General features: G+C 32.6%; 8 protein-coding genes across 10 annotated transcripts in view; 4 read left to right on the top strand and 4 right to left on the bottom strand.

Annotated features, from left to right (window-relative positions):
- Nucleotides 1-24,815: 24,815 nt before the first annotated feature.
- LOC106710152 lies at nucleotides 24,816-150,179 on the bottom strand. Of its 3 annotated transcripts, XM_014502141.2 has the most exons (17): nucleotides 149,846-150,179; nucleotides 122,541-122,555; nucleotides 90,142-90,201; nucleotides 56,854-57,088; nucleotides 33,907-33,982; nucleotides 32,465-32,557; nucleotides 31,042-31,103; nucleotides 30,888-30,959; nucleotides 30,400-30,537; nucleotides 29,875-29,940; nucleotides 29,220-29,411; nucleotides 28,190-28,406; nucleotides 27,805-28,060; nucleotides 27,480-27,639; nucleotides 27,053-27,271; nucleotides 26,739-26,908; nucleotides 24,816-26,628 (listed from the first exon to the last, which is right to left on the bottom strand). In XM_014502141.2, the coding sequence occupies exons 4-17, from the start codon at nucleotides 56,896-56,898 to the stop codon at nucleotides 24,840-24,842; spliced, it is 3,555 nt and encodes a 1,184-aa protein (XP_014357627.2). In that variant the 5' UTR covers nucleotides 56,899-57,088; nucleotides 90,142-90,201; nucleotides 122,541-122,555; nucleotides 149,846-150,179; the 3' UTR covers nucleotides 24,816-24,839. The 3 variants fall into 3 exon arrangements, with proteins under 3 accessions (XP_014357627.2, XP_014357629.2, XP_014357628.2); XM_014502143.2 differs by lacking the exon at nucleotides 27,053-27,271; XM_014502142.2 differs by lacking the exons at nucleotides 90,142-90,201; nucleotides 122,541-122,555; nucleotides 149,846-150,179 and adding an exon at nucleotides 57,165-57,255.
- Nucleotides 150,180-168,429: 18,250 nt separating this feature from the next.
- On the top strand, nucleotides 168,430-169,635 carry LOC106710142 (cathepsin B). The gene has a single exon (XM_014502132.2). It carries the CDS (start codon nucleotides 168,459-168,461, stop codon nucleotides 169,569-169,571), a length of 1,113 nt encoding a protein of 370 aa, XP_014357618.2. The 5' UTR covers nucleotides 168,430-168,458; the 3' UTR covers nucleotides 169,572-169,635.
- Nucleotides 169,636-175,280: 5,645 nt separating this feature from the next.
- On the bottom strand, nucleotides 175,281-179,052 carry LOC106710146. Its single transcript, XM_045679632.1, has 7 exons — nucleotides 178,856-179,052; nucleotides 178,623-178,771; nucleotides 178,136-178,289; nucleotides 177,427-178,035; nucleotides 176,960-177,250; nucleotides 176,462-176,567; nucleotides 175,281-175,477 (listed from the first exon to the last, which is right to left on the bottom strand). Exons 1-7 carry the CDS (start codon nucleotides 178,902-178,904, stop codon nucleotides 175,315-175,317), a joined length of 1,521 nt encoding a protein of 506 aa, XP_045535588.1. The 5' UTR covers nucleotides 178,905-179,052; the 3' UTR covers nucleotides 175,281-175,314.
- A 2,259-nt stretch (nucleotides 179,053-181,311) lies between these two features.
- LOC106710148 lies at nucleotides 181,312-184,074 on the top strand. The gene is made up of 2 exons (XM_014502137.2): nucleotides 181,312-181,848; nucleotides 183,320-184,074. Exons 1-2 carry the CDS (start codon nucleotides 181,513-181,515, stop codon nucleotides 183,599-183,601), a joined length of 618 nt encoding a protein of 205 aa, XP_014357623.2. The 5' UTR covers nucleotides 181,312-181,512; the 3' UTR covers nucleotides 183,602-184,074.
- A 2,074-nt stretch (nucleotides 184,075-186,148) lies between these two features.
- LOC106710147 (UDP-N-acetylglucosamine transferase subunit ALG14 homolog) lies at nucleotides 186,149-186,940 on the bottom strand. The gene has a single exon (XM_014502136.2). The coding sequence runs from the start codon at nucleotides 186,852-186,854 to the stop codon at nucleotides 186,219-186,221; it is 636 nt and encodes a 211-aa protein (XP_014357622.2). The 5' UTR covers nucleotides 186,855-186,940; the 3' UTR covers nucleotides 186,149-186,218.
- Nucleotides 186,941-186,982: 42 nt separating this feature from the next.
- LOC106710139 (serine/threonine-protein kinase ATR-like) lies at nucleotides 186,983-204,569 on the top strand. Its single transcript, XM_045679645.1, has 29 exons — nucleotides 186,983-187,287; nucleotides 187,467-187,592; nucleotides 187,696-189,145; nucleotides 189,253-189,813; nucleotides 189,917-191,381; nucleotides 191,579-191,781; nucleotides 191,994-192,130; nucleotides 192,203-192,292; nucleotides 192,827-193,011; nucleotides 193,323-193,438; nucleotides 193,518-193,621; nucleotides 193,897-194,084; nucleotides 194,599-194,738; nucleotides 195,620-195,775; nucleotides 196,034-196,260; nucleotides 196,375-196,528; nucleotides 196,952-197,062; nucleotides 197,387-197,553; nucleotides 198,263-198,392; nucleotides 199,010-199,170; nucleotides 199,668-199,824; nucleotides 200,203-200,442; nucleotides 201,004-201,241; nucleotides 201,445-201,690; nucleotides 202,110-202,266; nucleotides 202,697-202,761; nucleotides 203,124-203,307; nucleotides 203,853-204,036; nucleotides 204,441-204,569. Exons 1-29 carry the CDS (start codon nucleotides 187,151-187,153, stop codon nucleotides 204,567-204,569), a joined length of 7,608 nt encoding a protein of 2,535 aa, XP_045535601.1. The 5' UTR covers nucleotides 186,983-187,150.
- A 7,985-nt stretch (nucleotides 204,570-212,554) lies between these two features.
- LOC106710140 (sodium-independent sulfate anion transporter) lies at nucleotides 212,555-225,074 on the bottom strand. The gene is made up of 12 exons (XM_045679614.1): nucleotides 224,868-225,074; nucleotides 221,863-222,047; nucleotides 221,209-221,404; nucleotides 219,377-219,597; nucleotides 217,548-217,725; nucleotides 217,140-217,304; nucleotides 215,878-216,039; nucleotides 215,393-215,533; nucleotides 214,037-214,182; nucleotides 213,635-213,901; nucleotides 213,267-213,411; nucleotides 212,555-212,975 (listed from the first exon to the last, which is right to left on the bottom strand). Exons 2-12 carry the CDS (start codon nucleotides 222,037-222,039, stop codon nucleotides 212,920-212,922), a joined length of 1,854 nt encoding a protein of 617 aa, XP_045535570.1. The 5' UTR covers nucleotides 222,040-222,047; nucleotides 224,868-225,074; the 3' UTR covers nucleotides 212,555-212,919.
- A 21,186-nt stretch (nucleotides 225,075-246,260) lies between these two features.
- The window catches only part of LOC106719018, a 9,451-nt gene continuing 6,628 nt past the window's right edge, over nucleotides 246,261-249,083 (top strand). The window contains exons 1-2 of the mRNA XM_045679787.1: nucleotides 246,261-248,327; nucleotides 248,386-249,083. The exon at nucleotides 248,386-249,083 is cut by the window's right edge and continues 2,360 nt beyond it. Of these exons, the coding sequence (XP_045535743.1) occupies nucleotides 246,261-248,327; nucleotides 248,386-249,083 (2,765 nt within the window). The remainder of the gene's footprint in view (nucleotides 248,328-248,385) is intronic.

Here is a 249,083-nt window from a genome sequence, read left to right as displayed (position 1 = left end):
AATATGTTTAAAACACGTGTCACGGTCAGCGTTAATACAATAGCAATACTGCAATGTCCTACTGCTCTGCCTCACAGTTCTACCTTCGTGTAATACTTAGCTTTACGGAGCTACGTTCGTAAGTCGACACCGGGACTGAATGAGGGGAACATAGTTAGCAGATTGACTCACGACTTCCGCCTCTTTAATCCTCTGGGAAAATACTCGACTGTACAAATGCTCTCCAACGGAACGCGACGTCTCGAATTATTATACCATAAATTTCAATTATTGAATATTTAGTGGTATTCATTCAACCATTGAGTTTTCATGATTTATTGGTATTGTTCGAGTATTTTTCGATATGAATGGTTCAAGTGGCTTGCTGTTTGGTCGTTGCATTACATTTTCTATACAAAAAACGTTTGTTGAAATGTAATATACTATTAAGATCTAGTCCTTATATTTTTCATTTAGCTTCGGTACAATTTAGCAAATCTGTTTTCATGTTCCATTTAGTCAGCCAAATTAAGTAGAGATATTTTTTACAATCATAGATAAAACAATGTTATTAGTTGTTAAAAAATATAAGTATGTTTATTTATAAAATCCTAAAGAGTAAGTGTTGCACTACTTAGTTGAGGTAAAGAAAAAAATTGGCTAGATTTATTTACAGCGGTGTGTACGTGGCCTTTTAAATTTACGTACTTAATGCAGCGACGCGACGCATGCGAGCGCTTTACGCTGCCTTGTAATTTCCCAAGCGATTCGGACATCGTTAACATGTATTCATGTAAAACGGGTGGGACGTTTCAAACGACTCTTTTAAGTCGTTTTAAGTTGTTTAATTCTGACTGTGATTTAGTGAGCAACTCTTGTCTTGAGTACTTGTCATTTGAACTGAACGTATTTTTTGTTTAGAAATTACATTTTAAAACTGATATAAATGTATAGTGTTTCACTTATGCAGTTGAATCTGGATAAGCGACAAACCTCTAGAAGCGAGAGCGATAATTCGGTCCCTTGACGGTACAAAAAGGCTTCGTCGAGTATCGATTAAAAACTATTAAAAAAAACTTGAGAGGTGTCAAGGCACACGGACGGAACGAAGTTCCTTTCGATTAATTAGTGAAGGAACCAATGTTTATTCTATGAATAAAAAACTTAAGTCTTCACAAGAAGTACATTTTATTTCTATGAATTTTCGTTATATATTGTCACGTCGTTGCCATGGTGAAGTAGCTTCGTTAACATACTTACTATAGCAAAAAGTGTCGTGACAACTTTTCGTAAGAATTTTTTCCGTCTAGCCCCCTTTCACAACGCGCGATAAGGATCTTTGTTCCAAAACTTTAGTTGTTAACTTTAATGTTCTTATTATCAAGACTATAGGTGGCATAGGGAAATATTCTAAATTCGGGAAATAGCACTCGCAGTATGTCTTAATAAAATATAGGTACGTTCTTTCTAATAGAATATCGAAGATGAAGAAAGTGTATAGCAATGTCAGAGATGTCAGAGGCCCTGCGTACACAAGGCAATGTAAATCTTCGAGACCTGGCGATTTTAGTCGCTAAGCATACATACATACCCAATACGATGTTATGGAGATTCAAACACAGCGCGCATTGCCGACATCTCTATATGTCATCGCTAAAGATAGTTGCTTGCAACCTGTTTGTCGAGATTGTCGTGAGAAAAGTTGCTGCATTTTCAAGATAGCGAAGCAAACCTATACAGTTGAACTGCCTGTACTGACGGAATAGACAAATCGCGTCGACGATTAAAGGTTGTTTGTACGGGGCGCGCGCAAAGCGATTTTAGCAACGCAACCATACAATATTATTTTCGACGATTAACGTTGCCTTATGTACGAAGGGCCTAAAGTAATTAGATAAAGGAAAGTCGCCGTAGTAAATTATCACTTTCGCTTTAAGCGTAGATTTTAAATTTCCACAACTTATTTGCTGGCACGCGAGAGGAAATCGCATTTAGAGCTACGCGAAACATGAGGTACAAGAGGAAATGATATTCTGAACAGATTAGAAAGCTAATATCCCGACAACAAGAGGTTGTCATTTCCGTTTAAAACGCGACTAAATTTCAAAAACCACAGTCTGTTTGCAAGTTATAAAATATTTTATTATATGAAATAAATAAGGCAATGAGTAGCTTATTCAAAGATCATATGAATATGGTTCTATAAAAATTTATAATCCTTATTCATTTGTTACTATCATCCTTTTCAAACGGTCATGAATTCTTTCCTTTCATATATGTTAATAATTAGTCGTAAACATACTTCGACAATCTTGACGTTTGCGATAAGAAAATAGAAATAAAACTTATTTTATATGTGCTTCAACTTTGATCATAGCACACCAATTTATAGACTTAATAAGGTGGTTAATAATCGGGTAGTGTTTGCTAGCTTTGTCTACGGTAAAATTAATAGAATTTCGGTTTGCAAATTATATTTGAACATTTGAAAGTCGATCACAACCGTAGTGACGTTCGATAATCGAATGATATTAATAGAACGTGATATATTTCTGAATCGTAAATATTCGTTCAAAGTCTCGGCTTTGAACGAGTATTCACTCTTCGTCGCGCGCCTTAATCCGATGTTCGTTCTGCGAATTGGATAGAGGGAAGAAAAATTCTATAATACAGACGTATAACCAAAAAATAAATATTGACAACATCTTATGTTATTCTAATATATAAACAAATAAATTTATATTTCGTCTCCTATAGCTTTTGATTTCTTTACCTTTTTCTTCTTTAATTTAACCTCTTAACATTATAAAAGGTTATTAGTGGAGCTTAGGTTTTTATTGCCTTTTATTTTCAAAATGTTTGAAGAAATTTTCTTTAAACTGATATTTAAAAATTTACCGTAAGTTGACAAAAATCTTAACTTAGATAAATGGACACGTTAATATCAAGTTAAGATAAATATAGCTAACTAGTGTGTCAACAGAGAACCGAGGCCTGTCTCGGGCCCGGCTCACAAATTAACTAATTATCTCTTTGCCTGTTAAAGCGATATTTACTTGCCTCATCAGTACATCCTTTGCAGCACGGAACGCTTTAGCAATTTGATTTGATGCTTTCAACATCTTCGTGTATTACAGCCTAATTAGTTTGAGCCATATAATTAGATGCTTGAAAATTTTATAACTTTATATAAAAATTATTGTTTATTATGCTATTACTTTCTGAAAATGTTCTCTGATGCCGTTGCTACGAAATAACATTTTTTTAGAAAGACTTTACCAACTTTGGAGACTCTTTCCCGATAGGAATATAGTTGCAACTCTTGCTTTTGTTAATGTAATATTAGTTGTAGATAAAGTATTGCTGCCCGTTTACAATTTTACAAGTAGGTGTAAATTTTTCTTATTAAGTTTACACTAATAAAGTTCCTCTTAACGACTTTGAGTGCGGCCGTATGAGTCCTTTTTTAAATGTATAATGGCGCTTTTCCTACATTACGTGTGGTACATAAAATATTGCAAACAATGTCTACGTTAAGAAAACAGTTTGCGTACTATGCTCTGCGGCTGCGTCGCTGCGTCTAGACGCTGTCGTTAGAAGCTTACGCTTAGCCCCCATAGATTTCCGTTCCTCACTACACCCCGACATATATTATACATATATATACTAGTTTGTGAGTGAAAATTTAATGATTAAAATTCAACCAATAACATTGTCATCAAACAATTTATTCTTTTTCTCTATCAGTAAGTCATGCAATCTCTTTACTTTACAATTTTAAGTAAATTTTTTGGCTGATTGCATTTTTAGCATCATACAAGGTAACCTTGTTCAAGGCGTTTTGCCAGTCCTTATATACCTGTGCCCTATGGGTTGGATATACGCGGCGGGCATACAATACTCTCCGAGTGCAATATAATAATGCTTTCAGGATGTTGTTGGGGCTCCCGCGGTACTGTAGCGCATCAGGTATGTTTGCGGATGCACACGTGGATGACTTGTCATCAGTCAGGCAAACGGACAGCCTCACTGATGCGTAGGGTTCGTGCGAGTACTAACAATATCCTGATGGTTATAGGTAATAAGCCCGAATGTGTTGTTTTGAGACACTGGGTACATATACAAATATACATACCCATGTATGTACCTGGTGCCTCGAAACGACGCAGATTTATGAATTAGATGTTTTATGAAGTTTGTTAATTTTAATTTTCACTTTTAATTTAATTTAATTTGTAATCTTAACTTTACTAACATAGTTATAAGTATTATTTTACTAACAATGTATGGACTTATAATGGTCTGAATTAAATGATTTTTATTTTTTATTTTTATAAAAATATTTTATTTAGTTTATACTATTTTGATTCGGTTAAGACAAGGATAATTACAATTGTAATCATTCTATAATCATATGTTATACTCTATGTGTCTCTATTCTTATACTTACTTTTTAATAACATTGTTTTTCTGTGTAAAAAAGTAACGTCCATAATCTTTACAATCTTATGTTCATAATTTTAAGAAGATATATGATTTTTCCTAAGAATAAATTCAACATTATATACGTTGTTGTAAGACGACAAACACTATCCGTGTACCCTAACGATATCAGGAGGTGTTTACGTTAACAAGGTGTACCGGGGTACTTTCACCCCGGCGGGCAATTTCCGGGCGCCTCTATACTCTACACTTAATTAAGTCGCCTCTACAAGCGATATAATGCCGTGGATCAAGTTTAAATTCTTAGGTGTACAAGAAAAACTATTTTATTTTTCTTCAACGCTATCTTATCAAATTGTTCTCATGTTGAAGAATCGTATCTACGTTAATTATTTTAACACATTAGCGATTCGGGTTTAGGTATCGTTAATCAATAAATATGCTCCATTGATGAAACTTTACGCTTTGGGAAATAACATAAATTCAATGACATAGTTAAAACAAAAATCATAACCCTCCAAATCAGCGATACAATATAATTTTCTTTAATTACAAGTCACTATGTCATTTTATATCGTTACAATTTAAAATCAATATTAAAAGGAAGGTCGTATAAATAAAAAGAATGCTTGTTCTTTTATCTCTAAAACACTACAGTATGTAATTTGAAATATCTTAAGTATTCCGACAACAACGTGTACTATCTTTCCTCGCATATTCGTTAGCATCTTGTGTAACCTCAGCATTATTAAGCGAAGTGCACACAGGGCCTCCCCAGCGCTAGATCACATTGTAAGATTGTTAGCGAGGCGCGGAAGTGTTTATAAGGGAAATAAATGTCTTACCAACTTGAGTGTTGTATAGTTTTTAGAAATGCAATAGTTTCCTCATTAATAAACACAGCGTGTTTTTATGTCAATTTGTAATCTGTAATGGAATTTGAGATAAGAAAAAGACGGATATAAGTAATTGCATTGCAAAGAATGTTCGATAATTTTTGTAAAAAATAAATATTGTTGAGTGTTTTACAATTATAGTGACTTTTTCATTCATAAACAACAGAAGTCAAATATTCAAAATTAATTTACCAAAACTAAGGGAACTCCAGGGGCTGTGCCACTGTTGTAGTAGTTGAATATTCAACGATTTGCGCAGGAAACGGAATGCAAGTTAAAAATTAAAGTTAAGCTCATTATCGTACTAAAATTCAATTAAGATTTTAATGGGATAACCTATGTATGTTTTTAATTTGTAATAAAGTAATCACAATAAAATTACCAGTTCGTTTTGTAGTCTTACTAATAGTATTCAATAGATAAGATCACTGTTACTTTCAATCATATTACTCCAATTAACATATAGAAAAAGAGTTTGTTATGAATTTATATCCATTTAAACACCTAACCTTTTTTGTTGTTAATTTATTTATATACTAGCTGTCGCCCGCACCTCCCTCCTCGCGGAACTTAAAAAAAACTTTAGTAACTATTATGTTCTTTCATACTATATTCTACATCTGTGCAAAATGTCACCATCTGTTGAGCCATTCCGGAGATATCTTCAAACAAAAAACAAAACAGAGAACAACACAGAACGGAGAACAGAACAAAGAACAGAACAGAACAGAGAAAAGAATAAAGAACAGAACAGAACAGAGAAAAGAATAAAGAACAGAACAGAGAAAAGAATAAAGAACAGAACAAAGAACAGAACAAAGAACAGAACAGAGAACAGAAGAGAAGAGAACAGAGAACAAAACAGAGATTAGAACAAAGAATAGAACAGAACAGAACAGGACAGAAGAGAAGAGAAGACAGAAGGTATAGATTTAATTCCAAAACTGTCGGAAGACAAATTAACACTATTATGTAGCTAATCCAAGCTTCAACGAGTAGATATATTTTTAATTGTAGATGACAGTAATTATTATGTAAGACACTAATTCACCAATAGTCTGTGACATAAATAGAAATATGTCATCATCATCTCCCGGGCCTTTTCCCACTCATATGGGGTCGGCACACAAGGTTTTATAAACCTTAACATTAAAGGTTTAAATATTAAGGGTATTCCATAAAAAGAACTCCTAAGTCGTTCATATTCATATTTAAACTTATTAAAATATCAAAAAGACATTTTAATTGGATTATTTCAGTGGGAGCGCGTTCGATGATGTGAGAAATAATTCAAAAGTTCAATTAACGTGGATGAATGACATGCATCAGGAGATTTCAACAACTCGTGTCGCATGTATGGAAAATATAAGTTGAGCTTAAATTTTATTGAAGGTAATAAGATTTTTACAACTCTATCATATTTAACAATTTTTCAAAGTTATATGGAAAATTACGAGAGGATTCTTAAAGAAATAATTTTCAATAAATGTAAAAAAAGTTACCTAACAATTACTAATACTGGTTCATATTTCCTTTTTATTTCTCAATAATAATTTATATAAATTTTAACGTTACTGCAGTTATTTAAAATTGACAATCTTAAATTGCGCAGCTTTTACCAACATACCTTAAAAAAATATTAATTACGAAAATCTTTTCAACCAAGTCTAAATTCTTTTAAAATATAAAATTCCGAGATTATTTTTTAAATTTTAATAGTTGGTTCCAGTTGAGAACTGAAAATATTAACTCACATTCTAATTAAATATTATTTAATTACCGAGGAAAGAAGTTTAAATCTCAATTAGTCCTACTTCCGTGAGTTTATTAACGGCATTCACACCGCAGGAAGGCGAAGATTTTCATTTATATTTCTTTTAATGAAAATAAGTTTTTTATTTATTACTTCAACTATTACGTGCTTGAGTGGAGAAAAATAAAAAAAGGATGCAGAAATCTATATTTGAAAAAAATACAAAGGTCTGATATTTTTGTAATATTCTGATTACGTTTTCAAAGACCGAAAAACTTTTTTGTTTTATTATTATTAGGTCCTTACATATGAAATTGGCGTTTTGTATGGGAGGAACAAAAAGTCGAATATTTTTTAATATAATATATTTAATTAATCAAAGTATGAACCATTATTTTCTATGCACTTTTGCCATCTCATAGGTAGTTCATTGATCCCTTTACTAAAAAAACCAGTCGGACGGGAATCAATAAAATCTTTGAAGGCGATTTGGACTGCCCCATCGGAGTTGAATTTTTTCCCTTGCAAGAAGTTATCCAAATTTCGAAAGAAATGGTAATCTGTTGGAGCAAGGTCCGGGGAGTACGGAGGATGTCTTAGACTTTCCAATTGAAGCTCTTCTAATTTAGTAGCCGTGGCGTGGAGCGATTGACCAGCCTAGGTTGTTTAGCCGCTAGCTTTTCCATCATGGTTTGCAATTGCTGACAATAGACATCAGCCGTAATAGTCTGGCCAGATTTGAGAAAACTGTAATGAACAATACCGGCACTAGTCCACCAAACGCTTACAAGTAACTTTTTTGGGGTTAATTTTCGCTTGGGGCAGGATTTGGCTGGCTGGCCAGGATCCAACCATTGCGCTGAGCGCTTCCGATTATCGTAAAGAACCCATTTTTCATCACAGGTAATGATTCGGTTTAAAATACCTTCATTATTGTGCCGGTTTAGTAATGTAACGCAACAGTCGACGCGCGTTTGCCGGTTTGCTTCAGTCAATTCGTGAGGTACCCACCTTTCAAGCTTTTTAATCTTCCCAATTTGCTTCAAGTGAATTAAAACAGTTTTATCACTAACATCGCAGCCTGCAGCTAACTCGGACGTGGTTTGTGATGGATCCGCTTCCACAATAGCCTTCAACTCTTCATTATCAACTTGAGTCTCAGGCCGTCCACGGGGCTTGTTCTGCAGATCGAAATTTCCAGAACGAAAACGTTGGAACCAAAAACGAACTGTGTTTTCTTTTGCAACACGACCGCCATACACATCATTCACCCTTCGAGTCGTTTCCGCAGCACTAGTGCCACGTAAATAATGCGATATTTTAAGTTTTCCATTTTGTAAAATGAGTGACGCAAACAGAAAAAAACAGAAGAAAAAAAAACAAATGAATGACGGTCATCGAACCACAAATACATGAGTCTATTGCTGTACAAATTTGAATTTGGAATTCCTTACCAAAGAGGAGAAATTCGTGATTAAAGTGGCCAGTACGAAAAACGCCAATTTCATATGTAAGGACCTATATATTAAACCTGTCTCTTACCGCGGTGAATCAAATCTTACTTATATTGTTAATGTGAATATTTAGATGGATAAATGGGTGGATGTTTGTTTGAAGGTATTTCCGGAACTGCTGAACGGATCCTGATGAAATTTGGCACAGATGTAGAACATAGTCTGGAAGAACATATAGGCTACTTATTTAGCTTTTTTTTAATTCTGCGCGGACGGAGTCGCGAGCGACAGCTAGTTATTCTATAAATTAAACTAAATATTACAAAAATTCATAGTCTATGTTCTAGAGCGGTTTGTGACATTTTCATCATCAAAGTGCTGTCAAATAAACTCAATACGAAAAAAGTAAAAACAAAATGGTTTTCCTTTCAACTTTTTCACCCTTTGACGTTTACCAAAGCTGCTATTTGCCTCCCCTGACATGCGTCGCTCAATTTTGTTGATTGATTTTTTTAATTACTTCAGTTTACTAAAAATTCAATATCTGATTGTGTATTTCATAATTGATTATATTTAAACAAAGTATTTCACGTTACGTTATCTGTCAAGACTGTTGCCTGATGTTTTTAGTAAAATTGGTCACATGTTTTGGAGAGCATTAGAGCCTTTGTTTTGTAAAAACATACCTTAGTTAAAATCTAATGTGCTCAATATATGTCATATTTTGTCATAACTTTACTTATGCTAAATTCTTTGCCACGTTTAAAAAATTGAAAACAAACGGTGTGACATTTTATGTAGCGATAAAAACACATCGTTACGCTAACAGCTTCCGAATTGAAATGAAAAATACGTGATGTTCTCGAAGTCTAACAGAATGGATTTTGATTTGTATTTGAGCCTTTGAACTTTTTCATCAGTCGTAGTTTTATTTACATAGAGTTTTTGTTTGTTGTGTGCCAATAGTGTTTCTGTTTATTTAAACTTATAACATGTTGTTAGCCACTTTATACAACGAACAACTCAATGTTTTTTGGCTCATCTCTAGTATCTGTCATACTCCTTTCGGCTTTACTTAAAATTATATATTATTTTGCTGAATGGCTTTTTTTAAAGACAGCGAAAGTATTTTTAGTATTTTCTATTAATTCAACCATTTACGGAGTTAAAATGCTGAAATAATATTGTCCACGAATAATAATAATAATTTTGTTTGAAATAATAATGTCTAAGTCGTCACTAAATTATAAAGAGTTGGCGACAAAGTAGTAGGTAACAGCTAGTTATCTATATATATAAAAGAAAGTCGTGTTAGTTACACTATTTATAACTCAAGATCGGTTGAACTGATTTAGCTGAAAATTGATGGGGAGGTAGCTTAGAACTAGGAGACGGACATAGGAACTTTTTTTATTCCGCGCGGACGAAGTCGCGGGTAAAAGCTAGTTTATAATAATATATGCGGCTAAGTTTAAATTATTTTCAAAAGAAAATTAAAAATGTTGCGCTTAAAGCCCGTTAGCGAGATAGCGGTGCGTTCCAACTAAGTAAGATTTAGCACTCCTTGCTTAGTAATTAATTTATACTTCATAGCTCAATAAGTTGTTCAAACTTGTAAAAGGAAATTTAGCTGTATTATGATGTTAAATTTCTTACTGTTACTTGTTGTACAACTACAAAATTATATGCCGATATACAACTGTACCTCATGAAATATCGGTATTTTTTTAACTTACTTAATTTTTTAACGAGACGAAGCGAATGATTGTTATATAACTGTAATTTTATAACTCAGAGTTCGAGGTCTCGTTATTTTATCGATTTAAATATACTTTCATATTGAGACAGCATCGTATTTTAATTAAGATTTAACTGGAACATCTTGGCTTACAATTAATTAGAATTTTATTATGAAATAAATTGTAAACTCAATGACCAGTTTGCTAATTTAGTTGGATTAAATTTTACGAAGTCAGTATTTAATCTAAGGTAATGACACGAATAAGCTCGAATAGTTAAGTTTTCTTGACGTTCTTATCCACATTAAATTGACAAGATAGCGATTTCTTCATTTTAGGTTTTGACTAGTAATGAAATAAAGCAAAGTTAACTATCGTTGACAAATTTATTTTCAATGCTTAGATATTTATGAAAAGATCCGAAAAAAAAATATTTCTCTCTATAACTTGTGAATAGACTTCCATCTTCTACAAACAAACGTGTCTAATCAATTATGAATAAAACACATGATTTCTACTTTGGCAAACTATAAATTACAGTATGTAAGCTCAGAATAAATGGAAGCGATGCATTAGACGTTCCGACACTGCACCGGCTTAATGTCTGTTCACATCGACCTTTATTAGTTTGATGTTTTAAAAGAGAACTTCACTGTAATTTCCGTTCAAAAACATTACAAAAGGATGATGTGTAAAGAAGGAAATTGGTTGTCCAATCTACCCAATAAGGTGTCACCAGGAGGGGTAAAGAATTCTAAAAAAACCGAAAATAATATTACCAAAGTTACCAGAAAGACAAGCCCCATAAGAAGAATCACAGTGTTGCATAGTACAGTGACTGTTAAAGCTAATCAATAGATGGAGTTAATAGTCTTTTAAATCACCGATACAGTCCCGCTCTCCGAAATAAACAGTGACATAGAATTATTCTTCGACCTGGTTCAATCGGGCAACAAATTTTGTTTCTGTTCCTACAACTCCTTTTACCTATTCCGTTGTAAAATATTAAATTCTCTCTCGTAGCTTATTTTTTTTTGTATCCATTTACTTATCATATTTTTACTTGAATATTAAAACTTTCCATTCAATAAAATAAAGTGTTAACACGTCGAAAGAAAAATCGAGTTGAATGTTTACAGGAACAAACATCAAATAAGGTAACATTATTTATTTATGAACTCATGGGATAGTTTACGATGCGGTTTTATGTGTGGCGTTTATTTCCTAACCCGGGTTCCATCAATGATCCAATTGTTTATACAAACTGTACCTGCATAAAATCCTTTGGAAAGGTATATTCACAAATTATGTACATACACACAAATTATTCAGATACGTATTTATATACAAACTTATTTGAATATCCCTTCTTACGCATATCCTCTATATTATGTCTAAATGATCGTCAGATTCAATGAATTATTGGTTAAATTTTCAAAACTCGATATTAAAACTGACCTTAACTAATACTAATAATGTTTTTGTAAACAAATTTAATTTCCCCAACCATAGAATAACTTGCTTATCTATACTGGGTAAGGGCACTCCATTTTCGATTTAATTTATTTCCAGTAATAAAGTGAGTTTGCGGAAATTATGAAAAGGTTATTACAAGCGTAGATTAAATTTAAAGAGAGATTATAAATGAATTTTATCTACAAATTATTTGAATCTGTTAACGAAAGTTTAATTATAAAGTTTTTTCTGCATAAAATTACTAATAAAAAAATCTTTTATTTTTTTTTATGAAAAACCTCTTCTACGGTTTTTATCTCATTTCGTTTTTTATTTTATTTATTTATTTAAGCAGTACATCAAATTTGATTACAGTACAATAATTTCGCCAAACTGCATGAGCAGTTTATTGGCGAAAAACTGCACCCAAACTCCTTACAATACACTAATACTTATTACTACTAATAGTTTTGCGCACATGGTTCATCAAACACATTACGAGCTGACTTTCTTAGACTACCATACACATGCTTTTTAACGAGAAAGTAATTTTTACTACACCACTCATTTGCCAACAAATATTAGATTTTTTCTATAACTGGTAGAATACCATTGAGCTTAAACAATACCTTGTAATCACCTCTCTGTTTACATTTCTTTTCACTTTCTTTATCACCTAATAGTTTATTAAATCTTAGTTGTAGATGTTCTATTCTATCTATGTAGGTTCGGAATGTGCGTCCATAAGCAGATAGACCGTAGCTAATTACTGAGTCGGCAAGAGCATGTTACAGCATACGTAAATTTATGTCCTTAGTCCATTTAAATTGATGTCCTTAGGTTGAGAATTATTTTGTTTGCAAAATAACATTAAAATGTCATGTAGGTAGGTTATTTTGTCTACATTTCGTTAAAAAGTCGAATCACTGTCTATGGTACATTTTTTGTGTGGACAATGCTGCCGGCAGCTTGAAACTGTCAATGCATGTCTATACTTAATCTATGAAAGCTAAAGGTCGGCATAAGACGCATTATATGAGATAATTGTGATGCAAACGCAAATGGATGTCAGACGAGCATGCAGCGTACGGGGCTTAGCAAACACAGGCATTTCGTCAAAGCTTAATAACGGGGCTTTGAGCACAGCAACGCTCCTCTTTAGTGCAACGACTTGCTTGAAATAGCAGCTTACATGTTAATCAAATTAACATTTTTATTTTTTACTTTAATGACAAGTTGTTAATATTATTTGTTATATGTCACTTACATTTAGGCCTTTTGTAGCTTAAAAAGTCAGGTGTCTTTAGGATTATTTTTAGTTTAACCAATAGTAATTACTACCTGATGAATAGTAGTAACTAATACTTGTCAGCAGTAGTAGGGCTCATGTTTTTAAATCATCATCATCATCAGCTTACTATACGTCCCCACCGAGGGGCTCGGAACCTACCCCAAGTCTTGAAATTATTTTATCTAATATCAGCTAAGGAACCTAGGCTTTGATATTGGGTTACAAGTCTATGGTATCATACGTTATAATCGATGAAATGTTTAATTTTTCCAAAGTCACCATTTTAATATATTGATATTAATTTGTAACGACTGTGTATTTTTCACTCTGACCACGTGTTCAGGTGAGTCTGACAATGATTTAAACGTTTTCTAAAATTGAATTTTCTGACAAAGGTTTTTCTGGTAATATTTATCATTCAATGTCAATTTTTAATAACTAATGTGATAGTTTTTATCGTTTTTTCATTAAATCTTAATAATAGTAAGTTTATGAAGTCTATGAGCAAAGATAAATTATGTTGTTCACTACAAGTACATTATTATTAAGAAAGTAGACCCACTAATAAATAATTTATTGTGATTACCGATATATACTGTCTAAAAACTTTACACAAAAATATTAATCCATGCTTTTAACTCGATGAATTCAGTGATCTTTTGAATATTATTTGTTGGGTTGGATAATCCAATGATTGGAAAATAAAAAATTCAATTTGCAATTTCAGTTCAATAGACAGTTTTAACTTTGCGAATCACTTTTTATATGAAATATCAGCGACACAGTTCAACGGTTTTGATCTGATTTATATTGCTCACTGATATCAAGATAATTATTTGTAAATCAAGCAGTGTGTCAAAAAAAATATTACAAATTTTGATTTACTCATATTTATCATCATCATCATCAGTTTTTTTCTGCCCACTGCAGGGTATAGGCCTTACTCATAAACTTAATAATAACTTGTAAATAGTATTTGAAATTCTCTTTAGTTATTTTTTAAATATTTTAAAAGTACTGGCTAAATATTTGTTAAGGAATGAAGAGTTTAGACATCATTAGTAAAGACAACGAGTTCTCGTTACGCCGGTCTGTCGAGTACTAAGCTCTTTATTGCGTCTACTACATCCTAATGGACTTGTGCTGCAATTTAATGATATGATACTGCCATACTCAGAGACTCTTAAAAGTAGCCTATCCTGTCCCTTAGTGCGGCCATTATACACTAAGTCTACATTACAACAGATATATTAAATGGAAATTAAGCGCGACCATTACTTATTGTGTTGAAACAAACGAGATTTCAGCCGCGCAAAATGTTGTAATAAATTTTATTTTAATACCCGTTTAAAAAGATGTTTGGTATCGACAGATACTCTGTTTTCAATTCACCAAATAAAACAAGTAGATAATGATAAACGAATTAGGTATTTGCATACACCAAGGTTTTTTTTAAATAAACGAAGAATAATTGCGAATTTTATTTATATGCAAAAATGTTTATTAATACTGCTAGCATGGAGCAGTTAGAAATAAATTAACTTTTATCAATTTCTTTATCCTATAAATATCACCACGATAACCTTCTTAATTTTTTTTTCTGATTAGATTGCAATATAAGAAGTGTTTTTTCGTCAGCTTATGTCAACAAAAAATAAATTAAAAAAAAGTTAAGCCGACGACGCTTAACTCCGCTGTGCGGAAGCAGTTTTCGCATAAATCATCGTCAAGCACACCTGACGTCGTGGACGGGATGAGAAATACTTGGACTTTGCGAGTCCGTAGCCCTCTACGAGCCTCTACGAGCTACGAGCTCATGAATCTACGACTCGACGCGAATGTTAAACTAATGTGTGAGGTAGTTGGAATACAAGTGATGTTCATTGTATTCCGCTTGTTAAAACAACACTTTATAAATGTGTAAATAGTTGGAAACATCATTAAAAATAAAAAATAATGAGTTTTTGGTAGAACAAAACATATTGATGACACAAGTTTATCACAACCACTACACAATAAGAATGAAAGCCCGATTCTTACACTGGAAAAAAGTAACCCTAGACATCGGTTACTCTAAATCCAGCCGTGTATATGTTTTTAATTTACTGCACTTCACATTCCTCCTTCAATGTAGTTAGATATTTTTTAGTTCTTACGCAATAAAATATCAACTATCAATAGAGTATGATTCCGGAGTTAATACTTAATTAATTCAATATCCTTTTATACAATAAATCTATGAGGGAAAAACACTATTCATACGTTCAATTTGTAAAGAAAAATCTTGAGTTTAATTATAAATACATTCGTTCTAATGGGCAATAGATAGCAGGCTTCATTCCACCCTTAAACAAGTGTGCAGCCTATGTTATAATGTTGGAAATTATATGCTGCGAACGATTAAGTTTATAGTGTCAATGAACTTTTCTACATCTTTTTATATCACAAACAAATATTATATATTTTTAGTAACAGTATTTATAAAAGTAATTCAGTTTAAAAAGTATTACTGAAATGACCTAATCTTATTTAAATAAGCTCTGTCGCGACGTAATAATAATTATCATGAGTACTAATTTTTACAGGCATAATTTAAATAATGCTGATACTAAGGGTTTTACGAGTTTATAAATTAGTAAGCTTATTATTATTATTATAAACGCAAATGTTTGAATATTGAAATTTGGCATTGATGATAGCATAGTCTGGAAGAACATGTAGGCTACCAATTAAGTTTTTTTTATATTCCGCGTGGACGGCATCGAGGGCGATAGCTTGTTAAATATAATGTGAAGGGTTTCGCTCGGCTAGCCCTTCAGTTAGTTTTTCTGTTTAGTTACATAAGTGTCGTAGTTTTGAGTTTTACATTGATAAAATTGATTTTGAATTGCCTAATCGAATCGGTAGTAATCTGTGTCACTCTTTTATCAAATTTTTTATTTCAAAATATATTCATACACATAAATTGACGTTGTCTGAACTTAAACGTCAATAAACGTCACGTAAATTGTCAACATGTCAGTAAGTTTTGAGAAGTCGCTGAAGGCTTTTAAGGAAAGGGGATTACGATGAGTGACGTTGCTATGACAACCGACTATGCTGGCGCCACGGGTGCACTATCTCTGCGTTCGTATATATTTAGTGTCAATAAAAGATAAGTCGTAGAAATTTCATAGAGTAAGACAAAACTTGTGTAAAGTATTTGTTTTCTACTCGAAAAATCGACTTTACATTATTATTATTATTGTAAGAGTGATCTATATGATAATGCGTGCACTTTTCCTTATATCAGATTTCAGTTTAGAAATAGACAGTTGTAATTGTTTGTAGTGAAAATACTTTATACCAAAAATAAAACGTTTGAATGCTTTTCTATTATTTATTTATTTTATTTATTAACTCGTGTTGCTATTATAAATTATATGTCATCTTATTATATTAATTATGCTAGTATCATTTCATCTTATGTTCAAATCGAAATATAATATTAGTCTGTCTAGATTTGTTCATTTTAAAGTAAATAAATATGAAGCAAGCAAATAATATCGTATAATTTTGAGGCACAGCCGCTAGAATTAATTTAAAGGCTAAATTTTAAACGCGAGTTAAATGCTTTTGCGGGAAACGTGCCGATGTAAAATTTAATTATTGGCTGCTTACTTCTATAAAGTTTCAGGTTTATTTATACGGTACATGAAGTTTAATTAAAATCAGAATATTTAAACTAAACTAAGAAAATACACGGTTATTTTAAATTACAACAAAAATCTACTAATGCAGAATACATGTAAGATCTTAAATATGTAGTTATTATTATTTTTTAATCAACAATGATACTTACTTCTACTTTAATTTAAATTAAAAAATATTTTTTGATCCTGCAGTCAAATTATTTTAAATAGTTTTGTGGGACTTAGTTCTAATTCCAAGGTGAACAGCGTATTATAAATAACATAAAATAATAATAAATAATAACAAAGTTAAAATCATAGATGCAAAACTTTTTATAAACAATATACGAGTATAATATATAGACCAACAAGGAATGAAGTGAGTAGGTTTTTTTTCTAGTAATTGAAAAATAACCGTGTCTATTCAAATTACATAACTCTTAGAAACGTATCCAAGGGAAATTATTAAATCTTTACGTGCTATTGTCGACTATATATGTGCGACTCACACTGCAAGGAATACTCGTAGAAAATAACAGTATTCATTTATTTGCTGTGTTGTGTAAAAAGCAAACAAAACACTGTTCCAGACCATTATTCATCTTTTTTTGCAGTTACCTAGCAACAAACATCCATCCAACCAAATATTCCCGTACTAATAATATACTATTATGATAACTTTGCATGAACGTAAAGTAAATGACACGTACGTTTAAGCACTAATTTGCTAATCGTCTTTAGATAGCTTTGTATGTTGTTAATTAATAGGGTTGTTCTAATAACGCATTATAATTAACGATTTAGAGACAGTTTGGCGTTTATTAGTTACAGTAAACTAATATTATAATTGATTTAACAACATAATGCCGTAAATTGTTACGATTCTCTTCATCATCGTAGTTTTCTATTTGCCACTATTACTATAACAAATGTATCAAAGTAATAAAAAACATAATGGCCCGTAGACAAGCGAGAACTAAATAGAAGAAGGCAAGAGCAAGAGACCTCTATAAGCGAGAGTCATAGTCCGGTCCTGATGGACGACCTACATGACTAAGAAACTCGGGTAAGTGAGAAACCTTTACAAGCGAGAAATATATGGCGATCCCTGATCTCTCGCTTATCCAGGTTTGACTGTATATTCTCAACCCAGTTATAATACTTAAATTGATTAAACTTTCGTGAGACAGTTTAATAAATTAATTAAGAACGACTTTACTCACGTATGATCGTCCGGTGATGGCACCGTCTAGTTTCGGACCCGACCGATCGCGACCGCGAAGATCTCAAGATAAACACTCGCCCTGCAGATGGACCTACGACAGGTCCAAAACTAGTCGGTGCCGTCACCGGACGATCATACGTGAGTTAACCCGTTCTTAATTAATTTATCTGTTATAATATTTGATATCTGATATTTGAATTCGAATACGGTGAAACTCGATGTTTATCTATTACTAGCTTTTACCCGCGACTCCGTCCGCGCGGAGTAAAATATAAAAACGGGGTAAAAATTATCCTATGTCCGTTTCCTGGTTCTAAGCTATCTGCCCACCAATTTTCAGTTAAATCGATTAAGCCGTTCATGAGTTATAAATAGTGTAAGTAACACGACTTTCTTTTATATATATAGATTAATATATTTTCCCAGTTCTACTGAATGTGCATATAAAATTTTATATAAATCGGTCAAGTTGTTTCGGAGGCATATGGTAACTAAAATTATGACAAGAGAATTTTATATGTAAGATAATACAACACCAACAACCAAACAACTTTTGTTATATAAGAATTAAGTGGATATTTTGTTAGAACTTACATCTACTAACTCGGTAAGAATTTGTAAGAACTTTAGCCACTTAAAAAGAAATCTCTCGTACACAAATCCATGCAACTGAAAGCTACTGGAATATGTATGTTTGAGCTTTGAACAAAATTCGAAACAATAAGTGCTTCGGTTTAGCGATGAATTCGACAAGATCACTACAAGCTGCTCACGACTTAGAAACACTTTCAACTTTACGGCGAGAATACGAACTCTAAACTAACTTTTAAAGCTTCTTTAAAGCTGTATAAATAGAATACATTTGTTTAAAAAGTTACGTCACTACTAGAAATAACTTAGATCTAATTATTTTGTCTTAAAAGAAGCAATAGCCGAATAACCCGTTTATTAAATATTTTTAACATCCTATAATCCTTTCGATTTTATTGTGCTTGTAGCTAATTAACCTTTAAGTCAAGATAAATAATATTTGTAGCCCACATAATTTGCTATAAAATATTAAATTTCATACATACATAGGTTTAAATAAGTTTTATTTTTAAGTAGATAGAAAAGGCTTTGCATACACAAAGTGACCGTAAAAATCCAGAAGCGTTCCAACTTAACATGTATTTTACATTAGTCCCATTTCCACAGAAACAACAAAGTACACGCGTGGACACTTTCCCTTGGAGGGCGCACTTCAAGTTTATTGACATTTACTTTCCGGGACAAAACAAAGTGACAGGGTCTGTCTGTCTTGTCTTTACGGTCCGTAAAACTGTGACATAACACGAGAAATACAATAATTTGTCGGAACTATTTTTACTCCATTTAACTTTTGTTGTAAATTTGTTATGATGTTTTAACGATTTCATAAAAAGAATTATTTTTGAAGCGCCAATAGCGTCATGGTTAAGGGTATGGCCAGCGAAACATTGGCCTGTGGATTCGAATCGACCACTAATTATTATTAAATCCATTTCATACATGCTTATTTAAAATTGAAGTTATATTCGAAATATGAATTTAAAAACAGATGTTTGTTAAGAATAATTAAATTAAATTGAATTAATTTCAATTTATTAAATCCTTAAAATTTACTAATTCGAATTATCGCAATGAAAACACAAATTACATATACAATCAAAATGTAAACAAATTCATTATTTATAACATAGTTTAGCATAAGCAAAAGCAAATAAAGAATACTTTCAGTTTGTAAAGTTTAGTTTTGTAGAAACTATCCCGTTCTCAAAGTTTTAGTCCCGAAGGAGCGGGATCTTCCACAAAGTCGAGCTAAAAACAATATCGTCTCAGGGATTACATTCGCGCCAAGTCGCCGAGTAGCCGCTAATGCAATATGTATTAGATTTCAAACGAGAACCCGTCCTGAAAATGTACTAGAATTTATTCTAACCCCGTCAAAGTAATACATTATTTGTTAGTTTTTACACGCTATGTTTAAAGAGCTCTTGTCTAAACGGCTGACATGATTTAAGCGAGTGAGGTTTTTTTTTTTACTGACTATCACTGTCTGACTATCACAGTGTTAATGATATGATATGAGAATGCGTCAAATTGGCAGTATAACGAGAAACAAAAAACAAATAAAAATATTTAATGTATAACTTATACCGATCTCTACGGATATAGGTTACTAGCTGTCGCCCACGACTCCGTACGCGCAGAATAAAAAAACGTAATAAGTAGCCTATGTGTTCTTCCAGATTATGTTCTATATCTGTGCCAAATTTCATTAAGATTCGTTCGGCTGTTTCGAAGATACCTTCAAACAAACATCCATCCATTGCTTCCATTGCTTTTGTTTTTCTCCGACATTAATGTTCCTTTTGCTAATCCTGACAGTTAATTCTATCTCTATTCGTAGAATCCTCACCACCGCTTCCAAACGCAACACAATACTACCGCTTACAGCCTGTCCATTTCATAGAGGTAAGAGTAACCAATCAAATAGTTTTGTTGTACTGTAAGAGTGCTGATCGGGTTTATTTCGATGTTTCTTTTGTATCCGGGCCAAAAGACGTGGACCGAACACCAACAATTTTGATCATAAATTTTAACAAGATGATTATAAGCCGTCTTGTCTATTCATCTATTGATTAAAATGTGTTTTTTTTAAGTATATTCATTAACTAAAGTTAAGTGAAAATGTTTTCCAAAACATGTTTTGTGTCGACTACGAATGTGTCAATGTCTTATTTATGGACATTGATAAATTGGAAACCACGAAAGTTTATTTCACTTTTACCTTTGCCTTAAATCTCATATATTTCATGTCTCTAGTGAATTTCGACGCGAAACAGAGCGAAAAACTTGGTGTCGACTGTAAAAGTTACTTAAATAATACAGATGGTAAAAAATGTTACTACATTTTTATTACTTTGTGGTAAATTCGAGCGAAGTGTTAATTTTGTTTTAAGTACATTAACCTACATAAATCCAGTAACAAATTTATTTACATAATTTAAATATATTACGTATGAGTGAATTATTTAATTTCATCAGTGATAGCAAAAGTTCACAAATTAAATATAATCACATTTGGATCAAAATTGTAAGCAACCATGTAGCGGTTCTGTAAAAGATACCTGATCTATCTTACTTCTTATTAATATTATAAGTGCGAATAAGGTCGATGAATGTTTGTTTAAAGGTATCTCCGGAATGGCACAACGGATCTTGATGAAATTTGGCACAGATGTAGAACATTGTCTGGAAGTACACAGAGGGTACTAAGTTTTTTTTTTAATTCCGCCCGTACGGAGTCAAGGGTATATATAAGGTATATTATATATTAGAGTTTTCCCCTAAGCGACTGGCTGCTTGCAGCTTTTATATGACAATCGCAGCCGTTCCTCTGGAAACAGCATCTTCTCTCGCCAGTGTCGCGCTAGTGTAAAGGGCTCTTTCTGCTTCACTCAGAGTTCCAAAATTGTTCATTAAGGTTATTGTAGATATGGCGTAAAAATTTACAAGCTTCATCTACACATTTAGAGACTATTTATGTAACCATTAAATGTGTGTGTCAGTCTATTGTTAATCTAATCGGATTTATAACAATCGGACTTATGATCTAATTGAATAAAATTTATACATTTTATAAATTTATTTTAATGTTAATCGTGTACATAACATTTTATGTCATATTTATATAATTCCTAACAAAGTAAAATTGGCTTGGATAAAGTTGTGTGATGTGCGCGGGGTGTTTGGGCTTGTGGGTAGGGGGCGCGGGTTGGCATTTGCTCCGATAGAGACCGCCGGCGGTGCCAAATTGCCCAGTTCGCTTATCATTCGGATTACGTCTAGCGCGGCAAACAATATGCCATGTCACGCGACTATCCCACATTTTAAATTATGTGTGGTACGAGTGTACTGTGAATAGCCGGCGGTGAACGTAGCGTTAATGAACACGTATTTCGTAAAATCGAATTACCACGCGGCACGTATTGATTAATATTTTGTATATAAGTTTAACTATACCAGTAAATTTTTGCAAATGAAAATAGTCGAGTTTGATGCTGATTAAGCAGCGTTGGTCTTTTAATTTCAATTTGAACATCTCATGACTTTAATTTCATACAAGGTGTAATAGCATATACGTTAAACAATAAATATTTATTTTTTTGTAGCATTCATTTAATCCCACTACAATTCGAATTGCAAAGTTCAACTGAATTTTCAGATAGGATAACAGTTTTTATTTACTTAAAAAATAGGCGTCTATTTTATTCTTATTAGATTACTGCGTGATTGCAGTGATTTTAACTATTTATTAATTCGCATGTGAACTTTGAATAAAAAAAAACATTTTTAATATTGGCAGTAAAGCGCGAGCAAAATGGAATTCCCATTTCACGCGATGCGGCCGTGATGTGTGCAACCGCTGCATTTAAAAAAAGTTTCCACATATTTTTTACAAAATTGTAGATTTTTCCGGGCCAAGGCGCTTAAAGGGAACCGATGACTTGGAAAGCATTGGTCTCCTCGCTCGATTTGCACTGCAAATTGATTTTTTTGTCGAAGCCGTTCTCCCTATTTCCTAAGCGTTTTGTTTGTCATCCGCTGATAAATTTGTTTTTGTCGCTTTTTGTTACACTTACCAAATGTTGTAAGAAAAAAATGTGTATTTTGATTTATAATTGAAGAGATTTGAAAGTGTTTAGAAAAGACACAATAACAAAGAGCTTGAATTGTGTAACACACAACATTTTCATAAACTATAACATAATTTAGGTAAGTATACATAGTTAGAAATCGTAGTAGACTAAATACGTCCAATTACTTCGCGGCACAGGAATAAAGCTTTGCTACGTTTCGTATGATCGTACTATCTCAGTTCTTTTTCCTTTGCTACCGATTCGCTTTAGAAATATCTAAGAGCACTGCGAATGAGTGCCAGTCGTTTGTGACAGGCTTCTTTGTAATGCCTTATGAAAAATGTAAATTGGTCCCCTTAGAGATGACTATTACTTCTTATCTACTTTGCGTTTCAGATTTTAAAATTAAATTTATCTAATACTATTATGGTTACTAGTTTACTTGTTTAGAGTGCGATAGATCTTTGCCTGTCATTTGTAATTACTACTTTTGAGTCGTGTTCTTACGTCTATATAAATAAAAGAAAGTCGTGTTAGTTACACTATTTATAACTCAAGATCGGTCGAACTGATATAGCTGAAAATTGATGGGAAGATAGCTTAGAACTAGGTGACGGACATAGGTAATTTTTAATCTTGTGTGCATTTTTTTATTCCGCGAGGACGGAGTCGCGGGTAAAAGCTAGTTTCCAAATTTTATTAAAAGTTTTCCTTTGTTTAAATTCGCTGTTCGCTACTCATATAATAATATGTCGTTAATAGTGAAGACATCAGCTCACCAGTAGTTATTGCTTGAATCGCCGGCACCTCTGCAGAAGTCTATCGGTGTGCAGTGGCGTATGTCATTACGTGAATTATCTATAGCAAATTGATGGCATCAAAGTATTTCAGTTTCTTTGTGGTAGGCAAAACTGTCACTTAACACCGTATAACTAGGAGAACTTCGCTAGTTAAAGTTTTAATTCCCTTTTAAAGTGTACATTGTTACTTACGTGGCCTGCGCTCCAAAAACTCACGGGTAAACTTCCATAATAAACTTGACGCGACTTAATAACGGCAGTAACTTTTCAGCTTTGCTTCGCGGCATATCATCCCTCTCTGTTTCGGAAACTCTATTCTCCTTTCGAAACTTACCTTTGCATTTTAACTTCTGTTACATGTGTAAATTTAGGTTTTCGTTGAATATTGTTAACGTGAAATGGTTAAAAAATTTGCATTCTTATGAAGATGGATTAAGTTTATATCCTTTGTCTAGTTTTATATAAACTTTCAGTTACATGAACTTTAGCATAGGTGAATACGGATTTGACAGTTAATTTTGTAATAAAATTAAAGTTTAGAGTATTTATGTATAACAGATATCGAAGAGTGAGAGCTGAGATTCGTATTCTTCCTGGAATGTATTAGTTACCTGTTTTTTTTTTAATTAATTACTAGTCAACAGCAAGGTTTTGGGGTAGAAGTAAAACAAATATTAATGTAAAAAATTGTGATATATTCTTTCTTAAACTATGAATAACTGTACAAAATACATGGTGTTTCTAATTTACATTTTAGTACATACATATTATAACAAAATACGTATAATATTAATCAATGGCAGGCGACGACCGGTCATTTGTTAATGCCTTTCTTAGTTTCACTGTTGCGAACTGTTGAGGCCTGTGTAGAAAACGGATACAAACTTTTTTTAAGTAATTCTTTAAAAGAATCTGTCAACATTTTAACCTTAGTGAATTAAAATAAAATCGATTATTTTTGGTTATCTGGTATGTATGTAATGACTAATATTTCGTTAATTTCTTTCTAAATATTGTTTTTTAATAAATAAAGTATTTCGTTCCAATTACAGGTACCTAATGCAACAACTAAATAATAAATTTTACGGTAAAATGTAACAAAACCTATAGTAAAAGAAATAAATGACTATAAGATTTATGGTATTGAAATATATTAGTGCCAAAAGGCGGGGTTCACAACCCTACAAGTAATTAAAAAAAAAATGATTATTACCGCAACCCATAATTTGATATTAATAAGTATGCAAATAATAAACTTCCTTAGTTCTAGTTTTCTGAACAAACTGTTAATTCTATAGAAAAAAAAAACATGTTACATTTATAAAAACGATCTAAATGTTGATACTAAATAAATTAAAGTAAATATTGATTAACAACAAGAAAACAAATAAAAATATTCAAAATAAATGAAAAAACTATACATACACCAAAAAATGCAACTAAATCTAAAATACAAAAAACTTCTAACACTACTTATACATGGCTGATTCTCGACCCCATAAGTCGTACCATGGCCCGAATGTGTGACCTTCCTCCGGTAATTCACTGCCATCTACACTTCTTTTGAGCAGTTTTGTACGTGGAAGCAATTGAGGTCGCTGTTGTTTTAAGGCTTCATTGAACTTTTGGTCATCGGACTCACTATAAGGGCCTTCGCTTCGTCGATCCATAAAACGCCTCGCCTCAAGCCTTGCTTCTTCCTGTCTTATTTTCGATTTTTCTGCTTTCTTGGAATCAGTTTCGTAATCGTATCGTGATGCACGTCGTTCTTGGTCGCTAAAGTACGAAATATTTGCGTCATAGTACCTTTCCTCCTTTCGTCCATTATATGGTAAAGTACTGTCATCGTAACTTCTATTAGACCTGTTTCTTAATCTTGGGTCTCTATTTTTTGTGTCAGTGAAATCTTTTCTAATTTGACGTCTGTCCAAAGAGTAATCAATTCTTGGTTCTCGATTTTCAGTTGGTCGCTGCTCTTTCTTTTGTTGACGACCTTCATTTTGTGGATATTCTTTAAGCTTCTTTCCATTTTCAAAGCTGTTTGATTGACGATTCTTTTCGTCTTTGCTTTCTCTACCTTTTTTATATTTTAAAGTTCCATCATCGTAACCATTATAAGATTCATTATTGTTACGTTCTATTGGCATACCATATCTGTCAGCGAGCGGATCATTATCTTTGTATTTCAATGTCTCAGATGAGGCAGAGAATGTTTTTATTTCTTTTGAATTATCTTTGAATGTTTTGAATTCCATAACTTGCGGAGAACGTTCAATGGATGATTTTTTGGTTTTTTCATTAGTCGGTGTCCCACGAACATGTTGCTTAATGTGATTTATTTCTATTTCTTCAAACTCTGGCATGTAAGTATTCTCTTTGTTCTTTTTAATTTCATCGTCTAGCGAACGACCTTGTCTGCGTCTATCAAGTTCTTGTTGCTTCGTTGATGTCATATGGTCGTCGACAATAATACAATCATATGGATCAGTGCTTGAAGCAACAGAATTAACATCAGAACTGCTGTCATTGTCGTATCTTTGAAGAATTTCTCTTCGCTTAACAGTTTTCATTACAAAACCATCACCATTTTCATCGTTATAAAAACTGTTTTCAAAGTTTGTTTTAATGGTGCTTGTATTCGTTAAGTCTGAATGTCGAGATTCATTTCGTAGGGTAAAGTCTTCTTGTTTTTCTTCGATTATTGATTTCTCAGACATGCTCTTTTTATTCATTGCTTGGTTTTGATGATAATTTTCGTTTTCTTTCTTAATTGTTTCTGTACGCTCTTCATTCTGTATAGATCCAAGACTTTTAGCTTGACGTAATCCGCCAGTTACTTTTACATCTTTTCTATCAATCGTAGTTCTATCTTGTGGTCGAGATTGTACATTTTCGGGTGCAGTTTTGTTTTCGTTTTTCATAGGTTTTCTGGGTTCAGGTATGTCCGGGGCAGGGCGTAATTCCTTCTTCAGTTTTGTAAATAATTTTTTCTTATATTCCGGTACAGTATCTACTATATCTCGATGTTGCCAAAGAGACATGCCCTCCATTATTTCCTCGGAAGTAGTGCGACCAAATTTCCAGAAAGATTTGGTTCTTTTTACTTTTTGAGAATCTTTGTCCATGTCGAGCATGTTGCGCAGTAACAATTGTTGATCATCAGTTAAGTATCCGTTTGCATTGGCGGGTTTTGGGCCACGTCTAAGACTTTGAGTTTTTAACAGATATGCTTTGTTGTCGTTGGTTAGATGGTTTTTACTACAAACAAAAATTTAGCAATAAGTCTAGCAAATCTACAAAAAGCATAAATAATAAAAAAAGAAAAAATAAAAAACTACACACACAAAAACAACAAATATGACAAATACCTGATTGGTACGCGAAGTCGCTGTGCCTCTTCGTCGCTATAGTCAACATCGGGTTGAGGCGGAGGCTCATTTGAAAATCCTGAGTCATTGGAGCTATGAAGCGATACGTTACCCACGGCACCGACTGTTGCTACTGCACTCTTAGTGGGGACAGCTTTATTCTGCGCCACCTAAACATAACATTACATTCAGAATGTTTAACTGAAACAATTGTTAAAAATGTAATCTGAGTTAAGATTAAATCGTACATATATTAGGAAAAATTATTTTAGGAATTTTTCCAAAATTTATTTTATTTTAATTTGCGATCGCACCTGTGAACGCATTGGGAGAGTTTGCGGTCCAAAGCTTCTTGTTTCAATAACAGCATGAGTAGTAAAGCTGGCGGCAGACGTGGAACTCTTAATAGCATTAGTAGTGGAGGTGGTTCCACTAGAAGCATGGAATGTCGCACTAGCTGATGAGCTAAGAGCGCCCGGCGACGGCGCCGGTAGCGTCGGTGGTAGACCTGGAGAATTACTTCCCAAGCGGCCCTAAAGCAAGACAATTTAAAATGTTAGTAATTAATTCATAGCTAAAATTACCGAGTCAAATTTGATTCATGCTAATAGAAGTCATAGTTATAGAATAGCATACTTAGCTAAATGTTTGTTTGGTAAAGTTATTTAAGTTAGTATAATTATTTAAGTTATATTGTTATTCAAGAATATTTCTGTAATACTGTAATATTTCTATAATAACCTTATTGACATGATGAGCAGTAACGGTGTCGCCAAACATGCGTGTCGGAGGATGTGAGTGGGAGTGCGGCGTAGTGGAAACTTGGGCGTGGGCCACAGGCGCTGGCGGTGGCGTTTCGCTTGGCGTCTGCACGGTGCTCCAACGTGCCGGGGAACTCACACTTGATAACAAACAAATTGGACACGTAAATCAAACCAGCAAACATTATTAAGAACTAGAACAACATTGGACAATTTAGGTTTAGTTTTAGTTTTTCTAGAGGAAAGGATAATGCAAATATAGTTAGTTTATTTATCTAAATTAATGACCGAAACGTTATTCTTACGGTTCTTCAGTAGGTATCGGTTCAGTGTATGCAAGAGGGAACCATCCCGCGCCGTGGGTGCGCAAGTTTTCACCATACTGCCAGCCCTTGGTTCGGTCCCCGAGTAGTGCCAGAATATCTCCTTGTTGAAAGCTCAGCTGGTTGTCACCCGCAGCAGCGTAAGCGTATAGAGCGCGAGCTAAAGGCGGGTCCCGACTGGTGGCGGTCGGCGGGGCCAGTGATGACGGTCGTGCGTTGCTAATACGAGTTTCATTTTCTGCAAATGTTATTTAATTGTGTTAATAAGATCTACGGCGTTTTAATTTTGGAAATCGATTGCGAAAATTTAATTTACTGCGATCTAAATTTTGTCTTATTCAAAAAAAAAAAACAAACAGCAACTTACCCGGTTCACCATGAGAACTAGCTTGCAGGTTGAAGTCTGATTTAGCTCGTGACAGTCCCTGTGCGGGTGAGCCGAGCTCGGCTATAGAGCGTACATCGAGGCAAGACGCGTCTACTGAGCGCGTCTTCCTCAGTGCAGAACCCACTGACGCTCGGTCATCGTCGTCACCGTTACGTGGACTTGCGTACACGTCTTCATCGGCCCAAAATGAAACTTGCTGTGGAAACAAATATATTATGATACTTTACTTTGTGCTTTGGCAAGACTATATATAATCCTTGTTCTTCTTAAAATCATCACCAAAACAATCGTATAACCAGTAGGAGAAGAACTGGCTGCACAACCATTTTAACAATATTTGCCATAACCTCTCAAAATATTTGGCTATTTACTTGGCTATTTTACGTGAATTTTTATTTAGATCGATTGACGCGATGTTTTATGATCGCATTTTAATTTTAATATGCCTATAACCATATTCATGTAAAAGTAATGTCAGTGGCAGAAGACGCAATTTCATTCGGTATTGTATTCTGTAGCGTATTTTTCCGTGCGTCAGGAGTTTCATACGGCACGCGCAGTTTAAATAGCCATATAAAATATGAGGGACCATAAAATGATTTTACGTTAGTGGCGACAGATTTTTACGACACATTACGTAGCCCGAGAGTTAAAGATTTCAGTAATACTATTTCCCATTCATATCCTTATTATCTGTTTTGTGTAATGAACCGAATTAATTAAAAAAACCTTGTTAGTTTTATATTAATGTTGAAGTTAAAGTTTTTATAATTTTGATTCAATTCAAGGTATTTTCTACTTGAACATAACTAAAATTTATATGTCTTTGTCTAAAGTATTTACTACAAAATAGAAAATCATTCATTGAGCTAGCACTGGAGTACGGTTCCGAAAAATATTTTGTTGAAACCCATAAGTTTTATGGTAAAATTAATAAAACTCATCTCAACTCATTTTAAAAGATAGATTAAAAGCACAGCCATCTTAAAAAAAGAAAACTTTTTCCTACCCTCATCTTGCTAACGAACATAGCCTCAACATTGGGAGGCAGGAACTCCCTGGTGCGGGAGACTTCCAGCCACTCCTCCAGGCCGGTGCTGTACGAGGCGGCGCCCGCACTGTGGTACGCCAGCCAGTGCTTCGCCAGCGAGCACTGACGTTCCAACACAAAGCCGTAGCGTCGACGCTCTTGTGTCATTGCCTAGGGAATTAAATACCTTACATTATACTTATTTCTTGGTAAAAATCCTAACAAGTAGAAAATATTTTCAAAACATAAAAACAATAAACTTCATGACCGCAACGAATAGGGGCAGGCAGACACCATGGACTTTAATTCGGCACGGTCCTGGCATAACTTTCTCGCGTCTTCCGCGTTCATACTACGCATACATGCACGTCGGTTTCGGGTGCTCTTTATACCATCATTCTTTAGTTTTTCACCAACTTGAATGGTATACTCGTAAGTTCGTTTGGGACGACCTCGACCAACATTACCACTTATTTTCGCATCATAAAATTCCAATAAAAAAAGAGAAACTACAAGCAAAATGTAAACATGTTCTTTATCCTTTACATATCTTTTAAATGTTACGCAATCCTCTTCTTATTACTTCGTTGTTAAAAGCCTTATCTAAAGCGATCCCCTTTGAAGTAATACTTACATTTTTCAAGCTTTGTTCGCAAAATGCATCCAACTTTGTTTTCTCCTCTTCGAGTATTTGCATGCTCTGAAAAAACAGTAATTCTTTAAGATTTTAACGGACTAAAGAAAACATTAAAATGTAGTTTTATTTGTGTTTTGCCATATTTCAATTTATATTGAGTGTTTGTATAAATTTAAGGAAATGAAAAATTTTCTTATTTCATCAATTTCATGTGAAAAGCTTTTTGTATTTCATAAAAAATTAAGAGCTTGAAAATGAGACAAAAATCTACTTATTTGTTGAGCCGTAAACATGATTAAATAATTTAAATCATTAATTTCTAAGAGTAAAATTGGAAATACTTCCAAAATAAAAACTGTCTGTTAGAGTTTGTGACAAATTTATTCTCTAGCAAGTTGTTGCTAAATTATATTTGAATGGTAATTCGAGTACAATATGGTTATTTATTTATAAATAATACCGCTGGTATTCTCTTAAAGGTATTCTGTATTTAATTAAATAATATTAATTAACATTGCTCACCTTCATCTCTTTGTCCATGGCCGATCCAACTTTTGTAACGTTCGTTTTCTTTTTTCTCTGCTTTTTAATCGTAGCAGCGGCCTTGCTGTAGCTCTCCGAGCGCAATTTGTGTTGTTGAAGGAATCTTTTTTGTTCAGACTAAAACAAAACACAACAGGCTACAGAGTAAAGTTGTACAAGGAAACTTTAACAACTTGTATATTTGCTTTAATATTACCGGCTTACGTTCAAAATGAACATTTCCATTTAACTCGCTTCAAATGCAGTACTTTTACAACATAGATATACACAACTCGTGCGTTCACAAGATACCGCACCATTTCGTGGAAACTTTTTTAATAGAAAATCTTATCTTTCAGATAAAGGAGACGCTTACGTTTGTTCGAACTCCAAAGCTACTTTTTTCGGTAAACAACATTGAAACTGAGATTCTATTCGTATATATGCTAGAAAAAAAGAATATGAAAGGAAAATTATTTTTGACCAACCTGTACTACTTTTGTATCTTTCTCCAGATTAGTTTCCAAGGGGACCAACAAATCTACGTAAAATGCTTTGAGCTGAAATAAATAAAAAAAGGTTAGTTTACTTCGAATTGAAATGAAACATTAGTTTATATTTTTTCTCGGAATAAAAGCTTACAATATTCATTTGTTGATCTTGTATCTCTCGGTAAACTTCGACGACTTTCATAAGAGCTGTTCCTGAAATAAAATACGGTTTTATGAAATCACTTTACATGTATAATTTACGTATTTTAGTGTTTTTATTTATGTATGTTTGAGATTGACAACGTAAATATATAGAAATTCAAATAAATTCTCGAAAGTTCTGTGACTTGATCACAAAATGTTAATATTTTAAACTGGCCACCTTTTAGTTAAAATTGAGAAAAACGTGTAAAATAGCAATACTTATTCGGTTTATTCTCAACGTGTAGTAAACATGTTTAATAACAATGTCAATTGGATTACACGAGTTAGAATCACAGCAACTTAAGGCTCTAGTCTTACGATATCATTAATAGTCTGAGATTAAGGCTGGCAACACGCAGGCCTAGACTCGTTTGCCCTTGTTACATTTACCATCCATACTAACATATATACTAAGGGTATCCTAATCTGTAGCTTAATTGGTTACAATTTTTAACTATCATAGATATGGGTACATTAAGTCCCTTCATCTAATATGTTGTGTAGGTTACACCGAAAAGTGTGTGATAGGATTTTATATTATGTAATCAAAATGTAAATTAACAATAAACGAAATACATAAAAGTTTATACTCTCATACGAATATCAAATTAAATTAAATTGTCAAAACATTTCAAAAATGTAGCCAACAACCCGCCATCTCAAGTAATCAAACGAGTCGCATATTTAAAGGTCGATTTTATTATTCTTCGACATTTATATCAGATTCCATTAACTTTAATAATTTATGCTGCTGCTGAGATCTTGTCTAAGATCAAGGTAAACAAGTTTAAGTTATGTAAACTCGGCTAAAGTAATAACCCGCACATCGCTTTGTACGTGACTGCAGGGTAAACAAAATAGTTAAAAGTTATATCTCGTGTTCTTACCATCAAGTCAACAGAGCTACTATATAACATCAACTTGTCAGTAGACTGCTAACAGAAATAAACAAGGCTTCATAAGATACTAGGTTACAATATAAAGTGTAGTTGTTTTTGTTTTATTTTACCCTAGAATTCTACTGCCATTATACCCACTTGTGTTAATACATATTGTAATCTGTTTTTTCAAAGATTAGGAAAGGGTAACAATAAAATTAATACAAGAGTTACGGCAATGGAATATTACGATTAAGTGGGTTTAATTAGCTATGAAAGTAGCTCAGTATATCAACGTGGTGGTATGAGACGATAATGACAAGAAACAAAAGACAAATGAAGTGATTCAAATCCAGTTTTCATCAATGCCGGGTGGCAAAGGGTCATATTTTTTTACATACTATGTGATAAAAACATTAAAACCATAAGGTAAGATGCGTGATATGTTAAGGGTTTTCGTGAATTCTCAGTTTTTCTTTTATTAATACATACCAATATCAGCACATCCGCCCCATGTGCCTTGCTGCGCTTGCCGGCCTAGTTTGCCGACTGCATCAACGTAGAGACGAGAGGCCGCGGCGGCGCCTGCTCACAATAAAGAGTTATTTTGTTTCTATTCCATTTAACATCCTTAAAATGTGATATTTATGTAATTAGTCTTATAATTTTCATGAAGAAACACGTAGATCTTTAAGAAAAAATTTAACGTCACTAGCAAATGTGAAAATGTGTTTTGAGATCGAAAAGGAGGCTTTCTGACAAGCAATTCATAAATTGATATTTCTTACGTCCCGTATAATTTAGTACATTTGCGTTTATATGAAAATACACATATTATGTAATATTTTCTGTACCCGTTTTTTACAAACACAATATTACTTTTTGCCTTGTTTGTTCATTCAAAACAAGGACTTGTTTACAGAACAATTCTTATTTTTTCAATCTTCACAGATCTTTATAAATTTGATAATGAATTTGTTCAATCAAATTACTTTATTTGTTGTTCTACGCAAAACAATTATTATGAGCACGTACAAACTATTAAAAAAACATCCTTTTATATGAAGATAATTTTTAAAGGAGAAATAAAAATACAGTTCTCATGTTTGAAGATGTACATTTTAAATGGTCATCTAAAGAGATACGGATTTATCGCCCGTGTGGGATTTGTATATAATTACCGTTGTACATTATATAAAAAGTGAACTATAAAATTGATTGATTCAAGTATTTTTAAAAACGAAAATTAATATTCAGAACAACAATAAAATATTGCATGACAACGTCATGAAAAGTTTTGGAATTCTACATTACAATGTCAGTACAATTAAACTGAGAGAAGCTTGAGAACTCGCTTAATTCAAGCTAATGCTGGATCCATTTCATGTAGCAAAACAATTTAACTGACCGTACGAGGCATCGAATTTAAGTTGAAACAAGCTACAAGAGCTATGCATCCCTACACAATGACCAAGTTTATTGCTGGTAGAACGTCGCCCATAATACTCCAGATAAGCCAACACAGACAATTTGGCACAAACTGTGCCCCAGTTCCGTAGCCAAACAAGCGCACAATACTGAGGTTTTGCATATAGATGCACCCATTTGGCTAACACTATATAAATTAATTGTTCGCGTTTCACTCAATAGTGAACATTCTGGATTTCTTTACTGGTTCACTCTGGTGACATCTAGGTTAACTTGCTTTCAAGTGGTTTGAAATAGACTTGGCAATTTTATTACATTAAGAAATATGTATGCTCAGTAGCCAGTTTATTAGCTAGATTTCTCTGTTGCAATTTCCTACATTCAAAGTTATTAATTTTTATTCCTTGCAGCTCCTACGAGAACAAGCTGTTATTACCAATTTATTTACGATCAAAAAGTAAAGTAAAACTTTAATTAAAGTTAAATAAAAAAAAATGTTTACTAACCATGTAAAGCTTTGAGATAAGCTTTTCCAGCTGTTATCATCTGCCGGGCGCCTGGATTGAATTTATCCAGAATGTTCTGAAATAAATGAAATTAATTAACTACAATCTCATTTTGCAAAACTGAAGTTATGTCCTATTTCTTCGTGTGATACGTCGATATAAAATTACTCATACGTAAAAATAAATCGGTCTTTTGAGATACTAAGAAAAATTATAAGTAATTTTGCTGATTGTATTTACTATTTTTATAGTATTTGAGGATACAATACAAGGAAGAAAATAGAGACGAATATGTTATTGTTATTGATGTCGATATATTTCAGAAAGAAAAACAAACCTGTGTTTTTGTTATGAGACAGAAAGTCAGAGATAATATCAGTATCATATTATAAAAATGTTTTGTCGGAGTAATAGAGACATAATTAGTAAATTAAGTACACGTTGACAGTTAATATTTGCAAAAGAAAATGAGGACTTGGACGTAAATAGAGGTAGGTTTAGGAATGCGGCCCCTCAAGGATGCTGCTAGCAGCTAAGGCCTCGTTTGTAAGGTGCGGCCTAGCTGCGCAACGCGACATTCCATTGTATATGTACTTCTAGAGTTTTTCGGTACTCGTATACCACCGTAATATACTGAACTATTTAAAATTTTAAATTGAGTCATTTAATTATCTTATAATGTCAAGTTGATTATTACAACTTATTTTGACTTTCTTTATGATAAATTGCAAATAGACATCAATTTAATTAGTTCTTTAAACTTTCGTGAGATAATAATAATAATTATTTAAGAACGGCTTAACTCACGTGTGATCGTTCAGACCCGTCGGGGGTCCGAAACTAGTTGGTGCCGTCACCGGACGATCACACGTGAGTTAAGCCGTTCTTAAATAATTTATAATCAATTTAATTAAGTTAAGTTATGCCTTGTAGCTACTTAGTGGATATTATATCTTTTAATATATTTATCAACAGATTTGATTAATTTTAATGACTTCAATTTTTTAGTCAGATTATAAACTAACCTGTTGATTGTTTTATGGTGACATGTGTTTTATTTATTAAGTTTTTCGTTACGTACCTACGTTACGTTACGTACCTAATATAATTGTCCACGCATTCGTTTACCTAATACGACAACCTTTTTAGTATTCAAATAGCGACCGCATATTTTTAAACTTTATCTAAATTGCAAATTAGTCCTGTGTACTCTAAGACAACGTCTTTGACATTAATTACATTAGAACATCGTGTCAACTGAAATAATTATGGAGTAAACAGTTTTGTAAAGGAATATCATTAAGTCACTGTTTGTTTAACATAATATTTTTAAGTAATTTTTCTTTTCATAATGTTCTAGGCGAACGTGTGTGCATGTGAACATAACCGTGGGTTCTTACTGCCTAAATTTATTCATCTAAAAAAAAAGAAAGTCATATTTGTATGAGTGATTCTGCAGTTCGACAAACATCACAATATTATAAACGATATATAGAGAATAATTGACGCAAACATACGAAGGGTAAATGCAGGTAAAGATGCAATATCATGCAATAATATATTACCTCAAACTGTACCCCGCTGGGTTTATATTCCAAAAGAGTATAACAATGTCAAGGAAACGACGGCTGTGATTTATCACTCGGCCATTATTTAGGCAGAATTGTCGCGATATTTGATATTTACAGTGGTGAAACATATGTACAAAACCATATCTAGTCATCCCTCTCATTTTTTTACGAAGAAAAATGAGATAACAAATATTTTTTATGGTTAAGTCTCTTAAATACACAAAGACAATCATAAATACTTAAATAATATTCACCATTTATTTATTTTGAACTAGCAAAGCAATACTTTCCAGATTAGTTTGGGTAGATGGCGTTGATTTGTATGTACTGGCGATTGTAGTTTTAAAAACGATTCAGTAGTTATTTTAGTAAAACAGTTTCTATCATTTGTTTTACTACTTATTAGCAAAGATAAGGTGCAAAATTTAAAATTGCGATTGTGATTTGGATTTTAAAAGGAGATATTAAGGTGTATAATTATTGCTTTGAAAAAATATAATTTGTACTTCATTCAAAAAAATGTTTTGTTTTTTAAAACGTTCAAGACATTTCGTACAATTAATAAGAATATGCTAATGAATAAAATTGTATCCGCATTGTTTCTTTATCTATTTGTCTTAAGATAGACGTTGAAGGACAAATTAAGTAGGCACTTAATAATTTTATTAGGTTTAGATTGTTAATGAATGTAAATCCACCATATATTATCGCTCTAAAATTGAGTTGTTTATTAACTTAAGTTATATCTGCTTGGAAGTAATTGGGAAAGGCCTATGCCCAGCAGTGGGCAGATAAAGAATGATGATGTCTGCAAGAAAGGTGCCGATAACCTTACTTCTCATCATCCTATACCTTTAAATCCACTCATCCGTTTCATATATAAAGGTCGATCGTTAACATAACACAACTCTTATGGTTAATTTGGTTGTTTACACACAACTTTGGTTAGTTAATAGTTATTAGTTTAATTTATTATAGTAAATTAACTTGCTATCCCTGACTACCTTTTTTATTAATCCGGTAGAGTTTTAAGACATTAATTCACTCACGTGATGTACATCTATGTTAACACAGCAATGAAAATAATGACGTTTACAACTCTAGAACAAAATTGTCGACATAACACAGTCTGTATTATCTATCACATTCGTGAACCTAACGCCTCCCTTGTGAGCGTATTAGAGCACGTAAATGCCGCGCGCAAAATGGAAGTTCGCGTCAGATTCCATCGTCCTAATCCCCAGGTTATTGGCACATTACAAAAAGCCAATGCATTTTCCCTTTTACCCCAATATAGTTGGCTGGGCACGCGTGGGCCTCAACTACGTGCTAATGTGTTTTACGATCTGGCGAACTTAAATTTTGCTCCCGTATTTGTATTAGCGGCCATTGATATTTAGTTTATAGACGTTAACTTTTGAAAGGGACTTTTAGATTATTAAGTGATAATAATGAATTAAATTATTAAATATACAAATTAAAGTAGAAAAAAATAAAATTGACAATCTATATTATCATATTGTTTGGTGTTAGGACTGTTGAGGGTAGTCTCACAAATGTTAGGTGTTAGGACTGTTGGGGGTAGTCTCACAAATGTTAGGTGTTAGGACTGTCGAGGGTAGTCTCACAAAAGGGTTTATAAGGAAGCATGTGCTGCTGCTCGTGGCAGTCTCTTTCCATCCGTCATTGCGGAACGTCTGACATTTTTGTTTGTTTACGTTCGGTTTGAGTTTATCCTATTGCGAGGATTATTTAGAAGTAGAGTTAAATTCACTATTTCGCTGTTAATTTATTTCTTTTAAAATACTTTTGCATCGAATATCTAACAATATCATATTAAGAAATTAAAGTGAAAATTTAAAATATTGAAAGATATACTTGTAGTTTATTAATTTGGTGTCATAGCAAGAGATATTTAATTTCTAATTGATATTTTATGTTTGTTAAAAAAAGATTTTAAATCGACCAATAAAAATAACTGAGTCGTAGTGACTCATGAAAGTCAACGTTTAAAATGTGATAGAACACTTTTTATTACTTAATAGTTCATGTTCCAAACATTCATTTCATTTTCTCCGTATGATATCCACACTCGTTTCCCCAGGAGGATTGTCAAGATCAAAAAAGTTTACTTCTCGCAGCCCCCGGCTCTGTTTTATGGCACAATAACAGTGAGCCCGCAAATCAAATCACGTTCCTCGACAAATTTAGACGTTTGATACGGACTACATTCGTGACGTTAGAGTTTCGTAACACCCTATACATACGAATTCTACGTAACTTACATGTTAAACAATAAATTTTACTTATTTTAAAAATAGAATACCTATTTGAAGACTTCTTGTTGCAAGGATGTGATAAAATTACACTTTGATGTACATATTTATCATTGTTATGGCGTATACGACAAAATCAATAAAGTCTATGTAAATTTCTTGATTCTTGTTGACATTGTACACCGCTCAAAAGGGGTGGAAGTATAATTCTATTATTAACCGTCTAAAGTAAATTAAGTATGTCATCACTTAAAGATGTAAGGGCCATCGGCGTAACAACGTTTTAAATAAGTTACCCAGCCCCATCTTCGTCCGATCAATTCTCGACGATGACTAAAATATATGGAGCATCGTTGGTGTCAGGCTGGAAGCAATATTTCACCGGTTTCGAGCTCACATTTTAAAATAGGGAACACTCTGTGTCGTTGGTAGGCCGGTCGGTTATTGCTCGCGTCAGCCGCGTAAATCTTCAAGGGGTGTTTCGTACATAGAATACGGAAACTGAGGGTAAAAAGAAAAATAGATGCGCACTTATAAAAATTAAGTACGGAACGGAAGCTGGGGAATATGCTTGTAGAATTGAAAAAAGAAATTACTCGTTATAGTACTGATATTGCAGAGTACGTTAACAATCAGTTGTAAACCAATAAAGCCATTAAGTAATAATTTTTTTTAAGAATCTAATAATTTTATCGTGAATAATGTTTGCATCACTTACATTTTAGAAATAATAATTTATTAAGGCCTTTTGTTATTCTTATTTCGTAAACAAAATATTTTAAATACTTTAGAAATAAAGTTGACGAAATCAGTTTTAATATTCCTTACTTACTCAATAATAACAAAATAAGAAGTGACATGTCATATTCTAAAGTAACCGCTTCTAAAGTAATACAGGGGTTATCCTTTCCTCTTTATGTGTGGAGCACGTAGCGAACGACATTTGGTAGCAAATTGCCTCAGGCGGGCTTCATGACATTCCCTGCCTTTCCCTTTCTAACTCCACTCTTCCTAATGTTTTACGTACACGTACGACTCGTTTTTATCAACAAGTTATTATAATACTGTTGTTTAACACTTGTACCTAATACTAGCTACATAGATATATGTATATATATGTAATACTTTTTCTTTTGCTAAAAAAATCGAGATAAATGTTTACAAGAGCTGCATTGGAGAGACGAGATGTTTGCTAGGAACACTTGTTGCGACTTGCTGCAACAACTCTCCGGTGTTTACTCTGCAACTGCAAACTCTGTGGGGAATAAAACTACAACATACAGTTTTCTTTTTCTACAACATAAAGTATGCAATATTTATACTTGCTCTTAATCTATAAAACTTTTGTGCAAGTAACTGAAGTTGAAAGAATGAAATTATTAATCTCTTAGTGTGCGAATAGTAAATAATATGTAGCTTATTTTTAACTATTAAGGATAGCACAGCCAATATTGCAATCCTGTATTGATGGCCTAACAGAGTAAAAACTATAAAAGGCTTAAAATGTATTTTAATATCAAAAGAATAAAATAATACTAAGTTAAAGCAAACACTATTTTGTGTAATTGCATTGTATTAACTAAAAAAGTGCCCGAAATTTATTTTATAAAATCCATTTTATCATTTTTAATTAACCAACGTTCGAAAAGCGTCTCTTAAATCCCGATGAGCTCCAACTTTAGCAGACCGATAAAGTTCTTAAAGCAATCATGCCTTCCAATTTGTTACCGATTCAACAATGCATCTCTTAAATTGTTCGCCGGTACCAAAATAAAAAGAGTCACTTTAAGTTCGCTAAATGAAGTTGACTACAAAAGGCGGAGCGAGTCGGGATTCAAATGAGCGGGCGTCGCCGGCTCGACTTCGATCTGCACTTTCGAAAGTTTAATTTTTTACAAAAGTTCCCATCGGCGGGACTCTACAAATATGTAAAAGAGGAAGATTAAAATTCCTTGTTTGAATGTATAAGAAATTTCATTTTTCATCTTTATCTAAGGGACGGGTAGACAGGGTAAACATTAGCTCGAGTTTTTCTTTGAAAGGATTTTTATTTTGTATATTGTGTGCGTTTTTGTATACAGATATTTATTAGATGGGAGTTATCCATAGGCCAGACATGTTGTTATATAAATCTTCTTGCAATCAAATTGTCAAAGATCTGTTCGGCAGTTTGTAACAATTTAGTTTTTTGTGATGCATGTCAACAACGTTTCTGATATGATTAGCTAGTGAAGAAAAGTACAGTGGCGATTAGCATTTTACTAAAAATATGTGCTAAATTAATAGAACATTACTTTTGACTATTGATGTTGGATATTTAATTACAAGTATGATCCACAGTTTTCTGGTCATTGAATTGTGCTACGAAGTTAATAAAACAAAACCATACGTATATCGTTTATTACAATAATTTCTAGTATCGTATTCATGTGAGGCGCGTTTTAAAGATTAAATGTATTGTGTAGAATTAGTAATAGATGATTAACGCCGTTTAAAAATGATTCAAGCATATTTTAATAATCTGTTGCATTTAGCATCAAAACAAGGTCATGTCTATGAATAGAGTTAACATATGGTAGAGTATAGAGAACACGTATTGACGACTGGATGTATTGTTCGGCATTGTAACCTAAGCCATTCACTCTCGCCTATGACCACAATTAGAGCTCCTTCAAGGTTGGAATTCTTGTCTAAGCTTCATAACCAGTGATGTTTCCTATTGAACAGGTTTAATTATGTGTTCAAAGTCAACAACATTTTTATTTCTTTTTACACAATTTTTTTATTACTTCTTATGGTATTACAAATTCCTGATGTTACTGATTGATATGGTAAAGGAATGTTTATAAATTTTCCATTCCTAGTAAAGATAACAATCCTTCAATAATGGTTTAAAATGTTGAAACCGTTTAATACGACATCGGTTTAAACGACTTATTATTATGGCGACCAAACCCATTGATTTCGATTGAACACCATACTATATTTTGTTACGGCTGAGTATTGCCGGTCAGTTAAATGTCCTTATAAACAGTTTTGATTGAGCTATATAGTTCGGTTCACACCATCTGACCATATAAAAATAACAGGGTATTTGTTTTAAGATTTATTTACCCTAAAAAACATTATACAATAGCTTTAAACCAGGCATTCGCAACAATAATGGTACCACTAGCAAAAACTTATCTCAGATTAACTCTCGGTCATTACTCGTAACATTTCGTTGTGGTCCTAGTTAGCTAGCCATACTTTATGCGTCACACGCAGAAACTTAATTTTTATATTCATTTGGATGTCAAGAATCAGCTTTAACACTACTAAATCATATTTAACAAAGGTTGGTATAAAATTATTCTATTAAACTTAGAAAATATAGCTACTTATTTAACTATAATTTTATTCTCTATAGCGTCAGAAATTAAGCTAATAATAGTAACAACAAAGTGCTACAGTATAGATAAAAACAAAAGTGAAATTCACATAGAAAAAACTGGTTTTAAAATAAAAACATCTGACTGGTGTTATTTAATCACTTTCACTTTAGATAAGTAATCGAATACGGCAGCTGATGGCAAATTAGACCGGATTTTAAATATGTAATTAGTTGTAATATAGACAATTGTAATTATTTATCGCATGAATAGTATTCAGTTTTATTTGGTTGATAATTACTTATGGTGTATCTATCATTGAGTATCGTTTTATAAACTGGTATAAATAAGAATACATGTGATATTAAACTTTAAACTATAAATGCCTCTTCAGGGCAAACAGTGACTGCTCAGTCAAAAAAAATAGACTTTTCAGACGTATGAAATTAAAAGTACTAAATTATTATGAGGCTAATCGAACTGGGCAAGAAAATGGATTAATTTGTTGATTTGATCTATAAATTTACCTAAGAGTAATTTGGTAAAAAGTAGAAGATATAAATTTGTCTAATAATGATTATAATACTCTACTTATAATGTATATATTTGACTGTTAGGTATATAAAATGAGTATTAATTAATTCGTTTATTTTCCTAGAAGAAATCAGATTCGACCCATGGCCTCTACATTTAATGCACACTCTACTTTAGTTACCCAAGTCCAAATTGGTTCCATTTTAAATTGGTATGAATCACTTTTTATTCATGTTTTTTTGTACTTTAAATTATGCAGGATTCGATATAGGTTACGCACGAATGACTTACCGAGAACTAGCTGTTTAAAAAAAACTTAATAAGTAGCCTATGTGTTTTTTCAGATTATGCTCTACATCGGTGCCAAGTTTCATCAACATCCGTTGAGCCGAGCCGTTCCATACATACATCCATCCATCTAAACATTCGCATTTATAATATTAGTATATTCCGGGATAATTATCTATGAATCATATATCTAATTCTTTATACATTGAAAGATAGAGTGTTTTTATGTTTATAAAAGCAATCTGTTACGACTGCCGCATTCTGAGAACCAGGAATTGTGGCTTCATATCTTTGCATATTTTTTTATCCTATGCGCTAACATAATTATCGTATTAATGTTATTCGTTTGTTCAATTTTAATATTGGAATTTTTATAAAATTTAAAACTATTTCAAATTTGCCAAAAAAGTTAGGGTAAAAAAATTAATTTTTAGAGATAACAAACAAATAATTATTAAATTATATTTTATCAATTTTTTTAAAGATATCAACAATCATTTCATGAGAAATTTCTTACAATTAAAAAGTATTAAAGTGTGAAATAATCATCAAATTGAAATATTTTTACATTATATTTTATTATTTTTTTCCCTAAAAACAAATTTGAAGATTAGCATTCTTTGTTAAGAGTGATTTTGAGTACATTACAACGTACAAAGACTTTTTGTTCGAAAAAAAAATGACAAAGGGCAAACGGTGACTTTTACTTTGAAGAAAATTCTGTTTTGACATGAAACAAAACTAGAAATGTTGCATACTGATAATTTCATTAATTTTTCATGATAGTACTGAGGAATAATATCCGGAAAATTGCCGTATTCGTACGCTTCTTATCTACAAAAATATTCCTTAGTTTTTTACTTGGGATCATATGAGTTTCAATAATTAAACTATGGAATGACTTAAACGACCGATTTATTTCGAATGTAACATTATTTTTAAAATTACAATCAATGACACTTCACTTAACTACTTAAATAGTTAAGTTGCAATAATATTGCAAATCTATAAATAAAAGAATTAGTTAACAATAAATAAATTGTATGAGTGAGTATTGTTATCGTTTCTTAGAGCTTGTTTACCAACAAGTTACAAAATGTTAAAGATAGCTTCCATTAAAAAAAAAAACAGAATGTGCAGTTTAATAGTTATTAAGCAAATAGCGACAATATTTGCCCATTATTTAATATACATTCTGTTAAATTGGTAAAATTCGATTGTGCCTTATAAAAATATAATAAGTTAAAACAGTGAATACGCTGATCAAATGCGGTTTGTAATGAAACAGACAAAACGAGTTTCCCCGCGGCCGCTATAATTTGCGGCTTCATCGTGTATTCGGATTTTGTAAAGCTTTATCACATTCACCAATGTGTTTAAATAAAATTTGAACATTTCGATATCGTTTTGTTTATTTTAACTATCAAATAAACCATTGTTTTTAAATATTATAGAATTGTACTGTATGAAATTCACAATCTGTCGAAGGGGTCATTGTGATTCTATAAATCACACGCCACACCTTAAATTCCTAACAACTTTTACTGCATGATTTTTAAATGGTACTTAAATACAGTAGTAGGGTTAACTCTACAGTAATGGGCAAACTGTTTTTATAGCAAAGGTTTCTTTTTCACCATTGTATAGAATTTAAAAATATTATCATTCTTCAAAAAATATCTAGGTTTCTGAAGGAAAAAACATTGGCCTAGTTTTGCCAATTGAAAAAAAAAAAAACTATAGTAGAAATAACAGTTTTTCATATTTTTTATGTTGTTACAATGAACATAGTTTAAAATTAAAGGAACTTTAGAAACACTATACAAATGTAATAAATTTCCTGTAGTGTGAATCAGCTATACAACTCAATGCACGATTTAAGCTAAAGGTTTCGTGAACGTAACTTAACGTGACTAACTTAACCTTTTACTGCTTCAACTTGGTTCAGGTTTCGATTCTTAACCAGCTCATACAAATAACATTTGGATTATCGAATTTGTACAAAGATAAATTTAAGGTCTGTAATTTTTTATCTTTTAGTCATATGTGTATGTGTATATTTATCCCGATTTCTGTAGAAAATAAGATATTATAATAACATTTTAATTATATTTTGACTATTACTATGTTATATTTACATTTTTACGTGAATGTAAGAAATTAAAAAATAGACGACACTGTTCTTTTATCGGCAGAGAAGCCAACTAAGAGAATCTTTACAACCATGTCATGTCTTGAGTGGCTTTAGATCTTGATCGTGCGATTATATCAGTTTCAAGGAGCTTTGAGTAAATCACAGGCTTCACAGTAAAACATGTAAATGTAGGTAAACTGCACTTGCATCGTGAAATACACAATACACGGCTGTATGGAAACACTGCAGTCATGATTATAGCAACCTCATTCTTGTCATAGCTTACTAACCGTCGGTTGCTGAGACAAAAATCTCTGTATGAAACATATCGTCATTATTTTTGACAAAACAGATACAACAAAATATTTTAAACGGAGATTTTGGTTTCAAAAACCCACGGTATAGGATTCAATGCCCTTTTTTTTAATTAGGCTAGAATCAGGATAATTACCTCAGTTAAAGAAAACCTCTAAAATATGAATTTACCAAAAACAATTTTGATATTTAATCTTTCATTTTAGTCTATTTTTGCTTACGTAATTAAATACTGTTTCTAATTAAATTAAGTACTTAAAAATTGGGATAGTAGCGTGGAAGATAGTGTATGATTGTGTGAAGGCCTCAAGAAAGAAACCCTATCGATTTAAACTATCCCACAAATTAAATTAGTCGTTATTTAGCAACTAGTTCTTCTTTACAAACAGAGTATTGTTATTTCTTTATTTATTTAATGGATATCGTCTATAATACCTGTCTATAATATTTTACGTGACTCGAAAGAATCGACTTGGTTATATAATACTCAACGATGGAAAGTTTTATAGTAATTTAAGCCTTCACAACATAGACACAAGATATTAATTTGAATAATTTTGTAATTTATTTTTTATCATTGCTATAGATTTAATTAAAATGTTGATGTAAGCTTTCTTTTCCAACAAGTTTAATATAATTCGAAGTCAGTTTAAGAGGTGCGTTTCAAGAACAAAATGAATTCCGAGCCATGTCTAGGATTCTTACCATAATGAAATTCTTTAAATAACCCCTACCTTCCACTGAGAGGATTAAAATTCATGTAATTGCGCGTGCGATTTGTATTCAAGTCTTTTACCTTTACGGAGAATTTCGAGAACACGTTGAAATGAATAGACAAGCCTAATCTATTTTAGTATTAAGCTATTTAAAACTCCCTCTGGTTATAAACAATGATAATGAAGTGAAATAAATAAAGCTAATGAAAATAAAAATTACTAAATAATAGAATATGGTTTTTAATATAATTACTGTATTTGGAAAAGCATCCTGATTGTTGACTGATATTTAAACAAAAGCAAATGCGTGTTTTGGATTTTTAACAACGCCATCTATCGCGGATAATATTCGCTTGTCAAATTAGAAACCGTGTGTCCTGTAGATCGGTAGTTTATTTAAATTTGATGTTTACGGTGGGCCTTCGGTCGAGTAACTGTATCCCGGCTGTTAATCCGCCGGGGCACGTACGCTTTACAACCTGTCGTGCAAATATTTATCCACATCGGATTTACGTGTTAACCGCCCGGAATTGTAATCAGCTTTGATTGGGAACGCACCGATGCCATAGCGAGACTAATGACTGTATAGCTACATGTACTATGATTCTGTTTACGGTATTGGTCATAGACTGTATAATTTAGATGAAGCTTTGACCTAAACCAAACGATTTATGTTCATGACAGATAATTACGATCCGTGAGCATACATCTTCATGCATGCAGACAAAGATAAAGGAAATAAAGAGGAAAATTGAATAAGGTGCATGGCGGAATGAAGAGGTAGAGTATTGGTTTAAATAAAAACGAATAGAAGAAGATAACAAGTGGTCCACGAGCACTCATAACGCTCTCGGTTAACGTTCAGTTTTTGAAAAATAACAACAAACATAGAGAATGGCAGCGTGATAGAATGAACACAAAAAGTAAGCATAAATATGAATACTACAGGGTAGTGCAGAAAAAAGTTTTTTAACAATCTCTGACCTATAAAGATACTAATAAATTCTACGATAATTTAAAGAGAATTCTCATCGCTTTAGTAAATAACTAGCCAATGATTTGATTAGAAAGCGATCCGGGGCCGATCGTCGTGGGGACCATTAGCGATTCCCCATCGTAGATCGCAAACTTGTTCGTTTTTGTTTTAGTTAGGAATTCGTTGCGCGCTAACTTTTTCTCGGAGTTTGTCGTCGAGTCGACTACTACAGAACGCACCGCTATTCACATATTGGCTTCGGTCAGTAGGTATACAAAAGAGGCCTTTTTGAATGGACTATTCGTGTTACCTTCGACGAGAGAATAAGTAACATCGAGTTGTTTTGTGTAATTTAGATTTCGCGGCCAGTCTGCTTAGTTGGTTGTTACAATTAGAAAGTACAAAGAAGTTTTGTAAGAAGCCATTTCTGGCAACAAGTCATCGTGTCCAAAAAGAATTTTTCTTAGTTATTGTTTTATATTACGAATATTTATTAATTTATAACAGCATTAGATTTCGACCGAGACTTGAAATAAAAAAAACTTAATAGGTTGCCTATATGTTCTTCCAGACTATGTTTATCCGTTCTGGAGATACCTTCTAATAAAATCCATTCGTCCATTTAAACATTCGCATTTATAAATTAGTAAGATTTAGTTATTTATGTATTAATAAGTTTATTGCTCTTAACGTTGATTGTATCCAAAATAGAACACTAACCTTTTGCACTGACACATTCTTTGAATAGATGATCTTTAAGGTTGTTGCTTTTGCTTACCACTAACTTATTACAAGGCCTCATTTTACTGGTTAACAAACTAGTGTATGTTATTTATACGGTAGTCGAAGTAAAATGTAGATAAAAAATTAGGTGAATGTGCATTAAACGTCATGAGGAAACTGAAGCTATAATGCATGATGACGTAACTCTGACGTAACGTGTGCTCGAGTGATCTAGTATGTCTTATTTCTTCATACATACCTTCACAAGACTGCATACATTATGCTTCTAATGATACTAAAATAATGTAAGGTTGAAAAGTGATCTACAACATAAATCTAATATTTAAATGTACTGCATTTTTATATAAATTACACGAAAGAAAATTTTAGTCGTGGTCTTATTATTTAACATCAAAAGTATTTATGTATTATCCAATCGTTACTCAATTATTTGAAACCTGAAAAAAGGGTGAAAATTAGCCAGCATACAAATAAATTAATATACTCTTTTAATTAATTAACTTAATAAAGGCCTAAAAGTAAAGAAAGCATTTGAACTTTAAATCAACTTTAGTTCAACGAGACCTTTTATAATAATATCAATATTGTTACTGCATCAATTCGTTTAGTTTGCAAAGAGGACGGCAATGATCCGGACATAATGAGAAATACGTCGCCCCTTGTGTCCCGTCGAGTGTAATTAAGAAAATATTTCGTGTTGAGGAACTAATTTCCTTTCGTTGATGGCGAGGCGAGACGGTGCCGTGCTGCTTCAGAATGTAGCCAATTATGTAAGCGACAATCAAAGAAGATGTCAGAAAGGGAAAGATGTCTAACGTCATTATAAAGACATGCCGAGTAAGCGCCGTGTAATACCACGTTAACCTAGATATGATGCGTGTACTAGAAATTAGATACAAATTACAATAGTAAAGACAGAAGGTGGACAGCAGGAACCATCAAAAGGAAAGGTCCATCAGATGCAAAAAAGTCACTGACCAAAACAGCTTTGGAAAGACCATATAGTACGAGAGGTGGGAAGAGATTGGAACAAACAGGAAAAAGATAGGAACAGGTGGACAAGGTTGAAGGAGGCCTATATGCAGGAAGGGGTCCAAATTTTGATATAAAGGATAAATAAACAAACAAAAAAAAGTAAATGGCGAGTAAGAGTTGTTAAAGGTTGTACGAAGGATTTTACATTATAGATATTATTGAAATAAGTGAAATATTAAACTTATTAAAGATTAAGGATTCAACGTAGTTTCAATTGGTTCCGTGGAATTTTGAAAATGAATTTCTTTAATATTTTTTTTTAGAAAATATGATCCAAAGACGCGAATCAATATGAAATGAGATGAATGAAATTTTTATACCGTAACTTGAAAACTCTGACGCAAATTGTAAAAGAAGTGTTGAGTAATGTTGCATAACACTGTTCAGATACTCGTACATTAATTTAAACGAATGATGTGTAAAGAAAATATTTTTTTAATTGATCAAATCGTTAACATTAATTGCCAATGAAAACAACGCATATGTATTTAAATATACATTTAATACTGGCTATTATCGTACAATTATTTTTCGTATTAGACTCGTACATTTGTTACGCTTATCTGTGACAACCTTAACATCGCCCCCAGTCGCGGGGAAATAAGCATTAATGTAATTTGGGCAAATATGAAAACGGCTGCGTTTGCTCTTATTACTTCGGCGTCTCGTTGCCACGGACTGTGTCATCTTTGAGCGTGTTTGTATCATCTAATTTTTTTCTTATTTCTTATGTTTTCCTGATACGAGATCAAAGAATATGGTTTTTATTTTGTTTTTGTTACGATATTTTGATGGAATGTTTTAATTGAGATAATATTTTTTTTAATATCAGTTAGTGGAGGGAGTTAAATGCATATTTTAAAATAATTTAATAATATTTTTCCTCATATCAGAGGAAGTTTGAAAGTAGCGCCAGTTATCGAGAAATTGAGGAGCAGAAGGTTAGCGTGGTTTGGACATGTTATGCGGAGGGATGATAATCATATAAACAAAAAAGTAATGAGATTGAATGTGGATGGCTATAAAGGTAGAGGAAGACCAAAGAAAGTATGGATGGATTGTGTGAAAGAGGATATGCGTAAGAAGGGGGTAAATTTAGATATGACGGCTGATAGAGATGTATGGAGGAGTAGTGCATACTGTGCCGACCCTCCATAGGGATAAGGGCAGCTAGATGATGATATTTTTCCTCAATCAAATAAAGAGTCGGAAGGCTGACAAAATGTTTTGTTAACTGTAATAACTGAAATTATATATCAATGTTTTCTTGTCTATAACTCTAATAGAATAACAGGTATATAAGTGATATGTCCTCAATTGGCCAAAAAGAATTAAGCTAGCTAAGAAGCATGCGATTCAGTAATTCGTTCAATTATTCAAATGAATGTTAAAATCACAACGAAATTTAAATTTTAAAGCTTTAATTTGCAAAGTGAAAAAATAATTCTTATCTTAATATTTTCGAGATCTTTAAGTGTGAGGAACGGCCACATATTAACATAAGAATTTTTATTAACAGTAAATTCGCAATAGATTATTTTGATATATGATTATTGTATGGATTTTACAATAAAAGGTTGTCCAGCGACTATTAGCGACTTTAAAAAAATAACAAAAACCAAACGTGAAAACTCGAAAAAATATCCAATTTTGCCAACTAGAAACAAATTTACTACAGTTTGATAATTTTATTATTTTACCAAGTATTTTCACTATCTCCGGAATGACTTAACGGATCTTGATGAAATTTGGCACAGATATAGAACATAGTCTGGAAGAGCACATAGGACTACTTACTACTTTTTTTAACTCCGCGCGGATGGAGTCGCGGGCGAAAGCTAGTAACAAAATAATATTAGATCTATTAGTGGTCATTTTCATGATTGACTGAGTTGAAGTGATACATGTTTGAAAAGATCAAGTGAGCTGTAGGTTTAGTTAGTGGAGTGCCAATCACGTTCGGTAGTCACTTATAATTTTCTCAATGCCATAGTCTCAATAAACTGGCGTACATTCAGTATTACTAATGGTCGGTAACGCCTTCAGCGATTGCTAAACTAGTAAATATACACAATAGTTGTCTTTCTACTTTGTATTATTACTTTGTTAGTTGTAATATTTACGTCTTTGTTATTCTTGAAAATAATTAATGAGGTCATCTCTGTCAATACAGTCTTGAGAGGTCTTGATCATCATGTATTGGTGACCCGCTTCACAAGCTAACGGTTTCTACGACTTCCGAAATTAGCTGTTTGATATATTTGTATTTTAGTGCAAAATAGCTGTAGAGTTTGTTTGTACGCGCTAATATCTGGAAATACCATTTAGATTTGAACAAATAGAACTGTATCCCGTAACCATATTGTTAACATTATGCCAAAGGCTAATTAAAATTGCGTTACGATCAAAAGGAAGTTTTTTTTAATAGTGGTAGACGCCAGCATCAAGATCTGCTTCACAAACGGGTCGGCGCGCCCGGTGCATTACAAACACACAGAAGACAGGCGTCAAGTAGAAGTAATTCCGCGTTTCTTTTGACAAGTGGAATTTTCGGAGGCCTAATTTCTAAGGGAAGCACTCTTCCCATCCTTCCCGGGAAAGGGGATTTGGTGGAGGAGGGGACGCATAGGAAGGGGAAATATTATCTTTCTGTGCGTTTCTTCCTTATTGAAGGTAGGTAAGGCATCTGCAATTGCGGATAACTATATGCAGCGGTCGCTTTGCCATTTCAGCGAATTTAGGTGGCCGCCTGCTCATTTGCCACCTTACAATATGAAAAGGCAAGGAAGACAAACAGCAGAACAGCTTTGATAGTAATAAGAGGCGATAAAATTTAAGTCGTTTAAGTTTTTATACAATAAAGAATTAATAAACATAAATCAGTAGAATCTCCAGCTAATAAACCCATAAAAATGTGTTAACCCGGTTAAGAAGATAGTAAATTGTTAGTAATTGGCTTCATCAAACGCATAATCTCTGTGTGAGGCCTAAACATCAGGATTTTATGTTGATATGTTAATAACACAGAAACCACTTTTTTATCCCCCTCATTCGTAATTTTCCCATTATGCTATTATGAATTTGTATCCACAATAACTGATGTCCGCAACTTCTTCCGCGTGTAATTGAGTGTTTATTTTTTATAGAGTTATTAAGTTAAAAGCAAAAACAAATCTATCCCGCGGGAGCTGTGCCTTTTTCATGGATAAAGAAAAGCTTTCTTACTATTAATGTATTTTTGTGTCAAATGTTACACAAATCCTTTAAACTGTTCCGTAGTCACCTCGTAACAAACATCCAATAATTAATTTGGATGCTGAACATGCGAAGGTTTGGACCTTCGCATGTTCAGAACAGTAAGAAGTAAAATTGTTCGTGTCCTTTCATCAGACGAGTATTTATCTAGCGATGTAATAAAGCTTGGAAAATGTTTACGTTTAAATGCAAATCTCGTTTTAGTCTCGGTTAAAATTTTGTCGTCAACAAAATATCATCTCATTGCGTCGTGAGCTCTTTTTGTAGATTCAGCGGCGGCACTCGGCAGTGGCCTAATAACTGTCATCCAGATTTAATATCACATCTTCCATTTTGTACGGGTTCTAACCAAGAGGCAATTTCCTTTCTTAAATTGTATTTGGGAGAATACTCGCAAACTAAATACATATGGAACCTTTACCACAATTTTTATATAGCTTTTTTTGTCAATATTAGCTATGAATTAAGCAGCCTTATGTTAAAAAGATTTTTTATTTTTGAAAAAAAAATCATTTTGAAGTTAAAAAGTCATTATAATCTAAGCCAAATGCCAAATGTGTCGTAAAATATTTTTTTAAGTCTTTTATCAAAAATATGAATAATAGTTAAATCAGCGCCAGGCTTTTACTTTCTCGTTAATAAAGACAACCTGTTATTTTTTGTAATTAGGGTAAAAGGCTTTTAAAAAGGGACATTTTTATAACTCCTTTTTCTTTTTCCAAAAAGTCAGATTGCGATAGCTACTGTTTTATGTCGTCCCGCGACTGAAAATGGCGTTTATAATTTTCAATGAAAAGAGGATTTGGAATTTAAAAAATCGAAATAGATAAAAAATACTTTTTCGCTTCGAGAAAACTTTAATACTAGCGCTGTTATCGAACGACTGAGTCGCTTCATATGCCAAGTGTGTTCGAAATAGCTTCCGTAATGCTCAGTTTTGGAGATCGCATCAAATCTAGTTCCAGCTTAAGTAAGGAAATTCAATTGAAACTATTACTATTAGATCATATTTAGTCTAATTCTAGATTCTAATAACACGATAAGAGATTTCTAAAAAACCCTTTGACAGAAACTTAATTGCAATAAACGTTTAAAAGATCATCACGTTCAAATTTTATTTTTAAATAAAAACTACATTTAAATCCATTATTATTTTTAACACTGTAAAATCGAACAAGTATTTTTTTTGTTAAATCAATCAAAAATACAGTATAATATTATATCGAATACTTCATTTGATCAATATTCTTTCACAAAAGCGAGAAACAAAAGCTAGTCACAAAAAAAACGACCTGATGTCCTTTAAATAAGTTCCCATCAGTTACGCCGGCTGCGACCGTTTGGGCCAACAAATCGGTCGCGTTATGAAAGCTGTCAGTCGTTACCGGACCTTGTTTCCTGAACTCAAGTTTTAAGTGAGAATATATGTTGACATAGTTTTTGTTCTATACAGAAATAACAGTAAAATAAGATTTTAATAATTACTAAAAAAAACTGACGAATTATCCACTAATTCTACTCATACTAAATCGCATAAAGAACGTTTTAGGTATTAATAAATAATCTAGTAATAATAGTTGGAATATTAGGAATATCTAGTTAAAAACTTTTATGCATTATATGTTTTATTTTGAATCCATTTTTTAATAGACAGCTATAACGCTTTCTGTTTCGCAATTTTTTTTATATTTAGAATTGTATATGATTTCGAAACACTGATTAATATACAAATACGACATCCGGGAAGATAACTTTCTCGTTTAATTTAACACTATGTTATCTAACACCTTTGACGGCATATAAATAATGTGAAATATTCAATGATTTTATCGACTTTCACATCAAAATGTGCTTAATACGTTTTTATATTCGATATACTTGTGCCTGTATTGATCACTCCAACTGATAGATAATACCAATTAAAAGTTTTCGACACCTAATAGACTATTTGTACAATTCCGAGTACATTCATAAATAGTTTTAAATAATAAATAGTATTGACGTGTGATAACAACAGAATAGGATACTCGTTTAGCCAATGGATGATGATAAAATTGTGCAATAACATACATACGTATTGTATTCACTTTCACCCTCTTTAAGAAAACAATAGATGCTTAAGCACGTTTATAACAATTTAAAGCAAGATTTAAATATATCATATGTGTACACCAAGTATATTACAAAGGTACGTTAGCTTGACGTAGAATATAGTAAATATTCAACTAAATTGCGCATTGAACATGTTAGGTGAATAAAGGTAAGCTCGGGTGCCCCTTATATGGTCCCTATAGGTCCAGAACTTGGCCATTCTTATTCAAATGAGTGCGGACAGAGTCCCTTGAGGACCGTACTGCACTGAGATTCAGTAAGCTTCCACTATCTGCTGCAGTTGCTATAATTTTATGAAGCTACGAGTACATTTTATCGATGCCATTTTTATCGATCTCTGCTTGAAAAGATTTCAAAAATAAGTTATATAATATAACTTATGATAACAAAAAATTTAGTCTAAATATGTTTACATTATAACGAATTAGTGGAATGTTTCGCAAGATAGCATATTTACTTTTTAAACTTTGTATTACAATAGTAATCAATATATTATTTCGGTATTATGTTGCGTACTAATGGAGAAATATTTTTTTAAACCAATCTAAGAATTTTTAAGTTAAATTGTAATACCAAAATACGAGTCAAGACGATTCAAGCTTACGAGGGTCAACTCATAACTCACTTATAAATGCAATCTATACTTCTGGCACAGTTTTTTTTAGATGGTTTTTTGTTTTGTGCCACTAATTTTGTATCATTGTCCGTACTAGACACGTCGGCACCTTATTCACGCACGAAGTATAATTCACTCAACGTTCGTGATACATTCTAACTGACAATACATGCAAAACATCCGGGTATTGGTTACTTAGCTCCATATAGTGTAGGATATAAACGAGGAGATAACCAAAAGAATGTATAACCAGTCCTGCTCCAAAATAAAAATTATTACACATATTTATTATTAATTGCTTCGAAGCTAAAATAGTAAAAGAAGCATCCAATGAACACATTTAATATCTTTACTTCTAAGTCACTTTTATGTTTGTATTTTAGGAAGAAGTTCGTCTGTTTGTCTTTCTTTCTTTTTATCATTTAATATTCGTCTGTTCTGCCTGTTTTTTCATTACTTTAAAAAAATGCATCTAAAACTCTACAATCCAGCAAAGGAAATCACGCAATACTCCACACGAGCGTCTAGGAACAAACAAACGCGATTTTACGACGAAAATTTACATTAGGCTGGTTTAATGTCGCGGAGCAATCTCATTCTGGAGAGAAAACTGGGTAACGTGCAGCCAGTGAACTTTGACCTATCAAACAAGGGGTAGCTCTTAATTTATCCGAAGTGCGACAGGTCGGTGGATGATGGTTTCATTGCGTCAGTTACGATGCGTCGGCCGATATCGTAAGGGAGACAAATGCGCCGCATATCTCTAAGCTGTGTTACGTATTCAGCCTTGGCATTCTTATTTTCGTAATAATTTGTGAATGGGTGTGAGATAATTATACAAGGCGTTTAAAATTCAGTTTCGGTACGCTTATTACGACAGGCACGATTGTTGCTTTACCTGTATGTAGAAAAATTTTTAGGTATGAAGTTTTTGCACGTTTGTCTAGTTTTTGCAATTGTTTTTTTTCGTAACTTAATTAATAGTCTTAAAATAAAACGTTAGTAGCGTGGCATCCGTCTTACGATTAACAGTTTTTTTTTATTCTAAGAAAATTTTGTGGCATAATCTATGCGTGTTTTGATGGCTTTTTGTAGTCGTATTTAAATGCCTATTAGTGGAAAAAAATTCAAATATTTGAGAGCGATTCTTGAAAAAAATATCTCTTGCTAAATTAAAAAAATGGTCGACATCTTAAATAGACTTGAAGATAAAGTAGGCAGTTAATTACTCTTGTCAGCAAAAAACATTTTAATAGCTCAAAGGTTTATGAACAAGGTAAACATACCTCTTTGATGAAAGTTTTCTTCTTTATTACCTGTGGCAGCTATTAAACTAGTAATCAAATTGGAAGGTTTTATTGTTCAGTGGGTTCTAATAAAGCTACGGTGTCTAGAGTAATAAACATTACAAAACAACAAGCCTTAAGTCTATAAAATTGAAATGACTCAGGGGAGTAAATTTGACGAATAAGTTACAATATTTCGACGGATATTAAAATAAAACTGTGATGTATAATTTCCACACTCATTATCATTCGTAATTGTTCTATTTTATCCCTAATGGTACAAATATCCTTGAATATACAATGTTTATCGTTGAAATTGTTCATGTGACTTAAAATATCTCTATAATCTTTATAATCTTGATATCTAGTAAAGTCTCTAGACATTTTTAAAATATAATAAGCAATAGAAAGAGCAGGTAACAATTATATAACGCAAAACGTAGTAGAGTCGGAGACTTTAATTTCCTACCCATTACGCTAAAATGGCATTTTACGTTCACAATGAATTAGATCAAAATCTTATTACAACAACATATCACACGCGCTAAATTATTACTCTTTTCGTGACAGATTTTTGTACGGTATTACATTCTAAATGGGTAACGAATTTAATTCTTTGCCGTATATTGTTTATACTCATATCTATTTCATTACATCGGTCTCCAAGCTGAACTAATTCCAGTTTATCTCGTAATTCAGCGGCGACGTAATTGCGCTCCGTAGGCGAAATCTCCTAATTTTCTACATGGGTTTCTTATTCTCTTAATTGAATACAAAATGTTGATAATTTACTACCATCAAGTTAATAAAACTGTTAAGGTATTATCAGCTTTTAAGTGAAAATATTGTGAATTAAGAAAGAACAAATTTTGACTTAGAAATTTTATTATCATGACCTTAATTGATTTAATACGTTCTTCATAATAACAAAGATCTATGTTGATTTTAAAATATAAATAAATATAATAGTATGGATTACGAGTATAATATGTAATTCATATGTTTACTAATACCGCGTAAAAGGTTACTATAATAATTTAATTTTTAATTGATGGCAGAAAAAGGTTCAAATTCCAATCCATGAGTTCCTTTTTAATGAATTTAATATAACAAACAAGCTATTTAGTCTAAAACATTTAATTTTGCTAAATTTTTGATCAATAAATAATTTCTTATTATTAAAATAAGCTACAAATACAAATTCAAGTTATTCAAATTCCTTTAATATAAACGATAAATTATAGTCTATACAAACGTAAGTATATTCAACAAGTTAGAGAAATCGTACGAAACATATTCTCAAGTAAATATTTCGAAGCTGTCGGTTGACTTTTGACCTTGACATTTAAAAGGCAGGTGCACAAAGATCCGTCTACGTGTGAATTACCTGTGTTATTTTCACTTTCCTATACAACCTTTAATATTTATAAATTAATTGATTTTAATTTAATTGTGCGCGAGAAATTTAATTTTTTTTTATTTAAAATAACCGAAGAAAGTATAATAATTAAGGATAAACTTTTTAAGAGAACCTACAAAATTAAAAGGCATTAAACTCGAACTTTTTTTACGATACACAAAAACAAATCTCATCATTAACTTATTTGAGTATATTGTAATAAATTGTACCATATTCACCATACACATTTCAAATTAAAATATTAAATTTTAAAAAGTTTTCAGTTTATGAAATTACGTAAAATATAAATATAGCCTACCTTATAAATCCCGTCCACAAGTTTCGTGAGTTCTTCAGTCTCCATCGCGTTGGATTATCAGCGAACCAAGCGTCAACAAGTTACACGTGAAACTTCATCGGGAAACAAATAAAAGAAACTAAAGCGCAACTAGATTTTAACACTGTCAACACTAAATTCACATTTCATTACACCTTTGCACAATATTTTCTTCTCGATGGTACACAGATTATGTACGTAAATCCTTCAAGGACATCTGAAACAAAAGGAAAAATATTATAAATCGTTCGATTTTTTTTTAATTAATTTAATAAGTGACTTAGGGTTGTCACCTGTTCGATATTTGAATTGTAGAGGCGTGCGCTCTGAGCGGAGTGAACGTGTGGAATCACCTATCACTCGAGCGATACTCGAGTATCAGCCGTGTCGATGTTTGAAAATACAGTGTAAACGAGACCTGACTTTGAGACGTTGATGTCTAAACCACATCGTGTTTACTGTTAGACACTTAATTGTTTAGATAGGCAGGAATTTGGCTGGTATGTTTTGCAACATAAATGACCTACATGTAAAATATTTAATATGTTGTCATCTAAATTAATTTTAATAGCAGCCAACTTTCACCTCATCTTTCGATTATTGATGTTCCTCATCTCTATTCATGATACAAATGTGATTAATGTGTTATCACGAAAACTTTTAAATCATGTATCTCCCAAGTTCCCATACCTATCATCAAAGTCGGTTTTCTTTTAATTAAGCTAACGAACCTATTTACATTTAGAAAATACAGCTCGATTTCTTTGAATGATTGAATGAACCTATTTATTATATTATTTCATTTTTATAATTAAACAAAAAAAGGTAAACTTTCCAAATACCATATATTTTATTCATACATATAAAATTACATTCCAAAACGTTATACTGTCCACAGACTTACCAACAGTGGACTTAAATAACATTTTAAAGAATAAATGTAATATTTTTGTTATCTTTTTGGTCATAAAATATTTATTCATCGAATTATAATTACTATATTGTTAGGACTGTTGAGGGTAGCCACACAAAAAAAAGTTTTATAAGGAAGTATGCGCTGCTGCTCGAGGCAGTCTCTTTCCATTCGTCATTGCGGAACGTCTGACATTTTTGTTTATTTACGTTCGGTTTGAGTTTATACTACAGCGAGGATTATTATGAAGTAGAGTTAAATTCATTATTTCGCTGTTAGTTTAATTCTTTTAAAATACTTTTGCATCAAATATCTTACATCAGAAGTGGGATAGGATCCGCGTGATTCTATCCACTTTGCTCACTCTGTGTTTGTGTTTGCATTTTAGTGAAAATAAATGCAAAGAGAAAAATGTCAGATCGTTACCGTGATAATCGTTGTAGTCGCAGTAAGTTGAGTCGAAATCAAAGTCGTACCAGTGTTCGCGAAACATGGGTAGCGTGGACCAAGCCGTTTATTCTGCATGGGAATATGTGGGCAGTGAGGCTCACGCGCTGTCTGTGTATTTCACAGCAGACAGGATTGTGGACACGATCTATTCAATTTGTACTGCGGTAAGATCGAACCAATATTTTTATATTTCAAATTTTGATGCCAAATAAGACAACATCAGACTTTTTTATTAATGTAAAAATGTGTTCTTTACTAAAGACTGAAATTGAATACCTCGATCAGTTCATTAGTGAGGGTCAGGTAAGGCCGAGTCGTGATAAGATTAAAAGTCTTTGCTTGAGTCAGATGGATGTCATTATGTCGTAATAGTCATTGATGCCCTTTATGAGTTCAGTTTGCTTTGTCCATGTATTGTCGGGATGGTCTGCGTTGCGTAGCCTGCGGGATACCCAACTGCAGAAGTGAGATAGTGAACGAACTGTGAGACGTTTTGTAGCAGGAGATGATGCTTCTAGGGTATTTTCAGGACTGACAAACTGCGGGTTGCCATTAATATCATGTAGAGGACGGACTGCGGGACGCTTGCCCTACATGGTGCCACGGTGAGGGGAGTGGACTCCCGAGACATGCTACGCTTTTTTTTTAACGGTGAGACATCTTATGTTCGTATGACACGCAAACGTCGTGCCTATGTTATACGAACGATTGTGTGATACTACTTGCGTATAATAAGCGAACGTCGTGCCTATGTTATACGAGTAGTTATGTATCTGACATGTGTGTAATAAGCGAACGTCGTGCCTATGTTATGCACATGTAGATGACACATGATATGCGAACGTCGTGCCTATGTCATGTGCTGAAGTCATTTGTGTAGATGAACTATGCAAACGTCGTGCCTATGGTTCACTATGTTGTTGTAAATGAACTATGCAAACGTCGTGCCTATGGTTCATTGTGTTGTTGTAAACGAACTATGCAAACGTCGTGCCTATGGTTCACTGTGTTGTTGTAAACGAACTATGCAAACGTCGTGCCTATGGTTCGCAAAGTTGCAAAGAAGCACAGGAGGACGAGGACGTCCTCCAGTCAGGAGAGGCCGTGTTAGGACTGTTGAGGGTAGCCACACAAAAAAAAGTTTTATAAGGAAGTATGCGCTGCTGCTCGAGGCAGTCTCTTTCCATTCGTCATTGCGGAACGTCTGACATTTTTGTTTATTTACGTTCGGTTTGAGTTTATACTACAGCGAGGATTATTATGAAGTAGAGTTAAATTCATTATTTCGCTGTTAGTTTAATTCTTTTAAAATACTTTTGCATCAAATATCTTACAATATATATTCACGTACAAAGATTCGTGTTATAAATATACTCGAAACATGATATTTGTAGTTAAGTTCGTGACACAAAACATTATAGTGCCGCTTACGAAATATCTTCAATGTCACAAGCTCAATCAGTAATAAGCACTCGATTTGTGTGGCAAGATAACTACGCCTTAATGGCTCATACACAAAATAACAGTTCGTATTGCCTTATTTCATACTGCGATATAAATAGTGTTGCCTAGACCACATAGTTTTTAAGAAGAATTTGCAGAATTACGGTAGGAAACCGATTTTAGGACCGTATGCCACAAAGGTATTGATTGGAGTTATGGATAGAGTACTTAACAAGATATTGTAGGCATAGATCCGCTGAGTATATTATTACCATTCAACTTATCTTTTTTTTAAAGTCAACTTGACTTTTTTTTTAGGTTATTTGGTTATTAAAAGATTAATTACAATACTTTACATTAGTTTTACACATTGCGGTCAAACTTTTTTTTAAACATCTTAGTTACGTGGCTTATATTGTAATGAGGTATAGCAGTCGACGTCGGAACGAGAGTGAGCGATGTTGTATAATTTACATACTTACACAAGCGATGCACTCAGTTCAATTTAATCGTATGCATAACCCGCCCACACTTGCTAGTTGCCTTAATAGATGCTAATGCTAGTTTCACACATTGACAGAACACAGAACAGAGCAGTAAGTCTACCATATTTGTAAAAATCACCATGGTATCGTCATTGAAAAAAATGTATTAGAATTAGTGCAGCGTATCGGGCGTAAAGTATACCAAAATGCTCATACCAATTTTGACATAATTGAGGATGAAGATACAAGGGCGGTTGTCACAAATATTCGAGCTAGGCAAACAGAAGACAGTGCACTGCTATTTTTTTAAACGCACGCTTACTGTCAGAACAGTATTTGTTTTTCTATCTCTATTTTCTGCATTTAAACGATAGTAGTACCGCGATATCTACTACTCTGTGTCACTGTTCTGATTTAGTGTAAAAATAGCAACAAGAGAATGTGTTATGCCGTTCTGATAGGTTTAACTACTTTAATTATGTTATGATTGTTTGTTTATATAAAATTTAAATACAGTTTTATAGATAGAAAATTCGTTTGACAGGATCTTAAAAATTTTATGTCATTGTATTCAAAAAGAAAGAATTTTTATTTCATAGCGAACGGATGGAAATTTGCTGTGATAAAAAAAAAAAACTGCTTACTGGCAAGTTTGAAAGTTTTGCTCGCGTCACATGGTATAAGATATAAAACAAAATTCCAGAACGGATCCGTAACTTCATTTTGAACAAGAGAGATTTGCTTCGTCCCCTTGCATATATACAGCCGCACGGTGCATACGAACAGCTTCCTACTTTCTTTTCTTTCCCTCCAAGCGTAAGGAAACAAGCGACGGTTGCTTATTTCAGTCGGAACTTGTTTATTCCGGATTGAACTAGTAAGATTTTCATTTGGAATATTTAATTCATATCCGAAAGCATGAAAAGAAAGAACAATGAAATTTGCCCTTAATTTAAAGAATTTAGTCGTAGAAATTTCAAGAATTATGAAAGAAAAATCTTGTATGTATTAGTAATCACATAAGCAATTAATAATTAATTAGTTAGTTTAATTGGTTATTCAGGATTTATGTACATGTCCATGTTCCATGTATAAATCCTTATTCCTTCTGAAATACCCTCATTTTGTTTAACTTAACAAACTTGGCCGTTCCTTCGACGTTCGTATCGAGTGTACTGTCTTATTTTAAGATATTACAGTATTATAAAGTTGGTCTCGTGTGCCAAGAATCAGAGGAGCGTAAAATCACTGTGAACCGTACGTGTTAGCACAAAACGCGTGCAGTCTAGTCGGCAGCGAGCAACGAGCAACGAACGCTGTTCTGCTGACGAACCTTGTTATCGTGAATATAACGTATTACATGTCTGGAAAACTGCGTCTGAATATTCATATATCTGTTCTTCACTTCCACTGATAAATGTGACATGTATCGATGTCTTTTCATCTTCAATATCATTTGATTGCGGTGTCCATTAAAGATGTTTTGTGAAAGCTTGTTTAATAATATTTATTAATATTCAAAGTTGAGAATTAAGAATACATAATAATTTTAATTCTTATTGCAAAGAACTAGACCAATTGATGCTTCATTAAATAATAAAGTACTCTAAGAGATATCTCCAGTAGCTTTCATTTGTCCATAATTGGAAATATTTATTAAATTTTAAGCATAGATTATGATGATGAGATCGGCTTGGTTGATGGAATATTCAAAATCACTGTTTCCTAGTAATAATATGAAGCTTTCGATGTTTTGACAGTTTTGAATCTATAAGATGTCTGGCGTATATGTGTGAACTTGATATAAATGAGATTCAGCAGAGCTCTTGGGAAATTTTACATAAAATGTTCCTGAATAATGCGTCAACAGACAACAACAATATTAATTCAATTATTCACTAATTTCAATCTTACAAATATTATAAATGCGTATGTTAGGATGGATGGATACATGGATGGGTAGATGGCAAAGATGTAGAACACAGTCTGGAAGAATACTTAGGCTACTAATTGATTTATTTTTATTAAATTCGCGTGGACCATCGGGGGCGACAGCTAGTATTTTTGCAAAACAGTGAACGGTAGTTTAAATAAATATCACTTTAATAAATTAAAATTTTCTGGCTTAATAATGACATAAATGGTCATTTAGTTTTGCATACATTTCATTACCACAAAAAAGCCACGTAGCAAGCTTTAATGCATTTTATTTTGCAGTCATATTTTATGGTGAAAATAAAATGTGAGGTTTTTTAAAAATTACTGTGTTAATCTTTTCAATATTTCAAAATAAAAACAAGCAATTGAAAACATGCCAAAAATAACACAGAATATATGTAATAAAATAAATTTTAAAAATATTCGTTGCATAAATTTCGTTGATTAAAGAACGGTTATGTATAATGGAAACAGATGAAAAGTGTTCAACGATAAACTGTTAATTTCAATACATATTTTATATTCATGGCGGCGGTAACTTTAGTCGTCATAATCCCTTTACCGACGACGGGCCATTACCTGTCACTGATTGCTGCAGTTTGGCTGAATAAAACCACCTGTACACTTGCGTTTTTTGCCCCGCTACAAATGAACACATGTGAGCGGACAAAGGCTAGCGATTAATGCTGGCAATACTTACAAACTTGCTAGTAAGCATTTTGTTACCATGGCTAATTCACAACATCCTTTCGGTATAAAAACAAAAAGCTTTTGCATATATAGGTGACCTATTAGACACTATGTTATGAGTACCTTATAAATCAATGTAACATCAAATCGTCGGGGGATAAGACAGGTTGTTTGAGTTGTTTCACTTAATTATCTTATTAATGAACAGCATAGAATTTTGTATTGTTGCAGAACTGTATTTTTTGTCGTACGGTTAAAACGCAAGTATGCGACTGGCCTTACAACCCATCCGTTCGCAAGGCATACGTGCGTGTGCTTGACACCCAACAAAATTGGATACGTACCCCTCCCACGGTAGCTTCTGCAGTATTCACTTATATGTTATGAAAGCAAAATGGATTGATGGTAAATTTTGCTGAATTTTCAAACGATTTATTCAATTTTAAAAAATCTCTATCTCGTCTGCACTTTCAACTTAAATCGAAATCATGTCTCATGTAAAAGTTCTTTTCAAAATGAATGATTTTTTGATATTACGAAAAAAATAAATGAATAAATATTGTGTTCTCTTACCGCGTCAAAGAAAAATACAAGTAGGTACAAATTTGTTTTGTGGAGATTAAAGTAGTTCGTATTCTTCGTTCCCCTAAAAGTAAACATTGGGAGGAGGACCTGCCCGAATAATGTTTTGGTTTGTACACACAGAGTGGAAGGGTCCCATTGTACCATCGGCTACTGTGACGGTAATCTACGCAATTCTTTCGAAGCTATTATTGTGTTGGTAACAAAGCAGAACATTGTCCGTGACCCTCGCTAAGACTTGCTTCTTTACTGAACTGCTATTGGTATACGCGAGGGCGACAAAGTATCAACAAAGTTATATCAGCTTATTACATTTATTATTTTATCCATTTTTCTTTTAGAAATTGGTGCTTTACGATAAACATGGATTTGTATTCCAATCGGCTGAAGAAAGCTTTTTAATTTTAAGAATTTAGGTTAGAACACTTTTTATTAGATGTCTTTTTCTAGAAAAGCACCTTTATAAAACCCACGCGTTCCAACGATCTCGTAATCTCGAACAATATCTTTATAAATAAATGCAATTTTGAATAAACTAAACAATCGTAAAAGTTGTTATTTATTTTTATTACGTATACCGACAAGTAATTAAACAAATCTTTTACATTTTTAAGATTTTTTTTACAATTTTACTATTAATACTTCTCTTTGCTATCTATCTATCTTACTATCGTTAATGTAATCCAGCTACAAGTTTATGTGAATAACTCATGTTACTATTACTTAAGAACAAACGTACATATTAGATATGAATGAAATGAATGTATGTGTAATGTAATGAAATGTATGTGTTTCGCCATCGCATTGCTTGCAATCGTTTTTGTTATCTAATCCTTATGTTTTCCACCTATCTATAAACTTGTGCTCAAAGCAAATAAATTCCTTTCGAACATACATTGGTGACGTGCGTTTCTAATGTTTTTTGTAGCACCGCGCGATGTAACCACACGCTCCCGTGATGTGATACGATTGCTCAATTGCCGAGAAATTGCGACGCGGTTAAGCTTGCGGAAAATTGGCGATATCGTTAATATTCACCCGAAACTGGAGTTTCACGTGGCGACTACAAACGAGCAGTTCTATTAGATTTATGTCTCAGTCCTTTAAATGATATATAACCAACGACTAGCCGGCGAGACATCCGATACCTTAACGTATACATGTAACTCTATAATATCGTGTCTCTAGAATCAATCCGTAAAACATGATTGAAATCTACTAAAAATAAAATGAAATACACCGTTAAGGCAAATTTCTGGAGATTTGTAACGTATATGTTTATGTTTTCGATAATATATTTTAATGGTAACATTTTGTCCCGTCTTTCATTCTGTGAAGTTTGTACTCTTTATACCTTTTTTTTCCTTAGTAGTGATGTAAAATAGTGATGATGGAAAATACAAACTATTCTACATGTTTAGTTCACTCTTATTAAACTTAAACCATCGTGGTGTTATGTAATTATAAACATAGACTCACTTAAACAATACAAGCAGAGTTCAGGTAAGTTGAAGTAACTTTTTCCGGCGCGTTTAACCGAAATTGTTGACAAAAATATTCCGATCATGTCGGCGTCCCTTGTTAGCGCTTACGAAAAATACAAGGAAATTTCCCCTTGACATCGCTTGTTTCATAAGATTCCCAGTTGTTTGGTATTGAGTTTTAGAACTAAGGAGTTTTGTTATTTTTTACTTATACATTTGCAATTTGCAACATTGTTCACGTTTTATCTATAAGAAGGGTTTTACAGCTTAATTGTGAAGGAGACGTTATTAACATTTTTAATATCTAAACTACAATTTTATTTACTTTTAACATTAGCTTAGAAAAAAATGGATTGAGTAACAAATAAAATAATATTTTGTGTATACTTCAAAAGCGTAAAATAAAATCAACCCTTTACATTCAAAAACAATTTATCGAGTATGGTAAATATTAAAAATCATTGCTCGAACATTCGTTTTTTTATTAGAATGCTGTAAAAATTGTTTATAGCTGACATGGTTTACGTGTCAGATAGTTTTATGAATAAAAAAAACAGATTGTATTTGTAGCACTTCGAATGAATGAACGTTTGACGTGTGATATGAAAACGCAACTGTTATTTTTATTCACGTTCGTTTCCGTAAAATAACACTCGACATTTGAGTCATTGGTCAACTCCCACTTTATTGAAATAATTTTTATTACAAATACAATTTTGTAATAATAAAAGGTACTAAATAAAACGAATAACTTCGGAATAACTTCATAATAGTGATATGTTCATAAAAATAACTTCTACAATTGCAAACAAATTAATTTCCATTCAAAAATTTTTTTTGTTTTAAACCATAAAGTTGGTAATAGTTGACACAGTTAAATTTTGAACTTTTAGAAAATATGTTTCTGGAAAAAATGGAAACTTTAATTTACAGTTTATAAACATTGAAAAAACCTACTCTGAAAATGCTCATACACAACTGTAACTCATTCTGTGTGAATTAAAGAGTATCGATTGATGTTAATATTTATTCCGACAATGTGCGTCTGGAATGAAGAACCGAGTCAGTTAATTGCCCGCTAAACTTACTGTTACACAAACTTCGTGCTCCCCAACCGTAACAACGTGCGTCGTTTTTCCTCATTACAGCCTCTTCCGAACCATAATAACGAACACTCACGCAAAGGGAATCGACGTAGACACGCCTTAATAAAACTTTGCATAGCAACTACCTTTCATTTTTAAACTTCCCAAGCGATAGCGAAAGTTTACGAAATCTTAGCGTCCCTCCCTTAATAAATTATTTCCATTTCGACGAATCCTTTTAAAGTTCTCTTTCAAAATATTTTTATACCTCTTTTTTGCTGCTCATTTCTTATTATATTTTACTTAGCACCAACTTAAGGGCAATATTTTGAATAAAATATATGGTAACTTCTTACTACAAATGTATGTTAGGAGCGTGACAATCTCATCTTTCTTAATCTTTCTCATCTTTTTTATGTTTATTCATAATATAGTATGTTGTTCATAAAACAAGATAAAAGTAGTTTACTGTGAAAGAGCTACAAAAAACAAGGATCATTTACCGTCAAGTTAAATACAACGTTTATATCAATTAAGGGCACTTCCGAAGCCCAACATGTAATCATATTCGGGGCAGGCGCGGCGTAAATCATGAGAGGATAACCGGGGGCAAAAAACAACGTGTCTGGTCAACCCTACGTCGGCTGTTTATTGCTAATTTTATATTCGCTTCACCGCCGACCCGTCGTTTACAACACTTTTTGACTCCTTTATTAGGCAATTATTAACCGCCAATCAAAAATGCAATTCGACGCACAATTATACGCAAATTGCATTTTGATCAGTTCAACTAACAATAGGTTCAAAAACAAGTTAATTTCCATAACAACTTAATATAGACATGTTTACATACGGCCTTGTAACAAATAGTGCAGCCACCTACAGGAGTCTACGTAAGGTCGCTGGTTTTAAGTTTCCTCTCTGAAGACAATGTGACTCAGGGTCCCACTATATATCGCCAAATCCATACATAATCTATCAATTTGCTTCAAGTATAATAGCCTTACGCGTCCAAGAAACGTGAAAGGAGTACTAAGACCTTCTAATTGTAGGAACCGTTGAATCACGGAAATCCGTAAACAAGCCTATCACAATTGACTGTAAACTTAAATGCTTTACACTTTATTCTTTGTCTTATTAATACATTAATATTAATTATATCAAAAAGTACAGTACAGTGCCAATTCACTAATCTGTTTATTTCAATTATTTTAAACTGGGTCCTATCTGATTTCTCGCGTAATATTGACACTGAGAATTATTCTTTTATGATGGGAGGTTCAGCGGGTCGCTAAATGATTATATTTTTAAATAATTAGAGTATAATTATATCAAATGTATAACTCAAAGAGAACATTATTGGTCGCTTAGTAACTTTATTAGCGTAAGAGCAAACTCCAAATCCGGCTTAAACAGTACTGTTCCAAGCCCTATAGGTGCGCAAACTTTCGACTTTCTAAACGCATCGACCTGCCTCGACTATAAATGCAAATTAATAGTTACCATTTTGATTACATTAAACTTGTAATAAATTAGAAATTTTGAATATTAATATATTTCGTTATTCAATATTTTAAAGTTAATATATTTTATATTAATAACTTCCTGCATAAACCAGTAAAAAATAAAATTAGAATTTGATTATGTTAGACTTATGTTACATACTAGCAGTTGCCCGCGAATTCGTCCGAGCGAAATAGAGAAATTAGAATATGTTAGGAAGAAGAAATCGGTTCACTGATTTCGGAGAATATTCAATGCACTCAAATATCTTTATAATATTAATATAAACTAGCTATTTCCCACAACTTTCTCCGCGTGAAGTATTAAATTTGGATTTTTTTTATCTATGTTCAACATTTTAAGTCTCTAGGGTTTGTAATTTCGGCTGTGCGTTGATATATCAGTTGATCAATCAATTATCAATAGAATGTAAATAGATTTTTATGTATTTTTCTTCACATAACATCTAGTCCGCTTCTTAATTGTGTTAATGTGCAATTTTATAGAAATAAATAACTATAAATATAAATTACTTTGGTTTTTTAATAAAAAAGAAAATCATTCAAAAAATGTCACTATCAGAAATATGCCACAGATACAATGCCAAGCTTTTACTTATTTTAAACAATTGGGTATTTGTTTTATAACACTTATACTAACTTTACGAAAAATGTACGTAGAGATTTAAATTGCCCTGAATGCTAACGCTAATATAAAACTAAAAGGTAAATGTGATTCGCTTGTTTTGCTTTCAATGGAATTCCTTTACGTTAGCGTTAACGCAACTCAACTAGACGTTTTACATTTCAAATACTTAACGTTTCGTCATATTACATTACTACATTACTCTGCGCAACTCGGACAGAATGTATCAACTTAACAAATATTACTGTTTGTTTTTATATAGATGTTTTATGAAAATTTGATTATGCTTTAATTTCATTTTAAAATGTAAAATCTTTCATTTACAGTACTTGTTTGAAATGAGATGATAAATCTAACAAGGAGAAATATGAACTATTTGTAAAACTATGTGATGTGAGGTGTTAATGTACAATTATATATGTACTTGTATAAATATACTTCGAAGACTAAGTTATATTATATATAATATTTTACACATTAAGTAATTGAAAGCTTTATAGTGTCGTAAGTCAAAAGTGCTCGGCTAAGTATCAATTTTCGAGAAAAGTTTCCCTACGAACAACGGTAAAAGCATTGTTTTACGACGTTACAAACTAAAAGCTAAGACTTTGAGTACATCTCACGCTGAAGCGCGATATTGCATACTTAAATAGGACGTAAAACCGCTACATGCTTATTTATTTTCTTATTTTAATATATTTTTTGCTTTTAACTACACGTTAAATAGACTTAAAATGAGTGCAAAAAATTATTTATCCTCTTTTTCTGTTAAGTTCTTTATGAATCGAATATATTACATATTAGCGGTCGCCCGCGACTTATACAGTACATAAACTAAAAGTAGCCTATAATACGAATATGCACACATGCATCAGCTACCTTCCTGGCAAATATCACATCAAAATCGGTCCAGCCGGTCCTGACACGGAACAACCGCGGCCTTGAGGACAGACTTGCAGAGAGGCAGCCCAAAATTAAAAAAAAAATGGTTTTTCATTATCATCAAATACCTCATGTGTATAAAATATACTAACATTTGTAGATTATTAATCGTTACACCACAGAGCATATCAGACACGTCTGTATATTTTGATGTTGCTGTTGTAATTATAAAAAAATATTCATAAATTAAATTATGGTTCATATAGTCCTATGTTTGTATACTCTGTTAGAAACCTTGCTTATGTTACCTTGTAACTGCACGCCTTGGCCTATGACATTTTGGTAATTGTAAGTTACGATGTTACGTGAGACGTTTAGGATGATATTATTATACGAAAGCGTTTCGAAAACTTGTCTGTTGATAATGTTTACACGTCATTAGCTAGGACCGGTGTTCAGGTCACCTAATAGCTTAAGAATGGGGTTTCGACCACCATGAAAGTTATTTAAAAGTATTTTTCGATAATTTATATATATATATATATATACAGTCAAAATCTGTTATAACGACATCGAAGGGACTACTCATATTGAGTCGTAAAAACCGATAGTTGTAACAACCGGTGACAGGTATTAATAGGAAAGATATGTATATAACATTCAGCCAGGACCTTTGATTTTGGTCATTTTAACCGGTATGTTGTTCTAAACGATGTCGCCATAAACGGTTTTGACTGTATATATATATATATATATATTATAAGCTTTTTTAATTGTAAAACAATTTTAACCCGCTTAGTTGTAAAATATTTTGTCCTTGAAATAATTTTTTCATACCTTCTCTTAACATTTGTTTATTTTTTTGTAAATCATCTAAACGCTATCCGATAATATAGTATACATTATCTATCATATAAATCTCGCTTAAAATATCGAAAGTAAAAAATATATCAATATGAAAGTTATCATTAATATTATTAACACATCAAAATTATAATTTCAAATTAGTAGTAGTAGGATTATAACTAATAGTAGTAGTAAATAGTAGGGTAATTAAATAAAAATAATTTCAAATATCACTTTTCATTTTCATTTTAGTCTGTGGTGTCTGGCGTTGTATGTGTTTGTATCATTTAAAAATATCTTAAAATTACGCATTACATGAAAAAAAAATCATTTTTAGTTCCATTTTTCATTGTTCTGATCGTGAGCAAAGTCTGTTAATGTTTCTGAATAAAATGTTTCTCTATTTTTATTCAAACACCGGGATTGTTTCGTTTAGTTCCATACTCTGTCTCATTGAATCTTTTACGTATTTTGTTTTGATGGAGATACAATTTCTCGGTAGTACTTGGCGAGGTCGACCATTCATCCAGTCTACTTCACCACCTGCCGATTTAAATATATAAATGTTTACTTTTCAAAATTTAATATTTACAAATAGCGATTTAAGACTCAAAGCTACATAATGCTTTATTTTATTGCTGTTTGTGAGATTAGGACTCATTTTGTTTTACTGCACAGGTTAAGAATGAGTAAATTGTTTTTTTAAACATTGTTAAAGACGTATGATTTCATAGATATTTTTAAAACTCATACTAACAAGTAAGTATTGTTATATGTACTGTTTGATGTATTTTTAGCTAATCAAGTTACATTGCGTCAAAAAATTATTTTAAAGCAACGTATTATCTCAATCTTCTATTTTTTGTATTCTTTGTAGTAAAATTATTCTCGTATTCTTTTTTAAAGTAAGTAATAAACAGAAAAGAATTTAATTTAGTTTATATGAACGGCTACAATAAGACATAAATAAAATAACATGAGTCAACCTTATTTGCAATTTAGACCAAACTTTCTAGCTATTTCTTAATCTCCAAATATGGTATCATCTTTTATATCACATTTCACTTCCAGACTATAAATATCTACTTAATTTTTGTTAAGATTTAAGTTTAATGAATAAGGAATCAGCAATTTAAAAATTTTTGATTGCTTTTAAATAATCGTATACTCAGTGCAGTTTCCTTGTAGGTTCAAATGTATATATATACTTCAACAGTATATTTATTCAACGTAGTAAAATTAACGAATACCTTATAATGCTTTTAACGATTCAATCTATACAGCAGTTGTGGCTTTCACCTGTGTTTGTTGACATTTACTATTGAATTCAACTGCTAAATATCGCGTATACTTAGCATTTTATCCATTGATTGTTAAACAAGATATGTAGTTTCACAGCCTTTTTTTTTTTTAATAATAAACTGTATATTGACAAATGGTGAGCGATACAACTTTGTTAATTTTTTTTTATTAACCTAATACCTACTTGGTTTATTATACAAAGATCAATCAGCGTATAATCTAGGTTTTAACCTATTCTTTTGAACTCTATTCTTCTATTTGTCTATGAATACAAGACGCAAAATAGGGCGATGGGACGGCTACTGGCAACCATAGTTTTAACAATAATGTATTAAAAATGAAACCATGTCCTAATCTACATTAAGTAGGTTTACTCTGGTAGTATTAAGTCCATGTGAGAATTGCAATAAAGGTGTCACACGTGCAAAAGATTAGTGCGTTTTCGTCACTATTCTAATACTATTGTTGATTTGGAGCAGTAATCGGATCCGAGGGCGTAGGGTCGCGGCAATCCTGCACAGTTAATGGAATTAAACACAATGCAATTACAGACAATACGACGAACGTCAGCTCTGTTATAGCATAGTGCACCTTGATTGTGTAATGCGCTTAGTTTTGCTGATAGAAGGCGAATTACTGGTAAACACTACAATCCGCTTACGTTATCACTTTAAGGACAATTTACCATTAAGTACTGGAAGTAAACATCTCTATAAATAGCTACACTATGCACGCTATATAATGGAACTCTCATTCTAAATACATTATCTCAATAGTCTATGTCCCTAAAAAGATAATAGACTGTGATGAAGATAATAAATTAACAAATTAGAGAGATTTAAACGCGAATCCGGACAGCTAATTTATAGCTATCATTTTTTTAATGGCCCATTCATAAACCAATGGCCATTTCACGTCGACGATTAGACCAATGTACTCTGATTGGTATAATATTAAAACGATGTAACGAGCCTTGTTAAAAAATTAAGACATTTTTTACATGTGCTTCTAACTTAAAGAGTCTTTATTTGTATTTCTATTTTAGATATTGTATTTTATCATTTTTAAATGTGTTTTAAAGAAATATTATTATGTAACTTTTCAAAAGATAACTCTGATAAAGTACAAATTGGACCACTGTACCACTGTAGACGATAGTGAACATTAGAATTCTTGACAATTTAGCAATGCGCAAGCTTGAAATATTTGAAGTGAATCCAGAGACGTAACCAACGCTACCTCATCCGCCGCTAACGGAGCAATGTAGTAAAGGATAATTCCATTCCAACGCTCGCATTCAAATAAAATTGCAACAATGCTTACAAGCTTTGAAAGTTTACTTTTCGAAACAAGCTTAAAGCTTTTATTGCGTCTACGAAATTGGTTGAAGCTTTTAATTCTGTAGTTTAGATTTTTCGGCGAATGTTTATTGTATTTGGAAGTTATTTAATAGAAATACGGTCTTCCAAATAATTTTCACGACTGGCAGGAGGGTATTTTTTAAACTATAATACTAGTGAACTATTGTAGTATGGAAAACTATTATACCTACAGACTGTGCGGCTATCTAAAGGGAAACTACGATTTAATGTTACGAAGTAAATATCACGGTTACATCAGTTTAGGTAAACATATTATCTTAATTTAAATGTAAAAGTTTGTAATATTGGAAACACAGATATGGAAATTTCCCCACAATCTGTGGCAGTAGTTGGTGTTTGAAACAGTATTCTGTGCGAGGGCGCGGGCTATAATCGGTTTAGGCGACCGTCGCCGACGTGCCGAGCCTACCAGCTAACGCCTCTACGTGTTTTATACCATGTGTCGGCCATATTATATTTCAAACTTTTACTAAGTTTTCTGGGCTAAAATAATAAAATTTATAAAATGCTTGCTATATAATTACAATATTCTATCGACATATTCTTTTACAGTAAAAATCAATGTGTGTTAGTTTGTTACCAGTGCGTTCCTAAACCACTAAACAATTTTTTTATGAAATTTTGGTAAAATTTTAAAATACAAATTATAATAAAATGTAATGCTAGTAACACATATAAGGGTTATATTGGTGTTAGCGGCACTCAAGCCGCATCTCAAATTCCGAGCGTCGAGTCTGTTCACACGCGCTGCATCGCAATAATGCTGACCCGTCTGTCTTATACGCAAAGGAATTCGTATCTACAGCGTACAACCGGCTACACTGAACACGCTTACATATTAAAACGTTAACTATTCAAGATAATACTGACAAGGGACTACAAACAGATACCAAATTACTACAGTTTAGTATTAAGAAACTTTTATATTTTCTTTTAACCCAAACACAAATTCATTAATTGATATTTTAACATTTTAAAGCCCCATAAATGGTTTTTTAAATGCAGCGATTGTCAACGAATTCAAAAACAGTTAAATTAAATTCTTCTTTTTTGTTTTTTTTTTTTTCTTCAATTCTACTATCTATTGCATTTAGTAGTAAATACTCAATCATTCAATATTCCGTGATACTTTTAGTAAAAACTAGCGATCGCCCGCGACTTCGTCAGCGTAGAAAATTAAGTCCCTAAATGATATGACAGCATGTATCAGCGGCGTTCGCTAAAAAGTCGTCATCAAAATCGGCAAAGCCGTTTCGGAGATAACCTGCAATAAAGGCGGCTTTGCGGACAAACAGACAGACAGAAACTTAAAAAAAAAGGATTTTCGTTACAATGCACTCAATACATGTTCATGAAATATAATTTTTTTCGGTGTTATATATACAGATAGATAGACTTATAGCATAGTTTTCTTAAAATATTTAGTAAGAATGTTTTTTCCTCAGATCTTACCCGAATGCGATACAAGAGAATAAATAGCAATGAATACTACAATAAAAACACTTGACGCCGTCTTGGGTAAGGAATAAAATACAATTGAAGATTCCCTGAATTTCAACAAAAGCATTGACAACGAGACAAATATTCAGCACAAATACATTTGTCCTCGAAAGGAATGCTGACGCCGCAATACTGGTACGGGTAAAAGCCTTTTATAAATGGGTCAATAGCTCTGTAAACTTCGACTCTTCATAAGAAAATATCTGTGAAAAGGCGCCAATCTAATACGTTGGTATGCTAGTTTCACACGAATGTTAAACAGTAGAAGGATACAGTACTAATATTATTCAAAAGCACACAAGGTAGAAGCAGCGCGGTTCAACTGTTTTGCTTTACTGTGATACCCTCGTGTGAAACTACCATGTCCGGTTATAAAATAGTGTCGGAATATAAAAAGGGTCCGGAGTATATGCGGTTATCACTCACCTTTATAGGCACTAATGTTGAATTACGGTCGTATTTCCCTTCCCCATGCCAGATTCTAATGATAATTGACGACTGCGTAGTTAAAAAGATGGGTTGCCAAAGTTAGATCTTATCGAAAGAAAGCTGCCTCTCCCTACGAAAGCCAACGTCTGCGATATTTCAATTCCATTCTTGAATAGGAAATTTTTCACTTGCCCCAAATAATTTTGATTGCTTTCAGAAACTTCTATGTAAGAAAAATCAGATATCGAATTTCAAGCAATTTTTATACCAATTTCGAAATCAATTCAAAGAAATTTTCATTTTTAAAACATGCGATATTGAGCGCCGTGTTATACAATTAGATATTTTTCCGTAAACATTTGCAAACATTTTTTATTCATCAAATTCTTAAAAAGAAATCAAAGGGCGCACTTTCCCGAGATGAGATCGTAAAATATTAGAAATGAAAGTTAATAAGTACTTTTTGAATTATGCAAATGGAAACGGCAACGTTTTAAAAACGCGAGTCTCGAGAACAAACCGACACAGCAGGTGGAGACTAAAGTAAACAGAAAATTGCTAATTCGTTCGCCGTTTGACTTGAATATTTGCTCCACGACCGCCAAAGCGAAACTGAACCACATCACTTAGGAATACAAGTTTTCTGAATGTTTATTTGTCCGTTTCCCTCGGAGTGAAATATTACTTTTTCTCCTCTCTTTCAAAGTACTGCGACTGTTTGACTACGATATTTTAAGACTTCTGAAAGAGGTTTTTATAATTAATACTATTTTAATTACGTAGACTTCAATGGCATTTATTATTTTTTCATTTTAAAGTTATTTGGATCACATTAATAGTGCCGATAAATAAATATCAAGTCCCTAAAAAACCTCGATTTTTCTAAGATGAATTCATGGGCTTTTTATTTAACATAATTGTATTACTTTTACACATTTTTAATTAGAAACAAAATATACATAATTACATTATTATAGGGAATAATATATTTTCATAAATAAAGTTATTGAGTCATACATTTTGTCCAAAGAAAACAACCGGAAGCTAAACATAATGAAAATCGTTTACCTTATTTTTGTAATGATATATTTCTCGTTGCCAATTTTGCGAAAAGAAAAAAAAAACAATTTTGACAAGCGACGTACTGGTAAGCTGACAAGTCATATTGATTAATCCGATGTTAGATTTATGACAAAAATAAATCAATATTGGCAAAACAAACAGGACAAGGCGGCACTCATAACGGATACAATGCTTTCTGTCTACCCTATTGAATTTATGACATAAAATATTAACCTTAGAACTTTTAAAAGGCCTACTGGTATTGTGTATTAGACCTATACTCGTATATGTACACTTTATAAACTTTTAAAAAATCTAAGAAAACAATATGTTTTTCTACAGATGTTTCGGTAGTGGAAATTCATCGGCAAACTCTTACAATTAAAGGAAACGATGTAATTGTTACTTTAATGGCAACTTAAACTTGCTGCGGTTAAAACTTCTCGATATAGAGTACATAATGGATTCTATTCGCCGTAATTTAGTTGCATAATATGTCGGTGACTAACCGCAGTGCAAATTCTTATTCTAAAATACTAGCTTTTAATAGACGTCTCCTAACAATTATCGTTAAAGTAAACGTTTATTTGGTGCAACCAGACCAAAATGTATTTGAAGCATAATATTTTATAACGTGATATAATAAAGGAAAATTTTGTCTCGGACCCGTTGAACGACCCATTGACTTGTATCGCAAACTTTCGGTTAACCAAATCTCGTTCAGTAATTTTAATATAATATCTACATTTCAAATTTTGGATGAATTAATTTTTCGTTTACTTCGAAGCGATAAGTTCAATGACGTGGATAATTCATGCAAATGTATTTTTGGTTTCCAATAATGTTGCTGAATTTCTCTGCTTACTTTGAATTTCAATGTTGACCGAAATCAAGAGAGCATTGATGTATTTTGTTAGTAGCGGTTGAAGTTTTAATAAAACGATAGCCCATTAAAGTACAAAAAATATTAAATGAATTTCTAGCCTATGAAAAAGACAAGATGAAAATTATATGGAATAGTTTCTAAATAGGGAAGATGAATAAAAATACATTTCGAAAGAAGCTGATTCAAAGTTTCCCTAACGAACATAAAATCATTAAAACAGAAATGATAAATAAACAAGACTAGTCTGATGAAATACTCGTATATCGGTAGATGAGAACGAACACTTAAGTAAGGAAGATATCCTTTATGAAGCATTTGTATCGACAGGGTTAGTGAAAGATAATGAAGTGTGGGTGCTCGTAGCGACATGACATATAGCAACAGATACACAGCTGTTGTAACTTTATGAAGCGTAAAACTTTAGTACAGCGCACGGGTAATGGTAACGTCGAATATAAAAATCGATTTTCAATGTGTAAATAGTGTTAACTTTGACACGGACCTTGTTATAACAGTACATTACGATTTTAGGATACTCTGGATTTTAGTATTATGTTTGTGTTAAATTTAACGGTAAGCCAAACTGTTATTATGTGTTATCTATAAGACTCCACGATATAAAAATAAACTTTCAATGTTTAAAAGTTCTTTATTTTAATTAAACTTTTTGTTTATTTATTTATTAGGGTCTTCTAATTAACTGCTTATACTATTAGGGCAGTCTACTCTTAAAAGTGTTCTTCAAGATAAAATAGAAATCTACTTTAATTATACTAGCTGCAGGGGATTAAATAATTTAACGAAAGATAAATTTGAACTTCACCACTGAGCCTAAATGTATTTTAAATTTTAAGCTATTTAATTTAGAGACGAACACTAAATTACGAATCCGGAATGGCGAAGCATTTGTGACCAAATATATTAAGCCTTTAAATTGCGATGGCTTTAATTTGTCAATGAGATTTGCTTGTTGACGAACATCGTATCAAATTAATCTTACAAATATTATAAATGCGAATGTTTGAATGGATGGATGGACAGATGTTTGTGTGAAGGTATCTCCAGAAAGGCTCAACGGATCTCGATGTAATCTGCCATAGATGTAGTTCATAGTCTGAAAGAACAAATAGGATTTTTTTGATTCCGCGCGGACGGATTCGCGGGCGACAACTAGTTTGAGTATAAAAATCGTTTATACATTATCGCACATACATGTGATGTTTTTGAAAAGCTGAGTCTTAAAATACATACATATTTTTGTTACTTTTTTCTTGTGTATAAATATTAACGTTATGCTAGTTTTACACTAGAGGAAAACAGTTAAAACTATAGCAGTACTGTTCTTCCATTGTGTAAACTAAGCGTTATGTTTGTGTATTACGTGACCGTGTAATGTTTCGCCTTGTTAGTGAATTCTCCCAAACCAATCCAATAAAATATTGTTAGTATTGGGGTCCGCGAAATCTATAAAATAAAACAAGCGAATGACGCGTCAGTTGTAGAGAGGGTCGATGTTATGCGGCACTGAGACGCCTAAGGGTCATTGTCAGGGATTATATAAAGCCGAAATTGCAACGAAAACCTCCACCAACTAATCAGTTGACGGAAACGATCTCCAGAGTAGAGTTAAACGACGGACATCGTTCCCAGTTAGGGACGAATCTTTCCTTATTAATCCTTGAAGTCGTCTTCTTTGATCAAGATTCTTTAATGATTTATTTTCAATATAAACAACTTTACGGCAGTGATAGCTTAATAGTTAATTGGGTTTTCAAGGTCTAGGACTCAGTTCTAAGACGGGCTATGGCAGTATACTTTGGAACACACTAATAAAAATATTACTTTCTATATTATGATCGTAATCAAAAGCGTGGATTTAATGAAAATCTACGTTGTTTGTTTTGTTTAACTTAAATGTAAAGAATCGTAGTAGGATATAAAATGAAATATTGACACGTAGAAAATAAACTTCCTTCCTGTATCGATTTATGCTACAACTTTATTTATGACAACAACTTTTATAATAAGTAATGCAAGTACCATTGTTGTTCCCATACTCTAGTTTTAAGAAACTTCTCTATGACACACTTTCTAAAGTCATTATTCTTTGATGCAGCATTCGATTTATCACAAACGGCTATGGTAGAATTTGTTACTACAGTTTATAGTTTGATTTACTTTTAATTCAAATAATTAAAATTATAATTTTATAAGTACAATAAAAAAATAACTTAACGCTTTGAAGTTATTAAGAGATTTAAAGGATATTACTTTAGCTTTGCTTCTTTTTTTTAATTTTTCGTGATATGTGGACAAAAATTTGTCTTATTAAAATAACGTTAAAAATATGTAATAAAAATAGTTTTGTAATAAAATGTTTTTACAGCGCAGCGCTCAAGATAATGTTATGATAATGTTATTATGTTATATAACGTTTACTGAACAAATACTTTAACCAAAGGTATTCTACGTTCACGTCGAAATAACTCTCGAATAGTTAATACGTCGTTTTATTTGTAGTTTAATGCGTCAAAGGATTGAAATTCTAATCATAATTAATTTGTAAACGTTTTGAATTACAAGTCGTATGCTATGACAGGTTGGTACAAAAACTTTGACTTTTAAGTGAAAGGACTTGTCAAGTAAAATCTCACAATAAGTTTTAAATTTGCTTGCTCGAGTAGTCCTTATTTTGTGTAAAGGTGTAAATGTGTTCTAAATGGTGTTTGTGATCGCATGATATGCATATGTGTCACCTTTACGTCAACCTTCGCAAAAAATGGCAGTATTTATTACAACGGTGGCTCCTTGCCTAGTCTGTGTCTCTATAGTCAAAGCCACGTTAACGAGTGAATTCGAGTCATGCGAGGGGTGGAAATATCTGAAAGCTCACGATATTTCGAGGTAAACTTAAACCCACTATTTTGTTATGATCATAAGAGCCACTTAACAAATTACCTGAGCTTGAGTGAACGTTTCGAAAGTTTGCTAGTTACTAAAATATATATTTAGTGTACTTAGTGTTGGGTTGTTACCTTTAGTAATTTTGGGCTTTAGCAAATTTAATTATTCTAGTGGAGAAGATTTGAATCTTGATATGTACGTCACATATCGAAAGTTACTAAGTCACTTCCATACATTTATGACTTTTCGATTAGCGATTTCGCTTATCAAATGTTACTTTGATCACAGCTATAATGCCTGTTAATATTATTACTGCTAAACTAAACATGAAGCCGATACAGTCTCCTTGTAATCAAGGTGACGGATATTAACATCCGGAGTCTTTGTGTTAAATGTCCAAGACAAGCATCGTGAGTGCGGACGCACCAAACAAAAGCACGCTAATGAGCAAATCGTGTACCGAGAGAGACGCTTCGATCAGGAACTCGACACTGATTGGGTGAAAGTCATTCAGTCTCCAACTCATTAAATAACCAAAGTGCAGTATCAGTCTTAGTAAAGTCGGACAAATGAGTAGAGTCACTAGTCTTTTATTATTAAAAAACATAGTGATGATTATCGCACTAAAGATGGTAATTAAATGTTACGAATATATCCAGGTGACATTTTTTTTTATAAACTTATAAAGAATACGCATATTTTAAAAATTCTATTTACACTTAAAAACGAAAACATTAATTCTAGAGAACGACTCGGATCCATTCTTTCAAAATGTCATCACAATTCTGGTAATAATTTAAAAATGCCAAAATAAAAACATTGACTTATTTCAATAAAAAAAAAAAAAAAAACAAAAAAAAGGTTTGTTATTAATTCTTACATTGTAATCCAAGGCAAATGGGAAAAATTTAATAATGATCATGTTCACACCATTAACTCTTTACTGGCGGGTTGGTTTTCTAATTCAATAATAGCATTGTATTACTGGTTTCATCTTATGGAAAAGTTGGTCTATGACGTTTCACTTTGCAATCGGAAGAAAGTTGAATTGTATCGAAATCAGCTTTCCCGGAATTGGCGAAAGTTTACGATTGATGAAGAACATAATCGACTGATTTAAATCTGAAACTGTTCAACCCTTGTTTTATAAGAATAAACTAGTATTATGAAGAGTAAATATAATTTATGTATTTCAATACTCTTGTCATTACAAATAATATTTAGAGCTTTATCTTTAGTAATTCTAACAAAAGAAATTATCTAAAATTACACATCTTAACATATATATTTCGTAGAAAGCAAAGTAGGACAAAGAACGTGAATTAAATAGAAGTAATTCAAAGTGTGGCACGTGTTACATCAGAGTCTTGTTATGTACCGCATGGGAATAATTTTAATTGTTTTAAGTCGTGACACGCGAGCGCTTCCCACGACTTTGGTATTACTTTGGTGTTGCGCTTACATAACGAATTGCTTCATTACCGCCCATTGCTTACTCGCCATCTGTTTTTGTTCTTATTTAAACAGATATTTCGCAGGAAAAAAATTCGGGCACAAAGGAGCGGTTTTTATCGAATGATAAAATTCTAACCAACGCCATCGTTTCCGATGATAAGTTATTTGACACGCCCAACGGGGGCGAATTTATTGGCGATTTAACTCGTTTACACCAAAAGAAGTTACCCGCTGCTTGAGAAGTTTCGATTTACAAATTAACAAGTTTCTTTATCTTTTTATCATCGTAATATCTTTAATATTTTTCTTCTGACATCGATTAAATTTTGTTTCTTGTTTTTATAAATATAAATTACAATAAAAAAAACAGTTGAACATTTCTTGTTTGTACATTTAGATATTCTTACAAAAGTTATTCCAAAACTTAGAACCATTCATCATTAGTTCGTGTAACGAAACTTTCGTATCCTTTCGAAGGGGTAAAAAAACGTCACGTACCGACGCCGAAATTAGAAACTAACTTGGAGTTATAAACAAACATGTGCAGATAATTGATTCCGTAGCCGTGATAAAGGTAATGCGTAGTATCTGTGATCGGTCGGTGGCAAGCCTACCCCCTGACTCCCCCCATCCCGGACAACTTGCGTACGTGATCCGAATGTTACCAGCACGATTCGTTTCAATTACCAACACGATCAATAGCCAAATTCGGTAATGTCTCAGGGTATTTTTTATGCGGTGTCAAACAGAATATGTCCTCGGAATGTGTAATAGATGAGTCGTTTATTTTGACATGTTAACGACTCGTTCAATAACAAAGAAGACGATACGTATTCTGGATGCATTATTATATTTTTAGAGCACGAGCCACATTTGATTACGAATATGATCAACGAATAGTCAATTATAAATAGACTGGTTACCTCTAACGATAGTCAATCACTCTAAAATGAGTTATTTACAAGAAAACTCATATAATGTTGGACGGAAGTAGACTAAGAGAGGTGAGTTAGAAAACGGAGATAGAAGAAACTGTACTACATAAATCAATGTGCAAATCAATCTATGTTCTTAAAAAATTAAAAACAAACTTGTACACATTAAAAGAGAATATGGCAAAGCAAACAATGAATGCCTGATTAATTAACCTAAACCGACGATAGAATACATTAAATTTTGTTCATCGGCGCGGCTGCAAGCGCCGGCGTAATTGCAAAGAGCCGACTCAGCTAAGATTTACCAATTAAGGGAATCGGAAGCGGAACCACTCGCCTACTCAGCGGGCGCGAGCGCGCTAGCAGGAGCAGAGAAACGGCAACCTGAACACTTCATACATGCTATTATTTGAAACGCTTTGCTAAAGTTTAAAAACTGCATTTTGTAAACTACGCGATACCCAACGTGAGCTTGGTTCTTTAATTTTGGAATGAAATCAGACATTCTATGCAGAACTGAATTTTAAAATTCACAACTACAAATACGCATAGCACAGGAGACAGAGCTCTATTAAATTTGTAAAAATATTTTTAGTTCAATAAGGGATTTTATATGATGAAAATTAAAAATATTATTCGTTTAACTTTATTTTAAAATTGTCACGATTTAATATTTTGAAAATATGAATACTAAATTATCGCGATCATGTGAAATTCATATTTCATGATAGCTCTTGCAATTGCTGCTAAATTATACTTCTCGCAGATTCATATAAAAAGTGAAAAAGCGTTGCATGGGCTAAGTGCATTCCATTTATCGTTTAAAATTAAAAAATAAATATTTTAAATAAACACTTTATTAAACCTAAATTAAGTTGTTCCTCGTTTATAAATTTTAATTTAAAATGAACGCATCAAATGTCAATTCAATTTAATTACATGATTATTTATATAATACTAGCTGTCACCCGTGACGCCGTCCGTGCGGAATTAAAAAATAAATTTGTAGCCTATGTATTCTTCCAGACTTATGTTCTACATCTATAAAAAAATTCAGCGAGATACATGCAGCCGTTCTGTAGATACCTTGTAACAAACATCCATCTAAACATTCACATTTATAACATTAAGTAAGATTGAATTTTTTTAAGTAGTAATTCTACAAAAAGGCATTATCGTCGACTTTAATGCATACATACTTAATATTTATAATATAAATTAAAAAAAAACAATAAAACCATACCATAAAATTATATTTATAATATGACAAAAAAAATTCTGACGAAAGTGGAACCATTTTTTGCAAAATATATACTGTGCGTGACCAATAGATGTACAATATCAGTTTAATAAATATAACAATGAGATTAAAGAAAGAAAAGTTTTTCATTAAAAAAAAAACTTATCTCTATTACTCACAAATGAACTGCCGACCGGGATTGCAATAAAAAAACAAAAAGGGAAGAGGACAAAGCAAAGGTAAATTAAACAACAAAAATAAATAGGCAACACGTTTGAAGGTAATTTCTTGTCTCAAAAAATTTACTCTTCCTTAAGAACTTTCATTTCCTTTTAAACTTTGTACAAAATCTAATTTATATTTATTTATAACACTCGATCTTGTGATGACTGTGAAAGAGTGGAAAAATAAATTGTTTTACTTAATAATAGAAATGATTACACGATACAAGATATCAGTAAAACAGATTCTTTTAAGATCATGAGCATAAGCTTTTTTTTTAAAAAAATAGAACCCTTTTCCACAAAACACTAATTAAAATTTATAACAAAATTGTAAGTATGATAAAAATAATTGTGTAATAATATTATCCTATAATTTACAAAAATATTTTTGTATCAAACTCTTAGCATAATAAGTTTGATGAAATAAGTTTAAATTTTTTTTGCAAAAGGAACGGATTCATGCCCGAGAAATTTATATTAAAAGGGAACGTATTCACATTTATTACTAACGGAAATTTTATTCCAAGGACACATAATACCGTCTTGTGAAATATCAGAGACGGTGTGTCGGCTCTCTTAGCAGATTAAATTTGAAAATTTTCCTGTACAGATCAAAGAAATCTAATTTAATTTACCTCCGAGGTAACTGAGCCAAGGTTATCTTATATCATCATCATCTACTGATATCAAAAGTTAATTATGAATTTGAGACGACTCCCAAAATTTTAGGTGAAATGTTTTTGGTATCTTACAAGGGTATAGGAATATAATATTTCTACAATACAATATAGTGGATCTAAAATAGGTTCAAATTAAATTATTTGTTTTTCGAAGCATTGGTTTTGATTTAGGGACTACTAATTAAATAAATTTTCTAGACACTTCTGTTTTCTTGATGTAACTAGTATCAGCTATAAATATACTTAATATAGACCTGTATTTGTCTGTAATTAGGCAATTAGATCAAAACACGTACTGCATATTTAGGATTCAGTTTGCGATGCGATAAAGTGGCCGGACTTAATAACTGGAAATAACCAGGCAGCGTATCTGATATTGCGAGACCTGCTTGTTTTGCATTTTACTCTGTTTTCGCTTCAATTTAACGAATTTTTCCTCTAAATTCACTGTGTCTATTTCGTTTAGGTGCGTTTTGTTTTAACTACTTAGTACACACTAAATTATATCAAGATTAGATCGTGTTACTTGCGGCGAAGCACTTCTATGAAATAACTTTGCTATCCCTCTGTTTCTTTTTCTTTTTTAAACTATAGAAAAATGTGCATCTAAAATCATTTGCAGGAAAATCTATTTACACGCTACACCATTTGTATCTGGTTAGAATAAGCAGTATACATAAAATTGTTTACAGTTAAACTGCTAACAGACGTATCACCGATCGATTCGTTCAAAAACCAATCAACATTGTGTCGAAAACAATTGAAAGTGTTGAACATATATTTAGTATGTTGAACGTTCAATTCCTCGAAATAGTTGATTCCCGTTCCCACAACACAGAGGCGGCGGAGTTTCACATTACTCGTAAATATCAAACATGTTCGCATTACAACGATCTGTAGCCTACGTCCACACTAGGGAATGATTAATTTCCGCACCCGTATTGGTGTACGTATCGTAAGCTGTCAACACACTACAGTGAAGTCAAATTAATTGATACGAACTAAGCAACAGTCGTAGCCAGTATCAAATTTTAGAGGTTTTTGGATATAATAAATATGAACCAAATGCAATAATAATGAAAATTATCACTAATATAGCAGAATTACCTTCATTTTGTTCGTAACGTACAGGTGATTATTTATCACTAATAAATAAATAAATCGCTGGTCTTGTGGTGCATTTTATATATTTTAGAACCTCAAAGCTATCAGTCAATATGGCAATCCATATTAAAACTTAAAGCTAAACACTTTAGAAATTCATGCTTGGAATAAACTTTCACGAACGACATGGTTTGGATTCCACGTCTCTTTAATGTCTATTTTTGTTCATTTCGAACAATTTTTGTACCATGGTGTGTTAACAACCTAAGGTTTAAAGGGTTTAAATGTCAATAGAGCGTGCATATTTACTACGAGAGTAATTTTGTATCGTCAGGCGTTGTGACGGTCACAACTGTCGTAACAGGTCGCCGTATCTTCTTTTAAGACAGATAGTGTGCAAAATGTAACGCAGGTTCACATGCTGGCTTCAACCATAAAGTATTTTATATTACTTTAAAGCAAATAATATTATAAATAAATCAAAGGGGAAATATTAAAAGAGGCGGGGGTAACAGACTATTGTTTGAAAAATAAAAATCTAACGTATGAACGTTTCGTTGAAAATGTAGTTCCTCCCGACCCTTTTGTAGTTACCGCATGCGAGTAAATTTACAAGCCTGCGATAAGTCGAGTTTATTTCACAGCAACCCAAGTGGAAAATTAATGGCACTATTTTAACTAGGCATTTACTATAACGTCGAGGGATATGTTGCGAGTCTACTCTTAAATGGAGTCATAATTGTTTTATGTTATTTTTACTTTTTGTTTCTTGTCTAATATTTAATAAATAACACGAATACCTTACGAATAGTTACAATTCAATAATAATTTAGAGCATAAATAATTATGGTTGTAATTTAAGATGAAAATAATCGAAAATCGAAAAACAATTATGTGAGGCTGATTTTTATTAATTTAAAATAATAAAGTTAATGATAAATTGTGCTGGTGTTAATCAAATTTGTAAAAGTATTCATCAAAGAAAGTATGGATGGATTGTGTGAAAGAAGATATGCGTAAGAAGGGGGTGAATTCAGATATGACGGCTGATAGAGATGTATGGAGGAATAGTACATAATGTGCCGACCCTCCATAGGGATAAGGACAGGTTGATGATGATGAGATGTAAATAAAATTAAAATATATACAATTACTTGTCTGAAAATAAATTTAACACACAATATTTCTAATGGCGCTTCCGAACATTAAACGCGAATTTAAATAAAAATGTTCAATTATATGTTAAAATCGTAATAGTTTAGACGAACACACAGGCTACTTATTTTTTTAATTCCGCGCAGACGGAGATGCTAGCGCCTGTTAGTACAGTACACATGTCAAACGTCAAAAGGGACTCTTTAGAATTAAAATTATAAATTAATTGATCCTTATTATTCTTTAACATAACACAACGGTATTTGATTAAATCATAAATAAAGTGCGTCATTAACGAGTTTATTTAATTCTAAACTAGCATAAAACTTGCAAATGATACGTAAAATTCACTATCATAGATATATTTGTTAGATATGCTTAATCTATTGCCAAAAACGCTAATATTATTGTAATATTGGATGGCATATGTTTAATATTAAAACCATTACCATTACTGTCTCTATATTAATGCAAGGTAAAATGGGAATACTATTTTAGCGAAGTTAATTATATAACGGCGCTTCGCAATATCGCATTAAAGCCACCGGAGCGCAAACGGCCGCTAGCGATGTCCGCCCAAAAAGCGTTATACAATCAATACTACCGCTGCTTTGCTGTTCCGCTCCAAACGTCGCAACATATACATCTAAGGCCCCTTTTCCACTATTACCACAAGCCATAACTAATATTTCAATAGAAATAGATGGACACTCCAGTCAATAAACCGACCGTTGTAGAAACAGTAATCGCGCGCGAATATAATCGCTCTATTGAAAATCTGATCCTGACCGATTTGTATTTTATGCACAGTATATTTGGAAATTGCGGCTTTAAAGTCATTAATTATTGAAATATACAAATAAGTATATAGTCTATTGTTTCTTTACTTGTCTTGCCATGGGTTTCTGAGTCCACAATCTCCTTTTCCAGGGACGACGATATGTTTTATACAGTAATTTTGGTCTTAGAAACCTACGGTTACAGATGATATTGTTGTATTAAACAACTTTGTTCATTGTTCTGTTTATTTCATCTTTAGATTAATCAAGTTTCATTATAGGATTCTGTCTTTAATTAATTTTAAAACGAATAAATATATGTACATACAGATACACGCAACTACAAGTGAAAAACATTTTTTATAGCCAAACCTTTCACACAAAACGTATTCACTTGGTTATTGAACGAGTCACAATGACGATCATCCGGGCTGCAGGTTTTATTAGAGTACGAAATTCAGTTTTTAATAAACTGCTCACAGTTAGGTAGCCGAGCTGTGTAGAGCGAAGAGTTATATCGGTACATTTTCAACGGCGTTGCTTTAAAAGTAGGCGTAGTATTCCGGTGGACTGCATTCACCCTATACATGGTAGTTTGATTTGTTTTATTCGTTGCCGGCTATTTTCCGTTCCCCATTCACATGAATCAAACTGAACGGACTCATTTATTTGATACTGACTGGCAAGATATACCTCATATGTATTTGTTACCCACAAATGTATGGACGACTGTGATAAAACGCATTGTGAGGAAATTCCCGAGTATTGAGTGGTAATAATATTAATGGTGTTGGTATTGACGTGCAATTTATCTTTTGTCTTTCAATCTTTCGCGAGAATTGTTATTATTTAGTGAGATGTGTACAACGTCTTTTTGTGAATTTCAAGCTGTAATATATTTATTACATGTTATGTTATTGTTTCTATTCAAAATTATTATTTAAAAACAAATAGTATAGAGTGACAACAAAATTACAACTCAATAGGGACTGGTAAGAAGATACATGATACGAAATGTACCGGTAATCAACAGGTAATCAATTGAAAGAGAGTATTAAGTTAGGGTTTTATTACATCAGTCTAAACTACACAAATAACATTGTCTTCATTTCGGTAAATTTTAAAATTATTATGGATAATAATAATAACAAGCAAAAAAATCATCCTATTGAATTTTAGGTTTAATGTTGATTAAAATGGAGGACGGACTTCAACGAAGTAAGTGTAATTAAGGAAAAGGGATCCAAATTAAAGTAATTTGATAGCAAATTATTGTATAATTTGATTAGACGGTAGGCAGATTTTCCTTGAGGTCCAAAACTATGGAGAAATTAGGTTAAAATTGTTGTCATCTCCCACAGGGTTGTACCCGGGGGACAGGATTCATTTCACTAAACAACATTTGGCTTATGTCTTAATCAATTAAGTTAATGAGCCGTTTTCGAATGTAATCTTATCTCTTATTTTAATTAAAATCCAAAGTAAATTCATCTTGTAATTGATTACCCTTTCCTCAGTATTTCCATTAGGGAATCATTTGAAAAGAAATTGTATTATTTTTTTAATATCATATGAAAAAAATGTATCTTAAAATCGTTGAAGAAAGTAGGTTTTTGTTATCACTACATATTGCTTCAATATCATTATTGGATTAGTTATTAGTGTATTATCATATTTTTAATTTTAAAAAAAGTCTTTGAAGTTTGAAGCATTAAGCAAGATTATAATAATTTCTTTAAAAGCAAATGAATTATAAATCATTCGTTCTGAATCCATTACAACTTCGATTTTTAAGATCTAACAACTTTTGGTGTTTTTCGCATTCGCCTTATTATAAAGTCTAACGCCAACGCCGCTGCTGTCCGCATTATGTCACGTGGAAATAATCTACATTAAAATCTTGTAAATATTGACATATTGTTAAACGAATACAATATCTGTTCTTATCCATTCCTACCTTAAATGAAGATCCAGGACATGTGTTCGTATATTTTTACAAATATACAATTTTCATATCTTAATTAAAAATATGAATATTTCATAAGGTTTATATCTTTTATTTATAAAAATTTTCGTAGCTAAATCAGAGACAAATGAAATCTAAACTTTTTTTTCTAAGTGCTTCAAAAGTTTGCAAACAGCCAGCGACAATGAACGTGGTTAAAATGTTTCGTAACTTGCGCTTTGTATTATTTTTTATTCTAACTTTTACAATTCCACCAAAGGGAACTAAAAGTTAGCAAGCAATTAAATTTTTAACTGGCAAAGATGTCATATTCTTCTCGGTATTAGTACAAGAAATTATGACTGCAATTGTTATTAAGTAAAATATGTTCAATGTATTTTTTATACTACAGCCTTTTATGCCTTATATTTTACAGGCCTATATTTAGAATGACATTAGTAAAAAATCATACAGTTTTTAACAAAAGTCTTGTTGTAATTTTACCTTTTAAAAAATACTCAAGCAAATATATTAGCATATTTATTCGTTTCGTCTTTCATCCCATTTCTAATCACCATAATAAGGGGTAAAGACTTCATAACATTTGATAAAAATCTTACGCTAATCTTAAGACATGTTCGTCGACCTAATTCCTCTGTAATACAAAGTTGTTAAGCCGCTATAGCAATCAAGTATCAACTCCGTCCAGTGAAGGAGCCAATTATGACGTTATCTTATAAAAGTAAATCTGTTTGTGGAGCATGACGCTCAACGGTCTGTTGAGCTCAAGCGGAATGCTCAACAATAAACGGGAGAACGCAATCACTAAACTTTTTTTTTATTTATTCAGCAAATGGCGTTTATAATCATAACATAAACTATAAAGCTGGCAAACCACAAGAGTCGAATAAATACAAAGAACATCGGATAAATGTACATATGTAAATAGAAAATCGAAAAACACTAAGTGCTTAACACCTGATCCACCGACGCTCATGAAATTGTTGTGATTTTATTTTGGCACATAAATTAGTGTTAAAATATATGTGTACATTCTTAGCATGCTGCAATATTAATCAGTGATACATTAAAATCGTTTAAATTGCTTGAATTTATTGTGCTTAAATATTAATAAAGCACGTACAATCACTTAACAAAATTAAGTGTGGGTAGTAAATCCGGAAATCAATCTCATTAAACGCAAGTTAATCACGTCCCTGCACATACTGCTTTAACTCAGCTCATTAATATTATAAGCAGTTTATTTCATTATTTTTTTAATTTGAAAATTAAAATAATTTTTCAGGACAATTTAAATAAATTAATTATAAAGTATACTTACATTTACGTTGATACTTTCTTAGCAAATCACTTCTTGTGAATTTTCAAGATTGTGAATTACCTGCGGAAATAAAAATACAGTTTTAGTGACATAATTCAATAAAAGTATTCTGGTTTTAAGATCTACGTATCATTACACTATATCATTGTAGTAATACGCGAAGCGAAAGCTTTGTATCTCTTCTTAAAGAAATTGCACGAACGTGAAGAAGTACTATAAAGCTACTTTTAATTAAAAAAAAATGATTATGAATTAAGGTCTTATTTTGAATTATGGGCAACACTTAGTATTAATAAATGATCAAGCAGGCAAACCGTCGTATTTATAAGTAAAAAAAAGTGGAGATACAATCGAATTCCTTCAATATTATTCAAGTGTAGGAAAACAAAACACATGCGAAAGTGCCCCGCGGCAACGGAGAAACTGAATAAGCTATTGTTGTACGGCAAATGTGTACCACAAATATAGAACAAATGTTTATTTTCTTTATCAAATTTCGGTGAAATAGTTTCCCGAGGAAACGGTGAGATTATTACTATCTTATTGCTCATAAATCCTTCGGCCCAATTCAAGTTGCCGGTACAAGTCTACGATAGTTATTTTACGGCTGCTTGAGTGGCGTTAAATGTGTTTAGTGAACTATTCATTGTATTTCAATATTTAGTAAACAACTTTCTTAATTGTGTATCTTTTTTTGTAACACCTAAAAACCACCATATTCAAAAATTATACCTATTTATATGTAAAATGTCTTCCGTCTATCAAAACTTTATAAAACACAAAAAAGGCCGAATTTAACAAATTTTTTTTTAGCGCTGTGCTTACTTTTTTATATTTTTCTCTTCATAGAGAACATAACATCTGGCGGATCAGAATTTAGATTTCCCATTGAGCCTTAATGTTATGTTATAAATTGTGAAACTGTTTACTTAAATCCTACTTAATCCTATAGAATATTTTATTTTATACTCTGAAGGCTAGCGGAAAAATAAAGTATATTATCAATAAAACATGTGGCGTTGTCGTCGCAGCTCAACGTTTTAATTTGGCTAAAAGCGTCCATCTCATTGTGGTCGGACACATGATTCGGGATTTTACAGTATTCCCACAGCGACCTGAGTAACTGCCGGGACACATTAAGTGCACGGACCTTAATACATGTCTAAACGCCTTTCACTTTTTATTTGTATATATGTTTGCTCAAGTATAGAAAAATAGTTAGGAATTCGAAAGCTTTCTATTTCATAATATTTTTTTAATAAGATCAGTAGTTTTAAGGTAATCCGGTACGAGCAACAAATAGTATTTTTAATTATAAGCATAAAAAAAACTAATTTTTTTTTAATGCAAGAGATAAAAAATTAATATTTAACTAAATATTCTACACTCGAATTAGGTAAACTTTCGTAAAGAATAAAAAAACATTTTTTTTTGAAGAAACATTTTTAAAAAGAAAACATGTTTCTCTATTGTAGATAGTAGAAATTTTTTCTTTATCAATTTAGGTTAATTTGTTTTCCGAGAAATGGTGAGATTGGCAATCTTTTATCTTTCTCTCTATAAATCTTCCACCCTAGCGCATGTTTCCGGTATGAGTTCTTAATAGTTATTTTGCGGTCCCTATTGTAGTTACAACTAATTTATCTATTATAAGTTTTAGATCTAGATCAGATGGAATAAGAGAGTAAATTAAATTGATCAAATAAATACTAGCTTAATTTTTGTAATAAGACATACCTATTTTTTCTCTCAATCTATACCCATTAATATAATTTAGGTCACTGTATGTAATATCAAAAAAAAAAAAATCATATTTCGTACATACAATGTTTTGAGTAGCTGATAACTGAAAACCAAGTTTTAAAATTTTGGTCTGTCTGTGTGATTGTCCGCAAGGCACCGTTTCCGGGTAATACTCGGAACAGCTGGGCTGATTTTGACGGGACAAAAATGTACTGAAGATGAAAAAATATATATATTTGAAACTTCTTAAAAAATTATGAAACAAATTCTTGAATATCCGAGAACTAGTAATATAGTAGTAATTAAAATTATAAAAACATTTGTCATTAATATACCCACAGATTTATCAAGACAAACAATTTTCATATCAATTCTATATATCGTACAATCAAACATGATATTGCATATCATGTTTAAGACAAGACCAAAACTATGACAAAAGTTTTAATATAAAAACTACTAGAGAATACGAGTTAAACATGGATATATGAGGGCTATGAACCATGCTCCCACGTGGTTAGTAACGAGCGTGCAGAACACTAGTCATTTCGCTGATCTCTGCAGTCTTATATTACATGCCGCTTACACTGCACTTGAACAAAATCAGTATTTAACACAACGCAATTTACTTAGTATATACATTTCGCGCACTAGATTATAAATGATCGGAATTTGAAAGAAACTGGAGCTGTTATCTTTGTTTTCAAAAAAATATTATTTAAACTCAGTAAAAACCTAACTACTTACATCATAAAACTTGTCTTGAGCTATTTTAATCTGATAACATGTACAGAATGATTTTTTCCATACGTTAGAATCCCTTAAACGCTTAATTAAACAAACAAAATATAACTCAGATACAATTCGAGGAAAGGTAGTAGACGAGGGGAAATTAAAAATTTGAACGCGCCCGTTACGTGTTTGAATTTTAAAACAATAATTAAGAACAAATAACGTGTTCCGAATGCCAAATCTAATTAGGAAGAGATAATCGACTACATTTTTACTGTACAGGTCTTAATACAATTAAATTTACGTTCATTTACGTTCAATTACACACATTTAGTTTGTTGAATTAGCGAAAATCTAGATAGTAATTGCTTAGCAGCAACTCGGTATCAAGACGTGTTTAGAATAATTAGTTTGGCCGCAGCGAGACTTATCGCCTCTGATTAACAGCTCCTAATGATTTGGGAATCTCGGCAAATGTATTTATTTGATTGGAGGCCTCGTTAGCTTTGATACGTTCATCGTCAGCTTCGACAGTGGTACAAGCGCTTAAGAAACTTTTGTAGATGCTCTAATTAGAATGAGGTAAAGTGTATTTTGACAAAATTTTTAGTTCATAATAAAACTTTCGGTTCTGAAAATAAAATATTTTAACTTTAACTCACAATTACCCTTTTATAGTTTAACGTACGAAACACACAAATCTTCAGTGACTTGCTTCTGTAACACGTGTTAAGTTTTCATAACGACAAAAAGTGCTAGAATGTTCTAGGCTTCTAATAAAAGTATTAGGTAAGGATAACGTGTAATGATGTAGGTAGGTAATGGTGTTGGTATTTCTTAACTTGACCACACATGTGTTAATTTCGTACTTTAGTCAAAAATTCTATTAAATACATATCGTAGAATAAATTTTACTACATAATTTACATCTCGCAGCGACAGTACACGACGTAAAGAATCCAATAAGGAAGGTTTAATTTAATTATGCTCGTAATAGGAGAACGTCCGTGGGGGCGTCGCGTGCGGGGATGCTGAATGGGAAAACAATTAAACGAGACGAAACTTCGCCGAAACTAACACACTGCCTGCGACGCGCCGCAACCGATAGACTTTAGTCACTGTTTGTATGCCGTTTGCATATCAAATATATAATTTCATTCAACAATCACTTTATATTAAAGCAATAAATAGTTCGAATTAACTCAGTAATTTTCTGTTAAAAAAATATGCGAATGGAATTAGCGAATCAGATTAATAAAAATAATAAAGAATATATAACTTTTTATGAGAGTATTTAACTTCAAATGTGTACATGCATGTTTTATTTTAACTATCCCTGATTTAAAAGGTTTCCAGTTTCTGTAGATATGCAAACGTAGCAATCACACCAACCATCCCCCAATATTGCGTTAGGTCAGACAAATTGGGATCAGCCAGCGTATATATTACGGTCCCCGCACCAGCCATCGGTTTGTTAATCGCTACCAGTTATTTATGACCATTTCAACTGTTTATCTTTGGGGTATATACGTTATAGTTCATGCATGAAGTCACAGAATGGTACTTTGATCTCTTAAGGCGACTAGTTTTGGTACTATATGTAATGACAGAGCAAATGGTTTCATCAAAATTCAATTAGTCTAACCTAGACTCATATGAAACGTTTAACCTTCATTAGCCAGTGGCAGAAATATCCAACATATGAAGCAATAGTTAACCCCATTCTCGTATTTATTTGTAAACTAGCTTTTACCCGCGACTCCGTCCGCGCGGAATAAAAAAATAGAAAACGGGGTAAAAATTATCCTATGTCCTTTTCCTGGTTCTAAGCTACCTGCCCACCAATTTTCAGTCAAATCGATTCAGCCGTTCTTGAGTTATAAATAGTGTAACTAACACGACTTTCTTTTATATATATAGATGATGTCAAAAAGTTATATTAAACTTACTTGTTACTTGTAATAAGTGGAGAATATCGGTCAGGAAATTGATTGTCTGAAGCTTTATAGATTTTATTGAAAATTTCCGCTTAATTTAAATTCACAAGAAAGGTTTGAAAAAAATTTTTTTAAGATGAAACTCCCAAGCTCATTATGCGATATCTGAACAATGTTTAATGTCTTTCATAACAAATCAGTTGTTCATGAATATTCATTAAGTGACACGAAAAACTTTTTGTTCCTTTTTCCGTCACTTCCTTTGCATAAAGTGGGTAGTAGACATAAATTGTAGGGTCGGGACAAATTGCGTTCCCCTAGTAATGTATTCGGTATTGCTCGCCGCAAATTCGTGTGTGTCAGCCGAATTGTGCTAAATGAAACTTCCCAAAGAGATTCACATCGATTTTGTTTATTTTTGTATTATAAATTAAACTTTTGCTCACATCCTAATCTAAATGCTTTTTGTTAAGAGATACAATAATACTTTAACTAGATTAAATGTGTGTTTAGCAAAAAAACAATAAAATCAACAATCTATACATATTAATAAAATCTGAGTGTCTATATGTAATATCGACAAAATATTCATATTTCGTGAATATAATGTATACCATTTATGTTGCTGATAACGCGAAAAAACAATTTTTACGTTTTTTCTGTCTGTCTACCCACAATGCCTCGTTTGATTCACGTTTTTATCAACTCACTGACGAAGTCGCGGGCGACCGCTAGTTTGTAATACATTTACTCACTGAAACTTTGTCTTGATAGTTCTAATTTTAATGTAATTTTTGTAAATCTAATTAAATAATTAACAAAATTTTTTTTTTACTTAAGTAATACATATTTTCATATATAAATCATTTTCCGTATCTATCTTCAGTTAACCCGAACAAGAACATTGCGGTTGCCCTCAAATGGGATATTGACTTTCTTTCGCTATAGTAGTTTTAAAGGGTACTTAAACAGTCCATAAATCAAAGCGATATGTCGGGGAAATGCCCTGTTTCATCGGGGGGGCTTTAGTCTCAGTGAAATATGACCAGATTATTTGTAAGTGAGAAAATTTGGCGCCGAAAACAATTGCAAATGCGGAGCTCCATGTTGCGTACACTTTAATTTTTCATCAACAAAGAATTTTTATACGAAAACTTAATTTTTTTGATAAAATTCTATAATCTTAAAATATAGTTAAGATTATAAAATATGCTTATTGTCTTACTAACTCGGTAAATTTGGTAAGTATACCAAACTTCGTTTTTTTTAGCCAAAATAACGATGTTACTGCTGGCCATAGAAATACATAAGGACAGATGCATTGCCTACTGTAAATCAGTAGAAGATGGAACGTACAGGAAGGGGATATCTCCCCTACCTACGCCAAATTCACTTCCTCTTCCCATCCATTCCTTGTATGAAAAGGTTGAACAGGAGAAGAGGCCTAAAATTAAGTCTCCATTACGCAAACAAAACACTCATCAGACGACACGCGGAATTTCTTTCCACGTCACGCTTGTCTACAGTGTATTCGTGTTATTGCACTAGGCGAGCCGGCCGATATGCATAAGATTATATGAATTTTCATAGAATTCTTTCAAGCAATCCAATCCTTGCTTTTATTTTTCCGTAATTCTTAATGCAAGCTCTACTACTGCTAAAATCATGTTTGGTTAAAAATACAAATGCATTTAATACTTCAAAGTATTTCATAATTTTATTTTAATGACATATTCTTGATTTAAAAATTCAGTAGGGTCTTAATTCCTTAGCTAATTCAGAAGAAAGTGTAAACACGAAGGAATATTAAGAGAATACGTACAACTAGTATTCAGAGGGACCTTTTATTGTACTGCACAAGGGCCATCGCGTTGACTTTTAATTAAAGCCCCTTCGGATTCTCCATTATACAGGACAGTTTTAACAACCCCATGTTTCAATATATACATATTGAATGAGTCTGGCCCGAGCTGAATCGAATTGCTTTATGAGGATTGCCTAACTGAACGTACCCTTCCGATACCTACTTTAAATGTTCTTTTCATTTGCATTCTACTCGATTGCTCTTTGATTTTTAAATGTTACTTGATTAAACCGCGATCGAGTTTTGTATCGGGTTAATGTATTCCAAAAGTTGTCACAGTTTTGCTAATCGTGAAATTATTACACATGTTGAGAATTACGAATTCAAGTGGCCACTTGCTCGTTTGCCAACTTATTACATAACAAAAGTAACAAGTTTATTTAACCACTTACTATTTAGCTGTAGTAGTGATCGATGATGAATGATCAGAAATCATCGAAATATCTTTGATTGAAAATAAGTTTTAAGAAAGAATTTCATAGGATTCTTTCAAGCAATTCAATCCGTGCTTTTAATATTCCATATTTTTTTATTATTTTTTAGATGATTTTCTTTCTTCGCTATAATCTGATTTACTTAACAAGATACAAAGTATAATTCATAAAACAGCAGCGTTGTTAGGACGGCAATTCCCACGTAAACGAATCAAAATATCTGAATGAATTTTGATTAAAGAAGCTTCCGTCAATCGAGCTCTAATGAACTTTTGTTTTACATCAAAGAACCCTTTTATTTGTGTTCAATCTTGGTTGCCTTTTAATTTTTTGTTTTTATGATCGCGCGGAATAAGAAAAACTAATAACAAATAAGTACATTTGTGTTCTTCCACGCTATAATATGTTCTATTATATGTTCTACGTCTGTGCCAAATTTCATCAAGGTCCGTTGAGCTGTTCCGGAAAAACCATCTAACAACCGTCCACCCATCTAAGCTTTCACATTTATATTATTAGTTAGATTATTTTCATTTCAAGTATAGATAAGTATTCTATTTATGCACAATTTCAAAATTGTAATTAATTGTAATTTTAATTATGTAATCGTTGTCCTGAAAAATTAAAATGGACAAGACAATATAAAACATTTAAGGTATAATGTTAAAAATATATATCTAAATACCTTTACAAATAAGTGTAATATGTCTAAATATTATACAAATAAAAAATATTGCCATGTGTACTCATAGAATTAATCCCACAAATCTTGTTAGCCTTAACTGAAATAAAAATAAATTATATTGCACGAAAGTCAAGACAAAAGGAAAGCCTGAAATGTAATAAATTTTACCTAAGCGCCCAAATAGAAATAAGTCTATTTCACGCAAGAACAAATCTGACGGCTATTGCGATAATAAAGATTTGATTAACAGAATGAAACTCACTTCACCACTTAGATGTTTCAAATCCTTAGAGAATAGTCAGTTTACTTTTACATTTTGTCAGAACAAACGTATCTAGACGGAATGTTTCATTGAAAAAGAAGTGTGTTTCTAAATATAAGCCATGATGCCAAAGAAAATATGTTTCGTGATAACTGTCGAACACATATTTTTTGATAAAAAAATTCATTGTTCTGTAAATCTTCCTGATTCTGGTCTTGTTTTCATATTTCAAGACTCTCTCTCCCATTTCATAAATAAATAAAAAAAACCCGTCCAAATCCATTTTTTCATTTCTAGAGATTTCTATTCATTTTTCTGTATCTCCCTTATAAAAATTCGTTGAAAATGTAAATATCGTGCATCGCTTGGCACGAAATACCAATTACGCAGACTATAAACTACCACTTGACTATTTTATTTAGGTTACGTTCCGTTCATTCTCGATAAATTTAAGGATAAATTTGAATACTGATTTATCAGCTCATTCGTTTAACTAAGAACATACTGATGTAGATATCTAAAATAAAAATTGCAAATAAAAGAAGGTAGTAAAAGTTATATAGGTTTTAAATCAAGTGGTGAAAAAAAAACATTTAGATCTTTATAGACAACATTTTTAATATTGTTATCGTTCCGTAAATCCAGTGTGGAACTCATCTGACGCTCCAAGTAAATTGAGCATTCCGGCAAATGCCTCTGTAATTTTAGCTTTACTCTAAATTTAGTACGTAAGCCGCCAAGAAATTTAATCTCGAAATAATTTTTCCTTCTCTCGCGGCCGCACTAAGGCCTCCTCAATTATAAATCAGTCGCAAAGTTAGCCCTGATTTATTTGACTCATTTAAGAGCAACAAGAGACCGTAAACGCTATTACGGCGCGACAATGACTTTGTAATAAATTTATAAATGTGGCCAATTCCAATGTCGTCTTTATCGAAGGATTTTACTTTATCTTCATTATTGAATCGAATGCAATTTAACTATTTTATATATTTAGTTATATTGTTTAAACTTTCTTGAGACGTAATAATTAATTAATCAAGAACGGCTTAACTCACATGCGATCGTCCGGTGACGACACCGACTAGTTTCGGACCCTTCGGGAGTACATCTTCAGGGCGAGTGTTTATTTTGAGAACTGCGAGAGACGTGCTAGATGCGACGCGACTGCGATTTTCTCAAAATACAACGTTTAAAAATTACGCTGAAGACAGATCCTTGAAGAGTCCGAAACTAGTCGGTGCCATCTCCGGACTATACGTGAATTAAGTCGTTCTTGATTAATTTATTATTTATTTATGTTACATTTTATGCTTAGAGATATTCTATTTAGAATAACAAATTTAGTTTTACTAATGTAATAGGGGTAAATATCACAGATCCGTTTCATTGATATGTTGAGAACAATGTTATTTGGAACTGTTTTTTTCATTGTGGATTTTCACTGGTGAATTCTATGTCTGTCATCCCTTTTCTTCTTTTTGTAAAAAACAGTGACAACAATATTTATAGATGCATAATGGAAACAAACAAAGTTACAAAGAATCAATATCAAAAACAAACGACAATACGTAAATTCAATTTCGCACGGATGTACAAAATTGAATTTCTCTACTGTTATGTACAGAGCCCGATAGTAAGGTAAACATAAAGCTTTGAAATTAGTATCAGTAAATGATCAGATGAAACTAGATTAATTTGTCGTTGTACCGAGCATTGAGCGCATTTAATTACTGGCAACGCAAATTCATAATATCTAACTTGTCATTCCGAACGTTAAATTGTCTCTGTGAATGCGGTTTTGTTTTAATATTATGCGGTTTTGTTAATAATTATTAGTCGAAATACAAATACTATTACTGAGCATATTTTTCCTCATGTGATGAAAAGAGTTACATCTCCTAACTCACCTTTTAACAGATATAGCTCTTTTCATCACATGGATGATTAAGATAGTGGAATTTCATGCATAGATCTGACGTAATGTACAATGTTGTACTTTCCATGACAGTTCTATATGCTCTTAGTTAGTATATTTTGTTAAACTGTGAACTTTACGTCGTATTTCGTTAAGTTAGTACTTTAAGTGATTTCTTGTAAACTTTTTGGCGTTCCAAAATGAACTGTGAAAAGAAAACTCTTTTTGTTCCCTTTACTTAAAACTTGTGCGTTGCATCGATGCTTGACTTAAAAATTCTTTTAAGTTACGCCTCGACCACAGGAAAGTTTTTCGCTTATATTACTAGTTAAGTACAACGAGCTTGAAAAAAATATTACAAGAAAGAAGAGAATTTTATTACTCAGAGTTTAACTACAATAACGGTTACATTTTATAAATTAACCAATCAATTAAATATGACATGAAATTTAAATACTATGTAAAATTCTAAGTGTTCGGAAGCTTTTTTCTTTAAACTACCTATTCTTTTGAGTTCAAAATAGAAAAGGCATTATTGACCTTTGATTTTAGTAGAAACAAAGGCTTACATAATTATAAGAAAATCTTTCGGTATTCTACCTTAAAACGATAGTCGTTTTAACATTTCGTAAACATTGAGAAGTCAACGTGGAAACAATCACCAATCTTGTAAACCAAGGAGGACACATCTCTTAAATGCGGTCCAGTGGTACATAAATAATTAGTTTTTATATTATGCCGTAGTTAGCACAACTCTGTTACTTATTGGTATTTTATTAAGAAGGTGCAGAGTTTGTCACGTTCCAAGAAACAATACTATTTTTCTGTAATTGGAACACCGCGAAGGGTTATGACTGTACATACAGTATTTAATAAAATATGTTAAAAACATGGCACAAATATTTCCACACAGCTGTAAAATAAACTTTATCCAGTGGTGGGCATCCACAATGTTCATCAACATTCGGTCTATTCTGTTAGTATGTGTAACGTGTGATAGTCATGAATTTGTCAATTATTGAGTTCACCGACCATTCGGCAGTCTATGATAAATATTGCATTATTGAAATTAATTTTACGGTTTGCTAATTGACATGCTTTGTGCATTCCATCTCATTGTTTTACTATTAAATGTCGAATTTCAAATTTGTACAGTTGGAATAATTTATAGTTGTTATTGACAAAGAAACGTTTTACGCTCAATTAACTTAACTAATTAATATAAAAACATATTACTTCATTCAACTAAGAGTATAATAACAACATTTTAAGAACAAAATAAGTAATAGCAACTGAACAATTGTATCGTCAACAAAAAGTGACTTATACTCGAGATTTAAAATTAGAATTACCATAGAAAACTTAACCATATTAATACTTACTTTTAATATTGCGAAAGGTAGAGGGATGGATAAATAGATGGATGTTTGTTAGAAGGTATGTCCAGAACGACTTAACAGATCTCGGTGCAATTTAGCATAGATATAGAAGATAATCTAGAAGAAAACATAGGCTACTAATTAAGTTTTGTCGCGGACAAAAGCTAGCTTTAAAGTAATCCTCTGATTTTAGATTCATTCCAATATTCAATGTTTCCTAACGTCGCCGCACCTTAGATAGCCGTCGCCTGACGAAGGCTAACTTGTACCCGGTACAATCTCTTTGATAAACTTAGTCTAGCCAAGTTAGCCGGCTACTTGCACGCTTGTTTGCAAAGTTGCACTTAACGTAACTTAATTGAATTGTCCAGAAGTCAATTCGATTCTTCATTGCTGCTTCCGTTAAAGTTTGCGAATGGAATTCCGACAAGTAGCCAGGCTTTGTGTAAGTCTTATATGCATGTAAGCAGATTCGTAGACTGTTGATATTATTGTTTACTCTAGGCTTAATAATTAGTTTTGGTTGTTTTTGTTACTACATACATAAAATTAACCCTTTGTATATTTTTATTCGAATGTAGAAACGTAATATGTTGAAATATAATAAGGGGTTAAATTACTAAAAATGTCATCCCGGTTGATATCTTTACGCTAAAGTGAACGGAAAACATATTTAGTTTTTTGATAATTGCAGATACATAAATATAATTATTGATTATTTATCATTAAAAATCAATGCAATATTTATTTATTTTTATATGAAAAGGTGGCAAACGAGCAAACGGTAACCTGAATAGACCCATAGACATCCTCAAATGCAGATGCGTTGCCTACCTTTAATAAACGAAGAAGCAAACGCACAGGAAGAGGACATTTCCTTTTCCTATGCGTCCCCTCTTCCGCCAAATCCACTTCCCCTTCTCATCCCTTCCTAATAGGAAAAGGTTGTGAAGGGGAAGAGGATTAAAATTAGGCCTCCGGCACCACACTCATCAGAAGAAACGCGGAATTACTTCCACTTCACGCCTGTCTTCTGTGTGGTCGTGGTATTTCACCGGGCGAGCCGGCCAATTCGTGCAACTGATGTTATGGTTGCTGGCGTCTACCACTGTATTCTTTGCTAACAAAACAATTGATGTTTTAAAACACATTTTTTCGATTGTTGATTAATTGGACGGCAAATATTTCGTTCATTCGATAACGAAATATTTGTGCTGCGGTAGTTAGTCTGTATTTCAAAAATCCATATGAAAAATTGCTGTGGGAAAATGAATTATATTTCCATGAGTTTTCAGGTTTAATTTTCTATACCACAACAACAGACACCTACATTCATATTTTTCATTTTAGTAATCATTTGTATGGAAGTGAGAAGTAAATTGTATTTATTTCGCGGTGCAGATTTGATTAAAATTATTATCATTTAACCATTTCAATTTTTTTTCGAAAGCATACGACGGGAGGCCGTCAAACGAGCAAATAAGACAGTTAGTGTTGACTTTCGTTTTTATCATTTGTAGGAAAAAATAATTTACGTATATTTGTAGGAACATGTAAATTGAAGTGTCCCTTACACTAGTCGAGTGTAACGACTGTTTATCCAATAAAGGGCTGCTACACCCGGTCAGTGTTTATGAGCAACTAACTCAGAATAGACCAACGATATTCATGCAAACTAAAGTCGTTAATTGTTTAAAATCTACGATATGTGTAATTCCAATAATAACCACAAATTGTTTGGTTTAAATTTCGAACATGTAAGAAAATATGAAAATCAGTTATTTATTTACTCTAATATATTTTTGCAAATTAAATTTTTCAAAAGACTTTTCTAGATCATACTTTTTTACGTGCGACCATTTTACAAGCTTACAAAGATTCTTTGATATTATGGATGTTTCTATTTTATTAATTAAGAATATATTTATGTTATATTTTTATAACACAAGAGAACGGGTAGCGTTTAGCTCTCATGTTACACAAACCTTTTAATCATAGGTGACTATAATTTTGATATTTGATAGAGGGAGAATAGATTAGCAACTTTTCGTTCGCATTTGATATTAGATGTTATTCAAACGGTGGAAATGGCGTGACCCGATTCAATTACGCTTGCCCAGATTATATCCACTAAACACCTTAATTAACACGTGTCGACTAAATTACTGTCATTTTTAATAAAGTTAACGAGTTTGAGTGTATTACATTTCTAATAGTACAATTATAGTAAGACTTGCTGTCGACCATGACTCTTCGCGCAGAATTTAAAAAAAACTTAATTAGTAGCCTATGTACTCTTCCATACTATGTTCTACAGCTATGCCAAATTTCAGTGAGACCCATATAGCCTTTATGGAAGTACCTTCTTACAAACACCCATTCATACATCGCGACATTTGCATTTATAATATTAGTAAAAGATATTTTTAAATTTTTATTACAGAATTTATACAAATTAATACAAGATGATACTGGCAGCAATTACAAAGTTATTATTCACGTAATGTTGTAAGGGTCAAATTGGAGTGATTTTCAAAGGTTTCGCCTTATTACCATTATTGGCTTTCACAGATAATTCAGTTTTATTTGTCCTAAGTAATCATAACTTGAAACAATAAAGCCATAAGGCGATTAAATTGTCTCCTATAAATTAATGGTAGTACAATTATTGTAGCAGTAAATATTTAGATTAAAGATTTCTGATTAAAAAGTTACAAAAACGCTTTTAAATTTAATAATATCTTAATTGCAGAGCAGCTAATGTAATAAAAATAAATTGAATAGTAAATTTGTTTGATTAAATTGAAAATTAAAAGTCATTGAAATCGTGTAATTTGAAGCAAATAATAAATTATATGGACTCCGTAATTATTTTCATAATTTGATAACACAGACGAAATTTAGTACCTTATTTTGGTGTTTGAGCTAAATATGTAATGAGTGCCAAGCCACAGATGATTTATTACTAAAACTAAATATGAGTATCCCAAATTTAGTTGCATATTTTTTAAATTGTACAGAGATAAACAATTGGTTATTTTTGGTATTAACTTTTCACATTTTTTTATCTTTTGTGCATTTTTTACTCCGCGCGGACGAAGTCGCGGGTAAAAGCTAGTTAAGTATAAATTATACTTTAACTAGCTGTTCGTCCCCGCGGAATAAAAAGAATAACTTAGTAAGTAGCTTATGTGTTCTTCCAGACTAGGATCTACATCTGTACTAAATTTCATCGAGATCCGTTAAGCCGTTTTGGAGGTTAGGATATCAAACATCCATGCATCCTAACATTAGCGTTTATAATATTAGTCATTACAATAGTTTAATAACGTACAATTACATTACCTCTAATTAAACATAGGGCTATCTATTTCCGTAAATGAACATCAACAAACAGATTTTCTCTTATCAAACTCGGCTCACATTACCCGTTCCATTATTTTATGCAACTCGTAGCGAACTCGAGGCCGTAACATTTTCTTTTAGCGTTTTCCTCTAAGAGAAAGCTACGATTCCCCAACGTATCCCCTTTATACTACGGTTTGTTTATCGAGCAATGAAGATTACCGAACAAAAAACTGACTTCACCGAAACTCTATCGCTCGACTGAGAATTACTTTCAATATGAAAAACTGATCCCACCACAGTAATGCGTACCGAAACTACATGTATACCTTCGCTCACTTGCCTTTACATTAAGATATAGAATAAAAATACAGGAATGAATTTTTCCACATGAGAATAGAAAAAAATAAAATAAATAAAAAATAATGACAAACTAAATTAGTTTTTTAAATCACATATTTGCTGCCCCACTCAGAGTTTCTATTGGGTACCAAAGAATACCTTTAATGTAGTTTTAGTAATGAATGATGAATGATGAAGGGTCTTTGAAAATATCCATTTTTCAGTACGACTAACTTATAAATAAACGTATAGTTTTATAAATAAATACATAATTTATACTAATATGAGTTCGGAAAATTTTTCACATACGACATATACAAAATGACAAAAGGTCGTATTTTAAACCTTTTACCGTTTCATAAACTCCCTAACATCCGGTGCGCAGCGACGTTTGTTGAAAAGCGTTGCTCCAACAAGTGATAAATCTCTACGCGACTAATCCAAACAGAGTTCTCGAAAGAAAAAAGCGCGAATGTATCACGTACGCAGACATTTTTATAAACCGTTTGCGTTTTATGGTGTACGGGGTACGGATAAGGCGGATGTAACAGAGCCACTTCTGAACACGGCTATATAATTTTAATTTAAAATGCAAGTCGTTTTTCTTAGCGCTTAACTTTTAAGTTACACATTGTTGGCTCTGTTATTGACGTTAATTATGTACTTACTTGGAGATAATTAAGTATTTTATGTGTAATTTAATTAGGAAAAATATCGTTCAACTTTAATGTTGGTTTCTAAAATCAACTTTAGATTTTCAACCTTTTAGTTTCATCACATAAATAAATTTGATGAAAACTTAACACAGAATAATATATCATTGTTATAAAAACACATAAAAACATTTAAAAAATCTTTATTAAATTCTACATCTCGGAATGTAAAAGTAGAATATGTTTTAATAGCTTTATTCGTAATACACTCTCTCAAACTCAGTATCACGTAGAGAATGGCGTCGCTTTAGATAAGGATATCCAGTTGGAGATGAGTATTTTTAAAGAAATTCATTGGAATTGTTTTTTTTTACATTTTCAATTTCACATATTCTAAACCCAGAGTCAATTCATCATCAATTTATATTAGTTAAAGTAATTGATGTAAAATAATTGAGATTATATCTAAGCATTAAATTATAGCCTACATTTAGCTTCATGTAAGCCGCTAGAACTGAAAGTCGTAGATGTAATCGTACTCCCATTTCCCAGCACCATGTAGATGTAGCGTTCAATTAATCCAACTTGTCAAACTTATATGAACTTCCATCCGTTTTCAAATCAAAGGACTATATTTGTATATATTTAGTTCCATAGAAATTTCAATGAACTAATCTCGAACCTAATCAAATTTAATGCATGAATGCAAACAGAAATTCAATGTATTCTCTATCTTTAATATTTAAAATGTTTGAATTTAAATAATACTTTTGCAATATAAGGCTAGATTCAAGAACAGTTAAGTTATAATCATAAAATCGATCAATATGACATATCTATTATTATTAGAAAAAGAATTAAGTATTTCTTAGCGACGCGACGTTGAAATAATCAAAGACGAAGATGAATCGTTCAATGCACATAACGACTTGCAATTTTAAAGTTCTTGCCATCGGCAGAAGTAAAATCGGCAATTTGCAAAATTGCGGTGTCGTGAGGGTTTCCAGTAATTGCGCCCTATTGCGACCACCGACGAAAGTGTTAAATAAATATCATCAGATTTCACTCGTCTGGAGTATTTCCCAATGTATTTAGATTGATCAAACGCAAAAAACCACCGCTTATCTTTTAATAGAGTAATTTAATGCAACGAAAACAAAATTGCAATCAATTGTATATGGTCACATCAATCTTTGTTTGATACACAAATTTTGTTTGAATTATTTTGTAATCAAAATTATTCACGCTTTAAGCATAATTGTCAATACTTGCAAGGCTTATGAAAACACACGCATTTTAAAAGACGTTACAGAATTAAAAATAACTTGAAGAAAGATACTAATTTTAGTGAAAAAGTGACATAAATAAGACTTGGTTAAATAATTTAAACTTGTTTTCATAAAATGAATAAATATTTGCTAAAAGTGATATTTGCTAATTAGAGCCTAGCAGGTTCACTATTTTGTATGACGATAACATTATGTTGACTGTACACAGTCTGTCCTGTGTAAACTTTGTGGAAGTTACTCTGACACCTGTATTTTATTTACCGAGAACTACACTGATGTTACATCACATTTTGTATACAATTAATTAACTTATATTTCGTTTCACATCATTTTAATTAATACAAAAAATGCTTCTAAATTATTTACCAATTAAATGTTGAAACTGATTGAAAACTTTAAAACTAATACAATTTTACAATTTGTTACTTTAAAAATTAGGTAAAAATTATTGACGAACATAAAAAAGCAACTATTGCTTAAAGTTTTGTTAGCAATTTAAGAAAAATTTAAATTAAATAGCCATCAATGCAAAGCCGTCAAAATATTTGATGCATATTAAATTTAACAATGGCTACGTAGAGTTACGTTGTTAGTACGCAAGCATTCAGAAGTTTGAATGGGGCTTGACCACAGCACCTGCAGTTGACATCTCACACCGCTCACAGGCAAGGTATTAAAATTTCTATGGCGGAGTAAGGTCCTGCCGAAATTTTATTCCGTCTTTGACTTTTAATGGACAAGACAGGTCAAGCTTAAGCATCCTTAGTAAATAAAAAACAATAAATTCTAAACTTGCTTTCTTGTGTTTGCATTTCGTGTGTAAACTTTTGAGTCAGTATGAATTCATACGTGTCAATATGATATGCACTTTTGCATTTCTTACTAACATAACACTTGGTAAAAGTTACAGTTTTTTATTACAACGGTACTTTGCCTAGTCCGTTTCTCTACAGTCAAAGTGCTCCGGAATAGTCCAATCAGAGTGACGTAGCGAGACGGCGGGATATAAACGACCCTAACCTTTGAACAGCGGGTCAACGCGAAATATGTTTGCGGCGAGACCATTATATTACAGGGTTAAAATTTAAATAATATCTCAAACTTAGTTAATTTGTGGTTTATTATGCTTTTATACTTTTATGACAGAATTAAGTTCGTTTAAAGAAAAATATTAGATTCGATGATATAAACAATAGAAGACGTCTTATAACATATTAGATAACGAAAGGGAAGACAGAAAGCACCTGTAATCTCTCAGGGATGTATATCTAAATTAAGAAAGTACTCACAAAGAAACGAAAAACAGATACGTTTACCCTCGAGGTTTTAGTGAAATATCCTCTTTTTTGTGGTCTTTGTTGAGTAAAAGAATTGACGATATTTTAACAATTTCGATGCTGATTTTTTCTTTTAAAACAAATTTCAAAATAACTACTTAACGCCAACTAAGTTATTTGAAATAATTAGAGACATTCTTCCAAGTAGGTATGAAATGGTAATTATAATTTTTAAATTTTTAATCACGTTAATAAGCAACCATTTTAATAGGTCTTCATGGTGTTACGATATACTATCATAAATTTAAAAAAGGAAACATAAGCCTCCTAAATAAAATGAAATACTTTCACGCGAACGAATTGAAATGTGTACTAACAATCGATCTGAAAAATGTAGCTGTCTAAAACAAAAGGCAATAGCGTTGTCAGATTCTCGTTTTGCAAAAAAAAAACATCTACTGGACAAAGCCTACCGTTCTTCAACACAAATGACAAAATTTTAACTTCCCTTTCAAAACATTTTTCACATCAAAGCTTCATTGTTATAAGTGAACGCTATTCAACTTCGATAAAAACTTTTGAATAAAAATACATTTATTATTTTCCTTTATAAATAGAAATAACAATGCAGAATAAAGCAACATACTATAAAAATCATTATGAACTACCACTTAGAAGGAAGTACAGTTAAGCCGACTACACACCTTCTGTTTTGGCTGAAGTAACATTGAACAGTTGAATTGTTCAGTCAATGCGTACGTGTGTAGGCGACATTGTAACTGTTTTATATCATAAAGTGGCAAACGAGTAAGCGGCCACCTGAATTCATCGAAAGAAAATTAGGCCTCCGGATCCACACTCATCAGTTGAAACGCGGAATCGGTTCCACTTCACGCATGTCTTCTGTATGGTTGCGGTATTGCACCGGACGAGCTGACCAATTCGTGCGACAGATGTTGTTATGCTACTCTACCACTGTTTAAGTTAAATGTCAGTTAAACTGTGTTAAGAACAACTTTAAACTGTACTGTACAGTTGTTCTTAAAAACGGTTGTAGGAAAACCTTGCAGTTAAAACTGAAGGCGTGTAGCCGGCTTTATATACAGTAGTCTACAGTTTACTAATGATCAATTCTAAAGCCTTCATAGTTAAAGAAAATATAAGAGCTGAAGCAACATAAGGCATTCTTTAACTAATTAGACGTGGAACAAGTTGACGTCCACACACAAAAAACAGTTGCCGTCAACTTTGTATGTAGGTTAAGCTTTCTTGAGCTTTGGAAGCGCCCTCATAAGACAATAGCAGAGTTAAGGAATCCATCATAAGTAAGTAATGTATGCTCTAAGAAATACGAGTATGATGAACTTTTGGAAAGATTTTGTTGCTATAAAAATTCCTTTACGATGCAGTTGAAAGTTAAATTGATTAAAAGGTTTTTAATTAAGCAATGAATATAGCTATCTTGCTTATAAGTATAATACAATTGAAATGGGAAAACAAAATCTTAATAAATAAAAGAAAAATTATTAAATTGCTCTACTTACATCTTAGAGAATATCTTTTATGCAGATGTTTTTCTATATTATTTCAAATTAAATAAAATTCATTATGAAATGTACATATATTAGTTTGTTTTATGCAATATTTTATGACAGTAACAAACAAATATTCAATTTAATTTTTTGCATTATTTTTACTGTTAGGCCTATTTTACAATGTCCAAGTAAGTCCTGAATAAGCTAAGTAATTGGATCATACATACAACATAATAAAGTCATCGTTGGCGGTTCACAATATACAAAATAACTAAGACGTGAAACGCAAACTATTTCGTGAGGAAGTATTATGTGTCAGTCAATTTATTTGTTAGTTATCCAGTACTTTACGTCGACATTGTGAAACAGGCCCTTTAAGTAATAGTTAAAAAAAATTGTCTGTATTTATTAAAAGCTTTATTTTGAAACCCTATAAATTTTCCTTGGTTTTAATCTAGTGGCTATTTCGAGTGTAAACAAATGCTTGCGATTAACAGTCCGTGAAGATTTCCACAGTGAGTAGCATAAACCTCCACTACATTTAAAAGGAAAATTGCGCTAAGAGTGTACCAAGAAATTGCACTATGAGCGAAAATACAGTTAAATAAAAATAACTTAATTACTTACACAAAGTCTGAATGCAAATGCGCCTTAACTTCACTTAAAGCCGCAATTATTCCTCGATGTTTCTCGTCTGTTCCTTAAAATACAAAACTTTATCACAATCTTTTGAATTGTGAAAAAAATATTTTTATTTTTAATAAAAGCTATTAGATTTATTTGGTTATAACGAAAGTTATGTCAACAAACAAAAGTATAAGTAAACCAACAATATTTAGTTATATTACAATATCGAAAATTCAACTGTAAATTTTAAAATAACTACGCATTAGTATTTACCATTTCAACTTTTTACAAACATTTCTCCAATGGCCTAAAAGAGCTAGCCCGCAAAAAATAACTACCGGTGAAACGTGAACAAAAAACTTTGTTTATAGGTGTGCAGTTTTTAACGAGAGTCGAGTTAAAAAGGCTATAAGCCGTGCGTCTATCTAAACATTAACAAAATTTTACCTCAAGCCCCAGGGCGGATAACTTTTATCTGCAACTTTTCTGTTTACATTCTCTGGCTGCGACGTCCTTACCTTGTCTTTAAACTATGTGCCTGCAGGGAAATTTTCACTTCGTAATATCTATCTAGTTTTACTTTTTTATCCCGCGTGGAATAAAATGTGCCTAAAGGGTTGTAACTTAAATACGATCTTATTGCTAGTTATGAATTACGAATATCATCAACAAATTTTCATTTATATTTAGCTGTTGAAGCATAATTTGTTGTAAACATTGTTTAGTATTTTTCTTTCGTATGTATTGTTTAAACAAAAACAATATTCAAAGTGTGTTCTCACATAAAACCATCGTTAACAAATTTTATTCCTGTAATTTTCTCCGCATTCGCCCATAATATAGTGGCTTACTTTACTGCTTTTATTTTACGAAAAATGCCTCCCAATTTACGGGTCTTAAATAAGATTTTCCTCTCGCTTCGAAGTCGAGACGTGCGTTAGTTTCAGCTCTATCGTGTAATTGTGAAACTACAATTCAATCTAACACTAACAAGATGTGGTAACGTTTTTGTTTCTGTTGCAAATACAATTAACATTATTATCCAGCCGTAAAATCGTTTATCGACTTCAACCGACTTGTAAGGAAGATGTAGACAACTTGGATTATTAACGAAACTTTACTGTTGTTATGTGTAGTTACTGTAGATACTTATTTGCTATTACTTATGTTACGGTATCTTGAGATTAAACTTATATTAAACAATTATATTTGTTTTGTGTTTTAAGAATATGACGTCGACTTACTGGTTAATATTCTGCAAAACTATAGCATTAAATGTAACTCTAGTAACGAACGATGTTTATTGTTTTAAAACAATATGCTGATCTTTAGTCATATCAAGAAACTAATTGATGTTTAAAAAAATTATGTAAATATGCTGCAACATTTTTCGTCACTTTAATAGGTATGTAAAAAATGACTTATGGCAATTTATTTTCAATAAAATAACTTACTTACTTTTATAATAAATCAACACAAAAACGTTCCGAGGTGCACTAAAGAGAGTTAATAAAAATCTAACATTTCACGGAGACGAATAAAATGTTGAATGAAAACGCAACTTGTCCTCAAACAAAGCGACAGAAAGCAAAAAGATAAAAAGCTCCAGTGTTTTTTAATTTCCGTCTCAAGTTCGCGACGCTTTACGAGATTTAAATGAAATCTGAGCAACAAGTTTTCGAAACATTTAATTAGTGGAGGCAGGGGTTGGAGAGGAAATGAAACATCCAAAGAGCGTTGTTTGGCCTCGACACCTAGCGTGCGTTACTTCATACTGACAATAGATGTACACATTCACCACCTTTTGTTGCGTTATTAAACCTCGACGAAAAACCAAAAAATGTGTCTTTTATTTCTTTATACAATTATTAAGTAACACAAAAGAATGAAAAAGTAGTTTTTTATACATCATACATAACTTTTATAGTTTTAAGGCCTTAGTTACAGAGGCCTAATTTTAGTCCTCTTTACCTTCCCATCCTTTTCTTATAAAAGAGAGGATGGGAATGTGATGGGTACTGTCAGAGGAGGGGACTCATAGGAAGGGAAAATATTCTCTTTCTGTGCTCGGTTACCAAAAGTTAGGCAATGCATCTGTAATTGCGAATGTCTATGGGCAGCGGTCGCTTCGCTATTTCAGTGAATCAGGTGGTCGCCTGCTCCTTTGCCACCTTATGATAAAAAAACCGTCTCTAAAATTAATTCGATCTTCTACACCAGTTAAGGAAGGTCCCCAACAAATTGCTTTAAGAAGTCCATTATCCAAATTTATAATTACTTTAACTAGCATTTAAAGTAAGGCACTGAACTAAATATTAGACACAACCAAAATACAGCTGTAAGCGCTATGTGACAGTTTTTCAATATTTTCTTTCTTGTATGTTCTCACGCATGTTACAAAAGAAGTAAATAAAATAAAGTATCGCTTAAAATTCAACAAAGAATATTTCGAACTGACGTCGCTTTCTCTATGCAAACGACTTGCCTGTCTGGCGAAAGTTTTCAAGTATCAAGACCGATGTTATTCACTACTGTTAGAATACGTCTTATACCCGGCAAAGTAAATAAGACATGCATTTCAATGACAATAGACAGAAAGCCCAACAATGGAAATAAAAATACTACCTGCGTATCTGGTATCAGCTACTGATAGTCGAAGACACGAATTATGAAAATACTAGTTGTCGCCCGCAACTCTATCCGCACGGAATTAAAAAAAAACTTAATTAGTAGCCTAAACGTGTTCTTCAGATTTTGTTCTACATCTATACCAAATTTCATCAAGATATCTTTTTCAGCAGCCGTCTTGTCTCTTTATCATGTTTATTTTTTCGATTAATTTTGCCTTTGTGTGGAATATAATAAATCTATTAGAGAAATAGAGTTTATTTTTATTTAGTTGACCAATAAGCATAGCGCATTAGATTCAGTCCTCTTTTAATTGAAGCCTAATGTATTCGAAGACATCGGCTTACCTAAACAGGTATATTGTTAGGGTTGTAAAGTCAAAAGATCCACTTTGTAAAGTTAAAACATAAGAGCTACCAAAACTCATCAAACAATCTACTTTCCGATACAAATGACGTATGGAGTAAAAGTTTAAATTAAATCCGCTTTGTTCCTGGTAACGTTTGCCAAAATTCTCAACTTATATAATATGTGGGATTCGTCTTCAAGAATTTAGCTTCAATATCTTATATAGCAACGAAATAATTTGTACAATTGTTATAAAATAAATAAATTAGAATAAATTAGTTGATTTTATCAAAATAAATGGATTAATTTGTATAAAAATTTTGTCGAAGTATTTAAATAAAATTCGATTGAGATAAGCTTATTCTGCGCACGCTGTCTAATCGCCGGGATCTCAAAATTTACTCTAACCTAAATTCGAATTTAATGGCATAATAAAGCGGTTAAAATTACGTGATTATTAAACTGTAATACAAAGACTTATTGGCACGATTGTACTCTTACGTGCCCACAATAAATCATATTATAAAAATTCTTTTGTCGTATATCTACAACGAATAGACTTATTTCGTAGTTACTTTAAAATCGATTAAAACCGTAAGGTACATTCTAAAATAGTTAGATCGACCGTGATTTCCACCGGTGCTCTCAACTTCGTAGACAAATGTCTAACATCTAGACGACGACAGATCTCAACCATTTATTTTGGGTTCGTACATATATCTTCAAAACTTTGCACCTGCAACATATAAGACGGAAATATTGGGAATTATAATTCTTTTAATCTTAGTAAATGCTTTCAATTTAGAGGATTAGGCAATTTAGAAACTTATTAATAGGGATCCTCTTTTCAGATAAAAAACCTATCAAGAGACTACAAAGTTTGGATAGTATATGTTCATTAATATCTTATTCTTCAAATTAAATAACTTGGTGAAGCGAAGGATTAAAAGTTTTTTAGGAAAATAATAATGATGAATTTTTGCACAAAAGTATCAACATATCGACGCACAGTTCCATCATTAAATCCGTATTAATTGAGACTCGAGCTTTGAACAAGAACAAATATCAAATCACAGATCATACAGCTCGGTGTTATAGAAAATGCATCGACGTCGAAACAGAGGTTTCCGATTTTCCGTAACGATTTAATAAAGCTGCACTGCGCTGGTTATTACTTGATTTACAAGGCCGTACGGAACGCGCCGCCGACGGGCGCCGCCGCGCACATGTGTGCACTCGGGCGAATTTAATAAAGTGTAGAGAGCAGGCGTGAATATTGTATTAAGAATAATTTAATCACACATAACTTCTTGTTCTGAGTATCGTCTCGCCGTTTTTTCATTGTAAAGTTTGTTACTTTTTTTCGAACAATAACTAAGGTTGATTTTTATCAAAAAGTGTAACATTAAAAGTGGTTTTGCATGTGGTAAGTAGTCTTTAACTATCCAAAAGTGAGTTGAAATTATTTATGATACCGTCTTCAAACCATTACTGAATCGTTTCAAACTTCCAGAACTATGATGAAAAAGCTGATCTTGTTTAATGACAATATTCTTTACCTAGCTTTTGGAAATTTAAGAATGATGGCAGCCTTGTCGATGGAGCAATTTCCAGTACTTCCTCCACTTTACCTCTTGAGAATCGCAACGTCCAGTTTCTGCGTTATCTGTTGCATATATGTTATTACTAGCTGTCACCCGCGACTGCGTCCGCGCTGTATTAGAAAAATATTAAGTAGGCTATGTGATCTTCCAGACTATACTGTTCCAGACTGTTCTTTATTTATGGATGGATGGATGGAAGGATGGATGTTTGTTTGAAGGTATCTCCAGAACGTCTGAACAGATCTGGTGAAATTTGGCATTGGTATAGAACATAGACTGGCAGAACACGTAGGCTACTAATTAAGTTTTTTTTTTAATTCCGCGCGGACGGAGTCGCGGGTGACAGCTAGTATTTGATAAGGCTGGGTCTCTCGTTACGCTATTTCAGTATTTCCTCATCGAAATTTACTGGATTAAAAAATCAGGTTATATTAATTTGATAGGTCAAGTCAAGAGGCAAGTGGAGCGGGCTTTTGATATCTGTGTTTAATCATAGTTTTTTTTTTTTTTTGGGAAATATATTTAATTGGAATCTCTGCAGCGGCGTTGGATTTTCATTTAAGTTTTCGTTATAAGCGACTGAAAGAAAATTCCATTAATTTTTCATAATCATTTATTTGAATTGATTACATATAATTAGAATTGCTAAAATTTCTTTTTATGCACTAAAATTTCCAATTTTCTTAAACTAAGTTGAGGACAGATTATCTTACACACTAAGTGAAGGTTTTTCTTTGTTGACCTTCGGTTTAAATTAACTTTATTTTGTTTATTATTTATTACATAGTGAATATGAACACACAATGTAATTCACTATTGAAAAATTACATATTATAAGTAAAAGAAATGTAAAATTATGCTGAACGCGACAAGCAACTAAAGCTTACAATGTACAGCGAATTGTTGCCTACAATTTGCCTCCATTAGTATGACGCAAGTCTACTATTCCTACGATTTCTATGTTAAGTACCGGTCACGTCGAAGAGTACTAATGTGCTATATTAAGTAATAGTGAAAGTAAAAAGCACAACATTGAATGAATATTACCAAAGAGATTGTAAGGTATACGGCAAAACTTATACGTCAAACGTATCATACTTTCTCTGTTTTATGTATAGCCTAACAATTGTTTACTTTCGCTTTATTATATAATAAAATCTTCGAACATTATCATTAAAAATTTAGTGTTTCAAATACATTTTAGCTTAAACACACGTCAACCCTTTTATACAGTGACTAATGCCTGGCGCGGATTTTTAAAGAAATCATGGCTATTGAAATTATTATGCTAGGTTTGCGAGATGCAATCTTTACCAATAAATAATGAAGTACATAAGAACTGTGGTACATACAAGTGTTCGTAAAGATCGAAAGATTACTATATGCAGTGTGGTGATATATAGAAATATTTTTGGTGAAACATAACCACGTTGACTTCCATAATATCAGTCAAATTGAATTAAACATTCTAAAAATATTTAGTACACTATATACTATTACTGGGAAATCTCTGAGATCGAAATTTATAATTCGAATTGAAACTTGTCTAATCCTACATCAATGCGTATCCTCCAGTTAAGATCAAACTTCTCAGTAACGAGTAAGAAGCAATAAAGATTCGAAATGGGATTGCCCTTTACTTGCCATGTCTGCGTGTTATCACTAGATCTGTTCCCGAGGGAGTTGTATTTACACCCGTTGTTTTATTCATGAGCCTCGTTTGAATAAAGATGAGTGATCCGCAACTAGCGGAATGTTCTCGAAACCTTTAAAGACGATCGAATCTTCGAAAACACACCCGTAATTTAATTATGCACTAAAGAGTATTTAGAGAGCTCGATATCCTAAGATAATTGTTATAGCGTTCAAATCTATACAACATAATAATATTGGAGAGTTTGTAGGTCATATTGAAAAACAAATGACATATTTAGCACACATATTTGCTGCTAATTAACCCTAGTTTTTGAAATTTTTGTCTGTCTGCATGTCTATCTGTAAGGAAACGTTTATTTCGGGTAATCTCCAGTAAGGCTAGCCCGATTTTAATAGGACTTTGACGAGAAGGTAGCCGATACAAGCAGTCATATTATATGCCTCTTTTTTGTTCTAATTCAGTGCTGTCAAAGTCGAGAGACACCGCTAGTTACAAATATAATACGAGAATTGTTGTTTATTATATCATTCGTTGAAACACATATTATTATGATTTAATACGATGTGTGTTTAATGTTTAATTTAGAAACACAAATAAAAAAGTATAATCCCTTCATACATTAATATGATTTAATATTGCGGGAAAATGTTTACCATTTAGATAGCGTAGTAGAAAATTTCGGAATTCTTATAGGTTTTATGAGAATTATTTTTATTTGTTTGTAGAGCAAATAAATAGCCTTGGCACGTTTATGTCTTAATAAATTCATTGAGAAGTATAAATACATGTTACTAACTTTGCTTGACACCAATACATAACGCACGTTTCATTACATTAATATAAATTGTATTGAATACGACTGTATTACAGCACTAAAAGTTATTAAATCACTAATGGAAGGACTTAATATAGGTTAGGTAGCAGAATTCTACACTAAGAGGCTACACAGACGATCACTTAATAAATCTGAGTGTGTCAGCTTATGTTTAGTCTCTTTACGAATAATAAAACAAAAAGAACGTAGTGCGAGCGTTGTGTGATACATTATTAAAGTCTCGCGGGTGTCGTGTGAGGTAAACCATCTTTATGATCAGCACTATAACATTATAATACGTTTGTGAACGTCCCCAAAGAGTATCGCTACTTAATTACCCGTCATATTTTAATGTATGAACTAGCTCGTTTATCAGCAAAGGTTTTATGCATTAAAGTGTTTAAACTTTGTTCTACATTATCAATTTATAAAACATGACATTTAACGGATTTTAAACACGATTGCAAAGGGAAAATAGAATAGTAAAGGAAGACTTTTTATGCAAGAATTAACAGAATAACCTTATATTTAAAAGGAAGTTTAGATAAAGGTCTTGTGAATTAACAGAGATGATGAGAAGACTTTATCAAAAGACTTTTAACAGAAATAAAATAGAGAGTACATTTAGATGTATTTTTCCACACTATATAATAAATAGTGTAAAAACATGTTATGACAAATTATAAAATTACAGGACTATCATACTGACAGTTTTATGAAATTAAAGATTATAAAGCCAGTAATAACATTATAAATTCACAGTAATAAGGATAAACCTAGTAATAACTTTTTACTGTGGTAGACGCCAGCAACATCTGTTTCACAAATGAACCGGCTCTATCGGTGCCATACCACGACTACAGAGAAGACAAGCGTGAAGTAGAAGAAATTCCGCGTTTCGGCTGATGAGTGTATTTTCCAGAGGCCTAATTTTAGTCTCCCGCCCTTTTTCACCTTATTCTAATAAGAAAATAATGGGAAAGTGGATTCGACAGAGAAGGGGACGCATAGGAAGGTGAAAAAGTCTCTTTCTGTGCGTCCTCAGTCGATTAGAGGTAAGCAACGCATCTGGAACTGCGGATGTCTATGTACATACAACGGTACCTTCGCTATATCGTGAATTCAGGTCACTTGCTTGCCACTTTATATTATAAAAAATACGTCTCGGTGTTTATTAGAAAAAAAACACATTTCTTTGATATATTTCACAGTCATTAAGTTTCCTCACGATTATTACCTTAACTGGCGAGCTCGTGGCATATCATCGCTTAAAATTTCAATTAATTATGCACATTAGTGCCGGTGGCGGAGATTACGCTTAGATTGTCCGCGTTAGATGAAACTTAAAGCGCCGACGAATACTGTGCCAACACAACTTACCCTATTTTAAACTAATTTTTCATAATAGTTTGACTGTGTAATTATATTTGTGTAATAATTAAGTACATCTAAAGGATATAGATTTTATCCGTAACAATATCAAATTTAAATTGTTTCTTACTTTTGTGTTTCTATTTTTACAGTTTTTATTTTTCTTTACTTTACATGTACAAAGAGTACATAACTTAATAAATAAAACGAAAGAAATCACGTTTAGTAATTGTAAATTTCATTTTAATCATATACATGAAGGAAAAATAAGGCTATCAATCACTTGCTTAGTAAAAAATATTTATACGTAATATTCCATATACCGGTAACATAAGCATTAACCTCAATATGAAATTTCATTACCAAAATAAAAGACAACGTAACGACCATTTACCATACAAATAAGTTTTTTTTTCTTCATTGCGGAATCATCTAATACACAGATCTATAAAATGATAACAGCTCGCCGATCCCACGTCCCACACGTGAGTAACGAAACGACTCTTTAGGGGACTCTAAAGGAAAAATTATTACCGCTTCCTTACTAATCTAAAATAAAACGAAGAAAAACAAAACTCATGTAGAAGGAAAAAAGCTCAAGATTTTTGCTTTAAGATTTTTTTTTTTACAAATCAATGTCTCGATGCCATTTATAATCAGAAGTCGGTAACCCCCTTGGGATAAAAATCTAAGACATCTGAATAGTAGTGAATTCCGAATTGCGAAAAAACGTGGCGTGATGTTTTGTAAAGGAAAAATGCTAAACGAATAACCTCATTCGTTTATAGTCTCGTTCCTTGCCTTGCATTCTGACAGCTTTCACGTGTCCTTTGAACCACTAACGACTGATTTGTTGACACAAATATATCTTTCCTACAATGTGTAGTCATTTCTTTAGTCTTTACATCGTTTTAATGTGAAAACATTTATAATTTTAAATTAATTGTCGCTATGTGTTTTTTTTCGTATTCTATATTGCTTAGTAGCTCAAAAAACAATTAAATATGAGATACCTGTGATGTTAAATCCTGTTCTGCACATGTTAACACCATAGCAACAATGGGTAAAACGGAGGAGTGTTAGGTTGCGCATTGTACTGGGAATAACATTGGGCCCGTAACGAGCACGTGGCGCGTACTCAAAGTCAGACAGCGCCCATTTATCTTAAGACGATACTATAAGTAGCTATAAATTAACACTGACCCTAATCCCTTAGATACCAGAGATTTTACTGTAGACTTATACATTGCTAGTAAATTTATATTGAAATGTATCCAGATGACTCTTAAAAGAGGTCGTTAAATAAAAAACATTTGAAAACAATTTTGAGAAGAGCTTATCTAGAGCGGTATTTTTGATTTTTTGAAAATGTCTGAATTTTTCGAGAGATTTTTGTGAACAATGTTTTGTCGATCAAAAATATTTTTGGATTGTGTCGAGGGATATAAAATATTAATAGTTTTTTCTGATATTCATGCTTTGTAATTTTTCATATTTACGAGTATACATTGACTAGGCCTTACTTTAAAACATTCAAAAATTTATTGAAATGTACTATTGTTTCAGTTTTTAATTTAGCATTATCGTAAATTAAGGCTTTGTTTCTTTTGATTTTTAAACAATAGTCTACCACAGATATTATAACTATTCTAGTTATTTTTTATATAAAAATATTATTATAACCTCAAAATATAGGATAGGGAATGGATAAAAAATAACAATTCGTCTTTATAAAACAGATCCTACGCATGATGTCATAACTAGTTTTTTGAGCAAAATGACTTTTTGTGCTTTTCGATTCAACAAACAAACAAGACAAAACAATATCTTTGTATCCTTAAAATTAAAATTTGTATGTCACATTCAAATCATGTCATTTTGAATAAAATATTTCTAGTCTTAACACGGGACTGTACTGGGATTCCCTGAAATATCGCATTTTTTATATTACATCTATTTGCGTAAGAGTCTTTGTTGTTCCCTTTAACCTTGTCATGGGTCACTGTTATTTAAAACATTAAGAGATAAAACTAATTCAAACTATCTCGTATCAGAGCGATTCAGGTCCAAAGCCTCTTTCCCTATGTCCCACCTCTATAATGTAATTACTAACCGGAATCCAACATGATTCCGATTCGCCGCCTCCCGAAATTATATTTATACTGAAAGTTTGAATTGACAACTGACTGTTTTAGATATCGTCGTTTATTTTGTTTTTATATTTTTGACTAAAATAAGGATAGCTATAACAATACATTTAAACTAAGTCATTTTATTTTAAATATGGTGTGTAATACATTTTAATTTACATATTTATTTAATCCTAGTTTTAAATAATTATGTAAATTAAAATAAAGTTAGTGATTTAATCTTTTGGGAATTTTTACTTTAATATGGAACGATTTCTCAAATCATCTTTTATAAAAATAATACAAACGTTAAGACATTTTTAAACGATTTTACAATTATAAGTTATTTATCATTAATGTTTTAACTTTATTCTTTTTTAATATTATTCCAATGCAGTAACCGTGTACAATGTACTTATATTACCATAAGGTATTTGAAACACGATTAACAGTAAACTCCTACATGTTCCAATACTAATTATCCCTTAATCCTTCAAGTAAATGCGACAATATTACCAAATATATGTAGCAATATGTACGAGCAAATGGCCAGACAGTTTCTACTAATTGTATAATTACTCCTTTTTGTTATAATTATTTTTAATGTTATTTTAAGAAAAAAACATAAAGGTTTTATAATGAGATACAAAAATATGTTTTGAAACATACTTTACGTATCTCATTAGAGACACCCTGTATGTTGATGATTGTTGATGTAGGTATGTTTTTATTTATCTGCCCACGTTAATATTATTTCAGGCTCAGGCACTTAGTAAGCAAAATATATTTATTCCCTATAAATATGTATGACTATTAAACCCCGAGTCATATTAGCCCCACGCTATTTTCTTTGACCTGATTTAATATTTTCATTTTTATTCAAAGCGGCCTATGAATAAAACAACGCACACTCGTCCATAGTCGGTTACTAAGATACGATGATTTTATTCATTTTCGTGTTTTAACTTCATTTAAATAAAGTTATTATGACAGACAGCGCCAAGACTCGTTGACACAAAACAAACTTAGTTAAAAACGATCTCCGTTTACATTATTTCTTATTCAATTTATTCGTGAGAAATTGATTGAAGCAAAACATAATTAAAATTAGTTATTTCATTACGAAACCATACTTTTAAACGCAGTTCTATTTATGTACATCTTATAAACCTGACGGCCATAATGGACGTATTAACTCATCGTAATTACATTATAAAGTCACCAGTTTGTTGGCATAAGAATATTTATTTATAATTAACTTAATATTACAAGTTCATATAATTCAATTAATGTTAAGATATACAGATGTTATTTTTTTTCCAAATAACTCAAGTCTCAAATATTATTGTACAAATTATATAAATTAAACGATATCCAAAAAAAAATATTATGAAATTGTATTTCACTTTCATCACTCACTATCTGTTAAAAAAAATTGAATTGGTAACACGGAGGCGCAACAAAAGATTTCGTCAAATAAATTGCAGAATTGTCAGACACAGTCACAAGAAGCCTATTGATACTATTATTAAGTCGACGAGGTACAAGAGTATACGCTTGGGGCTTCAATACTCAACCCCAATAAATAAGAAGCGGCACAGTTCCGAATACAATTTAACTTGAAATAAAATTTTGTTACCCCACGCAATGAATAGCCCCGTATATGAACCGAAAAGGGAGAGCCTATCTTGCATTATATCGCGCCTCGTAAGTCCTCGATTCGCTGACTTTTCTGTTTTATTTGCTTAATGACATGTGCGAACGCGATTACAACTAAGAATTGTGTAATGTACAAAAATAAAACGATAAAAATGTGTTCGACTTACTTGACTGCGATCGACCTGAAACCAACAATAAATATTATGTTAATTGTATTGTCTCAACAAAAAGCAAGAGTTAATAGCGAAGTGAAACCCTTGCCTTATAAAAATTGATCTTCAGAGAAACATATGTACATATATATATAATTATGTAATAGTAATTAATTCGTAGTTTTCAAGGGTACACTTTAATTAAAATACCAAAAACTATTAACTTACTGAAAACAAACATTAATCATAAACAGATTAGCAAACACACATTTACACAAAAACTCGTTTCGTGAGTGCCAATCAACGAACACGCAATGTTGGTCGACATTGTTACAAATATGTATTTAATTCCCACATGTGTGAAACAACTTATTGTTATAAATTGCTTTCCAATAACTCGTTTCCTCGCAAAACGAATTCTATCCCATCCAGTGCAGTAAAATCATATATATCAAAATAATATCAATTCTTCCCATTCCAAAAAAGCCACATAGGCTTAAACGAAGTCTTACTAGTCGAAAGTAGACTTGTAGCAGTCGTATGAAAAGTATTTTATAAAATATTGATCTCTTACTTCTTTACTAGATAAAGCAAATATCTTTTAGTTACACGTTTTTCAGCTCTAAGTTATATCTTAATGTGGGTGACAACTGCCGAAAATTAAAAAAAAAACTTTTTTTACCCAGTTCTTACAAAGAGCCTGAAAGGAATAACAATAACTTTTGTGTAAGTCTTTTGATAGTGAAACTTAAGGTTACGATGTTATCTTTATCAATTAAAATTCAAGAAAATTAAAAATCAAGTTGCAATAACGACGTTTACAAGATACATATGCACAAACAAAGGTTTTGCAACCAGATGGCAAATTCATTGCAATCAATAGTGCGTAAACTGTGGGAATCTTTACGGACGGTTAACAGGTGAACTCCTTAATATAAACAAGAGTCGTGGGATCGCAAACTTGTGGAAAAGCAACTCACTGATAACAACTTAGAATTAGCATGCAAACAATGTTTTCATATTCGAAACTCGAATCTGTAACTCAACAAACGTTAACTTCGTCGTGATTGTTGTTATTAGTAATAAATCAACATTGTAGCAGATGTTATTTTAATATATGGCTGTATTTTGAATCATCCGTTTCGACTGTGCATTTAAATAGCAAAAGGGCACGGCTTCTTTGTGAGATTGCAGGAGAATTTTTATTACCTTATTGCTGTTAAAATATTAAAGAAGAAAATACGTGTTGAGATTACTTTTTTGATTATGTTACAACTTCATTCGAAACATTTATATCGTGTTTACGCGGTATGTAAAATTGACACATTTATTTTAAGTCTATCATTCGTACTATTTCGTAACTATTGAGGGAGATTTATTACAAGCCTATTTTGAAAATCCTGTGTTATATGGAGAGCGTTACCCTACATAACCCGATTTCCGAAGCGTTGATCCGGCAATCTTTGACATTGCCAAAAGACCCTTCATTCATTCAAACATAGTTTAATCAAATTGAAAACAGATATACGCATACATATTTGAATTTCAAATAGTCTTGTACTATTTGGATTTAGTTAAATTGATTTCGTTGTATATAACACACATAAATCTTTATGTGTCATTTATTTGTGACTGAGTAGTCACTTTTTGCCTTGAAAAGGCATTTATAGCTTCACCGGGTTTGAGGTGGCCGGGCGCAGATGACGCTTAGCCTAAACCTCGTTTAAGAGTAACTAGGCTCGAGGGCTCCCTCAGGAGCCTCGACTCGGGCTGTCACTTCGTTATTATTACAGGATTGGGAGGCCACCGATCTCTTAGATCGCTTCGGTGGACGCTCCATGGAGTGACTGGGCTCAAGGGCCTCCGAGAGGGGAAATATGTGTCATCCTAACCTTACAGAAATATATACATGGCATTTAAGAATTTATAGTTTCAAATTTTGAAGCTTCGATATTTATGTAGCGTGATATTCAGACTTATCCGTATTTATTAAATCAACCCAACGGCTAATTTAGTACAAAATTGTAATTATAAACTTTATGAAAACAAAATTTCAAAATAAAATGAACATAAGAGTATTTTTTTCTTTATATGTGTAAACATTCATTTTAACATGAATACATTCTATATATGACAATGCTATAGAAATTGAAACACGAAAGGAGTCTTAGATAAATATCCATTGTTAAAGCTTCTTTATAAACAGCGAAATCCGTAGCAGAGCTATACAGGATAGCGTATAAAAGAAAGTGAGATGAGGATGCAATATTCAGATCCGCCGATCTCTCTAACGTTGAAAGCATAGTGTTACCTTTGTGAAGATGCAACAGCCTGCATGACGTGCCTCCTTTTTGTCTAAGCTCGAAAAGTTAGACATAATGTTTGTTACATCGATCATATGAATCGAGACAGAAAACTAATATATTAAATAAGTTATTTCAAAAATGCTGAATGAATGCAGCGATGAAGCTCGCATAGAAGTTATTAATAGTTCCGTGATATATTTCATAATAAACTAATTAAATAACTGAAGTGACTCACGCGTCGGCCGTTGTAAGCTTATAAGGTGAAAAATTTTAAAGCATATTTGACTATTATAAGGGCAAGACGAAAACACATCTATAAAATTTAAACCTTGCCCCGACAAATATGACAAAGAACATAAGTTGTGCACAAAAGCTTTTCAATACGGATATTTTTATATCTTAGGAAGCAGTTTAACGGAAAACACGCTTTTGTACTGCGCTTCTACTAATGAAGTGAGGGAAAATGATGGATGAGAGCGCCCTCTTAGCTTTATTATGACTAACCTTTTCTATGGAGCTGAGCGTTCGCCAGCTATAATATTCTCCATAGAATTCCTCATCAAATAAATTAAAAGCCACTTTTAATTTTAATACCTTTAAATTAAAATGATTAAAATTAAAAGTAATTTAAACCATGAATTGAATTTAATCTATTCTTAATTTCGTTGAATTTACTTGAATTTAATTTATTTAATATGATGACATCTATTTGTTATTATTTATTATTCTAGTTATAAGAATTTGAAATGTAAAGAACTTGGCACAAACTGTTCCATTCGTATTTGGAGCGCATCGAAAGAATGAGATGACTCATCATAAAATTGTCCCACTTACATAATATCGAGTTCAAATTGAAATTTTTCTGCGTATGTGTGCTCTTGTCTGATAATACATTTAATAACGTTAATAAATGAAATGAAATCTTTATTGCACAGTAAGTTCATTTAATAATTCATATTATTCCAATAAAAAATCATAAAATACATAAATCAATGCTATCTCGCTAAATAGTACTAAGTAGTAGTCGTCGAATATTAATAATACTTTTATAGGTGGACTAAAGATTATGAATCTCTAATTCCGGAGTCCATTTTAGTGTACATTTCTTGTTTCTTTACATGCATAATAATATAAAATTAATTCCATTTGTCAAGGTCAGGCTTATTCATTTAATTACAAGTAAGTAAGTTCATACTTGAGTATCCACTATGTTAAAAAACATGCTATATAGCTTATACCGTATTAATTAAGATTTGCTCGGATGTCACTATTAAGTCGGCTCTAGTAAGCCACAATGGCGTGATGAAGCATTGTTCGCGAGTCCGTTGTTTAACTACAGGGTTACTCAGTTGACTCGATTCCGCGATGTTAATTGGAACCACCGATACCCGCGCCCCATTCGCCTTTTGTTATCGCTGAATTACGACTGCGTTGCCAATTAAGAATGTAACAACAAACTTTGGAATATTAACACTTCTCAATACGATGTTACCATTATAATACCTTTATTAGAAATACGAAGCCTCGTTTGCCCATAAGTGCCCATTAAAATGTGACGTGAATTGAAAATCGAAATCTGATACTTTATTGAACGTATTTAGTTTGATAATGGATACCAACGAAATTGAGAATAATGTTGTAACGTTAAACATTGCGAGAGTGCGCTGGATGTGGGAGACATAGGACTGGATATTGTGGTGATCATTTGGGGAAGGTCTGCACATAGCAGTGGAAGACATATGGCTGTTTTAATAGTAGTAGAAAGTCGGTGTAGTTATAACAAGTTAAAAGTACTAAAGGCCATATGTACGATATTTTGTATTTCATATTACTACTAGAAACATAATCACTTTCCCCTGTCTCTCATGGGTAATGTATTATCGAATAGCGACAAGTTACAACGTCGACATGACAGACAGATAAGAACAGGGGGCCTAGCACGAACATTTTGACATAATTGACAATTCTCACATCGTATCGTTGGAAATACGTGTAAGAACTTATCTTTATTTCTCGAATGTATTTCTTTTGTTATCGAAGAAATTTCTGAACAAAAAAAATAACAATCTTATGAGCTCGCATTATAACTTGACCACGTCTAAAGAATTTAGGTAAATATTACTGTGACCCCCGCCATAATCGCCTTACCATTTTCCTTTTGAGATTGTGGATTTTCCTTTTGTTCCTTTTCAAGACAGAATTTGCTAGGGTTATAAGTATACCGTACTTCCATAAATTTTGAGGTTATTGTTAAAAAAACCATAATAACATTTGCAGATCATAAAAATTTTTTTCTTTCCATATTTGTAAGGGACCAAGAGTTTACAAGAATATTTTGTTGTACTTACTCCTAATGCACAAAACAGACTAATTGGCGATTAAGTTAGTGGTAATCATATAATTGAAAAGTTTTTATTCAATATGTTGATTACAAATTACTTTGTACATGTAATAAATACCGTCCCAGTCCCTGTGAAACTGTTGTTTAATTTATGTTCAAATGCTTGTCTGGTTTCAGGTGCTAATAGTGAAATCACGTTTCACGCCTCCCAAGTCACGTACCGTGTAAAAATACCCTTGCGTAGGTGCAGATAAAGAGTGTATAAGTGTCCGTTTTCACTTTAAAATATGTATTGTAAAATTCTAAATTAATTGAGTCTTTTTTTCTCTCTTTCTTTGTCTCCCTTATTCTCTCGGAAATAACTGAGATAGCAATTGGTATCTAGGTAAATGTTAAAACAAGTAGAACCCAACGGTTAAATTTTAAACATGTACAGTTATTGACTGCAATTGTTTTATTTTCATTCCACATGTTTGACCTTTATTAAAACAAGCTCAATTAAGCTCCAACTGAAATATTTTGTTAGGACACGAGCTTTTTGCTTCGTAAATATTTTCTAGCATTTTCATCGGTATTTTCCAACGTAAACGGATATACCGTGTGAAAATAATGAGATAAAATATTGGATTTTAATCGTTTAATTTATGCGCGAATCGTAAACATTTCAAAAATATAGCTTTGAAATATTCATTTTGTGTTGACTTTGTAGGCCATGATCGTAAGAATATATTAAACTAACAGTGGCCCGCGACATTGTCCGCGCAGTATTAAAAAATATCTAGTAATAGATATAGATTATCTATATAGATTATATGTATATAGTCGGGGATATTGTAGCTTCCCAACAGTGAAAGAAATTTTCAAATCGGTTCAGTAGTTTCGCCTATTCAATACAAACAAACAATTAAATATTTTCTCAGAGCTTGAACACTACTATTATTTAAAATTACAAATAAACATGACCTTGAAAAAAATTAAAAGGGAAAAGAAACTGTAATACAAAGTAATAAAGACTTTTAAAAAGAAACAAAAGGGAAATTGGACATCTGCGAGGAAGACCTTAAACTTGTTTTGATAGAATTGGCACACGTTTCACACTCGAGAAAGTATGCATATATTCCTTTTCACTTCTTGTTAATCTGCAATTATTCCTTATGCTTACATTTATATTTACGACTCATCCGCACACATTAATTTTATGTCTTGAATTAAAATGTAATCGTGCAGTTCGATTCAGAATGCAATAAATATTGTGTAGAAATCACGATAAATAATTGACAATTAATTTTTTTTTTGCCTTATCACTTACCAAAATAAATATTTATAACATTTCTTTATTATTTAGTAAGTTGCAGTTGTAATCTTAGAAATAAAAGGATTAAACGGCGACTATCCATTTATTCCATTAGTTTCTAAATATTACCACACTCAAAGACTTTAATTGTTTACTAAGGGATACCATAAGGTTAGATTTAGTATGAAAAATGCAGGCTTAAGAATAGATTAAGTAGCCATTTAAGTCTGAATGTAGCTAACAGCCAACTGCGTAAAATTGCATTGAATTTTCTTCATGGCTTACCCTAATTTAAGTTACTATTAAGTTTGAAATGTTCCCTGCTATATTATAAAAATGGCTAAATTAAATTCGTCTATTATACAGACTTATATACAGTACAAAAGAGATTTAGAGCTTATCTGCCTGCTTATCAAATCGAGCCGAGTATCAATAAAAATGATGTTTTAAATTTTTAAAACAACATAAAATAATATCGTGTATCTTTACTGAATAATATTCTTTGTTATTTTATTTATATGATGGCGAAAAATTTGCATTATTCAAATATTATCGTAAACTTTTTATCACTTAATGTTCTTTGAAGTTGTACATTTTTTTTTGTAAAAAATTTACAAACTTAATTTGTAATATTTAAGAATTGTATGGCCTCTACAAAATACTTTATACCTCAGATATCTTCTAGTCTCGAGATCCCTCATTATGATAGGGTAATGTAAGATATATATTTATAAGAAATATGTAACTTCTATTTTAAAAATAAACTCTTCTAAGACGTGTAAGATCAAGTAAACCGTATCGTAGACGAGTCGGATTATACTGTAATACCTCCATTGAAAGGAGACCATTCAACTTATTCAGACCAATCTGTCATGTATATAGAATTTTAGATATAACTAGTAATATTTTGATTTATAGTAAATACGAATCAGACACTTTACATATACCAAAAATTCTATGAATTATCACAAAAAATAATTACAGAAATTTAGCTCAAAACTGAAAAAGTAAATGAATAGTTCTACTAATTGCATAACATTTTATTAATTAGTGTAATCGAATATATCACACTAAGATAATAAAAAAAATCAACGTATTTCTCACCCTAACCTGACTTGGTGAAATCCATAACGACATGCGGCTTATCAATAAACCCCATAGAGTATTATAGAGCCGACATTCTCTAACTCTCACTATCGACAAACTAAAACTCATATCTGGGATTACGCTCCAATCTCGAGATTGACAATGTCTGAAACCTCTTCATCAATTCAAACTTGGCCGCGGTAACTTTCAAGTATGTCGGAGCCGATCGGTCCCAATTATTAGTCGTACCCGTTCATATTTATGTCGAGACTTTATGGAAATCCACTCCTATTATTTAGCTGAGATACTATCCCGGATTTTGCGGCTCGAATTTTGATTAAAACTTTCGCGTGTTACTGTGTAGTGTGACCTAATGGAGATTAGGAATGTGGGTAATCCTCTTTATTTATGTATAACATTAAATTTAGAACATATTAAAATAAATTTTAGCATAAAAACATTATCTAACAAAGGCAAAATACATAAAAACAACATTATTTAACAATAAGCTAATATAGAACTTCTGAAGTACTGAACTGGAATTAATTGCGCGTTAAAAATAATCAATTAATTAATAGTTTAATTTTTAGGTTAATTAATTGACTATAATTTTTTTTTGTCGTACTTTATTAAAAATATTTTAATTATAAAATCTCAACTATTCCATAATCAAAATAACTTTGGCTGTATTTATAAAACTTTACACTGTATATATACAAATGTAATAAAGAAAAGTTACAATGAAATTGCGCAAGTAGTTTAACTAAGTTAATAAGTTTAAATCTTATCTAGCATATTTCTGTGAATCCCCAAATTTAAGTCTAACAGACAATAAGTCTAGAGTGCATTGTAGTGCTTTGGGGACTTTGTGCGCTCGATGTCTCATTTCTCTTGGGTTCGTGAACCTCATTAACATCCAACTCGGAATATTTCACTGTATATTTGGATTCTCTTTTTATTAGATTTGCCTACTCATTCAATATCTGCTGTTCAACATATTTTTTTGTTATTTGTTCCAAAACAATGCCAAATAATCCTTTAAGAATTGATTAGAGACAACAAATCAAATCTAAGATCTAAAGTGAATCTTAGATTTGCTTAATTGTAGTAATACTCTTAGATGAATATAAAAAACATTTTATTCTAATTATTGTAAATAAACTGAAGTTCTTCATTTAAAACAGTAATTGTTTTTAAAGTAAATAAAGCAAATATTTATAGCATTAACATTAGGTTGTTTAACTAAATAGCTTAATTCTTTCGTAAACAAGGACAGACACAAACACATTTTGGAGGAGATTAAGTGAGCGTGCGTTCTGTACGCGTGGACAAATGTAACAGTACTGTACGCATAAATTGTAAGTAATTGGATAAGTTTATGTTGGCCGGGGTAGTTAGTACACAATACCGTATTGCGTTATCACATCTATATGAAAGAGGTACCAGATAGATAAACGTACATGGAAACATGTCTTTAATTCTCTCTAAAAATAAAAACAATAAAAAATGATTACTGAAAATAACATGGCTTAATACGGAGAGAAATGCAAAATATTACACTTTTAATTAGATATACGTTTGAAACATCAAATATCCTTTTAACAAAAAGATGACGAAGAAAAGGTATTGTAATTTTTTTAAAAACTACTACGTATATACTTTCGAAACTTATTAGAACAAAACTGTATATTTTAAAACGCAAACAAAATCACGGACGAACAGTTACACGTGATAATTCAACGCTTATTTCTGGTTGCGGAGACAAAACGAAAACGAACGTTCCTTGCGATATAAAATTTTCCTTTCAAAGAAGCCAGCCTTCTTATTTCCTAGCGTTTTATCCACTAACAGGCTTACGGTTCGCCGACGAATGAATTGGTCATGGAGGGACATAGAGCCTCATACAGCCTCACATAAAATTTACTCTTATGTGTTTGCCCTTGCTTCAATGTCACGGTAACCAGTTTTATTTCACTTAATGTTATTTTCCATCATACAATTCCTTTAAATACAGTCACACTACGTCATTCTTCCTAAATGTTACGAATTCAATTTACATATTTTAGCATGATAACGTGTGGAAAATTAAAGTTTTGCAATTTTATTTTGAAGGAAAACTAGCTAGATATGTAGTTCAAAATTATTTTATAATTCACACTACCGAAGTACTTGAATTAAACATTTTTATATCTCCAATTTTTAAAAGAAAATAAGCGATATAACTATATGATTTAATAGCAATGATTCGACAGTGTAACCCCACATTTATACCCACAATTAACTTTAATTTATATCAGTTGAGGAACAATGTGTACAATTAAACAAGAAGCAGCATAATCAGTTTTGCGAAAATAAATCGTTGTCTTTCTGCGTAGAGACGCTTCCATTTATCCTGTGTCAGCTTGAAAAGAACCATGGAGGTAGTCGGCATATTTACGGCCTCACGCACCTTAGATAAGTTAATATCGCGAAATTATTCGCGGCAACTTCTACTTCCCACCTACTGTATAATATATACTCCTTTGTAATTGTTAGAAAAGGTCCCTCTCTATTATTCGATGACGTGCAAAGGGCTCGAGATTTATGGGATAAGTTGCGACAACACTATTACACTTGATAATGCTCTCTAAATTACTTTTGACCTCAAAAATTTAAATTACCTACCCAGTCTTTTTGTACAATTTTATTAAATGTAAACTAGCCCATTTTGTTAAACTATAGTTTAACACATATCTATACAACTTCAATTTTGTCATTATTTTCTTTATCATGAATTCCGACAAGAGAACTGTTATCTATTATTCAAACAGTTAGTTCTTCTGTTAGGTTCTGTTTTCTGTTAGGTGTCTGTACTTTTTCTTTTCTTGTGTTACTTACCTGAAAAGATAAAAAATGACATTATTATTTGAAAGCATTTTTTTTTTACTTTTAATTACTTTTTATGTAATTTATTTATGTATGTGTTAATTAAGTTAATTTTGTTGTTTTTTGATTTAAAATAATTTGTAATTATAGTAGCATATCATATTTTAAATGAAGGAACATCGAATGTGTTTGTTATTTGATAAATTAATTGATCAACGTAAACTAACTTAAAATCAAAGTCGGGTTGGAATAAAAGTTTTACTGAATACAGTTAATGAATAAAAAAGACAAAACATAATGACAACGTATTCTTAATTTAATAATTTAAAACCTTCTTTTTTAGCTTGGCTTACAAACTAAAAACGTATCAAAGCTCCTTGAAAAGTAATTGAGAATGAGGTAGAAAGGTTTTTATATTGTAAAAAATACAATCGTTTTATACAATTTCCACAGACAATTTCCTCTGACAGCTGTTAGTAATAAAATTAATACAAATTTAAAGCAAGGCCCTGATAAAACTCGTACCCTATATCAGTACCCTCTAAACTCCAGTCGTACTCATTCCGCAACTTTAGCCCATAAAAGTTAAAGGGCACATTACGGCAAGTAATAAGCGAACAACGAACCTTCTGAATTAGGCTCTATAACCAGATCTGTATGCTATCTATGTTTGTCGAAATAAGTTATAAGATTAATTAATTTTAATTAAAACATAAACATTCAATTTTTTAAACCAAATTTAACTAACATCATCACGTCTGTGAAACAAAATCAGGATGCTGGTTTTCTGTATCTATGGAGTATTATAAATGTGAATTGACAAAACATTCCAAGCAAATTCTAACTGTTGATGCCATCAACCCTTTAAATAAATCAATGCTCGTTAATCCTAAAACATTTTTTTGTTTTACGATACGCTTCTTTATAAATGTGCGTAATATTTCAAAAATATCCGACAGAGTATCTGATAGAAAATTTCGTACAAAAAATATGTATTAAATAAACGATGTAAATAATAATTCATTAGAAAAATACAATATCTTCTATTATACAAAATTCTCATGTCACGGGGTTCGAACTTGAACTTCTCCGAAACGGCTTGACCGATTCTCATGAAATTTTGTGAGCATATTCAGTAGGTCTGAGAATCGGCCAACATCTATTTTTCATAACCCCCCCCCCCCCCATTTAGTTTTTTTTTAATTGCGTGCGGACGGATTCGCGGGCGACAGCTAGTATAATATAAAGATATCAAAATCCACCGTCATATATAATTCACTCACTTATTAGACATATTAAAAAAAAAAATATTCCATCGCAATCTATTACAATCTGTAAGTACTATTTACATAACAATCAACAGGATGTTGTAGAAATGTATCCAATTATCAATGGTCTAACCCAGTACTATAATGTACATTATAATTACAATATACTCACTATTATATACATACATAAATATGTAGTTTTATTATCTTGTCAGCAGAAATCTATAATCCCTAATAACGTACATGTACGTCATAATTTCACATGAACAATATTAAACAATATAGCAATATGTAACTATAACTACAGTTTAACAATAATAACACCATGCAATAGAAGAACCGTCTTATAAAGATTACAGTCAATATTTGCTACACGCAAAATAATAAGACACCATCTATTTGAGAGTTAGTAATATCGATTAAAAGATTAAAATTAAAACAAAATAACGTCAATTTGTTCTCCGCCTCAGCTTGACTACACTGATCACAATCTACTACGGAAGTTGTCATGTCACACTCGTTCTTAGCAACTTTCTTTTGTTTGACGGCGTGTCGTTTATACGAGTACAGTGTATGTAAGCTGGAAAGTGCCTTGAAAGTGACATCTTGAATCGCTTATTAAGTCTAGCACGTTACTTGCATGGACATATGAGACATGCTAAAGTGGAGTCTGTGATGTTCTTGTACGATTTTTTACATCGACATTTTGTAAAAATCTATATCTTCTATCTAATATTATCTTGCAACTGTGAAAATTTCCCAACAAAATTGATCTCAGTTCTGTCTTAGTTTCTTTTATTGGAACGAAGTTCCTTATCGCGCGTTGTGAAAGGGGGCTAGACGGAAAACATTCTTACGAAAAGTTGTCACGACACTTTTTGCTATAGACGAATGAGCGCTACTTCACCATGGCAACGACGTGACAATATATAACGAAAATTCATAGAAATAAAATGTACTTCTTGTGAAGACTTAAGTTTTTTATTCATAGAATAAACATTGGTTCCTTCACTAATTAATTGAAAGGAACTTCGTTCCATCCGGGTGTCCCTTGACAACTCTCAAGTTTTTTTCTTTTCATGTTGCATTGTAACTTATGATTTCGAATTACATCAATTTATCTATCCGAAGCTATAAATTACTAGGTACGTTAGTTAATATTTGTGTTGTTTCCACTTTACCAGTTACTCCACAATATTATAGTAGGTATCAAAACTTCTATCAATAACAGTAACAAGGCAAAGTTTTGTTATTCGAGACAGGTACAGATCGACTTCACCGAAGTTACGATCAGTTATTACACTTACACGATATTGTTTCCAGTAATATTGTCATATTGACTTGTATCAATGTTTACTCGTCTTTGTCGACTCGTTTTACGTAAGTAATTGATACCGATCGTACATGTTTATAAGTTTACGAAATGGAATCAATTCTTTGTCGTCGCGGCCAGTGATATAAAAAGTTTTTTTTTTTTGTGAGTCACTGTTTGCCTACGTATTCTACTTATAAATAGAGATAGTAATAAAAACCTATAGAATACCCTTTTTAATATTGTACCATCCTTATTATTATGACTCTAGCTATTTATTTACTTTAACACTTGCAAATAATTTTGCTTATAAGATCTTATGAACGGAATGAAACAGACAGTAGAATTATCTAAACCTACTTATTTATACCGCAAATAATTTTTAAAGAAAACAAAAGAAAGATATAAAATAATCTATAAATAGCTACTCCACAAATAATTTATACAGATCTAGTATAAATATTTAGGTTATGTTGGTTGCTGGGGCCATATCGCGTGTAGAGCGTGCACTTTCGAGGCAGGTGTCAACACCTTGTTGCGGTTCACTTCAGCCGCAATACCTCGGTTACCAAGGCCTACATAATGCCCTTTATAAATGCAAAAAAATATATCGCAACCAGTACAATTCTTATCGAAGAACGAGTATAATATTACCACGAGTAAGAGTCAATTATTTTGGTGTAAGTATGATTACGTATAACATGATAAATCTATTACGGAACTAGTTACTTAAATAAACAAAAAACACCTTTATTTCTTAATAGGATAAAGGACAGTAAGTAACAACACAATGAATAAAATTTCAATGTACTTGACATGATGTCATGACATGACATAATTTTAAAATTGTTCATATTATCTTGGCAAAAACATAATTATCCTTCTAGATTAAACAGGAAAATGGAAAGTTAAATCCTACTGGAAAGTTACCTTTAATTGGAATTGAAATATAGCACAAGATGCTGATTTCTTGACTTTAATGCTATCGAAAGATATAGTCTAAGTTCAACCTTGTTGTTATCGGTAGTAAACAGGTTTGTGTAACATTATCTCATTCAGTAATGCAGTGAAAGTTATTTACAAACATGCGCGAGCTCGTAGTGATACATAAATAAATACATATATGTATGTATATCAGTGTCGTTCCGAAACCAGTGAGCCAGATGTGACCATAATCGCGGCGCGTAGGAAAGTGGACACGTTGCATTTTTGCTGATTTTCACTCTCAAAAGCGCTTTCACTGCTTCAACACCCGCTTTGTATTTAAAGCGAGCTCATAAATTCTCTTAATTCCCGTTATAAAATTTATTTTGAAATTCGAATAAAATATGAATTTATAGGCTTATTCAAAATTCTGCTTAATTAATGATGTCGTAAGCCGAAGTTTGCTCGTTTCGGGACGCTTAAAGACCGAGCTATGTCAAAGTGGATTTAGCGTTACGCTGTTTCTTTAACATTATTAATGTTTATCAATTTTATCATGCATTAATAAATAGTGAATGTGCATGACAATAGAATTCACTCTTTACATTTTCGACTTCAATAACTTCAACTTTGAATATTAGCACTGAATAAGTCACGACAATTAATTAATTAGGAACAGCTTAACTCACGTATGATCGTCCGGTGACGGCAATTACCAGTGCGAGACGTGACGCGACCGCGAAGAACTCAAAATAAACAAAGACGCCCTAAAGATGAACCCCCGACGGTGGTCCGAAACTAGTCGGCGCCATCACCGGATGATCTCACATAAGTTCCTAATTAACCAATTCAAAAGTTCAGTTTTGAAATTCGAATCTAAAGTGGTATTTATAGATTAAAAAAAGGAATAATAAACAAATTTCTATTCATAGTCATTATTCAAGGAGGTAAATAACAAAGCCTCAAAAATGTTCATTCCCATTTACGGGCACATTGCATCAATGAGTACTTATTCAATGGAAATATTAACACAAGATGAGTCGAAAAGCTCTGAAAGCTTTCTGCCAAAGTAGACCCGAGCTAATGTTTTGTCCATTATGAACGCTCTGCTCGTGGCCTCGGAAAAAGTGGAAAATATAAATTAAATCCGTCGACGGTAACTGGCTGGGTCATTTTTCTTTATATACTTACGAATAACCTAAAGATTTAAAATCTAAAACTACCTAACGCTTGCAACTTCATCCACGTGGAGAACCATTTAAAAAAAAACTTTTTATAGGCAAAATCACTTAAAAATATTAAAATATATGTACCCAAAGTGTTTCTACTTCAAATAACTTTTCGGTAGAAAAATGTTTTTGTGAAGAAAAAAAATCCACACAAAATTCCATCCAAGACCCAGTCGCTTGAACTGGTTTCAATTTTTCAATAGAAAGTTGAATCCATTAAAGGAAGCGTGAATTTAGAACTAATTATGTTGGGCACGGTCCATTGACCACCCTCAGGTGATAAACGCATTAAATACGATTAAGAGATATCTAATAGGATCCGTTGTATACCTCCCCATAGCCTCCGATCACACTTCGGCCCAATTTTCTCAATTACTAGGATGAAGGAGAAGTAATGAAATAAGAGTAATCATTATCTCATCGCTTATTCCTCCCTTCGCAGACGGCTCAGTAAAATAACGCATTAAAAGACTGCTGCGGATTATCACACAATTTATTCAGGTGCTTAATTTGGGAGACCAACTCCACTTAGGGAACAATTTTATTTCTTTTTTATTTTACTTAATTTGTTGCATATATCTACTAATTTATTCATTTAAAGGTACATACAGTTAGTATTATTACTTTTATTATTAATTATTAGGATTAATTTTAGTATACAATTATACATTTATAATTAGTAACTACGCGACAGATCTTATTAATATTATAAATTGATGAAATTTGGCAGAGATGTAGAATAAAGTCTGGAACAAACATAGGTTACTATTATTACTATTATTTTTTAATTCCGCGCGGACGGAGTGACGAGCGACAGCTCGTTAAAGAATACACCTTAATCAATTGTTAATATGTAACTTTGATTACACTAATATTTATTAACACTTTTGAATGAATGGCTTTTCTACTGGAATTCTTTATATTTATGAAAATAGAAACATTTATCAAGGAATAGGAAATTACTTATATAATTGAAGTTCCCTGACGTGTAGGTAAAAGCTGGTACCGTTCCGGCTTTCCCGGAACCTAGTCATGACAACTTGTACCAAGTTACGTATATAAACGGGTGTATGGAAAGCTGTTTTAGTTAACCGTAAGGAAACTTTCGAGAGCGTCATTGGTGCAGTGGTTAATCACTAGACTTATAAGTAGCCAGGTCTGGGATCGTTCCCCGCCATCTATGAAGGTCTTTTTTTCGATTTTCGAATTTCATATTATGTACCATTATCCGAAGTTCTTGCGGTAAAGGCAAACTGCACATTTCTAAGAAGAAATTCAGAGACGTTTATTTTTAATATCATAAGGAGCGGGAGCTCGTTCGATTGCCACCTATATTCGTCGAAATATCGAAGCGACCGCTGCCTATAAACATCCGCAATTTCAGATGCTTTGCCTACCTCTAATTAACGGAGAAGGGGACGTACAAAATGAGAATCTTTCCCCTTTCTATGCATACACTCTCCAACTCCGTCAAATCAAATTCTCCTTTCCTTATAAGAAAAGGGTGGCAAGGGAAAGAGGACTAACGTTAGGCCTCCGGCACCACACTCATCAAGCGAAACTCGGAATTGCTTCCACTTGACGCCTGTCTTTTGTGTGGTCGTGATATTTCACCGGTCGTGCCGGCCCATTCATGCAACAGATGTAGTTGTTCCTGGCGTCTACCAATGTTAGCAGCGGCGTGCGTGAAAACTAATGCCCTGAACTTAGGTTATTGTCGGGCACTTCGATAGGGACGTAAATGTGCTGACAGGAAGAAAACATTTCGATAATTATTAAACTGCAAATACAAATCCTATCAAACACATAGATTTCATGGTATCCATTAAAGTCCGATCAAGCCGTACGATTTGATCGGTCCGATGTTCCACACGCGGTGACTGCACTCAATCGGATAGCTGGCAGTCCAATCGAAACTTTTGATTAAAATCAAGCAAACCAAGAGCTCGGTGCACTGTTTCCGCTTCAATGCGAATATCTTTATTTGAGTTCCGCAGTTATGTTCAAAATTGGGAAGCTCAATGTTTGTATAATCGATTAACCATGAGTGCCAAGTAACCATTCGCCCTGCTCGAATTTAAGGACATTTTGTACCGTAATATAAAATAATCTATATATATAAAAGAAAGTTGTGTTAGTTACACCATTTATAACTCAAGAACGGCTGAATCGATTTGACTGAAAATTGGTGGGCAGGTAGCTTAGAACTAGGAAACGGACATAGGATAGTTTTTACCCCGTTTTCTATTTTTTATTCCGCGCGGACGGAGTCGCGGGTAAAAGCTAGTCTAATAATAAAGAAATGCAACAATTTAAAAAACGTATTACTGTATACAGAAAATGGCAAACAAAATAAGAATTTACATAAAATATTCCTGATTATTTAACATTATTCAATGACCATACCTTGATTTTTTCGATTTCTACAGACTTTTTATAGGCTTAAGTACATATATCTTTTCAATAAGTTCTGTAACAAAATGAAAAATTAGCGCTTCAGCAAATCAAAAGACAAACGCATTTATTTGCGGTAATATAAACTAAAGCTAGACTATATTAATCATAACCTCAAAAGGAAATACATAAATAGTATGGATTACAACTTTCCACGAATACAGATCAGAAAGTCAGTGAATTTTTCCTGTTTATTTCCTTCAGAAATCAGAAGTATAATCTTTCACGAAAATAGAATAAAAAAACAAAAGTGATTTGGTTATGATCCAATTTCTAAATTACATGAAGAAGTCTATCAAAATACACGTTTTCTTTAAAACATTCCGCACAAAATGGAATAAAAGTAAAACATCAATTCAAAAGTTCATAATACCTTAAAAACAACACATACAAAACTCGTTTAAATAGACATTTTAATGAAGAGGAATTGCAAAAGAAAAGCTCTAAAGACTTACATAGGCTAAGGGTTAAAGGATGGACTGGACTATTCAACCTTTGCAGTTTCATAGGGTCAATTCGGACGGCGCGCGCTCTGATGCGGAAATTCCATTAATGACCGCGAATTAGTGAGCTCCCAGCGATTTTAGATCGTGTCGATTTGGAACATAAATTAGTGCAGATATCCTACCTATCGGTAATGAAGCACTTTACAAATTCGACCAGCAACGACCAGTCGGGTACCGTTTGTAATTTATGTTTGTGAACAATATTAGATGCGGTAGATTATTTTGTTCGTAATTAACTACAAATTACAACTAATAGTTTACAAAAATTACTAGTTACATTGCGTTTTGTTAATTTTAATACCAATATTAATCGACTTTTAGTAGCTTATTTGTTATTTATTATTATTGAATTCCAAATCAATGTTATGCGAAACAAATCTTTAACTCGTTTGTTTAGAGTGCAGTTTTCTTTAAGCTTTTTAAGGAATTTAGAAACACCTGTTTAAAGTTAAGTACAGAACAGGCCCACGGCCCATAAATGCAAGTGAAAGGCAAGCGACCGGAGACAAGTGTCATAGTAACCGCAGTGGACACTTTTGCTTTACAGCATACCGTTAGAACAGCAATAAGAAACAGCGAAACCAATTCTATTCAACTCAAAGAACTATGATTTAGTTAAATGTTAGATGATAAAGGGGAATACTGAATGATGCATTCATGATTGTATTGAATTATTTAAATTATAACTTAAGTTTATACAAAGAACATTAGAAAAATTTATTGGAACGAAGTTCCTTATCGCGCGTTGTGAAAGGGGGCTAGACGGAAAAAATTCTTACGAAAAGTTGTCACGACACTTTTTGCTATAGTAACCATGGAAACGACGTGACAATATATAACGAAAATTCATAGAAATAAAATGTACTTCTTGTGAAGACTTAAGTTTTTTATTCATAGAATAAACATTGGTTCCTTCACTAATTAATCGAAAGGAACTTCGTTCCATCCGGGTGTCCCTTGACACCTCTCAAGTTTTTTTTTAGTTACTAGTGTGGTCTACTACTACATTAATAAGTTGCCAGTAGCATTTTTGTAATCTGTTATCAAAAAACCTAGCAACGTAAAAACCATAAACAAAAATGACCTATAAAATATTACAAAAAAAAAAAACAATACATTTACCCTACCCACAGTGAAAGCGTATGTTAAATTAGATTGATCTACCGTTTTCATAATAAAAGAGTAGGAGCTAATACTTCACACCCTCGCATAATTGCATCAGTTTCGAAGAAGGGATCGCGGGTTATATTTTATTTTGTCAACTCCCTTACACTATGAATGAATCAACACAGTCACAGTAGCAGTCAGTGTATGAAGAAATATACAATTAAACCTGGTGTTATATAAACAATATCGTAAACTAATGATGAACAAAATACAAGACTATATATCCTTATTTTATTTGTGATTTTTTTTTTATTTAAACTCGTCTTCTGGTTCTTCCACAAACAAGTGAAGATTTGCAAAGTTTTTTAGAAGAAATAAACAAAATTAAATATGAAAAGTTAATTTTCTCAACTTCAGCTATTAATTAAATACCTCTGTAAATGATTTCAAATTAAATCTATATATATAAAAGAAAGTCGTGTTAGTTACACTATTTATAACTCAAGAACGGTTGAATCGATTTGACTGAAAATTGGTGGGCAGGTAGCTTAGAACCAGGAAACGGACATAGGATAATTTTTACCCCGTTTTCTATTTTTTATTCCGCGCGGACGGAGTCGCGGGTAAAAGCTAGTTAAGTATAAAATTAACAATATCTATTTGTTAAAATCATTCATTAGGATTTCATATCAAGTCTAGACTTCAAATAGTTCAAGTGAAAGTTGTGTAGAGTAGAGAAAATGTATGTAGATGGTTTAAAATTATAAACTGCAACTTTCTCATTACATAATGTCATTTAAGTATCAAATCCATTGATCACAACGCAACGGTCAAACTAGAAAGCACTATGTTGAGACAATAGCATTTATCATGTTACAATAAATTATTCACTTTGATAATAACCTAAACACAACATAAAAGGAACGCCACCTACGGGATGCATTTAAAAACAATGATTTTTTGTTAATTTGAACAAAATAAAATCTGTTTTATATGACAAATTCTCATTGTATGATGAAAATATCGAAAAAATTATTTTGTAATGTAAAAAAAAACATTATGGCGAGTGGGATTCGAACTTTGATTTCACTAATTTAGAATTTTATGGATTATTTACAAAATGTGTATTTTGCCACGATGTTAATTTATACATTGCAGTAAGCATTCGGTTACAATACTCATACTGCCAGTTAAAATCTCGCCATAAGACTATTGTAATGAACCATAATTTCCTAGTACAAGCTTCCAGATTTTTTTGAAATGGTCACAGCATACATAGGTAAAATAATCTGCTAATGTTGTGTATTTTGTAATTTTCCATTTTGTTAAAATGTAACTTAAACTTTAACTTGCATTTAAGATACAAAATATAGTAACATATTTTACTGCAACATAATAAAACTTAAAAAATACTTCGACAATTCACAAATTGTAGCTTATTCATACGTCAATCATTTATTATACTATAGAGATATTACAAAGAGTGGCCGTGACCTGTACTCGAAATAGTGATGAGTTCGCCGAGGATCATTAAGTCAAGTATAAGTCGGATATTTGCATATTGTTTGTAATTCTTCTGTCCGTACGGACCGGATTACTGAGCGATTTGCATAACACACAATGTTTTTGTACTAGCCAGTCTTGTTTTGTGTTCAAGTAAACTTTAATTTATCAATTTTTTTTTTATGAGAATCATAAAAATATAATAAATTTAATCAAGGCCAAATTTACTGTGCATTTCAAATATTAATGTACGTACGTACGTACATCAATAACACTGACCTGTCAAAAATCACTAAAAAAGTAAAAACTTAAATTTTTAGTAGCTTTTCTATTTTGAATTAAAATTATTATTTTGTTTCAATCCTTGGCATATAAAATGTACGATACTTTGTTTCTACTTCCTCAGTAAACAACATTTCAAAGCTTTTACGGAAACAAACCCATTCACACGAAAGCTCAGTACATATAATCCTTTAATTAAGTTGTTCTAAATATATGCTTGGGATTATGTATTAGCTTGATATTGTAGAAGTGTCTAACATTCGATTTTAATTTAAAATACATTAACTCAAAATATATGTAAATAATACTTCAATACCTTTCGATATACATCCATGTACAAAAATTTTTAGAGTTCCATTTTTAAAGTTTAGTTTAAAAAAACATAATCAATCTTTGTTACTTCTAACTTACTCAACTTTGTACACAACACACTTTTGTAAAAAAAAAAATGAAAACAATCCGATGCCTTATATTTCACATTTATAAGGCCAAACAAAAAGAAACAAAACAAAAAAAAGGCAGCTGAAAACCCTGTCCCTGCTTGTCCCTGCTTCGTTGAGCTGGCTCCCTTTTGCCACTTTTTGGCACTTTTTTGATTGTATATTTTATAAGTATTTTTTTTTCTTTCTTCTTTCTTTCTTTCTTTCATTGCATTTACATTTACATTTAATATGATAAACGTTGGTTGATTCTCGATATTTCATATATTCGTATAAGGAAAAACTGTCAGTAGGTAAGGATGAAACTGCTCATTCGAAATTCGTGTTCAACCTTGTGTGAGAGCACGACTTGAATATGTCAGGAGGCTCGCGAGGACGGCATGATTATGTCGCAAAAATAAAAGAACGCATTCAGAAAAATATGCAAAGTGTCTCGTGGACCACATTTGAGGTATGAAGTGTGAGTTAAGAAGGGGAAAAAAGGTGAAATTTGAAAAAAGGAGATTACGTTTTGTCGATTTAAAGATAAAAAGAACGCTGGAAGATGTTAACGTTTCAAGCTCAGGTGGAGGTCAGATTAGGTCAAACAAGTGTACTCTCTCTTGAAAAGATTCACTTAAACATTGAAGAACATAGACTATAAGAACAATGATTATTTTGTTAATTGCCAGTATTATAGACGAAATATAAAGCATGAAACGGGAGCTTGTAAAGTTAATGTTATTTAAAAGCCTTCCTCGAATTATTGTTTCTATTTTGTTTTATTTATACATATGTGTTGCAACCTGCTATTTTTTGTGAACAATTATAATAATTATGCAAGTCACGTTGTTAACAAACCAGTTTGTCGGCGTGAGGATAATTCGAGAGTCTATATTTGACCGAATTCTTTAAGTGAACGTCAAGGTCATTTTTTATACTTCATGTTGTGTTAACATTATTATTATTTACATAACTTACTTAAGAAGTTTTTAAATTTTATACATAAACCAACTCTAATAAAAAATTAGTCGTCATTTTTAAACAAAACCACAGTTTAAGATTTGTATTCATTTACGTTTCTAAATTATGATACAATATTCGTTTCAATAAGACTGTAAAAAAATATCTCGCAAAGTTCATAAATATTAATGAAATTTTGCTAGATAATCTTTTTCAAATTACTTAATTAGAAAAATAACAATTGACAGCCGGCGATATGAACACTTTATAAGCAGACAATGAAACAAGGCTACTAGCCGTTTAGTACGTTGGCATACAATATACTCTGCGCCAAAGTAAAAGAAATAAAACAACAAAGTGCCATCAGCAGCTGCCGACGCGACGCTCGCGCACTTCGTATTAGCGCAACTTATTGAATTTGTGCATCCTCGTAATTTGCTATTTACCAACTTCACGCTTTGTATTAAACGTCTCAACAAGTTCATTTTCTAATAACTATCTCAACAATATGTGCTTCCATTCTTCTACTAGTTTCTACTTTTTATTTTATTTTATATTACGTTTTAATTTTTGAGCCAAAATATCTCTCGTATATATATAGTGTAGCTATATACATACAAACGTGAGTTTTAACTGCCTACAATACGTTTTGTAAAACATTTCGTTCTTTTCATTCTCTTTAGAAAAACAGAGATAGGAATAACAGTTTATGTATTTGCTCTACAATAATAAAATTAGTATACACAGTTATTTTTACCCACAAGGTACACCTTTCAGACAATTTTTATAAAATCTTAGCTTATTTTGGCGATATTTTTAATAATTTCAAAAACAGATGAGTGACCAGCATTGATCGGGCGTATCTACGAGTATAACGGTATATTTCGAATACCGACGCGTGTACTAACGGTTCAATCTCAGTAACAACGATGTACGAGACATCTCCAACTGGCCTAGCACACATACCACACGCGCAAAAAACTCTAATCAACAGTAATCAAGAAAACAATCACAGAACACAATCAAGAAAACAATACATGTTGATCACGACTGTACCTTATCAGATCTTAATAACGTGTCAAATTTAATATCATGATTGTACATCAAGATAAAACCTCTTTTTCTCTAGTACATATAGAAAAGGTCTATTGGTTTATTTTTTAATTTTTAAATATATGTATTTCAAATGCTATTTCAGTAATAAACTTCTACAGTTTACAACCTTTAAATTGCGTTAAATCTAGCAACATGTTTATTCTAACGTAAACAACATTATCCAGGCAATATCAATAAATCCCGTTTTCGTAGTTTTACAGTGGCGTAATTTACGACACCTGCTACAGTTTCATTTAGTGCGCATTAAATTCTCTCGCTTTTTTAGTCGGATATTTCAGTTCACATTTCCTCAGAGTTACGAACCGTTTAAGTTAAATAAAGTGATTTTTATAAAATGTAACTTGTAAACTTTTCGAATTAAAGTTATTCAATTACTCGTTGGTATTAATTATAAAAGTAACACCTTCAAATCAATATCCTGAAGTAAGTTTGTTTTTAATTTTATTAACATAGAGGGTGTAAGTTGTCTTCTTCGTCGCTGCAATCTTTCCAATAAAATAAATGGTTGCAAAAGCGTTGCTGTAATATGAATCTACATTAAATTGGAATATCTCTACACTATTATTGCATAGTTTCAAATATCCATATTTATTGTATCAAAGATTTTTTCACAAGTAATATCTGTAGCTAATGTTTACGAGCTAAGTTTCATACAACTATGCAATTAAGATTTCATCCATTTGACTTCGTATTACAAATAGTGTTTCGTAAACTCTGTTGCAGGTAGTTATTAATCAGAAATCGGTTGTTGTGGCGTAAAAATTGAGAGTGCACGCAATATTACCTATAGTTGGACGTGACTGAAAAGTCTAGACTAGGTCACCATAGCTGGTGTATTACGTTACGTTATGTAATTTTTATGAAGTTGTAACGAATGTTTAATTATAGCAAAAATGAAGTAATTTTATAACGTTTACTCAAGCCACGGTTCACTTATTTCGGTACTTAGACCACTTAAGTTGACTCTACTAGTGTGACTAATATCTAGATACTCGTATCTTGGTATTAAAAAAGGTAAAAAATCAGGCTCTTAGAGTTGGTTAAAGAACGTGAAAGCAATAAAGAAAGACCAAATCAAAAAAATATCTGCAAGTTCACTTTTTTCTATTCTGCTAATTGCTATAAAAGACATCTATTCTTAAACGTCTTGAAATGAAATTCGCTTAAAGTTTTCTAGACTGATGAATAGTGCTAATTTTACAGTCGTTTATCTGCCGCGATAGTCTGACTTTAACCTTTACATATAGATAAAGGCGAATTTCGTAGGCAAAGGGTCAGCCGAGAGTTATGTATTTGCCTCTAAATCGGAACAGTCGAATCCGTTAACAGTCCGACGTTGATAAAAGTGGTCCTCAGTTACACCGTTTGCCCTGTTATAACAAATGGAAATCATTAAACACTTTCTGTGTTGTGTTTCTCAACAATAATGATAACATTTTGATGTGATCTTGTTACAAAAAACTACCACAATCGGATTAAAGTTAAAATCTGTTACATCACTATGGATTCTTTTATCAACGCTAAAATAAATAAAGTAATAGTGCATTTGTACGGTAAATATCCAAAATATCGAATTGGAAAAATTCTATTTGAATTTGATCGCTAATTAAAGGTTATCTCATATTCAGAAAAAATAATATTATATGATATTTTATAAAGGTTTTTATACAAAGAACAAGATGCATAATGTTGAGTTTGAGTTGGTTTACTAAAACATATATCTTTGTTCATATCAAAATGTATATGTTAAATAGTTCTCAATGTTGACTGTGTAAATAGAGTCATTATTAAGACGTCCCGCCCCTGTCATTAATCTCATCTATTTCGCTAGCCAAGTCACGATGTATTGGGGGAAGTGAGGAGAAAACTTAGGGCGGAAAGGTTCCTCGAAAATAGCCTCTGCCACTAAATTGCCCTGTGAACGGGGAATTTAAAAATTGGATGTTTCTTCTTCGCTTAAAATTGTAATTTATTTTGATTCCCAAATGGTGAAAAAAATTACGAATAATTGATAAATTGAAACAGTAATGTCTACTAACAAAAACTTTATTCAAATTATTATACAACATTATTGTAGAATATTGTGATTGATTTAGTTGTCAGAGGTTTACAAAGTTTTTCTTGGAAACAGTGTGTGTGCAAATACTAAAATGATAAAAGTAAATTTTGTTAATATCTTGCGAAATATGACCTTGATTTATTTTTGTTTCATTTAGATACTTTGAACCAAGAAATTTCCTAAGGATTTATAAAAATAAATATAAACGTCTCGAACTCACTATAAAGATCTCAAAATAAAAATTGTTACAATATTGTGTAAAATTTTCATTAATATTCATACAACAATAAATATAAATTGATCACTCGGCCTATGCAGATGAGAAAGCTTTCGTGTTCGCCGAACGTTATTAGAATTTAATTATGTATCCTATAAAATGCCAATAGGTTTTTTATAATCCAATAACAGAGTAAATTGAGTAAAAGACGTTTTTGGAACAAGGATCATTCCAATAGCTTTTTTTTTAAATTTCCCATGACGACGGTTGACAAGAGAATGTGTCCTTTTTGTAGTGTAGATAAATCATTTCTCGTGTCCCTATTCACTAAATTGGATTTTGCTTCTTTAAACAAAGGTTAGGTACATAATCAAATTCATACTTTACTCAGAGGAAAAGATTCTACAACGAATAAAATAGGCTGTCATTTGTTTACATTGACCTTTGACATTTTACTTTAAAATAGTTGTTTAATGTTTTAGAAAGTTATTGTTAAGCAAAAACTACTTTCACAAAATAGATTTTTCTTTAAGAAGAGTCAATTTAACACCAGAATGATAATTTTAAGATAACACATACATCGTAATGATCTTTTGTATTCCAAGAAACTTAACAGTTATGTCATAAAGGTATTAACACGTTTTCTCCGGAAATACATTTCGATAACGAGTGAAATTGTTAAAAGTATTTTTAAATTGTACTGCTGAACCGAATTTAATTGAAAATATAACTACAATTTTGACATAATTTAGTAATATTATTTTAAACCCCGAAAATATAATTGTTTATTAAAAATCCAAATCACGAAGACATCACTGTTAATATCGAATGTTAATATGTTGTAAGACTAAGCAATAAGATAGAAAAAATTCAGAAATCGAAACTGAATTATCCATATACTAGCTGTCGCCCGCGACTCCGTCCGCGCGGAATAAAAAATAGAAAACGGGGTAAAAATTATCCTATGTCCGTTTCCTGGTTCTAAGCTACTTGCCCACCAATTTTCAGTCAAATCGATTCAGCCGTTCTTGAGTTATAAAAAGTGTAACTAACACGACTTTCTTTTATATATATATAGATTAAGACTAATTTAATATTGGCATTAAGTTGTATAAAAGAAAGAACGAAAGAAAATCCATTAGACGTTATTCAAATTGGAACCCTTTCATTATCATGATTCCATTTCAATACTATCAATATGATTGCACAGTTTATTTCGCATGTCATGACTTAACTTTTTTAAAAGCAATATTTTAACAGAATCATAAAATAAATGGCCACACACTACTATTATCTGGGTTAATGTGTTGTAAGATACCTTGCAACTGCAGTTTTGCATTTAAACCTATTTACGATGACTAATATTGTGTAGTGCACCATTTTACACTTAAGTAATTGACTTAAAAATATATTATGTTACAATCCATTCTCAATGAACAACTCTATTATATTCCTACCCACTTTTAAATAGTCTATTATTTAATAGGCATTCAATTTCAAACTATTTCTTTTACTTAATTGCTCTTATTACGAAAACATACCAGATTTTTTTTCCTACATGCTTCAGACTAGTAACCCGCATAATATTCAAACGAGAAGACAAAAAGGAACTTGCTGATAGTAGACCTTTCTACTACTGAAAAGAAAATGAAAATTACTTCAGTAGTTTTTTTAAATAAATCTGAGCAATAAATTAATCTTGTTCGTATTGGTATAAACAAATGTCAAAGATAGACATTTGTCATATTGAAAGGGATATAAAATCTTATGGGATTTAAACATATTTTAGATATACATGATAAAAATAGTTTTAAAAAATTCTTATGCTTTTAGAATTAACTATGCAAAAGTAGGGTGCAACCGTGCTGACCTTATGATATACCATTTTTTATTTTCTTACTCATGAATACTTGAGCTATATCCTCCCCTATTGTAACAATTTATTGCATACTTAGAGCCAATCTACATTTTTTTATTGCTTAAAAAAATCGAAAACGCCAACCGAAATGCAAGTTAATACTCAACTTCATAATTTATTTTCATGTTTAAGCATTTATTAAGTCACTTACCGTTTATCGTAATATTAACATGCACTTCAATACTCGAGACACAGTTTTATGAATCAAAACTGCGCTGATATCGAAACAAGTTCAGATAAGTTTATAAGTTTTCACTTTCAAATATCATCGGCCCACTTAGTCACTTCATACGTTTTTGTATCCATAAAAATCACATCCAAGTCAATCGAACTCACTAGCTATGAGTTCATAATGTTGCGAATCGAATTTTTTTTTCAATACTTTAAATACGCGGTGAAACTTCGCCCGAAAGGGAAACCTGTAGTAGAGGAACGCAATCTAGCATCGAACGTGCACGCCGCCCGGCCGCAGAGCAGCGACTGTGATAACGACACTTCTTGCGAATAAACCTACGGCCCTCTCCATAGTCAGCGTATAAGCTCGCCTCTCTCTCGCCGCTCCTCCGTTACGCTTAACCCATCCAAATTGCAAACTAATATAAACTCTATCACGATAACTTAAGGTATAAACTCGTTTACCGGACACGGTTCCCGAACTCGCCTCGTTCGTATCGCGTAACGAGTTTACGGTACGTAAATCGTAGTACATTTGTTTTTGAGCCTGGCCAAAGTAATCCAGTTCTTCGCTCGGTGTATCGCAGAGCACTTTTTCCCGAATCATTTATCCAATAAATAGAGCCTTCTTTTTGTGCAACCTGCCGCCCGGTAGCCTATGTAGGGAACTCGAAATAACCGCTATGGACAAGATGCCAACTTTCTAAACTAAACCTATAAGACCGTTCTATTGGGACGGTGAATTACGTTATTTTTATTGGAACTCAATAGAGCCGGGACAACAATAATAAAGCATTTGGATGATTGGATTCCCCGCAACGAGACGTGTCGCAATATACCATAGAGTTTTTGCATCACATTCTCGTATTCTAGATAATGCAAGAAACGCTTTTGTATTAGTTCGGCATCAATTAGAAGGCTGTGGTCGAAGCCCCACAACACCTCTACAAATTGGATACGAGTCTGTCAAAGTGGATAATACTTCTTGGTGAGGGTTACTTTTGTTGCTTTAGAGGCTGTTTCCTAAGTAACAAAACATAAAAATAGGTCACGTTTTAACGTATATTGAAATTTCAATCTATAGTTACCACTATAGATATCACATTCGATAAAAATTTAATCCGTACGAAAAAGATACAAGAACGCTCTATTGTAGCGTCGCCAATATTGAAAACCATAAACCCTTTTTCGAAATCCCGTGACTGTTGCAAAAATAGGTCAGTGATATTCTAGCTGTGAATTTCCACTGCTAAAACATTTGAATGTGTTTTCGAAGTGAATGTAAGAGAAGAGAACATGTTTAAATATAGTTTTTAACAGTGGAAACCCACGGTAATATAGTATATCATTTTTACGTAGTTCGTGAGAGCTTTATATCGTGTCTAGTTTAATGTAAGTAATGTAACCCAAAACATTTTTATTTTCTAGCTGAAAAATTATGTAGGTCACAATCTTTCTAATTTCCATTTTCTTGATTATTTCTCTTCCCACATATTCAAAAAAAGTGTTGGTATTTCCCAAGGAGATTACCTGTCGCCTTTGGAATGAAAAATTCGCTGTGAAAAATTAGTTGAGGCACAAACTTCACACCTAGTAATTACTTGTACCTACATACTTTAACATAAGATTCTATCTGATTACGTAACTTTTCTATACAGCTAAATCGGATCTATTCTGTAAGGATGTTATACATTTATTAATAAATAAATATCTAATAAATAAATATAATAAATAGATGTGAATATTGATGTTTAGTTATGCGTTGATATATTCTTGCACTGTTCATTTATGTATTTTTTTTATTAGTCATTGTTATGTGTTATTTACTGTTATAATAAAATATGTTATCGTGTAAACTATTATGTAAAGTGAGTATAGTGTCAAATTGATTGTATACTGTAAGGATTATTCATATTCGTATAGGATGCTATGCAGTTGTTTATAAATAAAACAAAAATAAATCTTATCTTGATTAATACTTTTATAAAATTTATTATTTTACTAAATACATATTCTCATGATCATCTGAGGCACTACAGCCACGGCTGGGTCTGGTCAAGTAAAAACATAGTATCTTACAATAAAGGTATTTAAATTTAATGATTTCTATTGCATACATGATTGGTTTAATTTTAACGCTTCTTTGCAGGTTTTCTTAGAAATTTACAAAAATTAAGCAAAGAGTTTAAATTCCTTAACTTCTAATCCTCAGTCACCTTCATTTAGAGACTTTGCAAACTCTGTTTTAATTAAATTTGTACTAAACACATTATACACAGACTTTATATAGACTCTATTACTTACTAGTAACATTAAACTTATATATAAACCTTTTAATGTATTAACAATCCCCGTGTATATGTCCTTGGGTATATTGTATGACAAAATGTATAGTATAGTAAATACGCGACGAGGAAATGTGCGACTTCAAAATGTGTTGTTAAATGTGTTTTAATCCGCTTACTCGTCACAGACGAGATTTGTGACAGCTGAATAATTTTAATGAATACCCACATTTCGCTTTCGCGACTTGAAAAAACAATGGACTTTTGCAAACGAATTTACCAACGCACAATAAAAGAGCTTGGTTTACTTTTGGTTAAAAAATAGGTCCGCAACTTTTTATAACATTAGTAAACCCATCTACAAAACTTCAGTCGATGTCTATAATAGCATATTTATAAACTATATAATACTAGCTGTCGCCCGCGACTCCGTCCGCGCGGGATAGAGAAAAAACGTAATAAGAAGCCTATGTGTTCTTCCAGACTATGTTCTACATCTGTGTGATATTTCATCAAGATCCGTGGAGCTGTTCCGGAGATATCTTCAAACAAACATCTATCCATTTTTCCATCCATCCAAACTTTCGCATTTATAATATTAGTACGATACATATCTACATAATTGTTGCCAAATTAAAAATATGTAATATTCCCTTATTCGTATATACGAGGGTATTTTATATCAAAGACATTAAATAATATAGTTAATGTTAGAGACATAATTAGTTAGATATTTTCTTCGAATATTAAGTCAAAGAATAAAACATTTTAACATCATTTCAAATGAAAAAGAACTCACGAAAGAAAGGGTCGTTCATGTTACGTATAATACAGAGCTACTTTAACTAAAAAATTGCTTTGGCTCAAAAGGGTTGGCTTAGTAACAACTTACTTTATCAAAAACATCAATCATAAGAAAATAGAAGTTTTAACTAAGCGTTAGGGTAAAACAGGTTAATAATTTTATCGTATATTTCTTAAAATATTCTATTCTTTAGATGCGATTCCATCAATTAATGCAGTTTAATTAGCGCAAATAACATGTCAAGTTTACATGCACTGCATAATAATTAATTGATTATAAACCACTAAGTAACATGCCTTAAATTATGTATAATATTTTAATGGTTCGACTCAAATTTTGTTGAATTATTGAATTAAAGGAGAGTAATTCTTACGTGTTATAATTTAATATAGTTGTTATTGTTTGAGGCTAAACCATCACTTCAAACCTTAACCAATTTATGTATGACATTGTATTGAACCTGTTAACTAACCCTTCGCCTATATGTATAAGCGTTATTAGTAAACTGTCCTTCATGTTTCCTTTGTGTTACATGAGTTCCTAGTACAACGTCAATCAATTGTATCGTTTAATTAAGAGGAACTAAACACATATTGTAAATAGATTACGTAAAGATATATACGTATTACATTACAATTTATATTTCTACTATTAAATTAAATAACTTGAAATACGAATAAGTTTATAAGTCACGATTATGTTCACCTAATAATAAAATAATCAATTGCATAAATTTGCCACAAAAATGTTTTTTTTTTTGCTGACCGCACAACAAATCTGATCACCGTTTTACATTAATTTTACTGCAAAGATAAAATTTCTATGTCCCTTTAAAAATTATGTGACATATAAAAGATACTAAAGATTAAAGCAGTAAAGTTCTATGAAATAAACTCAGAACTTGTATAATTCTACGTTGGCTGACAAAGTAAAACCTATTATTCGATTGCAGATCTCGTCCTTTAATTACTCGTATAAAACGAGTAATTCCCGACGACACAGTCTATGGTTTTAGTATCAGAGATTCTATAAATTGATTAGCAATCTAGTTTTATATCAATGAAGACAATGAAGTGATTCCTAATCTAATAAATGGTTGCACTTTTCATTGAATTAATTTTTAAAGTAAAAAATATTTTTTAGTGTCATTGTCTGAAAGATATTAAACATTTAAAATTAAATCTATCAGTCTACCGATTCTCGAAATTTTTCTTTTATCGGATGCATTAATTGGAACTATTTTTGGTTCCAAGAAACCAGACATTCTAATAAAGTATCTAGTTATAGAAGGGACACAATAGCCTACCCCAAAATAGTTTTTCGAATGATCAGGTAACGTAACAGTAGCACTGTTAATAAACATTCAAAAGCACATGTCAACACAATTAGTTTCAAGTAAATAAATAATATAAAAAGTGCCCTTAAAAATATCATGGGATCTGAAATACATTACTTGGATAGAACATAATACAACGAGATATAAGGACATTGATAATCATTCCGAAGTGTGGCTTGAATATTGTACATATGATAAATATTAATGTGTTTTTTTTTATTTTAAGTTTTTATTTCGTAACATAATTTAACCGCAGGGTTTTTTACAATTTTTTGAAATGCTTTAAAACATGATGTAAATAAAATGTCGCGAATCGTTGTGATAAACTTGACAACTTTGATAGAACCAGTACTGAGATAGAACCGATTAGCCTTTATATTCTAGAAAATATCTTTGCATCTCAATAAAAATAAATTTTCTCAGCTTCGATATTTTAAATCGAAAATGTTACATACAATTTGATTTGTTTAAAGAGATTTGTTTTCGTCACTTACATACTAAAAACATACGAGTAATTGTTAATTTACATATAAAGTTATGACAAATTAAAACTTTATAATATTACTTTGAAGACATCAGTGCATAACCGTCATCATCGTAAATCGACAAGTCTTGTCGTCGTACATTCAGATGCAATAAAGATATAAGTCGAGCATACATCAGACGAAATTAACGGGGACGTTGACATGCAAACACCTTTGTTGTGAATTACAAGCTTATCTCTCCATTATCTTGTCGACATTCGATTTACTGTGCTGTCTGACGAAGGCACGCGATAAAACCAACCTCCAAAAGCTATAATCAATAACTTTATATGATCACACTGTTATTATCAATAGTTGCTTTATTTGACGGATAAAATCTTGATAAGTATTTCATAGTCTTAGTAAGATAAACTTTATATTTAAACTATCAAGAACTTTCTCATAAAGATATATTTTTATCTTCTACTATCCAGTAACAAGAGTTTGAATATTTCTAAATAAAAAAACGTTAACTTTCTATAATTGCTGTTATACATGTAATGATCGAAAAGAAAAATATATGTGTACATCAACCTCAAACTGAAACAAACTAACTAACAATGCCATGTTATTCATGAATTAGAAAATCTTCACTACAACCTATTAAGAATATAATTTTAACAATTGTATTTATAAGGCTTCCGTCGCGCACCACTGCTAACCTCACTGCAACGTTACCTTCAAATGCCTTGAAAATGAAACCTTATATTAATAATAACCTTTGAAAAGAAGCAAATACAATAATCATAAAGTAGATTTAAGTGCACACCTACGTAAATAACAGCATTAAAATATAGACGCAGTCATTATTTATTTAACTCTTTTTCAACAAAGTTCATAGTAAGCAGATATTTCTCCTTACTTAATCAACTCTTGAAAATACTTCTGTTTATTCATTCACTCGTATACTCACACACACACATACCTCGTCCTCAAAGACCAGCAACGCATCTGAATTTACGGTAGTGTTGCCGATGTCAATGGTTGTGATCACCTCGATGATTCCGCGGCTCGCTTCCCCCTTTCTCGTAAAAAAAACTGTCGTAGTAATTAAAAAACTAATCCACACAATGAATGTGATCAAATGAAAATACATATCAAAAAAGATGACAAGGTCTGGCCTGAACTGGAGGTATATTGTAACAGGCAACCAAAGCAAACAGGGAGTCGCAATTGACTTTTCCGTGTCAATGAGTGAGACGGGCGACGGCGACGTTCAATAGACATCAGACGAGGTGCATCAAATATTCATCAGATTGTCGAGACTCGAGACACTGAAACTGAACCTATAACTTTTACTAACTTAAACACTAAAATTAAATGTTAAATATGAAAGATTTATACAAGTAATAATGAATAATGTTAGTCGTGAACTAAAACTTTGGGTACCTTTAGATAAAATTAAATTAAATAAATTTCTATTTTAGTTCTAAGGTAGTAGCTACGATATGTTGTCAAATTAAAAATCATTAAATAATTTTTCTGTATTGCTCCAAAAATACATTTAGACACTGTTTAATTAAACACGTATTTCAAAACAACGTATTTAACTAAAAAGCGTCTAACAATATTTTTTGAGTAATATACAATAATTATTTTTTAACATCGCTTAAGTTACTCAATTATTATTAAATTATCTTTACGTAACTTTTCTGTAGATATAACATTGAGATTTTATTGAAAGAAAAAGTATATCATAATAACTACATCCCTACATCCTTCAGACAAATGACCGCGTTAAGATGAAGGACATATAAATGCCCTCCATCTACGAATAGATCTGTCATAGACAACGGCATTTAATTTCATTCCAGCTGAGGCCAAATGTATTTCGGCTTCTTTTGCTGATCGGCTTAACGTAAGGGTATTTCTCGGAGAGACAAAATCTTCGTACGAATCCTTTCAAATTTAGAAGCACTAGAATAACTTGAATAAAAATTGCGCGTAAAGATAGGCGGTTCCAAAGATTTTTAAAACCAAATCTTTAAGTTATTTAGAGGTTATGTGTGTTAATGTAACCGAAAAAATTATCAGGTTATATTTTATTTCATCTAGACTAGATTGACAATCAGATAGGCAAGCTATAACAAGACAGGTATTGGATGCGGCTGACGTTTGGACACGAACCGGCAAATGCGGTTAGGCTTAGACGTGTCACCAACGCATTGCCCCTCCTAATGCAGGCTACAATTCCTTTATTTTGAAACTCTCACGATGAAATCTTTCTACATTCTGATACTTACTATTTCATAGAAGTAATTTGTTGAAGATTCTGTCCTTAAAAGTTTATTAGAAGCGATTCTGAATTAATTTAATTTTTTAAAGGACGACTAGTTAAAAGATATTGTGAACAAAATAAATTATAATATGATTTTGCTCCGACAATAAGTCTGTCGTATCGCTAGAAAAAAAATATTTTACCGTGATTAAATAAGGATCTTTTTGAAATTCGTATTATATACCTTATATTCGAGTAGTATGATAGATGTCGTTCAATGCACGATCGTATGTTTAAGCGACAAATATGTACGCGTAGGCGCTTAACATGTTTGTGGAATCCGATTGCACCTGTTTTAGTGCAGTCCTCGTAAACTCCTCTGCATTTAAATGAAGGTTAAATGTTTGCTAGCTGCAGCGTGCTCAAAGAGAAATTGATTTAAATTCTAGTGAACGTACAATGGATGTTATCCATTAGGTCATCGTTACATACATTGTTTAGAGCTAGTTTAGAGCTATACAGGATGTTTAAAATTATCAATAGTCTCCTATTGGTCAGATACTCTAAAAAATTAAAATCTTAGAGAAGTTTTTTTATTACTTTTTTTTATTTACTTATTAAAACAATGTTTTAATATTAAAAAACTGTAACTTAAAGTAATAGTATACTCCGAAACGATTTCAGAAAAGTCGCCGCCCACGCAAGGATAAACTTCAACAAAAGAATCGAGATTTACACAAGATATTCTTAAATTTGAATCTTGCGATATCTTTGCAAAGTTCGAAAATGGCGAGGGTCGTTGTCGTACGTCGTTAAATTATATTCAATGAAAACGGAACAAACAAAGTTTATTGGAATATTTAAATGGTAACCTTATTGCAATAGACCAATAAATAGTTTTTTTACGATAGTTTTTCGATGTTGATTTTCTTTTTTTGTTTCCTATATATGATCGTCAATAAATAATGCTTAATTTTTTTCTGGTAATTAAAAATAACCCTGTATAGTATTCCATAAATATAATTGTAGATGTATCATAGTAGGATAGTGTTGTATAACTTTAGTACATTAAAGTCATTGTATTTTCCACTAAAACTTTCGGTATACCATACTATTTCGGGTAGAGGTATGTATAAATTAAAGTTGGCGTAGCTTAAATAAAGGAAGGATTCTAAAGAAAATGGTTTAAACAAGGGTTGACATCGTAGATATCATTAGAGTGTATATTCCCAGATGGCTAATAAGCGGCCGAATTACTTCCGCGTAGTAATTACTCTACGTAGCAGATGCTACGGATGCCTCTACGCCAGCACCTCGGAGATAATCAAATAACAAATTTTAATGTTTGAAAATGTACTAAACGTGTTTTGTATCGCGGACCTAGACCATGTGATTATGTACGTATGATAATAGATTAAGTTATTTAAAGTTATTGTGAAAAAGAAAAATATTGCGAGATACCGATTTATACTTTACATATGGAATTTTAAGATTTACATCAACAAGTTTCTACACAATTAATAAAATTATCAGGATTGCAAAAAGTTTCTGAAACCTATAAATCATCTACCGTCCAAATTCCATCCTTACCGTTTGTGTTCTACGGTCTTGAAAGTCTACGTCTACGTACGTTGATACTTAACTTAATCTTGTCATGTACTATTCTAAATACGGAATCAAAGCTTGTTAAATTTAAATTCCTAGTATCAATCATGTAATATTCTTACGAAGCCTTATTACTGAGTTGTGATAAGTGATGAAACCTTTATAGTTCAATAGATGCTCATACGATCGACTTACGTCATAAAATAAGACTTAAGATCATCGAATAATCGTAAATAATGAAGATTATATCAAATGTTATTCGTCATAAGTCAAAAGTCATGATTTTTTAAAACAAAAACAAATAAGAAAAATCCTTGCAGTTTTGTGTCAAAAATTAGGATGTAACTGCATCGTGCCATCGACTATAATTCTACTTGCTGAAATGAATCTAATTGTAAAGTATTAAGACTCAAAATTGCTTACAGCATAGTATGATTGTTATACGTCTAAACTTCCAGCGGCAAGTGTTTCGATTCACAGATGAATAATTTATCTAACACGGCTGGCGGCGTGATCGCGGTGATGGGACCATGTCGCTTTAATTTACAAACGAATAAAATGCTCGTAATATAACACTAAGTCGATTGTTTAAGTAAATCATAACAAGATAAATATATAGCTATAGACATCAGCAATTTCAGATGCGTTGCCTCCCTCTGATCAACAGGGGGGAGGACTCACAGAAAGAGAATATTTCCTCTTCCTATGCATTTCTTCCCCCGTCACATTCCCTTAAACTGCTCATCCTTTCATTAAAAGAATAGGACGGGAAGGGAAAGAAGACTGAAATTAGACCTCCGGCACGCACAATCATCAGACGATATTTCATCGGGCGAACCGGCCAATTTGTGCAACAGATGTTATTGTTGCAGACGTCTACCACTGTTCTAATTATATCTGATACTACTGTAAATAGTGAAAATATACAAACAGATATCATGGTAGTCCACTACCTAAATAACGTTTATATTTAATTGGAATGGAACTAACGTCTCATAATTAATTAACTTAATTATGAGATGTTAGTTCCATAAACAAATCGCTCGGGTTACTGCGCCATAATATTTTACTAGCGCACCTATTTCGACGTAAATTGGCACTTAAGTTTCAAATAAATAAATTGGCGAACAAGGAAAGCCCTGGAAACTGCAAAATTTAGAGCGAAAATACCAATTTTAGTATTTTAAACCCATGTTTTAAGAAAAATAAAATTTCATAAGGTAAAATAATAATACATATCTATAAATACATTCTAAAATTCTGTTATTTTTTAACCTACCAGTACGATTTAGCTTCACAACAGACAACTACTCATTTGTTTGATGTTTGAAAGCTTAACATTAATCAAAGAAAGATAAAACGAAGGATGTATGCAACTGGCTACGCAGGATTTTAATTCATCAGACATAGAGGCATGCTCGGTGCGCAGCGTTTTTCATAAACGGACAATAGAACACAAAAGACAGTGGAGTCGCTTTTTCTTTTTATTTAAAAAGGGATTGGAGCTACAAATTCACGGAGTGCACAGTCAATCGCCTTTAAAACCTAAACGGAGCGTAAAACGACCAGAAGTGGTACCGCAACACTCGTGTGCATTTCTAAAAATCCGAATTTATTCCTATATTCGGGAAACTTTTATAGTATGATTTTGACTGCAAACATCCACTTGCACAGATTTAAATGTGAAATAAATGGACCTTACTATTTCTCTATCTGTTAACAAATGGTATAAGCTTTATGTTCACCATTTTGACCAATTTATAATAACAACAATTCTATAATGTATTAAAAAATAAGACGTAATAAAAACATTTGTCTATTATGGAAGTAAATCTTTGTCCATTATTTATTGCATTATCTATTAAAATTATCCGTTTAAAACTGATAAATTGTTTTTAGAGTAGTAAGTAATAACAAAGTATCAGGGTAGCATAAGAGCTGGCGAGTCGGAACACATTCATTAAGCAGCGAGCTGTCCGAATCGGAAGCGCACTGAGCCGGCGTGTACCGGCTCCATCTGTTTCCTAATTAATTACTGTGTGAAACTGTGCTCCTGTATTTATATCTAGATATCACAAGAAATTTCTCGGTCCAGTTTTCAATACATCATCATTGGGTAAACAAAATGTCTATCACGACATTCTAACAACCGTCATGTCTACATAATATGCTTGTTCGTCTGTGAAGTAACGTTACCGAAGCTAAGGTTGAGATAATTACGAATTAGAGTTTCGTTCGAAAAATCTAATGAAAACGGTTCCACAAAACATTTCATACTTCAAATAGTAATTCTGCTAATATGATATTGTCTCAAAGTTTACATAACCTCTAAATGTATTTCTACAACAGTGTATGGTAAATATAATGCTAAAAATTTGATAAATATTTTTAATAGAAAAATAACAGTTATAAATAACGTATAGTAATTACCTTGGGTCATTTTTCGGACACCATCGTTTGGTTATAATTAAATAGGATGGATTATATCGAGTAAATAATTGAAATCGGGTACAGGGTACGATCATTAGAGGACAGTGACGTATCGTTGCTCCAGACAAGTAATTAGTCACCTAATCACTTGCCCACAACGTAGCGTAAGCCACGTATCAAGAATGGAACAGTCAGTTTATAAATCACCAAAAGTCAACTTTGGGCTATTAGTTAAGATTTTTTTACCTGTTTATTTATATTGAAAAAGTATTAAAATAATTAAGTCAGTTCTTACATAGGCCTACAAAAAAATATATTTTATTAACTTTTTGTACTTCAATTTGTTTACTAGGGCAAAATTGAAAATTAGGATCCATTGCAAGTATAAATGTATCTTGATATTAAGTATGTGGATGAATCAAATTATTAAGGATTAAATTTCAAAAATATGACAATGTGTCCGTTTCTGTTTTTAAAAATGGATTGTTTTAATTACTTAATAACATTGATAAAATTCTTTTATCCGATTGTGTTGCATAAATATAAAGTATTATAAATCCACTATGGTTTTAGTTCAGTGCGATAGCGCAACACGGAACGGGCGGATTTTCTTTAAATTATTGTCTTGCACAATTGCTCTTTTATATCGATAGGAGCCTGCGTTTAATAGCTATTTTAGATATCCTCTCTATCCAATATTTATAGGCACTGAGTGTGATAGAACATGGATAGAAAAGATCTAGGCCGGTCCGGGAGACGCTGTTATCGCGGTTATTCCTGTCACAAAATATGTAAAAATTATATAAAGAAGAAAATATTTCAATAAAACTATAGTGCTACAAGGATCTTTTAACGTTTTTTAAATTGATATGGGGGCGCTAATATAATTTAATTTGACCAGATTAGATAACTTTTATGATCTATGGAAATTTATAAAGACAAAATAAGCGATCAATGTAAACAAACAATAATACAGACAAAATTAAAACAATAAGGCCCTGTATATTCTTATGAGTGGTAGTAGCTTCCTCTTGTCAATTCGGTGCTATAGTTATTCAATCGTAGCATGGCTCTACGACGTTACTATGAGACGCATGTTATAATAAAAAATCATACTTTTATGATCATTGAACGAAAATAAAATATTAAGAATCACAACTCTATGAATAAGATGAAAAATAATATCAACATATGTTTGTTATGAGATTATCATAATTGGAAGCAAATTATGAAACAGAATTATTTTTAATGTCAAAAAGAAAGTCTTAATAGAGCTATATAGATACTATTTGTCCTTTTCCTGTGTAAAGTTTATTGTAATTTCTCACGTACACTTTGGGATCTATAAATTAAATTAAGTTCAATTTCGCAAACGACGGCGACTAGAGATTAGTCAAAGGTTTTAAACTCTACAAGGTCCGCTTTATTTTATTAGCAACAAAGTCAAAATTAAAGCAGTTTCATTTCAAACACTAATTAAATTGTTTCTCGTCGTGTTAATTAAGATCTTAATGAAGTAATTCTTATACATTTACATCTGAAGATATTTGAAAGTGTATCTACGAGTAACCTCTTGAACATTTAATTTTATCATTTTACTCAACGTTTGTTTGATTATAAAAGCCTTATCTCTCTATTTGTTTTTTAAATTGTTATGAAAATAAAATCACATTTTTTTAAATAAATACATATACGCTAGTAGTTCGTAACTGGCGAGATCCTTCAAGTATTCTGTTCAATCTAAGCAGATAGTCAATCTATAAAATTAACTATTCAACGCCTACATACATCTGTATATTACACTTTTTCTCGGTTTTGCTATTATTATTATTATAATTTCCACATCTTACCAATTTTATAAATGTAAATGTTTGGATCTATGGATGGATACATGGATGGATATTTGTTAGAAGGTATCTCCAAAACGGCTGCATGGATCTCGTTTTAATACATAGACTAATTAAGTTTTTCCTTTCTGCGCGAACAGAATCGCGGGCGAAAGCTAGTTAATATATATTTTTATTAACAAATTCATTGCATTTAAGTGTTTGCATGTACGCTGGGTTCTTATATCGATCATATAAATCTTACCGCGATAGCTAATAATTATAGTATATGAAATACCTTGGTTTAACCAGAATTTTATATTAAGGTATGTGCTTATAAATTTCTTTAATAGAAATATTTAATGATAATCTGCCATTTTTTTCCATAAAATAGTTGGAAAATGAGCAAGCAGCCACCTGAATTAGCCAAAATAGCGAAGCAACCGCTGCCCATAGACATCCGCATTTGCAAATGCGTTGCCTACGTTTAATCGACGGGGGAGGTGACGCGCAGAAATTGACTCCTTTCCTATTCGCAGAATTACTTCCACTTGACGACTGTATTCTGTGTGGTCATAGTATTTCACAGTTCGATGTTGTAGTTGTTGGGGTCTACCACTATTTATACATAGAATATTTTTATTTAGAGTTATTTAATACATATTACACCGTTCTTTACCAACAGAATTGATGATCATTGTGAATGTTCTAGTGGAATTAATGCTTAAAAATTGCTTAGAGAACTGTAAACAAAGAAATTTAATGTGTACTAATATCTAGACGAGATCTCCTCTCCTCGTTGTTTCAAAATAATTAATTACGTAACAGATGCCCTTGCAATGAAGCTCAGAGCATTTCAGACTCGGACTTTGTTGTGTTTAACAAATATATTCCTTTACCGCTTATGCTGTCCTGGTATGTTGTGTTATTTTTTTAGTAGAAATTACCGAAATATTTTTTAATTTAACATTAATGATAACATTTTGGAAGTACACAGTAAAATGTATGAGCTATCTATATTTATCAAACTAACGTATGCTATTTATCTAACTTTTTTTTCTAAGTCTTACTCGTCATTTTTTAAGATACATTCCAACCTTTATAAGCAAGAGTCCAAGGGTCCGGATTCTTCTTCAGGCTTTTCGTGTGAGGTTTCTCTCTAAGCCAAGTTGCTCGCATATGGAGGCCGTTCGTCGCGAAGGGACAAGGACTTTCGCTTGTAGATGTTTTCGCTTATAGAGTTATCACTTATCTATATACGACTGTTTTTGAAAATAAAAAATGGGAACCACAATGAATTTAATTTAAGAAAATTTCAGTTACATTCTCTTAATAAAATGAATAAAACTAAATATTACATAAGTAAAAGAAAACGAAAATAATTTCCTAATTTTCTTTGCTCAGGAAAAAAGTTTAACGACTTTAATTAAAAAATCCTTTTTATTAAAATGATAATTTACCTTTAGAGTATTATTTAGAGTACGAATGAATATTACCAAGTTTCAACTTATGTAATTTTAAGTATAAACACGACTTCAGTAAGATGATAAATACAAAAAAAAATCAGTCGAATCGATAACCTCCTTCTTTTTGAAGTCGGCTAAAAATAAGAAAAGATGTTTGCTATACAACCTATAATTAGCACGGTTCACCATTTTCTTTTGTACATTTTTGAAGTGATGCAGTAATCGTGCGTTTCTGAGACTAAAATCCCCGTTCAAAACATATTGTTATCTCTTTTTTGTCAAAGATTATGACAGAGATGACGATAATATGTTTTATACAAAGATTTTGGTCTTAGAAATCAACGGTAAGTCATTGAAAGTATAGCTTTTCGTATCATGCAAAATAACTTTAATTATTTTGAGCAAGAATTTAAAATGAAAATAACAAGATTCGCGAGTAACACAATGGTATAAATGAACGTTAATTAAGGCAAAACTTTAATAATATTCTGAACTGAGTTATTAATTCAATTTACAATTCAAAAACTATGCGGACATTGAGAACTGTGCACGGATTCTATCAAAATATTATGCAGAGTGAGTCAGTTTTGTTTCCAAATCCTTTCGACTCCGTTTAACAGTATGCAGAGACTTTCAGGGTTCTTATTTGGGAGTTTGTACTCCTAGTGAAAATTAGTGTCCCCACTGCACCCTTCGACAAAAAATGGGTTTGAAACCCATTATCAGGGATAGCGATGGCGAGCTATATCCGATTTAAACGATGCTCACCTGCTCTCTAATTAATTACATCTTAAGGCGAAGGAAACTTTGTATTTGAAACAACAATCGCAATCGGATTAAACGTAATGTAAAACGGTACACTGTGAATCTGTGATGCATTGACTTAATTAGGTACTGGTTGTTGATTATATTAAGAACAAAAAGAAAGCTGTTAGTTAACGACGAATATTATACTTATATCCATTTGTTTGTGGCAAACAATTAGGTGTACCCTCTTTTTTGATCCTACAACTATCACCACTACTATTGTTTATAAATATCAATCGTACTAAGAAGCTCGTGTCTTTAGAAACTTATAATAAGCATTAAAAATTTCTATAATAAAATATAATATTTCCATTCTAGTTGTCTGCTCAATTTAATACCAAATTATAGTATGAGATATTCATTAAAATTACATACAAGAATACATCAGATACTTAATACAAAAGCCTTTGAAAAACATGAATATAATTAAGATTGACACATTAGAAGGGGATGATAGCAAGTCATTAGCGAACGTAATCGCTGTCACGTTTTAACATCAAATGAACTCAGTTTATGTACGTGTAATTACATTTATTAATGGATTAATTTAATAGGAGATAAAAAACATCTTAGATTTCTCTTTTTAAAATAGAAATATTAAGAATTTTACAATCGTGTTAAAAATTACATCTTATTAACTATAGGTACAATATCTCGTACATTACTGTATGTAAATTGCAATTGAACCTTAAAATATAATATGTAAACAACATTCCCACAGTCGAACTATTTATATAGTTATGTAGGACTTGTATTAAATCCTAATATTACCATATATGTATTTTTCTAATAAATAAATAAATAATAATCAATTCTTATTAACCGCATAAAAAATACTACTACATTTATAAACACAGAAGAGACCTCAAGCGAAAATGTTTTCCCGTTTTATCAAATCGCTTACACTTAGGAATAAAGCGTGGAGCAACATACTTAATGGAAGCAATAAGAACAAAATTAAGCGAAAGGTAAACATACGAACAGAATATTGACGTCGGAGTAAACAGAAATATAGGATAACAAGATATATTAAACATTATTACATTTTTCCGATATGTTTACTCGATAATGAAAAGAAAACAACAAGCATTAATTCCTTTAAAAGAATGAAATAAGATGATCGACAAACATCTACTAATGATAAATAAACAATATAAAATAAAATTTTAATATACTAGAGTTTGTGATAGAAAATAACAAAGGAAATTTTGCTCATAAACACATAAAATATATCAATGTATGTTAACCAGAAGAAATAATATTTAAACATGTAAAATGTACATTTTTAATATCTTAATCAGTATTTCAGGTCATTGCTATAATTTTAGCAAAATCATCAGTTATTTTGCTACGTGATTTATAATAGTTCTGTTAAAAAGAAAACATCGACATTGTAAGTACAGCTTAGCTAGTAATTTTATGCACATTTCCGGGATTTCAAACTTGTATTTTATTACACATTTTTTTATTTATTTAGTTCCATGTATGCGTATATGTATGAATGTGTGGCGAGAGGGGTGTGTTAGGATCCAATATCAGTCTCTGCTTATTGCTGTTGAAGTTCATTATAGTTCTTTTCAAATGTTTTGTTGGCCCAAGGTCATCGGCGCTCTACGTAGTACCATTCCCCCTACATCCCACTAAGCCCCGCTACAAATGGAATTGTGTTCTATCCAGGCTAAGAAAATATCTCAAAACATGAGGTCAATAAATGATCAAGCAAGAATGTAGGTGATTGCAACGTAACATCGTTATTTCCTTTATTACATACAACATAAACAATTATTAATTGATGTCGAACATTGTTCTAATAATGGACAATTTACAAGAATATGCCACAACTAGTTGTCGCTCGCGACTCCGTCTGCGCGGAATTGAAAAAAAACTTAATAAGTAGCCGATGTGTCCTTCCAGAATACATCTGTGTCAAATTTCATCTAGATACGTTGAGCAGTTCCGAAGATACCTTCAAACAAACATCCATTCATCCATCTAAACATACGATATTAGTAAGATTATGATATGTTTTGATAGAAAGGTAAATTCCAGTAACTTAATATACAACATATTGTTTTAGTATTTGCGGTATATAATTTAAGCATTTAAGCATTTTTGATGTGATATGTGAAGTACATACTAAGTAATTACAAGACAAATTATTAACACTTTAAATTATCAAATACTCGTCAATACATCTTTCATTAGCTACATGTATTATCCATTTGACAATTTTTTTTATTTGATTTATTTTTGTTGAAATATTGTAACTAGACTAGATGTCCGTCTTCGCACGGGTGCATATTTAGTTTTTCAATATTTTATAACATTACTCTTCACGTCAAGACTCATTACACTAGGACAAAGAATGTAAGGCATTTTTTGAAATAACATCGATTATTATTGAATAGCATTACTAATTCGATTGTATATAGAATTAATATAACGTGTAAATGGGTACGCTTGTCGCTTGTTTTAGTAATTAGACGTTTTGATACTCTGTTCGTTTTACTTTGTAGATTACAACGAATATTTTGCATGATTATATTTAAAGCAATGATTGCTGCACTCAGAGAATTGAAAGTAATCCTTAGTGTGTACTTAGTATGAAAAACCTATACTTAGTGTCTACTTTGAAGTGACAACTAAGAGATTTCATGTGCGGTGATTACAAGCGACGAGTATGCATAAACGAATACAATGCCAGTCTTCAAATTCCATTTTTATCAATTATCTAAATGATTAATAGTTTAAAGTGTACGCGTAAGGTGTTAAATACCAAAGAAGCATACAAAACAATGTAAAATAACAGAAGTAATAATTTTAATATTTATTGTAGGTTTTACAAACAACAACACTTTTTCAGTTTATAATGTTACAAGGCATCTTATAAACTGACAGCATATTTTGAACTGAACATAACTGTTACCTGAATGTTTAACATTATGGTCATAAATTACAATAAAGTAAGTACCTATAATATAGAGAATTCGAGTGAAAAAGATGTTTTGTTTTGCTATGAATACTTGATGTCCTCTACACTACATAAATGCCAATCACCTTTCAAGCTGTAAACAACGTTAGTTGTCCAAACAAAGCGTCTCCAGTCGCCCCCGACTAATTATTTCGGACGGGGACAAGACAAATATTTGATAGTCGTATAGTATTCAACCGTTTTGTGTTTGCTTACAAGGAGTGATAACTATAGATAGATGATTAACCTTCGACACGCGCGGGCGGTCGGGCGGCCACTTGCCCCGTATCGTGTGGTTCGACGCAATTACTCGGCGTATGAGCACAGCCCACAGCCGAGCGGTCAGTCGACGCGCCGCACTCCAGCGGGTAACGTGTCTACATACAACTCTATATATAGGACACTTGCTAAACAAAGAAAGTAAAATGATTTATTCAAGTGTAACGTGTTTGCTGCTCTGCGCATTCGCCGTAACGGCCGATTCCCCGGAACCGCTCAGCGACGACTTTATCAATCTAATAAATTCAAAACAGAATACATGGAAAGCCGGTCGAAACTTCCCCTTGGATACGCCTTTTAAGCATATCAAGAAACTAATGGGTGCGTTGAAAGATGATCGCTTCACCACACTCGTTACAATGCAGCACGAGGTTGATTTAATAGCGAGTCTGCCGGAGAACTTCGATCCGAGAGACAAATGGCCCAATTGCCCGACATTAAACGAAGTTAGAGATCAGGGGTCGTGCGGAAGCTGCTGGGCATTCGGTGCTGTCGAAGCGATGACCGATCGCGTCTGCACCTACTCGAACGGTACGAAACATTTCCACTTCTCCGCCGAGGACCTGCTTAGTTGCTGTCCTATTTGCGGACTCGGTTGTAACGGGGGCATGCCGACACTCGCTTGGGAGTACTGGAAGCATTTCGGTCTAGTTTCCGGCGGCAGCTATAACTCCAGCCAGGGCTGCAGGCCGTACGAGATTCCTCCGTGCGAGCACCACGTACCAGGTAACAGGCTGCCGTGTAGCGGTGACACTAAGACTCCTAAATGTGTCAAGGATTGCGAAGCCGGTTACAAAGTGACTTACAAACAGGACAAGCACTACGGCAAGCACGTGTACTCGGTGAGGGGTGGCGAGGATCACATTAAAGCGGAGCTGTACAAGAACGGACCCGTGGAAGGCGCTTTCACAGTATACGCGGACCTGCTGTCGTACAAGAGCGGTGTATATCAACACGTCGCCGGTGATGCCCTCGGCGGACACGCGATCAAGATAATGGGTTGGGGAGTTGAAAACGGCAAAAAATATTGGCTTATCGCAAATTCTTGGAACAGCGACTGGGGTGACAACGGCTTCTTCAAAATCCTCAGAGGCGAAGACCACTGTGGCATAGAAAGCTCCATTGTTGCCGGCGAACCTTTGTTTGATTAACTCATGATTTAAGCATAAACAATGTTATGTCAGTCATTGAAGTTTAATAAATTTGTGGTCTTTACTGAGTATTCATTTAATGCCTTTTGAAAAATAATAAAAATTAATAACGAAAACAACAAGGTAAACTATTTGAAAAATATGTATGTGACAGGTCCTATAAGCCTCAACAGCCTAATACATAGTTAAAATTACCTAATTCAATATATACGATTATAATTTGAGTCATTAAATTGTTGACACAATTAACTTCGTAAACTAACAAAAGTTTATTATATCTACAAATTGTCTAGTTACAGATTTTGCCAAGCATGTAATACTTCTGACGTCATAATCAGAGCAAGAACAATGCAGGATGATTTCACCTGACGCATTAAACGTTAACCATTTAATGAACGTTATTGCGGTAATTTGCTGAACCTACTTAAATGTGAAAGAAATTGTAACCATGGGCTGTGTTCATATTCTTATTATGTACTACTCTTTCATACCACCTCTTTCATCCATCATATTATTTAAATACTGAATTCACATCATTCTTACGCAAATCCATTTTCAGGCAATCCATCCCTAATTTTTTTTATCTTCCTTTAACTTTGTAGCGATCCACATCAATCTCATTACTTTCTTATTCACTCAGTAATAAATAGTAATAACATAAATTAGTGTAAGTAAGTAACGAAAAGCGTCTAACCTTGTGTTCGCAACACTACTAAAGTTATACAGTTAATTTAACGTCGAGCGTATATTCGTTTTTCACATTTCATTAAAAATTTTAACTTACTTACCTCGGTCGGAGCACTTTGAGTGGTTTTACGATGAGTTTTTAAACCGTGTAACGAATACATGAGTGCAGTTTGTTTTAGTCTAGTGTTTATATGCAATTTTCGTAACATTTGATGACTTTATTTTATATTTTAGATAATTTACACCGAATTAAAAATTTAACTATAGGGAAAATAAAAAGTATTCTACAATACTTTATGTTTTGAAGAAAATAGTGTTATGAAGTTCTTGTTCAAAATCTTATGCTAAAATGTTACGTTGAACGAACATATTAATACGTATTATGGACGTTATTAATAATTAATAGTAATGACCATAGAATAATTGATTTATTATTTAAGCAATTGTAATATTATATTTGTCGCTGTTAATCTCTTGATTCCGATAGAATAAATTTTAACTTTATTATTTTCTTCAATAGCTAATAAATCTTTTACGCGGGATAAAAAAGAAAAGGGCTATAATCGCTCCCAAAGTTTAATAAAGGATAAATTAAACCTATAGAAAGATCCATAACTCTGTTAGTTGTTGAACGGAGGGCACTATTCAATTTAAGAAAATGTGATCCGTCACTGTCATTCGCCATGCTGCAGTAATTGACCGAATGGGGAATGGTCGAAAGAGCGTCCTCCAAAAATTATAATTACTTTCGGATAGTAATGGCAAACTTTAAATAAGTTAAAATGAATAAATAATTGATGAAGACTATTTAAATGATATCAATAGGATTAAAAATTTCCACCTAGCATACAAATTCCGATAAAACTCTTCGCATTCTCTATATTCGTTTATTCTAGTGTATTCTGTTACGAGTAGGTAGTGTTTTTTCTAAGGGACAATGTAGGCACATGTCGCAATCTCCCTTTTCACATAGCCGATTGCGGCTATTAATCACATATGTTGTAGTCGCGGCTGTGGCAGTAAAATCTATAGAATAGTTAGTCGCAAGCAGCCGAAAACGCGCGTCTAGTCGCTCTAGTGGAAAGTGGTCTAAGATGAAATGAAATGGAATGGGTTCGGTTAAAGAGGGCACCATCAAAAAGCTATGAATGGATGACTGTTGCGCGATAATTTTCTTTACTTTAATGATAGAATCAAAATATATATATGAATAGTTATAAATAGTTTTGTTCTTCAGGTACTGTTTTGGTTTTCTTTTACACCAGTATCTTGTGTTAATTTATGTATTACTATTAAAAAAAAAAATGATTCGTCTACCTACGCTATGTCGTAATTAGTTGTTATTCCAATGTACTGAAATACGAGATATGGAATGTAATGTTCATGCGAATGTTTTACGATAATTTAATGATATGTTTGAATCATCTGCGCCAACTTGTCACGTGTTGATGATATCTGTTCGTAATGCAATATTAAATAGTGCTTGTTAATTTAACCGACAGCTTTGTAGGTCTGTCTGTTGTTGTGCCAATCAAATTTTAATTCATTAGATTCGAATGCACTACACTAATGAATTAGTTCCATCACATTTGTAAGGATGTTCGCTGTTTTGGCGACATTTGGATGACGACAAATATAAATTGTACCTCACACAATCTAATCTAAAGTAATCAGAGTTAGAAATTGTAATGCGCTCTTATGGAAAGGCCTTAAATAGCCTGTATGTTCGTGGTATTACACTGGTCGAGTAAAATCATTCTTGCAAATCCTGCTCAGAACTTTACTAGTGTGTATCCAATTTTACACAAGGATAACGTAACCGTAGAAATACGTACATAACGTAACATCTAATATTTTATTACGATAAAATAATTTACATGGTGTAAAAACTATTATTTTTTGCAAATTCTTTTTAAAAATGCAAGAGGTGTTAAGGCACGCTAAACACTAGACGTGTGTAAATCAGCTCTGAATCGGTTCAAAAGTTCAAGTCGCAGACCCTTGAACCGTTAAGCTGCGGCACAACAAATAAATTGGAAGCGCACAGCTCATTACGATGTATTCTAACTATATGAGCTGACGAGGAGCGAGCTGGCGGGTTACTCAGTTCGCAGCTCGAAACAAATCGTAACGACATGCAGGAATAAATTGAATTGAGCTGCAAGTCTGTTCACTGATCCTCTTCACACATATAAACGGTGAGCTTATCTGCAGCATATCAATTTTAGTTGAGTAACCTATTACAACACAATGTGTCTCCGATCGTATAATTTATTGCGATTTGAAAGTCAGCAGTAAAAATCCGTGCTAGTATTAACAGTACAGACGTTAATGTCGGACAGTTGTGTCCTAGTCTAATTGTACTTTTAAATTAAAGACGAGTGACGACTTTTATTAATAAATTCTACCAGCAATTTAAATAATGCGACTTATTTACAATTACCTTATTGATAGGTAGACCGACATTATACTGTAATTGTGAGTTTCATGTTGACACTTGCAGTCGCCCGCGACATCGTCAGCGCAGAATTAAAAAAAAGTAGACTATATAATAATAAACTAATAATGCCCGCGACCAATGCCAACTTCCTGTCAAAGTCCTGTCATAATTGGTCTAGCCGTTCCGGAGATTACACGAAACAAAAGCCTTGCGGATAAAAAAAATTTCTTGATATCAAAATATTATTTTTTTCTCGATATTGTATACAGACACTCCAATTTTATTAATATGTATAGATAACAATTTTAAAGATTCATCTTTTATTCTTAATACCGATTGTGAAAAGGAAAGTATGTAAACACATCGCAATTTCCCTAAAAGGGAATAAAAAGTTTTCACTTCACGTATTATTACAGTGATAAAATAAAACTCAACAATAAAATCCAAATAACACTTTATTAATAACTACAATCAATAATTTATTCTGTTGTTTAGAAGACTGGCACATTTACATTACTTTTAACGTTAAAGCAGATATTAAATATAATAATTAATACCTAAAGCAATCATTATACAAGTCAATACAATTTGCAGCAATTCTTTATGCAAAGTTTACATTATTCCAGTCCAGCGATCAAAGCCAACGCTGGATTACAACTTGAAAAATATAAATCCACACTGGATCTCAATACAATGCATTCCACTTTTCCAGTTGTAATACAGCTCTGGATTTTTTCACTGGACTGGAATAATTTAAACTACGTTTGAACGCAACGCCGTGCCACGCTTCTAAACTACGAGAATATCTTAAAGCTATGACTATAATAAACTATAAATAGATGCTGTTTTAAATTAACCTAGAATATCACAAAACATGACTGATATCACTTTTTAATATTTTGTCGCTTTAAACATAGGGTAATGGACGAAACATGCAAAAAAAAAATAGTACCTTGATGATAATGAATTGAAATAATAAGTAAGAAACTTCAACGATGTTAGCCAATTGAATTGGCACATCTGATCTAAGAATACTCTTGTTATCAACGTGCCAAATCAAATGCACTTTAAATTAATATCACCGTCTCTTAAAAGAATTAAACAAGACACTTTACCTCGACACACATATTTTCAAACATTCTACAATAAGACAAACTAATACATAATTTAATGTGCAATCAGTCTGTGGAAACCCTTATTTTAATTAAAAATGAATTTATACAAAAATATTCATTTAACCAAACATTTACACATTAAATTTCTCGGGTTTTCAAGATTTTAAAAAAAAACTATTTTTAATTGGACTTCAGCTTTGGCAATATAATTAAGGATATAAATAACTCTATACATTTCATTATTAGCAGATATCATATAAATTTAAAGCACTAAAAATACTATATTAGAGGACAAGGACATGATTATCACATTCCATACTTCTTTATATGCAGCTTTATTACGAGACATCAGCTTTCAAGTCACCTACAAGATTATTCAACACTCGTATTTATAATTCGTTCCTTTCAATATCTGCCACTAACTACCTATGTCTAGTCTGATTATAAACTGACTAATAGCCTGTGACATAAAAATCATTTTCAGAGAAAAAAATATAGAAGAACATGATCATTTTTTTTCCATTTTCCATTTCCATAAGTGCTTTTATCTATGTAAAATTGACTTTTTTAATTATGAATAATTCGCACTTATGCAGATAATGCAGTAATCAAATGCTCCATTACGATATCTAATTTAATTATTATTGAGTGACCGAGTGGGAGATTACAAAAGTGGGCGGTACGTATAAAATATTTATATAGACTTGATTTATTGACTATTGAATTCTGAGACTTAAATCGCTTAATAACAATACGTTTAAAACGGGGGTTTTGGTCTCAGAAACCCACAGTGAGAAACAGATCAAAGTAACTGTAATGAAGCCTGTGGAAAACATTTACGAAACAATTTTCTATTATGTTTACAAATTGTCCTGTCTATCCATTTTATTACCACGTTTATTTTAAACTACAAGTCCATAAATATCTACAATATACATATAATACATTACATTTAATTCAAAACACACAATAGGAATGACTTAAAATGAAATTTTACAACAGCGATCCCAAATTAATTAATTTAAAATAAAAACACCTTATTAAAACAAATCGGCTAAAGATTATTACAATACATTAGTTTCTAGACCATTCTTTAATGACGTAAAAATATTAACGAACTCTAAAAAAATAAAAACAATTATAAAACTACAAGTTATAAGATATACTATAGTTTTTTATGCGTTCTAGACAAACATTTAAATCTCATGCAAAATTACATGTCAATAAAGAACAAAATAAGAAAAACTAATTTAGAACTATCAACTTTACTGGGTCTTTTTTACGATTATCGAATACTTATATTATAATTAATTAAAAAAAAATCCAAAATTTCCAATTAATATAAAACTCGAAAATAATTGAATTTATTAAAGCTATAAATCAATTTGAATGCATCGGTTTATAATGAATAATAATCACTCATTAATTATTATTTTCATTTATCATTAAATATAATATATATCATTCATAACTCATTACATATCATTCATTCGTTCAATACCTACATGGAATCATACCTGGTGTCAGAAGTGAGCGGGTCATTATCGTTTCTCTGTCTAAAGTCGAATGCATTCCTAAAACTATCTCTGAGTCTCTCCGTGAACGTTTTATAATCTAAGTGAGCTTGTTGACCGAATTCAAAGTCAGCCACTTCTATTGTATATCTGAAAAAAAAAAAAAAATTATAATAATATAATGTAGGGAAAATATAAATTAAAAAATACACATGTACAGTTTGATTAATCTTATGAAAATAAAATTCAGGCATTTATATTTGTTTTTATGAGCATTTATGGAATAAAAAAGCGTTTCTCGTTTTTATAACTAAGCATTAGAAAATACTTTTATTCAATTTGTTAAGAAAAAAAAAGTTCTTCATTTCATGTTCATGTTTCATTCCCCCTTTTCATGTTCTTTGTATACAAAAGTTCTTTTATAATGACTGAGGGTGACGAATTCGTGCTTTGCCTCAGGCTTTATTTTAAATTTGGCACCTTTTTAAAACTTGAACTAATGAAGCCGAGAAATGAGACAAAAAGCAAAACTTTGTTTCGTTATTGAATATAAGTGTTATAATTAACAGAAAGACAAAAAAAAAAAGAATCCAGTCTTACTATTCACCTAAAAATGCAATTAGGGGGCGTCCATAAATTACGTGAGGTGTTTTTTTTAATTTTCTGTCCCTCCCTCCCCCCCTGGTGAGATGTCGTGAGATTTTATTCAACCCCCTCCCCCATCTCCCAATCTCACGTGAGATTTTTCAAAATGTGAGTTTCTTACGTAAACGCGTTGGATTGTCATTGTAAAAAGAAAAAAACAAATTTGCTTCGTGCTTTTATTTACGACTAGTTATGACTAGTAATCAATGTTGCTGAGAGTTTAATTATAAGTGTAATAAAAATTTAACAATAGTATTTTTTTTTTGTTTCAATCAGAAAAAAAATTGCGTGATATTTGCCGAGACCCCCCCTCCCTCCAACGTAAGATTAGATGAGATTTGACTCGACCCCCTCCCCCCCTTAAACACCTCACGTAATTTATGGACGCCCCCTTATAAACATATATAAAAAAACTAGAAATCCCTAATCTGTCCCTTTAGTGATATATATATATTCAATCTCGGTAAATTCTAGAAACATAAAAGTTACCTTGATCTATGTTGATAGTAGGCGATGCCGAAAACTACCAAAATAACAGCTACCAAGCAAAATACCACAGGCACAACTATTACTGATAATTGGGCGTGGACAGTAGCTGAAAACGAACAAAACAATTCATTAGTTCATAATTTACTTTAAATCTTACTAATATTATAAATACTAATGTTTGGATGGATGGATGGATGTTTTTTACAAGATATCTCCAGAACGACTTCATGGATCTCGATGAAATTTGGTATAGATGTAAACACAGTCTCAAAGAACACATAGGCTACTAATTAAGTTTTTTTTTTTATTTCACGCAGACAGCTGGTTAACAAATATTTTAAAATATTTAGACAGTTCAATCAAGCAGCACTGAGTGAAATGTGGATGTAAGTCCTCAAAACAAAACAAAAAAAAACTGATTAGCCACATGTGACTTTTGTGAGCTGCAGTTAATGGAAAAGGCGAGGCTTATTGTGTTTTGACTGTATAATATGATACCTTTATAAATATTGATAGTTGCTCTTGAAACAGTCTTTCCCATATCATTCTCGACGACCACCACAACTGTATGCTGATCACAATCCGAGAAATAGTGGACCAGAGGGAATGCATTAGTAAGGGTTGAGGATTTATAAACGCATGTCTCATTTCCCGTTATATTATATTGCCCTTCTTTATATAAAGCACAATAGGCAAAAGGTGGGGAGCCTGTATACTTTACTTGCAAGTTAAGCAAGTCTCCGTGTTGAAGCCAATTGAGTCCAGTTATATTGACAGTTGATATTGGTTCTGAAAAACAAAACAAAAACTTCACATTAAATAATAAAATTACATAGGAAATAATTTGGATAATCGCCATGAGAATGCAAGACGGAAAATCAAAAACTTTAAATAAATAAATCACACAGAATATGAGTGAAATTGATAATTATAACATAAATATTACTTTAATAAAAAAAAATTACCTCTCACACTTATAGTTTCTTGATAGTGACCATATGTGTATGATTTACCAATAGGAACAATACTGGAGTTGTGACAGATATAGTCTTTTGTTGAATTATTTCTCTTCATAGTTGTTCTATTAGTGATCATACGTTTTACAATATTATGGATGGGTGAACTTTCAGTTGTTTCCAATTGTATTGGTTTAATACTAGTAGTACTCAGTGTTGCATTATTTGTTGTTGTTGAAGGTGGTTTAGGTGTTGTTGTTGTAGTAGTTGTTGTTGTTGTAGTAGTAGTAGTAGTAGTTGTGGTTGTTGTTGTTGTTGTTGTAGTGGTGGTTGTTGTTACTGGCGGCAATGGTAAATTGTTTGCCACAACCAATGCATCAATATAGTGATCAGCCATCAAATCATTGTATGTGTAATTTAAAGATAGATCCGTAGTTTGGTCTATATAAATACAATCTATGAACCAGTACGTTATAATTGTAGAAGCATTATTTTTTAAGTACTCCATTTCATTATCTGGAAGTTTTATATAATGCAGTACAGTTTTATTGACAGCCACAAAATTATTTGGACGCTCAAGATTATCCTGATTTAGCACTAAATTCCCATTTAGTGAATCTGAAAATGAAAACCAGCTCATAAATATTCTTGCCTTAAAGTAGGCATTGAATTTCATGCAATTTAAATAAAAATAAAAAACATAAGAATGCATTATTACCTGTTAACCTGAATGTGGAGCTTGCTGATGTAACAAAATACCAAATACCATAAAAACTTTTCATCAGCTTCACTCTCATTACATATTCTCCTGCTTCATACAACTCTTTAGGGTACTCCACAGTCCACTTCGACTCATTTGTTGATAATTGAAACTATTAACAGTTAATGGTTTAATTAACACATTCAATGCAACTAAAATTATACAATCATATTGGCAATGTATGTGCCAATTTGATTTGATTGATGTGAATATTTGGAAATTGGTTGTATTGCTATTAAATTTTAAGGGTGAATACAAATATAATGAACTTAGTAAATGTCCACAACTTGTCCAATTGGAATTGCATCTTAAACTATGACGCTTCAGCTGGGTACATTACTATTAGCGTATATATGAGTACATTTATTACTGATATAGATGGAATTAAATCAAATTAAACTTTATATAAAATATGTTGTTGTATCAAATTATTTTTATATCTCACCTCTTGTTCATGTTGCGGTTGTACATCATCACAAAATACATATTTAAGATTTTCTCCACCGTATCCTTTTACTCTTGCGGTGAATGTTATATTCGACCCACGAACGGCTGGACCATCGTTTACAAGTGACACGTCAAGAGAGCACCAAACTATAAAGAAACATTCTACGTTTAAATTTACATCCTAATTGCAATGTGCTTCTTTAGAAACTAGAAATGTTAAATTCAACTCACCACTTTTATAAATGTACATAAAAGTAATGATAAACATGAAACGACCCATGATGGAAAAATTGTCAGAAGTTTACAAAATCTTTAAAGTTCAGAGAACTTGTAAATAGTCTTGTATAACAACGTCAATCATTAGAAACTCTTCTTTAATGAACTAAACAACGCAAAATAAAGAAATATCAATACAATACAGCCACTTTTGCGTCATCACATGCTTTGACATAAGATTAGAAAGATGTCAATTTTTTTAAAGATATCATGATGTGATGACAGCGACACAGACACAGACTCATTTAATTAAATCGTTACCGTTGAACTTACATAGTTTACCACACCTCCGTGAAGTTGGCCCCCTCACTTTCATTTTTTTAACTTTTTTTTACGCAAATCGTTTGAGAATCGTTTGAGAGGGTTTGAGAGAAAAGAAATATCGTTTGAGAGTTCCTACTTTCTCCGTAAAAACAATTTCAAATTCTAGTGTTAAGTTGGCCCCCTCTCTTTACTTTTTTTTATTTTTTTCAATGCGAATCGTTAGAGAGTCGTTTGAGAGACATTAAGAGAAAAGAAATATCGTTTGAGAGTTTTTACTTTTTCTGTAATAAATATTTTAATTCTGGGCATCGAAAGTTACAAATCGATTTTCTTTTTTTTCCTAATTAAATATGGCAATCATGCACATGGACGTTTCAAATTTATTGTGTAGGTAGAGAATGGTAAGAGAGTGATTGAGAGAAAAGAAAAAACGTTGGAGAGTTAATACTTTTTCTTAAATAAATATTTCAATTTCGGAATCGAAAGTTACAGATCGGTTTTCCTTTACTCCGAAATAAATATGACAGTCATGCACTTGGACGTTTCAAATTTATTATGTAGGTAGAGAATGGTAAGAGAGTGATTGAGAGAAAAGAGAAATCATTTGAGAGTTAATACTTTTTCTGAAATATATATTTCAATGTCGGAATCGAAAGTAACAAATCGATTTTCCTTTTTTCCGAATTAAATATGGCAATCATGCACTTAGACGTTTCAAATTTACTGTGTAGGTAGAGAATGGTAAGAGAGTGATTAAGTGAAAAGAGAAATCGTTTGAGAGTTAATACTTTTTCTGAAGTATATATTTCAATGTCGGAATCGAAAGTTACAAATCGATTTTTCTTTTATTACGAATTAAATATGGCAATCATGCAATAAGACGTTTCAAATTTATTGTGTAGGTAGAGAATGCTTAGGGAGTGATTGAGAGAAAAGAGAAATCGTTTGAGAGTTAATACTTTTTCTGAAATAAGTATTTCAATTTCGGAATCGAAAGTTACAGATCGGTTTTCCTTTGCTCCGAAATAAATATGGCAACCATGCACTTGGACGTTTCAAATTTATTGTGTAGGTAGAGAATGGTAAGAGAGTGATTGAGAGAAAAGAGAAATCGTTTGAGAGTTAATACTTTTCCTGAAATAAATATATCAATGTCGGAATCGAAAGTTACTAATCGATTTTCCTTTTTTTCCGAAATAATTATGGCAATCATGCACTTAAACGTTTCAAATTTTTTGTATAGGTATAGAATGATTAGGCAGTGATTGAGAGAAAAGAGAAATCGTTTGAGAGTAAATACTTTTCCTGAAATAAATATTTCAATTTCGGAATCGTAAGTAACAAATCGATTTTCAAAAACTTACAAATCTCAAAAATTTAAATATTTATTTCAGAAAAAGTATTAACTCTCAAACGATTTCTCTTTTCTCTCAATCACTCTCTTACCATTCTCTACCTACACAATAAATTTGAAACGTCCAAGTGCATGGTTGCCATATTTATTTCGGAGCAAAGGAAAACCGATCTGTAACTTTCGATTCCGAAATTGAAATACGTATTTCAGAAAAAGTATTAACTCTCAAACGATTTCTCTTTTCTCTCAATCACTCCCTAAGCATTCTCTACCTACACAATAAATTTGAAACGTCCAAGTGCATGATTGCCATATTTAATTCGGAAAAAAAAGAAAATCGATTTGTAACTTTCGATGCCCAGAATTAAAATATTTATTACAGAAAAAGTAAAAACTCTCAAACGATATTTCTTTTCTCTTAATGTCTCTCAAACGACTCTCTAACGATTCGCATTGAAAAAAATAAAAAAAAGTAAAGTGGGGGGGCCAACTTAACACTAGAATTTGAAATTGTTTTTACGGAGAAAGTAGGAACTCTCAAACGATATTTCTTTTCTCTCAAACCCTCTCAAACGATTCTCAAACGATTTGCGTAAAAAAAAGTTAAAAAAATGAAAGTGAGGGGGCCAACTTCACGGAGGTGTTTACCACACAAGGTTTGCAAAGATTTGCTTCTTTGCCACTTTACAAAATAATTTCTTGGTTTATTTATTTATAAACACAACTACACACACTTTTCCAATCAAAAATCCCATTTTTTCAATTTTTATGGAACTTTTTAGAATCTGTTTCTGACATAAATGTGATGCGCAGGAGGTGAGCTATCTGTGACAGCTAGAAAGGCAAAGCAAAGCAAATCATAAGAAATATTTTCCTGTTATTTAGTTTTTGCTCTGTTTTCAATGAACATTTAAAATAATAACAACACAAATATGTTCAGCATTTGAATTGGTGCCTGCAGTCCCTGCGTATAAATTTGTTAATAAATCGTAAAATGGCTACCGTATTTGATAGTCCTTTCATTCGACAACGTTTGCATCGTTTGCGGCATCGTGATTTTGACTTGGACGAAGATCAGAGATTTGGTCGATGTGACTGTACCAGTTATTCTTATTTTGTTCTATCGATGGTACTATTTTCTGTAGGTACCGTTATAACAGTCCTAGCCTTGGGAGACACAGATGGCTACATACTAAGCAACTTAGGACACATGTGGCTTGTTGGACCAATATTTATTTGTTCTGGGATGATGGTTGCAGTTAAGAGCATGCTGTATTTACGAAGAAAGAGTGTTATACAAATGCTTTTACATCAGCGTGCTATTATCAGGGTAAGTCATGTGACTTCTCAATTTTTTATTGGCAGGAATGTGCCAATTTGTAATTATATTTTTTGAGTATTAGATGTCTTAATCAAATAATATTAATTTAAACCATATACAATGATAACGCCTTTTCTTGAGTTACCAGAAATGAAATTATCACCTGAATAATCCTTGTTTACGTAGCCTTAACCCAATAACCACATACCTTATCAACATATGCAAATTATATTACAAGGATGTTTAAATTTGTGTGTTTGTCTTAGATTCGAATTTGGGCACATTCATAAATAAATTTTATGATTTAATTTGAGATATATAGATCTTATAAAAAAGCACATATTACAACAAAAGCTTTAAATAAATTATGATAAAATAATTAAATACAACTGCTATTCCTAGTCTTTCATAGTTCCAATAAAGTATAACACACATAAAAACCTGTAGTAAAATTTTTACTACTTAGCCACAAGTCTTTCTAGCTAGTAACAGCTATATACATTTAATCTATTTCTGCTGGCATTTTGGAGATGAAAAGGATTAGATTCTGTATTCAGGGTCACTCAAGAAGCAAGTGTATCATCTCAAAGGCCAGCAACACATCTGCGGTTCCTCTAGTATTGTAGATGTTAGTGTGCTTTATTGAACACCTCTGTGTTCCCGCTGCTTCTTAGCACTTATCTTATAAAAAATGATTTGGTAAACCTGAGTGTATATCCAATAAACTACATCTTACTAATTTGATAAATGTGGGTGGTTAGATGGATAGATGTTTGCCAGGAGGTATCTCCTATAAGGCTTAACGGGTCTTGGTGAAATTTGGTTCAGATGTAGAACAAAATCTGGGAGAACATTTAGGTTACTAATTATGTTGTTTTTTAATACCGTGTGGACGGAGTACAGGTGACAGCTAGTTATTTATATAGATAATTTCTATTAAGATTTCCAGTAAGAAACTATTGATAATGTCTTAGCAATATTAATAATTAAATAAGTTATTTTGAAATAAATGTGCACATTCACTAATCATTGACTTCATTATTTTATAACCAAAAGCTTCATTACTTTTTAACCAGGAATATTCATTATTAAATCAGAAGAAATCATTTAAATTTAATTTGTAGCTAGGCCAACAGAATACTATATTTTTACCATTGACCATCTAACCTTTTGTTTTATTCATTTTTAAATCACACAAAAACTCTATTGTATTGTGACTAATTTGGTGCTATTTGTAACAAGTTCCTAGAAATCCATTAAGGATATTGCAGTCGCCTCAACAAACACACATGCTAATTCATAGAATTATTACTTTGAATTCCTCTCTGTGAATAGTCTGTTATTAACCTTGTAAATATAGCAAAAGTAGATTTGTTAATTTGATAATCTGAGATCACCAAACTGTAATAATCTGCTAGCTTGTCATGTCAATGCAATTGTTTTCATATCCTATTTAAGAGGTATATTTTTTTTTTCCTAGGACATGGCAGCTGTACAAGCAGAGCAAGCATTTGGAGGCCAAGTACCTAGAACAGCTTCAAGCGCTACACTTCCACCTTCATATGATGCTTTAATTGCCAGTGCTACCACAAGTAAGCCTCAGCCTTCAGGTTCGGAACCACCTCCACCCACATATGATGAAGCTATGTGCCTCATTGATGATGAAAAACTAAGAATTGAAAATAGAATTGAACATAGTGCTAAACAAGAAACCAGTGACCAAACCTCTAGCATCAACAATGATATAAATTTTAAACCGTGAATTGATTTACTTAATTTTTTTGTTTACAATAGTCATGTAAGTAAAACTTAATTCTTCCTTTGTACTTATAATTTGCAGTAGTGAACTATGTAAATTCATAGTATTCTCAGATGTGCCTAAATATTGACTTGTTGGCGATATTGTTAATTAGGTATTTTAGATAATTAAGGAAAGCCTTATAGCTTAAGATGATATAATATGAATTTGATAAAGTTTTACTCTTACTCCGGATATTTTGGATAGAAATATGGATTCATATGAAAATATTTTTAGAATGAACAAAAGTAGGTATCAAATTGTTTTTAAAGAGTAATCGGAAATTAAAAAAATGCAAATGTGTAATGCATTTAATTAATGCAAGTCTTGTCCTGTCTTTATTGGGCTTGCCAAAAAGATTGTGTGCCTAAAACTTTAAGTGGTGATATGACATTATTTTTGTATCATATTTTTATTGGATTATATTTAAAACAATGGATAAAATATTTGCTATTATTATCATAAAATAAAATTTTATTGCTATTTATTTGAAAAAAAAAAATGTGGTTCAACTAGCTTATTTTCATTGGTTGATAAATTGTTATGCCAGTAGATAAAAAAGCGTGTATGTCTGTACCATCCATTGAGAAAGTTTGAAATGAGAATAGAAAATCAGCTGTAATAATATAAACAAAATGTCTATACTGACAAGGATATCTGACCCCCAGTGGGCATAAATGAAACTAAATTTTAATAACTTATTACAATCAGTCCTCCTTTCAATGTCAAAAAGTGTTACAAACTCCTTTTTGTCATATAATGTTTTTTTCTTTTGTGCCATTTTTAATGCCCATGTAGGTTTTACATATTTTCAAACTAACCACAATAGCAGCACCTTCACCGGTTAAGACATCCTAGTTTGACCATATATTTACAATTCATTTTATGACCTTGAAATTTGTTTAACAGTGTTATTGATCTCTTTTGCAGTTTGTATCCAACCATGGTGCAAATACTTGCCGCCAATTAGTGTTTATTGCTGTACCCTTTGGTGGTTGCTACTAACTAGTATAATTTCTAAGCTAGTTTTCATTTTAATTGTTATTTCCTAAATTAGTGGAAGCTGAAGTGATAGCTTTTTCATCTTTTAGAAAACGAATTTCTTCTCTTATTTAATAGAAAATGAATGAAATCAAATGAAACAGATGTATTTAATTTTAAAATCATAATATTTTAATGACTTTTATTGCTTATATCTTTTGCATGATAAAAAAGTGATTTATGAATTGATTCCATACTTGTAATTATAAATGTTAAAGGCTTTATGTACAGCATGTACTGTAGAACGATATCAATTAATGAAAATAAGCTTGTGCACACAGAAAATCAATATTTTAAAAGTTATGTAGCAATGTATAATCTTTAACTGTGATCATGTGCTATCAGTGATAAACTATACTCGGATAATAATTTGAACTTGCTAAGACATTTTCTGATTACAAATTGACACAATTATTGCACTCGAACCTTTTTTTTTTGGCCTTAATTAGATTTGGGTACAGTTTTTCTTTGAGTTGCATAAATTATATCTATATTGAATGAATATAACTAATGTGATGTTAGTAGTACTTTTGCCTATTTATTTGATCACTGGTAAAGTTACCAGCTACTATTTTTCTGAAATTCTTCTCTTCCCTTTAGTTATCCATATGTAAAGACATAATTTAAAAAGGAAGAGAACAAGAGTTACTTTGAAGTGTATTTTTAAGGATCTAATACATTTTATGTATATCCATTTAATCAGCATCGGTTTAAAAAACAAATTCTATTAAAAAAAATATAATCTGCTTGAGTGTTCAGTAGAATATAACCCTTAAGTGAAAAAAATCACAAGGTACAGAATACTTGTCTTAGAATTTTGTTAAAGAATAATTATGTCGTATTTCCTTGCATTTCAGTTTTAAGGTTAATTTACAATGTTTTATTTAATTTTTTAAATATGATTAATATTTTACAATAATTTCTTTTGTTAACAAATGGAGTCAGTCTAAACAAAACCTCGAATAGATTAGTGGTCTGATTTTGCACATGATGCAAAGACTGAAGCATTTACATATATTATTGTTGGAAATTTATATAAAAAGCAATGTTTTGTACATAGAATAGTTGTAATGTTAATCTGATAATATACAGAAAGTGAATTACATCTAAATATGTACTTTTTACTTAAAATGCAAATAGTATTTGATTTCATTTACTATGTTGATTAAAAATGACAACAGGTTTGTGCTCAACCAACTTATTGTTATGAGGCTATTTTTTTTTTTTTTTTGTAATAAATATGTATGGCAATGCCCTTGAAAATAAAATTTAAATATAGAGACAGATGAAATACAGTGATACAAGCAATACCTTGTACAATCAGTTTAGATTTGTTGATAACTTGAAACACCGATTGTTTGAATTACTGCATTGCATTTATCTAGTCAAGAAATTGATTGATTTTATGAATTAAGTTCTGATTAATTGCTTATGTCACTAAACTAAACATAAATTACATATTCTTTTTCTGAATTTACATTGTTTTATTTATATTTTCATTCAAAACAGTCATGTATGAGCACTTAAATACCACTTAATCTTATGTTAATCTACCGAAATACATAGCTCTATAGCAAACATCTCGCAATTGTGGCCATTGTACAATGAATACATCTGCAAAATACTGAAGGATTTTTCCTGATAAGGACAATGTTCTTACCCGACATATACTCTCAATGAAAACAATTCTGCAATCTAATAACAACAAACATCTCAATAAAAAGGCAACAGCACATACTGGTATGCAAGTACCTGGACCATTACATAAAATCACATCAGGTTTAAATTCATAAATAACCGGAATAGTGCAAAACGTCGCATACAATGTACTAAACACTGATGATAAGTATGTTTGTTTTACTTTTCTACTTCTTGGTATACGGCATAATTTATAACTTGTAGCACTGCTTTCGGTTTTGTGTATTTTAATTTCACTACTCACGTCACTGTCAGCCAAAATATATAAACGCGGCAGAAACTTATTTTTGTTCAGATTCGGTATGAGTCTTAGCATTTCTGTGGTATGACCCCCTGATCCAATACAAACAATTGTTTTTAATGAAGATTTTTGTACTGCCAAGTTGCATTCCGATCGGAGTACCTTACAAACAACCCATAAGATTCTAATGAAAAATGTAATGCCTAAGAAAAGTAATATTATCGCATAAAACTCCATGTTAATGAACACTTGGTTAATTAACACAAAAAGTAAGTAAAGTTAGAGTATTGAGATGGATGTTGACGTTAAGTTGACATTGATCGTGAAGTTGAAGGCTACTGCTTGTAGGCGCAGATTATAGTAATCCTGTTTTAACTTCTACGTTTATGAAGGAAGCAAATACAACAAAGCTTAGCTTACGTACTCTGTTCCTGGCGGGAAAAGTAAATTTCATTTCATATTTGACAGTTTTCGTAAATTTAACCTTAATTTAAGTTAAGTTTTCAGTTAAATGTTTGCTTTTAAGTGAAAAAATGGATGAAGATAATTGTGATGGACCATTTACGGTTTGGCAAATGTTTAACGCGCCGACTATGGTGCTATTTAATAACCTTGAAAATGCTGCGGAAGGTCTTGAAAGATTGTTAACATCAATTTTGAAACTATCTGGGTAAGCCAAAAACAGGTACAAAAGTTTTTCACCCTTATTTTACAGTGAGCTTAATGTGCCCCAACTTTGTACTTATACATTATCAATATATTTAATATTGTATATAGTATACTTGTGGTTTAAATGAAAGTCTCTTTAAAACATGATTGTTTTCAACTGTTTTTATAATCTTATTCCAGAGATTTTTCGGAGGTGTTAATACCCAGAGTCGGTTCTACAAAATGTCCTGATAGTTACTATTGTGCATTTAATACTTGGTTGTTGGGACGATTATTTTACGTATGTTCTGTTAAAGAATTAAATATGTAAGTTTTGATATTTTTAAATTCTCAGATATTATGTTCTCAAAACAAAAACAATAGTATATCCCTATTATACCTTAATTTATGTTAAGTGATATTTTTTCAGGATTCATGGATCAAGTAAAGATGCTCAAGTTAAAATTCTAAATATACTATGTGTAAATGGGGCTAGTTTTTATGAAAAACTAATTTTGCAGTATCACTCAATTCTCTTTGCTTTAGTTAAATATTATAAAGAAAACTCAGACAGCCTAACACCAGGAGAAATACTATTAGATCATTTTAAACCCGAACAGATTGATATACCTAATGTACAACTAAACTTGGAACCTATAAGTGTTCAAGTTAAAAATATTAGTACATGCACATTACTGATAAATTTTGTTTTACAATTACTATCAGAATGTATACCTCCATATTTACTTAATATTGATAAATTTTCATCCCACCTTCAAAAGCTTCTCGGTGATGTTTTATTTATGCTAGAGCATTATAACATAGAAGTTAAATTGTTAGTATTAAATTTTTTTGCCAATTTAATAAACAATACTAACAATTCATCTGGGATCCATTTTCAAAGTAGTTTTCCTCAAATATATAAAAAATTATTATATTGCATGGAATGTATGGTGCAAAATATAGATATACTTTTTGAAAAAGGCAATATTACATCAGATCAACTTACAAATTTTAACAACGTAATAATAAAATTATTAAAAACATGTGACATATCATATAATGCCAACCACAAAGATGTACTATCTACAATAGCTATAACTGTTTTGAAAAACACATCAAATCCTGTGTTTAATAAAGAACTTAAGTTGTATTGTCTATCACTAAGCAATACAGTAAACTTTCCTAAAGATGTTTTAGACCTTGAAAAAAGAAATTCAAAAGAAATAGATATGTTAGCAGATTGTTACTATAAACATATATTGGAATATATTAAGCAGGAGAAATGCCAAACGAATGAATTAAAAGACTTCTGGTTCTTCAAGCAAGTTGTGAATGTTATATTTCATAGTTTGGAATTTAGTAATAATACAAGAGATGCTACTACTTTGTCATTCAATTTAATGAGACATTTATCTGCATTAAATATATTGCAAAAAGTTTTTATAAACTATAAGAAAAATAACAAAGATAATTCTAATATAATCATATTAGAGCAAACAAATTTAAATAAGACATTTGAAATGCTGTCGGAATTAATTAAAACACATGATTATATTCTTCTCCAAGATTCTATTTGTATGTCATTGTTTCTTAATATTGTATTGACAACAACATCTATTATGAAATGTATAAATGAAAATATTAAAATGGAATCATTTCCAAAAAGTAAAATAATGCAAATGTTATGTCTACAAGAGTCATTGCAAAATATGCACAAAATTCTAAGTTATAATGAATGTACTAAAGTACTTATTCTGAAATATATACTATTGACGAGATTAATCTTAAATACTAAGGAAAATGATATTATGGAGAGAGTGATACTAAATTTAGTTGATACTATTTTGAAAAATAAAAATTCTACCACATATAAAGAGGTAAATATATAAATACCATTTATAGAATAAAAAAAGTGTTTCCTATTGCCGGCCAATTATTTTAGGCTCAGGATTTTGTCATTAAACTTAAATTTAATATTTTTTAGGTAATTGCGATATGTCCTCTACTAATATTATGTAAAATATCATTCGCCAGTAAGTTAATAGGCGAAGTATTATTGCCGGCATTCCTCACTAAAGATCCAGATATTCAAGATGAATTAACAAAGATAGTTCCAGCTATTTCTTGTATGTCATTGGGAACTTATGCAATTGTTCTCGGTCATTCTATGATTGAAGGACATTCTATATTTTATAACGAAGTATTAGATATATCAATAATTTGTTATAATTGCCATAATAAACAAAATTTACCACAGAATATATTTTTAAACAATGTCAAGAAAGAATATGTGGTTTTATACAAAGAAAGTATTCAAATAACTCCATCACAACAATCAACTTTCAATGGTTTACGCAATTTGCTTTGTAAATTTTTGAATTACAAGCAATATACAAGTCTAGAAAATAGTCAGTATTGGAAACTGCTTGAGCGATTATGTAATCATTTTTATGTTTTCAACTATGGTTTATCAACTGAAATTATTAAGGAGGAAAACTTAAACTATGTTTTCAAAGCAATTAAACCACTTATTCCACAAAAAACGGTAAGTATTAATGTTTTAATTAACTTTAGTTTATTCTGTTTACTCATAAATAAATAAAAATTATCAAGAATGATTTTTAAATAATAAATTGTTTATTTTCCAGACCAACAATAATGAGGTATCGACACAAAGTGAAGATGTTTTTCCTCTATGCATTAATTTACTAGTAAAATTAACGCAAACAAGCTTAGAGAGCAACAATAACAATAAACAAATAGCTACATTAGAAGCTATAAAAGAATTTGGTCTTTACTGTAACAACATAGCATTGTTGCCAGTTACAAAACTTTTTATATATTTCATAATGCACCCACAATGTGCAGTTGCACCTAAAGCTGAGGTTTATTTAAGGGAAATTTGTGAATTTCATGGTTACACACCAAACCAAGTATATCATAGATATAAAAAGGATTACTGCAGACTTTTTGTTGAATGCAGTCTTTACTGTGGAAAGGACTTCGCCATATCTTTACTAAAAGTCGTCAGAGCATTTGGTTTTGTAGGCTATAGGGACTTTATTTCGAAAGATGTTCATCATTTTTTACCATATTTGATACCATATTCCGTCACTATTCCAGAAGTACCATCGATGATTGAAGAAATTGCCTCTTTAGTTCAATGTTCAGTGTCAGATTTTATAATTGAAAGATTTCCTCTTATCTACGTGCACGTTTATTTAAACGAGAATAATGCTGTTGCTGATAAATGTTATTCAGTTCTTGAGAGACTGACGAAATGTTCTATTTTGAGCCTTATAAAAAAGCATTTTAGAGTAATTTTAACAGAGTTTTTACTTCAGTACAGTTGTAATCCTGAGAAAGTACTAAATGCTTGTAGATACTTAGCTTGCCATGACCCTGATGCTACTCCGTCTGGGAGTATGAAAATGAGTACTACTCAAATAGCGGACTTTTTGAATCCTAAATTTCTAGGAGTTCTAGCATACTTTGATCATAAGCTTGTGAACGCTAAAGTTGCATTATCAGTGAAAAGAAAAGCGTTAAAAAGCTTTCCAGATATGATGCAATTAATGGGCGTGAAGTATATAACTCCTTTAAGGTTCAAAGTCCTCGCGACTTTGAGGTCAGCTTTACCTCTTGTTAAAGAATTTCCTAAAACATTAGCTGACGCATGGTCCGCTTTCATTCACAATCTCGACAGTATATCGCTTGGACCTCTACTATCCAATCTTGCTGTATCATTATTACAACAATTCGAATACGCACCACAAGAAATCAATAAAATATTTCAGTATCTAGTCTTAAAAAACGAAAATTTACTAAGCGCTCATTTATCAGATCTTTTCTTTCTTGGAGATTCGAATATTTCAGAAAAAGTGAAAGCTGTTATTAAAAGACACGTGATCAGAACTCAACCAGAAGGGTTCTTGGATAAAATAAAATGGTATTTAGAGCATTTGAATAATGAAATACCAAGAATAAAAGCTTATGCAATTTCACATTTAGATGTATTACTTAAGAACAATAGAAGTGAAATACATAAAGCTATTTTTGGCGGGAAGAATATCGATCCTATTATAGTAGAACTTATAGATTGTTTGTTACTAGGTAAGATACTAATACTAAATGATAATGTTTGAATGGATGGATGGATGTTTTTTGGAAGAAATTTTCACAACGGCTGCAAAGATGTCGCTAAAATTTGGCATAGATATAGAACATAGTTTTTTTTTTATTCCACGCGGATGGAGTCGCGAACGACTGCTAGTTTAACTATAAATATTTTTTTCAATATTCCTCTCCAGGTTGCAAAGACCCTGACAACAAAGTAAGTGAAGCAAGTGGGTCTTGTCTAGGACAGTTGGGTGCCATCGAAGCAGGTCATTTACCTCGTCAGTACGTGCAGCCTGACAGATCCCCCTTCGCCTTCACAATAGTCGATAACTGTTTTGCGGCTACAGCTCTTGTAGAACTTTCTAGAGCATTCCAATACGAAAAGGATACAACGGTATGTTTTAACTGACTGAAAAAGTAGGTTCTCAATTAATTCCGCACTCGAAATTGTTAAAAGGTTCTTTAAACATTCTTTAAGTGCACATTTCTCATACTAAATCCACATTAAACTCCTCCCTTAGTGGCGAATTAATAACTGAGCGTAGTAGTTTATCTTTGTTTTTTTTATTTGTCGTTTAGATAGTACATTAATATTCATTCTTACAGAATATGGACTGTTATGCTTTAACCATCCAAGAGATATTAAAAACTTACGAAATATCACCAACTGGCAGTAAGAAGGAAGTGTGGGATAGCTTCCCAGAGAATATGCATCAAATTATGTACCCTTTACTCAGTTCAAGGTGAAGTTTTAAAATTTTTTTATCATAGGAAATTGAAAAAGACATATTAAAATTTTATGAATTTGTTTTCAGGTACACTTTGGCGTACCCATCTCAGCCGAAGAAAATACATCCACTTTTCGGTTCAGTTCATGCAACAACATTCTTAGAATGGGCTCACAAGTAAGTTGAATCGTTTCCATATTTCAACTAGTGCTATGGGAAACAGTAGATATACTATTTTTATTTAACAAATAGCTCTCGCCCGCTATTCTGTCCGCGCGGAATTAATAAAAAAAATCTTAATAAGTAGCCTATGCATTCTTGCAGACTGTGTTCTACATCTATGCTTTCATCAAGATCCATGCAGTCGTTCTGAAGATACATTCAAACAAACATCTATCCATCCATGCATCCATCCATCTTAACTTTTGCATTTATAATATTAGTAAGATTGTCCGTTATTGAGATGTTTGATGAATAATTTGGTCAAATATTTGTTAAAGTAAACTATGAACTATCAAACATTTGATACGGATGTTATTTGACGTTGTTATTTGTTGTTATCAGATCAGTTATACCTAACAATTACTAATGGTTTATGTAATACCGTTATTCAATTTTAAGGGTTACTTTTTTATATAACTTATCCAGACTTATAATCAAATATTTTAAAATCTTGGTCAATAAAAAAAAAACTTAATATACTGCTTGCAGTTGGACGGGTCAATTGATATCTATAATAGAGTCGGAAAGCATACGCGACTTACTGCGCACAGTACACCCTAGCATGCGTCGCGATCTCCGCACTCTGTTACTGTTCTTTCCTTATGTACTACTTCACGCTATAGTCTCCAAAGCTGATACTAAATATATACAAGAAGAGATAATGGCAGTTATAGGTACCAGTTCTTTTTTTTAAATTGGTGTTTGCTGTTAGATGTCTTCCTAAGATACCCTATCTTCTGCGGATAAGACAGGGTTATGTGGTATTTGACCTACTAAAACCCTCTAGCCCCAAATGCAATAGAAGAAGGTTCTAGGTTCAAACGTTTATCTCAGTCGCACATAGCACTAAGTGATATTAAGTAGAGTGTGACAGAGATAATGTTCTAGAAGCCGAAGCATTGTCGCATTCCAAAATTTACTTCTGCATGTTTAATCTTTAATATTATCAATCTTATTTATTTAAAGAAAAATGTAATTATATTAGGTCGAGAAAACTTAGACACGGAAAATAATGTAAGGTCTGAGAGAACTTACAAAATGCTACGTCACATCAGAATGACTCCGAATATCAATTCGGTGCAAGCTGAAGAAGGAAATCAGGTATATTAGTAAAGCCTTAGCTAAATATTATACTTAATAATGTTGTCTGTCTGTAAATTTGTTTATATTATTTTTTTAGAGCAAATGCAGTAAAACAATATACTCATTGTTTGATTTCCTGAACCGATGGCTTTTGGAGTGGTGTCATGTGAAGCAGCGCCCTACTGAGAATGAAAATTACAAGTTGGTATTACCTTGTATAGTATTGTATTATCTGTGGTGTATTTTTAAAATTCTTGTCCGTCTGTCTGTCTGCAAGTCCAAATTTGTTTCTTGTAATCTACAAAACGGCTGGGCCAATTTCAACGGGACTTAGACGAGAAGGTAGCTGATGGATCCGGGTCTATTATAGACTACTTTTTGCTGCGCTGACAAAGTCGCGGGCAAAGGCTAGTGTATTAATTAATACAAGTGTGCTATCAAAACCCGATTTTAGAAGCAAATACATTTAATTACAGAGCTATAAAATCGTTTATGGACAACTTCGACAAACTAACGATAGCTCGTGGTAGTTTCGCTTGCGGTGAACTGGAGCGCGCGCTACAGTATTTAGAATTATACATGGACGAGAGGAAAGAGAGGGTACAGGAACAGTTGCCATTGTTGGCATTGTATGCATTGTTAGATGAACCTGATTCTGTTGCAGGTCAGTTGTTTATGGTTATTTATTCTCAGTGGGCCTAGCACGAATATTTGTGACAATCGCCATGGTGTCGTCATCGACAAAATTTGTATTAAATTTTGTGCAGTGCCTCCTATCCCTAAAGTACACTAAAAATCTTATACTAATTTTGACAAAATTGACGATTTCGATACGAAGGTAATTGTCAGTAATATTCGTGCTAGGCCCACAGGTTTGTAGTATTTCTTAAATAACTTAATTAATAGCCTATGTGTTCCTCCAGACAGTGTTCAATATCCATGCCAAATTTCACCCAGATCCGTTCAGCCGTTCTGGAGATACATTCTAACAAACATCCATCCATCCAAACATTCGAATTTATAATCTTTGTAAGATTGTATTGTTTGCTAATGGTAGAATTTATATTTGATTTTCTGATTCTGATGTTTGCTCTGACTCGATCTTTGAAACTACTTCTAGAGTCTAAACTTTTACAGGTTAATTAACTATTAAGACATTTCACTTGCACTCAACACAGGTATTCTGTCAATAAAACGTTCGGAGCCATCTTTGAAGGAGTTGATCCTCGCTCAAGTGGTGACAGGCAGATTGCAAGACGCCGCGCTCTGCTACGAGAGACTGGCTCAGGAGGGACAGCTCGACAGAAATAGTATGCAAGTAAGTTTACTTTAAAGTTTTACTTTGTAAAAATATGATTTTACTTGTGGTGTTATTTAATGTGATTTGAAGCAAAATTATTTTAGACATGTCACCTGATATTTAGCTAACAGCTGGAGAGAAAAATTTTAATTACCCTGTAATTTATTTTGTCGAATAGTCTGAATCCAACTAGGAAAAATTGTGTTGTCCTTTTTCTGTGTCTTAATTGTTATCAGCTACTGGTCATTTGTCAGACAAACCCGAACCCGTTATCTCGATTGTCGCTTGCTATTTAATATTTAAATCACACACAATTTACATTTTCATTTATCTTCAACCTTGACGTTGGCGAAATTATAGAAAACGATGGGATCCACTATTAATTAAAAGAAGAAGGAACTAAAAGTTGAGATAAAATATGATGGAACTTAATTTCGGCATTTTAATCTTTGTAAGCTAGCAATATTATCCTGTCTGGTCTGGACCTCCATAAGTGAGAAATTAGGGTTAGAGAGAAAAATATAATAATAAGACAAGACAGCTATAATAATAATAATTTATTGGATTAACACACAATTTTATATAAAGTTACACTTTACAACTATAATAAAATGTTACAATAATATTTTTGCACACATTTGTTGTAACCATTCCAAAAAAGCTCGAAGCTTGTGCTAGGACATGGTTTACTACAATAGTCCTATGACCGGATTCGAACTAACCACCAAAAGATCGGCGATCCGAATTCCTGACCATTGGGCTATTGTCGCTTGATTTTATATAATGCGAGTGCGCTCCCGCTTACAAATTTAAATTGTTATTATAAATTAAAAGATACGTTACAATGATTACAAGATATAAAAGTGAGGAAAAAAAAATATCATGATGTTTTGTACCAGGGCATGATAGACTGCTACTTGAGCCTGGACCAGCCGTTCACCGCACACCGTCTGCTGAGTGAGCGTGACTCTGATGATATGACGGAGCTGGCTGCGGAGCCATTATGGCGGCTCGGACGTTTTGAAGAGCTAGATCGACTCGCTGAGAAGCCTGTTGTAAGTTAATATCACTCTCAAATTAAATATAAATATGGTTCCACACATTGGCTTTCTCTAGTGTACTCTTTACCTTATCCGAAGTTTTCCTTTATGTAAGGCAATGGTGAGATAACGTTGATTACTTTCTAAATTCTGTCGATTGTACAGAAAATTATATTTGCTATATGATAAAATCTTTTTAAATCAATTGCTTCTTTATCAGAAAAATTACTGAATTTTTTTAGCAATTTTAATAAATTCATATAATAATTCCAGCCCCCATCTCGTGAAAACTGGGGTCTACTAATGGGTCGGGTGCTACTAGCATATCGTAAACAGGATCATGATGCCTTCATAGTATCCTGCAAGGACGCTACGAGCAAGTTACTTTCACAAATGGATGGGAAGAGCAGAGGAGAAAGTGCTTTAAGAAGTGGCTACCAGAGTGTATTAGGATTGCATATAGTGAAAGAAGCGGAACACGCCGAAGAAGTTCTTTGTAGGTAAGGAAAAGTACAGAAATTAATTTACAAATTATTATTTAAAAATGCTAAAATTGTTATAGAAAACAAACTAAGCTATAATATTTATTTTTTTGCTTACTCATGGATTTCCAGATTAAAGAACTTAAGGGATGGTGATGATGAAGGTGAAGTGATATTAAGTCAGCTGCTAGACGAATGGCGGCGACGACTGGCCGTGGTGCAGTCAGATGTGCGCACTGTTGAGCCTTTGCTCAGACTCAGGAGGATATTGTTACAACAAACACAGGTACAGTAGAAATCAAATATCTTGGCGACTTAGAACATTGCACGAGTCGGTGCGCAGAACAGTGAACGGCCACCTGAATTCGCCGAAATAGCGAAGCGTGAAACTGCAGATGCGCTACCTACGTTTTATCGACGGAGGAAGAGACGCAGAGGAAAATTATATTTCCCCTTTCTATGTGTCCCCTTCTCTGTCAAATCCACTTCTCCTTCACATACTTGCCTTATAAGAAAAGGATGACAAGCAAAAAGGATTATAGGTATGACGGGAAGTTGTGCAGTTGACATTCAGCCCTCAAACAGATTGATGCCAATTAATAATATAACTTGTAAAAATACTAGATTTAATTTGTTAATGAAAACTTTGTTATTCATACTAAGTCTGGATTATTTCAGATATTTTTCATTTAGACATAAATATTTGCAGGAACTATTAGAACCGACACATCCGATGACGTCGAATCGCTTAAAGGCCAGTATAGGCGACCTTTGGCTGCAGAGCGCTAAGCACGCTAGGAAAGCGGGGATATATCAACAGGTTAGACAAACTTAAGTTTACTATGGTACTTTCGACATACATACGGTATGTAAGTAAGCAGCGTTCACTTCGCCATTTTGGCGAATATTAAAAAATACGATACTGCGAAATGAAGGTGACTATTAAAGTCGATTTCACCACCAAACAGAATACTAGCTATAAAAGTAGAGAGAGGGAGATAAAGAGAGATAGGTAGGGAAAAGTAATACGTACATGTGTGACCTATCATATAATAAGATAGTAAATCTACTTTTGTTTGTTAGCTAAACTGTACATTGATGGTGGACATAATTTTAAAAAAAACTTATTTCACTCTTATTTCAGTCTTACATGTATATCCTGAATGCTGAAGAGTATCACCCTGAAGAGTTATTCATAGAGAAGTCCAAAATGTACTGGGCGCGAGGACAACAAGAGCACGCGTTCACCACTCTGCGCCGCGGACTTGATGAGACATATCCACAGATCGACAGACTCACACAACAACAAAGGTTACCCATTAAATGTATGTTTGTGTGTTTGTGGTGCGTATGAGTGAACGTATTTGTGTGTGTGACTTAGCTATAAGAGCTCTCATTTATAATCTAATATATAAAATTCTCGTGTCACAGTTTTCGTTCCCGTACTCCTCCGAAACGGCTTGACCGATTCTCATGAAATTTTGTGAGCATATTCAGTAGGTCTGAGAATCGGCCAACATCTATTTTTCATTTTTTTTTTAACTGCGCGCGGACGGAGTCGCGGGCGACAGCTAGTAATAATAATAAAAATCGTTTATTTAGGCAACAAAAGTATGGTAGTGACATAGTAATAGTACTCATAGTTCCTAAACTAGGTTCTAGACCCGTATTAAAGGAGTCAGGACTCTTTCGTCTTAGTGGTACAATTTAAATAACAGAATAGTAATATTATAAAAAAAGAATAAAATGAAAATTATTTACAATTAAGGGTCGTAATTATATGTATGTACAAGCAAATGTGTGTGTATGTATGAATGCTTTTTGGGATGTATGTGTATTAATGTATGATGTATTGGTATGTATTGTGTGTGTGTGTATGTTTATAAAAGTTCTATATTTGTATCAAGTAATATCTACCAATCACGTTATACATTTTCGGATCAAGATGTAACCAGAATTGAAAGCATTTTAAGCGCTTAGAATTATTCTATGTTTTAATTGACGCTTTTTTTTATTTTAGGAAAATCTGTGCAAAGGCAAAACTTTTGATAGCTAAATATAACGATGAGACTACCAAAGTGGATGTTGATGTTAACATTGGATATTATAAAGAGTCAGTTGAAGTGTTCAAGCAATGGGAGAAGAGTTTGGTGAGTTAGTTGCAAAATGATAAATATTATCTAACGAACTTAGCAATAAATTGTCTAAAGAATTCCGATACCAACGCCACCTATCGGGTTTCCAGTATAAATATAAGATTTAATCAACTGCGAGGTTCGGAGTCTACCCCAAGTTAAAGATGACTAGGCCATAGTCAACCACGCTGGCCCAGTGCGGGTCGACTTCACATATATCATTGATTTTCTTAGATATGTACAGGTTGTTAAGATTTAATAGTAAAACCCAATCAAATACAAAATTTGTCAAAAATGATCGAACTGTTCCGAAAGAACTTAAAGTTAAACTAGTAAAAGTTGATTTTTAGTCAAATTCAAGGGGTAGTAAAAGGTGTTTGATGGTAAAAATGAAAGGGTTACGGTTACTCGAGATATGTTTTATAATCATACTAGCTTTTACCCGCGACTCCGTCCGCGCGGTATAAAAACATAGAAAACGGGGTAAAAATCCTATGTCCGTTTCCTGGCTCTAAGCTACCTGCTCACCAATTTTCAGTCAAATCGATTCAGCCGTTCTTGAGTTATAAATAGTGTAACTAACACGACTTTCTTTTATATATATAGATATTTGCTATTTCTTTTATATTCAGGTTTGTCTTGGGGCTTATTATGAAAAAGTGAGCAGCAACGATACGACTCCAAACAGTATGACGTGGTCTCGTCGTATACAGGCGCTAAACTCGTACGGCAAGGCGTTACAGTACGGACATAAGTATTTGTACCAGAGCATGCCCAGAATGCTCTCTATATGGTATGTACCATAAATAAAATATTGTTTTTTAGGACTATCCAATCATCCCTTACATTATCTATGATAAAACAAAGACAACTATTTGTCTTATATAAGTGTCACTGTAATCGAAATCCACAGTTAGTACGTCATTTAACAACAGTCGTCAGGTTTTTCCCGTTGGGCCGATCGAATCAGAATAATTTGACCCAATGGGATTTTTTTCCCATTGGGATAATTGCTTGGAAACACCCCAGCGTCTTTTGCTCTTGTTGAAAAAGAGACTTAGGGTAGATTTGCCTTACTTAATTCACACTAAGGGTCTCAAAGAACCAATTAACTGACTGAGTATGGCAGTAAGGGAATCTATTAATTTACGTTTAATGCTGCACTAAAATTCTTTGAGATGGCTGGCTCTTTTAGTTTAGACTTTGTATGATAATTCTACCCTAAGCGATTGTTTAAAGATTATTTAGACTCAGAGTGCAGTATTTAGTTTTATTTTGTAATTGTAACAGGTTGGATATGGAAGTGACGTCAGCGGACACCGGTATACATACAGTGTTGGCACAAATGACGGAGATCATCAAGACTTACTCTGAAAGGCTGCCCATATATTTATATCTAACGGCTTTCTCGCAAATCATATCTAGGATATGTCATCCTGTTAGAGAGGTATACATTTTTTCTATTTACAATATAAAACTGTTGCTACTATGACAAAAACAATAGGAATATAGAGAAAGGGAAAAAAAAATTGAAGTCAATTCCCTCCAAGGGATAAAGAAAGTGACAATTTTTATTTTTCCTATCTTGCAACATTATCTATAGCTTTTAAAATAAACGACTTCAGATGATATATTTTATTAATATATGTAGTATAGGATTCATCAGATATCGAGTTATAACTCGTAATACAATGCAATACAATACAATGCAATGCAATGCAATTGCAAATACAAGACAATACAATACAGTACAGTACAGTACAGTACAATACAATACAATACAATACAATACAATGCAATACAAACTTCTTTGTTTTTTCCCAAGGTCTACTTACAACTAAAAGCTATAATCGTGAAGCTGATACTCGCGTACCCTCAGCATACATTATGGATGATGATGTGTGTGATAAAGTCCAGCTACCCGCAGCGCATCAAGCGGTGCTCAGACGTCTTCTCAGACCCTCGCCTCAAGGAGACACGTATGCTCAAACTGGTTGCAGACTTCAACCAGTTTGCTGAGAGATTAATTGAACTCTGTAATAAGCCGATATCTGGAAATAATACGGTCAGTATGTATAAATGTTTTCAAATATCTTGACAGCTCTTAACTTAACTAGCACATTTTTTAGATGTGACCGGCAATGATCTTGGACCGCCAAGATAATTGAAAAGAACAATATGTACTAACATTTAAATGTTGCTTATTAATATTGTTTCCAAACGAACATTTAATTTCCATTTCTCTTGCCAACTTATTTGTTTTAAATTTAACTAGCTTTTACCCGCAACTCCGTCCGCGCGGAATAAAAAATAGAAAACGGGGTAAAAATTATCCTATGTCCGTTTCCTGGTTCTAAGCTATCTGCCCACCAATTTTCAGTCAAATCGATTCAGCCGTTCTTGAGTTATAAATAGTGTAACTAACACGACTTTCTTTTATATATATAGATTTACAATCTAATTTTACATTAAGGTACAAGTCGCTCATTAATCGAAATTTGAACTTAATAATCAGTTTTTATTAAATAGCTTTATGCACTTCTCCATGTTTATTTCAACTACTATCAATTTCTTTAAAATATGGTACAAAGATTTCTTTTTGCGTATATCACAATTTTTATTATAGAAGCCAACAGTATCATCACTGGTCCGTACATTACCTCGTCTACTAGACAGTGATAACTTCAGTCGTATAATGATACCGTTTGAAGAATTTTGTAAGATAGTCCTGCCTTCCAAGGCGGCGCGACAAGAGAGGATAGATTTCAATATACCTAAAGAACCGGCAGTGTATATCGCGGGAATTGAAGAAGACATACAAATACTACCGTCGTTACAGAAACCAAGAAAGGTTACATTAAAAGGTTGGTTGATTTAATTTTTTTTTTTACTGGTAATTTTTTTTTACAGGATTGTATTATCTTAATTATGTAATCTGTGGTTAAACTATGTAAATTATTTAATACTCTTTTCAAGAAAGAAAAATTTTAGTTTTTTTTTTAATTAGTAAAATTTATATGAAATCATTGTCTATTTTTTTTTCACATACAAGAAATTGTATCCACAGGTTCTGATGGTAAATCTTATATAATACTACTTAAATCCCGCGACGATCTCCGTAAAGATTTCCGTCTGATGGAGTTTAATGGTGTAGTGAACCGGTTCCTGCAAGACGCGGCGGAGACGCGGCGACGCCGGCTCTACATCCGTACTTACTGCGTACTGCCACTTAACGAGGAGTGCGGCCTCATACAATGGGTGCCAAACTTGCTCGGACTTAGACCAATACTCCTACATATATATAAACAGAAAGGTAAACACCTTTTCCACTAGACTTGTCGCACAATTCGCCAGTGGAAATGATACATAATAGACAAAATTTATGTAATATTTTAAATTTGTTTGACATTTCTGAATGGAAATTGTTTTAAAAATAATCATATTATTCGAAATCTATATATATAAAAGAAAGTCGTGTTAGTTACACTATTTATAACTCAAAAACGGCTGAATCTATTTGACTGAAAATTGGTGGGCAGATAGCTTAGAACCAGGAAACGGACATAGGATAATTTTTACCCCGTTTTCTATTTTTTATTCCGCGCGGACGGAGTCGCGGGTAAAAGCTAGTATTTAATAATTAAACAAATTGTAGATTTAAATGTGTTTAATTGATTTATATTTCAGTAAATAATTGCAGATGTCGTTTTTGATATTTTTTCTTGTTTGCAGGCATACATACTACCAATAGGGAGTTGAAAGAATTAATGTGCTCCAAAAATGATCCGTTGGACAAAATGCGTCGAATATTCGAACAATACCTGCTGAGGAAACACCCTCCAGTCTTCCAGGAGTGGTTCAGACGCGTCTTCTCTGATCCATACGGATGGTTTGTTAAATAACTTAACATTTAATAAATAAAGCATTTAATATCGACTCTGCTATGTTTGAAACTGATTATTATATGTAAAACTTTATTTTTGCGTTGATAGAATAAATGTGGTTTTCGACTGTCGTGACACTTGTATTGGCATACAAGCGGTAGCCTACGACTTCAGTAAAAGTACCGGAGATTATCCGGAAAAAACGCGGACTTGGGGACAGACAGATCCAAATAAAAAAATAGCTTTTCGTTAGAAAAAAAAAGAAATGGTTAAATATTTTTTTAATACATTTAATAATAAAAAAAATTGATTGACTCTGTGAAAATAAGAGATCAATACAAGTGTCACGTTAGAGGAATTGCAGTCAAACAGACAAATAAGATACATGTGTTATACACACAAATTCATAGATAATTTTATTTATATATATTTTAGGTATCAAGCTAGATCAGCGTATATAAGAACAACAGCTGTTATGTCAATGGTGGGATATATATTAGGTCAGTACATTAATTCAACCATTCAACTCTTATTACAAAAAAACTTCTATATAGCTTTAAAATGCTAGCACAGTCTTAAAAAATATTTTTTTCCTTTATGTAGCATTCAATATAGTTCAACTAGTTTAAAAAAAAGGAAGATGAGGTCACAAAAAAGAAAAGTGAACAGGGTTTTTTTATGAAAAGACGATCTTTTCCCCTAAAAGATATTAGTTTGTTGTTGTTTAAGATTATGTGCTATTTGACCCATTAAAAGCATCTAAAGCTGACCTGTAGTGCAATAGAAGACGGTTCCGGGATCTCGGCCTGGTACATTTTAAAGGTCTGGTCTTTTGCAATTATATCAAATAATAATGTGATAGGTTTGGGCGATCGTCACGGTGAGAACATTTCGTTCGACTCTACTAATGGCGACACAGTTCACGTGGATTTCAACTGCTTGTTCAACAAAGGAGAGACATTCGAGTGGCCCGAGCGCGTACCCTTCCGTCTCACACACAACATGGAGGCTGCCATGGGTCCGCTCAAACATGAGGGCATGTTCAGGTATTTATTTTTTTGAAACAACCACGCATATTTTCCCTTTAAATCATTGCCTTGTACAATTCTATGTGTAGAAAACTATCTAAATAATTTTACCGATTTTTTAAAAACTGACTTGGTTTGTGTCAACGTCTAAACATCGAAACGTTCTAAAATAAATCCATAGACAATAAATGACATCGTTAGCTAATTAATTTTGTCTAATGTTGTAAAGAGGTAAGATTTGATTATTTGTTTGTTTGCATTGAATAGGCTCCAAAACGACTGAACCGATTCTTTCACTATTGGGAAACTATTGGGTTGTTCGGAGTCATTTCGTTTTTATTTCTATTTTCTATGTTTAATAATGCCTTTATCAGCTGCAACCGACGTTCCAGGACATGATGCATCTTCGTCGAAAATACACGAATCCTAAGTCGAGAAAAAACGAAATGACTTTCCGAGCGATTTACTTTTATACTAGATTTTATTTTTAATTTCCCGCGAACGAAGTCGCGGACAACTGCTATGTGAATATAATTTGTAATTTCCATTGAATTCAACAATAGGAAGTGTTGTGAAGCGGTGATGCGCGTGTTGTGCGCGCAGACAGCGGCTCTGATGTCGGTAGTTGGGCCGTTTGTGTACGACCCGCTGGTGTCGTGGGGCCGAGCCCGCCTTGACTGCGCTGAGCGCACCAACTCCGAGGCTGTGCAGCACTTGGCACATATACGACATCGACTCAATGGGATGGTGAGAACTTATAACTTAATAATTATAATTAAAAAAATGGCTGAACTCACATATTTATATTCTAGTGTCTTTTGTCATCAGGTTCATTTAATTATTTCAATGTGTATCAAATTTTTATGTGTTATTTTTCCGATGACTTATTGGACGTGTTTCTTCAATTAAGCGATTTAAATATATGTTCATTATACATTTTATTCTGTAATGGTCCTTCGAGCCGGATCAAGTTAAACAAGTACGGACAACTAACGATTCACACACCACATGGCTATATAAGTAAGTATGTATGTATGTATGGAAGTGCATTTATTACTTGTAAAGTTATGCTTTTTGGATTTTTTTTTATTAATTAATATAACTTTTAGTTGTTTGAGATTAGAGGAAATAATATGACAATTTGTCCACAGGTACGGACAAAGAATAAGAAACTGACCTTATCTCTATCTCCCGAAGGTCAAGTGGAACATCTCATTGTGGAAGCCACCAGCGTTCAGAATCTCTGTCAAATGTACATCGGATGGGGGCCATTTTTGTAAACTTGATATTTCAAAATTAATAACATAAGTATGTGATTATAGTGCAAGTTAATTTTATTAAGAAATCATTTTAAGTTGTCTTCATTTTGTACAAATGTATAATAATAAAATTTGATTGTAAATTTAAACGGTACTTTTATTTATTGTGGATAAGTGAAACATCAAAAATGACTAATGTTATTTTTTATTCCTTTAATCGACGAGCAACATGATTATGTGGAGGTAAAAACGTAAAACAGGAAGAAGGTAAGGATTTGGTTTCACCGCATTAAAAAAATAAAATGAAAAATAAAATTATTTTTCAACTCTATTAATTTTTTAAATTAAAAACTTCGGAGATATCCTGTTAAAATATTTTTTCCAACAAATCTAAGACAGCAATTAAAAGATATCCGCCGTTAAGGATAAAGTAAAACGATAAATTAACTAAATGAATGTTAATTTGTTTGCTGCACGGTTTGAAGTTAGATACTGTTCGCTAATGTTAAACCTTCTAAAGCGTTTAATGGTTTAATAGATTTAGGTAGACGTAATTATCATTAATCGTCCGCTTGGACCTTTAGTACCGCCTTAAGGGAGAGCGAACGCTTCAAATGTGTGCTTTGATAAATAACGACAATCTTACTAATTGAAATTTTAGATTTGTATAATTTAAAGGGTGATTTTTTTCCCGTCGTACAATTAATTTATTGTAAATTTCGTGAGACGTTATACTACACTAATTAAAAATAACGGCTTCACTCATATATACTTCGGTGTAGGTACCAACTAGTTTCAGACCCGTTGGGTCCTTCAGGGTGAGTGGATCAAATATATTATATACGTTATATAATTGAGTGAAGCCGCTATTTTTAATTAGTTCCCAATTGGACAGATTAATCCATAGAATCAATAGATCGACCCAATGGGAAAAAAAAGCAATTAATCTAACAATTACAATAAAATACTAATTATACCATAGTGATATAACAACTAAACACAAGTGGTTTAAATAAACCTTAGTAACCCTGAATTACGCAGAGAAAAATCAAGGCTTATCTGAACTATCGAATTAGGTAAGATAAAATAAAATAAATGAATATTGTAAACTGCCATTAACTAAATTAAAGAGAAGAAAGAATAATATTCTACCTACACACTTAAGGTTTTCACCGTTTATTGGGGGTGAAGCGGCGAACGTTTATTTTACAATTTGTAAAAGAATGACGTTGGCGTATCGGGAAAAAATCTTAAAAGGTGGAAAGCTGAAAAGTAGTCTAATGTAGCCAGGCGTCCGGATATACGTAGGCTTTTTAATTGCGTGTCCGGCCAAAATAAACGGTTTTCCGGCTTTTGTTAGACTTTTTACATTTCCCAAACGAGAGTGTACCTATTAATACTGAGACAAAATCCTAAATAATATAGGGTGTCCTACCTTTCTACCCAAATGTCCGGCCAAACTGGCTGGTCTGTCCGGCTAGTGGGTTTGACGACCTGGCAACCCTAAATGTAGTAATGCTTATTTTATAGTCATGTTTTTATTTGATAATAGGTTTGATAATAATTAGACCTAATATTGAGAGTCCACACTCACAAATAAGTCCTACGAAATTGCCTTACAAAATAGTTATTCATAATTTAAAAGTGCTGAACGACGATCGTGGTTATTTCTAACAATTTTCTTCCGCATCTTTATGTTAAAAAAAAAACAAGTCGTTAACCTGAAGTGTTGGCATCGTTGAGTGAAGTGTCCGGAAACGACGCTACTCGCGTGCATTTTCCCCTTTGCTATTTTCACGTAATAGCATGTAAATGTATCAGTAATAGCTTTGCTACGGACTGAAACTTCTAATAGACTCTATATTCGATAAGAAAACAGTAAAATAATACTAGCGAATAGCTTTAAAAGAAGAATGAAATGATAAAAATTACTTATTAATTTATTCTAACTTTAATATGTATTTTTCTAGTTTGGCTTTCAGCCTTTTTCAAACTTACTTTCATCGAATTTTCTGTCTGCGTACTTTTGACAACGTTTTCTCATTAAAACGCATTTGAGCTTTCATACTAACAAATTATTACATCAATGTATTATATCAAAAAGGCAATTTTAACTAATGTTATTATTGAGTACGCGTCTTTTGTGTAAAAGCAAATTTGTTTAGACACATACGCTGGCGGGAACATAGATTAAATTTACATACTGCTTTAATAACGATCGTTAATTTTAGATATCACTATCTATTAAATTGGTTATTGGAAATTAGTCACGGATGAATGGTTCAAGTTATAAATTTAGAATTCCTGGGCATTACATGTAATTTAAACAACTTTCTGTAGAGTATCATTTTGTTTCTTGTTAAATGTGAATAACAAGCATTTGCTCGCGACTTCATCCGCGCGCAATTAAAATATAAATTTAGTAACAAATATAGCCCATATCATCCAATGATAGTGTAACTTTCCAACAGTGAAATAATTATTCTAATCGGTTCAGTAGTTTTTGAGCCTATACAATGCAAACAAACTAACAATCAAATTTTTCCTTTTTATAACATTAATATAGAAATATATATCAATGGCGATATTGATTACATTTATTTCGTTTTCTATTTTCTTTTATAGATCATTATTTTCTATATGCAAGTTACAATATTACGATCTACAACAACGTTGGTAATTTTTTTTTTTGTTAAGCAGTATTTATATTCGATCGGGTGCTGCATAAATAATTCTAAAATTAAATATTTTACAAACTGTCTTAAGATATTTATAACTCTAATCAGAGTTTTGAGAATATTTAAAAGTGTTATATTTTATTAATAGAACAAAAATATGCAAAGATAAGCACGTTCGTTGAACATGTGCCACTTACGAGAGCTCTTATACGATGCAGGCCAGCTAAGCTTTTGCACTGAGGCCAAATAAAACAAGACTTTTATCTCGAGACAAGAAATCGCAACTGACAAATATCTCTACATTTATTTAAAACACTAGTCACTGGAATGAGAAAGATATTCATCTGACGGATACATACGAGTATCTACCTATGAAAGTATTAAGATTTAAGTTTTACTTACGCCGTACCTCGAGTTACAGTTACCTAGTTACATAATGTTAAGTTTTCATAAGTTACGAGTATGAATGTGTGTAAATGTTGTATTTTCTTTTTAATTTAAATCACTAACCATGGGTTTCTGAGACCATAATCTTATATATAAAATTCTCGTGTCAAGGGGTTCGAACTTGAACTCCTCCGAAACGACTTGACCGACTCTTATGAAATTTTGTGAGCATATTCAGTAGGCCTGAGAATCGGCCAGCATCTATTTTTCATAACACCCTCCCCTTTTTAGTTTTTTTTAACTGCGCGCGGACGGAGTCGCGGGCGACAGCTAGTCTAATATATAAAATTCTCGTGTCGCGGTGTATGTGGTTAAACTCCTCCGAAACGGCTTGACCGATTCTCATGAAATTTTGTGAGCATATTGAGTAGGTCTGAGAATCGGTCAACATCTATTTTTCATACCCCCCCCCATTTAGTTTTTTTTAACTGCGCGCGGATGGAGTCGCGGGTGACAGCTAGTATCTGTTTGTGTCTGTTAACATTTCGTCATCCCTGTCATTGTCATTGACAAAACAGAGATAACAATATGTTTTCAGCGGAGATTTTAGTATCGGAAACCTGCGGCAAGTGTTTTATAATTATTTTTTAGCTACGATATGGGCTTAGCGCCTCCATTTCTTTTAAATTTTCCCCTCCTAGATGTTTCATAAGAAAATGTTGTGGCGTATCAAGTGTCCAATTATTTTCAGTTTTTTTATAACTGATCTAATGTTGCCTCGTTTAACTTTAGTTATATTTTCGTTTTTAAATATTTTCATACAAAGATGTGGTTAACAATATAATAAGAAATCGTAGAATTAATTTAATGTTACTTTTTACGAGTAAAGAACTGTCGTTAGTCTTAAGTATCATTTCTTTAATAGAGAGTTATAGATTGTAGGTACGTAATCACTTAACTATTTTCATAGATTATAGCTATGGATGAGGGTAAGAAGTGCAAGGGCCAAATACATAATATGCTTCTTATTAAATTATTTTATTCTTATTAATTAATAATGCATTTTTTTCATAATACCTAATAAAACACTCTATTCTCGAACGACGAGAAATTAAAAGTTAAACGTTGCTGTAAATTAAGGTATACTTGATTGAGCTCATAAAACTTTTATAATAGGGAGTTCATTTAATTTTTATTGCAAGAGAAACTGGAAGTACCTGAACAAATTATTTTATAATTTCTTCTATTACTTCTTATTATCTTGAATAATAATTTTATTAATATTTTTAAGGATATCTCACACTTGTTGTTTTGTAATTCAAGAATTGATAAAGAAAAACAGTAAACGTGACGTAAATCCTATCTCACAAAATATTTCCTTATTTATTTAATTCTAATTTAATATAATAATCTCTTGATCCCACAAACAAACGTCAGATATCGATTTTGTGGGACTGTAAGCTTACATAAAATATGATTTTTTGTAAAAATTAATAAATAAATAATAATGTTCCCACTCTATATTTTGTCCGCAAAGTAAGTGTAGATGTTGTTTCCGTCTGTGAGTTTTCACTAACCAAATACATGTATATCACCATATTGTCATGTCTATTATCTTTCATAAAACAGAAACAAAATTATGTTTTTATACATGTGTTCCGACAATGGAAACAATACAGTTAAACTGGCATACGGATTGAATAGATTCTTCTATGATTTTTTGATACAAAGCAATAAATCCAATACAAGTGTAACGAACAAAATCCTCGCGTGATAAATCTATTTGCTTCGGAATCTAATATGCATCACATAGACTAAAACATTTACACACACACGAAAATAACTATAAATGTTAATATGTTATTATATTCTGAAGATATTTTAATGTAATAGAAAACAATTCTTGATGGCTTGAGTGGAAAAGAATAAAAACAATTACTTTGCTAAGCAAACCTGATCTTTATTTTACTTTAATAACATAACTATATGTATTTCTAACTAATCTTAACATTGCAGTCACTTTGAGTTCAGCGATTAACAGTAATATTAATAACGAAACACACATAAAACAAACTTAATCTTGAAAAAACCTAATATGTACACAAAGACAATATCTTACATTTATTATGCTGGTTCGGAAGCTAAGCTAAACAATAAATAATATTTTTAGCCGACTTCAAAAAGAAGGAGGTTATCAATTCGACTGTATTTTTTTTTTTTTTTTTTTTTTTATGTGTGTTACCGCGAAACTCCGCCCCTGGTGGTCCGATTTTGATGAAAAATATTTTAATCGAAAGGAAGTGCTTGCAGGTGGGTCCCATTTTTTTGTTTTTTTTTTTAAATAACTAGAAGACTAGTAGATTTTGAATATAGCTTCAAAATTTGTTGCGAACATTAGGGACATTTTTGCTTTCAGCGCTTACGTAGGCTAAACTATAGGACCTACATAAAAATGATGTATGGCGAATTGAAGCTCTTTAAATGTGCTAAATAAAAGTCCGCGATAGCATATATCTATCTTTTATAGTTTTCTCACAATAACCATTTTTTTCTTCAGAAACATCAATTAAATTCATGCCCTATTTCCGACGCTATTATTCGAGTTCAGTATTAACCCTTATGTAAATAAACATGTTCATTATCAAGAGAATTTAATGTAGATTATATTTGCAATTGAAACTATATCATTCTGTCTAATAGTTTAGGAGATATCGTAAGAATAAAATTACGCGGAAACGAAAATGCTACACGAAAAGCACAATTTTGCTTTCTGGGCTTACGTAGGTCAAACTATATGACTTACATAAAAATGATGTACGGAGTAATTATACATCCTTAAATTTGCTAAATAAACGTCTTCGGTGGCATATATCTATCATCTATGGATGTCTCACAAAAACCATGTTATTGTGAACAAACTTCGATTAAAATGCACACGAGAAACAGCGTCGTAAGCTTACGGCGCTATTATATTATATTCGATATGAATCCTTATCCAAATAAATATGTTTGATGGCTAGAGTATTAAATGTAGATTACGTTAGCCTTTAAACTATGTAATTCTGATCAATAGTTTGGGAGATATTAAATAATTAAAAACTACGCGCATTCGAAAAATGCTAGTGCGGCGCGCGGCTGGACAAAATTAAAGGCACGCTACGATGTATTAGTTCGGTAATTTTCAATTTGTATACCGATTTTGATAATTATTTCATTGTTTAAAGGATAAGTGGTTATCTGCTGCATTCTAAATTAGTTTTTGAATTGAAGTACACACATATCAAATAGGAAAGTCCTTTTCTTTATTTGTCTTATTTATGTCTTTATATGTATTAAGGAAATTTGTAATTGAACTTCAAATTCACTAAAAATTGTGAAATAAAACAAAAATTTTAAGAAAAAAAAATAGCCGACTTCAAAAAAAAAACAATCGCAAACAAAATGCACTCAAAAGTAACCTAAAAAACCAATTTCAAACAAAATGCACTCAAAAGTAACCTAAAAAAACCAATTTCAAACAAAATGCACTCAAAAGTAACAAAATAATGTCATGAAAACTCTTTAAACTCTAGTAGTTAGTAGTAGGGGCTCAGTTTTCCGCAACTCCACGACAAGCGCGTATTTTGGGTGTCTCTAAACTCTAAAGAAAGTTCTCTTCTTTCTTGTAACATGTCTATATTGTATAATTATTGTTATTTTGGAGTCGGTTTCGGCCTAAGTAGGGACATAAACGTAAGTATGTCTAATACATCTCAAATATAAAATGTCACCTATTTACTTCGGCCGACACCGACTGCGAAATAACAATAATTATACAATATAGACATGTTACAAGAAAGAAGAGAACTTTCTTTAGAGTTTAGAGACACCCAAAATACGCGCTTGTCGTGGAGTTGCGGAAAACTGAGCCCCTACTACTAACTACTAGAGTTTAAAGAGTTTTCATGACATTATTTTGTTTCTTTTTAGTGCATTTTGTTTGAATTTTTTTTTATGTTACTTTTAAGTGCATTTTGTTTGAAATTGGTTTTTTTAGGTTACTTTTGAGTGCATTTTGTTTGAAATTGGTTTTTTAGGTTACTTTTGAGTGCATTTTGTTTGCGATTGTTTTTTTTTTGAAGTCGGCTATTTTTTTGTACTTTAAAATATGTTATTTACAAACTGCGAAAATACAACTATCTTAAAATCTATTAACTAATTTAAATAAAACATATATTTTAAACTTAATAGAGTAATACGAATTAAATCTTCTTCAGTAATACTGTCGTATAAACAAGGATACCTGCTCCGGCGGGATAGGCGCTGCTATCGCTGTTGGTTCTGCCAAAATATATAAATACCTACGTAGATATAGAAAATAACATTAAAGAAAAAAATGACACGACAGCTACAGTACAGAGAGGAACTTGTGATATTTTTTGACGTGGACTGGGGGGCGCTAGTAACCTGTCATAATTTGGTTTGATAATTAATTCGGTTTGGCTATCTCAACCGGAGGGCTTATGCCCTTGCATAGCCCTTATATAGCCTTGTCGGTCCATATGTAACTCACAAGTCAATGTCAAAACGGAGACACAAGAATCTTGTCCTACTGTTGCTGTCTTGTCATCTTTTCTTTTATATGCTTACGTAGGTTTTGTATATTTTCCGACAGAACTAACCGCGATAGTGGCGCCTCTTTTACCGCCCCAGATAAGCTTGTCACATATTCGTAAAACGTTACATTAAATTTTAGGAACAATGTCTAAGTCCCTTTCTGTTAATCATAGAGACTGAAAGCTTTGCCATATTATTTTTGTTTATGACTTTTTGTTAGAATATATTTAAATTCATTCAAATTACGTAAAATATGCATAAATTTAGAAAAAAAAGATGGCGAGATTTACAAAATTACGGATCTCATTATTTTTCTTTCCATATAAAATTGATTTTTGTACGCGATAGTATTAGAATCGATATTTTAAATGCTTTATCTAAGCAGAACGCTTAAAGCATACTTGTACGTTAGATTGAAATGGATAAACCTCATCTTTCTACTTGAGCCCAGAAGAAATACAATGAAACTTTTATAAAGAGAAGTTTCTGTTTGTATTATTCATATTTTAGGCTCTTTGATCATCACTTTACTGGTACTTACAATTTGTTTAGTGTTTAATTTAATATAAAAAAAGTTAAGTTACTGCGGGATTCTTTGTGCTACTTTACCATTAAATTGTTTCATATTTTGTTACTTATGATTGACTTTTATAACAAATAACCAGCAATGTATCTCTATCAAATGCGTCTTTAGGAACGTAGTACCGATCTCATAACGGGGTATCACTACATGTATTGTTAACATGTGTGTCTATTGCGAAATTTCCTGTAACAATATAAAATTATTAACAAATTATCTTCAAAATATAGCAAGAAAGGTGAACAGTGAATGTTAATGTAAACGATGTGAGTTCAATTCTGTACTCCAATGCATGTTTATCCTATTTAATTTCTTAGGCATTTCAGCAAATGGTCTGCTAGATGGAAGCCTCCTCCATTATTCGATGTAAATATCCTTATCTTTCTCATACCGCCTTTTCCAGTTTATTCCGATATTTTTATAGTATGAGGAGACCTTTGCTGCGTTGAGTTGGATATGGTATAATATTGAACTTACTGGTTAGTATCGTGCTGAGCTGTTCTAAGTTGCAGAATATGGGCTGCTGCAGTACTGTGTTCAGCTGCTCCTGCACAGCGTGCTTCGCGTCGCACCAAATCACGCAACCCTCTTGTGACCAGTCTGATACTAGCATCTTCATACTCTGTACCACAATAACATAGGTTTCTATTTTAAGTTACCTTTACTTGTCAAATGTTGTCACAATGTTTACAATATGCTCATTGATTTTCAATTAAACTTATTTACACGTTTTATCTCATGAAATCGTAATGAAAATTATTGTTAGGAATATTTTGTTACTCAATTTTATCAAAGTAAGTTTAGTCATTTGAAAATGGATGAAATAATGAAGCAAAAGGACATACCTCTATGAATGTGTAGTCCATCCTTGATAGAGCGTCACAATGTATGACCAATACTTTTAAAGGTTTCACAATAGTTCCACTGATACCATTCGGTATAGTAATACGCATTTCATTACTGTCTGACGTAACATGTACAGTGTCTACGAAGTGAGGTTGCAAACTCTTTGAATGTTTTAGAGCTACCAGTCTCGCTCGAAGTCTCTCAGCGCTTGCGAAATGTAGTCCTCCGATTGGGCGAACTGCATAATGCGGTATAATAATTCCATCCTGTAAAGAATATTACAATTGGTTTATATAAACTGCGACACTTAAATCATAAGTTTAAGATACTAGTTTCAAGAATAGTGCCAACAGAAAGGTAACTGCCGCGATTCGTTAATTGGTCACTAACGAAGTACTTACATCTACCAACTCTACTTCAAGTGGTGGACGAGAGTGATAGTACAGGAGTAACAATATATCAACACCGACGCCGCAAACTAAGCCGACTTCAACGCCCAGAGCCAAACCGCATACGAATGTTCCTATAAGTGGTATCAGGTCCAGTCCTGAAAAATCATTATCACTAATTTAAAGAATTAAATTTGCTGAGACCTAATTTTTGTCCCACGAATAATGTATCAAACAAACAAGCTGTTTGTATCGTGGTAAGAATACTGTTTCATACAACAATTTGTTAATGAAACCACAGAAGTTTAAAGTAATATAACGATAGGCTTTTCGTCTTTTCTATGACATCTTTTCACTGTTTTATAAAAGCTGATATATAAATTTGTGGTCGCTTTACAATAGAAATAAGAGACCCTACTGCTGTAATAAAAAACCGAGTCTTTGTCAATGTAGGTGTGAGGTAAAATATGATGTCAGACGCTTTTAACGAAAGAAATAATGGACGTTGTAATAACTTTGCTCAACATGTTTGCGTACAATTACGATTTAATCTCTTGCTTCGTTGGGTAGCTGAATAAAGCTTATGTAAACTGCATAAAGTATGCGGAGGCGTTTGTAATTTCAATTATTTTTAATCAAGTAGTACGCGCGATGCATGAAATCAATTTTTACGATTGATTTTACGTGTTCAATTATTGGCATTAATTCGAATTCCAGGAAAATATTAAACCTATAAAAATTAGTAAATTAATAACTTCAGAGTTTTTTGGCTGTTACATAAAACGTTACAAGTAATTGTTAATTTAAATAATTATTTTATCCGACTGTGTAACCAATGCACTCTTTGGAAAAATACAATTTGCACGACATGATGTATTTAATTTTTTTTATATTTCATAAAAAAACATTACCGCGTATCTAAACGTAACTTAAGATCTCAAGTATTTCTGTAGGTAGCGTTAATTACAGCTCGCTTACAACTTAGACGTAAGAATTTGCAATTTAGTACCGTACACTTCACTTTAACAGCAAAATAAAGGATAGAACAAAGCAAGAAACATTTTTATAATAAGTTAATAAAATACAAAACATTAGAGGGTACCAACTTTATCCCACATTAGTTATTCATATTGCATGCAATTTTACTTTCTTTTATCTCACAATTTCTACAAAATTACAACCTTTTAGATGAAATATGTAAATGAGTCGCTTTTGTTTTCAAAGTTTTGGTCTTAATTTATTTTTACTTTGAATAAATTCGCGTTGTTATCACTTTCATTTCATAAATCAGATAGTACATGTGTCAATACAAGTTTTGCGATAGTCAAAACATACTGTCTCGGTTACGAAACTTGTATTTATACTCACTGCTTGTAGCCCATAACTTCTTAATAATAGCAATGTCAACCATATGTAGTACCGCGCATATGATGACTGCAGACAGCGCCGCTCGCGGAATAAAATAGAAATACGGCGTCAGAAGCGCCAAGGTTAACAGCACAATTATACCTGCAGAGATAAACACTTCTTCATACTTGATTTAATGAGAAACATAGAAATGAGTCCGCGTATAAAAATAATTTAAAAAGCTAAAAATACGCGGAGTGCAAAATTTTATTTTCTATTCTATTCGTCGTCGAAATATTCAATACAAATATCTTCCTCCTCTTTTCCTGCTTAGTACTGTGATACTTTATGTCGGTTAAAAGATTTTCTAATATTTTTTCCTTCTATAAAAATCTTCTTACAATATGACAATGTAATGGCTGATGTCTGAGCAATGTTCGCGACGTAAACCAATAAATTAGAGCAAATGAAGACTTAATAAATGGAAATAAAGAAGCCATAAATACCGGTGTAAAAGCCCGCGGCTGGTGTTCTCACGCCCGATGCGTCGCTTACAGCGCTTCGAGTGAAAGATCCGTTCACCGGGTACGATCGAAAGAAAGCGCTTATTATGTTGCACACTCCTAAAGTGACAATTTCTTGAGTTGCGTCCAACGTTTTGCCTTTTGCTGAAAGAAATATATTATAACTTTTTCTTATCAAACTGTCGGCACACAAATGTGTACAATATTGTTTTTTAGGTTATTAGAATCTGTATTATTTTTATTTGTGTCAAGTCAAATGATGTCAAGTCAGATGATGTAAAATGATGTCAAGTGATTGGACAAGCTATTCCATAATAGGGAAGCATAAAAAGTAAAGTCGTTTGTCAAATACAACCTTGAAATGAAAAATAAATATGGTAGTTACCTAAACAACAAGATGAATAGAGCTGGCAATGTTTTATATTCTTTAAATTACACATCGTTTAAATAACTTAAAGTATAAAATGTATTTCTTATTATTGAAGAACCTAAAGAAGATAAGAATGCTTCTTGTTTGTAGGTAAACTGTGTAGTGTATTCGAGTTTTTAGTTAAATTTAGTTAGACAAGGAATAAAATCATGTTTTAATATTTGTCACAAACGTTTGAACATAAAAATCTTTATTACAGGCTTAAATAATCATGCCGGTTCAGTGAACTCCCAACGAGCCTTTGGGCATTGTATTTTCTAACTTTATTCCATTATTCCAAGATTTTAATATCGGCGGCATGAACATAACAACGCTCGCCTACATAGAAGCGTAATCAAAACAAACCCCACAGCACAATTTACATGGAAATCGTAATTTCCCTCGAAGAATTCGCATGCTTTAGAAATATTTCAATGTAAATTAGACCGACGTTTCCACAATACACAATTTACAGCCGGCAACAGTCGTCAGAGATACTTAAATTATTTTAATTGCTCTAACCCTTGACCGCCCTTCGCTTGACCGATCACCGTCGGGAATAATATATTCTGAATATTTTACAAGAATTGAAAAAAGTCGAAGTGGATATGAAAATATAAGCTTGTTAATTCATTCAAGAAATTGACCGAAATTAACAAATAAGTTTCGAATATATTTAAATTCGTAATCTATATACGAAATTAGGAAGTTCATTACATTTTTTAATTTCCTCTACATAAATAAGAAATAGACTACCATCGCTATTAATACTTGGAATTCTAAATCATTACATTTATACTTAGAACATAAAAGGTTAACTTTCAGTTTAACTTACAAAAAGCCTTTGCAATGGCAACATTTGATATGATACCAACGATAGGAACCACGATCAATCCAGATCCGAGATGGGCTAGCATCTGTCCTGCAGAAGTTGTAGTATTTCCAATGGTGCTGGAGAAGGGTGGCAACCGAGGTGTGGGCAGACCTGGTGTTATTGAACCTGGAAAATGGAAACATGAGAAAATAAAATGGTTTTAATGAACATTGTTTAATCGCCAAACGTGTTTGCTTAGAGGTGTATACTTATACATATTACGTGAGAGAAACAAAAGTATTAAATATAAGAACTGCTCTTATTATACGCGAATGAAACCGAATTTCAATTCATATAATTTAAAATTAAAATACATTTTAATTCTTACAGTAAGTCAGTTAAGTTATTTTAATTAAAAGAATTACCCACCAGTTAGCATCAAAGGATAATTTTTATCCTCATAGACAAGGAAAGCGATGACAGATGCAATGACCACTACAACTGCATTCCTTGAAACGCCCACGAACCATAGACTCCTTTGAATTATTTTAGCGCTGCGACGGCCTTTGTCGTCTTCTGGCTCCTTTAAGCGGATGTCCTTCATTGCCTGTAATTGCAAATTCCTGTAATTTAACCATGCGTACAATACCAAAGGGTACAATATAATAATACTAAAGGAAATACTTATTGTAACTCGTAAGTTGTATCTAAAGATCGATTGATTATAATCTTGACAAAAGAAAGTTTACAAACGAATTGACAATTTCCTCCTTTTTAAACTTGGTAAAGTATTTGCAATTTTATTGCCTAGTACATTAAAAAGTAAAATTAAATTATTTGAATTTTAAGAGACCATGTTTATCTATTAGGGTTGAACAATTAAATAATACCTCAGATAATGAAAAATATACATGTTTGGTACAGATGCACTGTGGTTCGTCATGTACAATGACGATCTATATTATTGAATTTCTCGGTTCGCCTATACAGGTTTAGTGTAGGTAGTTCGACTCATTTTTATTCTCCCGCACAAATGGGTAGTTAGAAATCCCTCACCGCCACGGTCGTGCGCGGGGCCTGCGGGGGCTTGTGCGTGAAAGACAGTGTGTCGGTAGAGTGCCGAATCGAAGGAAGTTAGACGGAAAGAGTGACAAACGAACGTGTTGCTTTCCTAGCGAACGGGGATGCTAGAATATTCAGTTCCGCGTTCGGTCCAATAACGACGCGTCTGTAGCACGCTTACGGGAAGCGGTGCATCGGGTGCTTCAGGAGCCTATAGACTATTTGTGACTTATTTGAATCGACTGACACAGACAGAGTAACAAGACACCTTTAGGCGGTGAACGAGGCATCGCGTTGGTAAGTGGCACTTCATCTATTTACAATATCACGCCATCCACTGCAATGCTTAGTTTAAGACTGGTTGTGCCGCTGGACCCAAATCCGTTGTATACATACAGTATCATTACTTGTATTTCAATAACGTCAGATTCGGTAGGACAAGATATATTAACATTTAGTTTATTTTAAAAATATACACAATTATATAATTTGTGTCTGTTTAACAACAATTGAAAACGTATAACAATTCCCGGAAGCGGTGAACGCATGCAAGCGTCAAAGCCTTATTAACATTCTGAACGTTTATACTTAGCCTCGACTTTGTAATTGAGAAATAATGAAGGCGCTGCAAGTGTTAACAGTTTCCTACAACAATTGTAATTTCTAACGCAGTTGTCTCCGTGATCATTTAAAACATTTTGTATTGATAGTCGTGTCATATCATGGTTTTATAACCTATCAATGTTGCATTTAATAGTGTCTACTGCAGATGCACGTGTGCTTAAACATAGTGTTATTTTTATTTTTTTTTCAAAGAGAATGCGAGAGATTGAAATATCTTATCGCACGGGTGTTTTATAGCAATAGTAACAAGACACGTACGGTTGAATTTGTAAAGGTTCTACTGTCTACATTGCAGTGACAAATAAAATAAGTCTGAACTTATATACATTAAACCTAGATAAATACGGCTGAATCGGAATTCCAACACTAAATTATTACACTTAAGAAACATCTGTTTCAAGGACAGTAACTACTGTTTTTCTGTTAAACATTCCTTACGCTACATAGAAGCTAAAATAGTTTAATAGATATTGTCCGATAACTGAATTTCATCACTATTTGATTAACCTCTTGCCTGATAACTTAAGTACAGTTACATGGAAATGTGTTAGTGTACTATAATATGTATTTACTTTCATTCCCATAAGCACAATACAACATGCAAATCCAAGTAGCGTATCTTGCATACGCGTGTCTGCAATGTGATGGACAACTCCTTCCCACGTTGCCTTGAACGACTCCGCATTGAACTTTAGCCCGAGAAGCCCTTTGATTTGTGACGACGCTATCGTAATTGCTGCTGCCGATGTGAACCCAGATACCACTGGCAGCGATACGAAGTCAACTAAAAATCCTGAAAAGAGCACAATCTTTAGAACAAAAGATGTACAACAAAAGTGTAATAGTTCTCTTTGAGTTGAGTTATAAAGTGTTTGGGTTGAAATTAATTAAAGTAGGTTTAGTTTCAGTTTGGCCCTCAGCAAAACCGAGGCCCTCTGTTTTAAAGGGCCTCGGTGGAGGGTTCCTGCGGGGGCCACCCTCCGGGTCAACGGAGAGGAAGTCGGGGTCAAGGCCCGGATAAAATATTTGGGTCTTGTCCTCGACGGGGGTTGGCGCTTCGGTGACCACTTCCGAGCGCTGACCCCCCGGCTTGTGGGCGCGGCCTCAGCCCTGGCGAGGCTCCTCCCTAACCTCAGCGGTCCGGGTGTACATGCGAGGATGCTGTACACCACGGTCGTCAAAAGTATGGCCCTGTACGGTGCACCGATATGGGCTCGCGCCCTCAATGCACCCAACAGGGCCCTCCTCCGCAGGCCGCAACGCATTGTTGCGGCGCGTGCGTGCCGGGCCTACCGAACGGTAGGCCACGCGGCGGCCTGCGTTTTGGCCGGCACCCCTCCGTGGGAAATCGAGGCGGGAGTGCTGGCTGAAGCCTACTGGGCGCGGGCCACACAAAGAGCCCGGGGCGAAGCCCCGGCCCCAGAGGAGATCTCCCGCGCCCGGGAGGCGAGGAGAATGACGACCGTGGAGCTGTGGGCGAGAGGCCTAGCGCACGCCAAATACGGCGTGCGCACTATAGAGGCCATACGCCCACTGCTCCCGGAATGGTGTGGGAGGAGCCACGGCTCCCTCACCTTCCGACTGACACAGGTGCTGTCCGGACATGGTTGTTTTGGACGGTACCTGTGTCGGATCGGAAGGGAGGAGAGGATGCGCTGCCACGGGTGCGGCGCCGACGAGGACACGGCGCAGCACACACTCGAAGTATGCTGCGCCTGGAGAGAAGAGCGCCGCACCCTAGTGGCGGCGATTGGCGGCGACCTCTCACTTCCCGGCGTTGTACGCGCCATGTTGGGAAGTGAGAGGTCTTGGAACGCGGTCTCCTCCTTCTGCGAAACAGTCATGTCGCAGAAGGAGGAGAGGGAGCGGGAGCGCGAAGGGGATCCCCTAGCGCCCCCGCTCCGGCAGAGAAGAGTGGGGAGAAGGAGGCGGCAATTCGCTGCTGCCCTTCTCCCCACGACTTAAACTTTGAGGGCCGTAGAGGCCAAACGCAGGCGGGGTCACGGAAGTAAGCTAACGCGTTCCCGTGGCCCCGCCGTAACGCGTGAGAGGGCAGTCTGGTTTTAGTGGGTATTCCGGTCGCCTTCTGCGGCCGGCGAGTCCCACACTCCCCTACGCCATTGCACAGCCCGGCGTAGGGGGTGCGTAAATGCATTTCCAGACTATAAAAAAAAAAAAAAAAAAAGGTTTAGTTTCAGTTAACAGTTGGATATCAATCTTCGAATTAGGATCATTATTAGTCGAATTCGAAATAGCTAAATACAAAAACACCAGTTAAACACTACTAAAAGATAGAGATGAACTCATGATGCTCAGCGAAAGCTTTATTCAGTTCTCATAATGAAATTTCTTTACGAAACGATATCATTATTTCAGTGTCTTTTAAGGGAGTATTTAAACATACCGAGTTGTGCAATCCCAGCTACCAAAGTTACAATGCCGCCTATAAAACACAAGAGTACAGCAAAGTCGGGATTAGTTCCGCTGGTATACGTAAAGGTGAGCAGAGAGAGTAGAGCGGTGGGCCCGATGTTTATTTGAGGGCATGTACCCATTATTGCGTAGACAAAGCCACCGGCGAACGAAGCGTATAATCCATACTGGAATATAAAATGAAACGTTTTACCATACACACATTGTTGACAGCGTCTAACGACATCTAATGTTCCTTAACATTTCAAAATTATGATAACGACACGTATGCTTTACAAAATTATTAATTAAAAAAAATCCATATTAAGAAGGTGTAGCGTTTACTTTTGGAATCTCTGAACACATTAGTTTTAATATTTTAATATGTAAATATAAGGGTAGAAATATACCGTCAATATGACACTATGTTAATGTTCTGTAATCATGTAAGCATGTACTTGTTTATTAACAATTTTTTTTTCACAAGCTGGATGTCTTTACTTTCAAATTAATGTTACATTAACTTAATTAGTTTTTTTTTTCGTTTATAACGATTTCTGTTCTACTTCTCCTACACCTGGTACTAAATTTGAGATCTTCATATACGCTAACCATTTAAGCACATTGTCCGCATCACAGTTCTCACCTGAGGTTCGAATCCGGCGAGCGAGGCGTACGCTATCGACTGCGGTATTAATGTTAGCGCGATTGTAATCCCGGCTATTAGGTCGCCAATGCTCGTTCGCAGGTCGTAACTTCTCGACCACCGCACTATCGGGAACACACGACCCAATAGGCGTAATGGATGCGATAGCTTGAACATTGTTACTCCTGGAAGAAAACAAGGTGTACAAGACGATTTTAGTTGCTCATTTGTTTGTATATTTTATAAAAAAAAATCATTCACTTGATAAATGTAGTGACACAAGTTAGGATGATCTGACTTGATGAAATAACAGTTAAAATTTTATTAGTTCAAGATTTGAGTTGAGTTGAATGGCACCATCGTTCTTCAGACTGGTTGAAATTGTGAAAATAAATTATGACTTGTGTTTCGTGTGTCGTTTTATGTTAAATCAGATGTAAGAACTATATTATTTTAACTACAAAATGATGGTTTAATACCGCAGTTAGTTACAACATCGATAACAAAGTTTCCTTATACTGCAACCGTTATGATAGCATAACCGAAGGCTTTTTTTACATCTCCAGCCTTGAATTTGCAAGAAACTGAGTAAGAGGTTTTTCAGCTTTTTGCCGCTCGGCTAGTCAGTCTTTCAAGGCTAAGATTTATAATAAAAACAAATCATTCCTTGAGTTCAAATAAATTTGTGCGAAGCAATATAAATAAATAGTTTGAACATTGTAACCTGCGTTTTGGTTTGAGTTTTACCAATGTACGGCCTTTTTACCAAACTTACCAATTAGAGTTTTACCAAACCTTACAGTAGTGAATTTATAAGAATTTTCTGTGGCCCATGAATTCAGCCGCGCCATAGTTTTTCGGTCAATTCCGATTGTTTATATATTTAGCCTATAACGCCATACGTTTTTTTTTGTTTTTATATTAAGTTTATGGCTTTGGACAAAAAGGCCAAAAAAAAGGATAGATGTCTTCTACGAAAATAACACATGTACCCAAGAAGGGAGTGAATTAACATAGGTAATATGAAAGTTGATTGAGAGAAATGGAATAATTTTTATATAGTACAGTCAGCTGCATAAATATGTTACATACATTTATAAAGTTTCCAAAATATTTACTTATCATTCCGTATGCTTCTGATCTGTTTTTTTTAAAAAACCTATCCAAGTTTATGTTTTGTAAATGCATACAAATTTATGCAGCTGACTGTACAGATACTATATAAAATATGAAGGATATAGCGTTTATAGTATTTCATAGGTTGTGTACAATTAGTAGATACTATTGATACACTTGATATCAAGGCATTGAATGTTATTCAAACATCACTCCATTCTTGCTTCAACTACTCTCAATAACTGAATGTCTGTCGACAGAGTTCAATGACTTGTTTTGATACACTGTACGTGTGATACACTGTATAAGAATAATTTTCTTTTAATATATAAACGTAATCAATTTCGAAAGTTGTGATAATCGCACTCATTACTGAGGATTGCAGTTAAGCCTAATTGAACAAATAACAAGAGAAACAAATTTTAAATGTAGAATTACAGCTCGTAGAATAAGTAAATCACCGATTACCGCTAGCCAACATTTTCGACGAGATAGTTATACAGTCAACTCTCCTTATCCGAGATCCCGATATTCCATTTTCAAAAATCGCGTGCAAAAAATCTGTAGACAATCTACGTATTCATGAGCAAAATATTTGGTAGCGGTTACGGTATTGGACTATATTTGCATTGTTTAAATTACGTAGGTAAAAGGTAAAACGTCTTACTTCGATACCCGTATTCTCTAAAGCGGGGATGTCCCCGCTCGGCCTTTTAACTTCTAATGCATATGATACTGTCGCTATAGCATATACCAAAATGTTATTTACTGTTTAGATGGTGGATCCAGTAGACAAATTGTGATGACTTTTCCTCATTCGTCTTATAACCTGTGTGTTTAAACTACTAATATCATGTTTTATTACAAGCAAATTCAACTTGACACTAAGATTTCAACAAATAATCGATGTGAAATAAAAACTTGTATTCTTTTTTCTTCCTCATCTAGTAAAAGATAGGAATGTTTTCATTTATTTATAATTTTTTTTTGTTATTTATAACATAGTATAACATTGTTTACCTCCGAATAACATACTGAGTATAGAGCGTGGAGCATTAGTTAAGCGCTTAATCGGAGCGAAATCTACACTCCCCGGTTCGATCCCCGCTATATACCAATGAGTTTTTCGATTTTAGAATTACATATGTACATGAAAACATCGTGTTGGAACCTGTGGGCCTAGCACGAATATTTGTGACAATCGCATCGTCATTGTCAAAATGAATTAGACCAGTGTGTTTGACTATGGATTAGTCATGCTAACTCGAGTATTCTCCGAGTCCTTCGGCATATCGTAACATGTTAAGAAATAATAAGTATACTTTAGGAGTTATGTACATTTTTTATTAATATTGACTGACGTTTATTTGACCACTGGGGAATTCCCATGTCCTCATACAATAATTTATTGACATAATTATAAAATACTTGTAGACTCGTTTATAAAGTTACATACTTTAGTATCCATATCTTATATAATAATTATTGATACAAAAAGGATACACTGAATACGAATAAATGTAACGAGGTATTCTGGTCCACTTATAGACTTGTTCGCGAATTTACGCGATGGTAGAAAATTAAAAACATTATTCGGGGGATTCAAATATTTATTGATATGATATTTACTAAAAAAAAACTAATTATTAATCTGATGTGACTGAAATAGGCAAAGAAGAATTGAGTGATCGCTCTGTCTGTGCACATAAAATAATAGGTACAATTGGTATTGAAAACTAAGATTAAGAATTGTAATTTACCACGCATAGTATTCAAAGGGTGATCTCCATACTACGAGAATAATATTTAAATCATATAGGAATACGATAAAGGTAATTAAAAATAAAAGAAAATTTACAAAAAGCGAAAACGATATTATCAAAACTTACCTTTATATTTATTTTTCCCGCCAAACTTTCAACTTATTAAAAAAACTGCACAAATAAATACGATACCATTTTAACAGTCACAACAATAAAGGATCGTTATCATTGGCTCATATCCGCGTCACGTGACCAAAGTCTGCGCCTGCGCAAAAATATCGAGACAACCTGCGCATTAGGCAACGCTGTTACTACGACTGTCTGCACAGTACTCACCGGCTACTCTTATTGCAACATTACATAGCACAAATATTATACAATGAGATTATCCTTTATCATGGCTTATTGAAAATTAGTTCCAAACGACAAATAAATAGAATAGTCCTTCCGTATGAAATGTAAATTTACATCTTACTACATGTTAAAATGGATGGATGGTTTGTTTGAATGTATCTCCATTACGCTTCAACGGATCTAGATAAAATTTGGCATGGATATAGAACATAGTCCATATTAATACATAAGCTACTACTTAAGTTTTTATTTAATTCCGCGCGGACGGAGTCACGGGTGACAGCTAGTATGAAATATTATTAGAATTTTTCGTAGAGACATTTAAAAGGAAAGTAAAGTGATGCGTAATTATTTTACTAAATTAATTATTAATACCATGCATTCATTTTATTACCATCCAGCATCCAGTGATCTTTTACTGTTGGGTTTTGACTGCTGTGAAACTTGTATTGACACGTATAGTTGTCTGTATTTTTTCAAGTGACACAATACAAATATGTATCAATACAAGCGACACTGCAATAGAACCCATCGTTAGAATAGACATTTTAATAATATTCATGCTGCAAAATTTAACAATTACCACCGAAAAAGACTATCTGAAATAATCTTTGATTTAAAGATGTATACGTATATTTTACGTAAATATTTACTTGTTACCGAATTATTTTGAACCCAAGTCTTTATCCTTCAGATGCTTATCCACTAAGCTATTGTTACTTAATAGAAAGATTAGTGATAATTGATGCTAAATGTATATCAGGAAAAAACCTTGGAATCATTTCGTCTCGTTTTGGGATTTCTATAAGTCGTCTATTAATAAAACAATAAAATAAATGACCTTACCGTTGTTTCGCTTTTCGTGATAATATTAATTCTTATGAAAGCAAACTAAAACGGGAGATTAATTAAAAACATTATCATTTAAATTTATGTATATTTAATCATATATATTTATGAAAAGGGAAGATTAAACATCCTAATTGGTTAAGAAAACCTTGTTTATAAGATTGTGGTCAAGTTTAAAGCAGTCAATGTCACGAGTTACTTTAAGGTTATGACTTTCCTCTTTATCTCTAAAGACGCAAATATCGACATTTAAAGTTGTTACTAACAGTCATAACTTTTTATTTATATGTTGTCAAACGAGTCAGTTATTAAATAAGAAATGCGAGAATAAATTACTAGTAAATTAAATAGTACATTTTACACGGTCGAGTCGATCAGCCTGATTCCTTATCTGGTGAATGATGTAGTTGGCTTCACTCAAGACGATACGATGAAGTAAGTACATAGTATTGATTATTTCAATTCAATATTGAAGTGACTGTTCTTAACACGTTCAATGCTACTTCGCATTGCGAGTTCACTTTAAAACGAAAATAATTAGTGGCACTGGAAGTGTTAAGTATAGACGATTACACCGTAAAGAAAGTAAAGACGCATCACCTTCTGGCAATCACCTTTTGATACTTTGGCAAAATGTGAACGGTTATGCTCTTGTATTGTGATACTTAACTCTAAATATAAGTTATTATTGTTACTGTGAAATACTGTGAATTAATTTTCTTAAACCATATTTTTTTTTGTATTACAGTAGTTGAAACTATCATGTAAATATATATTAGTATATGTACTATAAATTTTGCGAGTACTTCAAGTGAATGATGGCTGTTGGTAATATTTTGGTTTCAATTAGCACGTTCGACTTCATGTGCGTCAAATGTGCTAAATAAAAATAAAATATTACAGGTACCAAATGATTAAAATTGGTACAGTACATTACAGTTAACGACATAGTTGAATATATAGTACATATATAAAATATTTATTTTAAAATCATGCATCTTATTCATTGTAATACGAATGAGCAGTTTTGTTATCCTTATAGATATTTCCCTACAGTCGTATCGTTCCTATAATTTCCATGTGCAAATTAAGAAACAGAACTAAAAACTTAACTATCTTAGTTCCTTAACTGCCAGAAGTTGTTGCAAATTTCATCCACGTAATTGAGAAAATCTATTGGAAAGCAATTCCGACTGGAATTAACTTAAAGTTGCCTGTTCTTGTTAATTTCGTTTCTTTCAATTACACTTACAGTTTTCAACTCTTCTCGTCGCTTCTGTAAAGATGTAATATTTCTTGGTGCTGTTATATTTTCAAATTAAATACGCCGTAAAAACTTTGATTTTACGTCTTTGTAATGTTCTATTGTGTAATCGCATGAATAGTAGTTTCTGTATAAATGATGAATTAGTATAATATTTTATTTTGATGGCAGCCATTTAAAATATATATGTAATTTTAAGTAAATTATAGTAAGTAGTGAAGTCATTGAACTATATACCTAATATAATTTTAAATACCTATCTATAATCTCTCTAAGTAAATATAATTATGTAAATACGCATCTAAGAGTGGTAGCTGAAAGCAACAACAACAACATCTGTTGCACGAATGGGCCGGTGAAATACCACGACCACACAGGAGACAGGCGTGAAGTGGAAGCAATACCGCGTTTCGTGAAGGGATGTGACAGAGCTGTCGCTATTTCGGCGAATTCAGGCGGCCGCTAGCTCGTATGCCACCTTATGATACGAGTATAAAAAAATCTTTTGACTATTTTATTACTCTTATAATATTCTTAATATTTTCGCTTGCATATTCATTATTTTTTTCTAGTAGTAGTCTAAGTATACCTATTAGATTTATCGTCAATCGGAAAAAAATTGCATTTTCATCAAACCGAATATACTGTTAATAATTCATTATTTCATAACTATATTTGACAGATAAAACAAGTTGCAATGTAATAAATAAATTGTTCAATAACAATCAGAGTTCTAATCGTGTTGTTAGAGCGCATTATTACTTCTTACGGAAGTAATTTCGGCAGTCGTGTTCGACCCTAATAGATTTGAAATAGAAAATAACAAAACAAAGACAAAAAAAAATAACTATCCATTCGTATTAATTAGAGTAACAATATATTAAATATCGTAGAACGATACTCTCCTAACACATAAAATGAAACCTTGTAACACTTTCTTGATAAAGACAACTTAAAATTCGCTTTCGAATAGTACATTTGCATTTAACAAACTATTACATAAGATACTTATTATTTAACTTAATGTCATGCAAATTAGGAAAGAAACAAATTACAGTCATTTCGTCTAATTTTTCAAAGTTAGCTTACACATTAGTGTTGGTAACACACATAGTTTACTAGTTTTTACTAACCTCTGAAATCAAAGTCATTTAATGGCCATTTAATCACTCCCTTGGTGTAAATTTCTCATGATGGAATAATGGTAATTAAAAATAAACTTGATGTATCTTTTTGTATTTTCAAATTATATAGAATACAATAAATGAGTTGCTTTTTTGTGTTACTATTTTGGCTCATAACCATAACGTACAATCTGTATAATATATAATATATTAAGAATTTTCATTGATGTGGATTTTATATTTTTTCGCGAAATGTTTTTTTAATTTTGATTATTCAGTTAAGCAACATGGCTTTGCTACAAATTAAACAATAATCAAATATTGACACTATTTTTTTATAGAATGAGTTTTTATAAACGAAAAAACAAATACATTACATAAAACCATAGAAGATTTAGCCACAACAGTTATTTCGGTAAAAAAAAAACATGCATTTGTTTCTCATGTTCTGATTGGAAACGGAATACATTATATTATATGTGATGGTTAAATTTGAACACTTGAATTGAACGTTGAGCAGTGGTAATCCAAACTTTTTAATTGTATTTTGTCACCATAGAAATCATTATGATGTAATTTTTTGTTGCTGTCTGTTTATGCATTTTTAGGTCTTAACATTTATAAGAAGGAAAATGAAAGTTTATTCACGATGTTCAGTAACGGAAAATTTATTTTCCGAGGAGATATGTTGGGTCAGCAGCGAAGCCGGACTGAATTTAAAATGAGACGGACCATGTATCATCCGGATATTGCACTTCGCGCATCTAGATTTATCCATGTACTAAACTTTAGATTGCAAGGAAAAAACTTAAATGATTTTATTAAAAAAAGATTTAGCTTTCTCAATTAGCAAGAAACATTTGACTGGATTTACGGTTGAATTCTATATTCTATGTCGAACCATTTTTCATTATTAACTTTTTTATGTCACGTTGGTGATATTTTTCATCTTAACTTCAATGCTTAGCTGTATTAGCTAGCTCCAATTTTCAACACTGGATTCTGTCAATGGGATATTTTTTTAATCTGTTGTTATTTTTTGGAATGAAGTTCCTTATCGCGCGTTGTGAAAGGGGGCTAGACGAAAAAAATTCTTACAAAAAGTTGTCAAGACACTTTTTGCTATAGTAAGTATGTTAACGACGAATGAGCGCTACTTCACCATGGCAACGACGTGACAATATATAACGAAAATTCATAGAAATAAAATGTACTTCTTGTGAAGACTTAAGTTTTTTATTCATAGAATAAACATTGGTTCCTTCACTAATTAATCGAAAGGAACTTCGTTCCATCCGGGTGTCCCTTGACACCTCTCAAGTTTTTATTATTATGAATTGTTTACTTATACACTTTAAGTAAACAATGTGCAAGGTCAAATTCCAACCTTCATATTTACAATAACCATGTGTAATACACAATGTAAATCTATTCAAAGTAAATTCAATAGATGTGTAGCAAAATAAATGTGTCATGCTTCTCGCTTATTGACATTAGTTAGCATTTGTGTAAACTTTGTTACATTAAATGAACACGAACTACAAAATGATAACCGAAATGTTATAAAATTATCAGAATCTTGTTACCCAATTATCATACGTATAATCATGTTTATTTATTACTAGCTGTGGCCCGTGATTCCGTCCGCGTGGAATTAAAAAAAAAATTAATAGCCTATGTGTTCTTCCAGACTAGAGAAGCCATTCTAGAGATACCTTCAAACAAATATCTATCCATTCATATACTGTTCGTAAGAAACGGGATTCTTACAACGATTAGGCTGTCGTGCGAACAGTATATTAGTAGAAACCACGAAAGTTTGAATTTATCCATCGATTCATTTATCCATCTAAACATTGGCCTTTATAATATTAGTAAGTATAATTTAAGTAACTACGATATGCTTTAAGCAGCTTTTTAAGATATTTCTATGATCCCTGAAGATGCTGTTGTCTAGTTTTGTAATGCTAGTCAACAGCATCTTGAAAAAAAAAAACTTGAATCATCAGAAAAGAAGTTTGAAAGAAGAAGACATTGAATTGATTGATTAGACATAGATAATATAGTACTCATCTGCTGATTATGAAAATTTGTGTCAATTACTAGTAACAAGATATTGTTTTGTGCAACCACTTGATCTACATCGATCTTACTTCTGACTTTAGAACGTGGATCGGGATTTATAACGAAGTCTCTTTACAACACGCACGTCTTACTAATATTATAAATGCGAAAGTTTAGATGGATGGATGGATGTTTGTTTGAAGGTATCTCCGGAACGTCTCAACTATTCTTGATGAAATTCGGCACATGTAGAATTTAGTGTGAAAGAACACATAGGCGTGGTACGTTTTTTGTTTAATTTCGCGCATACGGAGTCGCGGGTGACAGCTAGTCGGAAAATAAAAATACTTTGGTAATTAATACTACCTCATTTTTTATTAAATCATCCCGAAAGCTACAACTTGATGTTATTAGAATGTTAGCACAATGTTCATGTTGAACATTTTAATACGCGGTGGTAGCGTAAGCGATGATTAAAAAAACAAATTATCTCATTAAATTTACAATTACAGTAAAATGGAGGACTCGAATTAGTATTATTATTATTATAAAAGATTTTGAATTAAACTTGTTATGTTCCCAAAGCTTATTTCTTGGCTTTTAAATTCTATAATAATAAAATTGGTAAAGAAAATCGTGTACTTGAAATGCGGACTCTCCTATTTCGTAATTGGAAATTTTCAAAGTCTGCGTCTGACATATCTAATTTATTAAACTACGTGACTCGTAGATTGCATTGGAATTATTTCACACAATTCTTATCTTGGTGTATAGTGGATTGTTTTATGTGTGCTTCGACTTCGAAATTCAGTAATTAAGTTTTATTTCTAATGTTTTTTTTTCGTATTTGAAGAAAGTTAATAAAGACACATTACTCCTTCCATTCATATCTCAACCCCTGTATTCACTAAGGTGTGATTACGTCTTGGAGGATCTGGACCATTAGTGAAAAATAACATTGAAATTTATTTATTAAATATGTGATCTTCACTTGAACGATGTTTTGGGAATTTGTTGATGAATAATAAACCACAGTATTGTCAGTTGACCGAAATGTTGCCGCAAATTTATCGTCCTTGTTGAGAGGAATCCCCACATTGAAAATACCAGTTAACTAATAGTTAAAAAGTATTACGTAAAATTAAAAACAATAATAACAATAAATTTATCGGCAAATTAATTTCACTAACAGATTAACTGATATAATAAGCTAATAATAGATCAAAACGTTCCTCAACATTTAATAAGTTGTCTGTTATCTTATGAATATTATAAATGCGAATGTTTGGATGGATTGTTGTTTAAAGGTATCTCTAGAACTGCTCAACGGATCTCTATAAAATGTGGCATATATGTAGATTAGAGTCTGGAAGAATACATAGGCTACTAATTAATTTTTTAATTGTGTGCGGATGGAGTCGCGTGCGACAGCTAGTAAATTATAATTACGTAGCAGATTGCGACTGAGAAGATGGCGTGAAGGTGATGATAAATAGTTGGCAGTTGTATTTTCTACATACATCTAATTTGGACGTAAAATGTTTGCTAAACGGCTCTTTTAAAGTAACAAGTGAATTGATTAACAACCAGATGTTAAGTGAACTGAAGATAAAAACATTTTGCTTGAGTATTTCCTGAATACCCAAGAGTACGAATAAGTATATAGCGATTACTTTTAATGATTAGTGATAAAACACTATCGGATAGTTTTTAGCCACAAAAAGGTTTTGTTACAAGACACAAGTAAGAGCATCCTTCGGATTTTCTACTTTACTAGATTTTAAAATTGATTTTCAAATAAGATAGTAGTGCCTAGGCTAACAGTGTAGAAGCATTGTAGGAATTTTCATTTTAAAAACCTTTTCGAAAGATATCCGTTACAGAAAACCACTGAAGATTAAAGGCTACTGCACCGCGCTCATAAATTCAAAGGATTTTATTGTTCGACGTCGTTGGAAAAATACCATCGAAGATGTAATTGTGTGTCCTTAGTACGAGGTATTGTACATATGTTTTTGTTTTAGTTATAAAATATTTTTTTGTGTATATAGTACTAGTGTATATAATATTTAGATTTATATAATAAAGGTAAGGTGGATAACAGAATATGAAGAAATGTTCTCCGGTCAATCAAATTTAAAGTAAAATTTAAAAGTAAAAGCAGCTTTAGTACAAATATCATTAAATTATATATTACAACTAATTAATATCTTTAGCATTTATGAAAATTATAGTTGAAATGAATAGAGCAATCTTTAAGATTCAACTTTTTTTAATAATAATTACAAATCTACGTAAACGACATTTGCGACCATTTACCGACTCTGAGTACGGCAATAAATCAATTAAAGAAATATCGTGACAAGCATTTTTTTTTTTTTTTTTGGGCGGCGCTGTGCCGCCCTCTCGTTCCCCTAACATGGTCGAAGTCAGGGACCTGGGGTGCGGGATATTCTTTATTTCTTTATTTATAATTTAAGACCAATTACATAAAACTTAAACTAATATCACATTCGTTTCCTTAATGCTACTTGACTACTGTAAAATTTAAAAAGTTCCAATAATAATGATAATATCTATTTACATTTTAAAAACTTAAATTACTAATAATATAAAATAAAACCACTAAAATACTACAATTAAGATATCTATATACAATTTAAAAAAAATTACAATAAAATAATATTACGTTAAAATAGATATCTATTTACACTTTAAAACAATAAAATACTAAGTCTAGAGCAAAAAGGCTATTTAAAACAATAAATACTTACTACTACGAATGTGATAAATATTAAACTACGTCTTATTTCTATTTATAGCTAAGAGGGCCGACGCTTTGCAGTATTCTAAGAATTTTTCTCTTGTTTTCCTATTTTCTACCAATTCTCTTATTGTTTCTAAATTAATTTTACTTTTCATCTCTATTTCAGCGCCGGCCCTCATCGCACCAGATACCGGGCACTCAGTGAGCAGATGCAACACGGACTTCTCCTTACCCGGATCGCAGATGCACGAGGGGCTCTCCTTGCAGCGGAACCTGCACAAGTACGAGGAGAACCCCCCGTGCCCAGTAAAAATCTGCGTAAGTATTTGATCCGGGTCTATTTTTCTTAGCACGGGGAACGCGCGTACGACGTCCGGGAAGAAGACCTTGGTTGTCGAGGCAGTTTCCCCGTCCCTGTAGCGCCCGTTCCATACCTCAAGCGATTCCAAGCGGAGTTGCCGCTTGACGTATGAAACGGGACCGTGACAAGCATTCAAATTATTGTACTTGTAATCAAAAACATATCTAAATATGTGTAATATTCCATGAATACCTTGCAATATCCTCCATGTCAGAGCAATGAAACTCTTGTCAGAGTTAATTAAAGCGATATATGCGAAGCGTTGTGTTCGCGATGTACAGTCAGCGTCATTACGTCGGCTTTAAGTTTAAGGGAGATTAGTAACCAACACTGGCTTTGCTTTAGTAGGTATGTACAAATTAATAACAAATGAACAAACAACACCACAAAATCAGTCAAGCCAGTATCATAAGCCCACATAATACTTACTTTTCCACACTAAACCTCCTTATTTCGGCACATAGATACAGCTAGTATTAACCGTAAATAACAGATTACTATTGCTTAATTTTTGAAATCGCCTAGAATGTGAGATAGATTTTGGAGCTTATTCTAAAGAAACTGATGCTGATTGTACCTCATTAGTTTATCGGAATACTAACCATATTGTATTAACATAAATAAATAAACCAAATGTATGCTCTAATTGAATGGTCGGTATTCAAATCTTCCATTCATTCAAGTGTCAAGTCATGTGTAGCGAAATACAGTTTTCAGATAGTCATAACTATGATGCCTGAGGTTTCCAACTTCACATAAAATAACCCTTATAATGTACACCATATTTTGCTAGTTACATACGTTTATCCTACAATATCAAAAATTTGACTTTACCTCGTAAGAATTGATAACATTTTTGCTCGAATTAAAACCAATCTTTTAGTAAGAAATACTATGACGTAGTTTAATACAACATTTACCAAATTTATTAATGTAGGAATAGTAGCATAAGAAGAATTTAAGATAAAAACCCTCTGCGTCATGTAAAAGCGTGGTAATGGTCATTATTCAAGCTTCCCTTAAAGGCTTCTTTACGACAATTTTCCTTGCAGCTGGGTCCGCGGTAAAGTACTTAATGTTTGTAAAAGCCATTTTTACACAATAATAATCGGTATTTTTTAAGAATTTCGCCACAGTCTTCATAAATGGTATTAACTTTTAAAGGTCGGCCGCTGAACATATATGTACTGATAATTTGAGTTATAGCTGTACCAGACATTTATTGTATGCACTAAATATAATCTTTGAATCTCTATCTATTAATGATAGTGCTTTCTAGTGATACAAAGTATTTGTTGCGCTGTACTAATTCAAAACGTGACCATATTCTATAAATTTCTTTTCGATACTTCTTTTGTTTGAAGTTTGCTGATACTAACAGACACGGGTATTCTGTTAAGTCATGGTACTTCCCCAGTCGAGCCATGTGAGATGTTTTTAATATACAAGATAAATTTTATCTTTTTTAACAATTTAAAAAATAGTTACATTTCTCCTGGATTATAATAAAGCGCTATCAAATATGTATCAGGTAGAAACTAAACGTTGGGAAACTATTCATCATTTTCTTCGTCGGAATCGAATTCGGTTCATTGTGATGCAGTCTTCGCCAGCTGTTACAACACTGTTCGCGTCTCGTTCCACGAAATTTATTGTTATAGAAATATAAATTATTACTTTCTATTCATAAAAATATGTGTTAATACATACTACAATACAGAAAAACGAAAATATGTAAAACGATGTATATACGAGTATATAGAGCAAATAACAGGTTCTCTATTTTATTGTGACAAAGTATAGGGTTCGTTCAGTAAATAAATAAGCTTCGGTTAAACTAAACATAAAAAATGTGTTGTAAAATAAACGATACTTTTTGGAACATATCAGAATATATTGTGACGTAATATTCATTCCATTTTCGTATATTATGCTAAACATATTATCACCACAACACATCTACTCGTACCGAGAGTTCCTACTGCCGGAACACACATTTAAAGCAAAAGAGATGATAATGTCTTGTACAGATGTTACGATAGTGTAACTAAGGGTAAGAACACAGGTTAGAACCCTGTATTTTTTATTCAAAATGATAGGCAATAGCGGTATAAGTATGGAATCATTAGTATGGTTTAAATACTGTCGTGTGATTTATTATTATCGACCATTTCCATCCAAATATAAATGTAGACTCGGTGTAATGTGATGCTCGGTTGTGGGTTTGTAGCCGCAAATAATGATTTGGGCAGCAAGGATGCTGTCCATTACTAAATTAATTTATTCCCTAAATTATAGACTTTATTACTTTGATGTGACCTGGTTTATAGACTGATCGGGCACTCCGCCTTAATCATCTTGTGTATTCCAGTTACATATGCAAGTTAAATTCAATCTATTCTTATCTATGGACATAAAAAAACAATGATTGTTTTTTTCTCATAAAAAACAAAGTTTATCTATTACCAATGCGTTTCTAAACCACTGTATAGTTTACCCTGAAATTTTGGCAGGATTATCTAAGAATGCAAGGGATGGTTTGACTGCGTTAAAAACCTAAATCAAAACATTTTCACTTGTTCAGGTACCAATATATGTAACTATGTAATATTATAAATGAGAATGTTTAGATGGATGTTTGTTAGAAGATATCTCCAGAGGGGCTTAACGTATTCGGCATTGATGTAGAACATAGTCTGGAAGAACATATAGGCTACTAAGTATTTTTTTTTCCACACAGACGGAGTCGCGGTAAAAAGATAGAACTTTATAAAACATTGATTTCGATACTATGTAGATTAAAAATATCTATGTATGAACATGTATTAGATGCAGTACAGAAAGTTACTACATCTTAATTACTCTACATTATGTGGCAAGAGCGGGAGTCGATTCGCAGACGACGACGTCTTCATAATAGAAGACTGTACGCTGAGTGGAATCAATTTCACGTACAATTTCTGAATTTACAATTTAGCGCTGCGGTTCCTTGAGGCAAGTTGCATTATTAACATAGTACCTAATGAAAGGCGTGTGTGCAGATTTCATTCTGAATAAATTATTTTTGAACTTTGATATAATAGACGAGCACTTTTTCCTTTACACTTTATTGCTCATCATAATTTACAAGGGATCGGGAATGAGTCATAAGAATTAAAAAAAAACGCTTAAAACTAAATCGTCAGCAACTCTATTTCAATTAGATAAGATATAGAATAAATCATTTTCTAGGTTTTGGTATTGTTTTAGCAATAGATGGTTATTATTTTTAACTTAACATGATTACTAAAGTAAAAAAAGTAATGTTCACTGTTTTAAATGAAGACATAAATAAAGTCTGTATTAAAAGCCTCAAGGAGGTATAAAAAGAAAACGTATTGGACAGAATTTTAGATGAAATAAGACCAGGTCCAAAGAGGAATTATATCAAAGGCATCGCTTCCCGAGTCTGCAATGAGGTGAATAATGGAACGACCGGATATTGCCTGTCAGTCCGCACAGAGGCGGACTCTTAAAAGAATACTAACGAACAATTTACTGAATGTTAATTTTCATTTATACAAGGTATATATGTTTCGAAACTTTATTTAAAAAAAAAAAAAATCTTTACGCTTAAATATACTTTAGTAATTCTCGTCTACGAATTATTTTAATTTGGCTGACAATAATATGTTAGGTTAGAAGATTTATTAAACATTGAGCACAAAATTGAAAAAAAAAACGATAGCTGTAAAATATGATGAGTATGCACGGCGCCAAAATAATAAGTTAGACAAAGCAATGTTTAACTTACTCTTACTAACTGTTTGCTTTCTAAAGCTTCTTACCGATTTCAAAGTTCGCTTTGATTCATGCTATTTATTTACACTTCAATAACTAAGAACTCAACTTACATAAAATCCTCCTAGAGTTATTAAACTACTTAGTATCTACTATAAACTTGGGAAACAGAATGAACCAGTTCTATGTTGCTTTCTCACATTATTATAAGTATTCGGAGTAACTCCGTGCGTAGAGTGGTTAAATGTAGAAAATATTGTGTGGGTCGAACGGTTCCCATGTATACATACTACCTACCTTGTAATGCTTACAAGATGTATTATGCTTAACAATGACTGGCATGTTTGAGCAAACAAGTCGAATTAAAAAAAAAAGTAATTCTGTTTAAGGATAGTAAGGTATAAATACAACTTTAAATTAGCCTTAATATAATATTTATATCATTATTTCACTATTTCACTATAAGCTGTAAGTTTTCCGAATTATAAATAATAAAATAAAACAAAAATAAAATACTGATATTGGTCAGTCAACAATGAACAATAGATGGCGTTAATAAAATATACACAGCATTTGTAAATGTAATTATATCATTTAAAACATTTAGTAAAATAGTAGTAAATTTATAAGAATGATATTTTTATAATTCTTAATTATTTATTTGATAATATTTTAATGTAAAAAACTGGCGACCGACAATCCACCAAGACCAATATAAAATATAATAAAAAAGAACAACGTTAGATTTGGCGCGAAGTTGAATACAAGATGTGATACGAACAGGATTACAACGAAATTGATTGTTCTTTTCTAAATTATTGTAATATTGTATTTAACAATAAAATAAAAAGATTAACAAACTGATAACAGTACTAGTTTACATTTATCCAGATATTATTTATGTACTTATATTTCAAAATACAAAAGACACATTCAGTGAATTATTTAAGTAAATCCTTCAAATTGCTCGAACACCAATATTGCTATTAATAATAAACATATTAAGATTGATTAAAAAAATTCAAATAGGTAAGAAAAAAAAACATATCAATGCCTTTATCCAATTTATTCCAGTTCCGGGGCTAGTTTCAATTTCGTTCGATTAGTTAAGTCGAGGATTTTGATTAGGGAAAAGGTTTTTTGCACAAAGCAACCAGTCTACGGATTTTGCAATCAGAAGAGAAATCCTTTAGGAATTATACTTTCCAACGCCGCGCCGCCATACGTTACAAATTACCTATATTTTTCCTCGATAAAAATGAAACAACTGCTTTTTATCCATTCATTAATTTTATTTTTAAATTTATGAACATTTATTAAATCTTTCATTTACCACAGAAAAAATTAGATTTTCGTAAATACAAAAATTAATGAAAAATAAATACAAGTTTAGGTAATTGTGAGAATATGTTTTATGAGAAATAAGTAAGATTTATTAGTAATATGTAGAGTGTTGATAAAACATATAGTTAGTTTTAGCAGAAAGATATTTCGTATTAAAGTAACATGCCAATTGCAATCAGAAGTTCGCAAACATTACGTTGCAGTTGGAAACAAACTGAAATTTCTGTTGATATAAAACCAACTAGCATGCCAGCTTCTAAACAATTTACGATACGATACGATATTCACATTATTTAAACGCTGTTCTAACCGATGTTCATAAAAATTATCACAAGTTCGAAGATAATGTTTTTACCAATAGTAGACAAATTATGATTTGTTTTCACAATGCTAAACGTGCTCCTACATTCGATTCCCGTCATGTACCAGTGTCATTTCGATTTTCGAATTTCATATCAACGAGTACATTTATCCACATATCTGCGAAGAAATTCAAATAAATTTGTGAAGTTAACTAAACCGGAGTGGTTGACTATGACCTAGCAACTACTAATTTGGGTAGGCTCTGAGACCCTCGGTAGGGAAGTATAAGCTGACGACCTACACACTTTTATATTTTTACATGCCTCCAGTATTTGGTATCTGGCGCTTGTAAGATAACATCGAAAATATATTGTACGTAATATTTGTCTAACTACGAAACATCTGTATAAATACGTTTTGTCAGTTTCATCCTCGTAAAGAAAAACAGAGTAATGTTTTTTCTACATTTGTTTCGGTCATTGAAATGAAACTCAATTATATATAGTAATATGGTAAAGAGTTACATATTATATGGAATCTTTATATAACATGCAACTATATTCGTCGGAAGGGTCGATATGTTCTCAAACCACACATATATCTATGTGGATGTATAAAAATGAGAGCTGTGCTAATCGATAAGTGCCACGTATTCAGAATTAGAAAACGATCTTATGAAAATAATTACAGCAGTTACGTCGAAAATAATTCTAAATACAGAGGAATTTCCTGACATTTAAGTAACCCTTATCAATGTCACTAAAAACGAAGTAATGGCGATTTTACTGAACTTTATAATTCCTCGTAAAGGTTTCTCTAACAAAGCAAATAAGAATAACAACTTTCAGTTCAGTAACAATAAGTGAGAAATTAACAGCTTCTTGTTGCTTAAAAAGTGCTTTATGATTTTGTATTATTTTACTGGGATGCTATAATTAAAATGATAATATTAAAGATTCTTTATTGCAGACTTAAATGATTACTTAAGGAGCCATTGATTGAGTGTTACGCTCACTATGATGCAGATAAGTGCAAAACGGAACAGAAAGTCGATAAATTTAACGAGGTGCAAAAAATAATGAGAGAGAAAGAAATGACTTAGGTTTTGTTGAACCTTTTTAGTTTTAAGACAACGTGCGTAAAAATATAGGACATAATTACGGTAATTTCGATGTAATGTCGTAATTGGAAAATAATGTAGGAGTAGAACTCCTTGCTTTCGTTACATGAAGTAATCGCCTTCTGATAAACAAGCATTGAATCGAATATTTAAAATGCTAATTAAAAAAACTTGGCCTGATATAAACGGCACAATGCCTGAGGAATAATTCTATGTTAATAAGAAATTGTTCTTTAGTCTAATTTCCATTTGATAACAGAACAGAATAAAGAATCCCAGTCACTTTCATTTTACTTAAGAAACTTTCATTATTAATTACAACTTTGGTAACTCTTTTACATTTTGAATTAAAGAATTTCAACTTTTCATTTTCATCAATTGAAACAATTGCTTTTGACAAAGTTTTACCTAAAGTTATTCTATTGTTGTACATAATAATTTATTTTAGGTTTGCGTTTTAGACAAATCTAATATAATAAATATAATAGTTTACTTTGTGCAGATTTTATCTGTAAGATAGAACATTTTTTAATACTTTTCATCATCCTCATCATCTCCCTGGCCTTATTCCACTCACGTTGTGTCGGCGCACAAGGTTTTATAAACCTTAAAGATTTGGCTTCATTTTGTACAGCCGGCCGCCTGCCTGTCACCAACTTGAAGACAATATCTTAACATTAAATAGAATCTTCTCTATGACCACCTCCATATTCTTGACTCACTTCACTCCAATAGATGAGGTCGATTTGGACATTCAAAGTGAGGGTATGTTATCAAGCGTTAGATGTTTATTTTTCCATACCATATACGTTTTTATTTAATACTTTTATCAGCAATATTTAAGTACATACAAGAAGAGAAATGAGAGCGATGAAGCGCCATACTAGTATGTTATTAAAACAATGTAAAGAAGTGGGTTTCCACTCATACAAATATATGTGTTGTTATTTCTGTTATTTTTTTTTTAAATAGGGACAGCATTATACTTTTGTACAGGTGTGGAAACGCTCTATATCACGCTTTGATAAAATACTCATTGATTTTACAATACTACAGTATTATAATAGATTCAATTAAAATTCTCTAGCAGATGATATTTTATTTTTATTATTCCCTATGCACCAACGAAAATGTAGGCGGTTGATGTTCAATAAAATGTAAATAGCGCTTTGAAAATAATTTATAACTTAAATGAAAAAAAAGTTAACTTCCTTTGCGTTTATGCTGTAACATATATTTTTCCGCAAATTAAAATCTTAAATAAGGACGAAAATAAATAACATCTTTCAATTACCGGCAAAACTTGTATCTGAAAAGAGCCCTTTGATTATTATAGTGAATGTGCTATGGTATACTTCAATGGTTCAGTCATATTAAAAGGTAAACGGTATTAAAGGAAAAGATTTTATTGAAAAAACAATTGCATATGATCAAAGTCAGATTTTACGAATGAATAAGCGAAAGCGGATCTTTTACTTTTTGATGTGTTACTCTTACGTAAGTAAAAATGAACATTGATCTTTTTATATTAATTCCTCGCAGTGTTAAATCACGTAGTTTCATATGAAAATTTAATATGAAATCTATTGTAGAATAGAACATTCTGTATTGTTTATGGACGGTGTAGGAATTTTTAATAGAAGCATTTAATAACAAACTCGACTTAGATGTAACAAAAATTTTTTTCTGTTTTTTTTTTTTCGATATTATATTAGCTGTTTAAAAATGGTTTGAAGAGAACATTTCTATGTATTTATATTATATGTTGTTATAAGGGTTCTTGAAACTATTTTTTTAAGATTGTAACTCGATAAATACATTTTAAGGTTAACAGGATTAGATCGGAATGCAATTGTGTTCATTGTGAAGTCAGAGTATCTGTTGCCCGTTCTAAATTAAATTTATCTCTCTTTTTTCTACCATTATTTTAAAATAGCTCACAATTTAAAATTACATATCGTTCCATCAATAATCTAAATATTCTTCTTTGCCGCAATAGAAGCAAATGATATTACAGTGATAAATATATTCTAAAATCTGTCATTACTTAATAATTGTAATGATAAAAGTATCGACTGCAAAAAAAGACAAATCGCATATAAATTTTTATCATTGTTACACATAACATGCCGTAGACCGTGCCTTGAATAAGAAATAATATCGGTTAAACACCATTTAGCATGTGTCTCGCTGAGGTTTTATAATCTGGAAGCAAAGAAGATCTGGGAAAACAACGTGTTCCGACTTGAAAAGAAGCTAATATATGAGCACATTAAGTCAGTCAACGCGTCGTGAACAGCCTTTTAGCTATATTTTGTAACTACGAATTGTCTCTATTCGCATCTTTACTTGAAAATTTCTAACAAAATGTTTAATTTTCATTGTTAAAATAAAAAAGGTTCTATTTCTTGATGATCCCTGCGGTTATCAGCATATATTAATATTCAATTAATATATTATATTTAAAAATAGAAAACACCCATTTTAAAAAGTCATAAATTTAAAATCATGTAGGTTAAGAAAACTCGCTTCATCGAGCTTCTCCATCCCGTCAATTTTAAAATACCCTTAATATTGAATCTGATGCTGCAAGATCAAATAATCTCAGATCGCTTATTTCCGCAAGCTCATAACATATTATAAATATAAGAAATATGCTCCCAGATTTGTATGAATTATGCTTAGGATACCAATTTTCAACAAGATTACGATTCAAATAGGACGGCAAATAGATAGTTGTTGTTTCGAACTAAAATTGTTATACGTATCACATAATTGCGTAAGACTACGGTATCATCACGTTAAACAGTTTTCCTTATACAATTAATATATTCCACCTATCTACGGCATACGTACGATATCTGAAAATCGATACTTGTTAGTACTGAACTAAGTACTTGATTCTGTCGTCTGGCAGAACAGTACGTTTTCTAGACGATGAGGCGGCAGAAACAACGAGGTGATCATCGTCGCCCATGTTCACCCGCAACACCAGAGGAACTGCAGATGCGTTGGCATAAAAAGAGATACGCTCGCTTCTTGAATTCATCATCATCAGCTCACTATACATCCCAACTATGGGGCTCGGAGCCTACTCTAAGTTAGGCGTGTCTAGGCCATAGTCAGCCACGTTGGCTCAGTGCAGTTGGTTGACTTCACACACATCTTTGAATTTCTTCTCAGATATGTGCAGGTTGCATCACGATGTTTTCCTTTACCTTAAGAACGGCGGATAAATGTACATATGTAAACCGAGAATCTAAAAACACATTTGTACATGGAGGGGTTTGGAACGGTTTCTAATTGAACGGATATCTCGTTGCGATAAAACGTTTTTTCATACTAGTAAATTATTATTGATGCATTATTTTTTTTTTATTGAAGGATATCATATTCCTTTTACCAGTTTTGATATTTTTTATAACTTACCTAGAATATTTTTTCCAATTAGTTAATGAGAAATGAAATAAACACAACGAATGAAGAAAAATTACCTTTCATTTAGATAATTAAAAATCAGAGCGGCAAATATTTATTTATACAAGTTTCAAGTTAACAAATAATATGTGTATAAAATACTTGAATTATTACAATATTCGCAAATATCATTTTCAATGTTCAATCATAATACGTGCTTTTGTTTGTTTCAATATGAAAAATATCATCGGATTCCTTTCGCAGAATATGATCGCCTAAAGCTATCGAATAGAGCGATGTTCTGTGTGAGTATATGGATGTTAAAAAAATAAAATGACGATTTCATTTCACATGCAGTTTGTACTTTTTTATTTATGACAGATTTTGTTTAATGTTTTTACACAATTTGAATTATACTCAAAATTTAAATCGAACAAATCAAAACTCCAGAAGCCTTTTATAGAAATAATAAAAATGTTTCCTACTTGACTATAATTCGATGTTTCTTCGGGATATATGAAGAATATTCTGGTTTCTAAATTATCCTTAATAGTAAATCTATTTGAGTATGGGAAACTAAAGTTATAACATTCGAAACATTTAAGTACTTTATCCATCCAGTTCAAAGTTTTTCAACAATATTGTAGAGTAGCCAACATATATAACAAAGGAAATCGTTCGACGTCGCTGACAGTAATTTCCGGGCAAAAGCCAGTTACAAAAAGTGCAACAAAAGCAGTTATATGATTGAAATGGCAGTGGTGATCATAAGAAAATAAATGATTATTTCTTATTCATATTTTCAATATTTTATTACATTAACAATACAACTGAAAAAAATCCAATTATAATAACAAAGAGTATCAAAAACTCATGACAACTTCATTCCGCTTTTAATTAATGCTTAAATAATGTGACCAACGAAATATTTGTATTTGCCTCTGTTATTACTACAAAAATACATTATTGAGTACCAAAAGCTCTTTTTTTTTCCTTTTATAGTATAAATGACATGACAAATGCAAACTGTGAATTAAGCATTGAATTTATTGAAATATAATCCAATCATTCGCTGCCTTCTAAAAAGCTATGTTCATGAGTGTGTGGTTTGAATATACCTCGTTATAACATGACTTTCAAACTACTTTGACTTTTAACGATCTTAGTTCTTTAAGGCGTGAAAATAAAAGCGACTTTTCAAGAAAACACGACTTCCACGTCTTATTTCAATTTAAGAACACCGAGCCGTGAATAAAGTTTTAAATTCAACCAAGTGGTATTATTTTTATTAGTAAAAGCGATAAGTCATTTAACTTCGCTGAAGAAACTTTTTGCAAAGTCAATTCAATTCATTTTAATTAAAAAAGTACAAAGCTTTTTCTAATAAAATGTTTGCACAGATCATCTTGCAGAACTATGCTAAGTACATTGATTCTTTCTTAAATGGTTATCAGTGTGTATTACGCACTCAAACCCAATCAGCAATCAAGTCAGTCTCATTTTTTTTTTGTTGTAAATATAAAACAAATAATGAACATTTAAAACACCAAAAATTAAAACACATTCTCTGAGGACATATGAATGGCTTCTTTTTAATAATGCCGCTTGATTTCCATGCACTAATTGTGTGTCCCATTTTCTGTTTGGACTACATTGTGCAGCTGTAAAGCAGCTTTATTTATTTATGTAGTATATAAGAAAATTAACAAAGACATTATTGTTAGCGGCTGATATAACATACTAAAATAATTATGTAGAACTACACAGCCTATTTTGTAGTAAGTTAGCAAAATACACGCTCTACTCGTATAAGTAATCAGCGATTTATTATTAAAATTATTTAATACAAGTTTTCAACGTTAGAAATAATTACATATTTAATAATATACTGTACATGACATTAAATGAGAACTACAATAAAATTAATGATAAAGTAAAATTAATTAAAAAATATTTTATTAGTTCACGAAATTGTGAAAGATACAAGATTGAAGCGAGGTCAATATTCTTGTTAAACGTAATACCTCGATGTTACGGCTGTCGTCAGACGAGATACGAAAATCTTACTATAGATAAGATAGGAAAAGTCTTTATTTGGGGTGCGATGGCCGGTGACCTCCTCGTGGTGCATCCTGGAAACTCCCGAACGACTTTAGGGAGGCTAACAACTGGCTAGGGGGAGGGACGGTGTCCGCGGGGCTATACCGGGTAGGGCTACCCATACCGGGAAGGCCCGCGGATACTAAGGGGCCTCACCGAGTCCTACGGTTAGCGTAGCGCTTTGGTCGGGGCTCAAGCACGTCCATCTTGGGCGGTGCTGGACACGGCGCGCACTGCGGTGCCGCCATGCTGGTGATGGGGTGTCATCCGTGGGGCCATGCCGGGTAGGGCCTCCCATACCGGACGGGCCCACGGAAGACACCAGCGGACCCTTTGGGTCGTGGGCTGGCGTGCCTGTAAGGCAGCGGTGCGGCAGGATTGGTCAATTCGACCACCCTGTCGAGCAAATCGTCGAGGGTGTGCGGCAACACATTAAAAGGCAGCGGACTTAGGTCGGTGGATGGCGGCCTTCAAGGCTCGCGGCGCGGCAGGACGATCGCATTCGATTACCTGTCGGGCAATGGTCGAGGGTGTGCGGCCACACATTAAAAGGCAGCGGACTTAGGTCGGTGGATGGCGACCTACAAGGCTCGCGCTTCAGGGCTAGGGGACCTCACCCTGCATTAAAAAGGCGGTTTCCGGTGTCCGATAACACTGGAAAACAGTATGACAATGGCAAGCTTTAAGAGAATATTACCCCAGGAGGGTACCGCTGGTCCATCCAGTGGGGAATCCCTCCCAGAGGTCATACTGACCAATAAGGTCAGCATGACCTCTGGCCGGCCGTCGTATTCTGGGGGGCCAAAAGACTGCCTTGGATACACCACGACCACGGCGAGAACTACGGTAAACGAGCATGCAAGCGATTTGGACAAGACGACAGGAAGGGGACAGGAAGTCCAGGAAGGAGGAAGCGGCGAGGCCGGGATAGATCTCGACACGGAGCTGATGCTAAGCGAGGACTCGGTGTCAGCGTCGATGTCCGAGGGAAGCCGAAGGGCCAACCCTATGACTAGGAAGCGGAGAGGCAGACCGCCCACCAGCCGCACATATGCGGGACTGGCGAAGGCGAAGCATCTGCTAGTCGAAGCGGAACAGCGCGAGGAGGAGCAAAGCCGGGCGGAGGCAGAGGTAGTTGCTGCACGAGCCAAAGCCCGAGCCCATAAGCTCTCCGAGATGCTGTCTGACGAGGAGGACGAGGGGTTCCAGGCGGCGGGTTCCCTCGGTAAAATTATTAAAGAAAACGTCGAGGTCATCCGGAAAGTGGCCTCCACTTCTAAAAACTTGAAGGGAGGTTATGTGAAGGCCCTCAGGGATGCGGCTGAGGTAATAACAAAGTCGACAAAAGTCCTGCAAAGCCGATGCGTTACTGAAGAGACGAAGGGTCTGCAGGCGGCTAACGCCCGACTTCAAGCCGAGGTAGCCCAGTTGCGAAAGGAGGTGGCCGACATGAAGGAGCGCCTCCTCACGCCAAAAGAGAGGACGGAACCACCACAACATACGGATAACGAGGAACTCATCCGCACCATTTTATGTCAGGTGGGCAATATGGTGAATGCCAGATTCGAGGCCCTCGAAGATCGGCTTCTTCCGGAGAAGCGAATCCGTCCACCGCTTGCGGCGGATAGTAGGCCCGAGTCGGTGGTCCACCGCGCTCGGGAAGTCGCAAGACAAGAAAAGAGTGGACCAGCGCCGGGTAAAGCCTCGGGCAAAGCCCAGGCCAAAGCCTCGGGCAATGCCTCAGGCAAAGCTCCGACTAAATCCCCCAAGGGCAAGACGACGGAACCTCAAGCCCGGCCACAGCCACCGGCGGCAGAGCATGCAGCACCACAGCAGCCTGCGGAACTGCCTTGGAATGAGGTAGTGAAGAAAGGGCTGAATAGAAAGAGGAAGGAACGGCCTCGAGTCTTCACCAACTCCGAAAGGAGGAGAGGGCCAAGACCGCCAGCGGTTAACGTACCGAAAACCGCCGCAGTGGTCGTAACAATTACACCGGAGGGATTCGCAAGCGGCCTCACATATGACACGGTCATTGCGGAGGCCAAAGCGAAAATAAAGCTACAGGATGTGGGAATAACGACAGGGGTACGTTTTCGTGTGTGCGCCACAGGAGCGCGAAGGTTCGAAGTGGTAGGCACAGAGAACGGCCCCCAAGCCGACGCGCTGGCGGCCAGATTATCACAAATCTTTGACGGGGGGCTGGTCCGCGTTTCCAGGCCGGCCAAAACAACAGAGATCAGAATATCTGGCCTTGACGACTCCATGACCGTGGAGGAGGTGTTGGCTGCGGTAGCCCAAACAGGGGACTGCGCCAAGGAAAACCTCAGGTGTAGTGGAGTGGTTAGGGATAGATTTGGTGTCGGGCATGCCTGGGTCGAGTGCCCAGTCGCAACAGCTAAGCAGGTCGTCGCAGCTGGCCGCCTGACCATGTCCTGGGTAACGGCAAACGTCAGGCTCCTAGAACCGAAACCGCTGCGCTGTTATCGGTGCCTCCAAAAGGGGCACGTAAGAGCGCAGTGTAACTCAGACGTGGACAGGAGCAATCAGTGCTTCAGATGCGGGGCAGAGGGGCATAAATTTAAAGAATGTACCTCGAATCCGCACTGCACCGTATGCGCTGCGGCTAAAAAACCTGCCGATCACAGGGTAGGAGGGAAGGGATGCTCTACTCCAGCCCCCAAAATCACCCGAGGGATCCCAACACGGCCACCACCACCAGCACACCAGGAGCCAGCAGAAGTAGTAGCAATGGAGACGGAAGAAGTTGTCAACAGAAATGGCCCTGCAACTTCTTCAGGCTAATATAAATCACTGCTTACGAGCGCAAGACCTGCTCTTGCAGAGTGTGGCGGAGTGGTCGGTGCAGGTAGCAGTGGTCTCCGAACCCTACCTCATTCCCAACAGGGATGAGTGGGTGGGGGATGTGGAAGAGGTTGTGGCACTTTTCGTGCCTCGGTCCTCGAGTTCCCTGTCAATCGATGGGGTGCAAAAGGGCCGCGGCTACGTGGGTGCCACAATAGGAGGTACCTTGGTTGTAGGCGTCTACTGCGCGCCGAGCAAAAGTCTCCCCGAGTTTGAACACCTACTCGACCAGGTTGGAGCCCTTGTACGCAGAGGTCGTCCCAGTTCTGTGCTGGTGATGGGCGACTTTAATGCGAGAAGCTCCGTCTGGGGTGACACTGTCACAAGTCCTCGGGGCGCAGTACTAGAGGAGTGGGCCTTAACCTTGGGACTTGGCCTCCTAAACCGGGGCTCAAGACCCACATGCGTTCGGCCACAGGGTAAATCAATCGTCGACTTGTCGTTCGCAAGCCCTGCGACGGCAAGACGGGTGTACGGATGGGAGGTAGTGGAAGGGGTAGAGTCGCTATCAGACCACCACTACATCCGCTTCACTCTATTGGAGACACCAACGGTCCCAGCTCACCAGGGACCGGAGTCGCCCCATCGTGACACTCCACGGTGGGTGGTGAGGCGACTCAACCCAGACTTGCT

This window comes from Papilio machaon, chromosome 10, assembly GCF_912999745.1.
Source record: "Papilio machaon chromosome 10, ilPapMach1.1, whole genome shotgun sequence".
Classification (NCBI taxonomy): Eukaryota; Metazoa; Arthropoda; class Insecta; order Lepidoptera; family Papilionidae; genus Papilio; species Papilio machaon.
This window is presented reverse-complemented; position numbering and strand designations above follow the sequence as displayed.

Bases quoted from the DNA above. Each gene is read 5' to 3' on its own strand.
- LOC106710148 (XM_014502137.2), top strand. From the start codon at position 181,513: ATGGCTACCGTATTTGATAGTCCTTTCATTCGACAACGTTTGCATCGT. The intron at 181,849-183,319 runs GTAAGTCATGTG...TTTTTTTCCTAG, and splicing joins ATCAGCGTGCTATTATCAGG to GACATGGCAGCTGTACAAGC.
- LOC106710146 (XM_045679632.1), bottom strand. From the start codon at position 178,904: ATGGGTCGTTTCATGTTTATCATTACTTTTATGTACATTTATAAAAGT. The intron at 178,290-178,622 runs GTGAGATATAAA...AACTGTTAATAG, and splicing joins AACCGCAACATGAACAAGAG to TTTCAATTATCAACAAATGA. The intron at 178,036-178,135 runs GTAATAATGCAT...TTTCATTTTCAG, and splicing joins CTCCACATTCAGGTTAACAG to ATTCACTAAATGGGAATTTA.
- LOC106710139 (XM_045679645.1), top strand. From the start codon at position 187,151: ATGGATGAAGATAATTGTGATGGACCATTTACGGTTTGGCAAATGTTT. The intron at 199,171-199,667 runs GTATGTACCATA...TAATTGTAACAG, and splicing joins CCCAGAATGCTCTCTATATG to GTTGGATATGGAAGTGACGT. The intron at 201,242-201,444 runs GTTGGTTGATTT...TTGTATCCACAG, and splicing joins AAGAAAGGTTACATTAAAAG to GTTCTGATGGTAAATCTTAT.
- LOC106710142 (XM_014502132.2), top strand. From the start codon at position 168,459: ATGAGCACAGCCCACAGCCGAGCGGTCAGTCGACGCGCCGCACTCCAG.
- LOC106710152 (XM_014502141.2), bottom strand. From the start codon at position 56,898: ATGGAGACTGAAGAACTCACGAAACTTGTGGACGGGATTTATAAG. The intron at 26,909-27,052 runs GTGCGATCGCAA...TGTTATGTTTAG, and splicing joins CTCTCCCAATGCGTTCACAG to GTGGCGCAGAATAAAGCTGT. The intron at 26,629-26,738 runs GTATTTGTCATA...TTTTGTTTGTAG, and splicing joins CGACTTCGCGTACCAATCAG to TAAAAACCATCTAACCAACG.
- LOC106710140 (XM_045679614.1), bottom strand. From the start codon at position 222,039: ATGTTCAAGCTATCGCATCCATTACGCCTATTGGGTCGTGTGTTCCCG. The intron at 215,534-215,877 runs GTATTTATGGCT...TTATCTCTGCAG, and splicing joins AGCCGCGGGCTTTTACACCG to GTATAATTGTGCTGTTAACC. The intron at 213,412-213,634 runs GTATGTCCTTTT...ATTGTGGTACAG, and splicing joins TGGACTACACATTCATAGAG to AGTATGAAGATGCTAGTATC.
- LOC106710147 (XM_014502136.2), bottom strand. From the start codon at position 186,854: ATGGAGTTTTATGCGATAATATTACTTTTCTTAGGCATTACATTTTTC.